The sequence below is a fragment of the Geotrypetes seraphini genome, chromosome 6 (assembly GCF_902459505.1).
Source record: "Geotrypetes seraphini chromosome 6, aGeoSer1.1, whole genome shotgun sequence".
In the NCBI taxonomy this organism is placed as follows: Eukaryota; Metazoa; Chordata; class Amphibia; order Gymnophiona; family Dermophiidae; genus Geotrypetes; species Geotrypetes seraphini.
Window position 1 is genome coordinate 184308951 of NC_047089.1, and position 288358 is coordinate 184597308.

The window sequence follows — 288358 nt, forward strand, 5'->3', positions numbered from 1 at the left end:
TCCTGGATTCTAGGAGATATACAATAATAAAAAATGGGGGAGTACAAAAATGAAAACCAAAGACATGTACAAACAAAATACGTAGACACGACATTCAATTGAATGAGAGGGGAAGGGGTTGAACTACAATAAATTCTATAGGACTGAAAGGTGTACACAGAGCTGTACGTGTGAATTTAATGTATAATAGACAGTCCCTGATCAGAAGAACTTACAATCTAATTTAGACAATCAAGATATAGAGGTGTTGGGGAGTTTTTCGCAGAGAGAATGATATATAGCCTGCAATGCTTAGTATTTTGCTGACCACCTGGAAAATCAATGTCGGGCCATGCTTGAGCTCTAGCATTGAATTTCTGGGTTTACGAATCCAGCTAAACCATAGCCGGTTAAGGGCGATATACAGAACTTAGCTGGCTATGGTGCACTGCATAAAGATGGAACTGACCTTTATGTGGTCTTATTTATGCAGTGTCTTTGGATGGTTAAGCAAAGACAATAAGCAGTCCACATGAAGAAAAAACTTGCATTCAATCAAATCTAAAGTACAAGGTTGCATCAGGGGCATACAACTAGTTGGTGCTGAACACAACTTCCACCTATGCTGAAGAAATAGTCCTGTAACAATTGCCAATTGTTGTCTTGTGTTCCATGTTGGATATAGTAGACTGATTGCTTTGCTGTTTCCTTGGCTGTTTAAGTGCTGAATATTGGCACTTATCTGCCCATGTGCTGACTCTGCACCCAGTTAGTTAGGTGTCATGGACTCATGTTTGAGTCCTAGCGACTTGATGAATTACAGATCTAAAAAGAAATAGGTTTTATGCTAGTCTGGTAAGGTCCTCCAGCATCATCCCCATGGCTGTTTTCAACATGTCCAGCCATCTGATTGCAGATCACCCTCTTCGCCTGGTTTCTTTGATCTTCCCAAACATTGATGTTCTTCTCCAATGATCTTTCTGTTCTGACGGTGTAACCAAAATAAGACAGTTGTAACTTCATCATTTGGGCTTCGAGTGACATAGCCGGTTTGATCTCTTCCAGAATCGATTTGTTAATTCTTCTGGCAATCCATGGCACGCATAAAATCCTTCTCTAGCACCAAAGCTAAAATGAGTCAATCTTCTTTCTATCTTGTTTCCAGTGTCCAGCTTTCGCATCTGTAATTGACCACTGAGAAAATGAGTGTGTGGACAAGTCTGATCTTCATTTGGAGTGGTATTTCCTTGCCTTTGAATACTTTTTTGAGATCCTTCATTGAAGAGCAACCAAGTGCAGTATTTCTTCCCTGCTAGTAGCTTTACGAAAGAGCCCAGAATGCCCCCAAAACAGCTGGTTTTGCATTGGGCACTAACAGGTTATGTGCATTTTAAAATGAGGGTTAGCCCTATATGGGTGATTTAACTGGCCAGGAGCCATTTAACCATCGACTCATGGGTATCCAGTTGTTTAGATACAGTTTAACTGGTAGAGGTGCTTTATTTCCTGTTGATTGGATATGAGTTTTTAGGAAACAAGAAAGATAAGTTTATTTCTAAAGTATCTTTTATTTTACCTGCTCTCTGTCTTTTGCACAGATCTCTCTCCATTGCTGTCCAGTATATCATTTGGATGTACTTGGAGGGGCAGGTCCATGTGTTGGATACAAATGACATATTTTCTGCTTTGCTTATCAAGGAAATAAATACAATTCACAGCCTTCGGTAAAGAAAGGGTGTCTGCAAAACCCAGAGGAGACACCAGAAAATACAGGACACGGGGCTGAACATACTGGAGAAGACATTAGGAAACTGCAGAATGCAAGGCCTAAAATTCCTGGATGCTTGGCGCTCGGCCGTTCTACCCTTTTGCTCATGTAATTGACAGTTGATGGCATTCAGTGTGTAAGCTTTTATTGTGTTCTCTTAGTTTTGTTTCTTAATACCACACTCTTAAATCCATTAGCGAAAGCTGTCTCTTGTTTTCTTTCCCCTAATCTGGCAAGTTAATGCTAAAGAGCACTGAGCCCTCCAGACGGGCAGTGAAAACAACAGGCCCTGATGCAGAAAGAAAGCATCCTCTCTTCAGCTCCCAGGTGCCTTTAAGCTGACCACTGAGTTCTAGAGAGCACCCCCTACCCCCTCCTGATGCCTCCTGCAGAGGCTCAGAGCCCCTAATGAGGGCTTAGCTCGCTGTTTTAACTGCTCAATGACCTTAGACAACAACTTGGATACTCTTTAGAGAATCTCCAACGAGGTCTCAGGGGATGGTTCAAAAGGTCCAACAGAAAGAGACCAAACAAACTCTGAAGAAGACAGGCCTCTGATGAGGATTAAACAACTGACCACCTGCCATGTTTATCCTATGGATTCTACTGGTACCACATGCAGCTCTCCACATGGCCAACAATCCTGCTGTCCCCACAACATTCCCATTCTGTACTGCAGAGCAGACAGAAGTTGCAGATATCTGTTGGCAGGCTGTGGGCATTATGTTGACACATTACACAAATGTGGTTTTGTTTTTTTTATTTGTAGGCAACCTATGAACACTCTATTACTTTAAGTGAGTTACAGAATGTTTATTAGCTTATTTACATTTTCTGATGACCTGTTTTACTAGTTGCATAGCCAGTGGGCCTAAGCCCAAAGTGGGTGGATGCCAAATTTTCTCCCTGCCTTCTGCCCTTCCCTGCACTGAATGCTAAGTGTAAATACCTGAGCTGGTGAGGATCCCCAAACCCTGCCAGCTCAAGACCTCCTCCTCCAGTCTGGCAGACAGAACTCTCCCTACAGCCAGTGGCAATGTTCCCAACCTGCTACTGCCACCCCCATGCACATGCATGTGTGGGGAGGGGGGTGACAGTGGTGGCACAGTGGCAGCAGCTTGGAGACACTGCTGCAGTCTACAGAACTTGGAATCTGGCCAGCAGAGCAGAGGAGGAGGTCTTCGGCTGGCAGGACTTGGGGATCCCACTAGCCATAAGAACATAAGCAATGCCTCCGCTGGGTCAGACCTGGGGGTCCATCGTGCCCAGCAGCCCGCTCACGCGGCTGCCCAACAGGTCCAGGACCTGTGTAGTAATCCTCTATCTATACCCTTCTATCCCCTTTTTCAGCAGGAAATTGTCCAATCCTTTCTTAAACCCCGGTACTGTACTCTGCCCTATTACATCCTCTGGAAGCGCATTCCAGGTGTCCACCACACGTTGGGTAAAGAACTTCCTAGCATTCGTTTTGAATCTGTCCCCTTTCAACTTTCCTGAATGCCTTCTTGTTCTTTTATTTTTTGAAAGTTTGAAGAATCTGTCCCTCTCTACTCTCTCTATGCGCTTCATGATCTTATAAGTCTCTATCATATCCCCTCTAAGTCTCCTCTTCTCCAGGGAAAAGAGACCCAGTTTCTCCAATCTCTCAGCGTATGAAAGGTTTTCCAGCTCTTTAATCAGACGTGTCGCAATGAGGAAGACAACTAATTTTGGGGGTGTCTACCTTAAAGGTGGTTGTTTCATTTTCACTTGTATGTTGCTCTGTGTGATATTATTTGTGAGAACTGTTGGGTTAACATAACATAAGAGCATAAGAAGTGCCATCTCCGGAACAGACCCTAGGTCCATCAAGTCCGGCGATCCGCACACGGGAGGCCCCGCCAGGTGTACCCTGGCATAGTTTTAGTCCCCATATCACTCTAAGCTTCTCATAAGGAGATGTGTATCTAGCTTGCCCTTACCCATGTCACTTTATGCCACTCATAAGGAGATGCACATCTAACTTACCCTTAAATCCTAGAACGGTGGATTCCGCAATTACCTCTTCTGGGAGAGCATTCCAGGTGTCCACCACTCATTGCGTGAAGCAAAACTTCCTGATATTTGTCCTGAACTTGTCCCCCCTTAGCTTCAGTCCATGTCCTCTTGTCCGTGTCACATTGGACATTGTAAATAATTTTTTTTCCTGCTCTATTTTGTCGATTCCTTTCAGTATTTTGAAAGTCTGGATCATATCCCCTCGCAGTCTCCTCTTCTCAAGGGAGAATAATCCCAGTTTCTTAAGTCGGAAGTTCTCCATGCCCTTTATCAGCTTCGTTGCTCGTCTTTGCACCCTCTCGAGCATTTTTATATCCTTCTTTAGATATGGAGACCAATGTTGGACGCAGTATTACAAGTGTGGTCTGACCATCGCTGTAAAAAGTGGCATTATTACTTTCTCCAATCTACTTGTGATTCCCTTCTTTATCATGCCTAGCATTCTGTTTGCGTTCTTCGCTGCCGCCGTGCATTACGCCATCGGCATCAGGGTCCTATCGATTAATACGCCCAGGTCCTTTTCCTGTTTGGTTCTTCCCAGAGTTGCACCTGACATACTATACTTGTGTTCCTTATTTTTTCTGCCTAAGTGCATCACTTTACATTTTTCCACATTAAACTTTATCTGCCATTTATCTGCCCATTTCTCCAATCAGCTCAAGTCGCTCTGGAGTTGATATGCAATGGCAGATATCAATGCAGGAGCTACTCCTACTTGAATCAGCACTGCTCTCCAAGACCATATATGGATTTTCCAGTAGCATTATCTGGATAATCTTTACTGAGGCTATCCAGGTACTCAAATAGCAATCTGGACAAATTAGAACAGCTATTGCTATCCTGGACCTCCAGTGCGTGCATGTATATCCTAACTTGTCCAGATGGTTATCTGAGTAAAAGCACTGAATACAGATGGTACCCAGATAATTCTGGTACCAACTTCCACCCACATATTTAGCAACAGTATCTGGGTCAGCCCAGCACCAAATATCTGAGTACAACTTTAAATGTTGCAGTCAGCATTTTTTAAAGCAATGCCAACTGTCCAGTTAAAATGTTAGGGGTGGGGTGTTTTGATGCTGAATTTTGTATCTATTTTAGGAAAATTTGGGAGATACATAAATGAAATCAAATAAATGAATTAATTAAGGGGTCGATATTCAAAGTGAATTAACTGGGTAAGAAAGGCTCCTGGTGGGGCTAGCCACTGATATTCAGTGGTCCTTAACCAGTTAGGCCAGGATTCTCTATAGGGCACCGATATCGGCAGCCACCAAGAAAGCAGCTATCGATTGGTCTCAATCATGTGACAGCGTCCTGTAGAAAATCAAGCCTCTGTGAAAGGCGTCGGAAATGTAGACCAGGGTTTCTGGACCTACATTTCTGGCACCTATGTCATGAACCTCACCGACGAAGGCACTTTTTGGCACCTAACGCCACTTCTGGCGTTAGCCACATTCATAGTGGGGTTAAGTGCCATAAAGTGCCTAAGTGTGATTCCAGTGCTGGTAGGCGCTTTATTTTTACTGTTTTTTTGCCATTTTAAATGGCGTTTCTCAATTAACTTAGGCGCCATTTATAGAATATCTCCCTTAGTGACGCTGCATATTAGCACTAACCGAAAACCACAAAGCCGGCTATTTTGTGAGCATTCCACTGGAGGAGTCGGCACTTATGTGGTTAAGTGCCGATATTCAGCACTTAACTGCCCAAGTTAACGGGACACATCAGACTGCATAAAACACGGGCCTAGCTTTATCCGATTTCACTTAGGTGGTTGTGCTGAATATTGCACTTAACAGGATAAAAGTCAGACATCCACACAAACTTACATAATCAGTGTGAGAGTCTGGACATTGCCCAGCCCTGTATACGAGTATAATGCTGGCAGCAGCCCCCAAAAGTTCAAAACCACTGGCTGTACACTTACCCTTCAATGCAGAGCTTCCCTTTTTGGAGTCATGACCTGGGTGGGCTTTCCACAGGTACATCATTATTCTGTACTTTCATGGGGATCATGGTCACAAAAAGACTGACTAGCATTACCTTGATGTATAGGTTCCTACTGGAGTCCACAAGAAACTCCGTAGCTTTTTCACAGGGTTGATGGTGAATGATTCCATGATTAGCCTTTTCCCTTTTGTAGGAATCAGTCTTGCCAGTGTCCAATCTTTTTCATAGCAATACCTTGCAGAGATCCAGTGACATAGTAAAGGGGGACGGTGGTCCGCTCCAGGCGCCACGTTGGTGGGGGCGCTGGCATCCTTCCTCCTTTCCGCCCTGCCTCTTCCCATTCCTCCCGTCGCTACGGACGTGACCCCTTTCTCTTCTCTCGTACCTCTAATTGTTCACCGTCACGAGCAACAAGACCTTCAACGTGCTCCTCGCGACAGCGTCATCTCTCCTATTGTCACTTCTGGGTGCTGCGCATAGACAGTGACGTCAGCGGGAGAGGCGATGGGAGTCGCTAGGAGCACGTTGAAGTTCTTGTTGCTCGCGGCGGTGAACAATTAGAGGTACAGGAGAAGGGAAGGAGGGACGCAATTGGCTCCCAATTAACCATCGTATTACTTTTAAAATTTTACTCTTAGTATTTAAAACCCTTTCCACTAATGAACCTCAATTCATTAATAAATGACATCCCTTATAGCACTTCGTGTTCTCTCCGGTCCACTAATCAAAAGCTTATAATGGTCCCATCTTTGAAAGTTATTGGAACTCGACGACATATGTTTACAGTGATGGCTCCACAACTTTGGAACACATTGCCTCAGCATTTAAGAGAGGAAAATGATTTGAGTCATTTTAAAAGTAACTTAAAATTTCATTTTTAAAGATGCTTTTTAAATTATGCTTAAATTTTATGTTAGTTTCTTGGTTTCCACTCTTCCCTCCCTAATGTTCTTTCCATTTATGGTTCTCCTCTGTACTTTAAAGCATTGAATTGTAGTTCTGTTCCTTTTTACCTTGTGTATTGGTTGGTCTGTAAGTCTATTTGTCTTAACCCACTATTTTAAATTTTAAATGGATGTCTAAATATATGCTTATATTTTTTTTATTAATGTTGTATCTCGCTTAGTAAAACTAAATAAGCGATTTAAATAAAACTTGAAACATGAGTGGGGGAGAGGGGAGCAGACGAGGGCAGGGGAGGGGCGCCATCGTCCAGGTTCCTCTCACCCTCGCTATGCCTCTCACCCTCGCTATGCAGAGATCAAATTTTTTTCTGTTTCTTTATTTCATAACCTGCCTGAGCTTTTATGCTTGTTTATACTTGTATCTGCTATTGAAGTGCCCATGGACCATTGCAATGCTGAATTGCACCCCAAAGATACTGTGTGGTCCGAAAACCTCATGTGAGGTGTCTCTGAACCATTCCTATGTTGATCCAATTAAAGTATCAAAGCCTGTAAAGCAGAAATTTGTAGTTCTACATTTTGCATTTAATTAGAAGGCGAACTACAACTTCCAGAAAGAGACAAAGTTCTGTTAAAATAAAAAAGGAAATGACTCATAAGATCTGAATGGATTCTGATCAACTGTTTGATCTCAGAATCAAACTCAGAATTCATGGCTGGGCTGCAGTTCAGAAGAGTCAGGTTCCAGGCTCCTGTCCTAGGAACAGTGGGGAAGGAGTACAGTGTACAGAGAGGTGACATAACAGAACTCTGAGTAAAGGGAAAGGTGGTTGCTGCTACTGGAGTGACATCTGCTGGCAGAAGGGTAGAACTGCGGGAATCAGTTTCAAGAGACTTTTTTTCTCCATCACTCTATTAGAGAGGCAAATAGAAGGGGAAATTTTAAAAAAAATAAAAAAATTTACACTTCTCAGATTGTCTCTAGGCGAAACTTAAAAAGCAAGCTCTAATATAAAGTCTAAAGTGTGGGCCATTCCCATAGCTTAGACTGTAACACTCTGAGCTGTAGCACAACAGACCAGGATCAATGTTCACTAAAGCAATCTCAAACCTAACCCCAATCCCAACCCTATGAACTCCAACTTTAAACCCAACCCCTAAACCTGAGGTTTGCAAACCTACTTGGGAGCGTTCCATATCCACAGTGAATATTCATGACAGAGATTTGCATGCATTGCCTCCACTGCATGTAAGTCTCTCTCATAAATATTCATTGTGGATATTCTGAAATCCTGACTGGATGGGGCGCCCCTGAGGATAGGTTTGGGAACCACTGCCCTAAACTACCAGTCCTTCCCTAACATCAGCCGCCAATTCTAATCCCAGTCTCAACTCCTGAACCCAAATCTATATCTTTTGGGAAGTACAAACTGTCCCCTAAAATCACAGATCAGGGATCTCAGGATACTACTAGACTCGTCACTCATTCTGATCCTGCAAATTCAAACAACCTTTAAAAACTGTCTCATCTTTTGCAGCTATAAAATCTATCTCCATATACTGAAAAGACGAGTCATGCCACGAGACTACTGTAATGCCTTGTACACTGCTCTACCCAAAAAGAGTTTGCATCAGCTGCAGCACAACAGATAGAAGGCTGCAAGAAGTGTGACCATATTGCATCCTTCCTGCAAAAACTACACTGGCTACCAGTACCTTACATGGTTAAATTTAAAACTCTTGGTTTGATTTTAAGGACCTCAGGCAAAATGGGCCAGAATACTTAAAGAATGAGCTAACCCTTTACACACTCTTGAGCCCTCTGAGGTCCTCTCAAGGAATATCACTATATGTGCCGTCATCAGAAGAAATTGTACAATATGATAGCAGCCAGCGAGCCTCCTCAGTAGCTCCCATGCTCTTGAATTTACTCCAAAAGGGCTATGCCTAACTCCAGACTACCTCTACTTCAGGAAGCCTTTCACACATAGGGTGATTTGACTATATACCTATTCTGTACTAGGAATAGCTTGCAACACATACTGTAACTAAATTAGTTCATTATATCTTGTCTAACTGTAAATCCAACTTGCCTTGAGTTTAGCCTCTCATCTGTTTATCCCAATGGACTCTTATCCCCTTCTAATATCTGCACCTGGCCCCCTCGGCTATAGGATAAGCTGTATTGTACAAATCTCACTGAAGGGGTAATAAACTCAACTAGTTCACTGTTGAGTGACTGAAGGTGCAACTACAAATCTTGAAGAAAGCCACTCCATTGAAGTCAAAAATTAAATACGATACAAATTTAATTTGCTTGCATATTTGGTAGAACTCTGCTCAGAGACATGAAGGCTGAAAACTCTGCCTCACCATCCAATCATCGCAGTGTTCAATGCAATTTCCAGCTAATACTCATAGTGATTCATGATACTATATCTAGCTACTCGAGCTATGAAGGAACATCTCTTTTTAAATCACTTAAAAGTGTATTGAAAATACTGAGCCTTAGCTTAGACTTTTATCTGGTTGTACAAATAGCGTCATATGTATGTTATTTGAATGTTCTGATGTGTACTTATTAGTTGTTTCATAAGTATTATGCTGACATTGTATTATACTCTCTTATCTGAACTTCAGTTATAAGTACAGTATATTTTTGAACACTGGCTTAGCCAGACAGCCAATTTGGATGGGCCACTCTCTTCCCTTCCTCCCAGTCTGTGCAACAGCCTCTCTCTTTCCCTCCCTTCCCACCCCCTTAGCCCATGCAGCATTTCTGTTTCTTTTCAGGTCGCCAGCAGCGATTCCTATATACTGTCGGTGGCTGACCTACAAGCCTTCCCTCTGAAGCGTTTGCGTCAGAGGGAAGGCTTCTGGGTCAGCTGCCGGCAGCATTAGGAACTGCTGCCGGCGACCTGTGGCTGTTGGGTGGACGGGCCTGAGCCCAAACTGGTCGGGCAGGCCTACTCCATGGCTATGCCCCTGTTTCAAGGTAGTCCTATTATTAAGTTTCAATTTGCTAATTTTGAGTTTACCTTATTCATTGTATTTGAACATATCTGGTCTTTTTACTGCTGTTGACAAAACTGTAAATTTTATGTGGAATTGTACTTGCTGTACACTGCCTTGGGTGAATCTTCTCATAAAAGCGATTAATAAATCCAAATAAATAAATATCCACTTCCCTCAACCACAGCAACTAACCCTCATCCCAACAGCAATCCATAACCTCAACCCCAGCCTCTGACATTATCTCAAACCCTATCCCTGATCCACACTTCTAACAGGAAATCGCTTTATTCCTGTTGGGTATATGACTATGGGCTCCTTTTACGAAGCCGCGTTAGCGGTTTAACATGCGCGCGATAATTCGTCGGCCGAGCTAGCCGCTACCGCCTCCTCTTGAGCAGGCGGTAGTTTTTCAGCTAGCGTGCGCTAAAAAGGTGCGTGCGATAAAGCCGCTAACGCGGCTTCGTAAAAGGAGCCCTATGTGTTCATAGAACTTTTACTATAAAAACAACTGAAGGAAGAATACACACTAAAGATTGCAGGCCCCATCCAAAAGTTTGCTTAAAATAGATATTTAATAAAAATAAACATTTCAGCATTTCTTAAAATGGAACAACATTCTTTCAAGCCAAAGGATAAGCTTCGAACCTTTCTTTCGGTACAAAAAAAATAATAAAAGAGAAGTTATCCAGGTGATAACTTGATTGCACAGTTGGATACCACTACACAGCAGTCTTTGCTTTCTTGGAAACATACAAAAGCCTAGACTTCCTTAAATAAATCTACAGAGTAACCATATGCGGATGCCAATCCCCAGTGTATCAACCAATTGGAAACTTAACAAGGGGTGAGCTGAGTTTTCAGAGGAGCACTGATGGACAAATTTACATGCCCCACTCTATCTGCTTTGTCCTACACTGCTCTGCTCAGCGTGACTGAAAAGTGACGGATGACATACTCATGCCAGTGTTCACAGGGCTGCCCAGAACACACAGCTGTAGCCTATGTAGGGAGGGAATTTTCAAGTGTGGGAAGCATAGGCGTAGTTTGGGGTGCACATGAGGGCGTAATGCCCCTCTCCAAACTTTGCAAGTACTAATGCTGAATTGGTCCTTTTCTCTTCCCCCCCCCCCCAAACCTGACCACTTTCCAAAGAAAGGAGGCAAACTACACTAAAGAGGGCTCCTTAAAAGACAGATATACATCTGGAACTGAACAGACCTTCCCACCACTGGAGCAGCTGTTTCATTTTGTGGCAATGGCCAGTGCCAGTAAAGCATCAGGAGTAGGACCTCCTTTTCTCACACAGGCAAGAACTTTCCAATGAAACAAAGTGAATATCCTTAGAAACCAGAGGGGCAGATTGTAGCGGGGATGGCCACTGCTGGAACAGTCCATTTCTAGATCTCTGGTAGTCATTTTGATTCAGGAGAAAACTTAGAAAGTTAGGATATTCCCATGTTAGCCCAATAATAGGTAATTCAAAGATCTTATTCTCTGAGGGGGTCAATATTTGAATTAAGTTAGACATGTAAGAGCACCTCCAATCTGCATAATTCCCACTCACTAGGCACAACTTGTATTTCCAATAACACTTATCTAGACAGTGCTGCTGAAAATCCTTGCAGACCATCGCAGCACTCTCCGATCAGTGCTGGGCAATCCAGGGGTGGAGTAAAAAGGAGGTTGTCCTAAATCAACTGGGTAGTTATCCTGGTTCTGCTTCTGAATACTGGCAATATTAGATAACTCTTGTTGGCTGTCCAAGAACCAGGTATTCAATGCCAGTACCAGCATATGGGCCAGCACAAAACATGTGGGTCTAGTTCAGCCAGTGTTTAAAAAAACTGCCGCTAGTCAAATAGAAACATAGAAATAGACGGCAGATAAGGGCCCACGGCCCATCTAGTCTGCCCACCTTAATGTCCCTCCCCTACCTTTGCCCTGTGAATAGATCCCATGTGCCGATCCCATTTGGCCTTAAAATCAGGCACGCTGCTGGCCTCAATCACCTGTAGTGGAAGACTATTCCAGCGATCAACCACTCTTTCAGTGAAAAAGAATTTCCTGGTGTCACCTCGTAGTTTCCCGCCCCTGATTTTCAACGGATGCCCTCTTGTTGTCGTGGGACCCTTGAAAAAGAAGATATCTTCCTCCCCCTCGATGCGGCCCGTAAGATACTTGAATGTCTCGATCATGTCCCCCCTCTCTCTGCGCTCCTCGAGCGAGTATAGCTGTAATTTGTCAAGCCGTTTTTCGTATGGTAGATCCTTGAGTCCCGAGACCATCCGGGTGGCCATTCTTTGCACCGACTCCAGTCTCAGCACATCCTTGCGATAATGCGGCCTCCAGAATTGCACACAGTATTCCAGGTGGGGCCTCACCATGGATCTATACAATGGCATAATGACTTCCGCCTTACGAAACCCCTTCGTATGCAGCCCATGATTTGTTTTGCCTTGGACGAAGCCTGCTCCACTTGATTGGCAGACTTCATGTCCTCACTGACGATTACCCCCAAGTCTTGTTCTGCTACCGTTTTTGCTAGGATCTCGCCATTAAGGGTATAAGACTTGCATGGATTCTGGCCAGTGAGTTTTGATTTGAACAAATAAGGTCTCTTGCTCTGGGGAAAGAATCTATACAGTCTCTAAAATCCATTTAAGACCATATCTTTTTATTCTTCTCAGGGGAAATATGATAGAGATCTATAAAATACTGAGTGGGGTGGAAAGGGTAGATGCGAAATCACTTGTTCACTCTTTCCATAATACTAGGACTAGGGGGCATGCGATGAAGCTACCAAGTAGTAGATTTAAAACAAACTGGAGAAAATATTTCTTCACACAATGTGTAATTAAACTCTGGAGTTCATTGCCGGAGATATGTGGTGAAATCAGTTAGCTTATCAGGGTTTAAAAAAGGGTAATTTCCTAAAAGAGAATTCCATAGACCATTATTGAGATGGCTTGGGGAAATCCACTTATTCCTAGGATAAACAGCATAAAATTTGTTTTACTACTTGGGATCTAGCTAGGTGCTTGGGACCTGAGATGGCCTTTGTTGGAAACAGAATACTGGGCAATTCTTATGTTCTTGTTTAATTAAAGGAACCACAACCTGTTAAGATTTCCAGTTTTAGACCCACTTAGGAGGGATGGGCAGCAGTAAATTCTCTCTGGCCAATATTCAGCGCTATTTGGCTGGCCAGAAATGGCTCCTGGCTGGCCAAATAGCATATAGCTGCCTATCCACTGATATTCAGCAGGAGATAAGCCAGCTATCTCCCACTGCATATCCTGTTCCCCAAATTGGCCAGTGATTGGCTGTCACATGACATAGTCGGTCACTGTCAATATTCCGTGGCTGGCTGGTTGGCTGGCTAAGGCTAGATAAACCTGCCTAAAATCAGCTTAGTCAGCTAAGTCCATGGCAGCAAATCTTGACCTGGATATTCAATGCTAGTGGCCGGATACAACCTCAGCATCGCCACAGACTACAGGAGGTAACTGGGCTGCCTCCCATGGTCTTAAGATTGGCCCTCTGTTCTTACCATACTAAACTTCATGATGTTAATTCCAGTACTGAGAACTCCATAAATATACCTTTCTTGTGCCCTTAAGTGCCCTACTACTGAGTAGCAGTCTGACCATTCCAGCTGTTACTTTGATTTTCATTAGGCACAACAGAACTTTTTATTTTTAACTTGTGCATGCATTGGTCAAAAGACCTCTTGACTGTCCAGGTGTGGCTAAGGAAGCTCAAGTATAAGCTGAAATCTGGTCCCACCTTGGGCATCTTAAAATAGTCTCCTGGCCACAAATTACAGGAGTACATTATTGGTAGGGAAAAAGGGGTAGGAATGTCCTGAAAACAAGGAATGCAGTTTATTTAAAGTTTCAATGTGCCATAATGCAGTCTCTCGTGAGTGCCCGCAAGTATGCTCCACGTGAAGTTTCCCCTGTGCTACTTTCCATGCAATGCAAAGTGCAGAAGGTCTTTTCAGAAGTCAGAGGTTCTGTTGTCTAGATTCACTGGATTCTGATCCACTAGACGTCCTTACAGTTCTGGAATGGGAACCTTTTCTGTCTGCAAAGTGATTCTTCATAGGAGAGGTATACTGAAACTAATCAGTACTTTACACAGACCCAGGGGCCTAAACACATCACATGTGTACCCTGAAATACTAAATTATTCAGTTGCTTGCTTCTTAGAAGATGGTGCAGTGCTTGAAGTGCTATAATGCTGCAGGATCCTCACATTGTCTCAAAAAGCAGCTTGCATCCCATAGGCTTCACAACAGTGCCACCTAGTGGCTTAATACTTGAACTACAGCTCTAGAGCATACTTCCTGATAGGCACATCCTGTATTCCTCCACCTTTACTCACAGGAAGGAAACATAGAGAACATGGACGAATGTCATTATTATGCTGCTGCATTCAAGTCTTGCAGGGAAGAAAAGTGCTCAGAAGCAGAACGCACTGCATTAATCAAGGTTCTTGTTCCTTTTTGGGATGATCTTGCGTACAGTCCTGCGTTCTGAGATGTTGCGCTTCACCTTAATCACCATAGTGGATTGTTCCTGGTTCAGGGAGGGGCTGGAGTGTGACTTCTTCAGACCCAAACTGTCCTCGAGGCCATTGCTGTTCTCCGTCAGGAGGGCCTCCCACTTGTCTAGATCCTCAGTGTCACTGCTGATTTTCACTTCCAGAAGTTTTACGTAAGTCTCATAACGGGTTTTCTGCAAGCAAGAAAAAGATCTTAAGAATACATTGTTCCAAGATGGCTGAGGATGGACATTGAATGCACCCAATGGGCTAAGAGGTCAAGCTGTATTAGGAAAATCAGAAGAGACTGAGGCAAGGCCTTCTGTAATTACAGCATGTTTACATTTTTTCCTAGTGAATGTCTGAGTGTCAAAGAAAGATGCCAGACTGCTATTCTAGTACTGAGATCTCCACATACATCTTTGCCAATATCTCCAGCTCTGCATTACCCTCTGCTCTTTCAGCACTGAGACCCACACATATACCTTTGTCAATTTACCTCACTTCTCATGACACCCTCTTATTTTCACGTACTGAAACCCACACACACAGCTCTGCTAATGCACCTTGCTGCTATCTGAAAGTACTCCCTTACCTGCACACACAGAGCACTGCCAATCCACAGGATCAGCTGACTAGGCAGACTAAGTGCCTGCATAGGGTGGCGCAAATTAGGGCATGGTACCTATGAGGCAGCTGTAGTGCTTACAAAAGACTCACTGTGACCAGTGTGGGGCCTTGAGCATCTGCACGTGAACAGGAAGTTTTGTACATATACTCAAGGCCTTGCACTGGTTGCAATTAATCTTCTATAGGCATGCTGACTGCCACGCCAACACCAACCTAGAGAGGATAGGTGGAGGGAGGGAAACTGCTGAACACCTAATAAAAGAGAGTTGGAGGCAGGAGGGAGATGCCGAACACTTCACATAGGGTAGGGAAGGGAACAGCAGCTAGTAAACACTTGGGGAGTGGGGGAGATATGCTGGACACCATGGGAGGGGAGGGGGAGTTGAGGGAAGGAGAGAGATGCTGGATTGTAGAAGGGAAGGAGAGATGCTGGACAGAAGGGGGCTTTGAGTCACCCTTTGAGGGGGGGGCGATCATATGGCTGAAGGTTCACCTAAGGCGGTGCTTTTCAATCCTGTCCCTAGGGCACACCCAGCCAGTTGAGATTCCAGGATAGCCACAATGAATATGCATGAGATAAATTTGCATACCAAGGAGGCAGTGTATGCAAATTTATCTTATGCAAATTCATTGTTGATATCTTGAAAACCTGACTGGCTGTCTGTGCTCCGAGGACTGGGTTGAGAAGCACTGGCCTACATACTTTTATCCAAAAGCACCTCCTTTTTATTTCAGTCTTCAAGCATGCTCTGGGAACTCCTTAGAACCCTCACCTCATACTGTAAGTATTCGTCCTTCATGCGGAACTCTTCCCAATCTCTCGCTTTGCTCTTCTTATCTGGCAGTTTCCGCTGGTGATCAGCCAGATCGTCTGTAAACGTGTCCATCCAGGACTCGTGGGACTGCCGCTGATCTTCCTGTGTAAGAAGAAAAAAACAGAGTTTTGAGATATTGCTATAAAAATGCAGGCTTTTCTTTCTGGATTTTAATCTTTAGTAGCACTCTGATCATACTGTACAAAAGCATTTTGCCACAATACCCGATCAGCAAGTATACAGCATTACAAACAAACTCGTTTCCTCTGTACTATACATTCCCCTCTCCATATTCACGGGTTTGGCACTTACGACTTTGATTATTCAGTTTTTATCCCCCTACCAGACCTCACTACAACTTACTTTTTAAAGCCTCCACAACTTACTTAAGGCTGACACTAACCACCCCGCCTCCCTCCCAGACCTCTCCACAACTTACTTAGGACAGATTCTGTCCCATCCCCGCCTCCTGGACCCCTCCACAACTTACATTTTAAAGCCTGGTGGTCTAGCAGTGAAGTGGTGCAGGAGCGATCTTCCCACGCTCCTGCCCCATGCAGAGCCGTGAACATAAATGGCTGCTGAGTTCCTGCCAGATCAGCCCCGCACTATTCATATAACTTAAGAGTGGGCCGATGAGCCTGGGTGGGACTAATCTCTGAAGCTGCAGCTGTGTCTCAGCGAATTTTGGTTACAAGGTTAGGACTAGATTATTATCAGGCTGCTTTCTATGACAGGGAATTTAGGCCACTGTTGCGTAGTGCTTGCTCTTACAAACACTTTAGAACTCAATTGAAAATTCATCTTTTTTTCAAAATATTCAGCAAACTAATTTAAATCATCCTTAGGTTATGTTATTTTTAATATTTTGTTCACCGCATTGAACTTACGGTTATGCAGTTTGTAAGTATGATGTTATGTTATAACATGGCATGCTGGAGATCCTCACTGGCTCAGATGGACAACAGAATGCCGAGCTGTCAGGTGACCCAGTAGCTGGAGGCGGCTCTGGGGCATGCACGTGTTCTGAACTTACAGTCCAATGCTTCCTAGCATTACACTTCTGGTTTTCCTGTCTGAAACCAGCATCAAACTACATCAAGAGGGCATTCTGATACAATTAGAACTGGCTTAAAAGTCTCCTGCAGGGAGTGGGTTCCCTCCATTACCACTGCTCAGGGACTCTTGCAGCACTGGGAAGGACTGCTGTCTTACCAGAGAGTTTCTGCAGGGTGTTGTGGGAAGGATGGGTCTCACAAATCTCTTCTGAGAGCCAATGGCAGCCGGAAAAGGAGGAGCAGAGAACATTGCAGCCACCAGGTTTATCCGAGCGATCCAAGAGTTCATTTCATCTCTGCTCCTGAGAAGAGAAAGGGAAAATATTATATCCTTCTGGAGAACATTTTTCTATGCCATTCTTGTGATAGGGTCCTGCATTCAGCTTCAGACTGAATGATAATAATGCTCCCATGACACTTTTTTGTCAGAAGTTATCCTGTGCTTTTATTCCTGGTATAGGCTTTCTGCTCCCCTGTGTCTTATGTGGGAGTGTTTTCTACTTTGAGGGTTTTATTAAAGTATGATTAAAATATTTTATATACTATAGTACATCACCTAGAACCTTATTTTGAGCGAGTAATAAGAATTATTAATTAATTAATTTTTATTTCATATCTGGCATAAGATTCTGTGGGGCCGATATTCAAAGCAATTTAGTTATCTGTTGAGTGGTTAAATTGCTTGGTTGGTTCTAACCACTAATTTTCATTGGTACTTAACTGGCTAAGTGCCGCTGAAATCTGCAGTTAGTGCCAAAGTCAAAACCAGCTATGTTGGGGAGCATTCCAGGGGCGGAGTCAGTACTTGGCCGCTTAAAGGCTGATATTCAGCTCTTAAGCATCCAGGTTTAGTGCATAAATGAGCCCACAAAAGAAGTCTGTCCAATTTTTATGTGCTACCCCATGGCCACTTAACAGCTGAATATCGACTTAAAGGCTATGTGTTAGCCAGCTCAAAAATAACCAAAAATTCAGAGCTGAATCCTGACAAGGACTGGCTTTGAATATCCCAGAATAACTCCATCGGTGATGAGCAAACTTTTACCACTGCCGGTTGACTATCCTATATAATAAAAGGTTAGCGGCGCATGCGCTTTTAAAAAAGCGTGATTACTGCCGCCGTGGTGTGTGATCCGTGGCTGTGTTCCATTTTAGAACCCGGCCAATGATCACTCTGGCCACTTCCCTCCTCTCGCCCTCACTCACCCTGGAAGCCAGGCAAGCTCTCTCCCTGCCCGCGTCCTCGGCAGGGAACACACCTCGGCCCTCACTCACCGCTGCTGCAGCCGCCGCTGCTACTGATCCTCCTGTAAAGAGCAGCGTGCGATGGTGGCCGGCTTTAGCGAACCTCGCAGGCCGCTCTCCAACTCGGTAGCACGTTCCCTCTGACGCGATCCCGTGCATCAGAGGGAACGTGCTACCGAGGCTGGAGAGCGGCCTGCGAGGTTCACTAAAGCCAGCAACCATCGCAGGCTGCTCTTTACAGGAGGATCAGCAGCGTGAGAGGAGCCGCCGCCGGCACTTTTAAAACTTGAAACAAAAACCTTCGGCCGCAGCAAGCCAGCCCGCGGGAAGGGAAGGGGGAGGGGCCGAACGGAGCAGGCCAGATCGCATTAAGAGAAGGGAGGGGCCGAACGGAGCAGGACAGCTCACGGTAAGAGAAGGGAATTGCTTCACAGGGAACGGAGGGGAACGGAAATATTGCTGCTGCTTCTGCAAAGGAAAGTGGGGGGGGGGGAGAAGGGAGTGGGGGAAAATGCTGCTACTACTTCACAGGGACCTGGAGAGGAAGGTAAATACTGCTGCTGCTTCTGCAAAGGAAAGTGGGGGGGGGGGAGAGGAGAGACAGAAAGAAATACAGACAGACAAAGGAGGCAAGGGAGAGAGACAGACAGAAATAAAGACAGACAGGGGACCAGAGAGACAGACAGACAGACAAAGGGTGCCAGGGAGAGAGAGAGAAAAATAGCAGAAGGGAGAGAGACAGAAAGAAAGGAAGAAAGAGACAGGAGCAGGGAGGGAGACATAAATAAAGAAAGACAGTCAGGCATATATTCTAGCACCCGTTAATGTAACGGGCTTAAACACTAGTCAGACCATATATTTCTATATTTTGTCCAACTTGATAGACCAGACTGATATTAGGACTTATTTTCAAAGTCCTTAAGACATGGTACTTTGTATGTCTAGGTGCTTTGAAAATGAGCCTCATTATCTGGTGAGACCACTGCAATCCATTCAGGGATGCCTGCTGGAATTTTTCAAAAAAGGGGGTTATGTGTAAAAATTTGTTTTGAAGATCTGGAGCTTTTTCTATCGCTGTAGCAGTTGTAAAACAAATGAGCTCCTTTCTTAACGATGGAGAAAGGCTTAGCACAAAACTTGTCTGGCTGTCAGCCTGTGCTAACGTGGGTTAGATATTTTTAAAGAACATTTTGGTAGCAAACTACAGGCAAAATCATCATTTTGATGGTTTGGACTCTCCCCCACTAAGAAAGATGTAATGGGTTCCAATGCTCACACATTATAACTTTTGGTGGGAAACACTGTGCCAGTTTTATAAGTTTGAGAGAATAAACTCGATACGCTATAATAAGTTCAATGAGATGTGGGGGTCCATTGGCGAAGTATTGCAAGAATTGACCATTAATATCACCCTTTGATTTCTGAATGAATGTCATACACATCCAGGATGGGTGGGAGGGAGGGGGTGAAATGTATTTTATCTTATTATTATTCGATTGCTATTAGTGCTGTCTATTGTATCACTTATGTATAGTTGGTTGCACTTTGTATTGGTTGTGTAAAAATGAATAAAGAATTGGAAGAAAAAAAAAGGAGAAATTAGGTTCTTACCTGCTAATTTACTTTCTTTTAGCTTCTCCAGACCAGTAGAGGTTAACTTTACGAATGGGTATATATCTAATCATGACCAGCAGGTGGAGACTGAAAACAAAACTTTGGGACAGTATATACTATCCTCCCTTCTCTATTTCCCTCAGTCTGCCGAATAGCCAAGCAGAACCAAGAACTGGAAAACAGGAAGAAAACAATACTCCGAACAGGAGTAACAAATAACATACCCAAATGCTGTTGGAAAATGCAGAGGAGAAATACCCGAAGGAAAAATGTCCCCACAGCTCGCCAGCTAAGCCAGCCGAGCCACAGCCGCTGTTCTTTAATTCTCCCCGGCCCTAGAAAAATACTAGAACCCGCAGCAAAAAACAAAAACTGCCCGCGAAAACAGCCCCAACAACAACAACAACAACAGACAGGGTGGGGACCTCTACTGGTCTGGAGAAGCTAAAAGAAAGTAAATTAGCAGGTAAGAACCTAATTTCTCCTTCTTTAGCACTCTCCAGACCAGTAGAGGTTAACTTTACGAATGGGACGTACCAAAGCAGTCCCTCTCACGGGCGGGACCCCCGAAGGGCCGATACCAGAACACGCTCACCGAACACCGCGTCCCGACGCGCCTGAACATCTACCCGATAATGTCTAACAAAAGAATACAAGGAGGACCAAACCGCAGCCTTACAAATATCCACCGGAGGCACGAGCGACGACTCAGCCCAAGAAGCCGCCTGACCCCGAGTGGAATGAGCCTTGAGAAACTCCGGAACAGGCTGCTGTTTCAGAAGATAAGCGGAAGCAATCGTCTCCTTGATCCAGCGCGCAATAGTAGCCTTAGAAGCGCCAGCTCCCCGACGAGGACCAGCCAGGAGGACAAAGAGATGATCGGACTTCCGGAATTCCTGGGTCCGCTGCACATCAGAGCGAAGGACCCGACCGACATCCAACTTGCGCAGCTGCCGTTGCTCAGAAGAGCCCTCCCGACCACCCAAGACCGGGAGAACCACCGATTGATTGACATGAAAAGGAGAAACAACCTTCGGCAGAAAGGAAGGAACAGGCCGCAAGACGACCCGCTCCCTAGACAACTCCAAGAAGGGAGCCCTACAAGAGAAAGCCTGCAGCTCAGAAATACTCCTAGCAGAAGTAATGGCCACCAAAAAGACCGCCTTCAAAGTAAGGTCCTTCAAAGAACAGTCGTCCAAGGGCTCGAAAGGCGGGCGCACCAAAACAGAGAGAACCAGATTAAGATCCCAAGAGGGAACCGAGGGCCGTAGGGGAGGCCTAAGCAACTTGGTCGCCCGCAGAAACCGAATCACATCAGGAAGAGCCGATAAACGCTGACCTGACACCAACCCTCGAAAGGTCGACAGGGCCGCAAGATGAACCCGGAGAGAAGACCAAGCCAGGCCTCTATCCAGGCCATCCTGCAAGAACTCTAGAATGTTAGGCAGAGAAGCGCGAAAAGAGGTCACTCCCCGCGCCCGACACCATTCCTCAAAGAGACGCCAAACCCGCACATAAGCCCGAGAGGTAGAAAGCCTCCGGGACCCCAACAGTGTAGCGATCACCTTGTCTGAATATCCCTTCTTGCTAAGGCGACCCCTTTCAAGAGCCACGCCGTAAGACAGAAGAGAGACGGGTCGAACAAGGGAATGGGACCCTGCATCAGAAGGTCGTCCGAGAGAGGCAGAGGAAGAGGAACCGCCACCAGGTGTCTCACCAGATCCGCATACCACGGACGTCGAGGCCAATCCGGAGCCACCAGCACCACCAAACCCGGATGGTGAACAATGCGAAGAAGCACTCTGCCCACCAGCGGCTAAGGAGGGAACACATACAACAGCCCCTCCGTTGGCCACGGCTGGACCAGAGCATCCAGACCCTCGGCCAGCCCTTCCCTGCGACGACTGAAGAAGCGGGGCACTTTGGCGTTGCCACTCGTGGCCATCAGGTCCATCAGGGGCTGCCCCCAATCTTGCACTATCAACCGAAACGCTCCGGCGCCGAGAAACCACTCTCCTGGATCCAGGAAGTGATGACTGAGGAAGTCTGCCTGAACATTTTCTACCCCGGCTATATGAGAAGCCGAGAGGTCCAGAAGATGGGACTCCGCCCAAACCATGAGCCGAGCCGCCTCCTGCGCCACAGGAGTGCTCTTGGTGCCCCCCTGACGATTGACATAAGCCACCGCCGTGGCATTGTCCGACAGGACTCTGACCGACTTGCCCAGCAAAAGGGAGTGGAAAGCTAACAGCGCCAGCCTGACCGCTCTGGTCTCCAACTCGTTGATCGACCAGGAGGCCTCCTCCGCGGACCAGGTGCCCCGAGCTGAGTGGCCCATAAACTGAGCCCCCCAACCGAGGAGACTCGCATCCGTAAGGAGCACCGTCCACTGCGGGAGATCCAGACCCACCCCCTGAACCAGGTGAGGGGTCCGGAGCCACCAGCGCAGACTGCAGCGCGCCAAGCCTCGCAGGGGAACCGGAACATCCAAATCTTGCCTCCGGGGAGACCACCTCCGGAGCAGAGCATACTGAAGAGGACGCATGTGGGCCCGCGCCCACCTCACCACGTCCAGGGACGCCGCCATTGACCCCAGGACTTGGAGGAAATCTCGCGCCCGAGGACCCCGGGACGCCAAAAGCAGGCGAATCTGAGATTGCAATTTGCTCACCCGGGCCTCTGGAAGGAAAACCTTCCCCAAGGAGATGTCGAACATAACCCCAAGGCACTCCAGACGCTGAGCCGGGACCAACCGACTCTTGGAAAGGTTGACCACCCAGCCCAGCGACCGGAGAAACTCCACCACCCGAGCCGTAACCCGGGAGCTCTCCTGCAACGACTTTGCCCGAATCAACCAGTCGTCCAGGTAGGGGAGAACCAGGATGCCCACCGACCGCAAGGCTGCCGCGACGACCACCATTACCGTGGTGAACGTCCGAGGAGCCGTGGCCAGACCAAAGGGAAGCGCACAGAACTGAAAGTGCCGCCCCAAGATCGCAAAGCGAAGGAAGTGCTGATGAGAGGCCCGAATTGGAACCTGCAAGTAGGCCTCCGTCAGATCGAGAGACATCCAGGATGGGCCGAAAGGTCCCCTCCTTTATGGCCACCACAAAGTAAATGGAGTACCTGCCGGTGCCCCACTCCGTAGGGGACACCGGCACCACTGCCTCGAGATCTAGCAAACGCTGAAGGGTCTGACGAAAAGCCTGCGTCTTCCATGGAGTCTGACATGGAGAAGCGAGGAAAAGGTCCGGCAGAGAGCGGGTAAACTCCAGAGCGTAACCGTCCCGCACCACCTCAAGGACCCACTGATCGGACGCGATCTCGGCCCATTTGGGGAAAAATTTGCGCAGCCGGGCCCCCACCGGAACCAAAGGGGGCGCCGGCAAGGAGTCATTGCGCAGGACGGGAAGCGGGGGAACAGGCGGAGGGATTCCCTGTCCCCCGACGGGCCCCCCGAAAGGGCTGCATGCGCTGGAAGAACCGACCCCGGGAAAAACCCTGAGCCGGGAGAGAAGCAGCCCCACGCCCCGGGCGATACTTGCGAAATTCCCGCAAACGCCCCCGGGCAGCCCCACACCTAGACGCAGGGCGGGCACGGTCCTCAGGCAGACGGGGCACCTTCGAGTCCGTCAGAGTCTGAATCAACTCATCTAATTCCTCTCCAAACAAAAAGACCCCCTAAAGGGAACTTTAGTAAACTTAGCTTTGGACGCAGAATCCGCCGCCCAAGCGCGCAGCCACAAAATACGCCGCGCGGCCATGCCATAGACTTAGCCGAAATCCGCACCAAGTCATAAAGAGCATCTGAGAGGAACGAGGCAGCCATCGCAATCTTCGCTACCTCCTGATCCACTAGAGACCAGTCATCAGACTCCCGATCCAGGACACGCTCAGCCCACCGAAACACGGCGCGAGCGACTAGCTCCCCACAAACAGCCGCCTGGACCCCAAAGGCAGAGACATCAAAATCATACTTAAGAAGAGTCTCTAACGCACGCGCCTCCGAGACCCTAAGAGCAGAACCGTCCATAACAGGCACGGTATGCCGCTTAGGAAGTGCCGAGACCACCGCGTTCCCCATTGGCGAAATTAAGGTAGCCCTACCTCCCTCCGGGACGGGATACCCAAGAGCCAAGGCGCACACCAAACGAAACTGCGCCCATAGGCCACTGCGCCAACACAAAATCCCGCAAATCCTGACGCACAGGAAAAGAGCGGGAACCAGGACAGACCCCCTGAAGCAGAGGGGCCCCCATACGCGGGGTCTCCGGCGGCGCCACTGCAAAAATGCAGCACCAAGGAGACCTGCTACACAGGTCTAAAAGCTCATCCCTCTGAATAAAAAAGCGCACCACGGACGCATCTGCTCTGGAAGACGGGAAACCCGCCGCCCCGCTGCCAACAGGCGTCCCCTCTAGAGGATCCTGGAAGCCCGCCAAAGCAGCCAGGTCCTCAACCAGGCCAACACGCTCCTCCGCCCACCAATTCGCAATCCAAGCCCCCCCGCGGGCGCTTGGATGAGGGAGGAGGAAGAGGGGACGCCAAACGAAAAGAGGGAGGCAAAGCCATAGGGGGCGCGGAGGGAAACCCCCCCCCGAAACCCCCCAGGCGCACGTGGGACCCCCAAAAGTCCGCACAAAGAAAGAAAATAAATCGGGGGCAAAAAAACCCCTGGGGGTCCCCAGGGACTCCCTGCCCCAGCAGGGGTCCATGCTGAAACCTGCCCCTGTGTTCGCCATACAGGGGGAAGGTCACCTGAGGTTGCAGACAAAATGGAGGGGCCAGACAAAGAAAATGGCGAAGTTCCCGCCAAAAATGCTCCCTCCATGGCCTGTAGCGGCTGAGAAGACTGAACAGTCCCAGCCGCTAAGACAGGCAAGTCGGCATCAGCTGTCAAAAAATCAGCTGAGAGGGAATCCTTCGGGGAATCCCTCCGTGGGCGGTTGTGGAAGACCGGGCTTCCCCACTGCTCCAAGCCGACTCGCGAGGCACCATCGGCGGGGAGCTCTGGGCGCCTGCAGCCGCTGCCGACGGAGCTCCACCACCTCACCGACCCAAACCGCCGAGTTCAGGCCGGCCGCGAGTGCCTCGCGGCTGGACTAAAATTGTGGCCTACTCCCCCGGAGAAGGGCACAATTGCTCCAGACGCGACCTAGCTATAAAAAAGTGCTGGTTACATGAAAAAATACAGTAAAATACAGTTTTCTTAAAGGGAAACAACCCTTCAGACCAGCACTACCTCAGGATTTTTTTTTTTTTTTTTTTACAGAACAGACTCCACAGGCTCTCGAAGCAATATGCCTTGCTTGACTTAGGGGGCAAGGCTTACTGCTGAGGCTCCTCTAAAAAAATGTGGGGAGGTGGAGGAAGTGGGGGGAGGGACCCCGCTCGTGACCCGCCGGGTTTGACACCCCCGAGGTCGGACGGACCCCCAAACAGGGCCCGACCAAGCTCCGTCCGGCCAAAAACAGGGACAATAAACCCCTAAACAAATTCCAACAGCCCTACCAAGAGAGATGGGTACAGATCACTCAACACCTGCTGGAGACTGAAAGAAGACTGAGGGAAATAGAGAAGGGAGGATAGTATATACTGTCCCAAAGTTTTGTTTTCAGTCTCCACCTGCTGGTCATGATTAGATATATACCCATTCGTAAAGTTAACCTCTACTGGTCTGGAGAGTGCTAAAGAAAAGAACATTTTGTGCAGAGCCGTGGCATGGGAGGAGAAAGGGTGTGGAAGCTTTAACCAGCTAGCGCAGTCAGTGGCATAGTGAGGGTGAGTGGCGCCCCTTCCCGACCCCCCCTTGCCATGCGCCCCCCTTCCTTCCCCCCGTACCTTTTTAATTTTCCTGCCATGAGAAGCATCACAAACTTACTGCCCGTGTCGTGTCTGCTCTCCCTCTGAGGTCACTTCCTAGGTACTGGAAGTGATGTCAGAGAGAGCCAACACCGATGCGGGCAGCAAGTTCATGATGTTGCTTGGGTTGGGAAAATTAAAGAGGTACAAGGGGAGGGAAGGGAAGGGGTGTGCAGCAAGGGGGGTCAAGAAGGAGCAGGCGGGCGAAGAGAAGGATGGTTGCCACCAAAATGGTACCGGGGGCAGACCACCCCCATCTTACTATGCCACTGAGCGCAGTGGTTCTTAAACCTGCCGTAGGGAACCCCCCAGTCAGTCAGTTTTTCAAGATATCCCTAATGAATATGCATGAGAAAAATTTGCATGTCTACTACCTACTTTATAAGCAAATCTCGCCCATACATATTCATTAGGGATATCTTGAAAACCCAAATGGCTGGGGCTCCCCCAGGACAGGTTTAAGAATCATAGAGCTAGAGCGTTTAGGGTTAATGTGCCTCCTAAATAGGAGGTGGCAAGTGCTCCTGTGTTAACCTTTTCAGGTAACATGTGCTAATGCAAATATTAGCACATAACCTGAAAACAAAATAATTAAAAAATACCTATAAGAGACTGCCAAGTTAGAAATGGGCCTAGCATGTGGAAGTGCCAAGTTAAAATGTGCTAAGTTCATTTTCTAATGCTGCTTAGTATAAGGGCCCAAAATGTCCTTATGAAATTTGCTCAGAATTATCTATTTTAATTCTTAGGAATGAGTTAAAAGCCTTTTTTTTTTCTTTCTAGCTCTACGGATGTAAAAAATACAGTGGTACCTCGGAATCTGAACACCCCAGAACTCGAACAACTTGGAATCTGAACTTTATTTTAAACTAAATTTTATCTCAGAATCCGAACGTACGGGAACTGCAAGCGTTGCTCAGCCCAAAGCTTCCCCTCTGACGCAGCTTCCTGTTTCCGCCTGGGAGGGAAGCTTTGGGCTGAGCTACACTTGCAGTTGCCATTGCCAATCTTGCTGTCTATGCCGGTGGGGGCCCAATCTTGCTGTTTCTGCCATGTGGGCCCGATCTTGCTGTCTCTGCCAGGGGGACCGGATCTTGCTGAGTTTGTGGGCCCAAGAAACGGATTAATCCAGTTTCTATTATTTCAATGGGAAAAACTGTCTTGGAACTTGGATGTTTTGGAATGGGTTCTGGAATGGATTAAGTTTGGATTCCAAGGTACTACTGTACAATGAAATGTTCTGCCTTTCTCCTAATGAAGTCAGTATTACATTCTTGTGTTTGTTCAATCTATTGCTGATTTTCCTTTACATTTTCCATTTCATGTTGTTTATGTCAGTGTATTTTACTACGATTTTATGTAATTTTTATTGTAAATCATGGGTTGTCCCAAACAGGCAGCATCTAATTTTTCATAAATAATGTGACCCTATGTCTCTTGAGCCTTCCAGTGCCCTTCCTTTCACCATCACTTCTTTCTAGACATTTCTCTAGTATAACCACAGAACATGGGAAGGAAAGACATGTCCTTACTGTGCTTGGAACAGGTAGACACGCCATTCAGCTGTCTGGAGGCGGAAGACATTGGCTCGCTTGGTGTATTTGCTGGCTTTCTCGGCGAAGGCGTGATGAATACTGATCACCTCTTCCGAGTATGGGTACTCTTCTCTGTATTCATCCTGTGTGGCAGATAAGATCAGCAAGTCTTTGGTCAATTGCAAAGCCCTCAAGCTCAAATTCTGTAACCGGCGCCCAATGTTAGGCACCTATTTCGGAGGCGCCAACCTAGAAAAGCGCCTATCTAAATTGAATAACAAGCTCAATTAAGCTTTTTAATCAGCAATAATTGAAACTTAGGTGCCTATCAAGAAAGAGCGATTCTGACACAAGTTGCCTCTAAAAATTTAGGCGGCCTTCAAAAAAATAGACGCTATGCATGTTAGGCGTGGACGCGTGTTAGGCGCCTTGTTACAGAATCACTGCTCTTAAGCGTGCTTAACCGCTCGCATGGGCACCTACCTTTTAGCTGTGCCTAGAGCTGGCCTATTTATTGGGTGTCTCCAAAATAGGTGCCGCTCAGCGTGATTCACTAAACAGCACCCAATTTTACTTGAATCGCGCTAAATAGTGCCTATTTCGGCGCCTAATTTTTGGGCATTTTTGCCCCTCTGTGCTCTACACAATGAAGAGAAAGTGCTAGAACTAAGAAGAGAGGTTCAGGCCTGATGTAATTTTTGAAACAGCCAATTTGATGTTTTTACCATGGGATTCTCAAATCTCTGTTATGAAATCCTGTATATTCAAATAGCTCCAAACCTGGATCTAGAGTCTTTGGGACACACCTAGACAGTCACGTTTACAGAATGCTCACAATGACTATGCATGAGATTGATTTGCATACAATGGAGGTATGCAAATTTACCTCGTACATATTTATTGTGGATACAAGAAAACAAACAATCCACAAAATCCAGAACAGCAGCAACAGAGCAGCACAAAATATCTGTATTCAAAATTTATTTACTGAAAGCACAAGCCATGACTGCACAGAAAGCAGCTTCCCACCAGACAGGCGTCATATTGGACTCACACCTGTTGGTTTTCCTTTTGCCCCTGACACAGCCCTTAGTTAAAAGGGCAAGTCTATAATTGGGTGTGTGTAATTAAATGAGCCTTGTACATGCAAGTGCATTACATGCTATTCTTTAAGGCAGCACGTAACATGTGAGTGGAGCATAGGAGGGCATCGCGGGTCTCCATTTTACATGTGTAACTTATAGATTATTATCATATGCTATTATATATCTGGTCCAAAAAACTGGATAAAATAACTCCATAAGAACATAAGCAGTGCCTCTGCTGGGTCAGACAAAGGTCCATCATGCCCAGCAGTCCACTCACGTGGCGGCCCATCAGGTCCAGGACCTGTATAGTATACCCTTCTATCCCCTTTTCCTTCAGGAAATTTGTCTAATCCCTTCTTGAACCCCAATACCGTACTCTGTCCTATCACACCCTCTGGAAGCTCATTCCAGGTGTCCACCACCCTCTGGGTGAAGAAGAACTTCCTAGCATTGGTTCTGAATCTATCCCCTCTTAATTTTTTTCGAATGCCCTCTTGTTCTTGTAGTTTTCGAAAGTTTGAAGAATCTGTCCCTCTCCACTTTCTCTATGCCCTTCATGATCTTGTAAGTCTCTATCATGTTCCCTCTAAGTCTGCGCTTTTCTAGAGAAAAGAGCCCCAGTTTCTCTAATTTTTCAGCATATGAAAGGTTTTCCATACACTTTACCAATCGTGTCGCTCTTTTCTGAACCCTCTCGAGTATCGCCATATCCTTCTTAAGGTATGGCTACCAATATTGGACGCAGTACTCCATATTTTGTATGTTTGAACTGGCTCCCATGAAAACCAGGGTGACATTTAAATTATGTTATGATGGCACTTAAAAATTGCTCCTCCTTATGTGATGAATTTTATACAGCTTTTGTCAGGGAAGAATAATTATCATCTTCAGAACAAGTTTAAATTTAATTTTCTAGCTGTCAGTAAGAAAAGATCCTTTCGCTATGGTTTGAAACTCCCTCTTTCTTTAAGCCCTATAAACCTAGCCTTTACCTATACTTTAAGGGCTCTTTTTACTAAGGTGCGCTAGTGTTTTTAGCGCACGCAGGATTTTAACCCCGCGCTAAACCTGCGCTACGCTTCTAGAACTAACGCCAGTTCCATGCTGGCGTTAAGGTCTAGCGCGCGTGGCAATTTAGCGCGTGCTATTCCGCGCGTTAAGGCCCTAACGCACCTTTGTAAAAGGAGTCCTAACTGTTCTGAATTTTTAGTCTATGGATGAATTTTTAGTCTGGATTCAGTCTAGCTCTCCTTTCTTCAGCAATCCTTCCTGCAATAGAAAACGTCCTCTCCAAAGATGTGCTGGTAGCAGGAATGCACAGGGTCCCCCGTAGCAACTTTTGCTAGCTTTGGCCAGCTTTGTTGCTTATTTTTCCAAAATGTCAAAAACTTTATCATCCGCTCATATCATGGAAAATCTTAGCCATATCAACTGTGAGGCCAGAGAAGGCATTAGTTAAGGTAAAACCACGAACAATAAGGGTTTCAGCAGAATTACAATACTAACTCTACTTTATTGCTAAAAAGGATTAAAACCAGAGAGAGAGAGCGAATAACAATCTATCTGCATTAGTTAAGGTAAACCATAGTTTAACTTCTAACAAAGAATTTATTCAAACATCTCTGTAGAACCACATATTAAATAAAAGACAAGAAAAATAAAGTTTGGTTTACTTCATGTTTTAAGCTGACAGAGCATTTCAAAAAGAGGGGTTGAATTAAAAACAGTGAGGCCATGCTGCTATTACAGGAACTTTAAGCATTCCGGCACAGAAGCACAAAATGAGAGAAACAAGCACAAGTTTAATTTTCTGGTACAGCTGTTTTGTAAGGTGTGCCCATTAAAAAAAGAAAAAAGGGTTCCTGCCCCAAACAGCTGAGTGGTAGGGCTTTCGGGGCTTCTCCTGCCGGCTCTGCACATGTGTGAGAGTCACTCTCACAGTGATGACTGGATGGAAGAGTGGGGGATTAGGATGATCAGCCGCGTGAATCATTTGCATGCAAACTTTTTAGTGCATCAATAGCTCTTTCTGAATCGGCCAAAAAATCAGATCGGTGCAGACCCACACGGTCTTACCAATCCTCTTAGTGCAGCTACACCTCTGTGTTTCTGTTCTATGTCTGCATTCCTAAAGTTACTGTAGTTGGGCATGATCTCACTATTTTAATGCGTCTTGTCTGGTCTCAGAGTGATAGTGGAGGACAGCAGGCCAGAAGGAGTGGGAGAGGTAGGAAGGCTACAACCTAGGGACTGGGAGCAAGGACAGGGAAGGAGGGCTTCCAGAGGAATAACTCAAGGCAGGTGGGAGAGCTGTAATCTCAGGCCGCCTGCTTGGCACTGGGCCCTCGGGGTGAAGAGCCATGCCATTTTGTACCGCTGTCCCCCATATTGCTGCTGGATGCCCTCCCCAGCAGCAGACAACTTGCTGGTTCACTGTGACATCCCCTCGCCCCAACCTTGCTAGTCTGCCAGCACTTGGAGGAGTGGTGGGGGCGGAGGAGGGCTGCAGGCCAACGGCAGCAGCAATGGCTTGTGCAAGCCATACCCTCTTTCTCGCCCACATCCTGTTCAGAGATTCTAAGTAATCCCTTAAGCAATTAAATATTTACCAGTATCATTTCTAAAGTACAGAGAACCAGAAATCAGTTCAGAAAGTTAGCCTTACTGTGTCAAGAGAAGTCTCTCCAGTCTCCACAAATGCGATCTCAAATTCTCAAACATTCTCTGCTCACCCGCCCGTCAGCTGCTGCCACCACCACCACACACCGAGAAAATGTGTGTGGCTGTGGCAGGAATTATATCCACTCGATACACCAATTAAGGCCCCTCTTCTTGTGATATTGGCATTGTGGAAGAGAGGAATCGGAGTAGGGCAAGGGTTAACGGTTCACTGCTGCTGCTGCTAAGGACTGGAACTGGACAAGATAAGCTGCCTGCAGCACATGGAGTCATGGTAAAAATGCAAGTGTTCTTTTTACTGTGGGAACAAAGCTTTTCACTGCTCCAGCAGAAGTAAAAGGTTTTGCTCACACATCCATAGTGAAATGTTGGTGAATTTTTATGTTACTGTGGTTTTACTGCACCTCGCCATCCCCATGTCATTCTCTATCCTGGACCATCAGAGACTAGCTTATTATTACCTTACTGCTTACAACTGTCTTCCCCCTTATGACTACCACTAGCATCCCGTATGATCTGAAACCTAGAGCTAGTCATTTAAAGGAACCTCTCTGAGCACTGACTCATATTCAGGAAACAGAATATATACTCAGCCACCAATGTCTAGGTATTATACCTTTGAATTCAGCTGGGTAAGACTAAGCTGAGGATATAAACTGGCTCATCCAAGATCTTGCAGCAGGGATTCCCAGATCTATCCTGGTGAACCCCACAGCCAGTCTAGGTTTCAAGATATCCATAATGAATATGCTCGGATATATCTGCATTCACCAGAGACCTTGTGCAAATTTATCTCATATATATTTATTGCGGCTTTCCTAAAATCCCAAGTGGCTGTGGGGTCTCCAGGATGGACAGGTTTAGTCAATGACCTAGTAGAGGAATGCCTTTCCATAGCAGGGTAATTAGCTTTAGCATTCAGACCTCCAGAAGACATTTAATCTTTACCTTTAAGAGATACAATAACATTCCCTTTAACACTGCATAGAAGGCTTTCCAACTTCTTTTCCCCCATGGTGCTGGAAAGAAAAAAAAGAGCCGAGATTAGTAAAAGTGATCATTCACATCTCTGGGTCTTCTGTGCATGTCCTCTTGCCACTTTTCACTAGTGTACTGAGTCCGACAGTCCTGGGTAAGGATGAGAGAAAAACTGTGAGTGGATCTCAGTGTACGGACACACTAGGGGGTTAACTCGGACTCTGTATGTGTGTGTCTGGGGAGGAAGAACATAGTAAGGATAGAGGTGCAGGCACCCAAGCACCTCCCCAGCTCATTTAATAAGCCTTGGAGAAGATTTTATCTCTCTGCTATCCTTTCATAGGCAAAATTGATTTTCAGGGCCAGAAAGAACATAAGCAATGCCTCTGCTGTGTCAGACCAGAGGTCCATCACGCCCAGCAGTCTGCTCACGCGGCGGCCCATCAGGTCCAGGACCTGTATAGTAATCCTCTATCTATACCCTTCTATTCCCTTTTCCTTCAGGAAATTATCTAATCCCTTCTTGAACCCCAAAACCGTACTCTGTCCTATCACACCTTCTGGAAGCGCATTCCAGGTGTCCACCACCCTTTGGGTGAAGAAAAACTTCCTAGCATTGGTTCTGAATCTGCAGGGCTGATAAGGAAGAAAAGTCCCTGAGGGTAAAGGAGAAATTAGGTTCTTACCTGCTAATTTACTTTCTTTTAGCTTCTCCAGACCAGTAGAGGTTAACTTTACGAATGGGTATATATCTAATCATGACCAGCAGGTGGAGACTGAAAACAAAACTTTGGGACAGTATATCCTAGCCCCTCCTCTCTATTTCCCTCAGTCTGCCGAATAGCCAAGCAGAACCAAGAACTGGAAAACAACAGAGAGAAAAAACAATACTCCAAAAGGAGTAACAAATAACATACCCAAAATGCTGTTGGAAAATGCAGAGGAGAAATTCCCGAAGGAAGAATGTCCCCACAGCTCGCCAGCTAAGCCAGCCGAGCCACAGCCGCTGTTCTTCAATTCTCCCCGGCCCTAGAAAAATACTAGAACCCGCAGCAAAAACCAAAAACTGCCCGCGCAACAGCCCCAACAACAACAACAACAGACAGGGTGGGGACCTCTACTGGTCTGGAGAAGCTAAAAGAAAGTAAATTAGCAGGTAAGAACCTAATTTCTCCTTCTTTAGCACTCTCCAGACCAGTAGAGGTTAACTTTACGAATGGGACGTACCAAAGCAGTCCCTCTCACGGGCGGGACCCCCGAAGGGCCGATACCAGTACACGCTCACCGAACACCGCGTCCCGACGCGCCTGCACATCAACCCGATAATGACGAACAAAGGAATGCAAGGAGGACCAAACCGCAGCCTTACAAATATCCACTGGAGGCACGAGCGACGACTCAGCCCAAGAAGCCGCCTGACCCCGAGTGGAATGAGCCTTGAGAAACTCCGGAACAGGCTGCTGTTTCAGAAGATAAGCGGAAGCAATCGTCTCCTTGATCCAGCGCGCAATAGTAGCCTTAGAAGCGCCCGCTCCCCGACGAGGACCCGCCAGGAGGACAAAGAGATGATCGGACTTCCGGAATTCCTGGGTCCGCTGCACATAAGAGCGAAGGACCCGACCGACATCCAACTTGCGCAGCTGCCGTTGCTCAGAAGAGCCCTCCCGACCACCCAAGACCGGGAGAACCACCGATTGATTGACATGAAAAGGAGAAACAACCTTCGGCAGAAAGGAAGGAACAGGCCGCAAGACGACCCGCTCCCTAGAAAACTCCAAGAAGGGAGCCCTACAAGAGAAAGCCTGCAGCTTAGAAACACGCCTAGCAGAAGTAATGGCCACCAAAAAGACCGCCTTCAAAGTAAGGTCCTTCAAAGAACAGTCGTCCAAGGGCTCGAAAGGCGGACGCACCAAAACAGAGAGAACCAGATTAAGATCCCAAGAGGGAACCGAGGGCCGTAGGGGAGGCCTAAGCAACTTGGCCGCCCGCAAAAACCGAATCACATCAGGAAGAGCCGATAAACGCTGACCTGACACCAACCCTCGAAAGGCCGACAGGGCCGCAATATGAACCCGGAGAGAAGACCAAGCCAGGCCTCTATCCAGGCCATCCTGCAAGAACTCCAGAATGTTAGGCAGATAAGCGCGAAAAGAGGTCACTCCCCGCGCCCGACACCATTCCTCAAAGAGACGCCAAACCCGCACATAAGCCCGAGAGGTAGAAAGCCTCCGGGACCCCAACAGTGTAGAGATCACCTTGTCTGAATATCCCTTCTTGCTAAGGCGACCCCTTTCAAGAGCCACGCCGTAAGACAGAAGGGAGACGGGTCGAACATGGGAATGGGACCCTGCATCAGAAGGTCGTCCGAGAGAGGCAGAGGAAGAGGATCCGCTACCAGGTGCCTCACCAGATCCGCATACCACGGACGGCGAGGCCAATCCGGCGCCACCAGCACCACCAAACCCGGATGGTGAACAATGCGAAGAAGCACTCTGCCCACCAGCGGCCAAGGAGGGAACACATACAACAGCCCCTCCGTTGGCCACTGCTGGACCAGAGCATCCAGACCCTCGGCCAGACCGTCCCTGCGACGACTGAAGAAGCGGGGCACTTTGGCGTTGCCACCCGTGGCCATCAGGTCCATCAGGGGCTGCCCCCAAGCCTGCACTATCAACTGAAACGCCTCGGTGCCGAGACACCACTCTCCTGGATCTAGGAAGTGACGACTGAGGAAGTCTGCCTGAACATTTTCTACTCCGGCTATATGAGAGGCCGAGAGGTCCAGCAGATGGGATTCCGCCCAAACCATGAGCAGAGCCGCCTCCTGCGCCACCTGAGTGCTCTTGGTGCCCCCCTGACGATTGACATAAGCCACCGCCGTGGCATTGTCCGACAGCACTCTGACCGACTTGCCCAGCAACAGGGAGTGGAAAGCCAACAGCGCCAGACGGACCGCTCTGGTCTCCAACACGTTGATCGACCAGGCGGCCTCCTCCGCGGACCAGGTGCCCTGAGCTGAGTGACCCAAACACTGAGCCCCCCAACCCAGGAGACTCGCATCCGTCAGGAGCACCGTCCACTGCGGGAGATCCAGACCCACCCCCTGAACTAGGTGAGGGGTCTGGAGCCACCAACGCAGACTGCAGCGCGCCAAGCCTCGCAGGGGAACCGGAACATCCATCCCGTGCCTCTGGGGAGACCACCTCCGGAGCAGAGCATACTGGAGAGGACGCATGTGGGCCCGCGCCCACCTCACCACGTCCAGGGACGCCGCCATCGACCCCAAGACCTGGAGGAAATCTCGCGCCCGAGGACACCGGGACGCCAAAAGCAGGCGAATCTGAGATTGCAATTTGCTCACCCGGCCCTCTGGGAGGAAGACCTTCCCCAAGGAGGTGTCGAACAGCACCCCTAGGTACTCCAGACGCTGAGCCGGGACCAACCGACTCTTGGAAAGGTTGACCACCCAGCCCAGCGACCGGAGAAACTCCACCACCCGAGCAGTAACCCGGGAGCTTTCCTGCAACGACTTTGCCCGAAGTAACCAGTCGTCCAGGTAGGGGTGTACCAGGATGCCCTCCGACCGCAAGGCTGCCGCGACGACCACCATCACCTTGGTGAACGTCCGAGGAGCCGTGGCCAGCCCAAAGGGAAGCGCACAGAACTGAAAGTGCCGACCCAAGATCGCAAAGCGCAGGAAACGCTGATGAGAGGCCCGAATGGGAACATGCAAGTAGGCCTCCGTCAGATCGAGAGAAGTGAGAAACTCCCCCGGCTGAACCGCCAGAATGACCGACCGCAGAGTTTCCATACGGAAAGAGGGAATCTTGAGAGCCCTGTTGACCCCTTTTAAATCGAGGATGGGCCGAAAGGTCCCCTCCTTTTTGGGCACCACAAAGTAAATGGAGTACCTGCCCGTGCCCCACTCCGGAGGGGGCACCGGAACAACTGCCCTGAGATCTAGCAAGCGCTGAAGGGTCTGGCGAAAAGCCTGCATCTTCCCCGGAGTCTGACACGGAGAAGCGAGGAAAAAATCCGGCAGAGAGCGGGCGAACTCCAGGGCATAACCGTCCCGCACCACCTCCAGGACCCACTGATCGGACGTGATCTCGGCCCATTTGGGGAAAAAGTCGCGCAGCCGAGCCCCCACCGGAACCAAAGGGGGCGCCGGCAAGGCGTCATTGTGCAGGACGGGAAGCGGGGGAACCGGCGGAGGGATTCCCTGCCCCCCGACGGGCCCCCCGAAAGGGCTGCATGCGCTGGAAGAACCGACCCCGGGAAAATCCCGGAGACTGGAAAGAAGCAGCCCCACGCCCAGGGCGATACTTGCGAAAATCCCGCAAACGCCCCCGGGCCGCACCCCCCCGAGACGCCGGGCGGGCACGGTCCTCCGGCAGACGGGGAACTTTCGAGTCCGACAGAGACTGAATCAACTTATCCAAGTCCTCTCCAAACAAAAACGACCCCCGAAAGGGAAATTTAGTAAGCTTAGCTTTGGACGCAGCATCCGCCGCCCAAGCGCGCAGCCACAACACACGCCTTGCGGCCACGCCAAAAGCCATAGACTTAGCCGATATCCGCACCAAGTCATATAGAGCATCTGAGAGGAATGAGGCCGCCATCTCAATCTTCGCAACCTCCTGATCCACCAGAGACCAGTCGTCAGACTCTCGATCCAAGACCCGCTCCGCCCACCGAAACACGGCGCGAGCGACCAGTCCCCCACAAATAGCCGCTTGGACCCCAAAGGCAGAGACCTGAAAATTTTGCTTAAGGATGCTCTCCAATTTGCGCTCCTCAGGGTCCCGCAAGGCAGAACCGCCCTCAACAGGCACGGTATGCCGCTTGGAAATTGCCGAGACCACCGCATCCACGACTGGCGAAGCTAACGTAGCCCGATCCCCTTCAGGAATGGGATACAGGCGAGCCATGCTGCGCGCCAGCCGAAACGGCGTCTCCGGCGTTTTCCACTGCTCCAGAATAATATCCCGAATATCCTGATGCATAGGAAAAGAGCGGGAAACGGAACGGATCCCCCGTAACAGGGGGTCCCCCACACGCGGAGTCTCCGGCGGCGCGTCCTCAAAACGCAAAACCGAAGAAACCTGTTGAATAAGGTCAGGCAGCTCATCTTTCTGAAAAAGGCGCACCACGGACGCCTCGTCACTGGAGAACGGGAAATCCGACAACCCGCCGCCAGCTTCCGTCCCCTCCAGAGAGTCCTGGAACTCCTCAGAAGGGTCCAGGTCCTCCTCCAGACCGACCCGTTCCTCCGACCACAAATTCTCGTCCCACGACACCCGCGGACGCTTGGACAAGGGAGGCGGAGGGGACGTCACGCCAGACGAAAGAGGCAAAGCCGCAGGGAGCGCGGAGGAAAACCCACCCCCCGAAACCCCCTGGGCGCAACCGGGACCCCCCAGCCGCCTGAAAATAGGCTCTGCATAAAGAAAAGAAAAAATTCAGGAGAAAAACCCCCCGAGGGTCCCAAGGGACTCCCTGCCACAGCAGGGGACCCAGCAGAACCTTGCCCCTGCATAGTCAAAACAGGGGGAAGGTCACCTGAGGTGGAAGACAAAATGGAGGGGCCAGACAGAGAAGATGGCGGTTTTCCCGCCAAAAAAGCTCCCTCCATAGCCTGAAGCGGCTGAGAGACCTGAATAGTCTCAGCCGCTAAAGCAGGCAAGCCGGCATCAGCTGTCAAAAAATCAGCTGAGAGGGAATCCTTCGGGGAATCCCTCCGTGGGCGGTTGTGGAAGACCGGGCTTCCCCACTGCTCCAAGCCGACTCGCGAGGCACCATCGGCGGGGAGCTCTGGGCGCCTGCAGCCGCTGCCGACGGAGCTCCACCACCTCACCGACCCAAACCGCCGAGTTCAGGCCGGCCGCGAGTGCCTCGCGGCTGGACTAAAATTGTGGCCTACTCCCCCGGAGAAGGGCACAATTGCTCCATACGCGACCTAGCTATAAAAAAGTGCTGGTTACATGAAAAAATACAGTAAAATACAGTTTTCTTAAAGGGATACAACCCTCCAGACCAGCACTACCTCAGGATTTTTTTTTTTTTTTTTTTTTTACAGAACAGACTCCACAGGCTCTCGAAGCAATATGCCTTGCTTGACTTAGGGGGCAAGGGATACTGCTGAGGCTCCTCTAAAAAAATGTGGGGAGGTGGAGGAAGTGGGGGGAGGGACCCCGCTCGTGACCCGCCGGGTTTAACACCCCCGAGGTCGGACGAACCCCCAAACAGAGTCCGCCCAAGCTCCGTCCGGCTAAAAACAGGGACAATAAACCCCCTAAACAAATTCCAACAGCCCTACCAAGGGAGATGGGTACAGATCACTCAACACCTGCTGGAGACTGAAAGAAGACTGAGGGAAATAGAGAGGAGGGGCTAGGATATACTGTCCCAAAGTTTTGTTTTCAGTCTCCACCTGCTGGTCATGATTAGATATATACCCATTCGTAAAGTTAACCTCTACTGGTCTGGAGAGTGCTAAAGAATACAGTTATAGCATTAGGTTGCAGAGACTTTTATTGGCAGTCTTTAAGACACGAGTGGTCTGATTCTTGTCATTGAGAAAAGGTCTCTCACACAGAGCCTCAACCTGCTCTCTGTGATGTCACAAAACACTGAGCTGCGATATCAGTGGGGGGGAACAGGCTGATAGAAGCTGGCATCTACAGAGAGGCGAGCAGAAGTAGAGAATGACACGTGACACAATTCATCACCGTTCCCGTCCCTGCAAATAACCATGGGAAACCATCTCCATATCATTCTTTAAGGAGAGAGTAAAGAATCAAGAGTATGAAAGGGCGCAGCCAATGACCCTCAAGCCTTGCATTGAAGAATACTGGTGTAAAAGAACTGAGGCTGAGATAGACACTAAAGAATGACACAGGATGGTTTCCCACTGCTATCCGCAGGAACAGTGATAAATTTTGTCACTGTGTCATTCTCTAATTTGGACAATACTAACTTTTCTTTCTGTCGATATCTGCGTGGATCTTGCGGGACAGAATGCCCTGGTAGTAGGTCGGTGCATGGTGGTCAAGAGGTGGCAGTTCCATGAAGGGGCTGCTCTTCTTCCGGTTGGAGGGAGAATATGCCAACTTAGGCACAAAAATATTTTGCAGCTCCTCTTCATCTCTAGTAAAACACAGAAACAGAACTAATTGGTGGATAAGGACTGTAAGGCTCATGTAGTCTGCCCTAATTGACTTTCACGGTGCAGTGCCACAATCCCCACTGATTTCTGGCTTCCTCTTCACTTTATACCATGCGTGTCTGGTTTAAAATGAACTCACAGCCAAAGTTTCATCTTCTCGCCAGTCACTCCCACTTTTCCCCTCTCCTTTAACTCTCGCAGTTTTCCCCTATGCTGATTACTGTACCTAATACAGACCCTCAGATTTAATTGGCCAGTGATCATGGGATTTAAGATCTTCCAGCTGAGACATGAAGTCAATGACACAGGTTCTCTTAACAGAATACTGGGATTACAACTCTCTGTGTACCCCGAGATCAGGATGACAGAAATAAAGGCTCAAACAGGCTTGCTGTTACTGCTTATGCCCTGGGAGAGGAAGGTATGTGTGGCTGGAAACAAGCCAACACAAGAAAAGGGACAAGTGAGACGTCAAACCAGTCCAAATGGGAGACCTTTATTATGTAAATCCAAACAAGGATCCATGTTTAGACAATATGAAATTGTTTTCTTCAGGGGACAAAATTACCAAGTATGATAATATAAAACCGATATCCTGGTTAAAGGCAATAAAAGGTAGATTGTTTCAGTCAGTCACTGGACAGCTAGGACGTCTGTTTTCCCTCAAAAGCATCTGTTCTGAAAAGCTGCTTTAATTCTTGTCTTTTTTGAAATGACCAGAAGTACTTATCCATTTGTGCTAAACAGAATTACTATAGGTAAAATATCTACCTAGAAATCTTTTCAGAACAGATGCTTTTGAGGGGAAAACAGACGTCCTAGCTGTCCAGTGACTGACTGAAATAATCTACTTTTTATTGCCTTTAACCAGGATACCGGTTTTATATAATCATACTTGGTAATTTTGTCCCCTGTAGAAGGCAATTTCATATTGTCAAAACTTGGATCCTTGTTGGGATTACACTGGAGAGAAAAGCCCGACTCTATGATGAGCAGAGAAATCCAAATGCAGAAGTCATGAGGGAAAGATGTCAATCAAGCAGCAAGAGACAGTCCAAAATGCATTTTATTGGTCAACAGCACAATATGAGCTTCCTTGTTGGGATTTACATAATAAAGGTTTCCCTTTTGGACTGATTTGACGTCTCGCTTGCTCCTTTTTTTTTATGTGTGCCTTTTTAGCGGGGCGGAACTTTCTCCTCTCTTTGGAGCCTGGGTTTTAGAAATAAGCCAAGTCATAATCAGGCATGAATCATGCATACATGATCCCCTACCACTCCCTGAATCAGCCCAGATCACCCACTTACACTGCCCAGTCTAGCTTCTCGTTCCGGATGGAATGGTACAGGACCTGTGATAAGGTAAAAAAAAAGAAATGTTTATGTGAAACATGCCTGCACATCTGAGCTCTTCTGAGAAAAGGTGTGAGCTAATTGTACTCGCCTCCCCTCCTGTATTTGTAAAATATCTCTGCTCAGGTTTGGGCTGGATGGAATTCTGTACTCACAGGTCCCAATGAGCAGGAAACATCTGTTTTCCCACTTATGGGTTTCCCTTGTTTTCTTTTAACGATCGGCAAATTTACACTCACAGTGGCACAACTGATAAATACTATTCAGAATATTTTGAAATGACTATAGGCATTTCCAACGGTGTTTGATTTCCTTTTTATCTTTTTCCCCACAATACTGCTGGTTATGAAGATCACCCAGCAGCAAGCACTTCCATGAAGATTAGAATGTGCCCCATGTCAGTGATACTCATTTCAGTCTTCAAGGATTATGCACAGCCTGGGTTTTCAGGACATCCCTAATAAATATGCATGAAACAGATTTGCATGCAACAGATCTATCTCATGCATGCAGATCTATCTCATATATCTATCTCATATATGTTGTTTAGGGGTTTCCTGAGAATTCAACCCATTTGCAGCCTTCAAGGCCAGGATGTGGGTATCATCGGCCTACACTAACCCCAGAGTTTGTTTGAAACGGCCATTCTGTTATCAACAGTTGCAATGCTGATTTACTTAGAGATATCAGATCTCTAAGTCTAGGGATGCAAAGGAGCAAGACAGAAAGACTGACTCAAGCTTGTTCCTAACAGCCTGAAGAATATGCATCAATTCTAATTTTATCAGAAGTTTCAAGGAAACTCTTTCATATAGGGAATAGGTGACAAGGCATTGGTCACATTATGAAAGAAAAAAAAAAAAATCTACAAAAAAGAACTTGCTGCCACAGCACTGGTTACAGGGGCCGAAGGGAGGCTTCTCTGCATACAGCTGAATGACTGAAGCTTAGAGGGGAATAATCTGAAGATACGTCTAAGTCCGTTTTGGGCCTAAATCACTAGTCGCCCAAAGTCAGCAGTGTCTAAAGTCCATTCCTGAAAAATATGTCCAAAATATTTTTTTTTCCCAAAAATCATCTAATTATACGTCCAGCCGTTTGATCGGCCAGACCGCTAAGTCATCTATCTTTATATCCCATTTTCGTCCAAGTCAAAAACGCCTAGAACAAGACCTTTTGGACGTAGGAGGGGCCAGCAAAGTGATGGACTAGATACAGAGACATGGCAACACAGTAGTGGGGCACCTTACAGGGCACTGCTGCGAACTTCACCAGGACTCCCTTATAGGTCATGGTGAGCCCCCCAAAACCTACTAGACCCACCTGTCTACAATCCCAATAGCCCCAGACTACTTAAGCCATCTCTGTGCTGCTCTACTAGGCTTTCCTATGCCAGGTGCTGATGTTCTGGAGGAAGGTATATATGTTTTTATTCTGATTTTTATGGTGTTGTGGGGGGGGGTCATCAGTGATCAGTGGGGGAGTGTGTGGGGGTCTGTACTTTGTGTCTGCAGTGGTTATTTGGTCACTTTGGATACCTTCTAGGCACTTAGACCTGCTTTACATCACCTGTCACAACGTACAAACTCGGCCAGGCAGCCTTGTTACACTTTTGGTTATACTTGCAGTACAACTAAGTCTAGGTCAGCAGATCCCGCCCTGACCACTCCTCCTGAAACGCCCCTTTCAGCTCTGGGCGAACAGCAGCACGGAAGAGGCCTAAACTGTTTTTAAATACGTCTAAATCCCATTTCGGTTATTGGCACTTGGATGACATGTCTTTTTAATCGTCCAAGTGCCAATTTAAATGGGATTTTAGACGTATTTCCGTTTTGATTATGAGCCCCTTAGGCTCTCTACAGATTTTGCAGTAAAGGAGGGTAAATACCCGTTGGTCAACTCAAGACTGATATTCCTGTTGCACTAGAACAAAGTTTGAACATGCTTTGGACTAGGTTTGCAAAATGACTCCTGGTTCACTCAACAAGGTTGATCCATTCCTGGGTTTACCCTGCCACATGCAGAAACTTGTACAGTAGTTCTGATTTCCTAACTTCATCCCCTTAACAATGTAAAACTTTACATCTACTCAGTGTGGATAAATCCTGACTGGGTGGACCAACTTGCTCTTTAACTACTGTCATTTACTAGCTTAATTTATTTCTGCAACTGACATTGAAAGCAAAAATATTAAATCAATTCCTTAGAATCTAGATTTGGCGCTCCTAATTTGGAAGATACACAGGATTCCTGTAAGGAATACACACATACCTTTAACTGGTCTTTTGGGAAGTTTTTTCCATCGTTCATGTTCTCCAAGTTGGTAACAAACTCCTGGGAGGACATACTTCTTCCAATGTTCTATATACAGAAAGAGAACAGAACAGGAGATGAGGAAAGGAAAGACATTCACGTGATCACCGCATGGTGTGGTGCAGTGGTTAGAGCTACAGCCTCGGCACCCTGAGGTTCTGGGTTCAAATCTTGCACTGCTCCTTCTGACCATGGGCAAGTCACTTAATCCCCATTACCCCAGGTATGTTAGATAAGAGTGGAAGTCCACCGGGACAGTTATGGAAAAATGCTTGAGTACCTGAATAATTTGTAATCCGCATAGAATTGTAGGATATGAAGAATATAAATTATTTTTAAAAAAGTACTTACATTTATGATGCTTAAGCACTTACGTGGCATAAATGCACATGAGGCAAGTCACTTTCATTTGAAAGGAAGCTCTAGAATGAGAGGGCATAGGACACGGGTAGGGAACTCCGATCCTTGAGAACCATAGTCCAGTCGGGTTTTCAGGATTTCCCCAATGAATATGCATTGAAAGCAGTGCATTCAAATACATCTCATGCATATTCATTGGGGAAATCCTGAAAACCCAACTGGAATACGGCTCTCGAGGACCGGAGTTCCCTACCCCTGGCAAAGGATGATGTTGAGATGATAGGCTGAGGAGTAATCTAAGGAAATATTTTTTTCAGAAAGGGTGGTAGATGTGTGGAATAATCTCCCGGTAGAGGTATGTCTGAATTCAAGAAAACATGGGATCTCTTAGGGAGAGTAGGAGATAGTGGATGCTGCAGATGGGCCATTTAGCCTTTATCCGCCATCATGTTTCTATGATTCTCCATCTTTCATCTGTCCATGTGTCTGGGTGGCTCAAAAAACAGGAAGCTTAGGAGGCAGTGATACTATTTACTGCCCAAGAAAAGAATGATCCAGATGCAGAATATCCACAATTCTGAGCACAAACATTCTAATTCTGAGCACAAACATTCTATCTTCAGATGGAAAGAAGGATTATGGATGGAACAAAAAAGGGGACCAACAAGCGAGGAAACCTGGAACAAAAAGGAGCTCCTCTAAAAAAAGGGGAGAGACTACCCCTAAAAATAAAAGTACAAAAGGTTACTTTGTACCTCATAGAATAAATAACATCAAAAACTCATATGGACAACAAAACGCTACTTTGCTGCATTCCCAGCAGATAAAAATAGGACTCAAAAAGCCTTTGCTGTGTTTCTAAATGGATAAAGGTAGAACTCAAAAATAGGACATGATATGGTGTCATGCTTCAGCAAACGCGCCAGTGTCAAGAGGTCACAAAATCTTATAGTTTTGGACAGAGACCACATGTAAATATTTTCAGAAGCATTTTTGTCAGTGCTAAAACATTGGATAATGCTGATAGAGAGCCTTATGATCCTGGAAGGTCCTGCATCATATCTTAATAAATTTTTATTTTGATTCACTACAGGGGATCACGGCCACAAATCTACAATGACTTTGTTCTTAAATCAAGCTGAAAGTATTGTTTAATGAATAAAGCCAAGGGTGAGGGGAAGAGACAAAAGATAACGCATGAGCACCATTGCTACTCCTGGGTTCTGTCTTGCAGTACAAAGGCACAGAGCATAACTCCTGGGGGCTGATGCTCAGAACCTAACACCAGCATTAGAGCCGATTAGTGCTGGACTAGCACTGGTGTTAATCTGTGCAGAATGCTCAAAAGGTTTCAGCGCAATGGCAGAGAAAACGGTGACAGGGTTCAAAAAAGCATGGGTTGAACACAGAGGATCTCTAATCAGAAAATAGGTGTATATTGAAGAAAATAAGGCCAGTACTGGGCAGACTTGCACAGTCTGTGTCCCATATAAGGACGGGCTGGGGAGGACTTCGATGGCTGGGATGGTTTAGAAGGGCTGGAGTGAGCTTTGACAGAGACTCCAGTAGATAGTACCTAAGCACACTACCGGGGCAGAGCTCTGGGTTTCTGGCCCAGAAATATCTAAGAAAAAGGACCATTTAAATTAAATGATTAATTTTAATTTATAAAGTATGTACGGTTGGGCAGACTGGATGGACCATTCGGGTCTTTATCTGCTATGTAAAACATCATAAGCATCAGAGATGGCCACAAATCGCATTTCAATACAATCAAACGGATGTTAATGAGCTCATCTGCTCTGCTTTCCCAATACTCAGAGAGCAGTGTACAAACAAACCCTACTCTTATTGCTAGAAACCTATTGTCAAGCTTGAAGCTGGTGATGGGAGGTTTGAAATCTGCCAGCTTAGATTTCTTTTGGAAGTGCAAGGAAGTCTGTGCAAGTCTGTAAGCGCTAATACTGAGAAAGAAATGTGTGCAAGTCAGAGCAAACCCAAAAGTGAATGCACACATTAGCGCCTGTTTTCTGTGCTTAAATATAAGCATTTCAAGTGAAAAAAAATTAAAAAGTTTCTATTTAAAGGCACAGAAGACTCATACCTCTGTATGCTTCACTTCAAGACTTGCCTGGTGCATGCACAGAAGAGCTGCGCTTACTGGAAAAGTCTTGTGTGCATGCACCAAGACACATTCCTTACAGTGCACATATAATCTGAATGCCATTAGCTTTGAGCTTTGCAAAGCTGTATTTCTGCACTGTTCCTGCAGAATGGGGTGGGCGCTGTCTGCTTTAGCGCTGAAACTTTGAGCATTGGGGTCTGGCCCGCATGACTAATAAATAAAAGCATGCAAATCCCGCTTTACAAAGAGAACAGCTTTCCCCCAGTTCCAGGCACCTCTCCCTTCATGGTAAAAAGCAAAGGATCCCAGGTCCAATTTACAAACCAGCAATATCCCTAATGCTATTCCCTGGGGCAAGAGCCTGCTAACCATCAACATAGAAACCTCTTCCTAAATGGGTTTATTTGGCTTAGCTCCAAGTGACAGAACACGACATCATAGCACGTGAAGACAAGGGGAGCAGTGTGTTGTGGGGGGTGCAATGCTGAGCCTCTATGCTGCAAGGCATGAGTCACTAAAAATACAGCTGTGTATGGAGACTGTGTCAAAATGGGCACCACCCAGGCAGGAAAGGGAAAGGATTAGTAGAAAGGATAACCTGAAAAGGTTTCCTTTCAGTCAGAATGGCTGTCAGCCAAGCTTTGCCCTGGCAAAGGCACAAACCGTTGACTGTCTGTCTTCCTGCACTGGCATACGGGCTAATTCAGTCTCTGCAAACACAAATGAGCAATTTTCAGTCTGAGTTAGTATATTGTAAACCTTTCCAGTCCTTGTCCGCCTATTTGAATCCAGTTTTGTTAATTCATCTACATCTTTTTACCTTGTCTGTCCTTATTGATTTTTAACCTTTGCCCATGGTTTTTATTTCTTGCAAACTGCTTTGACTTAACTTTTTCTGTTAAAAGTTGCGGTATATCAAATAAAATTAACTGCATTCACAGCTGCCAGGATTCCTTGCGCTCTTAGGCACTGTGCCACCACAGTCGGGCACATATGGAGCAATTTTTTCAAAGCCGAGTACAATGGCCAGTCTTAAATCTGATCCTATTCTACCCAAGGCCAATTTGAAAACTGCCCCCCATTGAAAGCACAATGCTGGTTTCCAAAGAGTGCACACCTTCGGCCGAGTTCAAAAGGAATGTTCCCGGGGTGTGTTTAGGTCAGGAGTGGAAAACAGCGCATATAGTGGGTTTTCAAAAACATGCATCCCGGAATACTACTACCACTATTTATTGTTTAAGAAACGGTCCCTTACAATCTAATTATGACGGACACACAAGACAAAGGGTGAATCAATATATGTACTGATAGAACAGAAAAATTAGCTTGCAGAGCTATTGTTAGTAATATGTATTTTATCTTTAAAACCAAGTGTGGTCCTGGAAGATTGGAGGTTTTTTTAATTTATTTATTTATATACCACTTATACCCCCTTTTACAAAACCGTGCTAGCGTTTTTAGAGCCGGTCGCGGCGGTAACAGCTCCGACGCTTATAGAATTCATATGAGCGTTGGAGCTGTTACTGGGACACACCCAGCCAGTTGCTTCCTCACTCTTATCATTCCCCAGATGGGCCAAGTCAGCCTTGTGGTGTGAATGGTTCACTATAGCAACTGATTTGTTAAGAGCCTTACAAAACCTGGTTACAGCTACAAGGAGAAACCTGTTCACCCCGTGCCTTGGGGTCTCTGCTGGATCTGCTCTAGTTAAAATATACAGTATACAGGTGGCTCAGAATAACATAACACATTTATATACCACAGAACCTTGCAGTTACCAAATAAAATAAAAACTAGAATATTGATTAGAAAAAAACCTGGAAAAAACTTTTCTACATATCTGCTTGTCCTTATGTTTACTGCTGCCTGCAGAACAAGCTCTAGAATGGCTGCAATTTCAGAGGCTCCAGACAGTCACGATCAGCATTAGCATTGAGTGTTAACAGTGCTGCAGTGTGAATAGGCAGGGCCGGATTTTCCTATAGGCTAACTAGGCTTCAGCCTAGGGCCTCAAGATCAAGAGGGGCCTACATTCAAATTGTTAGCAAAATTAAAATTACACTATTCTAAAAACAGTGAACACTAAAACACTGAATCGAAAATAAGGAGAAATTCTACGCTTCGGGATCGGAACCGGCTCTGGCCGCAACGGGGCGCCGACTCGGCTTCTCCCTTTCTTTTTATCACCCTGGGAAGAGGATCGGGGAGGGAAAGACATCAGTCCGGAAACAGATAGGCAAAGCCCAGCCCTGCGGGGAGAGAGGCAAAACTTGGATCCGTCAGGACAGGGCGGCCCAGACTGGCATCAGGGGTGGGTGGGGTGGGGGGTTTCAGTGGAAGGGGGATGGGAGGCAGGCAGGCTGGCATCGGAAGGGGGTTGGGGGGGGTTTAATGGAAGGCAGGCAGCGTTCAATGGAAGGGGGATGGGAGGCAGGCGGGCATCGGAGGGGGGGTGAGGTGAGGAAGGACGCACTGGGGGCACTGTTGTGTATTATGGACATAGGAAGGGGCAATGTTGTGTGTTATGTTTGATTAGTTATTGTTACAAGTACTATATATGGTGCTGAGAATAAATGTCCAAATAAGTGTTCTCGACTTTTTTAAATTTATTATCCGTGTCACATTTTTTATAAAAGTTTGTACCAATAACAACATGCTTCATTTAACATATTGATATATATCACAGTAATGATGTATTTTATTATCTCTCATGTAATTTACAAACTTAAAAATGGGAGGTGAAAGGGCCTCATAAGTAGAATAGCCTAGGGCCTCTCTTCATCTAAATCCGGCCCTGTGCATAGGACTCAGGAAAGCTGCTGAAAAGGAGAAGGGAGTACCAGCCTTACCAGCCTCATGATTTGTAAGATTTCTTTGGAAATAATGAAATGTGGATAGGTCAGACTGACAGAAAGCAAAACCCTGTAAGCGCAGAGATTGGAACTCAAATCCCATAGCTCTGCATCATACTCCCAGTCCTTCCAATGCCATTAGAACCCCTATATGACTATTTGATTTGCAGCCCAGATGCCATTTGTGGCCAGCTAGTATTCCTAAAGACTCCTCTGTGGTCCTCGGAACTGTTAGCAGAAAGTTAGAAGAGGGGGTTACCTGTCCATGCAAATCGGTGTTCAGAAGCAGGAGAGCACACGTTAACATATGTACAGCATCTACAGTAAGAAAAAAAAACACAACAAAGAAAACCTTTATTTTCCTTAGGTTGTCATAAGGAGACAATTCTGTCATCAACGGAAAATGTCAGTCTGTAGTGCACAGAACAGAGTCACGTTGAGGTGGTTTCAGCTGAAGGATGTGTGTGTACAAACAGGAAAATATGATTACTAGGACCATGGCTACTCATAAGACTGGAGCCAAACTCCTGGAACAAGGACTTGCTGGAAGTCATGCAGTAAGGGGTGGAGGTGGGATTAGAACCTAGAGAGTAGGTCTCAGGGTATCACAGAGGAATGGACAATCCTGTTCATTGCAGTATTTGCCCAATCACTGCTGGCCAATATTCAGGGCAGCAACCATATAGCTACAAGCAGGCAAAAACAGGACCTGCCTTTTGTGTGGTTTCCTGTCCACTTAAAGCCCGCTGAATACTAAGCCCTTAAATGGGTTCACCACTTTACTCTCACCTTCTGCTTCTTCCAGATTCCTTTCCATCTCCTCATCTCCCCCCCCCCCAAGTTCCTTTCCTTTTCTTTTTTTACCCTCCACTAGAGTACTCTACAATACAGGTACAGTTTAGACTGGGAGCCGAGAAATAACTCATGCACTATATGAAATTCCCTTTGACCACAGATCTGGAAAAGGCAAGTGACACATTTAAAATTCTAATCTAGATCCCAGGCTTCTCAACCCCTCTCCAATTCTTGCCTCCTTTCCCTCAGGTTCTTCTTCATTTCCATACCACCTCCCAATTTCCCCAAAATTACAAAGACTAGGGGACACTCAAAGTTACAGGGAAATAATTTTAAAACCAGTAAGAGGAAATTTTTTTCACTCCGAGAATAATTAAGCTCTGGAACGCATTGCCAGAGGTTGTGGTAAGAGCAGATAGCGTAGCTGGTTTTAAGAAGGGTTTGGACAATTTTCTGGAGGAAAAGTCCATAGTCTGCTATTGAGAAAGACGTGGGGGAAGCCATTGCTTGCCCTGGATTGGTAGCATGGAATATTGCTATTCCTTGGGATATGGCCAGGTACTAGTGACCTGGATTGGCCACCGTGAGAACGGGCTACTGGGCTTGATGGACCATTGGTCTGACCCAGTAAGGCAGCCCAACTAAGTCCAGCCATCAGCGGTGAACCTGGATATTCAATGCCGGGCCATTTCCAGTGACTGGTATTGAATATCTGGGGGTGGGGTTTGGCTATTATTAATTTAACTGGCTAAGTCATTATTCAATGCTGACTGGTTAAGTTAATAGTGGCCAAAGATGGTCCTGCTATTTATTCCAATTTGGCCACTAAACTTAGCCGGTCAACGTTTGAATATTTGCAGCTAGCCGCTAACCACGAATATTCAGCAGAGATAGCAAGCTATTTTCTGCTAAACATTAGCGGTTAGCTGGCCAAATACTATTTAGCCAGCCTGGAGCCACTCAAGGCTGGTTAAATAGTGCTGAATTATCGGGGTGGTATATGTTCCAGGCTCAAGCTGAAGAATCCTTTCCATCTAATCCTTCTTCTTCAGACTCCTATCATCACCTCCTCCTCCCTTTCATATTCCTCTCAGCTGTTTGGAGTATGGTGCCATGAGCAGAACAGTAGCTGATAAACAGGGTAGGGATATAGTTCTTTCCTTATGGTGCATGCTTCCTCTGTTCTAAATGAACCCTCAGCACTTCAAGCGTACAACCTTCTCTCAGCAGGCACAGTGAGAATAAAGCAGAAAGCTACACACATGACAAAAAGAAAGACATAATAATAATAACAGCTGTACTGTGAAGTTCTATGCGGTTTACAAAGATTAAGCAAAGGTACAAATTGATTGACTTTAAGAGGGGAGGAAGAAAGAAGGTTAATAGGACAGGAAATCCATTTTTGAGGAGAGAGTGATCAATAGAACAAGTTAATCGCTATAGAGGGGAGAGAGAAGAGAGGATCAGTTGTCTAGATACTTTAGGAACAGGTGTGTTTTCAGACGTCTCTTCTTTACTCTGAAAATAATCTTGTCTATTAGACAGAACCTGGCTAAGGACACATCCCCTCATTCAGCTTGGCCCATAAAACCCCAAGGCAGACCCTCTGAGCCGTCGCTGACCTGCAGAAGTGTACTGCTCAGGATTGCACAAGTAAAACCGGTCTGAGAAATGTTTCAGAACTCGCTCTCTTTCCTGGGTCTCCCCAGTCAGGGCAAACACCTTCAGGAAAGACCTGAAAGATGGAGACAAAAACAAGAATCAGATAAGACAAACCTTCGAGACGGAAGTCTAGATGAGAGTCTGTGATGTAAAGATCCAAAATACTAACGGGGGATTATTTTGCATGTATTTATTGCTAGTTTTCTATTATATCTTTCAGTTGTGAGACATGTAATATTTTAAAAGAAATTAAAAATAAATAAAACATTGTAACAAGTACCAGAGACAACTGTGCAATATATCAATGACAATGAAGTGCATTTTCGATATGACGTCTAAGGGCTACTTTTACTAAGGTGTGCTAGCGTTTTAAGCGCACGCAGGGAATTACTGCGCGCTACACCACCCGCTACGCTTCAAGAACTAACGCCAGCTCAATGCTGGCGCTAAGGTCTAGCGCACGGAGCAATGTAGCGCGCGCTATTCCGTGCATTAAAGCCCTAGCGCACCTTAGTAAAAGGAGCCCCAAGTCTGTGTTTGGACATTCTGGGAAAAATGGCCACAAATCCAGCACGGAATATGACCATATTCAAACCAGAAAAACGTCTAACCTTTTGTTTTAAAAATGACCATTTTCTAGATGTTTTTGAGCTTAGTGCGTCTATCTTTTATAGCCATTTTCCAAAAACAAAAGCCAAAAGAAAAATGGACACAAACAAGCCATTGGGACAGCAGAAGAAGCCAGCATTCTTAGCAAACTGGCCACAAAGACATCTGAGCAGAGCAGAGGGGCACCTTAGGGTTTTTTTTTAAAACTATCCAATCATTGTAGTTCTTCCCCATCTCCCCTCATTCCAGTGTCATGTATACCTGTTTGTCTTTGTTTTAATGCCCTTGTCCTGTTTTCTTTTATATAATTTTAATTGGTGCATACAATACAACAAGATATAATGATAAATTATTTATATTATGAGATGAATAAAATAAACCCACCCACATCCCCTCTTATCAAATATCTTATTATGGGAAAATTGTATCATTCATTGCAAAAGTCTGTTAATGGTCCCCAAATCTTCTTAAACTTATCAATATAACCTCTTTGTGTTGCAAATGTACACTCCATTTTATATATATGGCATACTGAATTCCACCAGAAGTTATAATTTAACCTGTCATAATTTTTCCAATTGTATGTTATTTGTTGAACTGCTACTCCAGTTAATATATTTGAAGAAATTTGACTCTGTGTTCTCATTGCTGTGCCAAATAAAATCGTATCATATGTCAAGGCTACCAGATTCTCCAACATCCTATTTATTTGAGGCCAAATTGATTTCCAAAATAATTTTCAAAGGAAAGGGAGGGGGTGGGTTTATAATTTGAGTAATAGTTGGTATACTTATTAAGTAATATTATAGTAAAGGATTATATAATGATACGTTGTATTTACAGTGATGCATGAAGGAATATCAAGTGTGTACTCAATGAAATTGTATAAATTTATGTGATACACTTGTTGTTATATGAAAAATGAATAAAAAACTTAAAACAAAAAAAAAATAATTTTAATTGTTGTAAAATCCGCTTTGAATTTTGATAAGGTGATATATCAAAATTTTAATAAACTTGGAAACTACTGCAATAAACATCACAGAAAAAGGTCCAAGGTACACATCTCACCATAACCTGCTTATACTGAATGGTGAGACCTCCAAAGACCATCCAAAACTTACTATACCCACCTGTACACCACAATAATGTGATGTTCACTGCAGTACTGTCTGAGTGGCCATCTCAAGCTGTCATAGAGGCTGGTGTGTACTATTTCTTTCACATCTTTGGGTGGTAGGAGGGGGTTGGCGACCACTGGGAGAGTAAGGGGGGAATCATGCCTTGATCCCTCCAGTGGTCATCTGGTCAGTTTGGGCAACTCTTTAAGCCTTATTTGTTTTTAAAACAGTTCTAGCCCCAAATGTCTAAATAGTGCCCTGGATGTTTTGTTAAATGTTCGATTATCACTTCAAAATGTCCAAGTCCTAAGCCCGCCCAAAACACGCCTTCAACACGCCCGCAAGGAATTTAGACGAGCAGCTTAGAAAAGCATCTAAACTATGGGTTTTGAAAATAGCGATTTGGACTTTTTAGCTAGAAAAATGTCCAAATGCCACTTTATTCCATTTTTGACGTTTTTCTCTTTTGAAAATGTGCCCCTATGTATACATGTGAAGGGTAATTCTAAACATTTGCACACCAACCTCCGGATTCTATAAAGGGCGCTCACAGATGGGTGCCTAAATTTGCTTGCAACTCAGTTAATAGGCCATTAAGGCTCAATAAATGTCTGCCAACAAATAAATATTGGCGTTTATTTCAAGTTGCGTATACAACTGCCTAGGCGCGATTCTTTATTTTAAATCTTTTTTATTAACATAGTATAAACAATTCCAACCAAACATAGAAAGAAAAAAAAGTATATATTGGATTCCAGTTAACAGTGACCCCTCAATAACTCCCCCCCCCAAACAGTATTACAGGACCATCATACAGAAAAATGAACTATAAAATAGCACTGAAAGAGCTTCGTCTTCACGCTTCCACATTGGTATTTATTTTTTTCACACATTTCATGCTTCATAGCATAATTAACTCTTGTGGCATTCGGCATTTGGAGCCCTGAAGAAGGGGTTCATAGCCGAAACACTGACTGTATTGGGTCTGCACCACACTTCATTAATGTGTGTTGTACGGATTGATATTACCTGCACCATTTGAAGTAATTGTGAAGAATTATTACAATAAACTTTGACATCAAGTTTATTGACATCAGTTTTGCTTTTGTCTTTTCAAAGTATAAAATAGAATGTATACAATTCAATGTACCTTATCAACCCCAAAGTAGTCCCCCCCCCTTTTATCAATTGCTTGGACTCAGCAAAATTTCCCCCCAAAAACCCCCCCCAAAAAAACCCTATGAGAGCTGGACTCTTCTACTCCCCCTAAAGGCTGTGTAGGCATGATTCTTTTAAAAAAACATGTGCCAAAATCTTCTCATGTGCAATCCAAAAGGGGGAATGGCCATGGGAAAAACATAGGCATTCCATAATGTTACAAGCAAAAAACAAAAGGAATTGACCCCAAAATATCCACAAAGAAGAAAATCCAGAGAAAACAAAAAAAAAAACTCTGTGGAGTGACGATGTTCCTAAATGGACTTTATTTGAAAGTGTCAAACTTACAAAGGTACAAAGTTACAAAGGCACTGAAATCATCCACATAAAAATAAATCATCCACATAAGAGCCTTAAAGGACCTAGTCTGCTAGGGATAGAGGACCCAACATGGTCCGCGTTTCGACAAAAAGTCTTCTTCAGGGGTTCCTGGGGGTCCTATAAAGGTGAGTACGTGGGAAACAATTGTGTAGTGACCCGGAAGTGAGATACTGCTTGCATTGTTTCCCACGTACTCACCTTTATAGGACCCCCAGGGACCCCTAAAGAAGACTTTTTGTTGAAACGCGGACCGTGTTGGGTCCTGTATCCCTAGCGGACTAGGTCCTTTAAGGCTCTTATGTGGATGATTTATTTTTATGTGGATGGAATTATTTTATGTGGATGTTTTCAGTGTACCGTTGGAACTCTGACACTTTCAAATAAAGTCCATTTAGGAACATCATCACTCCACAGAGGTTTTTTTGGTTCATTCCAAAATGTTATGCAGAGTGCTGCAGAATATGGAAGAAGCACACCCAAATTGCATGCTAGGATTTGCACCTGGTTTTAGTAGGTGTTAAGTTCTGACGTGCACATTTGGGCATGGGAATCAGCCCTATGTGCTATTCAATAAAGGGTGTTCAGCCCGAAGCTCCTTTTAACGAATAATGTGTAGCACTGATTTTTCTCAGTGATCAAAACAGGGGGCGCCATTTACTGAATCTGGTCCAGCTGTACACCTAAATATATAGAATGTTGCTATTTAGGCACATAAGTGTACACTTACCTGAGAAAATGTCATCTGGATGCCTAAGTGATGTTCTACAAATAAGCACTGAGATGGCAACGTGCGTGTTCGAAAGGGGAGTGTTCACATGGCAGAATATGGGTGGGCCAGACGTTTATGCAGGCAACGTAATGAATATGGTATATTGTCTGCATGTCTGCTATATTTAGGCACCCCTCATTTCTGCCACCTCTATGGCAGGACACCCAAATGTACACTAGTTATCAATAGGGACACTTGGGTTCCCTGTTTCCAAATAGAAAATTTCTCACCCCGCATTACTGGGGTGCCCAAATGGAGGCATCCTGTTGTAGAATATTAAAGTTTGGAATTGTTCAGGAGTGGATGTATGCCCCCCCCCCCCTCCGAGAGAGCGCAGGCTATCTCTCTTGAACATTTGAAATATCTCTTAAGCAAATGCCCCTCCCTCCAGAGAAAATATGGAATATATCAAGGGTGGATATACAGTAATTCAAAAAGTTTGTGGGATGTCTTGGGAGCATATACACACTCCTTAAAGAGTGTGGCATGTCTCAGCAATGACTGTACATACATACCCAGCAAGTTTGGCTGATGTTTTAGCAGTTGTACATGTCTAATGAATGTGTCAGATATCTCAGAAATGGTTGCGTGCCAGACTGTAATAAAGTATTCCACTTACCTGAGTGCTTGGTCCAGAGTGTGACCAGTGAAGTCAAAAAATGAGATGTACTCCTCTGCCACCATCCGACTAAAATCATTACTGGAATCAGCCAATAAAAATAGTTAAAGAACAGATAACAAACACCAGCCCATCAATGACTTCTGTTTCATTAAGACAGCTACTCTTAGTATTGCAAAACAAAGGCAAGAAGGATAACCGTCTTTCTTTAAGAAAGAAAAGAAATAAATTGTTTGTAGCTCTTCCCTGTGATATGTACTTTGACATTAGGCACAGTCTAAAGCAGTAGTCTCCAATGTGCGGCCCCAGGCAGTGGTATAGTAAGGGGGAGGGCGGTCCACCCCTTCCCCCCCCCGCTGCGTGCGCACCTTCACTCCTCCATCTCCACCATACCTCTAACTTCGCAGCGTGAACAGCAACTCCAACCTGCTGCCAGCGTTGGTTCTCCCTCTGACGTCACTTCCAGGTCCCACACCTGTCATTCTCTATGTGTTACTCAGGTGTTTCATTTATGGAATTTGCTATTGTTGACAAGCCAAAGTAAAGTGAATGTGAGGAAGTCTATAATACGCTACCACTCCCCCTGCTGGATACTCCCTCACAATATCAGAACCACCTTAGGGAGAAGTGACACGGCCAGGAGCCAGGGAAGCAGCTACCAGGAAGTATATGTCAGGGCCATACAAGATTGAGGAGGCCTAGGGGGAGAAGGAGGAAGTGGCCCCCAGCATACTCCTTGATTTCAACACCTAGACACTCTACTTAGCTGAGGTAAACTAATTCTGGGGTATAAAAATACATGTAAGCTTTGTTCTAAGGTCTGGCTAGGACCAGACCTAACTACCTGCTGTAAAGACAACTTTGTTAGTCTGTTTTTGTGGTGTGGCAGAACCAACTCCAGGTTCAGCTCAGGACTGTTATTTTCAAATCAAGAGACAAGTGTTTTTGTGTGCCCAATCCTATGCTGTCCAATCCAATCCTGTGAAGCAACAGGATTTGGGGAGTTTTATGTTTTGAGTCAATAATGTTTCTGCACTATTGCTGGTCGTGTCTGTGTATTTACAGGTTCAAAACCCCAAACCCCGCTTGCGCTGTTACAGTGAGTTGGCAATTTGGAGTTACGTCTTTTAGCTTCTGTTTGCTTTTGGGGATGGGGTGGGGGGTTTGTATGGGGGGAACGGGATGTTTTGGGGGGTGGGGGGAGTTCGGGCTGGGGGGTTGTTTCTTCTGTTTTACCTCTACAACACACTGACTTGTGTATTCCTGGAAGCTTATTCATTGCCATTGTTGTATTTGTTGTTTGATGTTTCCTATTCCTTCTAATAAAAAGATTTGAACGTAAAATATATTCTTGAAGTGTTGTAGAATCAATATTATCATTCATTTTTTTTAATGTTTAATACTCAGTCTGAATAAGCTGGTCAAGGCAGTTTACCAAATTATTAGTATGTGTAAGCTTGAAATTTTTGGGTGGCCCTCTGAGCTTTCTCGTATTCACACTCCAGCTTTTACATTAAAAAAAGGTTGGAGACCACTAGTCTAAAGTATTGTGTTAGTACAGTAAGGAGTGATGAAGGCACGCTGACTTGTGTTGGGGGGTGGGATGGCGGGGGGGGGGGGGGGCAGAGCTGACAGCTCCTGCACTTATCTCTCCCAGCAAGAGATGGCACAGGGATTGATGCAGGAGTGCTGGGGTGAGCTCACGTTTACTAAAGTCCCAGCTTCTCCCAGCAGATGGCACCCTAAATAAATGGTGAAGGAGCCCTGGCTATGGGGAGCTCAAAGTTGCTACACTCTCAGCTTCTCCCAACAGAAGAATTAAACCTGATCTACTACTACAACTACTATTAATCATTTTTATAGTGCTACTAGACATTCACAGCACTGTACATCAAAACACAGAAAAGAGAGGCCCTGCTCTAAAGAGCTTACAATCTAATCAAGACAGACAAACTGGACAAGAAGGTGCATCAATACACAGTGCTCAAAGAAATATGAGAGCCTTACTTTTTCCTCAAATACGAAGCCACGTCTGACCTCTTGAAACCATCCAGGTTATAAAGTCGTGCAGCCAATCGCTTTGCTGCTTCCCGATCCTGGATGGACCCGTTGGCAAATGCAGTTCGGCCTGGTTCTGTTGGTTCCTGCTCAGCAACATCCTCTATGTCTTCCACACACAATGTACCCGTGGGAGAACTGAGAAAAAGAGAGCAAGGCGGTCAGCTATTCACAAGAGGAAAGGGTGGAACCAGCTCAAGAAATCTCAGGGAAACTTTCCTAAGGGGCAACCGAGGATCTAGATTTGTCACTATTCTGAAAATTAGCCCCCCCCCCCCAACCCGGTGATTCAGGGAAAATAGGAGTCTGCAAAAAGGATCAATTAAAATCTCTCAGGTTACTCAGTTCAGAATAATAAGTAGGTAGTTAGAGAGGTGAGAAGCTACAGCAGTAATCCTCACCGAGGCAAGTGGTCAGTGGCATGAATTCCTCAGCTCATTAAGCTAATAGCCGATGGTGCAAGGATTCCTTACTCATGAGTTTTAATTTATTTTCCATGAACGCATGCACAGCAGCAAAGAATTCACTCCACCAGATTAAGCCACACCTGCCATGATCTTATCCCCAGCACTGGAAAAACAGATTAACTACATACGCCGTAGCTTTAAGGACACTGTAGCCTGCCTGCCTACCAGTTCCACCTTAAGAAAGATTACTAAAAGGAGGACACTCCTTACAGAGAGGGATAAATGCCAGATTTTCTTAATCTATTTAAGTACAGAAAAGGCAGGTGTGATTATGGGCCCTAAGAGCTTGTGATGGCACAAACAGATACAAACTTGCTACAGTCACCACAAACCACAGAGGGGCAAGTGTAGTCTCAGTGTGTGCAGCACAATCTGAACTGGCTTCTGTGAACCTGTGTAGGATGCCCTTCTCCTATCCCCTATGTAGTAATTTATTCTACGCACAAAACAGGGGAAAAACAAAACCACAAGTAAAATACCAGAAACAAAGAATGGAATTGTCCAAAACAGAATGATGTGCACTAAAAAAGTGTCCACAAACTCATCTGAAGGTGTAGAGATCTTTATTCTTCCAATATCATCATGGTACAATCAATGATTCAATACATACTCAACCCGACTGAGCTCGTGGTGTCGCACGTTAATCATTAATGATTAACGTGCGACACCACGAGCTCAGTCGGGTGGAGTTGCTCTACGTACCAATTTCATTTGAATATGGGCAGCGTCCACGTGTTTTGGTAATAAGTTCATTTTAGTTTATTTTTGTTCAGTGATTTCTAAGACTCCTGAGGCAGGCCTGTTGGCCGAAACATGTACGTGTCGAGTCATTGAATCATTGATTGTACCATGATGATATTGGAAGAATAAAGATCTCTACACCTTCAGATGAGTTTGTGGACACTTTTTTAGTGCACATCATTCTGTTTTGGACAATTCCATTCTTCGTTTCTGGTAATTTATTCTACCCCACTTGGATAATTTTAATTAGCTCTGGAGCATAATATAAATGATTTTATTAAAAACAAAACAAAACAAAATGCACATTGTGCAGCACTGGGCTCGATATTGCCAATCCTACATCCGCTATCAGGGGTGCTCTGAAAGGACCTCACCAGGCACTAAAGGGGAAACTTCTGAGAAAAGGAATCGTCAGCACATGTTGCTCTGCTTCATGGATTCTCTCTCACTTAAGGAAGAAACAGCCTCGTGTATGTACCTGTCAGGCCAGCCTCCAGTATGGCATCACATAGTTCAGTCATCTGATGCCAGAGATACCAACTGTATATGGACACAGGTACACACTGTCAAATGGAATTTATTTCAGTATTTATATACCACTTATAACCTAAGTGGTTTTACATTCAGGTACTCAAGAATTTTCCCTATCTGTCCCAGTGGACTCACAATCCATCTAATGTACCCCCACGCTGTCATACCCCATCCATCTGACCCAGCCTACCCTTCCTGGTCTCACCCAACCACACCCAGGTGTCCCAGATACCTTTAGTCAAAGTGAAAGGTAGAGAGATCAGCTGAGATATGTGGCTTTATAACAGAATACACAGGGCAGACAAGGTGGGCCTTGTGGTTCTGATCCACTGTCAAGAGTTTTGGCTTTTAAGTGTATGAGTTAGGTAAATAACTCTGTCGTCCCCTTCATGCTGGTTGAGCTGGCAGTACAATGCAGAAGAAAATTGCTTGCTTACCTTTCTGAGAGTCTAGAATGATCATCCGATGAACTGGTTCCTGTCTCAAGATGCAGGATCAGTGCATCTGTTGGGTCTTCTTCACTGTCTGCAGTCTCTGTTCCGCTCTTCTCCAGATTAACATCTTCTGTGGAGGTTAAGTTAGCTCTTCCTTGCATCTCCTCCTCCAACTCTTCTTCCTCTTCCTCCTCCAAACAAGAGGAGGCATCAGCTTCTCTCCCTCCTTCACAGTCAATGAAACATGTAGGGGATGCAGTTTCTAGACAGCAAGATCCTGTTTCACAGTTTGGTACTTCCCATGGGATATATTCAGTTTTAATGAGGGTCTGGATTTCTGGAATTAGTGAGGTAATGATGTTCATCTCTCCCAGAAGAGTTGGACTACTTTCTGAGGGAGAATTACTACTATAGTCTTCTTCTAACAACAAGGCTGTCACCAAGGACATGTTTGTCTCTGAGAAAAGGAGGCCATTATCTGCTGAGGATTCAGACTCTTTTTGAACTGGGAAGAGGAAAAAGACAGATTAAAATATTTATTTATTAGGATGTATTTACCATCTTTTTGAATAAATCCATCCAAGGCATAGACAATAGGTTACTATAGTAAACATAGTCAAATAACAATGGTATAGTGTGCTACTTTCAACGTCCACAAAATCCACATTAAAACATCTTATGTGTAAATCTTTTTATTATAAATTCCAAAAGTACAGAATATTAAAAAAGAATAATATTCTAAGTACAGTAGAATCTCAATTATCCGGCCCCCACATGGATTGGTGGATACCAGATAACTGTTTTTCTGGTTAATTGAGAGTGTGTTAAGAAACGTTGTCTAACACACACTTAATTTCCCCCTCCCCTCCCTCCCACCCCAAAGCACCAGCATGGTAGTGGTCCTGAGCCGCAAAGCCCTCCTTCCTCCCTTAAGCCCTGAAGTGGTAGAAGCAGGCGCTAGTCCTGAGCCGTGACCCCCTTCTCTTCCTCCCTCCTTCTTTCTCTTCCTTACCAAGAGCGCAGCAGTCAGCAGGAGGCAGCCTCAAAACAGGCTGCTCGCAGCCAGCCCTGGCAGGACCTTTCCTCTGATGCATCACTTCTGACATGTCAGAGGAAAGGCCTTGCAAGGGCTGGCCACGAGCAGCCTGTTTTGAGGCAGCCTTCTGCTGACCGTTGCGCTTCAGGTAAGGAAGAGAGAGAGTGCGATGGAGTTCACGGCTCAGGACTACCGCCTGATTCTGCCACTTCGGGGCTTGAGGGAGGGAGGAGGGCTTTGCAGCTCAAGATCACTGCTGCACTGGTGCTTCGAGGTGGGAGGGAGGGGGGTACATAGTTGCTTGGGGGCTTGAGGGAGAGAGGATTTGCGGCTCAGGATGCTGCCGCTCTGGTGCTTCAGGTCGGATGGGAGGGAGGTGGGGTTCACAGCTCAAGACTGCCACCACTTGTAGCTTTTCAGGGATTCAGGGAGGGAGGGAGGTTTGCAGCTCAGGACTGATGCCGCCGGTACTTTGGAGGACATTTTTTTCCACCAGCGATTTTTTTTTTTTGCTGGTTGTGTGAGAGTCCCAGTTAACTGAGACTCTATTGTTTTCTTCAATTTCCATCTCAAAACTATTGTACTCACAAACATAAGAATTGCCGCTGCTGGATCAGACCAGTGGTCCATCGTGTCCATGCGGCGGCCCTTATGTCAAAGACCAGTGCCCTATTTGAGTCTAGCCTTACCTGCATACGTTCTGGTTCAGCAGGAACTTGTCTAACCTTGTCTTGAATCCCTGGAGGGTGCTTTCCCCTATAACAGACTCTGGAAGAGCGTTCCAGATTTCTAACACTCTCTGGGTGAAGAAGAACTTCCTTAAGTTTGTATGGAATCTATCCCCTTTTAACTTTAGAGAGTGCCCTCTCGTTCTCTCCACCTTGGAGAGGGTGAACAATCTCTCTTTCTCTATTAACTCTATTACCTTCATTATCTGGGCCTCTTCTCCTCTTTTCAAGGGAGAAGAGGCCCAGTTTCTCTAGCCTCTCACTGTACAGCAACTCCTCCAGTCCCTTAACCATTTTTGTCGCTCTTCTCTGGACTCTTTCGAGTAGTACTATGTCCTTTTTCATGTATGGCGACCAGTGTTGCATGCAGTATTCCAGGTGGGGTCGCACTACTGTTATCATAACTTACTGAAGTACCCCAACCCTCTCCTCCCCACCCAAATCCCAAACAGTACAGGGTGCTTCCGTAAGGATTTTTATTTGTTATCTCTTATAAATCTCCATCTATTAAGCCCAATAAAAAGGCATGGAGCCGTGGTCTTATACTCCCATGGACCTTATAACAAATCCGTTACTCTAGCCAATACTAAAATATCAAACTAGATCCCCCTCCCCCAACTAACCCACCCTCCTGTTAAAGCCATGAGTACAGGCAATCCAGATTCTCTCTTCCATGATGTCAATGAAGCTGAATTGCATTCAAAACAAGGTTATGAGCTTTTGGAGACAAGGATTGAATATACACCTCCCATGTAGATACAAATTGTTTGGCATGACAATTGGCATGATTCAGTTCTAACAGCATTAGAGAATGGAATTGATTCCACCATGCCCAATAAGATGGTGAGGCTGACTATGTCCAAGTTCTAAAAATAATTTTCTTCCCCAGTATTCCCGCTTTTTGTAGCAAAAGGAGGTGTCCTTGATGAGACAAATGAAAGGACTCATATCTGAATAAAAGCAAGCCTGCTGGCAAGAATATTATTGACTGGGCAAACAAGGACTCAAAATACAGAACAATCGATCTCCAAAAATATTTTATTTTGATACAAGACCATACTACATGATACCATGAATTAATCCCCCTAGATTACACTTAATACATGTTAGCAAAATTATTCTCCCTGATTTACTCAGCTGATCTTGTATAAAGTACGCCCTGTGCACAGTTTTACATTGACATTTTTTCAATTCAGCACATAGATATCTCAGGAATCCTTTTGAGTAAACCTGTCAAATCTAATTCAGGTATCCCTAATTCTATACCCCAATTCTGCTGCTACTGGGCATAATCCTTTGGATCCAGTGTTCTCCATCAAAAAATTGATGTAATTTCTCCCCCCAATAACCCTCAGTCCCTGTACCGGTAAGGAAGCTACATAGTGCTGAATTTGTCAATTTGCAAAGTGATTCCCTCACCCCTCCAATTGTGGTGATTGAAAATATTCCCATGCTCAGACTTTGAAACATTAGGTCACTGGCATATCCTGTGCATTGGTGCTGGTGCCGGTGCCCAATCGGGTATGAGTTGTCTTTGAGGTGCTGGGGGGGATGTAGGATCGCGGGGGAGGGGCGGGTGACGCGAACGGGGGGGGAGGATGCCGGTTCGCAGGGGGAATGCCGGATTCGAATGAAAAAAAAACATGTGTACAACGCGCTCACACGTATAACGCGCATGGTTATGCACGGTTTGTAAAAATCGTGTATAACGCGCGCGTTATATGCGTGAAAATATGGTACCTAAGTACTTCAGGAACAGATATGTTTTTAGGTGTTTCCTAAATTCCCCATAAGTAGTAAGTGGGATAAGTCTTGGTGACAACAGTACACTGCATATTCTGTGTGGGTATATGGGTAAGGTTCAGCCCTTAAAAGCTGGGTATAAAAAGCATGCGGTGGCTAGCATTTTTAAAAATGATGACCGCTATGCACTGAATATTGCTCTGATCCTTAATAGATGCCTAGGCTATTCTGTGCAGTGCAACATCTAACAAGAGACTACAACTTACAGCACTTGAACCCCACGATCCCAGGAAATTTCTGATTCAGGACTGATATGTCTCGGCAGAGCTATGTGTACAGGCGCTGTTACATAATGGCTACAGCAGAATGGAGAAGTGGCCTGGTGGTTAGAACTGCTGCCTCAGCACCCTGAGGTTGGGGGTTAAATCCCAATGCTGCCCCCTGTAACCCTGGCAAGTCACTTAACTCTCCTTTGCCCCATGTACCATAGATAGATTGTGAGCCCACTGAGACAGATAGGGAAACACCAGAGTACCTGATCAGCATTCACTGTTAACCACTTCGATATATAAGCAGTATACAAATCACATTCACATGCTGATCTGATTTGTTCCCTTTTTATACTGCTTTATGGAACATGGTATTAGAGCAGTTTATGAGAATCATATAATCATAAAAACACAATAAAAACTGCAAAAAAAGCAATTTCCGACATAAGACTGAAAACCCAAACCACGTCCTGCCCGCTCAACCTTAACATATTTATGTATTTATTGGGATTTATTAACCAATCTCAAGGCTGTGCACAGCATATCATAAACCCCCATCTCTTCAGTTACACCCAGTTCTAAAGAGGCAGAGGGTAAATATGTTTTGAAAATGTAGGGGGGGTAATGCAATCAATGTGTAATTAAGCTCTGGAATTCATTGCCAGAGAATATAATAATAATAATAATAATAATAACTTTATTTTTGTATACTGCCATACCCCGAAGAGTTCTAGGCGGTTCACATTAGTTAGACAGAGATTACAAGTGGTTACATATCAAATTGATCATAGAGTTGCAAACAGCAAGGCGAGAGTAGTTATGGTAAAAGCAGTTAGCAGTGGCACTTTATTTAAAATATTAAAATTACAAACTGTAGGGTTATGAATTAAGGAGGAAGCGTTCTGGGCTAATCTGAAAAGAAATGGAAAGTGCTATTAATAATGGTGTGAAATACACACCACCTTTACAAACATTAGAAATAACTAGAGTTTTAAGAGAGGACATCACAGAATTGCTGTGAAAGGAAAACAGCTTATTGCTAGGTGACTTCAGTCTGCTAACTATTGAATGGGACATCCAGGCTGTGATGTCATCTAGGAGCAGTCACTTGTTGCTGAAAGTGGGTGGGTCTCAGCCTGGGGAAACTGAACTGCAGTCCACAAAGCTCTATTAGCTGGAATTGTTAACAGTTTAATTCACAAAGAGAAAAGGCCCTGAGCAGCTGAGAGTACACTTCTCCTTCGTCATTCGCGGGAGATAAGGGCAGAGCTGGATCGCGAATGTCGAAAAACCGCGATTATCCGGCTCTGACCCACCCCCACCTCCATGCCGCCTTCCCGGCCTTACCTGGTGGTCTAGAGGGCTTTCGGGGCAGGAGCGATCTTCCTATGCTCCTGCCCCGTGCAGATCGCCATCAGAAAATGGCTGTAGGGAGTTCCCGACGTAGTCTCGAGAGACTATGGGAACTCCCAGAAGCCATTTCCTCATAGCGATCTGCACGGGGCAGGAGCGTAGGAAGATCGCTCCTGCCCCGAAAGCCTTCTAGACCACCAGGTAAGACCAGGAAGGCGGCAGGGAGGAAATAAAGATGGATTTTTTTTTTTACATTAAGACTGTTTTTTTTATTTTCCCCCTCCCCAGAAAAAATCGCGATTATATGAAACCGCGAGTGCAGGAACCGCGAATGGGGAGGGGGAAGTGTACAGCAATGACTCCTCCAGGCAGGAGGTCCAGCAGTGGAGAGGTGGCAGGGTAGTGACTTCTTCAGTTGAGAGGAAGGTCCAACAGTGGAGGGGTAGTGAGGCTACAGCTCGAGGATTGATGGAGTTAGCCATGGACGTTGAGTTCTGGGAACAGACAAATCAGTGAAGACAGAACTAGCCGGGTGCCACAGGTTCTCCCGGAACTTCCAGCAGCAACCAGTTTGGCTGATTACCTGCCTATAGGTGAGAGATAGAGTACTGCAGGAAAAATAGTATCAAGCCATGAAAGAGACATGAGTTCCTTAGCTAACTGGCAATAATACTGTGTAGGGAGTGACACCTCAAAATATCCAAATGGTTATCTTATAGCATGTGCTAACATTCCTATAAGAGGGAAATTCTATAAAAGGCATTGAAATAGGTGCCTAAGTTAGGCTTCAATTATGAGCTTTTATATGCTCATAATTGAAAAAAAAATAATAAAATGAATTGGGTGATAGGCACCTATCTTCTTAGGCACAATTCTACATAAGATAGGCACCTTTCTTATGGCGCCTTACTCCAAAGTAGGTGTGTCTAGGGGTAGAGAAGGACTTAAGCACGATTCTCTAATGTAGGCTTTTAAAACCCTGGCCTACATTTTAGGCAACTAAGTTTCAGTTAAGCACGATAGACATGAAATAGGTACCTAATTTTAGGCGTCTATCTTTTTAGGAACCCAATTACAGAATCTGTCCCTAAATGTATAGTTGAATAAAGTTAACAAAATTTGGACATACCTCCTATTAGCCATGTCCATACTCATTCTAGGGTTGTTTTTTTTTTGCTTTTTCCTTGAAGAAAGGGAAATTCCATCCACCAATACCCTTCTTCCACAAGGGGGTGCTGCAGATACGTAATTACACACTTTTCCCCCTAAATTCAGTTGTAAGAAGAGAACCGTAAAATGTCACTTACCTAACTCACTGCTGTCCATGAGCTGTGATTCACCAAAGGGTACTTCATTCCATGTCTGAGGATCTTCAGAAATGTGGCATGCCTGAAAAACAGAACATGATGTACTAAGGACCAGATGTAGGTTTCTCAGAAGTGGCTTCATTCAGCATCCATCCTCCAAGCAACTCACAACCACCTCCCTTCTAATGAGAATGCACAGACCAAGACATAATTTCATATATCTTTAAGGGGAGAGTGTGGTACAATGGTTAAAGCTATAGCCTCAGCACCCTGCGGTTGTAGGTTTTAACCCACGCTGCTCCTTGTGACATTACTTAATTCTCCCCCCTCCCCCCCCCACCGTTGCCCCAGGTACATTAGAAAGATTGTGAGCCTACCAGGAGAGACAGGGATAAATGCTTGACTATCTGAATAAATTCATGTAAACCATTCTGAGCTTCCCTGGGAAAATGGTATAGAAAAGTGAATTAAAAAAATAAAAAATATTGGACTACCTAATTTAGGCACCTTTTTACAAAGGTGAGCAGCTCATGTTAAATGCTGAGCCACCCATAGAAATAGATGGGCAGCTCTGCATGCGCTACTTGGCACACACCTTTGTAAAAGGACCTGTTAATATAGCAGGGTGCCAAAACGTGCCTTCTCTTGGCACAAAATGAGTGGCATTCTGACTCCCTTTTCAGATGAGTGTTCCCTGGAAGATGATGTAATATAGGATTATCTTACATGTGTATACCCCCCCCCCTCCAGTGAGTATTTCCTATTGTTTGGAAGGAAATTTAAAGAATCCTGGAAGAAGGGCCAATAGGGGGATACAGACTCTCCTCCTTCCCCTCCCCCAAAGAAGAAAAGGTGTAATCCCAGGCCTTCCTTCACAGGAGACCATAGCAGAAAGGAAAGAGAAGGGGAAGGGATTCTAACAAGGTAGGATTGCCAACTTTTTGACAGAGATAAACTCGATGCCAACCCCTCTGTACACCCCTCCATTGTCCACTCCATGCCCTCTCCCCCTCCAAGTCATTTGCCATTTCCATACTTAGATAGATAGATAACATAACTTAAATGTTTCATGGAACTTTGGGCTGGCACAGTACAGTACTTCTTATGAATTAAATATTCATGGCAGTGCCCTCTAAGGTGCCCCACTGCTCTGTTGGGATGTCTATGTGGCAAGTCCATTATAATGCTGAACCCTCCCATGTCCAAATGGTCTGGATTTAGACGTTTTGAACTTGGAGGTATCGTGGTCAAAAATGGCGACCAAAGTTGGCCGTCCTAAGGTTGGACATCCTGGCGGCCAAGACATTCAAGTAGGCGATTTTCAAAAAACAAAAACATCACAAACTGTTTTGCCACTTTTGAAAATGGCCGTTTCTCAGTCTATGACTTTGGACATCTTGCAGGAAATAGCCAAAGTCAGACTTAGACATCCAATCGAAAATGCCTACTTTGTTTACTTAAAGGAATTTTCTTACACTATGTTACAATCAGAATATTAAAGAAGAACTTCAAAATGTTAAAAATTCATAATTACCATGCTCAGACTTTGAAACATTAGGTCACTCTTATGCTGGAAGTTGCATTTTTTTTTTTTAATTTGCTTACTTTTCACACAGTAACACATAGTATATGACTGCAAAAAAGACCTTGCCGGGGGAACCTCGATTAATTCAGCTTCCGGAGCTTTCTTTAATTGACTTGAGACACATTAGTAGCTGCCTTTGTTTGAGACCCGCACCTAGCCACCGTGACTATCCAGATATGTCTTTCTTTCGATAAATTGTAAAGTATGATAATATACACAGGTTGTTAGACTAACAGGTGGGCATCCACTTTTGTTCACTTTTAGTTGGACACATTAGTTGGTTGCGGGTCTGAGCACTGTTATAATTTATATAAAATATTTTTAAGGTGTTAAACCATGATTTATATACTGTGTATAGCAGAAAAAGACCCACACAATCCATCCAGTCTGCTCAACAAAGTAGCCAGAGCTGTGTTCACCACTGTTCAGGCCCAATCATTCATGGTAAAATGCTAGTCTCCAAGATGTCAACCATATAGGCAGCCAAACATGAGGGGATGATACATGATTATAACCAAGACTTCAAGTATTGCTGACAGTATTCAGGCAGCTTAACAGTCAAGATGTCTTCCCCTCCCCTCTGAGCTGCACAGTGCCCCCACTGGTAGTATGATTTAAGACACTTGAGTTGCCAAAGCTTATTTGTCTTTTGCCATTTGCGGAACACAGACAGTACAAGTCTTTCTGGCATCTGCCTCAGTTCCCCCATACTGTATTAGGCTAATCTTCTTTCAGTCATTTGCCATTTGTGAGACACAGACCATACCAACCTCAGTTCCTACTACTCTTGTCCAAGATAATACCTCGAAAGAAAACTCCAAAAAGCAACCTTAGTCAAATAGATTCCCAAAGGGGGACTGGGCCTGCTATATAATACAAAGTTATTGAGATTTCCTGGTCACTGTATTTTCTCAAGTCCGTTGTTGAGTAGTTGTAAGCTTCATGAGCACATTACCCCCTTCTTCAATATTCTGAACTGGATGCTCGTGAATCAAATAGTTCAATTTAAGGTATGCCTGCTGGTATTTAAAGTTTTGAGAGAGGGTATCTAACCACCTTGGTCTCTTTATATGACCCTTTTTGCAGCTTTTATTCTAGTTCATAATGGAATGCACTGTCTGAGAATGTTAGGGGCTGAATCTGAAGCAAAATGTTTTCGGAAACTATTTATACTGAACCTTATCCAGACTCCTAATCCTTGTATTATTTAAGGATAGAGTCTTTTATTGAATGTAGAAAGAAATTAAAAAGATTTATTGTCCCACTTTGTGTTTATAAATTATGTCTGTTATTTGCACATTGCACAGAATGGTCGTGTGCTAGCTGGGTGGTTAATAAATGTGTTAATAAAACGACTTAAAGACATGGGTTTTCTCATCCATTACCAGACAGTCCTCCTGAGGTCAGTTTTCTTTCTTCTTGCCCCTCTTCACGGCTTTGAAAAAAAGACATCGGTTTTGTTTGCCCAGGCTCTTTCATCCTGTTTTGCTAAATTAGAACCAGGAGAATTATTTTTCATTTTATATCCCTTCCCAACTTACCTAGCTTAGTCACTTAGACCATTTTCTAGAACCATGCAGTTCTTGGCCCCAAACCTGGCCACCAGGTGTCACTGTTGTAGAATGATTATATGACCCCCAAGCCTCTGCAGCACCACCAGTTCTACCTAACTAAAGGAATGGAAGCCTCAAGCCAGAAACTGATTGCAAGCCCCTCTGCATAACTTTGCCCAGCAATGCCACCAAACCACCAAGTTAGACAAGGCATTACAATAGCAATTCAACTTGTGATTTACTTATAGTACTTTTACAAATCTTCCCATCTATCTAATTTTTGCAATTAACTCTCATAAACTTGTCAGAAATAGATGGTTAGGCCAAAAATCAAAACTACACCAACAGGCAGATTTACTGATCTTTATTTCTTCAGCTACAGGAAATTAAAAAACCAATCCCACAGAAAATCTCATGTAAGCAGAAATCCCATGCACGCCTCATGTCCAAATCCTAAAATTAGCCCATCAGAGCAAACGCCCCACAGCTGTGCGGTCATGTTTATGGGGTTTCTGCTTGTACATGTTCTTTTGGGGAATTTTTTTTCCTTTCCTGCAGCTGCTGTTTCAAATCTATGCCTGCAGATGAACTTGAAACCTTTTGCTACCATCTTTCCTTCACTCCAATAAAATCCACAAACTATCATAAGTATAAAGTGACAAATAACTTGTTAAAGACCGAGGATTTTTCACACTAACAGCACTAGCCTACTCCAATCCTTCCTGTCAATGCCAGTCTTTTAGCAGTTAGCAGCAGGCAGAGTGAGGGAGAACTTTACTGACAAGACAATTTTACACACATTATAGTGACTAGAAAAACATAATTTACAAAATACAGGAAGACCCCAGGTTAAGAACGAGTTACGTTTTTAAAGCTGTTCTTAAGTCGGATTTGTATGTGATTCGGAACTTGTAGATTTTAAGATTCTTGCTGCTTACCTCTGCTCCCAGCTGACAAAAGGGCCAACTGTTCCTACCATGCATCATTCCTGAATCTGCTGTAGGACTCTATGCTACTGAAAATACTGCTCAGTGAAATCAAATGAAGCCGTAACCACGTTCTTAAGTACTTACCTGTCCGCCGGGGACGTACTGGACCTCAGAGCATGGAAGGGAGGGTTTAGCTGCATGTGGCCTGTATCACTTGGCAGCTCTGGGCATTTTGACAGGTTTGCGCAATGATAGCTATTCCCCTGCATCTCCTGTATGTTAGGCAGACATACTGAAATCCTAATAAAACAAACTGAAACATGGACTGCTTCCTGATTAGCTGTTTAGGACTAATAACAAAGGAGGCATGGAGATTAGAATTCACAGCCATGTGACATTTTTTTCAACATAAGAACATAAGCAATGCCTCCGCTGGGTCAGACCTGAGGTCCATCGTGCCCAGCAGTCCGCTCACGCGGCGGCCCAACAGGTCCAGGACCTGTGCAGTAATCCTCTATCTATACCCCTCTATCCCCTTTTCCAACAGGAAATTGTCCAATCCTTTCTTGAACACCAGTACTGTACTCTGCTCTATTACGTCCTCTGAAAGCGCATTCCAGGTGTCCACCACACGTTGAGTGAAGAAAAACTTCCTAGCATTCGTTTTGAATCTGTCCCCTTTCAACTTTTCCGAATGCCCTCGTTCTTTTATTTTTCAAAAGTTTGAAGAATCTGTCCCTCTCCACTCTCTCTATGCCCTTCATGATCTTGTAAGTCTCTCTCATATCCCCTCTAAGTCTCCTCTTCTCCAGGGAAGAGAGTCCCATTTTCTCCAATCTCTCAGCGTATGAAAGGTTTTCCATACCTTTTATCAGGCGTGTCGCTCTCCTCTGAACCCTCTCGAGTATCGCCATATCCTTCTTACGGTACGGCGACCAATATTGGACGCAGTACTCCAGATGCGGACGCACCATTGCCCGATACAACGGCAGGATAACTTCTTTCGTTCTGGTAGTAATACCCTTCTTGATTATACCTAGCATTCTATTCGCTCTCTTGGTGGCCTCTGCGCACTGTGCTGTCAGCTTCATTGTCATGTCCACCATTACCCCCAAGTCCCTTTCTTGAGTACTCTCCTTCAATAACATCCCTCCCATCGTATAGCTGTGCCTCGGATTTCTGCTTCCCACATGTAGTACTTTACATTTCTCAATGTTGAACTTCATCTGCCATCTCGTCGCCCATTCTCCTAGTTTGTTCAAGTCCCTTTGCAATTCTTCGCAGTCCTCTTTAGTCCAAGCTCCACTAAATAGTTTGGTGTCATTCGTGAATTTTATTATCTCACACTTCGTCCCTGTTTCTAGATCATTTATAAATATATTAAATAGCAGCGGTCCAAGCACCGAGTCCTGCAGAATACCATTCGTGACCCTCCTCTAGTCCGAGTAGTGGCCCTTCACTCCTATCCTCTGTTTCCTATCCGCCAACCAGTTTCTGATCCATCTATGTACGTCTACTTCCACCCCATGGTTCTTCAGTTTCCGAAGTAGGCATTCATGGGATACCTTGTCAAAGGCTTTTTGGAAATCTAGATATATGATGTCTATGGGGTCTCCTCTGTCCATCCGTTTGTTATTTCCCTTGAAGAAGTGCAATAAGTTCGTTAGGCACGATCTCCCCTTGCAGAAACCATGTTGACTGGTTATCAGAAGTTTGTTTCTTTCAAAATGCTCATCAATGTTGTCTTTTATCAGTGCTTCCACCATTTTCCCCTAGAGCATGTACTGTATACTGTATATTTGAATATAAGCCCATCTGAATAAAAGATGAGGCATCATCAATTATCAATTATCAACTTATAAGGGGTGCTGTGGAGCTACAATTAATGTAGAAAAAAAATATCTAAAGCATCTCTCAATAAATCGCTCCCAAACAGACAAGGTCTAGAGCCATGATGCCCAGCACTAAAGCCCATAAGTCAGAGAGATAATTTAAGGTGATGTTGGGCTTAAAATAGTGTAAAGCTGATCCTCCAGCCTAGAAAAAATGGTGGCACAAAAAAAGATCAGAACACGCCTAATGTGCTGGTGTTGGGGAAGCTCTTGAATTGAAGAGAAATGATGAAGATGCAGTTGGAGACTACTAATGGGATCAAACAAATTTTGAGAATTTGTCTGTTATCTTCTCAGCACTGCATTCAGTAGCTTGAGGAATAGATTGTGAGAACAGGTTGAAACACACAGTAAAATGATTTCCAAATTGCTAACAGATTTAGAAGATCTGGCAAACATCTAATTTACTAAGCCCCTGAAGGAGGAGAGTAGCTCAGGTTCTCTTCCAGATTCCAAATACCAGAATCTGATTGTTACACAGTTACTTCATTATCCACAAGTACTCAAGATCTTGGAATCAACTAAGCTCAATTCCTCTAAATAATATGACGGTCACAAGGTCTTGACAGTGCCTGACGTACTGGGTAAGAGTGTCAACAAGGTCGCTATAAAAAATTTGGTGCCAAATATGGCCTCATGCAGTCTGCTAGAATGAGAGTCACGTTGAATAACATGACCCACCATATGTTTGGAACCGAAGGAGCTACAGAAGTCCATTGATAAAGAGAAAGGCCAGCAAGGATATGTCATAGAGAAAGATGTACTGTCATTGCATATGTAAATACCTGTACTTGACTGTGTTGTTTTTCAACTAGATATGAAGGCCAGTGGTGTAGAGCAAAGTACATTGACAAAATCCTCAAAAACCACTGCTGATTCCGGTGGAATTATTATCAGCTTGTATGGGTGGGTTTGTTTGATCTATAATTACTCTGAAGTTTCCAAACTTTAAAGCAAGTTTTAAGTATCGTTAATTTACGGCACTTTAATAAGGTTGGTGAGTAATAACTTCAGGTTCAAGAAGAGAGAGTGAAGAATTAAAGGGGATTTTAATTAAAATTTTGAGCATTTGTCTTCTCAGCATTGCATCTAGTGGAAATATGTTTTTCTGTATGTCATTTCAGAGTGTTATGTTGTCTTTCAAATCAAATAAAACAACCAGTAAGAGCAAACCTTCCATTTCTTCCAAGGTCAAACCCACACAGTTTGTCTTTGCAGCCCTCGCCCCATCCAGCTTATGAGACAGCCTTCCTTTTATTTAGATAAACAATTTATAAATTACATTCCAAGGATGTTTTGAACACAACACAATTGAAGTGTGCAGGGAAACAGAAAGCTTTATACCAAATCATAGAAAAATATTTTTTTTCTTTCACGTTTCCTAGGGGTAGCAGGGGCCAGGGGGGATCCAATCCAGAAAAGGAAATAAGCCAAAACAAAGACTAATGAAACAAAAAGAAAACTTTGCAATATTACATTGCTACATTCAGAAACAGTATGTTGTCAAAATTAAGGCAGTTATCTACTGTTATCTTCTGAAACCCAAAAATGAAACGAAACAAAGGAGATGGAAATGTGCCCTACCTCAACTCTGGTGGAAACCTGCTATTTAGGGGGGGGAAAAAATCACACTAGTTTAGGGTTGTAGCCAATTAACCTCTGATACTCATAGAATTCCTGAATGTTGGAGCGTTATCCCCCCAGAGAAACCTCTACCGCAGCTTAGTAAAAGGGGGCCTAATCAATTACCAGAAAATAAAATCCACATCTAGACAAAACCACATCTTCAAAAATTTCATTCCTACATACTCCTTAAACTCGCTCCATTGCTTTTTGATAAATGTTAAGGCAAGACTATGTGTGTGAGTTATTTAAACCTCATTCCAATACCAAAGGCCATCACAGAAAGTCACCTACCAGTCACCAGAAAGGAGGGTATTAATGACGGCATACTCAACCCTTAATGTACCTTGCAATTGTATTATTGGGCAGACAACAATAGCTTGCCACTGATAGCTGATCCAGGCCTGCCCTTTCCCCACTGTATGCTCAAACTTGTGGCTTCCCAAACCTCTCTTGGGTACCCCATAGATCAAAGGCGTTTTCAGAATCTACAATGGATTTGCATAAGATAAATCTGTAAACTCTATTTGCACAAAGTATAAATATATTTCAAGGGGTGTGCAAGCAATAAGAACGTCCACCAAAGTAGCTAAAGAATTTTTTCAGCTATTGTAACAGCCCTTGTGCAATCGCACAATAGCTGAAAAAATTCTTTAGCTATTTTGGTGGAAGTAAGATAAATCTGTATGCACTGGAGACTCAAAATTTGCACATTTATTTCTTGCACATTCATTGTACAGATCCTGAAACATGACTAGCTGTGGTGGCTTTAGGTCAGTGTTCTTCAATGCAAGGCCCAAGGGCCAATGGTAGTCCCTAGAAGCACCTGGGATGGCCCTTACCATCATTTTGACTTTTTTCTGCTACGCTCTGTCTCTCTACCCAAGTTCACGGAAGAAAGAGGAAAGTTCAAAGGACAAGGCATTTGTCAATAAATGAAGAGAATATATTTGGAAATGCCCACCTCCTTGAGAATACGAGCAATACAAGTTCACAGGTTCGGCACGCGCGACTTCGATTATTTGCGGTTTTCATCTCACTGACTCCGCCCCTGAGTGACATCATCCTGGGGAGCCAAGAGAACAATTCAGCGCTTTTTTCAGCGTGATCAGGCAAATGGCAGCTTCGGAGAAGTATGTGTTTTGCTGGGGTGCCAAGAGAAAAGTTCAGAGCTTTGCTTCAGCGTGGTTGGGCAAACGCCAGCAACAGAGAAGTGTGCGACTTTGAGCTTTGCTGCAGCTACACCAGAGATACTGTATGAAGTGTGTGACATCATCCAGCAAGAATTTATTTAAAAATGTATTAACGGCTTTAAACCAAAGTAGTACAAACAACATACAAAATAAGCAAATTCATCTACACATCAAACATGAATTTCAAACAAAATTCAAGGCATAACAACCTCTCTGGGTTTATTATTTGTGACATTCGCAAGAGCTATACCTCCAAACCCTACGAATATGAAAGCAAAAAGTTACAGTATTTGTGATTTTTTTTGTATTCACGGGCTGGCTTTGCCTCTAACCTCCGCGAATATGAAGGAAGAATGTTCTCTTAGGCTTCCACGGCTGGCGTCATGATTGTAGCAGTTTTCTGGACAGCCTGGGTCTTGCCGCATAGGAGTAGAAAGAACCAACCTTTCTATTCAGACACGACAACCCCCGGAAAGCTGCTACAATCATGAAGGAAGAAATATACAAATTTTGAAGGCAGGCTGGTGGGATGATGTCATTGACATACACTGGTCAGCAGTGTTGCGGCCTTGCATAGGAAGATATTTGCTGGCTCTCGTTCAGCTCATTTGTATACAACATGGTCCCAACTTAAAAATTAAAGAAGACCGCTGCTATAGGTCCTGGGTGGCTCTAGGGTTTGGGAGTCTTAGGAAAATCCACGAATGAAGGAAGACAAACAAACAAAGGACTGGGTCAGGCTGTCCAAAAATATATAGTAGAGTCAGTTGGCATACGTGCAAGCAATTAATGAAGCCGTGGCAGGGGGATGAGAAGAGGTAGAGAGGTAAGAGGTAGCAGTGTGGACTCTGCATTAACATCCAAGGCTTTGGCAGTGTAATGGGTACTAATGCGACCCCACTATCAGTCAATCAGAACAGCCCTAAAATCCACACCAAATGCTATTATATTATGGGGGGAAACATATTAGCTAACCAGCTTTTTCCATTTCTAGAACATCATCTCTGTAGGTCATGCAGCAGGTTTGGCTCTATATTGTCATATAATGTTGCTACAACTAAGGCAGTCTCTTTCTCTTCTGTTTAAATATTCTTATTTGCAACTTTCTGTTGTTTAATAATAGGGTGCCTTGTAAATGTCTTCACACCCTTAACATTCTGCTGCCTAAATAATATAATTCAGAATGCACTGTTGCAGACGTTTCTTTCACCGATCTAGACAACATACTCTACACTTTGAAAGTGAAAGAACAACTATGAATTATTTAAAAACTTAAATAAGAATAAGCAACCAAAAGCCTGGATTGCATAAGTTTTCACAATCCTTCACTCAGTATTTACTGGATATCCTTTATCAGCAATAACAGTCATGAGTCATTTAGGAATTCTGCCCAGCAGGATGGTGCACTGTTTTGTCTGTTCTTCTTGACAGAATGCCTCAAGCTCTTTCAGGTTAGCTGGGAATCTGTAGTCTTTTGAGCTTTGCCACAGATTTTCCACTGGGTTCAGGTCTAGGCTTTCACTGAGGCCATCTGACGTTCACTTTCTTGCTGAGTCACTCCGTTGTTGCATTTGCTCTGTGCTTAGCAGGGCTGTGGAGTCGGTAGATAAATGTTCCGACTCCGACTTCGACTCCTCAGTTTTTTGTACTTCTGACTCCGACTCCAGGTATCCAAAATTTCCTCCGACTCCGACTCCTCGACTCCAACTCCACAGCACTGGTTAATTTTCAGATCGTTAAAATGGAATGTCAAGTTGAGAGAAATGAGCATTTTCGACACCACCTTCTTTTTGCTTTTAATCAAGATTCTAAGGCCGCAGAAGCTGCTCGCAACATTTGTGCTGTGTATATAGTGGGTGCTATAGCTGAAAGAATCGCTCGTAATTGGTATGCCAAGTTCAAAAATTGTTCTTCTGACTCCGACTCCAGGTACCCGAAATTTCCTCCGATTCCGACTCCTCGACTCCGACTCCACAGCCCTGGTGCTTAGGTTCCTTGTCCTGCTCAAAGGTGAATCTTCTCCTCAGGACCAGGTCCTATCCCTAGGGTTGCCAGAGGTCCAGAAAAACCCGGACATGTCCTCTTTTTAGAGGACTGTCCAGGTGTCAGGACAGGTTTCCAAAACCTGACAGTTTGTCCAGGTTTTGGAAGGCCCTAAGTTTAGATGCATATGACCTCATCGTGTCATATCTGTGCATGCTTGGAGGCCCTTCAGACGCAGCCCAGATTTGGGAAAGAAGACACGAGGTTTGTGTGGGGTTGGGCCTGGGTGCAGAAAGGGGTGGGGCCACATTACCTTTTTTTTTTTCAATAAGAAATCTGGTAACCCCATATATGGCAGACCAGAACAGGGTTTTCCTCTAGGATCTGCCTATACTTTTTCACCATACATTTTTCCATCAGTCCTTACAAGCCTCCTTTTCCCTGCCTCTCCACAATATAATCCTGCTACTAGCATGCCTTACTGTGCAGATGGTTTGAACAGGATTATGTGCTGTGTTTTATACCACACATCACTCATCAGATCTTCTCATATGCATACAGTATCCTCTTAATGATGATTTGCAAATGCTATATAGCAGTGACCATCCTCAGCAGTTTTCTTAACACATGGTCAGTAACATAACGAGGTGAGATGGGGCCTAGAACGAAGCGCCTCACATTTTTGCACCGTGAGCTCCCCCCGATGTGCCTTTTCCTGCTTTCCCAGCATCGCCGTACCTCTCTGCTGCCCTGGCATTGCCGTGTCCCCTGAACCTCTTTGGATCTTCACTGGCACGAAGCAGGCTTTCCTACCCCTCTTGTTGTTCCAGCGAACAGGAAGTGACATCAGAGGGAGGGATGAGGCCAGCCTACACACTGCTGGCAAGATTTGAAGAGGTAATGCTTCTCAGAGATTCCTCCCATCACCTAAAGAGTGGGGAAAAGGTGAGGTACCAGCGCCCCTACCAAGTCAGCACCTCCCTCTTTACTACGCCACTGCAGATGGTATGACTTTGGAGGGATGGCCTGATCAAGGCAGTTTCTTGGTGGCACCAGGCTGTTTTCTCTTTATAAATCGAGCTCCGAGTTGGGCACCGTTTAGAGAGCACATAAAGCCAAGTTTCCATGTTTAAAAAAAAAATTTGATACAACACGTATTAAAATTTCTAAGAGATTACATAATAAATATTGGGGGACAGCAACATATAAAGATAGACATCGACTATAACTTACTTGAGTCTCAGGGAAAGTAGGGACAGAACTACAAATGTATACAAAAAAGAACACAGAGGGCTAATAACAATAGTGTAAGGGTTTAAAAAGCTGCCAAATTGAGGCTTAAGTTGTAAATTGCAGTATTGTAATATTTTGACTAGTGCGACTTGAGAAATTGGAAGGGTGTGTTTAAGTATGTCCAATCTCAAATGCATCTCTGAAAAGAAAACTCTTCAGGGAGCTTTTAAATCTTTCGAGCGCTGTTTCTTTCCTAATTTGGGCTGATAAGTTATTCCATATCTGAGGGGCAGTGACAGAAAGGATGTCTGTGTGCCTTGTATTAATAGTTTTTAAAGAGGGTATTGACAGAAGATGTTGATCTGTCGATCTCAATATTCCACGCAAACTTATGGGCACGATGATTTACCCACAACTGTAGCCTGGTGTAAATCCTGGCACATAAGTTAGGTGTGGATCCCAGAATTCTATAATATTGCACACACGTTGATAGAATTGCACTTAGCAAGATGTTAACGCTAATTGTAACTGGAGCCAATTAACTGCAATAACTGGTTCTTATCAGCTCGTTGCGCAATTTAAAACTGTCTAATGCAACTCCTGGGACATAACGATGAGCCAACGATGACCTACTTGAACTATTTATTTGTACCTATATTAGCAACTCTATTGAATGCCCATGTCAAAACTGTAACTTCCTGGGTAAGTGACCCAACCTCTTGTAATGCAATCCGACCTTGAACTAAATAGGTAAAGATGGAATTGAAAACCTGATTGATAGAACATAACACGCCCACATTTGAGTGCACAATTTTGGATGCCATATATAGGATCTGGGGGAAAGTATTTATTATGGTTTTTGGTTTATTGTATTTTTTAAGATTGCCCTTTTTACAATATAAATCAAGCACTATACAACCAAAAAAATTATAAAAATCAGAAAAGAACGCCAAGACAAATAGACAAGCAAGCAAACTTTCCCAAGATTATGGCAAATAATCACTACTATACACTTTCACAAAATTACTGTAGCAATCATGATTGTACACACTAGACACAATCTCAAATTTCAACAATGACTGCAGGCTCACCATCTGTAGGGTCCGGTAAAACCTGGATATGTCCTCATTTTAGAGGACTGTCCGGGTGCCCGGGCAGACTTTCTAAAATCCAGAAGTTGTCTGGATTTTGGAAAGCTCTGGCCATGTGTGGAAGGTCTCTGACCATGCGCGGATGATGCCACATGCATCTGCGCATGCTTGGAGATCCCCGGACACAGCCCAGAGGTCAGGAATAATGAGCCAAGGCTTTTAAGGGCGGAGAAGAACAGGGCAGGGCTTGATGCAGAACAGGGCATGGCCAGGGGCGGAATGGGGTGGGACCAGGCGTCTGAGATTTCATCTAGAAAAATTCAGTAACCCTAACCATCTGCCTCCAGCTGCATATCTGGTGCAGCAAATCAGTTAAAAGCCTGGGACAAAAAAAAATTGATTTTTAAACCAATTTTAAAATTCCTATATGAAACCCCTGCATGTAAATCTAATGGTGAGTTGTTCCATAAAAATGGAGCCAAAAAACAAAAAAGGCTCTTTTGCTATTCCCAGTAGGCCTTAGACGGATTAGAAAGAATAAGTCTAATGGTCATTGATAGAACGGAGCAAATGTGTAGGGTCTGAGTCTCATTTGTGGTATAATAGATTAGAAGAGTGTGTTACAAACTTTTTAAGCTGCGGCACACTAACATAGGGGCTTCTGCTGGAGGGCACCCGGAAATGCACGAATGTCGTACCGCTAAAGATTAGAAAAACTGGGCCTCTTCTCCCTCGAACAGAGGAGATTGAGAGGGGACATGATCGAAACATTCAAGGCACTGAAGGGAATAGACTTAGTAGAAAAGGGCAGGTTGTTCACCTTCTCCAAAACAGAGAGAACGAGAGGGCACTCTCTAAAGTTGAAAGGGGACAGATTCCGTACAAACGTAAGGAAGTTCTTCTTCACCCAGAGAGTGGTGGAAAACTGGAACGCTCTTCCAGAAGCTGTTATGGGGGAAAACACCCTCCAGGGATTCAAGACAAAGTTAGACAAGTTCCTGCTGAACCACAAAGTACGCAGGTAAGGCTAGTCTCAGTTAGGGCAATGGTCTTTGACCTAAGGGCTGCAGCGGGAGCGGACTGCTGGGTATGATGGACCCCGGGTCTGACCCAGCAGCGGCAATTCTTATGTTCGATGTGATGATGTCATGAACATGCATGACATCATCATGTCAACATCCGCGCATGTGTGGGTGTCCTCCAGCCCAACTCTGAGCCTCCGATTACTGCCGGGGGGGGGGGGGGGACAGGAAGTGTGCTGCAGAAAGAGAGGTGAGGAGAAGGAGCAGAGATGCCAGTGAGAAGAGGCGCAGCTAACAGCAGACTGACTGCAGGATGTGCCTCTCGCTGCGCCAGCACCTCTCCTCCTCGCTTGCATCTTGCGGCACACCTGGAATCTGCCAGGACACACTAGCATGATGTGGCACACAGTTTGCGATACACTGGATTAGAAGGATATCATCAGCATAAAACTATATACTTAGACCAGAATATTGAATAAGAAAATCATGGGGACTCAAAAAGAGATTGAAGAAAACTGGAGAAAGTAAAGATCCCTGAAAGACTCCAGAAAAGAAGGAATAGGAGTCAGACTGTGAATCCGCCAATGATACTCAAAATACGTGGCCTTAAATAAAGGAGATAAACCATCTGAGAATTTTAGCCTGATAGAGGCAAGGTGATATAGAAGTTGGTGGTCAACTACATCAAAGGCAGCAGAGAAGTCTAAAGATACAGGAAGTGCAACGAAAACCTCATCTAATTATTTAGAGATTTTGTTCAAATGAGGGGCTAGTACAGCCTCGGTATTAAAATCCCAGTCTAAAATCAGACTGACACAGAACAGATTCCAAATGAGACTGATGTTAGAAGAATATAATATTCTCAACCACCTTTGCCAAAAAGGAAGGTTATGAGGGGGTGCTGAAAAGTTCTCAGCCCACCAAAAAGAGAATGACATGGATATGGTTCAATCAATGTTTTGAAACAATGCCAAAACATAGAATTTCGTTTCTGCAAATTGGCACTTAGGGCTCCTTTTACAAAGCCGCGCTAGCGGTTTTAGCGCACGCACCGGATTGCGCTAGCCGAAAATCTACTGCCTGCTCAAAAGGAGGCGGTAGCGGCTAACGCGCGTGGCAATTTAGCGCACGCTATTCCGTGCGTTAAGGCCCTAGCGCAGCTTTGTAAAAGGAGCCCTTAGCTACGGTGGAAAATAACACTCAGAATTTAGGAAGTTGGTTGGTTGGGCTGAGAACTTTTCAGCACCCCCTCGTAGAAATGGGATGGTAGTTTGAAGGAATTGAAAGATCAGAAGGAAGTATTTTAAGAGTCAGACGAATAATGGCCACTTTAAAGTAATCAGGAATAATATTCTCAGTCAAGCTATGAGCAACAAACTGATGAAAAAAAGGTAACATAGTAAAGGAAGAAATTTTAAGCCAAGAAGATAGTATGGCATCCTTTTACTATGGTGCGCTAGTGTTTTTAGCGCACGCACGAAATTACCGCACGCTATGCTTCTAGAATATAGTTTTGAGGTAAGCTATTGGCATTTGTCAATATATTTTGATGCCATGCGATTTCATCAAATATTAAAGCTAGTTTCTTGTTGTAGGGATTGTGTCCTGAGGAAACCCGAACAGGGTGAAACATGTTGGCGACTCTGTCCCTCTTGGCTAACCACCCAAGTTAAGTTAATCACATTGTATAATCTATAATTATTTATTGAAAATATAGAAAATATACCAAGACAAGCATAGCACATCTTATATTAATATACCAGTGACCCGATGACGATAGGGGGCATAAAGCCAGAAGTCATGAAAGTTTATTGAGCTTCTGGTGGCACCTCTGAGGGCCTGGAGAATCCATTGTATAAACAATTTTGGTATAGAAGATATTCAGGGGAGGTTTACACTACACCATCCCCCTAACTGTGTTCTAGAATAACGCCAGCTCAATGCTGGCATTAAGGTCTAGTGTGCGCTATTCCGTGCGTTAAGGCCCTAACGCACCTTAGTAAAAGGAGACCTATATGTGGTAATTTTCTTATTAATAAGAAGTTTAACTTCAGGCAGTACAAAATTGCAATGTGGTTTCTAAAGAAGATACTACAGAAGAATAAGATGAATACAAAATAGAGACTTTAGTAAAAAACTATTGGGCCAATATATATGTAGAAGGCACTGCAAAGATCTACTACTACTATTTATTATGATGGGCAAGTCGGTCAGAGTCATAAGAACATAAGAACATAAGAAGCGCCATCTCCGGATCAGACCTTCGGTCCATCAAGTCCGGCGATCCGCACACGCGGAGGCCCTGCTAGGTATACACCTGGCTTATTTTATAGCCAACCATATCTTTATATGCCTCTCTCAAGGAGATATGCATCTAGTTTGCTTTTGAAGCCTAGGACTGTCGATTCCGCAATAATCTCCCCTGGGAGAGTATTCCAGATGTCAACCACTCTCTGTGTGAAGCAGAACTTCCTGATATTAGTCCTGAACTTGCCCCCCCTTAGCTTCATTTCATGTCCTCTTGTCCGTGTCAAATTGGACAATGTAAATAGTTTTTTCTGCTCTAATTTGTCGATTCCTTTCAGTATTTTGAAGGTTTCGATCATATCCCCACGCAGTCTCCTTTTCTCAAGGGAGAACAATCCCAGTGTTTTAAGTCGATCCTCATATTCCAGTTTCTCCATACCCTTCACTAGTTTAGTTGCTCGTCTCTGCACCCTCTCCAGCAGTTTTATATCCTTCTTTAAGTAGGGAGACCAATGTTGGACGCAGTATTCCAAGTGGGGTCTGACCATTGCCCTATAAAGCGGCATTATAACTTTCTCCGATCTACTCGAGATTCCTTTCTTTATCATGCCCAACATTCTATTTGCCTTATTTGCCGCTGCCGCGCATTGTGCCGACGGCTTCAGGGTCCTATCTATCAGTACACCCAGATCCCTTTCTTGTTCACTTTTTCCCAGAGTTGCACCTGACATTCTGTACTCGTATTCCTTATTTTTACTGCCTAAATGCATTACCTTGCATTTCTCCACGTTGAACTTCATCTGCCATTTCTCCGCCCATTTTTCTAACCGACACAAGTCGCTCTGGAGTTCCTCACTGTCCTCCTGCGATCTGATTGCCCGGCAGAGTTTTGTGTCGTCTGCAAACTTGATGATCTCACTGGATGTTCCGTTTTCCAGGTCATTGATATAAATATTAAAAAGGATCGGCCCAAGTACCGAGCCTTGGGGTACACCACTAGTCACTTTCTCCCAGTCGGAGAACTTCCCATTTATGCCCACTCTCTGCTTCCTGTTTTCCAGCCATTTGCCTATCCATCTTTGTATATCTCCCTCTATGCCATGGCTTTGTAGTTTCCTAAGAAGTCTTTTGTGTGGAACTTTGTCAAATGCTTTCTGGAAGTCCAAGTATATTATGTCCACCGGCTTTCCACTATCAATTTGCTCGTTCACGGTCTCAAAGAATTGGAGTAAATTCGTCAAACACGATTTCCCTTTCCTGAATCCATGTTGACTGGGTTTCATCAAGTCATGTGTGTCCAAGTGCTGAACTATGCTATCCTTGATCAGTGATTCAATCATCTTGCCGGGGACAGATGTAAGACTCACAGGTCTATAGTTGCCCGGTTCTCCTCTCGATCCTTTTTTGAAAATTGGCGTGACGTTCGCTTTCCTCCAGTCGTCTGGTATCTGACCAGTTCTGATTGACAGGTTTGCAAGTTTTTGCAGTAACTCTCCGATTTCGACCTTCAATTCCTTCAAGACTCTCGGGTGAATTTCATCCGGTCCAGGGGATTTGTCACTTTTAAGTTTGTCGATCTGGTAGTATATCTGATCTAAGTTCACTTCAATTGTGGTGAGGCTGTCCTCTATTTCTCCTGTAAACAGTTTCTCCACTTCAGGTATTGTTGAGGTGTCCTCCTTCGTAAAGACAGACGCAAAGAAGGAATTTAGTTTGTCTGCGATTTGTTTATCTTCCGGTCTGACAATGCCACAGCGGTGGCTTATGTCAATCGTTGAGGCACCAAGAGCGCTCAGGTGGCGGAGGAGGCGGCTCGGCTCATGCTTTGGGGCGGAGTCACACCTTCTGGACCTCTCGGCCTCTCACATGGCCGGGGAGGAGAATGTTCAGGCGAACTTCCTCAGTCACATCTTAGATCACAGAGAGTGGTGTCTCAGCCCTGTGGCTTTTCAGTTGATAATGCAGGCTTGGGGTCAGTCCCTGATGGACCTGACGGCCACGAGTGGCAATGCCGAGGTGTTCCGCTTCTTCAGTCGTCGCAGGGATGGACTGGCTGAGGGTCTGGATGCTCTGGTTCAACCATGGCCAACAGAGGGGCTGTTGTGCATGTTCCCTCCGTGGCCATTAGTGGGCAGAGTTCTTCTCCGCATTGTTCGCCATCCGGGTCTGGTGGTTCTGGTGGCTCCAGATTGGCCTCGACATCTGTGATACGCAGATCTGGTGACACTCTGGTGGCGGATCCTCTTCCTCTGCCTCCCTTGGACGACCTTCTGACGCAGGGTCCCATTCCCATGTTCGACCCGTCTCCCTTCTGTCTTACGGCTTGGCTTTTGAAAGGGGTCGCCTTGGTAAGAAGGGGTATTCAGATAGGGTGATTTCTACACTCATGGGGGTCCTGGAGGCTTTCCACCTCTCAGGCTTCTGTATGGATTTGGCACTTCTTTGAGGGGTGGTGCCAGGTGCAGGGAGTGGTCTCTCTTCGCGTTTCTGTGCCTAACATCCTAGAGTTCTTGCAAGATGGCCTGGATAGAGGCCTGGCTTCGGCTTCTCTACGGGTTCAGCTTGTGGCCTTGTCAGCCTTTCGGGGGTTTGTGACGGGTCAGCGTTTGACAGCCATTCCTGATGTGATTCGCTTTTTGCGGGCAGCCTAGGTGCTCAGGCCTCCCGTGCGGTCCTCTGTTCCCTCTTGGAATCTCAGTCTGGTTCTCTCTATTCTGATGCACCCGCCCTTCGAACCGTTGGGCGGCTGCTCTTTGAAGGACCTTACACTTATATATCCAATCATGACCAGCAGGTGGAAACTGAAAACAAAACTGTGGGACAGTATATACTATACTCCCTTCTCTATTTACATCAGTCTGCCGAATAGCCAAGCAGAACTAAGAACTGGAAAACAGAAAGAAGACTGGTGTAAATAGAGAAGGGAGTATATTATATACTGTTCCACAGTTTTGTTTTCAGTCTCCACCTGCTGGTCATGATTGGATGCAGACCCAATATCGCAAAGCAAAGAAAGCTGAGGAGAGGCCCGAAAGGAAACAGGCAAGTAGGCCTCTGCCAGAGCGAGAGAAGTCAGGAACTCCCCCGGCTGAACCGCCAGAAGGACAGACTGCAGTGTGTCCATGCGAATAAAAGGGAATTCTGAGAGTCCTGTTGACCTCAGTTTAAACCAAGGATGGGCCGAAAGGTCCCCTCCCTTTAGGGCCCCATAAAGGAAATGGCATACCAGCCGATACCGCACTCCTGAGGGGACACTGGACAACTGCTTTGAGATCTAGCAAGCGCTGAAGGGTCTGGCGAAAGGCTAGCGTCTCCCATGCCACCTGACATGGAGAGGCTAGATATGATCCGGCAGAGAGCAGGCAAAATTCAAATACATAACCGTCCCGCACCACCACCAGGACCCGCTGATCGGACGTGATCTTGGCCCACTTGGGAAACAAGTTGCGAAGCCGGGCCCCCACGGGAACCAAAGGGGGCACCGGCAAAGAGATATCGCGCAGGACGGGCAGCAGGGGAACCGGGGGGGAACTCCCAGCCCCCCGACGGGCCCCCTGAAAAGACTGCATGCGCTAAGCCAACCGACCCCGGGGAAAAACCGGAAGCCTGGAAAGAAGCAGTCCCATGCCCCAGGCGAAACTTGCAAAATTCCCGCAGACGCCCCCAGGCAATGCCAACCCGAGATGCCGGGCGGGCACGGTCCTCAGGCAGACGGGGCACCTCCGGGTCCGTCAGAGTCTGAACCACCAGATCTAAGTCCTCTCTAAACAAAAAACAACCCCCGAAAGGGAAATTTTGGGAAGTTCAGTTTTGGACGAGGCAACCGCCGACCAAGCGCGAAGCCACAAGGTACAGCGTGCGGCCACCAAAAGTCCCAGACTTAGCAGCACCAAGTCACAAAGAACAACCGAGAGGAACGAGGCAGTCATCTCAAACTTCACCACTTCCTGATCCACTAAGGACCAGTCATCAGACTCACGATCCAGGACATGCTCAGACCACCGAAACACGGTGCGACCCACCAGCCCCACACAAATAGCCGCCTGAACCCCCAAGGCAGAGACATCAAAATTATACTTAAGAAGTGTCTCTAACGTACGCTCCTCAGAGACCCTAAGAGCAGAACCATCCATAACAGGCACGGTATGCCGCTTAGGAAGTGCCGAGACCACCGCATCCCCCATTGGCGAAATTAAGGTAGCCCTATCCCCCTCCGGGATGGGATACCCATGAGCCAAGGCGCACACCAAACGAAACGGTGCCCGTAGGCCACTGCGCCAACACAAAATCCCGAAAATCCTGACGCACAGGAAAAGAGCGGGAAACAGGACAGACCCCCTGAAGCAGAGGGGCCCCCATACGCGGGGTCTCCGGTGGCGCAACTTCAAAAATGCAGCACCAAGGAGACCTGCTACATCAGGTCTAAAAGCTCATCTCTCTGAATAAAAAGCGCACCACGGACGCATCTGCTCTGGAAGAAGGGAAACCCGCCGCCCCGCTGACAGCGGGCATCCCCTCTAGAGGATCCTGGAAGCCCGCCAAAGCAGCCAGGTCCTCAACCATGCCAACACGCTCCTCCGACCACCAATTCGCAATCCAAGCCCCCCCGCAGGCGCTTGGATGAGGGAGGAGGAAGAGGGGACGCCAAACGAAAAGAAGGAGGCAAAGCCATAGGGGGCGTGGAGGGAAACCACCCCCGAAACCCCCCAAGTGCACGTGGGACCCCCAATTGTCTGCACAAAGAAAAAAATTAAATTGGGGACAAAAAACCCCTGGGGGTCCCCAGGGACTCCCTGCCCCAGCAGGGGTCCCTGCTGAAACCTGCCCCTGTGTTTGCAATACAGGGGGAAGGTCACCTGAGGTTGCAGACAAAATGGAGGGGCCAGACAGAGAAAATGGCGAAGTTCCCACCAAAAATGCTCCCTCCATGGCCTGTAGCGGCTGAGAAGGCTGAACAGTCCCAGCCGCTAATACAGGCAAGTCGGCATCAGCTGTCAAAAAAAATCAGCTGAGAGGGAATCCTTCGGGGAATCTCTCCGTGGGCGGTTGGGGAAGACCAGGCTTCCCCACTGCTCCCAGCCGACTCGCGAGGCACCATCGGCGGGGAGCTCTGGGCGCCTGCAACCGCTGCCGACGGAGCTCCACCACCTCACCGGGCCAAACTACCGATTTCAGTCCGGCTGCGAGTGCCTCGCGGCTGGACCTAATTGTGTCCCACTCCCCCGGAGAAGGGCACAATTGCTCCATACGCGACCTAGCTAGAAACAAAGTGCTGGTTAGAAGAAAAAATACAGTAAAAAACATTAAACTGACAGGGAAGCAACCCTGCAGACCGGCACTACCTCAGGATTTTTTTTTTTTTTTACAGAACAGACTCCACAGGCTCTCGAAGCAATATGCCTTGCTTGATTTAGGGGGCAAGGCTTACTGCTGAGGCTCCTCTAAAAAAATGTGGGGAGGTGGAGGAAGTGGGGGGAGGGACCCCGCTCGAGACCCGCCGGGTTTGACACTCCCGAGGTCGGACGGACCCCCAAACAGGGCCCGCCCAAGCTCTATCCGGCCAAAAACAGGGACTAGAAACCCCCTAAACAAATTCCAACAGCCCTACCAAGGGAGATGGGTACAGATCACTCAACACCTGCTGGAGACTGAAAGAAGACTGATGTAAATAGAGAAGGGAGTATATTATATACTGTCCCACAGTTTTGTTTTCAGTCTCCACCTGCTGGTCATGATTGGATATATACCCATTCGTAAAGATTAACCTCTACTGGTCTGGAGAGTGCTAAAGAAAACCAAGAATAACTCTTTAATGCATTCTGAATTCTATTTTTTAGACATCAGAATATGAAAAAAAAATACAGTGGTACCTCGGTTTACGAGTGCACCGGTTTGCGAGTGTTTTGCAAGATGAGCAAAACATTTGCAAAATCAGCACCTCGGAAACCGAGCATGCCTCGATTTGCGAGCGGCGCACCCTGCGATCCGGCACGCTCCCCTGCTATCCAGCACCCTCCCCCCACGAACAGGCACCCTCCCCCCGCGATCCAGTACCCCCCTACCGCTGCTTACTGTCATCTGGGCACCAGCACCGGCATGTCCTGGTCGTTGATGCCGGTGCCCAAAGATCGGCCTCCTCTTCTTGCTGGGCCGTGAACTCGCAGATGCTCAAGGCCCAGCAAGAAGAGGAGGCCAATCTTTGGGCACCAGCACCAACACACAGGACATGCCGGTGCCCAGATGACAGTAAGCAGCGGTGGGGGGGGTGCTGGATCGCGGGGGGGGGGGGAGGGTGCCGGATCACAGGGGGGGCCTTCGAGGGGAGCAATGCCGGTTCTCGTGGGGGAAACTCACTTTGATAAACGAGCATTTTGGATTACAAGCATGCTCCTGGAACGGATTATGCTCGTAATCCAAGGTACCACTGTATAAGGGTGTGAAGACAAGGCATTTTATACCAGTGTGTCTCTTGGTCAAGTGGCCAGTGCTAAGAATCTCAGACAAATAGAATGACTCAAGCTTGCTTTCCCACCTTAAGTGTTCCACAAGATTCCACTAAAAGAACAAGAGAGAGATTTTCTACTGATAATATACACCTGTCAATGACATTCAGTGGTCTGGACTGTAGGAAAATCCCTTAGATTGCCGTAAATTGCAGTTGAACAGTTTTATTACATGACTGACAGATATATTCTTTAATTTTGTTGCATAAACCTACAATGAGAACACTGATTTCAGCTCACACTTTAAGAAAACATTTTTTAAATCTGGGGTTAACTAGGAGCTCATCAAATCTGTGACTTGCACATCTGAACTTACAGATTTTCTTACCTTTGTATCTTCTGACCAACTATGGGCATAGTTGGCCAGACAGCCATCTTCTACTGGACTTAGATGATCCAAGAGGTCAGAAACTGTTGGATGATTTACTTCATCTGGTTGGAAGTGGTTTTCTGTTGGTTCATCAGTTCTTTGCTCAAGACTTGTCCTTGAATCGGCAGGCCTAATCTGAGACCTGTTATCCAGGTTTAACAGTACACTTTTTTCTTTTGAGTCATTCTCATTTGTCTCACTTTTCTCATATTTCTCACTGAAAGAGGTGCTGCTTATCAGTTCCTCCTGTAAAGTCTGTTCTACATCGGTCCTTTTTACTGTTGTTCTGGCACATTCCTGGAATAGAGGATTGTTAAAAAATAAACATTCTTCCACAATGTCACTTTCAGAAGGTATGTCCTCATCATCTCTCTGTCTCTCCTCATCACTTTCTTCATCATCATTATTTTCATCTGCAATTTCATCATCTTCTTCAATCAGCAAAGTGTTTTTGTCAATCCAAAAATCGGTTTCAGCTAAAACTGATTTTGGTGGGTTTTGAAGGTTATGGAACAAATTCCTTGATGGTTCTTTCACATCTTCTTGCTTGTCTATTTCATCCTGGAGGTCCAACATACACAACTGTGCCTGATGGATACTAGCTAAAAACATTTCTTGGGCTGTTTTATGTTTATCCACGTTTGAGTTATCTGAATTATCTGTTCTAGTTGGTTCTCTATGTGCTGCTTGAGGTTGATCATGTGAGGTTCCTACTAGTTCCTCTTCCTTAGGAGGCTGAAAAACTCCACAGACCATCTCGGTGTCAGTTCTTTCTATATCAAGAGGGCAAAGTAACTCCGCTGTTGATTTCTTGAGATCATATGCCAGTTCTTCCATGTTAGCCAACCCTGGCTTGCCAGACTGTTGATTGTGCAAGTTCAGCAAACTAGGTTTCACATGTGTTATACATTGGGAAGGTCTGTGCAAAAGGACAGTCTCAGACTGTAAACATTATCTAATCCAAACCAAGTGCTATAAATTCCAAATAAGGGCCACTGCTTGATAATCTATATTATTTATCGCATTGTGCACTATGGACATAAAACTCTGCATTTGTTCTGTGCTACAGCAATTTTGTTGGTGCCATGATAATGAGTCTGAAAAACACTACTTCTTCATGTGTTAAGCAATGTAAGTACTTTTGAGAATACATCCATCCTTTCAAAGGTTAGCCTAAACAGCAAAAAACACAGAAAAGAAAGTTAATGATTACTCAGATGAAGGTTACACATTATTCACCAAGTATAACATTGGTATTTTTCTGTTATCAGCTTCAAAAATATAAGCATGGAATACAGTAGAATAGGTAAACGTGAATCCTTTTTTTTTTTCTCTTCTCTCTTTCAAAAATGGGAAAGACTAGAGGACACTCAATGAAATTACATGGTAGTACTTTTTTATTATTCATATAGCAAGTAAGACAAAAAGATCAGACAGACGTTACTGTAGTACAAAATCATATCTCTTACTAAAAATGTTCCTAATACATAAAGCAAATTCTTCTTCCTGCTATATAGTAACCCAAGACAAGAGACTCTTTTATTTATAACCTCCCATCTTCTCTGTTAATACATGGCAATACTAAAATAAATAGAAGGAAATATTCTTTTTTCATCAATGAATAGTTAAGCTCTAGAATTCATTGCTGGAGGATATGGTAACAGCAGTTAGCATATCTCAGTTTGGACAGACACAGGAAGAGTCACTACTTATTCCTTGGGTCGGTAGCATAGAATTCTGTCAGCTACTTGTGGCCTGGATTGGCCTCTGTTGAAAGCACAGAACTTACTAGATGGATCTTTGGTCTGACCCAGTATTTTGAACACAAAGTCCATGAGTTTTGAATAATGTTTTATATATATTATGACAACAGAAGTATATGTAATACTTTTTTTTTTTCTGAGAACCGTACTTCATTTACAGGAATGCGCATGTCCCTTACTGTACAGCAGTGGTCTCAAACTCGCAGCCTGCTAGGTACTATTTTGAGGCCCTCAGTATGTTTATCATAATCACAAAAGTAAAATAAAACAGTTTCTTGATCATTTGTCTCTTTAGCTATAAATTACAATATTATTATTAAGTCTTAGCCAAAAGGAAAGATTTATAAACTATAAAGAGTTTTACCTCATGCAAAATTGTCATTTCTTTAATAAGACATTACCGTATTTTCACGTAGATAACGCGCACCCGTGTAAAACGCGCACACGGGTATAGCGCGCGAAAAACACAAATCTATGTACAGAAATTTTTATATACCGCGCATGCTGCCAGACTCTCCCGTCACCGCCCGACTCTCCTTTCGCCCGACCCAACTCTCCTCTGGCCATCCCGACTCTCCTTTCGCCCGCCCCGACTCTCCTCTCCCCCTTGAAGTCCTGTCCCCACCCTGAAAGCCTGATGCCCCCCCCGACGTCCGATTCACCCCCCCCCCCGCAGGACCGCTCGCACCCCCACCGCGAAGGACCGCTCGCACGCACCCACACCCCAAAGGACCGCTCGCACGCACTCCCACCCGCACCCAAACCCCCACCCTGAAGGACCGCTCGCACCCCCACAGGCTCCCGACCCCCCCCCCCCCATCATGTAGAAGCTCCTACCGGTGTCCTGCTGCTTCCTCTTGGCGGTCCCGACTCCCCGACACGATCGGAGCAAGAGGGAGCTCAAGCCCTCTTGCCCCAGCCAACCGCGGCACCCCCGACACGATCGGGGCAAGAGGGAGCTCAAGCCCTCTTGCCCCCCCGACTCCCCGACACGATCGGGGCAAAAGGGAGCCCAAGCCCTCTTGCCCCGCCAACTCCCCAACTCCCCGACAATATCGGGCCAGGAGGGAGCCCAAGTCCTCCTGGCCCTGGCGACCCCCCCCCCCCCGCTAGTTGATCGGGCCAGGAGGGAGCCCAAACCCTCCTGGCCACGCGACCCCCTACCCCCCCCCCGCACTACATTACGGGCAGGAGGGATCCCAGGCCCTCCTGCCCTCGACGCAAACCCCCCTCCCAACGACCGCCCCCCCAGCCGACCCGCGACCCCCCTGGCCGACCCCCATGACACCCCCACCTCCCTTCCCCGTACCTTTGTGTAGTTGGCCGGACAGACGGGAGCCAAACCCGCCTGTCCGGCAGGCAGCCAACGACGGAATGAGGCCGGATTGGCCCATCCGTCCCAAAACTCCGCCTACTGGTGGGGCCTAAGGCGCCTGGGCTAATCAGAATAGGCCCGGGAGACTTAGGTCCCTCCTGGGGGCGGGGCCTTGGGCACATGGTTGGGTTGGGCCCATGTGCCTCAGGCCCCGCCCCCAGGTGGGACCTAAGGCTCCCGGGCCTATTCTGATTGGCCCAGGCGCCTTAGGCCCCACCAGTAGGCGGAGCTTTGGGACGGATGGGCCAATCCGGCCTCATTCCGTCGTTGGCTGCCTGCCGGACAGGCGAGTTTGACTCCCGTCTGTCCGGCCAACTACACAAAGGTACGGGGAAGGGGGTGGGGGTGTCGTGGGGGTCGGCCAGGGGGGTCGCGGGTTGGCTGGGGGGGGCGGTCGGAGGTTCTTGGGGGGGCGGTCGTTGGGGGGAGGGGGGTTTGCGTCGAGGGCAGGAGGGCCTGGGATCCCTCCTGCCCGTAATGTAGTGCGGGGTGGGGGTAGGGGGTCGCCGTGGCCAGGAGGGTTTGGGCTCCCTCCTGGCCCGAACAACTAACGAGGGGGGGGGTCGCCAGGGCCAGGAGGACTTGGGCTCCCTCCTGGCCTGATATTGTCGGTGAGTTGGGGAGTCGGCGGGGCAAGAGGGCTTGGCCTCCCTTTTGCCCCGATCGTGTCGGGGAGTCGGGGGGGCAAGAGGGCTTGAGCTCCCTCTTGCCCCGATCGTGTCGGGGGTACCGCGGTTGGCTGGGGCAAGAGGGCTTGAGCTCCCTCTTGCCCCGATCGTGTCGGATGTGCCGCGGTTGGCTGGGGCAAGAGGGCTTGAGCTCCCTCTTACCCCGATCGTGTCGGGTGTCGGGACCGCCAAGAGGAAGCAGCAGGACACCGGTAGGAGCTTCTACATGATGGGGGGGGTCGGGAGGCTGTGGGGGTGCGGGTGGGAGTGCGTGCGAGCGGTCCTTCGGGGTGGGGGTGCGTGCGAGCGGTCCTTCGGGGTGGGGGTGTGTGCGAGCGGTCCTTCGGGGTGGGGGTGTGTGCGAGCGGTCCTTCGGGGTGGGGGTGCAAGCGGTCCTGCGGGGGGTGAATCGGACGTCGGGGGGGGAACTATGTAAAAAAAATTTTGTACAACGCGCTCACGCGTATAACGTGCGACGGTATGCGCGGTACGAAAAAACCACGTATAACGCGCACGTTATATGCGAGAAAATACGGTAACTATTTTTTCTGAGGCCCTCCAAGTACCTACAAATTCAAAATGTGGCCCTGCAAAGGGTTTGAGTTTGAGACCACTGCTGTACAGGGAAGATTTCAGAGGGTTCTCTCCAGGAACTGGATGCCGGGGGCTGAATATTTGGTTTGGAAGATATCTTTTTCTCTGAGGTACAGGGAAAGCTAATAAATAAAGAGTTAAGTACAGTAAAACCTTGGATTGCAAGTAACTTGGTATGCAAGTATTTTGCAAGACAAGCAAAACATTTTATTAAATTTTAATTTGATTAACAAGAAAGGTCTTGCAATACAAGTACATACAGTATTTTATATTAAAGTTTTGGGGTTGTGGAACGAATTGTCTGAGTTTCCATTATTTTCTTATGGGGAAATCCGCTTTGATATACGAGTGTTTTGGATTACAAGCAAGTTTTCAGAATGAATTATGCTCACAAACTAAGGTTTTACTATATAGTAGAAAAACAATGAAAGCTCACATTTGTTGGCTCAGCCTCATAGGATTACAGATACACAATTATTATGTTGTCATCCTCTTGATTACAATATATTGATGACCATCAGAAAAACAGATAATGGTTGGATTCCACAGCATTCTAGCCTTTCAACTTTAACCAACCCTGGGCCTGATTAAGGAAGGACCCACAATTCAAAGTGATTTAACAAGGCAGGAAATCTCATTCCCTGACTCTGGTGCTGTTTCCCTATGCTCGAATAGGGCCTCCTCTCTATTCACTACGGTATTTCTATTTTTCTCCAGCAGCTCTCAGGAAAATGGGGGCTGGGGGTAGCAGCACCAGCAGCTCTGACCCCTCTCTCTTCCCAATCCTTCCATCTAGTACCTGATCCTCTCTCTCTCTCTCCACCCCTTCCATCCAGCATCTGATCCCTTTTCTCTCTCTCTCTCCTTCTATTCAAATCTCCCTTTTCTCTCTCTCTCTTTCTCCTTTCATTCAGCAGCTGCGCTTTCTCTCTCTCCTCCTTTCCATCTAGTGTCTGCTCTTCTCTCTCTCCTCCCTTCCACCCGTCTGCCCTTCCCTTTCGCTCTATCTCCTCTTCCATACAGTGTCTGCCCTTCCCTTTCTCTCTCCTCTTCCATCCAGTGTCTGCCCCCTTATCTCTCTCTCCTTCCATCCAGGATCTGCTACATTTTTATTCTCTCTCTCTCTCTCTCTTCTATCCTGCATCTGCCCCCTTTTCTTTCTCTCTCCTTCCATCCAGCATCTGCCCTTTTCTTTTCTCTCTCCTTCCATCTAGCATCTGCCCCTTCTCTCTCCCCTCCCTTCCATCCAGCATCTGTCCCCTTTTCTCTCTCTCTCATTCCATCCAGCATCTGCCCCCTTTTCTCTTTCTCCTTCCATCCAGCATCTGCCCCCTTTTCTCTATCCCCTCTTCCATCATCTCCTCCCTTCTCTCTCTCTCCCCTTCCATCCAGTGTATGCCCTTCTCTCCCCTTCCATACAGCATCTGTTTCTTTCTCTCTCTCCCATCCTTCTACCCCTTCTCTCTCTCTGTCCCCATCCAGTGTCTGCGAACTACTCTCTCCCCTTCCATCCAGCGTCTGCTCCTTTTCCCTCTCCCTTTCCATCCAGCATCTGACCCTTCTCTCTCTTCCCTTCCATCATCTCCTCCCTTCTCTTTCTCTCCCATTCCATCCAGCGTCTGCCTTCTCTCCCCTTCCAACCTGCATTTATCCCTTCTATCTCTCCCTTTACATCCAGTGTCTATTCCTTCCATCTCTCTCCTTCCATCCAGCATCTGCCCTCTCTTGCCCCTTCAATTCAGCATCAGCCCCTTCTCTCCCCTTTCGTCTGCTCTCTTCTTTCATCGTCTGCTCTTCTCTCTCTCCTTCTATCCAGCATCTGCCCCTTCTCTCCCCTTTCATCTGCTCACTTCTCTCTCTCCTTCCATCCAGCATCTGCCCCTCTCTCTCCACCCCACTTCAATCCAATGTCTCCTCCTTCTCTCTCCCCCTTCCATCTAGCATCTGTCTCCTTCTTGCTCGCTCTCCCCTTCAATCCTACATTTGCCCTTTTCTCTCCCCTTCCATCCAGCATCTGCCCCTTCTCTTTCTCTCCCTCTTCCATCCAGTGTTTGCCCCCTTCTCTCTCCCTTTCCATCACCTGTACCCTTTTCTCTGTACCTCACTTCAACCCCGTGTCTATTTCCCTCTAGCGCCTGACTCCTTCTCCTCTCTACCTCCATGCCATCCAGCATGTCTCTCTTCCTTCTATCCTGAAACTGCCTCTTCTCCCCTCCTACATCCGTGTCTGCTGCTGCTGCTGTAAGTCTGGTAAAAACAGCAGCAGCGATGGCAAGGCTGCTCCATTCATCCATGACATTGCAAGGCTGCTCCATTCATCCTTGGCTGAGCCCCCCCTCCCCCCCACACACCTTTCTGACATCACTTCTAGTTCCGGAGCAGAGCCAGCAGCCTTGAATGAATGGAGTGGCCTCGTAATTGTTTTATCTTTGTTTTGCCTTTGTTGTAGTAAGAGTGGGGAGATTGGGGGGGATGCTATGGCACCTGTGGCTCCCCCCCATTCTGATGCGTATGCTTGCATGTAATTTATGTATATGTGAACTATGGATGCACCACAAAAATGTGGTATGAGTATATCAAATCCTTAACCTTTTATCCTTTACTATTTTATTCAGGATGAAAGAGGCTAATGGCAAAACCCCTGAAGCAACAAGAAAATTGACCCTGATCTTTCCACAAAAAGAGACAAAAACAAAAAACTTGTGAAGAGTTGATGTCCAAGATGAAGACTTTATTAGAACAAATAAATAATCCACATAAAAATGTCTAAGGCCTGAACCACTGGAAATAATTGGATCCAATATGTTCTGTGTTTCAACACTATTATATTCTTCAGTCTTGTGGATTAAATAATAACTATAACTTCTGAGCTGGTGAGCTGCATATAGGACCTATAGGGACCCTTGAAGAAGACAATAGTGTTGAAACATGGGCCATGTTGGGTCCAGTTGTTTCCAGTGGTTCAGGCCCAAAACCCTTGAAGCAACATCAGGAATTATTTTTACCTTACTTTTCATAGGGAGGCCGTTACTGTTATGTTTTTAGTTATTTATTATATTTTAGCCCTTTCCATTTATTTAAACCCTCCCCTCCCTTTTATGAAACCGCGTTAGGCTGTTTTATCGCCAACCGCAGCGGTATTAGCTCTGACACTCATAGAATTCCTATGAGCATCGGAGCTAATTCCGCTAATTTGCAAGAGACAAAATTTTGGTGTAGTTCTCTAGGCTTTTTTGTAGAAGGGAGAATCAATATCCGACTTGTGCCTGGAAAACTTGTGCTTTAAGTGTCCGGGGGTCGCATCCGCAACCGCCAGCACTGGACACAACCGCCATCTTACATCAAGCAGTCACCGCCAGGAGAGGTGCCGAATTTCACGAGATTATGTACACACACATGCACAAGCTGCACTGCTTCCAATGGTTACTTTACATTCTGGAACATTGCCCTCCTCACTGCTGTAACCTCATGCAAACGCTTTCCTGTGTCTGTACGCGATTGTCCTCTCCACTCCACCTCACAATCACTTACAGACACAGGAAAGTGCTTGCATGAGGTTACAGCAGTGAGGCAGGTAACATTCCAGAACAATGGTAACATATCAAGGGCCTCAAAATAGTACCTAGCGGGCCACATGTGGTCCCCGGGCAGCAAGCTTGAGACCACTGTCCTAAGGGTAACCACTTCCAGAGAGGATTTTAAAAAGGCAGTAAGTCCCAGGGGTTCTTCCTTCTCAGCTGTTGCCTCCGGGTTAGTCCTTACCTGATAATTTTCTTTCCTTTAGTCACAGCAGATGAATCCAGAGACTAGTGGGATTACATCCATCAACCAGCAGGTGGAGATAGAGAGCACTGAGTTGTCCTCAGGTATATCTTGGATGCACAGCCTCCAGCCTCACAGGTTGTGTGAGCAAGTTAGTCTGTTTGACACTCAAAAACAAACTCAGGATTCTATAAGCTTCTTTTTGGATATCTGTATGCTTTAAATACCTTTTTTAATTCTGTATTTTATTAGAATGTCTTTTTAGAGTGTTTTTAACTACTTTTACCTAATAGTATGCATAATATCAGACTCCTGGTACATTGGTTTGCCTGTATAAGCAAGTTAGTCTAGTTCAGTGTTTTTCAACCGCTGTTCCGCGGCACACTAGTGTGCCGCGAGATGCTGCCTGGTGTGCCGCAGGGCCGCCGGGCCCGGAGCTGACAGGGGGCCCGAGGCAGGGGCGCCAGTAGCTCGCCAAGGCAAAGTGAGTCGATCACCCAGGACTCACTTTGTCTTGGCGATCTAATCTATCGAGCCGAACAGTCTTCCTCTCCCCGACGTCAATTCTGCAGTTGGAGAGGAAGTTCGGGCCAGCCAATCGCTGCCTGGCTGGGCGGAACTTCCTCTCCGATTGCAGAATTGACGTCAGGGAGAGCATGCGTCGGCGTCGGCTTTGGGGCCTGTTATCCATTTGTGGGTCCTGTTCCCCGATGGCAGCGGCTTGGGGAACGGCAGGGAGAAAGAAAGAAAGGGGGCAGGCAGGGAAACGGAAGGAAAGAAGAGAAACAGAAAGAAAGGTCAGGGAGAGAGGAAGAAAAAGTTGGGGGAGGGAATGAGGTGTGGAGGAGAGAAAGCATACAGGCTGATAGAAGGGAAGAAAGATTGGATGCACAGTCAGAAGAAGAAAGTGCAACCAGAAATCACCAGACAAGGTAGGAAAAATGATTTTATTTTAAATTTAGCAAAGTGGAGGCAGTATTACCACAGTTTTCAAAGGAATTTGCCCAAATAACTTAATAGTTAACTGGGTAAATTCCCAGAGATGAAAACTTCCCTTCACTTACTATGCACAGTTCTGAATTTATATCTGCTGTCTATATTTTACAATATGGTCACCTTTTACTAAACCGCAATAGTGGTTTTTAGCGCAGGGAGCCTATGAGCGTCAAGAGCAGCGCTGGGCATTCAGCGCAGCTCCCTGCGCTAAAAACTGCTATTGTGGTTTAATAAAAAGGATGGAGGGTATATTTGTCTATTTTTGTATGCTATAAAAACCAAATACAGAGAGAGACTGAGAGCTGTTGACGAAGAGCTACGTGTGTGTCTTTCTTCGATTCCAGCCAGAATATCAGCTTTGTGTTCAGCCAAACAGGCCCAGGTTTCGCACTGAATAAAGTATTTTATAATTTTTATTTCGTAATAAAGTAATTATAAAATACTTTCTTTGTGTTTATTTGATTCCTATTCAAGAGAATTACTTTATATATAGTCAATATAGGCAGAGAGTTAAATTTTTTAACATTTTCTAATGGTGGTGTGCCTCGTGATTTTTTTCATGAAACAAGTGTGCCTTTGCCCAAAAAAGGTTGAAAAACACTGGTCTAGTTGATACTCACAAACTAAGGAGTTCTGTAAGCTTTCTGCTGCGCTCTTTTTAAAGACTTATTTTATCAGAATTAGTTCTTAAAGTAGTTTTTTTGAATTCTTTTTATAATAAATGAGTTTGTGTTTATGGTACTCTCCCTGACCTTGGTATACGTGGAGGGGCATTTTCAAAACATACATCTAAGTCCGATTTGGACATATGGCACTAGACATAGTTGGCAGTAAGAAAATGCCTATTTTTGAAAGGCAAATCACCATATGTCTAGAAAATTTTATTTTTATTTTTTTTACATCCTCTATCTGGAGTCCAGGCCCAGACCACCAGGACATCTATCTTTATGCCACATTTTTGACCAAGTCCCAAAAACCAGAACAAAACTATTTGGACATGGGAGGGGCCAGTCCTATAATGGACTGGCCACCCAGACATGGCAGCAGAGCAGTGGGGCACCTTATAGGGCACTGCTGTGGACTTTACATAAAGGGTGCCACATAAGCATTTCACTAGAACTCTGGTATAGGTTATGGGGAGCCCCCCCAAAACCCACTATACCCACCTGTCTACAACCCCAATAGCCCTTATGGCTGCAGGTGACACCCATATGGCAGTAAAGTAGGGTTTGGGGGGGGGGGCTCATTTTCCACCATAAGTGTAGTGGTTAGAGTGGCTTATGGGATTTGCTAATCCTCTCTATGGTTCTCTAGCCCAGTGATTCCCAACCCTGTCCTGGAGGAACACCGGGCCAATCGGGTTTTCAGGCTAGCCCTAATGAATATGCATGAGAGAGATTTGCATATGATGGAAGTGATAGGCATGCAAATTTGCTTCATGCATATTCATTAGGGCTAGCCTGAAAACCCAATTGGCCTGGTGTTCCTCCAGGACAGGGTTGGGAACCACTGCTCTAGCCCACCCACCAAGCTACTTAAGACACATGTGTGGAGCTCTACTAGGCTTTCCTATACCAGATGCGGATGTTCTGGAGATAGGTATGTACATTTGTATTCTGATCTTTATACACAGCTGAAAGCAGTGCAACATGCAGAAAGTGAAAAACTACAAAGTACCAACTGCATGAGACAAGATTTTGGACCAACTATTTTGAGGCCCTTGGTATTATAAAGAATGATTCTTTATGGAAAACTTGTGTCCGGTGGTTGTGTCAGCAAACCGCCTTCAGCTCTCACCTCCCCCAGCACCGGACACACGCACAAGCTGTACTGCCTCCAATGGTTACCTTATGTTCTGGAACATTGCCCGCCTCACTGGTGTAACCTCACACATGCACCTTCCTGCGTCTGTACGCGATTGTCCTCTCCAGTCCACCTCACAATCGCGTACAAACGCAGGAAAGTACTTGCATGATGTTACAGCAGAGAGACAGGCAATGTTCCAGAACGCGACTGCTGGACACGATCGCCGGACCCTTAAGGCACACGTTTTCCATAAAGAATCATTCTTAATCATACAGAGGGCCTCAAAATAGTACCTGGCAAACCGCATGTGTTTGAGACCACCGCTCTACATCCTATCCATTCTAATTTGGGGGGACATCAGAATGTCCAGAAGGACAGAAAAAGAGCATGCTGACAGGATAGGTTTTTCTTTTGGATCAACAGATATAAGCATGGGGAAGATGGCGGAAAGAGCCACAGGACCACCTCTGCTGGATAATTGAAAAGCCAAGAGACCAGGCACCAGACATTTTTCACATAGTTCCAAGCTTGCCATAACTGAAAACATGATTTGGTGTATGTGTGTGTAATTTCCATAATGACAAAGATGGAAAATCCCCTTAGCACAGAAATGCCAGGGCCTCAATAGCTTGTGTATATTCTGTTAAAGCTCTCCGTGATAGGTAGGCAACAGAAGGGATTCCTGGGGGTTCCACTAAAAGCATTGAAATAGAGGGGGTGGGAGGGGCTGAGGAAAGGCATCCATCTTAGATTTTAGCAACTTTAATCATACCAAAAATAAAAAAGTTTTTAAACAGCTGTAGTGCAAGAACCACCTCTCACTGACCCTACATCCAGCCAATCAAGTGGTGGTCATGATCATAGCAGGTAATTTACATCCACTGAACTGATGGCTTCTTAAGATCATTTTTCCTCTAATTTAGCTGCCTAGATTAAAATCTTCCAATAGAACCTTGAGTCTCCCTACCACATCTCTGCCCCCAGGATATTAATACTTAGGGCCAGGTTTAATAGTTTTCCATGCTAGTGAAGCGTTAGGTCCCTTGTAGTGTGAGGCATTAGGCTGTAGTTCAGTGGTCTCAAACTCAAACCCTTTGCAGGGCCACATTTTGGATTTGTAGGTACTTGGAGGGCCTCAGAAAAAAATAGTTAATGTCTTATTAAAGAAATGACAATTTTGCATGAGGTAAAACTTTTTACAGTTTATAAATCTTTCCTTTTGGCTAAGTCTTTAATAATATGATCCAGAAACTGTTTTATTTTACTTTTGTGATTATGATAAACATACTGAGGGCCTCAAAATAGTACCTGGCGCACCGCATGTGGCCCCCTAGGCCACGAGTTTGAGACCACTGCTGTAGCTTGTCTAACTTATACATAAATTGCCCTATTCAGTCCTCCCATCTAATGGGAAACATTGCTCACTCCAATTTTTGTCTTCATTCTATCAAATTCTTGCCTTCTTTGTCTTTCTCTCTCTGTTTCATACTCTGTTACCATCAACAAAGGAAATGCCCTATGCCACCCTGTACTCCCCTTCGTCCCATGGTTCGAAGACCAATGACAGAGGAAAGCAAGTTCTGAGCTGGCTCCACTTAGTCTTTTCCTCCTCTCTTTTCCCATTAGTACTGGCTATCACACAACAGCAGCTCTCGGTAGCACACTCACACACGCTGAAAGATGTTTACGGAACCACTTACCCGGCAAAAGCACTGCTCAGAAATCTTACAGAGTTCAGAAAGAGAAATGAAGAAACTTGCATTCTGTTTAGCTCCAAGATACCGACTGTTCAGAAGCATCATTTGCACACTTCCTGCCCACAACATTTAGACACAGTGTGTGGGAAGGTCAACACCCAGCATGCATCTGAAAAGCATCTCTCCTTATGTTTTCAATCTAACCCTTTTTTGCATAAAGAATTGTACAAAAAACCCAGTGTGGATAACAAACGCAGTAAAAAAGGCAATAAGTGACAAGAAAGCATCGTTTAGAAAATGGAAAAAGGACCAATCAAAGGACAACCAGAAGGAACACAAAAGACACCAAAGAGAATGTCACCGGGTGGTTAGGAAAGCAAAAAGAGAATATGAGGAGAGACTGGCGGGAGAAGCAATAAACTTCAAATCATTCTTCAGGTACGTAAAGGGGAAGCAACCGGCCAGGGAAGAAGTGGGACCATTGGATGATGGAGACAAGAAGGGAGTGGTAAAGGAGGAAAAAGAGATAGCTGACAGGTTAAATAAGTTCTTCTCGTCAGTCTTCACGAGAGAGGACACATCCAATATTCCAGAACCCGAGGAGATCATAAATGGGGATCAGGATGAAAAGCTGGTCCAACTAGAGGTAAGATGAGAGGATGTCCTCCGACAGATAGACAGACTAAAGAGCGACAAATCACCGGGTCTGGACAGCATCCACCCAAGGGTACTCAAAGAGCTAAGGAACAAAATAGCGGAACCACTTCGCCAATATGTAATATATCCTTAAAAACTAGGGAGATACCGGAGGACTGTAAAATAGCAAATGTCACGCCCATCTTTAAAAAGGGTTCAAGGGATGACCCAGGAAACTACAGGCCGGTGAGCTTGACCTCGGTTCCGGGAAAGATGATGGAAGCACTGGTTAAGGACAGCATCTGTGAACACATAGAAAACAGTGGACAGCTGAAGGCGAGCCAGCACAGCTTCTGCAAGGGAAGGTCATGCCTTACAAACTTACTGTACTTCTTTGAGGGAATAAACAGCCAGATGGATAAAGGGGAATCCATGGACATCATTTACGTTGACTTCCAAAAAGCCTTTGACAAGGTACCCCACGAACGGCTGCTTGGGAAGCTATGGAACCACGGGGTGCAAGGGGATGTCCACCGATGGATCAAAAACTGGCTGGCAGGCAGGAAACAGAGGGTTGGAGTAAAGGGCCACTACTCAGACTGGCTATGGGTCACGAGCGGAGTTCCGCAGGGGTTGGTGTTGGGACCGCTCCTGTTCAATATATTTATTAACGACCTGGAGGCGTGAACAAAATATGAGGTTATAAAATTTGCGGATGACACCAAACTCTGCAACAAGGTTAGAACCGCGGAAGACTGCGATGACCTGCAAAGGGACCTAACGATACAGGAAGGTTGGGCAAAAAAGTGGCAAATGAGCTTTAACAGAGAAATGCAAGGTCATGCATGTAGGGAAAAAGAACCCAATGTTCAGCTACAAAATGGGGGGGATCACTGCTAGGGGTAAGTAACCTTAAAAGAGACCTGGGGGTGATGGTAGACACAACATTGAAGGCGTCGGCCCTATGCGCGACTGCCTCAAGGAAAGCAAACCAAATGTTGGGTATCATTAAGAAGGGTATCACGGCCAGGACGAAGGAAGTCATCATGCCACTGTATCGTGCAATGGTGCGCCCGCATCTGGAGTACTGTGTCCAGTGCTGATCGTCATACCTCAAGAAGGACATGCAGTACTTGAGGGAGTCCAGAGAAGAGCGAAAACTTCTCATATGCTGATAGATTGAAAAAGCTGGGGCTATTCTCCCTGAAAAAGCAGAGACTTAGAGGAGACATGATAGAAACCTTCAAAATCCTGAAGGGCATAGAAAAGGTAGACAGGGACAGATTCTTCACAATGTGGGGAACCACAAGTACAAGGGGGCACTTGGAGAAATTAAAAGGGGCCAGGTTTAGAACAAACGCTAGGAAGTTCTTTTTTACCCAGAGGGTGGTGGACACATGGAACGCGCTTCTGGAGGCCGTGATAGGCCAGAGCACGTTACAGAGCTTCAAAGAAGATTTGGACAGGTTCCTAGAGGATAAGGAGATTGAGGAGTACAGATAGGAGTTGAGGTAGGTTATAGGAATAGTCAGGGACCACTGCCCAGGTGATAGGCCTGAGGGGCCACCGCGGGAGCGGACCGCTGGGCAGGATGGACCTCTGGTCTGACCCAGCGGAGGCAAATTCTTATGTTCTTATGTTCTTTCTTTTATCATTTTCAATGTGTCCAGGGGTTGTCTTGTTGATGAAAAACTTTTAGAGTAGAGAAACACACTGCATGTGTTTCTAGCCTGGGAACTCGGCATTTTCAGGCTTCAGTCTGTTTCAGAGTTGAGGCGTCTTTACTTCACCTTTCTTTCTCTCCAGTTGGAGTGGGCTTTGATCTTATCAGTGCAGATGCCACAGGACTGTTGTCCCTCTTGTCACAAATTAGTGATGAGGTACACTGAAGCAGAGTCCACAGATTCACAAGAGTCTGATAGGGGTCACAATGTGAATGCTTCAGATTTGGACAGGCTCACTGTCTCATTTTACATAGCCATTTGAGCAGATCTCAACCAGAGAGATAAGAGTGCTGTGACCATTTGTGACAAACCACTGCCACTTACACTTGTAAAGATACAGAGAAGGAAGGTAAAGAGAAGAAAACAAATGAGAGAAAGTCCACAAAAACCTTGATTCAATAATATTCACAAAAACTTCACAGAGCCTCTAAAATTCTTTACAAGTTCCTAACCAAGTGGGAAAAAACCCAAACCTGATGCTCTAAAGGTGCACAATCTACGGGAGACCGAAGGAACATGCAGCAGTTATTTCCTTTAGCGGGTCTGCACAAGCAGGAGCATAAAAGGATCGCTCCTGCCCTGGTTCCCCATTGAACCACCAGGGCATGCAAGATAGGCCTTTCAGGTGCGGGAAGTGGGTGGGAAGGAGGTGGGGTGGTACAGAGTTGGCCAGGATAGGATACGAGAGGGATTGTTCCTCTCTCGGCTCACCGCTGCACCATTAGGGCTCAATGCAGACCCAGGGGTGGCCTGCAATGGGTCGAGGGGGGGTGGGGGTGGAACAGAGCCATCCGAGATAGGACAAGGAGGGGTTGCTCCTGTCCCAGCTCACCAATGGATCACCAATACCTGTACTTTGAATATAAACCCTCAGTTTATACTCAACCTTTTTTCCCCCTTTATTGGGTGGAAAAAGGTTACCTCGTCTTATATTTGGATCAGTTTATATTCAAGAATATACAGTAAGAGACCATCTCACTATGCATTCAGGGGCAGCAAACACACCAGAAAAAGAAATATCACATTGTGGGTTCAATGTGCATAAAAGGATCATACCAATCAAAGCTGCCAACATTTCTAAATGATAGAAGTGCCAATCACAATACAAATTGGGAGGAGGGGGTCACAGTGATTCTACAGCTGGCTGACAGCCAGGACAGGACCCGATACCTCATTTCAGGGGAGAAATTGCTCCTGTCCAATCACTGGACCTTCAGGATTTAAGATGGACCCACAGAGAGGCCAGCACTGGGTTTGGGAGGAGGGTGGGTGTATAGCTGGGTGGCACTTGAATATAAACCCTCTGTTTATATGCATGTTAACATTTTTCTCCTAAAAAAAGGGGTGGGGAAAATGTTCTCTCGTTTATATTCAGATCAGTTTATATTTTGAGTATATATGGTAATTACAAAATTTCATGGGCTAGAAGAAAAAAATCAGGCAACTGAAAAAACAGACACACTCTTAAGATGCACAAATCTACTGGAAGTAAAATCATAACCCAGTAATCAATCTGCAAGAAACAGAAGAAAAAGAGGAAGTGTTAGCAAAAAAAATGAACATTTAAAAAAATACCTTAGCTCAATAGGGATTCTGTCCACAAAAAAATGCATTTATACACAAGCTGCTTGGCTCATTATATTGGTTGTAGATGCCAATTTTTCAGGAAAGGCTGATTCAGTCCTGAATTTACTTTCACAGCATGCATGAATTACGGTAATAATCCTGTTATCTTAAGGAAATCAGAACAAGTCTATGTAATACAATGAACTATCTTGAAAAAAATGGAGCCACTTGGTGTCCCTAATACTCTTCAATGAGCCTCGGTCTGGCAATGAAAAATATATTCCTGACATACTAGCTCAGGAGGATATCTCTATGTTTATTTCTGTCAGAGTGGCTACTAAAAAAAGGCCAGCAAGATGTGTTAGCAGGTAGAAGGAAGATGCTGGATGAGGGAGGGTGAGGAGGAGGGATAAAAAAGGAAAGATGCTAGACCACAGGGGAAGGAAAGAAAAAGTAGAGAGAGACACTAAACATGGGATAGAGAAGAAAGAAGATGCTGGACATGGGAGAGGGGAAGAGAGCAAGGAGATATGCCGGACATAGAGGGTTAGACAGTGAGAGGAGGTATTAGCAGAAGGGAAGATGTTAGACATGGGTAGAAACAGAGAGGGGAGATGCTAGACATGGGGGAAACATACAGAAAGCAGATACTAGTAGAAAAAGGAGAGTTAGTAAAAGATTGGGGAATAGGAGGATGGAATTGAGAAAGAATGGATAGCTACTGGTAGATGAAGTATGAAGAATGATATTGAGGAGTGGATGATAAGGGGTGAAATCTGAGTGACTAGTGATCAGAAAAAATGCATGAAAGAAACAGATGTAAGTAAAGAAATGAAGAATATCAGAGGCAAGAAATGGCAAATGTGCAGAAGATCCTGAAACAGTATTAAGACAGACAGAAGAAAGCAGAAGTCACAGACTGGACCAACGTGATTTAAAAAAAAAAAAATTATCAGGTAATAAAAAGCAGGAAAAAAAATTTTATTTTCAATTTAGTGATGGGAATATACAGTATCTGCATCTGGAATTTCCATCTGTTGTTTTATATTTTGCACAGTACAGGAGAAAACGCATCTCTGTGGTGTTGCATCTAATGGCCACAGTCAAAACAGTCTGAGCAGAGAGCAGTCAAGATTATTACATATATTTTTTGGTGCTTCATTTGCTCTTGTCCATTTTAAATTTTATCTGCTACTTAGCTGACCAGTTCTCCAAACTCACAAAATCATCCTGCAATTTAAGAATTAAAGCACAGTACTGTACTCATGGGAAATCTTGCATTACAGAACTGAAGAAAAAGGATCTGCCTTTGAAAACTTGCCATAAAATATATGTAATCCAATAAGAACAGTTATCTTATTTTTCTTTCTTTTGTATTTATTATATTTAAAGTGGATAGTCACAGTAACCACAATACTTTATCCAGGACAATTAAGGAAGGAAATTAAAACTAGATCAACTGTCCCTGAATAAGGGCTCAGAGCATCTGAGCAGGAAAGTTTGAAAGTGGCTGCTTGCCTTGTGGTACAGACAGGAAATGAAAGGCTTTAGCAAGACAGTGGCTCTGACTGTCTACTTGTTTCAAACATTTCCTGTCTCTTGTACAAGTAGGCATTCTGATTGCTTTTATTTCATTATTTTAATGTTGAATTTATTTCACACAGGCTAGATCAAACAAGGCTGGGACCCATAATTAAATGAATTAGTTGCCTTTAGCTCAGATCTATCTCTCTCAAATCCCTCAATATCTCTCTTTTTTCTCTCAGTACTGTCTCTCCCTCCTCCATTTTTCTCCCTTATTTCACCTACCTTCTATCTTCTCCAATCTACTCCTGTCAATATCGGCTTTTCTTCTTTTTAACTATCAACGTGACAAGATTTTAGAGAGTTATCTTCTTGCTCTGAACTTACTACAGCAATTACACATATGTATGACTGTGTGTGTTACATAAAATATACATTCAAGACTGCCTGGCAATCTTCATTTCCAGCACAAGTCCATGTAACTAAGCTGACATTTCCAGAATGTTCTATGTCTTGACTCTGCATTGAAATTCAAGCTGTAACATGGAGGCAAGACATGACGCATAGGGACTTCTGCATCCCATGTTTTCATGGATGGGGGGGCTGTTGCTACCATCTGACATGTTGAGGCCCATATTCAGTGGATGGTCAGCAGATAAGTTACAGGATAACTAAATGTTCTGCCTGCAATTCTTATCAGATTGCAAAATCAGGGGACATACTATTATATACTAGTTCTTATAAAGCCCAGCATACACCTGGTAGCACAATAAAAATAATAACAATAATAATGTTCAATCTAAAATTAAACAAAGTAATTTGGTTAACTTTCATCCTGCTCTCTGGCTGAAATGGATAATCTTTTTCATCAGACATATTTTGTGCAAAATTTAGGAGCTGAGGAGCAATGGGACATTTGAACTTACTTAACCTTTACAGAACTTTATAGCACACTTCACCAAAAAGCCAGAAGCGTGTTACAAAAAAAATAATAAAAATCGAACAACATATCAAAAATTCCTACCCTCCCACTCCACCCCCTAACCATACAATCTCCTAAAGCTAAATATACACATCTTAGACCAATTACTAAATGCCTCATTAAAAAGAAGCAAAATATACCATGTTTCCCCAAAAATAAGTGTCATATTAATTTTGGGCACAAAAAAACACACTAGGTCTTATTTTCAGGGTATGCACATGATCATCTCTCCCTTCCTCTCCTTCACCCCAATTCTTCCTCTTTCCTTTCTCTCCCCCACATGTGCAGCATCTTCCCTCTCCTTCCATCTCCTTGTGAAGCAGAAGTTTATCCAAGCTTCTATCCTTCCCTCCCTCCCATCCCTTGTGCAGCTTAACCCTTGCCCAGCTTCTATCCTTCCCACCCTTCCATCCCTCATGCAGCAGAACCCTTGCCCATCTTCTATCCATCTATCCTTCCCTCCCTCTCTCCCATCCCTTGTGCAAAACCCTTGAGCACCCCCCGCGCAGCCGAACCCCTGCTGATCCTCCATCCTCCCCTTCCCGTTGACCGCGAGCGAGCCCTACCTTGATACAAAGTAGTGTCGGACTGGCAGAACTCTACACAGGCTGCTTGGCCTTGTCCGTCAGGGAATTCACTCTGCCGCGTTACTGATGTGAAGAGCTCAGATATGGCCAAAAATGCAAAATGTGGTATGTAGATGCTTTGATCTCAGGACGAATCACTGGTTATCTTGGTATATCATTATATGCAATTCTATAAATGGTGCCTAAAACTTAGGTGCCAAGTAGTGTGTCGCTTAAGAGTGTTTCTATAAAAGTTAGTGGCGTCTAAAGTGGCATCAATAAGCATCCTAACCTTAGGGTCTTCTTGGCCTAATTACGGGGGCAAAAAAGTTTGATCATGTCACCCCGTTACTTCTAAAAGCACATTGGCTCCCTGTGGCACACCGCATTCTTTATAAATTATCTTTACTCACCTTTAAATCATTGCTATATAAAACCCCTTCATTTATTTACAAAGTTTTAATTCCATACTCCTCTCAAAAAACTTTGAGATCAAACGAACAACTTTTATTGGTTATTCCTACCCTTAAAATGATCAATACACAAAGGCAATTCATTTTTACAGTTACAGCACCACAAACTTGGAACTCCCTCCCACTATACTTACGACAGGAGAAAAACTTTGATAAATTTAAAAGCCAACTCAAGAGCTTTCTTTTTAAAGATGCTTTCGATGTTTAATTGAAAAGCCAATTGCTCTTTATAGCAGTAATCCATTCTGCTTGATTATGTATTTTTCTCCCAATAAACTAACTTGTTTTCCCTTACCTTTTGTATATTACCCTTAATTGTTCTTCCTTTTCTATCAGAAAATGTAGTTCTTTTCCTTCCATCCTAATGTTCCCCGTTGTATTTTGTCTATGTTTAAAGTTTTTATCTTTTTATTCAATTTTGTTCTTGTTTACCCAATATTAATATTTTATGTACATCGCTTAGTAATTATTGATAGGCGATTGATCAAATAATGAATAAACTTGAAACTTGAAACTTGCCTAACCTCCTCTTTTACGAAACTGCGCTAGCAGTTTCTAGCACGGGGAGCTGCACTGAATGGCCTGCACTGCTCCCGACACTAATAGAGTTCCTATGAGTGTCGGGAGCAGTGCGGGTCATTCAGTGCAGCTCTCTGCTAGCGCAGTTTTGTAGAAGGGGGGGTAAGTCTAGAAGAGCCACTTACATGAAAAATATACCCACAATCTGCCCCCTAACCATTCCAAATTTTTGGTAGGCACCTTGGACTAGGTACCTACATCAAAGCAGTAGGTGACTACCATCCAATTAAGTGCAATTTATGTCAATTACAAGGTGCTGTTAATTATCAGCACTGATTAAGCTTATTAATTAAATTAAGCACCTAGAATAGCTAGGTGTACTGATCCAGCTGCCTAGCTGCCTAAGCATCAGTTGGGGGAGAGTGTGGCACAGTGGTTAAAGCTATAGCCTCAGTATCCTCAGGTTGTGAGTTCAAACCCATGCTGCTCCTTGTGACCCTGGGTAAATCACTTAAACCCCCCCCCCCCAATTGCCCCAGGTACATTAGATAGATTGTGAGCCCATTAGGAAGACAGAGAAAAATGCTTTAGTACCTGAATAAATTCATGTAAACCATTCTGAGCTCTCCTGGGAGAATGGTATAGAAAACTGAATGAATAAATACATTTATAGAATCTGGGCCTAAGTGGGTCCATCTCATCTGTAGTTTGTCTAAAGTGGATTGTGGGATGTAAATGAAAAAGGAACTTAACAACTGCATACACTTACAGAGGCAGTCAGACATTTGGAGGGTTATTTTATAAAGGGGAGCCTTTATTTATTTATTAATTTGGATTTTGCTTACACCTCTCTCAGTAGTAGCTCAAGGTATGTTACATTCGGTACTGGAGGTATTTATACAGAGTATAAGCATAGCAGGGCAAATGTGTGCATATTTCCACCAGCCATAGAAAAAATAAACACGTGGAGGGCCATTCTGATCTGGATGTCTTGATACATGCATCCAAAAATCATATATAAGTGCAACTATGCATCCCACCCATACTCCTCTTAGACTCAACATGTGTATGTCCACCTACAACTATGCTCCATTGTATTTAGGCACAGCATAGGGCAGGAATACTGGCATTTACCTACATATGTGCACACATACAAACATATATGTCGGTATTCTGGTCACTTATGTGCACTCTTGGCACCTAAATGTTGATGCTTTCCTTGTAGAATTATGAATAGGCCAAAGAATTACATGTTAAAATGAATGCCTAGAACAACTCAGTGATACAATTCATAGAGGCAGCATTATCATTGAGTGACCTGAGCTTATTACTCTATCTTTCTGTGCGACTTGAACTTATTACTTAGGCAATACCATGAAATAAACATTTTCCTCTCCCCTGTGGAATCTTAAATTCAGTGATGGTAGAGGAATTCAGGGCTGATATGACCCACTGTGCATGTGACAAAGATGAGCTACATTGGATCCAGCTTTTCTCTTCAACCTTGCCCTAGGTCTACAGAATTGAGAGTTAGGTGCCTATATGCCCAGCTCACTTTTTCTGCCTTGCCTTTCCCTGGGCTCCACCACCCCCTCCCCCTCCATGCAACATGAAACCTAGCCTATCTACTCTGCCTCCTCCCAACCCTGGCTGCCTGGCTTGCAGCAAGAGTGATACTTTATACAGCATCAACTTCCCATGCAAGCTGTAAAATCTGTGATGCTTATATTGAGAGGCTCTGATTACCACAAGGAACTCATGTTATGTTAAGCATGGCTTATGCTGTCAGCAGAGGATCAAAGGAGAAATGGGTCCAAGAGGATGGGTGGATGGAATGTTTGTTTTCTTAGAGGTGGAGATGTGTGAAAGTAGGATACTGGAGATGAGTAGAGGAATAAAATATGGAGAGAACTTTCTAGACACCAGGAAGAAAAAGGGATGATGTACAGTAGTAAGCTTTATGAACATCACTGGGGAAATAGAGTGAAAGTGAAGTTAGGGTAAAGATCTGAGGAGAACTTTCTGAGGATAGACGATGTAGTATAAACATTCTGGAATTGTATAAAGGTCAGATCATATCTAGGATGGGAAATAAAGAAAGAGAGTTGATGGAATGAAGGGAAGAGAGAAAGAACCCAGGGGGAGAGAAAGAATACAAACAGAAGGAGAGGAAGAAAGAGAGCTGGGAGGTTAGGGGTGGTATACAAGGAAAGAGGAGAGATAAGATTAAGGGAGAGAGTACCCTGGTTACAGTTAAGGAGATGGATGGACAGAGCAGCAGGAAACCATGACGAGGGGGAAAGAGAAGCACCAGGGATGGCAGGAGAGGGAGAGAAAAAGGATCCTGGATTTGGTGCAGTGAGGGTGAACAACCCAAAATGATAATGCAAAATATAAAGGATGAAGAAATAGAAGAAAGAGGAGAGTGAAGCAGAGTGAACAGGAAAAGAAGCTCCCAGGATGAAATACGCCTCCTGGTCGTTCCCTTCAACTGCAAATCGCCAAATGATGTTCCTACTCCCATTTCATACCAAGTCACCTGAATCAACTGCCCCCAAAGCTTTGGATTCTTGCCCAGAAATAGCTAAGAAGAAAAAATTAAAAAAATTTAAATTGAATCAGGTTGGGCAGACTGGCTGGACCATTCAGGTCTTTATCTGCCGTCATCTACTATGTTACTATGTTATGTTACTAGGTTAATTTAAAAAAAAAAAAAAAAGGGGGGGAAGAGAAAGCAAGAAAATATCCAGTTAGAGAGGGGAGCGAAAGAACTGAAAGAATGAAAAGGACACAAGGTAGAAAACAAAAAAGGAACAGAGACAAGACTAGAGATTTGTTGCAGGTTTCTGGGTCTCATTGCATCTTGTCAGGTAGAAACCAATGTTTCAATCACCATGCTGTGGCTTTCTTCAGGGTATGCTTTGAAGTTTGCAGTTTGACTTTGTAAATAGTGGGTTCACTGACCTGATTGGGAACAGGGCAGTCCACAATTTGAATTTTGGCGGGAAAGTCAGTTGGTCAGAAATTAGAGTTTTGCTCCCTTCCCACCTCCTTTTTGGTCTTGGTCAATCTCACGTCTTCTCTCTACCATCCCCCTACTCTTTACTTGTGGGTCCAGCATCCATGCCCCCAACCTCATTCACCAATTCTTTCACTTGCACCCTGAATCCCTTCCCACTCCCATGGTCTGGCTTCTTTCTCCTCCTCTTTCCATGGCCAAGAGTCTCTTTCCTTTCACCCCGTCCTCCCTACTTATGGGTTCAGCATTCATGTCCCCTTCCCCTCCCTGGTCTAGCCTCTCTCTGACCAACACCCCTCCCCCCGAGATCCAACATACTTTTGGATCTCCCAAAGCAGCAACAGGCAACACTGTGAACAGGCTGCTTGCTACCAGCCCTGCCAGGGCCTTCCCCGTGCTGCGTCGTCCATTTACATGATGTGATGAGGCAGAGGGAAGGCCCTAATAGGGCCGGCCGCAAAAAGCCTGTCCATAGTGCTGCCTCTGCTGACCAGCCATCACCACTGCTGCTGCTTTGGAAGGTTTCTCAGTTTACAACCAATGATTATTTTTTAGACAGCAACGGTTTATTGTCTTCGATAAAGTTCCTGTATCTTGTACATCATCTCTGCAGTCCTTTTTTTTGTTTGTTTTGTAACTTATGACTTTGTCCATACTCTGCCTCTGGATAGCGCCGGACTAGATCTTCAGCACTATCCCACTGAGCAGGTCTTATCCAGATAAGATCTACCCCATTTCAGATAATTCCCGCTGAATATCAACACCATAGTTAATACTTCACACTATCATTTTTAATTCAATTAAAATAAAACTGGCCTTTTAGAGTTTCATGCTTATCAGTACAGAATCCTCCTGCCTAGCAATTTAAACTGATTTAACTCAAATTTACTCTGATTCCTGACTAGAGGTCACTAAGGTTCTCCCAAGGAGTATCCCTAACTACACCCTTTCCAAAGGACATTATAGACATGATATTTACCAGCAAGCCTTCTTTGAAGTAGCCCCCATACTCTGGAATGCATTCCCTGAAAGGCTTCACTCGACACAAGACTATCTCTACTTCAGGAACTTGGCTCTTCTCCTAAGGGCTCCTTTTACCAAGCTGCGCTACCGTTTTTAGCGCATGCAGGATATTACCGCGCGCTACATTGCGTGCTACGCGGCTAGAAGTAACACCAGCTCAATGCTAGCATAAAGGTCTAGTGCGCACAGCAATGTAGCACGCCCTATTCCACGCGTTAAAGCCCTAGCGCACCTTAGTAAAAGGAGCCCTAAATCTTTAATGCAGTGTCTCTCAAACTCTCTCGAGGTAGTGGCCACAACTTGAGGCACCCAGAAGTATGCGGATGTCGCCGTGATGACATCACGCATATGCGTGACATCATCACGTCGACATCCGCACATGTGCCGAGGCCCTCCAGATGGACCCCGAGATGCCATTAGGGGGTGCCAGCAGGAAAGAGGGCCGGAGAGAAGGAGAGGTGCTGGCGCCAGCTGATTGCCTCCAGCTGATTGCCTCCAGCAGTGTTTCTCAACTACTTCAAGCTAAGTCTCGAGAGACTACGGGAACTCCCCACAGCCATTTCCTATTGGCGATCTACACAGGGCAGGAGCGTAGGAAGATCGCTCCTGCCCTGAAAGCCCGCTAGACCACCAGGTAAGGCCAGGATGCCGGGGGGGAAGGCAGGAGTGAGGTAGGGGTGGGTCAGAGCCGGACCAGAAGATATTTGCGGTATTTCACCATTCGCGGTCCGGCTCTGCCTTTATCCCCTGCGAATCCGGAGGGAGAAGTGTATCTATAAGAGATTCCTTGATAGAACATTATCATTCCAAGCAGGCAAATGGAATAAATGTTTAACCAACTTTATATCGAACGCACTTTCTTACCAAACTTTTAGGAAGTCAATCAAAATTTATCTCTTTGATAAATTCCTATGACTCCATTTCTGCCTTGATGTACTTCTAAAATACTTCCAGGAAAAATTTGATTAATCTTACCATGCTAATGTAATTTTGAAAGTTTTTTGTAATATCGCTGTCTGTATACAGTCTCTTCCTCTGTAAACCACTCTGAACTGTTTGTGATATTGCGGTATATAAAAATAAAGTTATTATTATTATTATTAGAGATGCATGGGGAAGAGAAGGATGAGAGGGAGAAATGTTGGATATGGTTGTGGAGAGGGAACAGTGGGACAGATTGAAAGGGATGCAAGGGGAGGAATGTTAGACATAGTGGTGGAGGGAATGGAGATAGAGATGTGGCATGTGCTGGATAAGGGCAATAGGAGAAATATTGGGCATGGAGCTGGTAGGCAGTGGTGAAAGATGCAGCACACGATCCGGGGGATGAGAGAAGGAGAAATCTTATGGCAGTAGAGGAGGTGAGAGAGATGCACCCTGGATCTCTCTCTCTCTTTCCCCACTCCCTTGGCAGCAAGGGAGGGAATCAGAGAAAGACATATGGACAGTGAGAAATACAGGGAGACATGTTGCCAATGGGGTTGGAGGAGAGAGAAAGAAAATTTGGATTCATGGAGGGACAGAGAGAGATGTTGGTTGGGGAAAGGAATGAGATCTGGAGGGGAAGAAGTGTGAAGGAGGCAGAAAGAAAGAAATGTTGGATGCACAGTCAGAAGGAAGTGCAACCAGAGACTTATGAAATCACCAGACAACAAAGGTAGGGAAATTAATTTATTTTCAATTTAGTGATTGAAATGTGTCAGTTTTGATAATTTGTATCTGCTTGCACTATATTTGTCTATTTTTTTTGTAGCTGTTCCTGAGGAGACATTGCATTTTTTTTTAATTATTTGTTTATTAAATTTCAAAATAACTTCCAAGCATATAAATCTTGTATAGATAGCATGATTAAAACATAGTAATAAAGAGGATTGCATTTTAAGCATAGAAGAAAATAAAGACAAAAGAATAATCTTTTAACTTAATTACATATTCACAATGGTTTTTAATAGAAAACAGCAAATAACATATGAAAAAGTTATTTGCGGATCTGCTAATCCCCTATCACCGCGAATACGGAGGAAAAAGTGTAGGCGTTGAAAAGAGGGGCCATGTCCTGAAAACACAGCACCCATTAGTAGGCCAGCCCTGGTGACTGCACCTGCGTTTCCAAATTGCTAACAGTTGTAGCATGCCCTATGATCAATGTGAATGATGCATCAGTGCTACTTAAGTCCTTGATATTGATAGCAAAGACTTAAAACATTAAAACATTAAAAAATGTTTAAGATAAGCCGGCACAGTTTGTACCACAGAATTAAAAACTTTCAAAGTGCATTTCACAAAACCGGCTTTTTACTCAAGCTGCCTTTCAGCCACTTCCTGTGAGATACAGGAAGCTCATTTCCTTTTCTCTTGCAAGCTAGATTTTACATATATACAAAGACAGGTGCAGCCAGATGCTACTACATGTATGTAAAAGGCCTATTTAGGTCTTAAATGTTGTAAGCCAGAGTGACCTTGAAAATTTTCAAATCTCTGAACCCCTATTTGCTGATGCTGTACCTGTGGTTCTCTTCAATGAAACTGATGCTGATTAAAGAGACAGCACATGCAGCAGAGCAAAGCAGCAGGCGTAAGACTTACAGCACTGCTTTCAGGCCTGATGGTGCATAGTGCAAGTTTAATTTTAAAGGGAAATACTCTACAAAATTTTCCTTCAAAAATGCTGGTAGCATATACAGCTCAGATACTTTGGTGCCTGTGTATTTTGAAAATGCTACACACTATATCCTTGTATTGTACTTTCCCATTGTGGCCTAGCTCTGCCCATTTTTGCATTCATACTCATATATGGGGAGGGGCTAATTTTGAAATTGCATTTTTACCTATGTAAAACTGTTCTGACTGTTGCTATCCCCACCCTCCAAAGATTCTAACAGACATAACTGAAGGGCAGCAAGATAAAAAGAATGAGGAACAAAAGCCTAGTATAAGAAAAAAACTGATACCTCAGTAAATGAAGTATTTGATAGTATCCTCACTTTTGGATAATTAATTGCTCGATATGTACCAACCAAATAAACCCAAACAGTACTAAGACTAGGAGAGACTCTTTGAAACTAAAGGCACATATTTTTTTTAAAACCCAACAACAACAAAAATCTGAGACAGTATTAGTTCACTCATCACACAACTAGGCTGTGGATTTTTATTTTTTTTTTAACTAGGAAGATGGGGTCATGGCATTTAGCTTAGTTGGATTTGCAAGGTGTTTAGATAAGTTCTTAGAGAAAATATTCATAAAGCAGAGGTCCCCAAACTTTTCAAGGTAAAGAGCCACAGAATATTAAAAAAAAAAAAAACCCTCAAGATCTCCCAGATCCTCTAAATTTGATAAAACCGTATGGGGGAGGAAAGACCCTCTGGCTATTTTGATGGTTTGAATTGATGGGGAAGGAGAAGATTGGAAAAGACAGGATTCCCATTGTTGTAGCAGAGTAAGAATGCTGATAATATTTTGAGAATGTAAGAGAGTACATGTCTGAGTATATGTGTATGTCACACTCTCTTCTTACCCTTTTAATACCCTCGCCTCTTTTTATTGTCGGCCCCCTTTCACTTCTAATCACTTTCACTCTCTCATACCTCTTACCTCATCCTTCCCTCCCTTCTCCTTTTTCTCTCACCCATATCCGATCACTCTTTAAAATCCCTTCCTCTTTTGTTCTCACTTCTCCTCGCCACACCCTCTCACATACTATTTATTAATTTCTTTTTCTATTAGGTTTAGTAGCTGCTTTTATAAAAAGATTTACTCAAGGCACTGTACAACTCGACATAGTGTGGCATTTTAGAAAGGATGTTCAGATCAGAACTGAGACCTTCAGGTCAGGACTTCTCAAATTCAACTAGAATTTTAGAAGATGATCGATCTGCTGACAGCAGTGGCATAGTAAAGGGGGGCAGACTGCCCCATGCGCAATCTTCACAGGGGGCACTAGCGCCTCTCCTCCTCTCTACCCCCCCCTCCTGGATGCCTTTTTAAATGTTTGCCAGCATTGGCTCCTTTATGACGCCACTTCCTGATCAAGGGACCAGGATGTGATGTCAGAAGGGAGCTGGCGCCAGCACAAACAGCTAGTGGAAGATGCTGCTCACATTGGCACACATTTCATGAGGTGGGCAGGGGGGCACTCCAGAAGTAAGGAAGAATTGGGGGGGAGTGCCCATGCAGCGAGGAAAAGTGGGGGGAAGCACAAAGTGTAGCGATGACAGCCGCCGCCACCTCAGCCGCAAACCTCCCTTGCTACGCCATTGGCTGGCAGAGCCTGTTCTAAAATACTGGGAGAAATGACCATTTATATGCTAATTGTGTGTAACATAATAATAATAACTTTATTTTTCTATACCGCCATAGTCAAGCGACTTCTAGGCGGTTCACATTGAAAGAAGGCTGGACAGTCAGCGAAATAACAAGAAGCCTAGAAAAGAAAAGATACATATTAATTGGGGTTCCATGGGTAAAGAATACATGAAAATTGGAGCTTCCTGAGAGATTGAAATAGCATTTACAGAGGGGAGTATGATAGTGAGAGAGGGTGGTCTGTTTTAGTCAATGAATTTGTCGAATAGGGCGGTTTTAATAGATTTTCGTAATGCATTGTAAGTCAGTTTGGGTTCATTTATGCAGTTTCTCAGCCAGACTTGCTGTCTATTTGCTTGGAACATGAATGTTCTATCCAGGAAGGATTTGTATCTGCAGCCTGTGATCTTTGGGTATGCAAAGATATTTTTGTTTCTGGTCGTTCGTGTGGGGTTGTGTAGAATGAAGTGAGTTTGCAGGTGGGAAGGTGCTAGTCCCCAGACTTGTTTGAAACAGATACATGCAAATTTGAATAGTATTCGCGCTTCTATTGGTAGCCAGTGCAATTTTTTGTACTAGGGGCTAATGTGGTCTTTTTTTCTCAGTCTGAAGGATGTTGGGTCGAAGTATTTTTTAATGGTCCAACTTCCATAGCGTGTATAAAACATTTTTTCACCAGTAAGTTTGTGTGGTCAGCCATGGTTAGGTGTGTATCTAGAGTGATACCCAGTATTTTTAATAAACACAGCATTGAGATCCAAAATGGCACTGTAGTGGAAGGATGCGCTGAATGATCGCACAGTAGAGGCGCGCTGGAAGGCCGCCTTGAAGAGCTGCACAAGCAAGGCTCGGTGTTTTGAAAAGTTTTGTCTGCCATACCTTATTTCCCTGTCGTTTTTTGATGAGGAGAAAAAGAGGAAAAGTACAGCAGCCTCCCCCGGTGGCACCATCCACTCCGGGAATGAGGCAGCCGACTTTTGATTTCTTCCAAGCACCAGCAGGACTGATGACCTCTTCTCCTTCAGTCGTGCCCAGAGTATTTGCATCAGGCAGCAGTTTGGGGGGTGTCTTTAAGCCCTGTAGAATAAACAGCACCCCACGCCTGGGTGAAAACGCATCAAAAGTTCAGCATTCAGTAGGGGAAACAGAGCAGGATGATATCCCCTGTAAGCAAGGGGGGCTGCCATCTGAGGATTTGGAGTCTGCTGCAAGCTGCTTCCAAAACCTTGGGCCAGGAAACAGAGTAATCTAATGAAAGTTAAAACCCGGGTAACTCTTGTTTCAGAGGAGCAGGAAAAATCAAGACCAGCTGTTTGATTCACTGTAGGATGCCATTAATGGCATACAGTCTTCTCTGAAGTTAGACAAAATACTGTGGACTTGAAGACTATTTCTGTTGCAGTCTTGGTTCAAGCGCAGAGTGCTAATCAACAGAGATAAGAAATTGATTCTTTAAGGGTTAGGCTCCAGGTTGTGGAAACATGTGAATCCTCGATGGTAAAAGACAGAAATTATATTGCAAAATGCTTAGAGTACCTTGAAAATCAATCGAGACAATTTCACTTACGATTTCTGAATTTTCCTAAGTCTCCATTGGTGCCAGCTGTGGATGTGTTTAAGAAATTTCTAATGGAAGTTTTGAAGATGCCATCAGAAGTACATCCTTCTATTACACGTGCTCAATACCTCCAGGGTTGGAGGAGTCCTGCTAACCTGGAGGCAACAGCTGAGAAGAAAGAACCCCTGGGACTTATTACCTTTTCAGAATCCTCTCTGGAAGTGGTTACCCTTCGGACTACATTGCTGATTGCCTTTGCTTTTAAACTTGACCTTAACAATGTTTTGAAGTTTTCCTTTAGACATTTGGATTCTCAGCTTCTAGGGTCTAAAATAAGAGTATTTCCTGACTTGGTCAGAGATACACAGATAAGGTGAAAAGCCTTCATGGTCCTTTGGGCTAGGGTTCAGGCTTTATCTGCTAACTTTGTGTTAAGATTTCCTTGTAATTGTTATATTGTTCATGAAGGCAAACAATTTCAATTCTTTGACCCTAAGCAGCTTGAGGAATTTTTAAGTGCTAGAGAAGAAATTAATGTCATAGTGTAAATTCCATATGTTCACTGTAGACTGGTTATGGGCAGGGTCTTGGAGCGGCCTTTCAATGCATTTGTGTTCCTTCATTATTTATATATATTTACTTTTTCCTAATTTTGGATTACAATTACCTAAACGTGGGCAAAAGGCATTAATTATTTCCTATTGTATTTTCAGTTTTATTTTACTTTATTTCAAGAATTTCTGATGGTCTCCAAAGTATTGATGATGTAAAAGTGAAAATTAATAGATAATAAATTTCAATAATATATATATCAATGGGCCAAAACACACACAGGATTAGCAATGTAAATATTTATCTTAGTCATTTCAGAAATATATACGTTTATTTTTCTGAAGCTGTCACAGAGCCCCCCAGAGCTCTTGCAACACTCCCTTTCTGAGGGGGGGGGGCAGGAATTGCCAACTGGATGTCTCACTGCCATCTAAAACTGAATATGGCTAAAACAAAGTTGCTCATCTTCCCACCTAAACCCACCTCTCTGCTTCCCTCATTCTCCATCTCTGTGGACAACACTCTCATTCTTCCTGTTTTGTCTGCTCGTAATCTCAGGGTCATCTTTGACTCCCCTCTCTCCTTCACTGCCCAGATACAACATATCACTAAAATCTGTCACTTCTTCCTCTACAACAGGGGTGCCCAAATGGTCGATCGCAATTGACCAGTAGATCGCAAAGGCAATGCGAGTCAATCGTGTTGCCTTTGCAATCTTGTTCTTCCTGCCTCCCCGAGCCAGGCCAGGTGCATACAAGCACCGGACTCATAAGCTTTCACCTGCGACGTCAATTCTGACGTCAGAGAGGAAGTTCTAGGCCAGCCAATCGCTGCCTGGCTGACCTGGAACTTCCTCTCCGACGTCAGAATCGACGTCGGGTGGGGAGGGGGGGGAAGGCCTGTGGGCCCGGCGCTTGTACACACCAGGCCTGGCTCGGGAAAGCAGGGAGACATCGGCATGGTGGCTTGGGGGGGGCATGGAGAAAGAATCGGGGAAGTTGAGAAATCAGTGCGATGGCTGGGGGGGGCAGGGAGAGAGATAAAGAAATACAGGCAGGCAGGGGGGAGAGAGAAAGACAGAAATAAAGAGGGGGGCGGGGGAAAGAGAAAGAAAGACAAGCAGGCAGGGGGAGAAAGAAAGGCAGAAATAAAGAGGGGGGCATGGGGAGAGAGAAAGAGAGACAGAAAGAAAAAGGGAGGGGGCAGAAAGAAAGAAATATTGAATTTACAGAAGAAGGAAGAAATCAACAGACAAAAAGGTAGGAAGAATGATTTTATTTTCAATTTAGTGATCAAAATGTGTCCGTTTTGAGAATTTATATCTGCTGTCTATATTTTGCACTATGGCCCCCTTTTACTAAACCGCGATAGTGATTTTTAGCGGAGGGAGCCTATAAGCGTCAGGAGCTGTGAGGGGCATTCAGCGCAGCTCCCTGCGCTAAAAATTGCTATCACGGTTTAGTTAAAGAGGAGGGGAGTATATTTGTCTATTTTTGTATAGTTGTTACTGAGGTGATATTGCATATTCTAAAGTCATCTGCCTTGATCTCTGAAAAAAACCCCAAATACAAATGATAATTAAAATTTTCGCTACGTACAGTGTGCTTTGTGTTTTTAAAAATTTTATTGTTGGTAGATCATTTTGATTTGGTCATTTTAAAAGTTGCTCGCAAGCCAAAAAAGTGTGGGCACCCCTGCTTTACAATATTACCAAAATCCGACCATTCCTCTCCGAACACATTACCAAAACACTGATCAAGTGCCCTCATCACCTCGTGCTTAGATTACTGCAACTCACTACTCTCAGGCCTTCCGCTTAGCCATCTCACTCCCCTCCACTCTGTTCAGAATTTAGCTGAGAGCTGTTATACTCACATTACCCCTCTCTTAAAGTCGCTTCATTGGCTTCCTCTTACTGACCTACAAATGTACTCACTCAGTGGACCCTCACTATCTCTTTTCACTTATCTCCCCCTATGTTCCCCCTAAGAGCTCCGCTCAGCTGGTAAGTCCCTCCTTCCTATCTGTGCCATTCTCTTCAACTGCCAACTCCAGACTCCGTCCCTTCTGCTTTGCTGCGCCGTATGTTTGGAACAAGCTGCCCAAATCCCTATGACAGGCTTTGTCTCTGGCAGTGTTCAAGGCCCAGGTAAAAGCCCACCTCTTTGAGAGTGCTTTCGACTCCTAACTCCTCTCACCTTGGGTTCTGCATCTCCAACCCTATATGTCATATCTTTCTGTTCAAGTTTGATTGTAAGCTCTTCCAAGCAAATGTACAGCACTGCATATGCCTTTCAGCGCTATATAAGTGATCAGCAGTAGTAGTAATCAATTCCTGGGGGTCCAATGCAAAAAGCCTTGTAGTAGAACTGGCACACTCTGTGTCTCTGCTGCAAAACTACCACTTCAGAAACATCACAGCATGCTCAGGTAATAAGCAAGCAGATTACTGCTGCATTAAAAATGTGGCAGTAATTCACAACTCATGGTGAAATATCTCCTTTCCCGTCTGTGCCTGAGCCCATATTTGTGCCAGCACATGCACATTTATTTTGTAAGCTTAGAAATATAAAAGCATGCATTTTCCCAGTGCACTCACAGAGATCAGTATAAAGCAATGTTACTTACCGTAACAGTTGTTATCCAGGGACAGCAGGCAGCTATTCTCACTAGTGGGTGATGAAATCCGACAGAGCCCCGATACGGACGTCTCACAAGCATGTCTTGCTTGAAGAAACTCAGAAGTTTTGAGATGCCCGCACCGCGCATGCGCCAGTGCCTTCCCGCCCGATAGTCTGGGCATGTCTCCTCAGTTCAGGTAGCTAGCAGAGAAGCCAACCCAGGGGAGGTGGGTGGGACGTGAGAATAGCTGCCTGCTGTCCCTGGATAACAACTGTTACGGTAAGTAACATTGCTTTATCCCAGGACAAGCAGGCAGGTATTCTCACTAGTGGGTGACCTCCAAGCTAACCTCAATGTGATGGTGGGAGAGTTGGCAACTAGGAGAATAAATTTTGTAACACGGTTTGGCCAAACTGTCCATCCCTTCTGGAGAAAGTATCCAGACAATAATGAGAGGTGAATGTATGAACCGAGGACCAAGTGGCAGCCTTACAAATCTCCTCAATCGGTGTCGATCTGAGGAAGGCTACAGAGGCTGCCATTGCTCTGACCCTATGGGCTGTGACCTTACAGGGAAGGGGTAATCCAGCCTGGGCATAGCAGAAAGAGATACAAGCTGCCATCCAGTTGGAGATGGTGCGCTTTGATACAGGTCGTCCCAACTTGTTCGGATCAAAGGAGACGAATAGTTGAGGAGCAGTTCTGTGTGGTTTGATACAATCCAAGTAGAAAGCCAAAGCACATTTACAGTCCAGCGTGTGAAGAGCTGATTCTCCAGGATGAGAATGAGGCTTTGGAAAAAACACTGGAAGTACAATGGATTGGTTGAGATTAAATTCAGAGACCACTTTAGGTAGGAATTTTGGATGAGTGCGGAGGACCACCTTGTCATGATGGAATACTGTGAAAGGTGGGTCCGCCACCAAGGCCTGAAGCTCACTGACCCTGCGAGCAGAAGTGAGGGCCACCAGAAAAACCACTTTCCAAGTGAGAAACTTTAGTGGAGCCTTTCTCAGAGGTTCAAAAGGAGGTTTCATAAGCTGAGAAAGAACAACATTGAGATCCCAAACCACCGGAGGCGGTTTGAGAGGAGGATTGACATGAAAAAGTCCCTTCATAAATCTGGAAACCACAGGATGAGCAGAGAGAGGTTTTCCTTGGAGAGGCTGATGGAAAGCCGCAATAGCACTCAGGTGGACTCGTATAGATGTCGACTTGAGACCAGACTGAGACAGGTGTAGAAGATAGTCCAACACAGACGATAGGGAGGCTCGCTGAGGCTCCTTAGAATTGGAAATACACCATGAAGAAAATCTAGTCCATTTTTGGGAGTAGCATTGATGAGTAGCAGGCTTCTTGGAAGCCTCCAAGACATCCCTCACCGCCTTGGAAAACTGGTGAGGCGCTACGTTGAGAGGAACCAAGCTGTCAGGTGGAGAGACTGCAGGTTGGGATGAAGTAGAGACTCCTGATGCTGAGTAAGCAGTGAAGGAAATACTGGAAGAAGGAACAGCTCCCTGCTGCTGAGTTGAAGTAGAAGGGAGAACCAAGGCTGTCGAGGCCACCGAGGAGCTATCAGAATCATGGTGGCACGGTCGGACCTCAGCTTGACCAGAGTCTTTTGAATGAGAGGAAATGGAGGAAACGCATACAGAAAGCGATTCCCCCAATCCAGCAGAAAAGCATCTGCCTCGAGGCGATGAGGAGAGTAGATCCTGGAGCAAAATTGAGGCAGCTTGAAGTTGTGGGGAGCCGCAAAGAGGTCTATCTGAGGCGTTCCCCACTGAGCAAAGACCTGATGAAGGGGTGTGGAATGGAGTGTCCATTCGTGAGGCTGGAGTAGACGACTCAAGTTGTCCGCCAGGACATTGTCCTTCCCCTGAATGTAGACAGCTTTGAGGAAGGCGTTGTGGCGAACCGTTCAATCCCAGACTCTGAGAGCTTCCTGGCAGAGGGAGGCCGAGCCCATGCCCCCCTGCTTGTTGACATAATACATGGCGACCTGATTGTCTGTGCGAATGAGGACCACCATGTCGCGAAGCAGATGCTGAAAAGCTTGAAGAGCATTGAAGATGGCTCTGAGCTCCAGAAGATTGATTTGATGGAGTCGGTCCACACTGGTCCAGAATCCCTGAGTACGAAGACCATCCAGATGCGCTCCCCAGGCATAGGTCGAGGAATCGGTCGTGAGAACCTTCTGGTGGGGAGGAGTGTGAAACAGCAAACCTCTGGATAGATTCGAAGAGGTCATCCACCAAAGTAGAGACTGCCGAAGAGCAGAAGTGACGATGATGTGTCGAGTCAACGGATCCGACACCTGAGTCCATTGAGACGCCAGGGTCCACTGAGGAATTCTGAGATGGAGTCTGGCAAACGGCGTCACATGAACTGTAGAGGCCATGTGGCCCAGGAGGACCATCATGTGTCTCGCTGAGATGGACTGGCGAGAAGACACAGATTAGCAGAGATGAAGAAGAGCATCCATGCGCTGAGGAGTAAGGAATGCTCTGAGACGAATGGTATCCAGGACCGCCCCGATGAAGGGGAGCAACTGGGTAGGCTGTAGATGAGATTTGGGAAAGTTGATCTCGAAGCCCAAACTTTGCAGGAACAGAATCGTGGACAGGATCGCTGAGATGACCCCCGAGGCCGAGGGGGCCTTGATGAGCCAGTCGTCGAGGTATGGAAAAACCTGAAGACTCTGGTTCCGGAGTGCAGCGGCCACCACTACCAGACACTTTGTGAAGACTCTGGGAGACGAGGACAGGCCGAATGGAAGCACTCGATACTGCAGATGCAGATGTCCCACCCGAAATCTGAGGAATTTGCGAGAGGCCGGATGAACGGGAATGTGAGTGTAGGCCTCCTTGAGATCCAGAGAGCATAACCAGTCGTTCTGCTCGATAAGGGGGTAGAGAGAAGCAAGGGTCAGCATGCGAAATCTCTCTTTGACAAGGAAATTGTTGAGGATCCTGAGATCCACAATGGGTCGCAGGTCGCCCGTCTTCTTCGGAACAAGGAAGTACCGGGAGTAAAACTCTCGGTTTAGTTGGTCCCCCGGGACCGGCTCGACAGCCCGAAGCTGGAGCAACGCGTGAGCTTCCCGAAGAAGAAGGGCGGTCTGAGTCAAGTTGGAAGGATACTCTCTTGGAGGGTGGTCCGGAGGAACCCGATGGAATTGAAGAGAGTACCCCTCCTTGATGATAGTAAGGACCCAGAGGTCGGTGGTTATCGCCTCCCAGCGATGATAAAAAAGATGGAGGCGCCCCCCGATGGGAAAAACAGGGGGAGGCAGAACGAGGCTGGTTATGCCCTCGAAGAGACAGTCAAAAAGGCTGAGGAGCCTTGGGGACAGTAGACGGCTGAGGCTTTTGCTGAGCTTTCTGAGGAGGCTGCCGCTTCGCAGGTTGCCTCGCAGGCGGAGCTTGCCTCGGCTGATAACGCCGCTGATAGATCAATGGCGGTCGAGAGGGTCGAGACTGCTGAGGCTTAGGCTTCGGCCGAAGAATGGACTGAAAGGATTTTTCATGATCAGACAATTTCTTTGTGACCGTCTCGATGGATTTGTCAAAAAGATCTGCCCCAGCACACGGGACGTTCGCCAGGCGGTCCTGAAGATTCGGGTCCATGTCAATGGTCCGCAACCAGGCCAAACGGCGCATTGCCACAGAGCAGGCTGCCGCCCGGGCCGAGAGCTCGAAGGCATCATAGGAAGATTGCATCAACTGAAGACGAAGCTGGGACAGCGAAGCAACCACCTCCTCAAACTCAAAACGAGCCTGGGACTCGAAGTAGGGCGTGAACTTCCGAAGCACAGGAAGAAAAAATTCCAAATAGGTGGCAAAGTGGAAATTATAATTTAGAATTCGGGACGCCATCATAGAGTTCTGATAGATGCGTCATCCAAACTTATCCATGGTTCTGCCCTCGCAGCCCGGAGGCACCGAAGCATACACCTGGGCCGGATGAGACCGCTTGAGCGAGGATTCGACCAGGAGGGACTAATGTGAAAGCTGAGGTCCCTCGAAGCCCTTATGATGCACCGTGCGGTACCGAGCATCCAATTTTCCAGGGACCGCAGGAATAGAGTAAGGAGACTCAAAACACCTCATGAAGGTCTGGTCGAGGAGCTTGTGCAGCGGCAGGCGTAAGGACTCAGCTGGGGGATGAGGCAAGTGCATGGTATCGAGGTACTCCTTGGAGTATCGAGAACCAGAATCGAGAGTAATGTCCAGGTCATCCGCCATCTGTCTTAGAAACAAGGAAAAAGACAGTTGGTCCGCCAGCACCGGTCTTCGAGAAGGACTAGAAGAAGTCGAGGCCTCGGGCTCTACCGAGGCCTGTGAACAACAGGGCGAGTAAAAGACTTTGGGGTCCTCGAACTCCGGTCCCGGAGGAGGAGACCCAGCCGAAGCAGAGTACCCCATACGAGGCAATTTCTTCTGAGGAGAGACGGTCGAGTGCCGAGAGGAATGCCTCGAAGAGTGCCTGGATCGATGCCCCTCTCGATGTCTGGATGGGGATCGAGCCCGCCTGTGAGAATACTGATCCCCAGAAGCCTCCAAAGAGCAGATAGGACTCGAGGACGTAGAACGTAGAGGCGGAAGATTCGGCGCCTCCCCAGACACTGCCCAGGCTTGATAGGGGGTTCGGAAGAACTCGTCCTGTTTCCTGCTATGCCCAGGACTGGGAGGCCTCGAAGGTGGACGCCACACTGTGTCATGGGGAGGGGTAATAGGCTCCAAGGGAGGCAAGTCACTAAGGGAAGCCTTCCTCGAGGGAATAGGCTCCAAGGGAGGCATGTCACTAAGGGAGGGCTTCCTCGAGGAAATAGGTTCCAAGGGGGGCATGGCACTACCAGAGGCCTTCCTCGAGGAACCGGACGCCAACCGCCGCTCCTCCTCGCCGAGCAACGAGGTCGTGCGGCGCGGCGGAGGAGGAGGAGGGGGCGGCCCGCCCCTCGGAATCGGAACTGGGAGGTCACCCTGGATCGAGGCAATCAGCCGGGACCCCATGGTGTTCATGAGTTCCACAAACTGAGCCTCCAGGATGACCGCAACGAAGCCGATATGGAGGGATCCGCACCAAAAGGGGGCCTTTCCGCACAGTCTCCGCGCTCCTTCGGTGCCGAGTGCTTTTGCTTGCCAGCCTTCGGCACTTTGAGCACCACCGGAGGAACTATAGGGGTCGGTACCTGTTCCAAGGACACTGAGGAAGGCACCGGCGCCGAGGTCGAGGCCGAAACCGGCGTGAACGATGCCGGTTTCAGAAGGCCCGAAGCAGCTGGGGAGGCAGAGGGCTTCGCAGACGGAGTCGAAGCACCAGTCGACGCGAAGCTGAAGGATCCAACGCAGCTTCCATCTTGAACATGGACTCCCAGAGTGGAGCAAGGCCGGCACGATTTCGGAAAGTGATCCGGACCCAGACACTGAAGGCAGCGTCGATGCGGGTCCGTGAGCGAAATCGCGCGCTGGCACTTGCTACACTTTTTAAAACCGGTGATCGGCCGGGACATAGGCCGGAAAAGCTCCGCCGCAAGGTCGAAGGCGCAGGGCCCAAGCCACGCGGCCGACCCGGTGTCGGAAGAAAAAAAATTTTTTTTTTTTTTTTTAAAGAAATCAAAGAAAAAAAGAATAAACGCATGGAAAGAGTAAAAAGAACTCAACCCGCGGCGATGCAGAAGGCAAAAAAACAGATTCAATGGGCGCAGAATTGAAGTAAACTTCTCAGCTCCGCGGAAGAAAAAGAACTGAGGAGACACGCCCGGACCATCGGGCGGGAAGGCACTGGCGCATGCGCGGTGCGGGCATCTCGAAACTTCTGAGTTTCTTCAAGCAAGACATGCTTGTGAGACGTCCGTATCGGGGCTCTGTCGGATGACATCACCCACTAGTGAGAATACCTGCCTGCTTGTCCTGGGATAACATGCCAGTTTGACTTTTGGGGGATGGGGGTGAACAAAAGTGACTGGGGGAGGGGATTAAGGGGGCAACCTTCCTTATTCCAGTGGAATGTTGCTGGTGACCTGAATAAGGAGTTCATTGCAAACAACAGTACATATTGACACTGACATTTATATCCTGATATCTAGTGGGAGGGAAGGGTGCCACTAGATACCAGGGAGTTTGGTTGTTTGTTTTGGGGGGGGGATTCAAGTTAGGGAGGAGAGAGGAGTAATTGGTGGATGATGCCCTAGACATCAGGGATTAAAAAAAATAAATAAATGGGAGTTGGGTTGGATGGGTGACTTAGATGTTGGTTAAGCACCCTGCTGAAAATTACCCTGATATACAGTATACGAGTATAAATATAGAGAGAGAATATAGAGGATTCAAGGATTCTGTTCTCTCCTGGTTTTCATCCTCTCTCTCCCATCAAACTTTCAGTGTATGCAATGGGGGATCCCCTCCTCCACTGCTATCCCACTAGCAACTGGGGTACCTGAGGGCTCTGTCTTGATACCTCCTCTTTTTCTCCCTATATACCCGCTCCCTCGGTGCACTGATCTCATCCCAAGGTTTTCAGCATCACCTCTATGCTGATTACCAGATATCTCTACAGGATTCCAGGCCTAAATCTAAGCCTGCCTATCCGACATTGCCGCCTGGATATTTCACCACCATCTAGAACTGAATATATGGCTAATACTGAGCTCCTTATCGTCCCACCTAAACCTACTTCTCCCTTCCCTCCATTCTCTATCTCTGTGGACAACACTCTCCTCTTCCCTGTCTCATCAGCTCACACACTCAGGGTCATGTTTGACTCCTCTCTCTCCTTCTCCGCTCAGATCCAACAAACTGCTAAAGCCTGTTGCTTCTTCCTCTATAATATTACCAAAATCTGACATCTCCTTTCCGGGCACTCTACCAAAACCCTTATCCAAACTCTCATCACCTCTCACTTAGACCAGTGTTTCTCAACTCAGACCTGGAGTACCCCCTTGCCAGTCAGGTTTTCAAGATATCCACAATAAATATGCATGAAAGATATTTGCATATAATGGAGGCAGTGTATGCAAATCAAGTTTATGCAAATTCAATGTGGATATCCTGAAAACCTGACTGGCAAGGACCGACTTGAGAAACACTGGCTTAGACTACTGCAGCTTGCTTCTCTCAGGTCTTCCACTCAACTCTCTCTCTCCCCTTCAATCCATGTAAAATTCTGCTGCAAGACTTATATTCCGTGAGAGCTGCCATGCTCACATTATCCCTCTCCTCAAGTCATTTCACTGGCTCCCCATCCATTTTAATGTGGTTCCTAATCCCAGTGAAGCAAAATGAATTTTGAAAAATAAAATGCCCGGTCATTCAGAACGAGCTACAGCTGCTATTCTTCACAGCACAAATTCCACCTTTATGAAGCCAGTTGTTGCAGAGAGAGAATGTTAGCAGCCTCACTGCATTCCAGCCAGATGATCCATCCTATGAAGAGATGCAAGGTGGCACACACAGGATCATGACATAACAAATGGTATGCCACTCCTAACCCTCCCTGGTCTTGTAGCAGTTCTAGTGTTAGAGCTCAAATAGTAGAAGCTCAGCCTGGTTTGCTGCACTTTCTTCTGAATTACTCTTTATAGAATCACCTACTCTGCAATGAAGCGCAGGAAAAAAGTTTTACCATAAACACACAGGTAAAATTAAGAATTTTTTCAGTGGCACCAGAAATACCAGGAAAAAAAAAACGCAAACAAACAAGAGACCTTTTTTTTTTTGCAAATTTGCACTGGTTTCCATTCCCCAACTTTTCCCTATTAATTTTCACTCTTCAGAACTGCAAATGCCTCTTACTTTCCGTGTTTTTATATGAAAAGTCTTCTAGCAAAGTGGCTGGCACAGTTTTTCATATGCGTGCATAACTTTTACCAAAGTATCTGCAAATATGGCATCGACAAGGCATTTGGAAACGTGCTCAAGAATCAAAAGTGCTATTCTGCACAGAATCCTTTTTTATGTATAAGCTTCACATTTTTGCAGCTGTGTAACAATGCCAGCTGGAAGTAAAGCAGTTCAACCCAGAAAAAGGAAGCAGCATGCCTTCAGAACAGCATATAAATTGTGCATGAATATGTGAATAACACACTTGACAGGAGTGTTACCAGAGTGATCCAGCAGCGGGTATATGAGTCACTGAACTCTTTTTCTGTGACCTGTTTTTTCATGATAACATCCACATACTAGCAGACGCTAGATATCCACATTAACCAAACTGCATCACTAAACCACTGTATTATCTAGCAAAAACAGTATTAATCTCGAAAAACAGCCAGCAATTAGAAGTGTATAGCACCTTCACATTTCTCCTTGCCCCATCCCTTTCTCAGGTAACAAACCCTACTGGTTCTAAGAATGGGAATATGTGTGGGCTGCACTAAGTAAACCTTGCTGGTCCTAAAGATGGAAGAGCACCTCCTCTGAAAAGCATCTCAGTGGTGCTCATTAACTGGCAAGAGCCACCATCTTAACAGTACACTAACTCCACACTTTCCAGGCCTGAGCAGCCCTTTGTGACCTGGTCCCAAGTTCAGATCCTTAACCTAGCCTTCCTTGCTCTCTACCTATGTTTGATGGACCTTCAAAGTAACTAACTTCTGTCTCAAGCACCGGACTACCAATCATATGCCATATAAATAATAAAATTGAAAAAAGGAGGGAGTCTCAGTGTGAAGGACCAGCGAAAGGAGAAAAACATCTCCAGCACTCACATGCTAAGGTGAAGGTCTACCTGCACACCATCATCAAATTCCTCCTGTGTGCACCCACCAACCAAATAAAAAAATAGGGTGAAATTTAGCTGTTGCTAAGGAAAAAAGGGTTTTGGGGGTGTATAGGGGAGTGCACATGTTTAAGTATCAATGCAGATTACATGGGCTTATGGGCATGGGTCCTCCTCTCCATGAGTCCCTAACCCACCCCCAAGACGACTTAAGCCGCCTCTGTGCTGGACGACTAAGCTTTCCTTGATGATAGTCTGGAGGCTGAATTTTAAAGGTGTGATTAATATTTTTATGGGGGTGGGGGGGCGGTGGTCACTGGGGTGGTGTGTGGGGGTCTGTTTTATGTGTTTGCAGTGCTTATCTGGTGACTTTAGGTGGGTTTTTGGGACTTAGACCATGGTCTAAGTCACAACGTCCAAGTTCCATCGATTGTGGGCTGTATAACTTTCGGTTATACATGCTGTATTGACTAAGTCTAAGCTGGCCCAGGTCCCACTCCCGCCCTCGACACTCCTCCAGAAACGTCCCGTTTAGCTTTGGTCATTCAGTGGCACTATGAAGGCCTAGGTCGTTTAGAAATAAGTCCAAAACCCATTTTTAGTATCAGCACTTGGACGTATTTGAGAAATGTTTGTCCAAGTGCCGAATTAGGCCGGTTTTTGGACATATTTCTCTTTCGATTATGAGCCCCTTATTGTTTGCTTGATATATTGCCCAATGGACGGACTTTCTGGACAGTTTACAATTCTTCTACAATCAATAAAAGAAAGAAAATGACATTAAACTAATACAATAGTCTATAATTAATTCCATGAAATACTGAGTGGCATCTTCCATATGCCATCTAAATCAGAGTTTAGACATGCAAAAAAATCTAATATCAAACATGTCATCTCAAAACTGGAAAATGTCTATCATGTTTTTTCAAAAACAGATGTGTTTATACTCTGTGAAATCTATCTTTTAGAACCATCTTTAAAAAAACACATTCAAAAGAAAAATACACAAAACATAACACTGGGATTTAGGAGGGGGCCAGCATTTGTACTAGACTGGCCACACGGACATTTATTTATTCATTCAGTTTTCTATACCATTCTCCTAGAGGAAATCAAAACGGTTTACCGTATATAGTTGAATATAAACCAAGAGTTTGGGGCCAAAAAAATGACCCAAAAATGTGGGTCTCGATATATATTTGGATCCATGCTGACCCGCCCCCTCCTGAACCTGTTGCAGGCTCCTGCCAGGACTGCCGTGAGACCTGGTGGGCCAGGACAGGAGGGATCCCTTCAGTCTCCTGTCCCAGCTGACTCTACTAACTTTTACCTCCCCCTCCCCAATGTACCTTTTAAATCCCTGGTGGTCCAGCAGTGGGCCGGGACAGCAGGGATCTCTCCCGCGCCTGTCCTAGCCAATTCTAATAATTTTTACCTCCCTCCCGCCTCCCCTGTGTACTTTTAGAATCCATGGTGGTCCAGCGGTGACTTTCCTTCGCTCCTGTCTGTGCAGAGCTGCTAACTGATTGACTGCTTTGAATTCACAGCAACCAATCAGCTAGTGAATCTGCATGAGCAACCTTCCTTAGCGCCTGCCTGTGCAGAAACGCTAGCTGACAGGCTGCCGAGAGTCCTCTCGGTACAACAGTGGGCCGAACAGCAGGGATCCCTCTTGCCTCCTGTCCCAGTCGATTCTAAGAATTTTTACCTCCCTCCCGCCTCTCCCATGTACCTCTAGAATCCCTAGTGATCTGCTAGGAGCGCTAGAATCCGGTGAACTGCTAGGAGCGGTGAACCGCTAGAATACGCTAGGAGCAGTGAACCGCTAGAATCCAGTGAACTGCTAGGAGCGACTTTCCTGTGCACCTGCCCGTGAAGAGCTGCTGATTGGCTGCTGAAACTTCTCACTGTCCTGGACCACCAGGACTTACGTCAGACCCAGTGGAGGCCTGCAAGGCATCAGGAGGGAGGGGGAACCTAGCAGGGTATGAAGGGGTTGGATGCAGAGCCTGGCAGAGCAGGAAGGGAGGGTGGGGGAACAGGGTACAAAGCTTGGCAGGACAAGGCATGGCAAGACACTGAACTTGAATATTACCCCCCCCCCCACCCCATTTATATTCAAGTCGAGGTTTATTTTCGAGTATACTGTATACGGTACATGAATTTGTTCAGGCACTCAAGTATTTTTCCCTGTCTGTCCCAGTGGCTAATATTCTTGGTGTAATAGGGGACCAAGGGCTAGATTCACTAACCTGTCTGATCGTGACCGCTCTGTGTCCGATCCGGGCAGGTCCAATGGATTCTTCAATCAACAATATTCTAATGGGGCGATTGGAGGAACGCCACCATGCGCCGACACGGATCCCGATCCAGACGCATGCGCAGACCATCTGCTTTCCCTGTAGATGGTCTGCGCATGCGTTCGGGTTCATTTGCTGCGTTTTTTGCTTTTGTTTGGGGGGCCCCAACTCGATCCCCAGCAGCAGCAGCCTCTTTTTTTAAAACCTTTTTTTAAACCTCTCAAATTCTTTGCGAGCCCGTGGTTTTAACCCGCTTAAACTCGCGGGTTAAAACCACGTGCTTGCTGTGTGGAGAAGGGCAGGAGAGATTTGGGGGAGAGCAAGACGGCGATTCGGGAGAGAGCAGGGCAGCAATTCAGGGCGGCAGGCAGGAGAGATTTGGGGCAGAGCATCGGGGCGGCAGGCAGGAGAGATTCTGGGCAGAGCAGGCAGGACAGATTCAGGGCAGAGCATGGGGTTGGCAGGCAGGAGAGATTGGGGCACAGCAGGGAGGCGATTTGGGGCGGCAGGCAGGAGAGATTCGGAGCAGCAGAGCAGGGCGTGCAGAGAGCAGGGCCGCAATGGAGCTGGAGAGTCAGAAAGGACGTTTGCGACTGGTCCCCAGAAGTCGCTTCTTGGGTTGATCGGCCAGCCCAGTCGGTTCGCAAAATTTGTTTTGCGAATCGCGCCCCTGCCTACTTTGCATACCATTCCCCTCACTACCATGCGAGGATCGGAATCGGATCGGCAGAGAGGTAAGTCAATTGGGCCGGAGTAAAATCGGGTCGCAAACCAATTGGTACACGATCGGTTTGCTTAGTGAATCTAGCCCCAAGTGACCTGTAAACAAGGTAAGAGATATCATAGTATAGCAAACATAGTATGGTGCATATGGTGTATAGCAGGGGTGCCCAACACGTCGATCGCGATCGACCAGTAGCTCAGGAAGGCAACGCGAGTCGATCGCGTGATAGACTCGTGTTGCCGTCCTGATCTACCGGGCCGATCAGCCTTCCTCTCCTCTCTAGGGCCTTTCAGCTGTCATCTGCTGCTTCCGCCGCTGCTGAACATTAAAAAAAAACAAAAAAAACCGGCTTGGAGATTTCAGCCCGTAGCGAACGCTTGCTTCAGGGCTCTCAACATGTGCGTGCCGGTTTCCCTTCTCTTCCCTCCGAAACCGGAAGTTATGTCGGGGGGGGGGGGGGAGAGAGAAGGGAAGCTGGCACGCACATGTTGAGAGACCTGAAGCAAGCGTTCGCTACGGGCTAAGGTGGGAGACAGGTTAGTGAAGCATTTGTCCTTTTGCTGCCGGGTCCTGCCTACTTTCTGTTTCCGCGAAGGCAGGACCCGGCAGCATTTCCCCCAATAGGTGGATCGCGATCTTGGGCCGATCAGCCTTCCTCTCCCCGACGGCAGAATTGACGTCGGGGAGAGGAATGCTGGTCGGCCGAAGCAGGGAGAGCTTGGGGCGTCCTCGGCTTTCGGGCCTGTTATTGGTGGCGGTTTGGGTCCTGGTCCCTGATGGCAGTGGCAGTGGCTTGAGGAAGGGCAGGAAGAAAGAAAGAAAAAGGCCAGGCAGGGAGACAGAAGGAAAGAAGAGAAACAGAAAAAAAAGAAAGGGAGGCAGAGAGAAAGAAAGGGCAGAGAGAGAGGAAGGAAAAGTTGGGGGAGAGAACGAGGTCTGGAGGAGAGGAAGCATACAGGCTAAAAGAAGGGAAGAAAGATTGGATGCACAGTCAGAAGAAGAAAGTGCAACCAGAGACTCATGAAATCACCAGACAAGGTAGGAAAAATGATTTTATTTTAAATTTAGTGATCAAAATGTGTCTGAATTTATATCTGCTGTCTATATTTTACACTAAAGTCCCCTTTTACTAAACCACAATAGAGTTTTTTAGCGCAGGGAGCCTATGAGCGTCGAGAGCAGCGCTGGGCATTCAGCACAGCTCCCTGCGCTCTAAAAACTGCTATCGTGGTTTAGTAAAAAGGGAGGGAGGTATATTTGTCTATTTTTGTATGGTTGTTACTGAGGTAACAGTGCATAGAGTCATCTGCTTTGACCTCTTTGAAAAACTCTGGAATAGGAATGATAATTAACATTTTCTATGCGTACAGTGTGCGTTGTGGTTTTTTTTTTATTTTATTGTTGGTAGATCATTTTGACTTGGTCATTTTAAAAGTAGCTCGCAAGCCCAAAAAGTGTGGGCACCCCTGGTGTATAGTATAGTATAATATAGTGTAAGACAAAGATGGAAATCGGTATGACAGAGTGTGGAAGAAAATATCCTGGCAGAGGAGTGGGCACCCTAGGGGGCACTACAGTGAATGTAACATAAAAAGCCCCAGGTACACATCGCACCATAACCCCCCTTATGGTGCATTTTGAACCCTCCAAAACACAACAGTATACCACATCAATAGCCTTTAAGCTTATAGGTGTGGGTGGATTTTGGAAGGCTCACAGATTCTACCATAAGTGTGGTGGTTAGAATGGGGAATGGGCTTGAATCCCCATCTCTATGGTTCACTACACTGGCCAACAGGCTACTTCAGGAGCCCGCTTGCTGGTCTACTAGAACTAGTCATAACATCTGAACCTGTCAAAGAGGCAGGTATGTACCGGGTGGCAAGGGGGTCATGCCTTCATGCCTACAGTGGTCATCTGGTTTGTCAGGACACCTTTTTGGCACTTGTTCATTATTAAAACAGGTCTAGCCCCAGATGTCTAATTTGTGCTCTGGACGTATTCTTAAATGTTCGAGCAGGGCACAAAAACGACAAAAATATAAGCCCACCCTAGCCCTGCCCTCACCATGCCTCTAACACGCCCCCTTGAGATTCAGACAAACTACAGATGAACAGCATAGAATACAGGTTTTAAAAAATAGTGAATTGGACGGGTTTGGCAGAATAAATGTCCATGTATCCCTTTATGCCACTTTTTGGATGTTTATCTTTTTTGAAAATAAGCCCCATCCTCTTGAGGGAGTTGTGTATATGGTTGGTGTGGGTAATAACCAAAATAATTGAATTTACAATATGTAAAGTGTTATTCATGATACAGAAGTCCATTTTTAGGTACATGTGAAGCCACTGCTTGTCAATAAAATTAGACAGCAACCCTTCAGGCCCTCTAAATCCAGAATGTACTGCAAGAAAAATGTCACTCATTGGTCAAAAACAACATTTAACCTATGAGTGAAAAGGCTGTGGGACCAAGCAGGAAGTATCTTACAATTAGTTATAGGTTATCGGTATAATAAAAACTGAATGTAAATATGCACACGGCTGTGGGGCAGAACATTGACCATGATTCCACACAGCTTATCTTTTGCAAACTTAAGAGCACAATTTTATGCCTTAAGACAGTCTTTGATCAGACATTTACTGTGCTTTCACATAATACGTTAATGTGTTTGAACTGCCACTGGACAAACCTAGTTTGCGTAATATATATTCACAGAGTGATTTTCTAAGTCATGTCAAGGCCAGTTGTAGCTTTCACCTGCTAAGGGGAAAGAGTAGCAATCTGAAACCATTTTAAAAAGTTCCAGGTCAGTGACCTAGTATGACACAGCAGAAAATCAGCACTATATATTCAAGGATATGGGTGTGTGGTGAAACGATCACTGTTCTGTTGTAGCTGTGACATCCTATCCTGCCAGCTTCAGGACAGCAGATTCCTGCTTGGCATGACCCATGTCAAGAATTCCATCCTCTGGCTAAACTCAACTCGCTGCTAAGATGGAAATAACAGAGCATTAGCAAGTGGCCAAATATCTGAGATATCAGACTGCCAGTGAGTGATCTTTTTTGTATGATTTGCAGCCTGCAACTCCATTCTTCTGGAAGGACAAAAAAGCTATTAGAGACCACCATAAATACAGAGACTCACTAGGATCCCCTGAACTTACAACGCCCTTCATACAAGGACTGTGAAATTTTCTGCCAATTCTAAAGCCCCCTTTGTTTGAATCTTGATTGAAATTGAGGAAGATATTGAAACACCTAGAGATTTCTAGAGTTCCAGAGAAGGGAGACAGTAGGGTGCAGATGAGGGCAGGGGCTCATTTCTCTAAAAGGAAATTCTCAGGTCCAAAAGGAAGAACATAAGAACAGCCTTCCTAGGTCAGACCAATGGTCCATCTAGCCCAGTATCCCGTCTTCATGAAGGCCAATCATGTCAAAAACCCAAGCAGTAGCAGCATTCAATGCCACTGATCCAGGGCAAGCAATAGCTTCCCTCATGTCTGTCTCAACAGCAGATTAATTTAATTGGATTTGTCTCTGTCCATCGCTAAACTTCTTTGCAGATTACAATTCCTTGGAGAGGACAGACAGGATATTCTCTTAGGTGTCCACAGCTGGTGTCATGATCACGGCTGCTGTACAAGTCATGCCACATCCAGTTAAGTGCAACCAACATTTCAGCATCATGCTGTGGCTTTCTTGAGGGCAGAACCCGGACAAGCACAGGAGTTTATGTTTCTGATGTTCAGTGGCACTTGATGACTCCTGCCGATTCATCTCTCACATGATGTACGAATTATAAGACCATTACCAAGGAAAACTTGTATCTGTGTCTAGTTTCTGGTCAGATACCAGAAGTTTATAGTTTATAAATCTTTCCTTTTGGCTAAGTCTTAATAATAATATTGTCATTGATAGCTAAAGAGACATATGATCAAGAAACTGTTTCATTTTACTTTTGTGATTATGATAAACATACCCAGGGCCTCATAATAGTACCTGGCAGGCCGCATGTGGCCCCCGGGCCGCGAGTTTGAGACCACTGCTTTAGAGAGTGCAGAAGGTCACATACGAGGGGGTGCTGAAACATTCTCAGTCCAACCAAGAAGGGAATGATGTAGAACCATGAAACTTACAATTTATTCCACATAGTCACCCTAAGTTCAACACACTTGGCATATCATATCTGAAGTTTCTGTTACCCTTTCAAAAATACTCTGATGCCTGGTCACTGAAATACTATTCCGCTGCTCCAATCACCTACAAATTATTTCAAAATTGTCGACCTTTCAAACTCTTTTTTAGTTTTGGAAACAGAAAAAAAGTCAGTAGGATGTAGGATGGATGATCTACGCACTGAAACCCCAACTGCATCAAAACATGCGTTTGGCCAACCTTGCAAGCAGGTGCATTGTCTTGCAAAAAGGAAACTCCTTTCTGCTGCTTCCCTCTCCTTTTTTTCTTTCAATGCCTATTTTAATTGGCACAGCATAAGAACATAAGAATTGCCGCTGCAAGGTCAGACCAGTGGACCATCGTGCCCAGCAGCCCGCTCACGCAGCGGCCCCTAGGTCAAAGACCAGTGCTCTAAAAGAGTTCAGCCTCACCTGCGTATGTTCTGGTTCAGCAGGAACTTGTCTAACTTTGTCTTGAATCCCTGGAGGGTTTTTTCCCCTACAACAGACTCCGGAAGAGCATTCCAGCTTTCCACCACTCTCTGGGAGAAGAAGAACTTCCTTACGTTTGTACGGAATCTATCCCCTTTTAATTTTAGAGAGTGCCCTCTCGTTCCTTGGAGAGGGTGAACAATCTGCCTTTGTCTACTAAGTCTATTCCCTTCAGTATCTGAATGTTTCGATCATGTCCCCTCTCAGTCTCCTCTTTCAAGGGAGAAGAGGCCCAGTTTCTCTAATCTCTTGCTGTACGGCAACTTCTCCACCTCCTTAACCATTTTAGTCGCTCTTCTCTGGACCCTTTCGAGTAATACCATGTCCTTCTTCATGTATGATGACCAGTGCTGGACGCACTACTCCAGGTGAGGGCGCACCTTGGCCCGGTACGGCGGCATGATAACCTTCTCTGATCTGTTCGTGATCCCTTTCTTAATCATTCCTAGCATTCTGTTTGCCCTTTTCACCGCCGACACTGCACATTGTACGGACAGCTTCATTGACTTGTCAACCAGTACTCCCAAGTCTCTTTCCTGGGGGGTCTCTCCAAGTATCCGGACATCCTGTATTCGTGTATGGGATTTTTGTTACCAACATGCATCACCTTACACTTATCCACGTTGAACCTCATTTGCCATGTCGCTGCCCATTTCTCGAGCGTGGTTATGTCACGTTACAGATCTTCACAATCCCCCTGTGTCTTCACTACTCTGAATAACTTTGTATCGTCTGCTAATTTAATCACCTCACTCATTGTACCAATTTCCATTTCATTTATAAATATGTTGAAGAGCACGGGTCCAAGCACCGAGCTCTACGGTACCCCACTGGTGATGCTCTTCCAGTACGAGTATTGTCCATTTACCCCACTCTCTGTTTCCTATCCGCCAGCCAGTTTTTATTCCACATGAGTATTTCACCCTTGATTCCATGGCTCGCAATTTTCCGAAGTAGTCATTCATTTGGAACCTTGTCGAACGCCTTCTGAAAATCCAGATATACAAAGTCAACTGGGTCACCCTTGTCTATCCGCCTGTTTACTTCCTCGTAGAAGTGCAGCAAGTTCGTCAAGCTAGATCTTCCTTTGCTGAAGCCGTGATCAATGATGCAGTCCTTTATCGACGCCTCTACCATCTTTCCCAGTACTGAGATCAGACTCACCGGTCTGTAGTTTCCCGGATCTCCCCTCGAACATTTTTTGAAGATCGGCGTAACATTCGCCACCTTCCAATCTTCCAGAATCTTTCCTGATTTGATCGACAGATTGGCTATTAGTTGAAGCAGTTCAGCTATAGTCCCTTTCATTTCCTTGATGACCCTCGATTGGATGCCATCCGGTCCCGGGAATTTATCACTCTTAAGCCTATCAATCTGCCTGCATACCTCTTCTTGACTGACCGTCAACCCTGTCAGTTTCCCGTCTTTGTTTTCAGCGTATAGCCTGTTGGGTCCGGTATGCTGTATATATCCTCTTCAGTAAATACAGACACAAAAAATGTGTTCAGTTTGTCGGCGATGGCACTCCCTTTATTATGAATTAACTGTTTGGCCCCTTGGAAGATAGTCAGTCATTATACCTTGGAAGATAGTCAGTCATTATACCATGACCTTTTCTATTGACTTTTGGGTCTTGAATTTCCTTGGCCTTGGGGAAATTTGAGTGATGCCATTGCATGGACTGTTTTGTCTCAGGATCATAGTGGATCATGTTTCATCAACAGTAATCTGTCGTTCCAAAAGGTTGGCACTAGCTTACTAAAAATGCTGCAAAATCAGATTGAAAGATCCACTCGACATCTTTCCATGTCAGCATTCAAACATTAGGGCACCCACTTGGCTAACAGCTTCTGCATACCTAACTGCTCATGGATTACACAACCAACATTCTCTGGATATATGTAGTGTCTCAGAAATCAGGTCATGGACACGGTCAACAATTTCAAGAATTGACACCGTTTGAGGCCTCCCAAACCTTGCTGCTTCTTCGGTCTCAAAATCTCCACGCTGAAAGTTTGCAAACCACTTCTTCACTGTGGAGTATGATGGGCATTTGTCACTCAATGTTTGCATCATGCATTCATAGATTTCATTTGGAGTTTTCTTCAGCAGGAATAGGAACTTCATGACGGCTCATAGTTCCACACTTTTCACTGACTGCTTCAGATCATTGATTGAAACATATGTCAAAACACAGCATTACGATTCTGTAAATTGGCACTTTGCAAAATAAAATAACACTCTTTTCAGCTACAGTAACAAAATAACATTCAGAATTTAGGAAATTGGTTAGGCTAAGAACTTTTCAGCACCCCCTCATATCAACCTTCAAAGACTCCAGTTGTCTCCTGGAACAGTATGACTATAGTGCTACTAGACGTATGCAGCGCTGTACACATTATTTGCAGGTACTATCTCTGTCCCTAGCAGGCTCAAAATCTAAGTTTTGTACCTGGGGCAATGGAGTAATGGCCAGACTAGGTACGTTGGTGGCAGGTATGAAAAAAGGAGGAGATTCTTACGTAGTTCTAAATAAAGGTTCACACCACCATATCCCAACCTTTTTTCTAACTGATCTAAAAACCAAAGCATCTGCAGTTTACTGCAGGGTCAAACAGAGAAATCTGCAGGAGATAAGGTGCTGAATTTTGATTTTCTAGTCTTGGGGAGATTTAGAAAAAGTTTGTTAATGAGTAGAAACTTGGCAATATTCATAATTTAGGATTAAGGTAGAACTTTGTTGGTACATCAAGCAATGATTAATGAATGAACAAAGGGAGAAAAATACAATTGAACAGTTATTGTAAAAATGTACTGTAAACCGCTTACTGACCCCAGGCTCGGCTCTTGCTTGGACATGCAGGTTTGGGAAAGGACTGTTTACCCAAAGCATACTTGTGCATTTCATCTTATTGCCAAAATACAGAAGACTTGCACACACACTGTATACACTCTGGTGTGAAGACCAACCAGTACACACAGGTGAGAGAGCTGCATGCATGGGCCAAGGACCAGGTATGAACAAACTGATAAAAAGACCTGCCAGCATCAGTGACATAGCAGGGACCTCACATTTTGGCATAAAGATTGACCACCTAGAACCACAGTAGGGGCATGCACAGTCTTATACAAAGACCTATTGAAAAAGTATGGAATCCAATTAAAACAAAATTTAAATGGCCTCATAACTGGAGTGAACTTTGTCAGCAGCTTCAGAGGTTAGAAAGTTAGACCAATGCCAGGCAAGCCTCTACAGTCTGGGCAGAATTGGAATAAAGACTCAACTCTGGCCACCCAGTTGGGCGGACTGAATGGACCGTGCAGGTTTTATCTGCCGACATTTACTATGTTACAAATATGAAGGAGGGGGGCAAATTAATAAGTCATGCTGTTATTTCTCTGTATATGAAATGTCACCAGGCTGGGCAATTACTCTAGAGCCTTATCTGGACAATAAAATGTTTCTATTTGCTTTGAAATGAATGTAGCCTGTATTAGAACTGAGAAAAACAAAGACAGAGAATAAACTATCTAGAAGACTTTTGAAGTAGGTTATGTACACACTAGCGTAGCAAGGGTGGGAGGCACTCAGTGCGGTGGCACCCCACCCCTTCATGCCCTCTTCTCTGCTCCCCCCCCCACCCCCCCGCTATGTGTGCGCCCTTTCCCTTCCCCCATACCTGTTTAGCTTCCCTGGTGCAAGCAGCATCTCCAACTTGCTGCCCGCGCCGGCTCTCCCTCTGACATCACTTCCTAATTGCAGGACCTGGAAGTAACATCAGAGGGGAGCACCGAGGATGGTGTGAGCAGCGGGAGGACGATTGGGGAGGGTGAAGGCATGCATGCAGCGAGGAAGAAGTGGGAAGGAGGAGGGGGCAGAGAGGAGGAGCAATGAGATACCGGCGCTCACACCAAGGTAGTGCCCTGGGCAGTCCCCCCCACTATGCCACTGTATGTACAGTCTTGTATAATTATTTATAACTCCTTCCCCACATGGGCATTTGACTGATTAAAGCTTCTCTTGAGTACAGACTGGCGCCCTCTCTTGTGGTGGTCAAATCCAGGCTAAACCCCCACTAATTTGAAACTGCATTTATGTCCTACCCTGATAACGTGTAAAGCACCCATATCTGTTGTCATTCCCTCTTTATTGCCCTACCTCTAATCCCTTAGATCAGTGGTTCCCAACCCTGTCCTGGGGGACCACCAGGCCAGTCGGGTTTTCAGGATAGCCCTAATGAATATGCATGGAGCAAATTTGCATGCCTGGCACCTCCATTATATACAGATCGCTCTCATGCACATTCATTAGGGCTATCCTGAAAACCCGACTGGCCTGGTGGTCCTCCAGGACAGGGTTGGGAACCACTGCCTTAGATTTCCCCCACCTAAGTAGCATGACCTATGTCTGTCTTAATTAGGCTTTAAGCTCTTTGAGCAGGGACCATCTCTTGCATGTTTGTTGTACAGCGCCGCGTGCGTCTGGCAGCGCTTTATAAATAATAAACAGGAGTAGTTATAGAATACTGGCATAAGTCAGCATTTAAGTGTGACCACTTATGCCACATCTATGGTTAGTGCAATGGGCGTGCTTAAATGCCACAGCTGAGCATGCAAACGGGAGCATTCTAAAATGTGCACGCTAAAATAGTAGGGCTACCCATGCCCCTCCCATGGAAACGCCCCCTACACATGAAAACCCTTAAGCAGAATAGCCCAGTTACAGAATAGCACCGTGCAGTTATGTACATACCTGCCATCTTACTCCCGTTTTGGGGTGTGATTACCATTATCTCCCAAATACAGTGGATGATTTATTTTTATGTGGATGATTTCAGTGTACCTTTGAAACTTTGACACTATCAAATAAAGTCCATTTAGGAACATCGTCACTCCACAGAGTTTTTTTGGTACACTCAGGGGTGGGGCACACTCTGGTGCAAAGACCATTACAAAATAAGTGTGCACACTGGCGAGACAGCGCCCAGCCACAGAAAGGGCACATGCACTAATGAGAGCAGTGGCAGGGATGTATGCACTGATATGACAACCTGCCAGGCTAGTACAATCCACAGAAACAAGGTAAAGCAACCCCATGTCAGGTAAACCACAACAAAGAAACCTATCTGTGCTTAAAAGTTGCTTGCCTATATATTTTTTTGATATTTTCGATATTTATGTCTACGTTGTCTGTTCACAACATTATTGATTATCAGGGTTTTTTACTAAGGCGTGCTAGCCGATTTAGCGTGCGCTAAATGCTAATGCGCCCATTATATTCTATGGATGCGTTAGCATTTAGTGTGTGCTAAATCGGCTAGCACGCCTTAGTAAAAGACCCATTATGTTTGCTGTTATTTGTCTCAGACCGTTTGATATTTTAATTGATTTTTAACATTAATTTTATTCATATTTTTCTTTATTGTATTTATGATTATGTTCACTCTAATTGTATCTTGAATATATTTGCATGCATTCTTTAGATCGACAACTCGAGAGGGTTCAGAGGAGAGCGACACGTTTGATAAAGGGTATGGAGAACCTTTCATACACTGAGAGACTGGAGAAACTGGGGCTCTTTTCCCTGGAGAAGAGCAGAATTAGAGGGGATATGATAGAGACTTACAAAATCATGAAGGGCATAGAGAAAGCGGAAAAGGGACAGATTCTTCAAACTTTCGAAAACTACAAGAACGAGAGGGTATTCGGAAAAGTTAAGAGGGGAACAGATTCAGAACCAATGCTAGGAAGTTTTTCTTCACCCAACAGGTGGTGGACACCTGGAATGCACTTCTAGAAAGCGTGATAGGACAGAGCATGGTATTAGGGTTTAAGAAGGGATTGGACAATTTTCTGAAGGAAAAGGGGATAGAGGGGTATAGATAGAGGATATAGAGGGGTATAGATAGAGGTCCTGGACCTGTTGGGCCGCCGCGCGAGCGGACTGCTGGGCACGATGGACCTCTGGTCTGACCCAGAAAAGCACTTCTTATTTTCTTAACTAAACCCCTGTGGCAGGCTTTTTTGGAAGCCGAAACACGGACCGTGTCGGGTCCAAAAATAAAGGAGATGGACTCTGTACTGATATGTGTTATTAGGTTTTAATTCTTGATTATCCTATATAATAAAACCCTAGCCACGCATGCGCACTCTGAACTGCGTGCTTCCATGATCTATAGGTCTGTGGCCGCAGGAGTGCGCATGCGCGCTACTGGCAGCTAGCACGGACCTCCCTGCTCTCCAGCTCCTCCAGGCATCGAGCGACAGTCCTCCATCCAGTCCACCAAAGTGCTCTTCTGTCTGCAAATGCCTACTGAGGATCGCGGCCGGCTGTAGCGAACCTCGCTGGCTACTCTGCACCTCAGTAGCATGTTCCCTCTGACGCACCGGATCGTGTCAGAGGGAAAGTGCTACCAAGGTGCATAGCGCCTGTGAGGTTCGCTACAGCCGGCCGCGATCCTCAGTAGGCTTTTTTGATTGCAGAGTCTTGCTGCTGGTGAAGATCGGCCCTTTAAAGGTAGGCGTTAGGAAAGGTTTCCGTGTTTAGCTGGCGGTTGTTGGGTATCCCCACCAGCTAAATCGTAGATATGCTGCTACTGTGTAGAGCCACTTTAAATACCCAGGAACCCCTTTGGCCTCCCTTTAGGCTTCAGGTACTAGGTAGGACTGATATCTATCTGCTCTAAACCTCAACTGGAGTGACACAGGCACATAGGCCATGGAGGGGGCTGAGAGTATTAGGCAAATTATTTACTTGAACTTTCTATACGGGATTTAATTGCGGTACATATGCAGAGCAAAGCAGTTTTATAATCTACCCAGTAGGTATTAGAAAAGAACTACAATTTCAGCAAGGACAGAATCAATCATACTCCCTTTGCTCTCTCTCTCTCTTTATTCGGGGCACACCAGGAAGAGCAGGTCAAGGGTCGGGTACTCGGCTACCGGGCTGTAACCCAGGGTGGGCCCGGGGAACGGGTTGAGAGTGGCCGCTCCAGCGCTATAGTTCGTGTGACCCCCACTCCTCCCGGGAAGCGCTATAGGGGGAGAGCCAGGCCGGGGACACTGAGGTGGGGTCCAAGTCCAGGCTGTGGTAGCCTCCGTAGTCGGGATACTAGGCGGCACCGGGGTAGCTCTGCAGGGAGGGGTGGGGGCGCACGGAGCCCGGGTACATGCCGACGTCCGTATGCTGAAAGGGTGCGTGCATTGGGGAGAGCTGGACAGAAGGGGGTGCTGCAGGCAACCTGGAAACGGGAGGGGGAGGAGAGGGCCCAGGGATCTGGGTGATAGGGGGAGAGAAAGTGGAGGGTGGTGTGGGCACCCGGGTGCAGGCGCTGCAGAAACCCGGGCAGAAGGTGCAGTTATTGCTGCACCGGGATAGTGAACTCGAGTGAAGCGGCAAAGATGATCGCTGGGAGCAGTACTGCTGAAGGAACTGAGAAGGGGGAAAGGGGCACTTCCAGTTGCAGCAAGTGGACTTTCTTTTTACAGCTGAAACTACTGCTGCTCTGTCACTGAACTTGAAATGTTGTAAAAGGATGACACTGGATGTTGAAAAGGGGAAACAGAGACAAAGGGAGCCATGTTGGATGAGGGGGAAGGGATACAAGGAATTGACAAATAAGTTGGTGATGGATGAGGGAAGAAATATATAGAGAAAAATGGGGTGATTCTTGATGGAGGGGAAGACAGAGACAACAGCATGCTGGATGGGATAGCATGCTGGATGGGGAGAAAAAGGTGGAAATAGGGAAGGTAAAAGGGGAAATGGGAGCCTGAATATGGGTAGGTAAAAGGAAGGGAGAGGGGTTACTGCTGGACAGGGGGAGCAGGGAAAGCACAGTTACTTACCGTAACAGGTGTTATCCAGGGACAGCAGGCAGATATTCTCACATGTGGGTGACGTCATCTACGGAGCCCCAGCGCGGACAGCTTTTCAAGCAAACTTGATTGAAGTTTCAAGCTTGCTATGCTGCACCACGCATGTACCTGCCTTCTCCCTCCACTAGAGGGCGCATCCCCACCTCGTGGTCCTCAGTTCCATAGCCAGCAAAGAAGCCATCCCCGGGGAGGAGGGCGGGTTGTGAGAATATCTGCCTGCTGTCCCTGGATAACACCTGTTACGGTAAGTAACTGTGCTTTATCCCAGGACAAGCAGGCAGCATATTCTCACATGTGGGTGACCTCCAAGCCAACCAAAAAAGGGCAGGTGGGAGGATGGCAATTTAGGAAAACAGATTACGTAAAACCGACTGGCCAAACCGGCCGTTGCTTCTGGACAACGTATCCAGACAATAATGGGAGGTGAAAGTATGAACCGAAGACCAAGTGGCAGCCTTGCAGATGTCCTCCACTGGAGTAGACCGGAGGAAAGCAACAGAAGCTGCCATAGCTCGGACCCTATGCCCCGTGACTCGACCATGGAGCGTGAGACCAGCCTGAGCGTAGCAAAAAGAAATACAAGCAGCTAACCAGTTGGACAAAGTGCGCTTGGAAACAGGATTTCCCAACCGATTAGGATCGAAGGACAAAAACAATTGAGGAACCTTCCGATGAGACTTAGTGCGCTGGAGATAAAAGGCCAACGCCCTCTTACAGTCAAGCGTGTGAAGCGCCACCTCGCCAGGATGAGAGTGGGGCTTCGGAAAAAACACCGGAAGAACAATGGACTGATTGAGGTGGAAATCCGAAACAACCTTAGGTAAAAATTTAGGATGAGTGCGAAGAACCACCTTGTCATGATGGAACACCGTAAAAGGCGGGTCTGCAACCAAAGCTTGCAACTCACTAATCCGACGAGCGGACGTGAGCGCAAGTAAAAAGATCACCTTCCAAGTGAGAAACTTAAGATGAGATTTGTCAATAGGCTCAAAAGGAGGCTTCATCAGCTGAGCCAAAACCACATTAAGATCCCAAACTACCGGAAGAGGTTTCAGAGGAGGATGAACATTCAAAAGACCCTTCATGAAACGAGTAACCAGAGGATGAAGAGAGAGAGACCGACCCTCGAGATGCCGATGGAAAGCAGCAATCGCACTGAGATGCGCCCGAATGGAAGTCGTCTTCAGCCCAGACTGAGACAAATGCAACAAATAATCCAGAACCGAAGACACCGGAACCGAACTCGGATCCAGACGGTGCGAGGAACACCAGGAGGAAAATCTGGTCCACTTCTGGGAATAACAAAGCCGAGTCGAGACCTTGCGCGAGGCTTCCAAAACCTCCCTCACAGACTGAGAAACAGGAACCGAAGTCAAGGGGAAAGGAACTAAGCCGTCAGATGTAAAGACTGAAGATTGGGATGCAACAGCGAACCCCGACTCTGAGACAGCAGAGAGGGAAAAACAGGCGGAAATAGAGGCTCCCTGACACTGAGTTGAAGAAGCAGGGAGAACCAGTGCTGACGAGGCCAACGAGGCGCAATGAGAATCATAGTGGCTCTGGTCGATTTGAGATGTACCAACGTTCTCAAGATCAGAGGGAAAGGAGGAAACGCATACAGGAGCCTCCCTCCCCAGTAGAGAAGAAAGGCATCGGCCTCGAGACGGTCCGGGGAGTACATTCGAGAACAATAGAGGGGCAGTTTGTGAGTCTCCAGGGAGGCGAACAGATCCACCTGAGGAGTCCCCCAGCGGTTGAAGACCTCGTGCAGAACTCGGGAGTTTAGCGACCACTCGTGCGGCTGAAGAAGACGACTGAGTTTGTCTGCCAGACAGTTTCTTTCTCCCTGAATGTAAACCGCCCGAAGGAAGATGTTCTGGGAGACCGCCCATTCCCACAGGCGCAGGGCTTCCCGGCACAGGGACCAAGAGCCCGTCCCCCCTTGCTTGTTCACATAGTACATTGCCTCTTGGTTGTCCGTCCGCACGAGGACTACCTGATCGTGCAGCAGGTGGCAAAACGCTCGAGCAGCCAGAAAAATGGCACGAAGCTCCAACACATTGATGTGACAAAGACGGTCCTCCGCCGACCATAGACCCTGAGTCCGCAGACCGTCGAGATGAGTCCCCCACGCGTACTCCGAAGAGTCCGTGGTCAGGACCTTGCGATGCGGCGGAACGAGAAAGAGCAAACCCCCGGAAAGATTGGAAGAGTCGGTCCACCAACGGAGCGAGCGTCTCAAAGAAGGAGTCACCGTCACCGGAAAGGAGACCGGATCCCATCCTGACGCCACTGGGAGGCCAAGGTCCACTGAGGAAGCCTCAGGTGCAAGCGGGCGAACGGCGTGACATGAACCGTCGACGCCATGTGGCCGAGCAGAATCATCAGACTCTGCGCCGATACGGATGACTGCAGCGAAATCCGGCTGCTCAGTCGAAGCAGGGCCTCCAACCGAGGAGGGGGGAGGAACGAACGGAGGCGAACCGTGTCCAGCACGGCCCCGATAAACTGAAGGGATTGAGCCGGGCACAACTGAGACTTGGGGAAGTTCACTTCGAACCCCAGACGTTGAAGGAAGATGATAGTCTGTCGGGTCGCTGAGATAACCCCCTCCCTGGAAGGGGCCTTGATCAGCCAATCGTCCAGGTAGGGAAAGACCTGCAGACCTTGAGAGCGCAGGGCCGCCGCGACAACCACCATGCACTTCGTGAAGACTCGAGGGGACGAAGCCAAGCCAAAGGGAAGGACCCGGTATTGAAGGTGCAACTCCCCCACCTGGAACCGTAGAAACTTGCAGAAGGCGGGATGCACCGGAACATGAGTATAAGCTTCCTTCAGGTCCAGGGAGCACATCCAGTCCCCTTCGTCCAACAGAGGATACAGGACCGGAAGCGATAACATACGGAACTTCTCCCGGACAAAGGAACTTGTTGAGCTTCCGGAGGTCCAAAATGGGGCGCAAGTCCCCGGTCTTTTTCGGGACCAAAAAATAACGGGAGTAAAACCCTTGTCCCCGGTGTTCGAGGGGAACCGGCTCCACCGCCCAAAGGCTCAACAGGGCCTTGGCTTCCGAGAGAAGAAGAGGAAGCTGAGCTCGGTTGGACAGAGATGCGTCCGGTGGATTGTCCGGCGGCGGAGTCATGAAATTTAGTGAGTAACCCTCCGAGATGACACGGAGTACCCAAGCGTCCAAAGTGATTAGAGTCCAGGCCGAATGAAAATTTCTTAACCGACCCCCGATGGGGAGCGGGGTCGGCGAGAGCGCGGAGGGGGCCTGCCCCCATCCGCTCAGCATGTCAAAAAGACGGCGCCGGCTTAGCGCTTGAGGCTTCTGGTGTTGTGCCCTGGCCTGCTGAGGCGGATGCCGGGAAGGAGGCTTGGAGAACGCCGGCGTAGACTTCTGCGGATAACGCCGCGGCGGAGGTCTATATGGTTTCGGAGTCGCCAACTTGGCTTTAGGACGGACCAAGGAGGCGAGAGAGCGCTCATGCTCGGACAGGCGTTTCGTCGCCGCCTCCAGAGACTCATCAAAGAGTTCCGATCCAACACATGGTAAATTGGCCAGGCGCTCCTGCAAATTCAGGTCAATATCCACAGTGCACAGCCACGCAAAACGGCGCATCGCCACTGCAAAGGCGGAGACCCGTGACGACAATTCAAAAGCGTCGTAGAGGGCATGAAAGAGGAACAAGCGCAGCTGAGACAAGGTTTCCATAAACTCGCCAAAGTCTCTCTTATGTGAATCCGGCATAACCCCGTGATAACAGGGCATCGCCTTCACCATCTTGCGCAGGTAGGAAGAGAAGGTGAAAGCGTAGTTAAGCACACGGTTAGCCATCATCGAATTGTGATAGAGGCGGCGCCCAAACTTATCTAGGGTCCGCCCCTCCCGCCCGGGCGAGACCGCAGCCGAAACCCGAGAAGGCTGGGACTTTTTCAGAGCCGACTCCACCAGTAAAGACTGGTGGGACAACTGCGCCTTCTCGAACCCCTTACAGGGGACCGTGCGGTACTTTGACTCCATTTTCGAGGGAACCGCCGTGACAGCATACGGGGAGTCCATGTTCCGCAAAAATGCCTGATGTAGAATCTTGTTCAAAGGCATGCGCGGAGACTCACGGGGGGGATATGGCAAATCTTGATCCTCCAGAAACTCCTTTGAATATTGGGACCCAGACAAAAGGTCGAGGTCCAAAGCCTTCCCCATGTCAACGACAAATCTCGAGAAAGAGGAGGGCCTCAAGGTAGGGGAAGGAGATCGAGAGGCCCGGCCCGTCAAGAAGGATGGGGAAGCCTCCCGGGAATATCTGGGTTCCCGACCGGTACCAGACTCCGAGCCCCACGAAGCCACACCAAAGGATTTTGTCGGGGTCGGCGACCTCCGATGCCCCGAGGAACCCCTCGGGGAAGTCCCCGGGGTACGAGGCACCGAAGCAAGCTCCATCCTCCTCGGGGAGGAGTCCCTCGATCCCCTTCTCTCCGAGGAACGCACTAGCCTCGGGTTATCCAGGCGGAGCTCCGAGACCTTCAGAGCCTTCGTCTTCCTCGCCGGCGAAGAGCGACCCCACCGCCGAGGCGACCCCCGAGGGCGCTTAGGTTTGCGGGACCGATGCTTCGCCCGAGGCCGACCCGAGGGTGAGGATCCCCGGGAGGACCTCGACGAGGAAGACGAAGAGGAAATCCGGCGAACCCTGCGCACTTTGTCCCGAGGCCGCACACTCCGCTCAGTCTGGTCGACTACCGAGGTCGAGGGCAAGGTCGGGGTCGAGGTCGGGACCACCGGTGCCGAGGCCGAGGCTGCCGAGGCCGAAGCCGGCTGCATGTGGGCCAGGGCGTAGGACAGCTCCGAGGCGATCATCGCCCGGAGCATGTCCTGGAAAACGGGGACAGCCATCATAGATGGCATGTCCGAAGTCGGCGGGTGCTCCCTCGAGGGCGACCTCGGTAACGAGTATTCCCTCGGGGCACCCGACTTCGACGCCCGGGGCGGGGCCGAGGACAACCCACCCGCCCCCATCGAGGATCCCGAGGATGGCTTCTTCAAAGACACTAGAGCAGAGGAAGGAAGCGAGGACTTACCCAAAGTCTGCTTTGGGGTCGAGGACGGTTTCGAAGAGGAAGGCAGCCGCGGCGAGGTCGAGGGAGTCGAGGCCAAGGTCGAGGCCGGGGCTGAAGCCGAGGCCGAGGCCTTTCCCGCCGCGGGATCCACAGCAAAGAGCTCCGCCATACGGGCACGCCGGCGGCGGAGAGCGCGAGGTTGAAATGTGGAGCACCGAGTGCAGGAATCAGTGGGGTGATCCGCACCTAGGCAAATCAGGCACCACCGGTGGGGATTGGTGATAGAGAGTAACCGATCGCACCGGGTGCACTTTTTAAAGCCCGTCAAGGGACGGGACATGAACTCAAAAAACGGCCGGGAACGAACGAGGTCCCGCGGCCGCGGCTTCCGGGAGCCCCCGGAGCCGAACAAAAACTTTTTTTTTTTTTTTTTTTTCCGACGAATACAGTACACGCGAACTAAGAAAATAACAAACAAAGCACAGCGAACGAGAAAAATCAATCAGCCACGGTGGCAGAAGGCAAAAAGGCACGGAGCACAAAATGAACAGGGCTTCTGGCTCCGCGGAAGAAACAGAACTGAGGACCACGAGGTGGGGATGCGCCCTCTAGTGGAGGGAGAAGGCAGGCATATGCGTGGTGCAGCATAGCAAGCTTGAAACTTCAATCAAGTTTGCTTGAAAAGCTGTCCGCGCTGGGGCTCCGTAGATGACGTCACCCACATGTGAGAATATGCTGCCTGCTTGTCCTGGGATAAGGGGTACTACTGGAGAGGGGGGAGATAAAAGGAAGGGAGAAGGGCTACTGCTGGACAGGGGGAGCAGGGAAAGGGTACTACTAGACAGGGGGGAGGTAAAAGGAAGGGAGAAGAAACAGAAAGAAAGAAAGAAAGACAGACAGACAGGGGGCCAGGGAGAGAGACAGACAGAAAGAAAGAAAGGGGGCAGGGAGAAAGAAAGAAAGAAACGCCTCAGCGCCCCATTGTGCTAAAAGTCTACACATCTATTCTAGCACCCGTTAATGTAACAGGCTTAAACACTAGCATTTCATAAACTGTTTCTAAGGCCGATGTGTACAGTTCCTTCCCCAACCTGCCAGGATAGAGTAGGAGCAGGTGTGTGCACACAGGGTTTCAAAGTGAAAGAAAGAAGCACAGGACAGCTCTCTAGTCTGTGACAAATAATGTTATACAGTAATGCACACTGAATGCTGCACAACGCATTCCTTGCATAGCAATTAACCTACTTCTGATCACATATTACTCATCTCTACAGAATATCTGGTAATTAAACCATAAAATTGGATGCTTGTTACCTACTGCCCTACACAAATATATGAAACATCTTCCTAGAAGCCATTTTTCAATGGCTATTCAATTTTGGATTAAAATTGTACATAGCCCAAAGTAGATTTCCATATTTAAAGTATCTGACACGTCTTAGCAAACACCCATATAAACCATCAAACGGAAGAGCTGGGTGTGATTCTAAATGCCCCAGACCACCATCAAACCTGGTTAGAGGAAAGGTACTGAAGTGTGGAGAGATGCAACAACCATCCCAACCATCCTCTTCAGGTCCCAGGACCAGCCTGGAAGTGATTTATTTTAAGCAAACCCAAGGGCATCCCAAAAGGACAAAACTTAGCTGTTTTACTGTGGGGTCTCCAAGAGGGAAGGCATTTGTGACTACTACACAGATGATCTCACTCCACACACAAGGACATTTGGGGGAAAAAAATGCCCGATTGGGTGGGGAAAGCAAATCAAATTGAATCAAATTAAAAAAAAAAAAATTTTCCCTGAATCGGGCAGTGCTACTGAGCAGGAGGGGAAATCAAGGCTTCAGAATGGAATAGGAGTATGAGCAAACACTTGAGATAGCAGACTCAGGAAATAAGGAAAAAGAGCAGAAATTCAGCGGTTGGGTTGAAATAGGAGAAGGGACAGAGGGCTGAGCTGGGATTTGGGAATACAGTGAATGGGAATAAAAGCAAAAGGGACAGGTGGGACTCAAGAGACTTAGTGGAGACTAAAAATGGGAGGGAAACAGTGAGAACTCAGTGACTGGAAGTCATGTGAGTGAGGAAGGAAAGACAGGGCTAGGGATGTGAGTTGGAGGAAAAGGGCTGAAGAGAAGGAATAAATGAGAGACAGGAGGACTGGAAAGATGAGAAGATCTAGAAACCTGGTCTAAGTAGCCAAATGATGAAAAAGGGGAAATGGGACTGGGGAAGAAAACTGGAGTAAGTGACAGGTGGAATGAGAGAAATAAAGATGGAAAAAGTGTGCACAGCAATAAGAAAGGCAAAAGAAGGAAGAGATATAGGGACACTGATTGGAAAAACCATGAGAGGGTGTGACTGGAGATGAGAGAGCTTGAAATGGGCGTGAAGAAGCAATGAGGTAAGAAATGGAGAGTCAGAAGTGGATGGTTGAGAGACCCACAAAGAAGTCAGTTCTAAAGTGGTGGAAAGATAAGGAAGCCAGATAGCTGGAGTCTGGTAAAGGTAGCAAGTAGCAACCCTGTGAGAGGGAGACGGGGAGGGGATGAAATCTAGTTATGAATGAATGGAAAGACAGAGAAGAGAAAAATGAGATGAAAGGAAAAGATCTATAATATCAGACAAAGATATAAAGGAGAAAGTAAAGAAGACTAGAGAGAGAAGAAACAGCAGATAGAAAGCAAACCCTATAAAAGACCAATAAGATGAACATGGAATAAAACTGACCAGAAAAATGATCTGGGGGCAATGTTGAAAAATTGTCCACAGAACTTGCAATACCTGTGAGCCAGCAAGCTGATTTTCAAAGGGATATTCACTGCAGTCTCCTTTTGAAAATTCAGGCCAATGTAAGAATATATTGTAACTGCTTTGAATCAGATGCAAACCACATACAATATATGAAAATATGCAAGGGTGCTATTTTTATTTCACTGAAGGGTGGGAGGATTTTCAAATACATTCTAAAAGCATGTAAATGCACATTTATCCAAGTGAAGAGGGTTGTTGGGTTGTTGTTTTTTTTAATTTCCAGTCACCATTTCAGTTTTGTGATGGAAATGTGACAGCTTTGAGGATGTACACCTTTCCATTTTTGAAAGGGCAGGAGGAAATATATTCTGTTCCCATTTCTCAGTTATGTACTGTATGCAGCATTCAGCTTCTCAAAGTTTTAGTTCAGGTTTGTCTGCACATTTCTATTTCCATCGTGTAGCTCTTTTTTCTGCATTTGGCGAGGGACTGTCTGTGTTAAACACAACATGGGCTCTGTGCTTTGATAAACAGGAAGAAGGGCTGCTTTATTAAAATTTTAGCAAAGGTCAATAAACATTACTGAAAAGACATTATAGAGATCTCTCCTCTGCCATGCAATCCCAAAGAGCTGGTTCAGGTTTCTCTTATCAGGAATCACTAAATTGACCTCACCAGCTCTTCAGTTTGCCAGGCTCTATGGTTACCTCTCACACTTCAGACTGCTGTGCACCCTATAAGTGTCCAATTTTGAGGTTCTCATGTGAGAAAATAAAAATGGTTCCAATTCACTTGAGTCACTGGCTTCAGGCTTTCTCCTGTTTTCCCAATGACACTCTTACTTTTAAAGAACAGGATCTAGTTGATTTTAGCAGGCAGGAAATGGGCCATAACCGTAAATTGTGATTGGTATGGTGGGTTCTTCTTTGATTTCCCTGAGGCCTTTTTTTCCCATTAAGATTATAAAATAGCACTGCTGTGATGTCTTTTGCCATAAAGATTTTGCTTTCTGTTTGAGGTTGAAAAAGGGCCCTGTAATATGAGCCAGACCCACACACCGTCATAAATCAGACTAGATTAACCTTGTTTGTCCCTTTCATTTGTTCTCTAAACTACAGTAAGTTATTAGATAGATGACCCTAACACCTTAAAATGCTCTGATAACAGTAAATAACTCTTAACATAGCAACACTCACTTTTTGGATGTTGAGGGAAGGGGACTGCTGGTAATAGATTTAAACTGCAGTGGTGAGTCTATAAGCCACTAAAAATCAGAACAAGGAAAATATTCTTGTATTTTTCTGTTAAAATTAACAAATCAAGTGTCCCTATATAACTCAAATATACTGTATACATATGTCCATTAAAACATGACTGTCCATTGCCCTTTAGGAAAATTCATGAAACCCCCCCCCAAAAAAAAAAAACTCTGGGTTCGTTTAGTTTGTTTTTTTACCCTGCAGTGTCTTCTGGCTCTTTTTTACTTTCAGACTTGGGATCCTATATCACAAGCCTTTGTTCCCAACTATCAAGGGGTTTTTTGCCTTACTTTTCTCCCCTCCGATTTTCCTTCAGTCTGGCCTGGTGGTCTTTCTGGAACCCTGGAACCATGGGCCAGAATCTGACCATCAGGCATCATTTTGAAGCAATGACCATGATTCCCTCTTTCCAGAGGCTGTATCTGCAGCATGCTCAGACTCATGTCTGACCTATTGAGAAGACCCAATGCAAGAAATATTTCAGAGGCATTTCACGTCACTGAACATCGCTGGCCACCTTAGCCACCCAGCTATGCCACAAACTACTACTGCTTCTACTAAGTATTAATCTCCTTGCTCCCTACTGATGTGGATCTCTGCCGGGCGAAATTCGAAATAATGCAAACATCATCCACAGAATAACATCAGTAACAGGGAGACAACCACCTGACTTTAAAACAGTTTTTGTGCAGCCTGGGAAAAAAACACACACTAGAAAGAATCTGCACTTCAGGACTTGGAAAGCTTGTCCAGTCTATTCCAAATGAGGGAAAATTCCTGTTCAAACGAGTCCCATCTAGTGCACTGCTCTCCCCAGCATAACTATTCTTTGTTCAATTACTAATAATCAGGTTTAATATTTGAATCTTGAACAATAAGCAAATGATAGCATCATGGGACTGTAAGAGACAAAATCTTAGAAACACGAAAACATAAGCACATTACTAGCTAAATCAAACATTTTTAATTTTATTTTTGTGGTAATCTAGAAGCATTCATCGTGCTGGTGAACGGAATCGGAGACAAACCAAACAGTTCCTCAAACCTCTATGGTTTACTTTGTGTGTGTGTGTGTGTGTTGGGGGGGTTCATATGTTTTTAATTCTTAAGGGCGTAACCATTTTCTCTTTGCTGAAGAGAGCAAAAATATTTTTTTAAATTAAAAAAAGGCCGGAAAGATCTCCAAAATGTCATCCCTCAGAGCGAGGAATCTTACTTACTGTTGTGCAGAATGAGCGAGTTGCCTTGTGGAAGCTGCTCTGTAACAGATCATATCTGACTGCATTCTCGAGTTTTGTGTCAAGAATGTTCTTTTTCCGAGGCTGACAATCATGAGATGAGCTCTGCTCTTTGGATTACTTTCTCGAATTATAAATGTGCTTTTTACTGATCAGCAAACGCATGCAAAAGAAACTTTTTTAACTTACCCGTTCCATGCAGGGACTTGGCTGGAGAGCGCAGGCCTGGAGCTCGTCGCTTCCTCACAATGTGGCAGGCACATTTCTCAGCTCAGCCACCGCCTGCTTTCACTCTCTTCCCCCCCCCCCCCCCCCCCCCCCCCAGCCTCCTCGCTGCAAGCCTGCGTCTCGGGGGCGATTTCCTGCTTTGCCAGTGTCTCCGCTGGCCCCACGCAAGGTTAATGGCAGAACGTGCAGGAGAGAGTGCTTGCGGAGGGACGACCTCTGGCGATGCACTGTACCGGAAATAATTTAAAAAAAATAAATAATAAAGAGTAGGTCTCGGATTTCAACCTGGATTCCAGAGCAGTTGGTCAGGTTTGACTGCAGTCACTTAGCAGCAGGAGGTGAGAGCCATGCATTCTCCAGAGCTGCCAACTAAGTTACTGTACCTAGTGCCAGGAAGGAAAACGTTTAGCCAGGCCGGGTTTTGAATGTACATTCCAGAGCAATTTGTAGTCCCTGATTCTACTGAAGTCAGTGCTGCTGGTTCCATAATGGGTCAGGAGAGGGTTGTCAGAAATTGTGGCTTCAAACTACCTGGGCTGTTTAAAACTTGAGACTATATCATTATCCCAGGACAAGCAGGCAGATGTTCTCACATGTGGGTGATGGCATCCACGGAGCCCGATAGGGACAGTGCAACAAGTGTACTGTCACTTAGAGAACGACACGGGGACAAATTTGTCCCCGTCCCCACAGGAACTCAATTTCCCCTCCCCGACGAGTATTGGCACTGTCCCTGTCCCTACCCCATTCCTGTAAACACTGCCTTAACCACACAAGCCTCAAACACTTATGATTTTAAAGCGTTTGAGGCTTGTGCAGATGAGGACAGAGCTTGCATGAATGGGACAGGGTCAGAAAACGAACTCTCCGGGATGGAAAAATGAGACCCCTCAGGGACGAGGAAAAATTTGTCCCCGTGTAATTCTCTACTGTCATTGTAAATCTTTTGAAGGTTTTGAAACTGCCCTTAACCGCGCATGCGCCAGTGCTTTCCTACCTGAAGGCTCATGGAGTCATCAGTTCTCAGTTTTCTGCGGAGCTGAGAAGCTGTATTCTTTTGGAGTCAGTCCAAAAGCGCATCAAACTCAGTTTTTGTGCCTTCCCTATAATTGTTTTCGTCATTATTTTACTTTATTTTTTTTCTACTTCCCTTTTGTAAAGATCTATTTTCCAGTTTTCCTTTTTGGGCCTTCTGACTCTACCAAGCCTGATTTTAGGCCGGGAGCATTAAGCCTTTTTCAGTTACAAATTTACTCAACCTCCCCAAACCACTGAGTCCAATCTTGCATCTGTGGTCTTCCCTCCATGTCAAAGCCTTCCAGTGACTTTAAACGGTGCACTCAGTGCAATGGGACCATTTCAGTCACTGATTCATATAATTAGTGTCTTCAGTGTCTTGGTCCTGCTCACTGTCCAGGCTATAGTCAGCGCTGCTCTACACTGAAGGCTAGATAGCTCTGGGAGAACGGTATAGAAAATTGAATAAATAAATAAATAAAAATACCCGGTAAAAAGGCTAAGAAGTATAAGCATGCTTCTCCTTCCAGGCATGCATTGGTGGTGTCTCAAGCATCCTCACCATCGATGCATTCTAAGTGTCAGCACTTAGATAAGTAGTATCTCCTCGAAGGCGTGCATCATCATCAAGGTCATCAGTGCTTAGAAAACCTAAGGCACCTTCTGTACTAATGCCATCCACAGCACAGGATCAGATAAGAGAGCTTGTACAAAGGGAGTTGGCCAGCATACTGCAAATCCAGGCAGCTCAAGACCCTGCTATGACACAACCAGTACCAGCTCAGGTCAAGCAGTGCTCTAAGTGGTCCTCAAGAACCAGATCTCGCACTCCCTTCCAGCATTGCTTGAGGTCGAGGAGAGGAACATCATCTACGTGTCGAAGTACTTCTCATTCTACATCAGTTCGACATCACATCTGGAAGTACCTCTCGACATTTTCCTCAATGTCATAGTTGATACTCATCCCCGCCTCAACGTCCCATCTCGACATCACCTGTCTCGACGTTCCCAATCTCCAAGACAGGGCATCAAATATGACTGACTTGTTTAATCATTCTTCCTCTGATTGTCTGGAGCTTTCAGCTCTTCAGACTCATCACCTCCACCACCTAGCAGATCACCACCAGAAAGTCTTTCAGTTACAAAATTTATCCGGCGGTTGAGTCAAGCCCTGCCAATCAAGATGGAGTCAGAGTCTGAACCCAGGGCAGAACTCTTTGATGCACTGGACTATGAAAAATATTTTTAAAATTGTCTAAAGCTCCCTTTTCACAACCTGATGAAGGATACCATGTTCAAGATATGGGAAGCACCACTGTTGGTTCCTCTCACCCCAAGGAAGTTGGATTCTTTATACAGGGTTAAATCATATCCAGAATTTGACAACTACAGCTCCAGCATCAATCAATCACTCATGGTAGCTAGCAGCTCCAGAACCTATGCTAGCACCCTTCCAGGCAAACAGAGAAAGGCATTGGACAAATTTGGTCGTAGACTGTTTCAAAACTCAATGCTGACTATCAAGACTTTGAGTTACAATTTTTATAAGACTTTTTACAAGAAGTCATTAGTTCAAAAACTAACCCAATATGAACAGTACATTCCAGGTGACCAACTAAATCAGTGGTCTCAAACTCCCTCCAGGTGCTATTTTGTGGCCCGTGGTCTGGACGCGATGATCGAGTGCTCCCTTGCTACAGTCGGTTGTTCCGTTCAAAGCTGCTGCTGGAAGCCGCTCCTCACGCCTGTGTCGGAAGCCTCTCTGATGTCACAATGTCAGAGAGAAGGCTTCTGACACAGGTGCGGCTTTGAACGGAACAACCAACTGCAGCAAGGGAGCTGGCCAGATATGCTGCTGCTGCACAGGGAAGGGAAGAGGGAAGTGAAAGAGAAATGCTGCTGCACAGGGAAGGGGAGGGAAAAGGGGAGAGAGAAGAGAAATGCTGCTGGAAGGGGAGGGGGAGGGAAGAGAAATGCTGCTGCTGCACAGGGAAGGGGGAAGAGAAATGTTGTTGATGCACAGGAAAAGGGAGGGGGAGGGAAGGGGAAAGAGGAATGCTGCCGCTGCACCCAACTGGAGAGAGAGAGAGAAGGAGGAAGAAGGAAGACAAGGGAGAGGAATGAGAGATGCCAAGTCCATGGGAGGGAGGGAAAGGAAAGAAAGAATGAATGAAAGGAGATACCAGACCATGGAGGGGGAGGGAGAGATGCCAGGACATGGGGGGGACGGAAGGAGACAGATGCCAGACCAGCGGAAAGGAAGGAAGGAGGGAGGGAGAGAAAGTAAAGAGAGAGATGTCAGACCATGGAAATAGGGAGGGAAGGAGAGAGAGATAGGAAGGGAAGACATGGAAAAGTAGACATTGTAAAGAAAGCAGAAAAATTGAATGTTAAGTTAATGCCAAAGATGGATGCAAGGCAGAAAGTGAAGACAGAGAGAAAAACAGTCAAATGACAAGAAGGCCCTGGAAACATAGTTAAAAGCACAGAAAAATAAAGTCACTAGACAACAAAGGTAGGAAAAATGATTTTATTTTCAATATAGTGATTGAAATGTGTCAGTTTTGAGAAAGAAAAGATGTTAACTGTGAGGGCCACAGAAAAAAATAGGGTACTTGGAGGGCTGCAGAAAAAATAGTTAATGTCTATAAATCTTTCCTAAAATTGTCATTTCTTTTATAAGACATTAACTATTTTTTCTGCGGCCCTCCAAGTACCTACCAATCCAAAATGTGGCCCTGCAAAAGGTTTGAGTTTCAGACCACTGAATTAAATAATTTCCAACATATTACCAATGATCTTCTGGAAACAAGAAAGTATCTGACTAGATCAGCATTTAATGCTTTTGATGTCACCTCCAGAGTGTCAACATTATTGCCATGAGAAGGCAAATGTGGCTAAGAGTGCCAATGTACAAGAATGCTTGGCCAACATTCCCTGCTTGGGTGATGAACTCTTTGGTGGAAAGATAGAAGTGGCCACCCAAAAGATTAGTAGACATGAACAATACGTGACTATGCTATCTGCATCAAAAGCTTCCAAACCGCAGACTGGCAAGCGCTTCTATAATCTCAAGCGCTCTTCTTATTATTTTAGATGAAAGTATGTCCCATCATCTACCTCATCCAGAGCTCCAATGCAAAGATGCCCTAGGCAACAGAGGCCTAATAAGACCCAACACCAAACTCAACAAAAAAACCAACAGTCTTTTTGACTTTGTACTAGAGAGTCTAGCCAGCATCCTACAGCCTCTTCCCATCAGGGGTTGTCTCATTTCCATAAACTTGGACCCTCATTACATCAGACAATGGGATCTTACAAATTGTACGAGGTTATGCTCTTCACCTCTGAAAAACACCTCGGAACCATCCTCCAAGAGAGGATATCCCCTTTATGAGTTGCTATTTAATATTTTTTAAAAAAAATTATTATGATTTGTATTTTTACAATTTTTGTTCTATTTGAATATTTTTTGTTTATTCATTTGATTTTTTTTTTTTTAGCTCATCCTCCCAAAAGAGCTCAGAACGTCTTACAAATCAGTTGCTCAAGTATTTCCTTATCTGTCCCGGAGGGCTCACAATATGTCTAATGTACCTGAGGCAGTGGCGGATTTAGTGAGTTGCCCAGGGTCCTAAGGATCAGCACGGGGTTTGAATCCACAACCTCAGGATGCTGAGGCTGTAATCACTACGCCACACTAGAGGTTTTTAGCGCGGGCCGGCTAGGTAAGTGCTGTGATGCTCATATGAATTCTATGTGCGTCGGAACATTTTCTGTGCTGACCCGTGCTATAAACCTTTAGCGCAGCTTGATAAAAAGAGCCATAAGTTATTTATTTTTTTGTGATTTTAAAGTACTGACAGATACCAAATGTCATTGCTGCTGCATAGTCATAAAGCTCAGTCTGTCTGTGGTTATCCGTTCACTTGATTGCATCTGTATTTATTCCATGCTTTCTTAAACTTAGCTACTGTTTCTGTTTCCATCACCTCTGCTGGAAACCTCTCATGCATCCACCACCCTTTCCGTGAAGTCATAGTTACTGATGTTGCTCCTGAATCTAGTTCCTTGAAACCTCACACCATCAGTTCCTGAAGAAGGCTTGCTTCTTATGTTTGTGTGGCATTTGAATGCTTCTGTCACATTCTGCTTCCCCCACATATCACTCTCCTTTAGGAGATATATATAGAGAAGGGCATTTTCAATAGGACATCAAAGTCCTAGTTTGGACGTTTCCGCAAGAACATCCAAAGGTCAGGTTCGGAAAATGACCATTTTCAAAACCACAAGACGTCTATCTTTTTTAAAAAAATTTCAAACATGGCCTATCTAGATATTCTGGCCCTTAGGACATCTATCTCTTTTGGTCATTTTCATAAAATCAAAACATCGATCTAAATAAAAAATGTCCAAGTTTATTTGGACATGGGAGGGACCAGCATTTTAATGGACTGGCCACACAGACATAGCACCTTAGGGGGCACTGCTGTGAACTTCACAGAAAGGGTACCAGGTATACATTTTGCCATAACCCCTTTATAGTGTATGATGAGCCCTCCAATACTTTCCCAAAACCTACTATACCTATCTATCACCTCAATAGCTCTTATGGCTGCAGGTGTCACCTATATGGCAGTACAGTAGATTTGGGGTGAGTTTTGTTGGGCTCACACTTTCCATCATAAATGTAATGGATAGGGTGGGAAATGGGCCTGGCTCCCCCCTCTCTATGGTTCACTACATTGCCTACCAGGCTACTCCAGTCACCTGCTTGCTGCTGTACTAGGATTTCCCATCAAATCTACTATTGCCATAGAGGCTAGTATGTATTGTTTCTTTCACATCTTTGGGGGGTGGGAAGGGGGCCAATGACCACTGGGGGGATTATGTGGGAGTCATGTCTTCATGCATCCTGTGGTCATCTGATCAGTTTAGGTACCTTTTTGGCACGTATGCGCTTGTGAAAGAGTAAAGGGTTATCTTCCTCTAATGCTACCATTCCACCTCCATGCAGCAGATCAGCCTCTAATGCTCAAATGGGTTCTTGGAGACTTCTGCCAAACCCAGTAAAAGCCACAGAGAACACCATGCAGATGCTTTACAAGGAGCTCATTAGTATTAAAATGAGCACTCTTTGAAATGCACAGAAGGGAATGCCCACCTCTTACAGGGCAAAATTTTCCAGCAGGTCTGGAGCTGCCAACAGCTGTTTGTGCATCTGTATGTCCTGCTACCTATGGTCAGAATGCAGAAATTAGGTGCGGGACATACATAACACATGCATAACAGCTGCATCCATATTGCAGTTGAAACAACAGCAACAAAAACCCCACACAAAAATAAATGCTCTGGAGCTCACACAATAAGAAACTGTACTGGACCTGCGTAGTAGAGAATGACACGGGGACAAATTTTTCCCCTTCCCCGCAGGAACTCGATTTACCCGTCCTGTCCCCACAAGGTTTTTCACTGTCCCTGCCCCATTTCTGTAAGCTCAGCCTTAACCTCAAATAGTTATGATTTTAAAATGTTTGAGGCTTGTGCAGATGAGAACAGAGCTTGAAGGAATGGGGCAGGGACAGGAAAAGAACTCAATGGGACAGGAAAATGAGTTCCCACAGGGACGGGGAAAAATTTGTCCCCGTGTCTTTCTCTACTGAGTAGAAGAGTTGTGTCTATCACTTGTGAATAGGCACAGTTCCTCCCTCTTTTACTGGACTACTCAGCACAAATAGGGTGCATATGATTTGCACGCTATATGTGCTAAGCATGCCCCAGACAAAATCGGTCCCAACCCAGTAATTTTTAACCAGGTTGCCAGAACTCTGTGTCCTGCCCTCACACCACAGCCTACTAACAATTGCGAACTCTTATAGTGACACCTAATGGCCAGTTAGAGAAAAGCAGCAGATAAAACATTACATTACATTAGGTTTTTCTATTCCGCCATTACCTTGCAGTTCAAGACGGATTACAAATGAGTTAAAGAGGGTGTTTTACAAAAAGATTTCTAGTCCTTTTTGGGGGGAAAAAAAGGATAGAAGGTTGATTTGGGGGTTCGTGGGGTTAGAGGGATGAAAGAAAGAAGCTTGAGAGGTTAGGACTTTTTAGGGATTTTTTGAAAAGTATAGTCTTTAATTCTTTTCTGAAAGTTTTGTAATCTGGGGTCATTATCAGAAGGTTGGCAACTTGGTTATCTATTTTAGCTGCTTGAGTGGCTAGGAGGCCATCATATAGTTTTTTCCGTTTAACTTCTTTGATTGGCAGGTGTGTGAATGGGGTGTGAGTTTTCCTATGTCTGGTTGAGGTGGTTTGGATGAGGCGGTTGTTCAAGTAGGTTGGGCTATCTCCATTTAAAGTTTTAAATAGTAGACAGTAGAATTTGAATAGTATTCTTGCTGGAATTGGAAGCCAGTGAGAGTTGAGGTATGCCTCTGTGATGTGGTTGTGTTTCCTCAATGAGTAGATGAGGATTAGAGCTGTGTTTTGAATTGTTTGTAGTTGTTTTGTTATTGTAGCAGGGCACGGAAGATAGAGGATGTTGCAATAGTCTAGTAGTCCTAGTATTAGTGATTGTACTATGAGCTGAAATTGAGTTTTCTCTAAGAATTTTCTGAATTGTCTTAAGTTTCTCCTAACTGTGAATGATTTCTGTAGAAACATAGAAACATAGAACATGACGGCAGAAAAGGGCCACGGCCCATCTAGTTTGCCCACACTAATGGCCCACCCCCTAACTACCTCCATGAAGAGATCCCACATGCCAATCCCATCTTTTCTTAAAATCTGGCACGCTGCTGGCCTCATTTACCTGTTGTGGAAGATTATTCCAGCGATCAACCCTTTCGGTGAAGAAATATTTTCTGGTGTCGCCATGAAATTTCCCACCCCTGATTTTCAACGGATGCCCTCTTGTTGCCATGGGTCCTATAAGGAAAACGAGATCCTCTTCCACCTCGATACGGCCTGTGACATATTTGAACGTCTCGATCATGTCTCCCCTCTCTCTGCGTTCCTCGAGTGAGTACAGCTGCAACTTACTCAGTCGTTCCTCATACGGGAGATCCTTGAGACCTGAGACCATCCTGGTGGCCATTCGCTGAACCGACTCAACTCTCTGCACATCTTTTTGATAATGCGGCCTCCAGAATTGTACACAGTATTCCAGATGGGGTCTCACCATGGATCTGTGCAACGGCATTATGACCTCGGGCATACGGCTGACGAAACTTCTATGGATACAGCCCATGATTTGTCTAGCCCTGGATGAAGCTTTCTCCACTTGATTGGCAGTCTTCATGTCTTCGCTAATGATCACCCCCAAGTCACGTTCTGCTACAGTCCTTGCTAGGATCTCACCATTTAGGGTGTAAGTCCTGCATGGATTTTTGCCGCCAATGCATTTTGCCGCCATGCATTTTGCCGCCAATGCATTTTGCCGCCATGCATTTTGCCGCCAATGCATTTTTTGGCATTGAAACTTAGTTACCAAGTCTTTGACCAATGCTCCAGCAGGAGTAGGTCCTGGTCATACTGTCGGGCATTGAGCTTTTGTCGGGCACTGTGCTTTCATCTGTTATGCGGTTGCCTACTATGTTGCATAGTTTGGCGTCATCGGCGAATAATGTAATTTTACCTCGAAGCCCCTCAGCCAAGTCTCTTACAAAGATGTTAAATAGGATCGGGCCCAAAACCGAGCCCTGCGGCACTCCGCTGATCACCTCCGTCGTATCGGAGAGGGTACCGTTTACCACTACCCTCTGAAGTCTACCTCTAAGCCAGTCCCTAACCCATGCGGTTAATGTTTCACCCTGTATTGTTTTATTGATTTACGGTTGCATGGTGCAGCATCTGTCTATTGTTATTCCTAGTAGTTTTAGGGTAGGTTGTATGGGGTAGTTAATTGCGTTGATTTCTATGTTGGTTATGGTTGGAGTTTTGTTATTTTCGAGGAGGATGAATTTTGTTTTGTCTGGGTTCAATTTCAGTTTGTAATCTTTCATCCAAGTTGCTACTGTTTCAAGTGTTTGGTGTAGTGCGTCTGTCATGGAGGGCTTTGGTTGATCAAAAGGTATGAGAATGGTGATGTCATCTGCATAACTGTAGGAAGATAGGCCTAGTTTGTCCAGGTGGGCACCGAGGGAGGCAGTGTAGAGGTTGAAAAGAGTAGGGGATAGTGGTGATCCTTGGGGTACGCCGCAGGGGTTTGACCAAGTTTCTGATTTTTCATTATCTGATTTTACTCTGTAGGTTCTGGATTTTAGGAATCCTTTGAACCATGAGTATACTTTATCTGTGATACCTATTGTGTCCAAAATTTGTAGTAGGGTGTTATGGTCCATCAGGTCAAATGCAGCGGTCAGGTCCAGTTGTATGAGCATCATTTTTTCCCTGTACTGAGGTGTTATCTAGCAGTGTCCATGAGGGATCCTAGTAGCATCTCTGTGCTGAAGTTGGTTCTGAAACCAGATTGCGTGGGGTGGAGTATGTTGTGGTCTTCTAGATCAGTGGTTCCCAACCCTGTCCTGGAGGAACACCAGGCCAATTGGGTTTTCAGGCTAGCCCTAATGAATATGCATGAAGCAAATTTGCATGCCTATCACTTCCATCATATGCAAATCTCTCTCATGCATATTCATTAGGGCTAGCCTGAAAACCCGATTGGCCTGGTGTTCCTCCAGGCAGGGTTGGGAATCACTATTCTAGATAATTGGAGAGGAGTTTGGCTACTAGCCCTTCTATTATTTTGATATATAGTGGTATGGAAGCAATGGGTCTGTAGTTGGATGGTTGGTCCGTTGGTCCTTTAGGGTCTTTTAGGATCGGGGTGATGATGATTTCGCTGAGTTCAGTTGGGAAGATGCCATTTGTAAGCGTGGTTTGTATCCAATGTAGGAGAAGAGCTCGGTATTTAGTGCTGGAGGATTTTAAGAGATATGGAGGACAGTGATTGAGATCACATGAAGCATGGCTATACTTTTTGTAGAGTTTGTTGAATTCGGGCCATTGTATGTTGGGGAATTGGGACCATGTTCTGTCTGCTACAGTTGAGTCTTTATCTGTGGGATGTACTGTGAATTCCATAATTTGGGTTGGGACATTATTGAGGGTAGCTCTAGCATTTTTAATTTTGTTCTGGAAGTGTTCTGCTAATAGGGTGGCTGAGGGTGGGGGTGGGGGGTATTGATTGTGGTTAGGTAGGGTTTGGTGTCTGTTAGGTCTTTTAGTATTTGAAATAGTTTTTTGGTGTCCTGGGTTTCTGTGCCTATCAGGCTGATGTAGTGTGCTTTTCTCTTGTCCTTTAGTTGAAGTTTGTATTGTTTGTTAACTTTTTTTCCAGGCTGTTTTTGTATGATCTAGGTTAGTTTATCTCCATTTTCTTTCTAGTTGTCTACATTGTCTTTTGAGTAGTAGTAGATCGTTGTCAAACCATTTGTCTGATCGTCTGCTGATTCTGGTTTTGGTTTGTACTAGTGCTAATTCATCAAGGGTGTTGGTGCTCAATTTATCCCATTGTGAAATGAAGTCTAGGGGATTGCTTTCTTGGATTTTTCATCTATTTTAGACCAGAATTTGGAGGGTTCAATATGTTTGCGTGAGGTGTAAGTTATTTTTTTTGGATTTTAGTAAGGTTTTGTTTTTGGTCCAGTTGATGTTGAAGGTGTATGTGTAGTGGTCTGACCAGAGGGATCGTGTCCATGTTCCATTAGATGTATGAATTTCTGTTAGAGAAGGTTGATGGGTCATGAAGGCTGCAATATCAAGTTGGTGACCTTTCTCATGAGTGGTTTGTGGATTTGACATTTGGAAGGATAAGGCGTTGAGAAATGAGAGAAAGTTATCTACTTATTTAGATGAATGGTCTTCAAGGTGTAGGTTTAGATCTCCTAGGATAAGGTTGTAGGTTGCTGTTAGTGAGTTTTGGTAAATGAAGTCTTCAAATTCATGTTTTGCTGTAGTCCAGTTTCCCGGTGTTATGTAACATAGCAGGCAGTTTAGTGTGTCTTTTAGTGTGGTGCCTGAGAGTTGACATGCTAGAAGGTCCATGTATGGGGTGGATGTTTTTTCAATTACATTTAGGGTTAGGGTGTCTTTGATTAGGACTGCTAGTCCTCCTCCTTTTTTTCTCTCTCTGCAGACCACTGTTATTTTGTATCCCTGTGGGCAGGCTTCCGTTATTCTGGGATCTGTGTCCGAAGTTAGCCAGGTTTCTGTGAGGAAAAGGCAGTCCAGGTTTTTGTTTATTATCCAGTTTTTAATAAGTTCTGTTTTTGGGCTTAGTGCTCTGATGTTTAGGTAGGCGCATATAAGTGTAGTGGTTTCTGAATGATAATTGTGAGCTGTTTTAGGGTAGATGAGTGATTTAGGGTGAGGGTGAGGTTTGGTCTTAGGGTGTGTTGGTCTTCTTCCCCATACTTGAGTGATGGGATGTTGAATGCTGTGTTGTTGGTTCGAGTTTGTGTCTATTGAGATTCTTCTGTTAGGGTGATGGATTTTTTTTGTCGTAGTGGGGGGTGTTGGGAGGATGTTGTTTGCTACTGCTTCCCAGCTGGTTATAAGAAGGAGTATCAGTATGGTGTTCTGGGCTTGTGATAGTATCTTCATTTTGGTGGTTGGGGGAAGGTACTTGAGGAGGTGACGCTTTCGGTGATAAGGTTGTTATCCTTATGTTGTATCAGGGTAGTTAGAGGTAGGAGTTTTTATGGTAGTGTTGTGGGAATATTAGTTTGGGAGAGGGGGTTGCAAATTTGAATGGGTTTTGAAGAAATTGAGTGGGTTTGAATGCGTTTTGAAGAGATTGTGGTCTTATTTAGTTGGGATTTGGGTCGCTTCTTGGTCACTTCGTGCCTTAGATGGTGCGCCGAACGGCTGCGCACCATTAGGTGCTGGGCCTATTAGTCTGGTCGGGGGAGAGGCGGAGTGTGCTCCCATGCCGGAGAGTTGCTTGTACTCAGCTCCCGGACCAGAGAAGATGGCAGGGTAAAAGAAAAAGGTAGAACTAACTGAAAGTAAATTAAATTAAAAAAAGGTTTCTGTTGAGCCTTTCGGCAGGCTCGGTGCAGTTTGGTCAGGGGGAGGGGTGGAGTGCGCTCCCACGCCGGAGAGTTGATTGTAGTCAGCTCCCGGACTGGAGAAGATGGCAGGGCCAAGAAAAAGGTAGAACTAACTGAAAGTAGAAATACTTGACGTTAGTGCATGTTTACAGTGCTGTGACATATAACAGTGAAAAATCCTTTTTTTTTTTTTCTTTGAAACTGGAATTAAGAAATAAGCTGAAAACATTTTATCTTTGTACTGGTGTCATGCATTTATTAAATTCCTATGTAAGGCTTGGAAAGTTGGAATATATAATCTCTATAGAAGGATAGATTCTATATCGTAGTTGGAGGGATGGTATAGTTTCAACCTCCCCTAAATGCCTTCTATGCAAATATAGATTTTTCAGGCCCTCAGAGGTGCCACCAAAAGTTCAATAAACTTTCATAACTTTTGGCTTTATGCACCCTATCGTCATCGGGTCACTGATTTATTACTTGAAGGTGTGCAACGATTATCTTTATAAATATTCAATAAGTTAAATAAGTTATAAAGTGCATGTTACTTAGCTTGGGTGGTTAGTCAGGAGGGATAAAGTCGCCAACATGTTTCACATATCGGATGGCCATGTCGTGAATAACGTATAGTACTGAGGGATTGTGCCCTGAGGAAACCCCAGTAGGGTGAAACATGTTGGCGACTTTATCCCTCCTGGCTAACCACCCAAGCTAAGTAACATGCACTTTATACCTTATTTAATGACCTGATGACGATAGGGTGCATAAAGCCAAAAGTTATGAAAGTCTATTGAACATTTGGTCTGAAAAATCTATATTTGCATAGAAGTCATTTAGGGGAGGTTGAAACTATACCATCCCTCCAACTACGATATGCATTTAGTAAAGACACTTTTCAAAGGGATTTAGCCAGCTTTATCACCTGCAGTCCACAGTGTAAGAACAATTCTATGTACCTTAATATCCAAGTAAGAGCTGTGATAGATTTATATCAGCATGCAATGACAGAGCTAGAGTTTTGCCTACCACTAAGCACCATTAGTGCTCCTGTCCCCTTTTCTATCCTTCTCCCATCCTTTGCCCCAGCCCCTCCAAGGTATAGTCTAGTGCTTAGAGCACCAGGGAAAGCCGGTTCAATTCCTGCTGCTGCTTTTTGTGATCTTCAACAAGTTATTTAACCCTCCCTTAATTCAGTTGCAAACTTGGGGGTCCTTTACTAAGATACATTAGGCACTAATGTGTGCCTAATGCAGCAAAAAAAAAAGGATTACCATAGGACACGCTACAGGGCCATGCAGTAGGTTTTGAATATGGGCGCTCTAACCATGTGGACACCCAGGGCAGGATTAATTCTTCAAGGGCCCCTAGGCACCCAAGTATGCTGGGGCCCCCCTGGCCCTGCCCCGCCCCTACACCACCCATGCTGCATCTCTACCCCGCCCATGCCCCGTCCCTGTCCCACCCCACCTCGTCCATGCCCCGCCCTGTCCCGCCCCCATTTATCTGTTTTCTTATTTACTTCTTTATTTCCCCTTGTATTTCTTTCTTTTTTTTTTTTAATTCAAAACAAAGATTAGCATGTCAGCGCACAGTTTTTCTTCTATGCAACCCCCAAACATCTCTGAACAAATCCCCCTTTCTTCCCGCCTACTTACCCAGGACTAACTCTGAACCCTTTCCATGCATATATAAAAGTGTTCAAATATTTGTAAAGCAGTAATACTATCCGAAATATGTCTATATTAATAACCAAGTTTACAATGCCTCTCAACTGCCTCACTCTACATCAACCAACTGTAACCCATATGTTCAAAGAAGCGTGGGATGAACACAGAGGATCAAGAATCAGAAAATAATATTAAATATTGAACTAAGGCCAGTACTGGGCAGACTTGCACGGTCTGTATATGGCAGTTTGGGAGAGGATGGGCTGGATAAGGCTTCAATGGCTGGGAGGGTGTAGATGGACTGCAGTAGGTTTTGACGGAGATTTCGACAGTTGGAATCCAAGCACAGTACCGGGTAGAGCTTTGGATTCTTGCCCAGAAATAGCTATAAAGAAAAAATTTAAAAAAGATTTAAATTGAATCAGGTTGGGCAGACTGGATGGACCATTCAGGTCTTCATCTGCCATCATCTACTATGTTACTATGTATAAACATAACCAAATCTGTAACTCCTCTAGCACGTTCCACTCCATGTATGTTAACTTGCAACGAACCAACAAGGCAAGTAGTCCACCAAAGAATCCAACATGAAACAAAAGAAGATTGGCAGAAAAATAAGGAGGTTCAAATCAGGTTAATTTAAAGTGCTCCCAAGAACCATGCCTGATGCATTTCACCAAACAAGGCTAGTCAACGCTAACAAAAAAAACATTTCTTTCATAAAAACAGAACACAGAAAACACCTTTGCCTAGTATGGAATATGTAATCACAAACTAACCTCGCCCCCTTTTACAAAACTGTAGTATTGTTTTTAGCCACAGCCAGCACTAAAAAATGCTCTACAGTTTTGTAAAAGGGGGGATAAAATATAAATATGTAGACAAAGGTTAAATAAAACCACCAAGAAGCTGGACTCTGCATACAATGCAACACCACAGAAACAGCAATGTCCCCTAAAGCAAAAAAATAAATAAATAGAAATTATTTTTCTACCTTTGTCTTCTTTGGTTTCTGCTCTCCTTGTCACTCTCTTCTTTTCATCTTTTGTCCTTCTGTGCCTCTTCCAGAAATTGTCTGCCTCTCCCTTCCATCTCGTCTTCCCTCCCCCCCCATTGGTGTGGCATCCATCATCTTCTCTTCCCTTCTCCAATGGTCTGGCATCTCTCTCCTCTCCTTCCCTCTCCCACATCCCCATGGTCGGGCATTTTACTCTCTTCTCTCCCTTCCTCCCACTTTCATCAGCATCTGCCCCCTTTCTCTCCCTTCAACCCAATTCCATCCAGTATCCTTCCCCTTATATCTCTCCCCTTTCCCAGCACACCAATTCCATCAGCCCCTTTCTCTCTTTCCACCACCCTTCCCCCTTTCTCTTCCTCCACCACCCTTCCATACCATCCTTCTCACAACCCTTCCATACCACCCTGCTCCCTTTCTCTCCCTCCACCACCCTTCCATCTTTCTTTCTCTCCCCCGCATCAACAGCATCGCCCCCAGCAACGGCAACGGCCCCCCCTCCCGCAGCAACGCCCTCCACAGCAAAGGCAATGGGCCCCCCTGCAGTAATGGTAACAGCCCCCCCCCCTGTGGCAACAGCCCCCCCCCCCCGCAGTAACGGCAACGGGCCCGCCCGCCCGCAGCAACAGCAGCAACACCAACACGGCTGAATGTATTACAGGAAAGTCCTGCGATGGCTGCTTCTGCCGGTCCAGCCGACGTCGGAGGGGGCTGGATCGGCAGAAGCAGTCATCGCGGGACCTTCCAGTAATTCATCTGGCCACGTTGCCGTTGCTGCGAGCGGGTGGTCAGTTGCCATTACTGCATCGGGGTGGCCCATTGTCGTTACTGCATAGGGGGGGGCCCGTTGCCGTTACTGCGGGGGGGCCCATTGACGTTACTGGGGGGGGGGGGGTCCGTTGCCATTGAAAACTAGCAAGGTGAGTCGCCTTCCTTCACCGGGCCCCCCTCACAGTTTCAGGTCCTGGGCACGTGCCTAGTTGGCCTAGTGATTAATCCGGCCCTGTGCACACCACTTCTTCCCTGTGGAGTATGATGGGCAATCAATGTTTGCATCATACACTTCATGAATTTCCTTTGACTAGAGAGATTGAGAGATAAAATTTTTGAATGGATAAGAAAGTAATGGAAAAGAATAAAATGAAGCATCTATGCCAGACAAATATATAGGAGGAATAGAGAAAGGAGGAGGGAGAAGAAATGGAAAGGAGATGTGGAAGAGAACAATGGGCAGATCAACATAAGGAAATTAGAAGAAAAAAAAGACTGGAACCAATCTAATTAGAAAAATAAAATTCCCACACATCAAAGGTAAAAAACTAAAAGTGGGACTGGAATTCATTAGGTTTGAGATGTGCATCCTTTCTATTTTATTTTCCACAGTACAGGAGGAAACTGTTTCTCTAGCTTTGCACTTCTTACAGGGTCTGGCTTTCTTAATTACATTTTAATTTTTGTCTATATTTCTCCATGTCTAATTTGTCGTTCCTTTAGGTGAGGTCTGTGACAAGTTATGGTAATAATATATTTTTTTTGTAAAATAAACTTATTTTCCTTTGCTAGGGTCTTCATAGTTGGGGCTGCATGAGGAGAGGATAATAACTAATGGAGATGTAGAGATTTTGAAAAGGACAGCAGGAAAAGCAAATAAAAGCTGTAAGAGTGTGCAGTTATGGGAATGAATCGTTTGCATATGTGTAGAGGGGCATAATCAAAAGAAACGTCTAAGTCCATGTTGGGCCCAAGTTGCTAGTTGCCCAAAGTCGGCAGTGTCTAAAGTCCATTCTTGAAAAATATGTCCAAAATATATATATATTTTTTTTCGAGAATCGTCTAACTGTACGTCCAGCCATTTGATCGTCCAGACCGCTAAGTCGTCTATCTTTATACCCCATTCTCATCCAAAAATTTGTCCAAGTCAAAAGTGCCTAGAACAAGACCTTATGGACATGGGAGGGGCCAGCAAAGTAATGGACTGGCCACCCACACATGGCAACAGAGTAGTGGGCTACCTTACAGGGCACTGCTGCAAACCACAAAAAATGTGCCACATAAACATCTCACCATAACTCCCTTATAGGTCACGGTGAGCCCCCCAAAACCTACTATACCCACCTGTCTACAACCCCAGTAGCCCTTATTGGTGCAGGTGGCACCTATATGGCAGTACAATAGTGTTTTGGGAGGTTTGGAGGGGAGGGCGTGTACATGTTTCACCATGAATGCAGTGGTTAGAGTGGCTTATGGGCTAGGGTCCTTCTCTCTATGGTTCACTAGCCCACCCCCAAGACTACTTAAGCCACCTCTGTATAGCTCTACTAGGCTTTCCTATGCCAGGTGTTGATGTTCTGGAGGCAGGTATGTATGTTTTTCTTCTGATTTTTATGGCGGTGGGGGGAGGTCAGTGATCACTGGGGGAGTGTATGGGGGGTCTGTACTTTGTGTCTGCAGTGCTTATCTGGTCACTTTGGATACCTTTTTGCCATTTAGACCTGTTTTTAGATGACCTAAGTCACAACGTATAAGTTCCATCTAGGCCAGTGGTGTCCAACCTGTAGCCCGAGGGCTGCACGCGACCCCGTGAAGTATTTTGTGCGGCCCTGGTCGAGGGCAATGCAGTGTTTTCCTCTGCTGCCCCCAGGTGTTTACCGTCTTGCCGGCTCCCTCCCCTGTCTTGCTGCAGCGTTTGCGCGGCCCAAGAAACATTTTTTTCAGCCAATGCGGCCCAGGGAAGCCAAAAGGTTGTACACCCCTGATCTAGGCAGTCTCGTTAAACTTTTGACTATACTTGCAGTACGACTAAGTCTAGGACGGCCCACTTCCTGCCCAAATCCTGCCCTTAACTATCCTCCTAAAACGTCCCTTTTAGCTCTGGGCGTACAGCAGCACTGAAAAGGCCTAAGCTGTTTTTGGGTATGTCTAAAACCCATTTTGATTATCGGCTCTTGGACGACTTGTTTTTTTTAGATCGTCTAAGTGCCAATTTAGGCGGGATTTTAGATTTATTTTTTTATTATGAGCCCCATTGTTTTTATCTAGAGATCAATAGCAAACCAGATTGTTCTAGTTTCTCAATTGCAGGTGAAGTGTTAATCAAGGACCCAGTATAATAGTTACAGTGCATTCTTTTGATAGGTAGTATTGTTGCAGTTTAATTTCTGGGATTTAGGATTATTATGGTTTGATAAATTTGCTTTTGCCTGAGTTCAGTCCAGGTTTTCCAGGACCCTGTACACACTCACATACACAGCATAAACACAAACCACTTTAAAAGGTGCAACAAACCTTTTATTCTTTACCCCGACCTAAGCCTGTTTCCTCTCAAGCTCAGGGGATTGTAGCATAAACTCTCTATACTCAAGGATATCTGTTTATTTCAACAGACTCGGTCTCTATTCTCATATATTACTACTACTAATTATTTCTATAGCACTACCAGATTATCAAGTCCAACTATTGCTGTGGTCAGTCCTTCAAACAGTATTCAGCAATGAAGTTTTGGCTTATCTTAGCCGGTGAACCTGGAAGTTCCATCAGAAGGAAGGACTTGGCAGGAAGAATTTTCCAGTGCAGCCCTGCGTGCGATGTTTCCTCTTTGTCCTACGAAGCGTCTAAGAGGCTGGTAGGCCCGCCCCAGGAGGCGCAAAGGGGCCGCCCCAGGGGAGTCGCAGGTTTGGGTTTTTTTTTTTGCTGGTTTTGACCCGTGATTGGGAGAGAAAGGGGGGCTGTTGGACCTGCAATAGGGAGGGGGCTGCTGGACTCATGAGGGGGGGCTGCTGCTGGACCCACAAAGGGGGAAGGGGGGTTGCATGGTTAGGTTGCTAGACTGAAGAAGGACACGGTACTACTCAAAATAGTCCAGAGAAGAGTGACTAAAATGGTTAAGGGGCTGGAGGAGTTGCCGTACAGCGAGAGATTAGAGAAACTGGGCCTCTTCTCCCTTGAAAAGAGGAGACTGAGAGGGGACATGATCGAAACATTCAAGATACTGAAGGGAATAGACTTAGTAGATAAAGACAGGTTGTTCACTCTCTCCAAGGTAATGTAATTTATTTTTATTTCTTATATACCGCTACATCCGTTAGGTTCTAAGCGGTTTACAGAAAATATACATTAAGATTAGAAATAAGAAAGGTACTTGGAAAATTCCCTTACTGTCCCGAAGGCTCACAATCTAACTAAAGTACCTGGAGGGTAATAGTGAAGTGAAAAGTAGAGTTAGAGGAAAAATAAAAATAAAATAAACATTTTAAAAAGACAGCATTGATCTAAATACTTTGGAAGGTAGGGAGAGAGCACTCTCTAAAGTTAAAAGGGGATAGATTCCGTACAAACGTAAGGAAGTTCTTCTTTACCCAGAGATGGTGGAAAACTGGAACGCTCTTCCAGAGGCTGTTATAGGGGAAAACACCCTCCAGGGATTCAAGACAAAGTTAGATAAGTTCCTGCTGAACTGGAACATACGCAGGTAGGGCTGGTCTCAGTTAGGGCACTGGTCCTTGACCTAGGGGCCACCGTGGAAGTGGATTGCTGGGCATGATGGACCACTGGTCTGACCCAGCAGTTGCAATTCTTATGTTCTTATGAGACAGTTACTGAATATGGTCTGGGGATTGGGAGGAAGGAAAAGAAGTGCTGTGCCCATGTGGTGGGTGGAGTAGAGCAGGTGGGAAGGGAGAGGTGCCAGACTCACAGCTGGGCGCAGAAAGGACGAGATAGAGGTGTTAGACCCCTTTTCAACACTGCTTAATATCTAATAACCTTTGTTCTTTTTAGCAGATAAAATGTCCATTCGAAAAGCAAGCAGTTTTTACTTTTCTTATCAGGCACGGAAGAATGAAACTGAAAACATGACATTTCATTCTCAAGGGTAGTAAAGGCTACAAGTATTTCATTGCCAAGGATATGATTCTATAACAAAGTTCTGTTCTCAGCATATGCAAAACTCTGCTGTTACAAATTTTCACAGTGTATGCAAAAATTTCATATATATATATACTGTATACAGTATATATATATATTTTCTGAGGAGGGGGGCTTTCTTCACTTTGTCTCTATTGGACTCATCAGTAGCTCCTCCTTAAGGGGAAGTGACATGGAAAGGAGGAGTCAGGAAGGCAGGAACCAGGAAGTATATGAGTCTTGCGGACGACACCAAACTATTTAGTGGAGCTCGGACTAAAGATGACTGCGAAGAATTGCAAAGGGACCTGAACAAACTAGGGGAATGGGCGACGAGATGGCAGATGAAGTTCAACGTTGAGAAATGTAAAGTATTGCATGTGGGAAGCAGAAACCCAAGGTACAACTATACGATGGGAGGGATGTTTTTGACTGAGAGTACCCAAGAAAGGGACTTGGGGGTAATGGTGGACATGACAATGAAGCCGACGGCACAGTGCGCAGCGGCCGCTAAGAAAGCGAATAGAATGCTAGGTATAATCAAGAAGGGTATTACAACCAGGATGAAAGAAGTTATCCTGCCGTTGTATCGGGCGATGGTGCGCCCGCATCTGGAATACTGCATCCAATATTGGTCGCCGTACCTTAAGGATATGGTGTTACTCGAGAGAGTTCAGAGAAGAGCGACACGTCTGATAAAAGGGATGGAAAACCTTTCATACGCTGAGAGATTGGAGAAACTGGGTCTCTTTTCCCTGGAGAAGAGGAGATATGATAGAGACTTATAAGATCATGAAGGGCATAGAGCAGTGGTCTCAAACTCAAACCCTTTGCAGGGTCACATTTTGGATTTGTAGGTACTTGGAGGGCCGCAGAAAGAATAGTTAATTTCTTCTTATTAAAGAAATGACAATTTTGCATGAGGTAAAACTCTTTATAGTTTATAAATCTTTCCTCTTAGCTAAGTCTTAATAATAATATTGTAATTTATAGGTAAAGAGACATATGATCAAAACAGTTTTATTTTACTTTTGTGATTATGATAAATATACCGAGGGCCTCAAAATAGGACCTGGCGGGCCACATGTGGCCCCCGGGACGCGAGTTTGAGACCACTGGCATAGAGAGAGTAGAGAAGGAAAGATTCTTCAAACTTTCAAATAATAAAAGAACAAGAGGGCATTCGGAAAAGTTGAAAGGGGACAGATTCAAAACAAATGCTAGGAAGTTCTTCTTTACCCAACATGTGGTGGACACCTGGAATGCGCTTCCAGAGGACGTAATAGGGCAGAGTACGGTACTGGGGTTTAAGAAAGGATTGGACAGTTTCCTCCTGGAAAAGGGAATAGAAGGGTATAAATAGAGGATTACTGCACAAGTCCTGGACCTGTTGGGCTGCCGCGTGAGTGGACTGCAGGGCATGATGGACCTCAGGTCTGACCCAGCAGAGGCATTGCTTATGTTCTTATGTTCTTGGCCAGAACTAGCTAGAGGCCCAGGGAAGAAAAAGGAAGAGGTGATTCCTGTATGTGCTTTAACTGTAAACCCAAGGGACTCTGCTTGGCTGAGGTAAGCCAGCCTTTTCTTTGCTGAATTACCTATGAATCTCATTCTGAGGTCTGGCTGGGACCAGAACTTCTTACCTGTCTCAAGAAGGATGGTTACAGACTGTGTTTGGAGTGTGGCAGTCAGAACTTTAAGAAATACCATGACTTTTGCTTCTTGTACAAAGAGATTGTTATTTATATACCTGACTCTGTGAAGTAACAGGATACAGGATTTTTCTTTCTTTTGAGCAATAAAAGTATTTTCTTTACCACTTGTGTCTGGGTCTGGCTGTGTGGGCACAGGCCTGAACCTAAACCCTGCTCGTGCTGTTACACTACCTAAGGGTTAGCCCTCTAGTCCTTTAATCAAACATTGTGTAAAAATGCTCAACAGTCCACTTCTTCACCCTGCTTTGGGCCTCCCTGGCTTGTTTCTGCTTTGGGGTTTTATGAGCTCTGCTTGAACCACACCCTCCCTGCTGTGCTTCTAGAACTTGGCCTTTTAATGTGGTGTGGTGAGGGTGCTTTAAGTAATAATTCCATAGCACAGAGTGATATATAATTTCAACTCCAACTTTACTAATTATCCTCGGGTCAAATTAACCTGGAACATTATCTTTATGGAAAATATTCCAGATGATATTTACAGTTTGGTTGTTTAAATATATATATGGCTCCACTTCACATTCATTCTGATCACTTCCCAGTCTATATTTGCCTTAGTTAAACCACATGGGTTAAGTTCCCCAGCTTGACTCCAGCCCTGTAACACCTGGCTGCTGACTAGAAACTGAGCAGCATGATTTCTCCAGACTAGCACCACCTTGGATTTCTTGTGCTCTGGCAAGCACTCAGGGTGGACTCCATGTACGTTGCTTTATCTCTGTGGACAGTGGACGCCACATCCCTTCCTCTTTTGTGAGGAAAGATTCAAGCACTACATCCCTTCCTAAGTTTCCAAGTTTATTTAAGATATGATTAATCGCTTAATCGTAATTCAAAGCGATGTACAAAGCTAAAATCCATACAACTTTCAGGGGAACAAAGCATGCAACATATACTTGACAGACCAGACTTGTGCATCAAAAGGATGGAGGGTAGGAAATGCAATAGTTTAAAGAAAATAAGACAAATAGGGAAAGGACAAAAGGGAGGGTAATACTGGAGAGTAAAAGGAAATTGCAGGGCAGTCGTTGATGGGCCGTTCTAAGTCTTCTCTTTTGGGAGGAAAGATTCAGGGAATCAATCAATATCTTCTCCTGGAGTGACTTCCTTTTACTTTGCCTTGAGTCTGGGTGATTTTTCAAGCCTAACCCCAACAAGGCCTTGGACCACAGGATGTTAATCAGATGGCAGGTAAGGGGGCAAAAGACACTTCCCCTCCAAAACTGCAGCCGTAAGGCAGTGCTTCTCAATCCAGTCCTCAGGATATCCAGAATGAATATGCATGAGAGTTTTGTGTGTACTGCCTCCTTTGAATGCAAATTTATCTTACACACATTCATTGTGGATGTCCTGAAAACTCAACTGCCTTGATGTGCCCCCAAGGATAGGGTTGCCAAATTTTACCTTTAAAAAAAAGAGGACACCTGGCCCTGCCCCGCCCCCAGCTGAACTTCCTGTCTCCTTTCCTGAGGTCTGGAGGGCCTCTGCACATGTGTAGATGTTGACATGTGTACATATGTGTATATGGCATCATATTATATCAATGTCTGCGCATGCGCAGAGGGCCTCTAGATGCAGCCCTGAGCTCAGGGAATTCCAAACCCCGGACAAACTGTCGGCTTTTGGAAATCCCTCTAGGCACCCAGACAGTCCTCTAAGGGACCTCATAACTCCTGTCCTGGGCATATACCATTTGGGCAGCCAGGTTGAAAAATCATACGTGTTTATCTCTCTGTGTCATTTCCAGGGCAGTTCTATCTCTGTGAAAATATAAAGACAGAAATTTCATATTAAGGATAATGTGGAAAAGGATTAGAGGTGCCCGAGTCACACCAATAACTCAACACAGAGGCACAGTGATTAGCAAAGAGTGTTTGAAATTTTCTCCAGCAAAATCTTTTTGTGGAATTATTTCTGGTGAAGTTTGCAGTAAAGATTTTTATTTGGCTCAATGCTGCATGACATGTGCTATTGTACAGTGAACTCTATAACTCCTGACAACATCACCATGAAGTTTAGCTTCTCTCTAACCCCATGGGGAAATCCCCTTATACTCCCCCCCCCCCCTTTCTAATGTATACTGAGGAAATGGGACACAGGTTAAAATACATTCTGCATCACCAAAATATGTGAGTTGTGATGAATTTCTACTTCTCCTCACTAACACTAGAGGTCTCTCTTTCTCCATTCATGATCATGGGCTCCTTTTACTAAGCTGCGATAGCGTTTTTAGCGTGTACTGAATTGCCGCACACGCTAGACCTTAACACCAGCATTGAGCTGGCGTTAATTCTAGCCACGTAGCGTGGGTTTAGCGTGCACTAAAATCCTGCGTGTGCTAAAAACGCTATCGCAGCTTAGTAAAAGGAGCCCCATGTTTATTATAGCATGGAAATAGATTACACATGGAACTTATAGAAATGTTAATGTTACAATGAAGTTCATAAAAGAAAAGTTCCCTCTTCCTTCAAATATGATATGATCACACCACTCCAGAAAGAAATTTATCCTTTCTCCCTTTCATATCCAAATTACTTGAATGTGCCATTCAAATAAGCCACTTTGACCTATATATCTACTACTTTCATTGCACGCACATTCATTAGGCCCTCAAGGATTGTTAGGGAAGACCAAGGTAGAAAGGGCTGTGATTGCTGATTCAAATCCAGGGGCAACAGAAAACCTGTTTGGGTAGAGGTGGGGCAAACAAACTAATTTCTGCTCACATCTCCTAAGTTGCCTAGTAGAGAATGACACGGTGGTTGTTACCCACGGCTATCCGCGGGTAACCCGCCAAAACGGTGACCAAAAAAAAAAGGTCACCGCGAGATCGGGGACAAGGCCATTCACCGCCCCGTGGAGCGGTGAATGGTTAGCACACACGGTGTATGAGCATGAACACGTGGTGAAGAGAGTTTGATCCGGCAGCCCCCTCTCTCCCATCGACCGGCCGGCCATGCATCTCCCTCCCTCCCTCCATCCTTTTCCCTTACCTTCTCTTGTTGAAACTGGCGATTTCTATAAGGCTATGTGCTGTATTACAGCCGGAGCCTTGAAGTTGTGTCACGTTGCCTGCTGGAACAGTCTCCTCCAACGCAACTTCCTGTTTCCGGTTGCATTGGAGGAGACTTTTCTAGCAGGCAACCTGACGCGACTTCAAGGCTCCGGCTGTAATACAGTGCCTTATAGAAATTGCCAGTTTCAACAAGAGAAGGTAAGGGAAAGGGAGGGAGGGAGGGAAATCCACGGCTGGCCAGCAGGAGGGAGCTGCTGGACTGCATGAAGGGAGCTGGGGGTGGAGGGATAGAGAGGAGAAGACGCTGAAGACGGGGACGGGGAGATGAAAGGGACAGCGGGGATGGTGACAGGGCGGTGAAAGGGTCGGCAGAGGCGGGGACGGGGCGGTGAAGAGGACGGCGGGGACGGGGCGGTGAAGAGGATGGTGGTCCAGGGATGGGGCAGTGACGGGGACAGAATTTTTCCCCGTGTCATTCTCTATTGCCTAGTTGGGCAAAACAGTGGTGAAGCCATGGGCCCTGTGGTCCACCCTGTCCTGCTGCATATGGTCAGGATTCCACTTAGTGGAGCACTTTCTTGTCCTTTGTCCCTGGACGTTCCCCTGTTCTAAATTAATACTTCTGTAGGATACAATTAAAAAATAACCATTTTTGTTCTGCCAAAAAAAGGAAATTGTTTTCAAAATGCAGAACAGTTGGACATCATGATAATCTCATTCATATCTGTAGTCTTTCCCCTCCCCCATTCATGAGATGTACTTGAATAATGTGACCACGGACAGTTTGGTAGGGCACCCCAGTTACCTGCTACTTGCACACAAATATACAGAATACTACCAGTATCAACCTTAGATATATATAAAGTGAGTAATCTCTAATCTGTAAGGGCCATGTAAGTGATATAGAGAGGCATTTCCTAAAGGATGTCTAAGTTTGACTTTGGATGTTCACGTAAGGACGTCCAAAATTCGGGTTGGGTAAACAATTATTTTCAAAACTACAAGACGTGCAACAAGAAGAGAATGACATGGATATGGTTCAATCAATGATTGTATGTTAAGGGTGAATTGAAGGCGTGCGCACGGTGGGGAAGGCGTGAGGGGGAGGAGAGGTGCCAGTGCCTCCACCAAGGCGGCACCACCCCCCTGTCCTCCTTACTATGCCACTGCACCCCATGGTCTGGTATCTGTCTCCTTCCCTTCCTTTCCCCCATGCCCTGGCATCTGTCTCCTTTCCTTTCTTTCCATCTCTCCTTCTCCCTCCCCCTCCATGCTTTGACATCGGGGGTGGGGGTGGACCACCCCAGGTGCCAACACTGTCACCTCTTCTCCTCTCTGCCTCCCCTGCATACCTCTTTAAATGTTTGCTGGTGCAAGCAGCATCTGCTACTTGCTGTATGCATTGGCCTCATCTCCCTTCTGACATCACTTTCAGGTTGTGGGACCATGACGTGATGTCAGAAAGGAGTCATGGTCAGCACAAGCAGCAGGTGGAAGATGCTGCTTGCGTAAGTGAACATGTCAAGAGATACATGGAGGGTGGAGAGCATTGAAGTGGCAGAAGAGAGTAGAGGGGCGCTGAAGTGGCAGGGAAGAGTTGAGGACACAGGGCAGATACCTCGCTTTTCAGCAGCAGACTTCTCAACTCACTGCTCTGCTGGCGTTGGGTCTTCCTCTCTGCTGGTCCTGCCTGGGGGGGTGGGGAAAGGTCCTGATTGGCTCAGGTCTTAGCCAATCATTGTCTTAGGCCCCCTCCCAGTGCCTGCCAGTGATGCACTAGGTGGAGCCTAAAGCCCCGATTGGCTCAGGCACCTAAGGCCTTTCTTCTAGGGGAGGGGCCTTAGGTGCCTGAGCCAATCAGGACCTTAGGCCCCTTCCAGTGAATCCAGGATGCACCAGGAGGGGGAAGGGCTGATATTATGAAGAGGCGGCCCTTCAAGGAAGGAGAAGTGGGCATCCCTCCTGCTTGATTTTTGACAAAAGGTGTGCGATGTTGGGGGTGGAAGGTTCTCGAGTTGGGGAGGGCCTGATCTGAACCCCCGCCAGCCTACTAGACCACCAGGATTTTGATGGAGAGGTTGGGAAGATCGGAAGGCCATGGGGGGGGCACTTGGTGTCTGGGGTATTGGAGAGAAGGGAAGGTGGGCACAAGGCAAGGGGTCAGAGAGGAGGAGAGGTGCTGTGCCCTCACCAAGACGGCGCCCAGAGTGGACCACCCCCCTTTACTTTGCCACTGGGCTGACATGCTGGAGGATAACATAACATAACAGCAGATTTTTAGACTGCTTAACTATGAGTTCCATGTGGTTAACAAAAAATTATATATATATATAAAAAAGTACATGTTATAATGTGAAGAACGCATAGGATCTAATTAGTCAGAAATTTTGAAAACAGAAAGGATGTTGAAAAATGTCTCTCTTGGCCCCAGAAGCTGTAGTTTAGAGGTGTCACACTGCAGAACTGGAGGGCTGCAAACCACTCTAGTTTTCAGAATCTTCCTAAAAAATGTGTATGAAGCATATTTACATTTAGTACAACAGGAGCCGTGAATGGAAATATCTCATGAAAATCAGACCTGTTGCAGTCTCCAGGATTGCCGTTTGACAGCAATGCTGTAGTTCATCCTCACGGCACTAGGGGGGCTCTTTTACCATTCTTAAGTAGTATTGCATGGTTAATGATTAGAAAGCAGCAGGGCGAATACATATTCTCAGTGACACTCCTTCCATCCCAGTACTGTTATTTTTCACTTGATCCACACATGAGTCATTGACTATGAGCGTGAGAAGAAAACTCATGTGTTCGCCTTCCTTGCATGACTTCCTTAGCAGAGGTTCTTGTGTAACTTCCAGATGGATCTGTCACGAAAACCACAGACAGAGTCAAAGAGCATTTAGATGTACTTCCTTCTCATATCCTCTCCAGGAACAGCCTAATGGTTAGGTTAGTAGGCTGAGAATTAGAGAAGCCAGGGTTAAAATCCCTTAGCTGCGCCTTCTGGTTTTGGGCAATTCACCTAACTCTCACGTACAAGCTTAGAGTATAAACCAGGGGTACCCATACTTTTTGGGCTTGCGAGCTACTTTTAAAACGACCAAGTCAAAATGATCTACCAACAATAAAATTTTAAAAAACACAAAGCATACTGTACGCAGAGAAAATGTTAATTATCATTTATATTCCGCGGGTTTTCAAAGAGGTCAAGGCAGATGACTTTATGCAATGTCACTTAAGTAACAACTATACAAAAATAGACAAATATACCCCCTCCCTTTTTATTAAACCGTGATAGCGTTTTTTAGTGCAGGGAGCTGCGCTGAATGCCCTGCGCTGCTCTCGATGCTCATAGGTTCCCTGCGCTAAAAACTGCAATTGCGGATTAGTAAAAGGGGCCATAGTGCAAAATATAGACAGCAGATATAAATTCTCAAAATGGCCACATTTTGATCACTAAATTGAAAATAAAATCATTTTTCCTACCTTTGTTGTCTGGTCATTATTCAAATCTTGTTGGTCCCAGGCTCTGGTTGTCTTCTGATAACTTGCTTGCCAGAGTCTCCCCTTCATTCTCCGTGCTAACCATCCATCTTTTATCTCTGTCCTCCCCTTCCGTTTTTTCTTCCCTTCCCTCCCCTAGAAGTCTGGCATCTTTCCTTTTTTTCGTCTCCATCCACAGATTCACCTTTTCTAAACTACCCTCCTATCCAGTATCTCTATCCCCCCTCCACACCATCCCTTGTGTCCAACTTCTCTCCCTTTCTGTTCCTTCCCTCCCTAAATCCCATTGTCCACCATCTCTCTCCAACACCTTTGTTTTTAGACCCATTATTGCTTCCCCCCAAAGTCCAGCATATGCACATCTCTTTGAACCCCCCTTCCCTCCCTCCCTTCTACACCAGGGCTCTCTCCCCTGAAGGCCTGTCCCCCCTGAAGGCCTGCACTGTCCCCCCTGGAGGCCTACACCCCACCCCTAAAGGCCTGCCTGTCCCCCCTGAAGGTCTGCACCCCCCCCCCGAAGGCCTGCTCCCCCCCCCAAGGCCTGCACCACCACCCCTGAAGGCCTATCACCCCCAAAGGACTACCCCCCTCCCCCCCCGGAAGGCCTGCATGTTCCTCCCTGACCTTCCGCACATCCCTTTACCTAATTTTAGCAGGGAGCAGCCTACAGAGAGGATCGCCAGTACTTGCCATAGGCCTCAGGAGCTGTCATCCCTCTGCCACAGTCCCGCCCCTCCTCTGACATCAGAGGCAGGATCGTGGCAGAGGGAAGACAGTTCCTGAGGCCTATGGCATCCTGCAAGGATCGCTAAAGTACTGGTAATCCTCTCTGCAGGCTGCTCCCTGCTAAAATTAGGTAAAGGGATGTGCGGGAGGCCAGAGAGAAAGCCGGACAGCACAGAAGAGAAACCGCATGGCTCCGCAATCGACTGGGGTTGCCTGAGCGATCGACTGGTCGATTGCAATCAACTGGGGTTGCCTGAGCGATCGACTGGTCGATCGCGATCAACATATTGGCACCCTGGTATAAACCCTGCAGAGAGAGGAAAATACCAAATGCATTTATCTTGAACTTCTTAGAAAAGCGTGTGCTAAACCCCAGGCCCCTTCAGTTACCAATGACAAGATGAGAGGCAGAATTCACATATTTATGAGAATTTGAGGTAGATTTCCATAGGGCAGAGTGTGGTGCAGTGGTTAAAGCTACAGTCTCAGCACCCTGAATTTGTGGGTAGAAGATGACATGGCAACAGAATGCATCACTGTTCCTGTCCCTGCAGAAAACTGTAAGAAACCATTCCCATGCCATTCTTTAAGGAGAGAGGGAAGAATCAGAGTATGAATGGGCACAACCACTGACCCTCAAGCCTTGCATTGAAGAAAGCTGGTGTAAAAAGATTGAGATTGAGATAGACATTAAAGATTGCCACAGGATGGTTTCCTGTGGTTATCTCCGGGGATGGTAATGGTAATGAATTCTGTCACTATGTAATTCTGGGTTCAAACCCACGCTGCACCTTGTGACCCTGGGCAAGTCACTTAATTCCCCTATTGCCCCAAGTACATTAGATAGATTGTGAGCCTGCTGGGACAGGGAAAAGTGCTTGAGTATCTCAATAAATTAATGTAAAGCGTTCTGCATTCCCCTGGGACAACAGTATAGAAAATTAAACCAATAAATGTGAATGCTGCTGCTCTGGTGCTGGGCTGAGATCCCTCCAACTCATTTTGTGTTGCTCCTATCAATCTGAGCTGGAGTCTAACCCGTGACTCTGGGGTGAAAGGCTCTATGATATTTTCCAGCTCTTTTGAATCATCCGGTGTTCACCCTTTAGGGAAGTCAGCATCAAAGTGGCTGAATGTGGCAACTCTCCAGCTGTCTTCCATGAGTTTAGCCACTAACTGTCATGCTTATGTGATGATAATGGACTTCAGGTTTTCCCCTTTGCTCAGTGACTTCATCTGCAGCAGCCCCAGGGCTGCACTAACCCTTTGATGGGACCTGGACAAACAATCAATTTGGGTGCCTCTATTTATAAACACATCTTAAAACTTCCACAAAGATGTCAAAACTAGGGGAAGAGAGATGTGAGGGGGGGGGGGGGGGGTTGTACAGTGGTGAATATGGAGGGTGTGTCTGTTTGAGTGTGCATATGCGGATGTAGGGGTGTGTTGGGGGAGGAATTATAGGATATCCCACACTCTCTTGCACCGCATTCACTCTACTTCACCTGATCCCATAATCTCTCCCCTTGCATGGTCTATTACTTCTGTCAGAGAAATGAGTGGTGCAGCTCCATATACCTCAGTGTGTAAAATCGCGATTAGTTTGACCTCTTCCTCTTTTCCTGGCGCTATCTGGTAACCTCACTGGGTGTTCTTTAAATCTGAATTAAGATCAGATACAGACACATCAGAAGCCACATCATGTCATGCTAGGAAGCAGAACGCTGCTTTGGGGGGGCCGAGGAGCTCCGCCCTAGCACACGACCTCTCGTCAGCTCCCGAGTCCCCCACCCACCTCCTCCCGGTGCTAGAGTTTTAAATCTTTGGGCAGTCGCTGTGCAGCATCCACGAGCAGGCCTGCCCCCGGAAGTAGAATAAAGGGTTCCGGGGCAGGCCTGCTGTTTGATGCTGCACGGTGGCTGCCTGAAGAGGGAGGGAGGAAGGGTGGGCAACAACCAACGACCCAAAATTTTGGGGGAGGCCATGGCCCTTGTGGTCTCCCCCCTTCCGATGCATATGATGTCATGGGCAAATCGTATGGGCTCTCCTCGGGACATGGGCTTCCCTATCTTAAGCACATGCTGAGAGGACCCATCTGCAGTGTGACCATGGAACTGACACAGGAACTGTATGAGCCTCAGGGGTCAAAACATGCACGCTGATAACTGTGTGAAGACTGCAGAACAAGAAGAAATGGAAGTGACAGCAGAGCAGGGCACAAACCACTGAACACAAGTTGAAGGCTAAAGTCATTTGAAGAAAATTGAGGAAACGGAACCAGAGAAATTTTACAAAAGTTGGCAGAATAGATTGCATATTTGCAATTTAAAGGACTCAACGAATTGGATTTCCTATATTTTATATAATCTAAGAAATGATTATGCTTTGGTATCCTTATACAAGGATGTGAAGTGAATGCAGGTTTGATGAGCAAAGTCCTACTCCCATCAAGGGCTGTCAAATCTAGACATCCTGAATTGCACATCTCTAACCTCAAACCACTTGTACAATCACTGCAGAATAGCTCAAGTGCATGATTACATACAGCCCTCATACTGCAGTGCAGGATAAAGCTCCAGCAGTTTACTGCATCCAGTAACGCGAAAGGCAATTTATTCACTTGAGCAAATTTCATCAGTCACAGTCACACACATACCGTATTTTCGCGGATATAACGCGCGCGTTATACGTGATTTTACGTACCGCGCATACCCCTCGCGCGTTATATGCCTGAGCGCGGTATACAAAAGTTTTTAAACATAGTTCCCACCCCGCCCGACGCCCGATTCACCCCCCCAGCAGGACCGCTCGCACCCCCACCCCGAACGACCGCTCGCACGCGCTCCCACCCGCACCCGCATCCACGATCGGAGCAAGAGGGAGCCCAAGCCCTCTTGCTCGGCCGACTCCCCGACGTCCGATACATCCCCCCCCGGCAGGACCACTCGCACCCTCACCCCGAAGGACCGCCGACTCCCCAACAATATCGGGCCAGGAGGGAGCCCAAACCCTCCTGGCCACGGCGACCCCCTAACCCCACCCCGCACTACATTACGGGCAGGAGGGATCCCAGGCCCTCCTGCCCTCGACGCAAACCCCCCCCCCCCCACCGCCCGCCCCCCCCAAGAACCTCCGCCCGTCCCCCAGCCGACCCGCGACCCCCCTGGCCGACCCCCACGACACCCCCACCCGCCTTCCCCGTACTTTGTGTAGTTGGGCCAGAAGGGAGCCCAAACCCTCCTGGCCACGGCGACCCCCTAACCCCACCCCGCACTACATTACGGGCAGGAGGGATCCCAGGCCCTCCTGCCCTCGACGCAAACCCCCCTCCCTCCAACGACCGCCCCCCCCCCCAAGAACCTCCGACCGACCCGCGACCCCCCTGGCCGACCCCCCCACCCCCCTTCCCCGTACCTTTGGAAGTTGGCCGGACAGACGGGAGCCAAACCCGCCTGTCCGGCAGGCAGCCAACGAAGGAATGAGGCCGGATTGGCCCATCCGTCCTAAAGCTCCGCCTACTGGTGGGGCCTAAGGCGCGTGGGCCAATCAGAATAGGCCCTGGAGCCTTAGGTCCCACCTGGGGGCGCGGCCTGAGGCACATGGGCCAAACCCGACCATGTGTCTCAGGCCGCGCCCCCAGGTGGGACCTAAGGCTCCAGGGCCTATTCTGATTGGCCCACGCGCCTTAGGCCCCACCAGTAGGCGGAGCTTTAGGACGGATGGGCCAATCCGGCCTCATTCCTTCGTTGGCTGCCTGCCGGACAGGCGGGTTTGGCTCCCGTCTGTCCGGCCAACTTCCAAAGGTACGGGGAAGGGGGGTGGGGGGGTCGGCCAGGGGGGTCGCGGGTCGGTCGGAGGTTCTTGGGGGGGCGGTCGTTGGAGGGAGGGGGGTTTGCGTCGAGGGCAGGAGGGCCTGGGATCCCTCCTGCCCGTAATGTAGTGCGGGGTGGGGTTAGGGGGTCGCCGTGGCCAGGAGGGTTTGGGCTCCCTCCTGGCCCGATATTGTTGGGGAGTCGGCGGTCCTTCGGGGTGGGGGTGCGAGTGGTCCTGCCGAGGGGGGAGAAGAATCGGACGTCGAGGGGGGGCATCAGGCTTTCAGGATGGGGACAGGACTTCAAGGGGGGACAGGCAGACCTTCAAGGGGGGACAGGCAGACCTTCAAGGGGGGACAGGACTTCAAGGGGGACAGGCACGGAGAGGCGGGGCAGTGCACCGAAAGTCAGGGCGGGTGAACGGTGAGTCGGGGCAACCAGAGGAGAGTCGGGGCAGTGCACCGAAAGTCAGGGTGAGTCGGGGCAACCAGATGAGAGTCGGGGAGAGCGAAAGGAGAGTCGGGGTGGCCAGAGGAGAGTCGGGCAGCATGCGCGTTATATGCCTGAGCGCGGTATAGAAAAGTTTTTGTACATATCATCGTGATTTCTGCGCGCTATACCCCTGTGCGCGTTTTACAATGGTGCGCGTTATATCCGCGAAAATACGGTACATGTATCTGCAGAGAACAGACCCACTATATACATGGGCTAACATGCTCTTTTGCTTTGTAATTTACCATTACTTCCTTCTCCTATCAATGGGTTGAAATTTTAGATATATATTTATTTTATTTTTTTTACATTCTTTATTCATTTTTAAAACTACAATTGTGCACAATAAATGATACATTTACATAGAATATTAACAGTAAAGTACAATCAACTTATTAGAAATAATGACAATAATTATTTTCCCCCACCCATTCCACCAGCTAATCAATAAATAAATAACAATTTTATACCACCTTCTTGTGGATCAGTGGTCTCAAACTTGCGGGCCGGGGGATAACCAAAGGTTTTACTAGACATCCTGGACAAAATTTAAACATTGTGAGTTAGACTCTATAAAGGGTCATCAATTACAACTTACTTGGGAGCCTTTTTGGGCCTCTCTGTCCGGGTATGCTCGTAGCCATGTATTGAATATTTGACTGTGTAGTTCTTTTCTTGAATTGTCTGTGACATTTGCTCTTCTGCTGCTCCATGCCTTTTCTTTTATTGTATAATTTTTATTTATTTATTTTTTTGGGTGGGGGGAGGGAGTGGTTTTTCTAGTTTGGAAAATTTGGTCTATGCTGTACTATTATTCTGTTGGTTTTTGATTGTGCTTTTGACCAATAAACAGTTTTGCTATAAACATTGTGAGTTAGATGATGTAAAAACAGGTATAAGTGCCAAAAAGGTATCCAAAGTGACCAGATAACCACTGCAGAGACAAAGTAAAGACCCACACACACTCCCCCCCGTGTTCATTGACCCCCCTCACACCCCCATAAAGATCAGAATAAAAATTTGCATACCCGTCTCCAGAACATCAGCCTAGTAGAGCTGCACAGAGATGTCTTAAATAGCCTGGGGGCTGGGCCAATGAACCATAGAGAGGAGTTCTCAGGCCCATAAACCACTCTAACCACTACATTTTTAGTGGAACATATGCACTCACCAAAACCCCCACACACCCTACCCTACTGCCTTATAGGTGTCACCTACAGCCATACTGGCTATTGGGGATGTAGACAGATGGGTATAGTGGGTTTGGGGGGCTTACCATAACCTATAAGGGAGTTCTGGTGAGATGTTTATCTGCTCCCTTTTTGTGAAGTTCACTGCAGTGCCCTATAAGGTGCTCCACTGCTCTATTGCCATGTCTGGATGGCCTGTCCATTACAAGATTGGCCCCTCCCACGCCTAAATGGTCTTTTTCTGGACGTTTGGGACTTGGATGAAATTTTGGTCGAAAATGTGGTATAAAGATAGTTTGGATGTCCAGATAGACGATTTTCGAAGAAAAAAATATTCTAGATGTATTTTTTGAGAATGGATATTTTCCCGCTACTGACTTTGGGCGTCTAGCACCATACGAAGAAATCGGACTTAGACATATGTTTTGATTATGCTCCTCCACATGACTGTGAGATCATTAACAGTAAGCTGGCACTAGATGCTGGATATAATAAATTGACTTTTGGTTCTATGAGGGGGTGCTGAAAAGTTTTCAGCCCAAACAAGAAGAGAATGAGTTGGCTATGGTTAAACTTTTCAGCACCCCCTTGTATGACCATTGCATCCATTGTCTTGATTTGCTTGTTCTTTCTTCTTTAGTTTTACAGAGTAAACATTTTTGCCTGCATGAAAATCGCTGGCTGGTAAAACAAAAAATCTGTAACTTTGCCATGTTTAAAGAATATCTCATTCCACTCAGCCCATAAATGTAGATAGTGACAAAAATAAAATTTCACTTTGAAACTCCAAGCAGTTGCTGAAAAAACTGCAAAAAACTCTAGGGGGTTACTTTCAAAAAGATAAACAGGTTGAAGTTGGTCCAGAGAAAGGCTACTAAAATGGTCAGTGGTCTTTGTCATAAGGCGTTTGGGGACAGACTTAAAGATCTTTGGAGGAAAGGTGAGAGGGGGAGATATGATAGAGATGTTTAAATCTCAAAAATATACTCAGTGTTATTAGCCTAGTGGTGAAGCTATCCACTGAAGCACATTTACTAGTATTTTTCTTGTGTGACAGAGATGTTTAAATGCTCACATGGCATAAATGCGCATGAGGTGAGTCTCTTTCGTTTGAAAGAGGTGCTGGGGTGTTGCATAAGTATAGACAGCTCCCCAGGTCGTGCAGGTGCAAGACCGGAGGGTTAGGACATTGATGGGAAGATAGGACTTCGATGAGAAACCTAGGGGGCAAGGGGGCCCCTTCTGGTGATTAAGGCAGGTCATGACCTGTTGGGCCGCCGCGGGGGCGGACTGCTGGGCGGGATGGACCTCTGGTCTGACCTGGCAGAGGCACTGCTTATGTTCTTATGAAAGGAAGCTCCGGAATGAGAGGGAATAGGATGAAGTTACTGTTGTTTTTCACTTAAACCTTAATAAAAATATTTGAACTAAAAAAAAAAAAAAAAAAAGGTGATAGGCTTTGGAGTAATCTAAAAAACTACTTTTTTTACAGAAAGGGTGGTAGATGCGTGGAATAGGCTCCCGGTAGAGGTAATAGAGACAAAGACTGTGTCTGAATTTAAGAAAGTGTGGGGCACATGGGATCTCGGGAGAAGAGGAGATAGTGGATGGGTAGACTAGATGGGTCATTTGGCCTTTATATTATGTTTCTATTTTTCTAATTTCTAATTTCTTTTTCTTTTTTTTAATTTATCAAATTTTTCAATATATAGTCAAGTATCCACTTGTAATGTTTCTAATTTCTATGTCTCTATACTTCAAATTAAAGCCAGCATTGCAGAACACAATCAGACAGACCAGAATTGCTCAACAAGCTTTCTATTACATCTCCTTGAGAAAAATTGCTTTTAATGCACGAAACAGCCCCTACCAAACTATTTCAACACCTTCCTCTTTTGGTGACTTTACTGAATAATATCCTTTATAAACAGGAACTGCGTTCTTGCATCATAGAACTAGTTTGTCTATGTCAAGAAACTTTCTCCCTTCCCCAGGCCACACCAACAGCTTCATGTTCATCATTATGCAGAAGCTGCTCATTGTGGAGTGGTAGCCAAGAATGCAAATAGGAATTAAAGGAACAGAAGACAAAAATGAGAATATTATAATGCCTTTGGTGCAATTGCACTACAAATATTTTGTGCAATTCTGGTCACCACATCTCAAAAAAGAGAGAATTAGAAAAGGTACAGCGAAGGTTGGTGAAAATGATAGAAGAGATGGGACAACTTCCTTATGAGAAAAGGTTAAAGCACCTTGGGCTCTTCAGCTTGAAGAAGAGAGCGGAAGGGAGATATAATAGAGGTCTATAAAATACTGGGTGGAGCATCACTTCTGTACTCTTTCCAAAAATACCAGGACTAGGGGGTATGCGATGAAGCTACTAAGTAGTAAAATTAAAACATACTGGGTAAAATATTTCTTCACGTAATGTGTAATTAAACTCTGGAATTTGTTGCCAGAGAAAGCAGTAAAAGCAGTTAGCTTAGGTGGGTTTAAAAAAAGGTTTGGATAATTTCCTAAAAAGAAAAGGTCATAAGCTTTATTAAGATGGACGTAGGAAAATTCACTGCTTATTTCTCAATGAAATTACAGGGAAATACTTTTAAAACCAGTAATAGGACATTTTTTTTCACTCAGAGAATGGTTAAGCTCTGGAATGCATTGCCAAAGGTTGTGGTAAGAGTGGATAGTGTAGCTGGTTTTAAGAAACGTTTAGACAAGTTCCTGGAGGAAAAGTTCATAATCTGTTAATGAGAAAGACATGGGGGAAGCCACTGCTTTCTCTGGATCGGTAGCATGGAATATTGCTACTCCTTCGGTTTGGGCCAGGTACTAGTGACCTGGATTGGCCATCATGAGAACGGGCTACTGGGTTTGATGGACCACTGGTCTGACCCAATAAGGCTATTCTTATGTTCTTATAAGATACTGGACTTGATGCGGCAGTTTCCTTTTGTGTTTACCTCTAGCACTCGGAGCCATCAGTTGCAACTATGTATTGCTCCCCCCTTACCTTCTCACCATCCAATTTTCATGTTATCCTCCCAACTCACTTCAGCTACCAGAGCAGGTCCCCTGGGGTTGTAAAAAAATAGTTTCTTTTCTAAGGGGCAGATTCTCAAAGCTAAAATCTATCTTTAACGTGCTCGCAAAACTGGTTCCATTTCTCCCACTGCTTGGGGGGGGGGTGTCGGGGGAGGCATTGCTTGACAGCAGGAAGGAGTGGGCATCTCTCCCGCTGCTGAGGGGGGAGGGGTTGCTTGATTTCGGGATGGGAGGAAGTGGGCATCCCTCCTGCCGATCTTTGATTTATTTATTTTTTGTGCATTTAATCTGCGCATGTTCTGATCGCTATCACCCACGATGGGCACATGCAAATTTAATAATAATAATAATAATTTTATTCTTATATACCGCCATACCCGGAGAGTTCTAGGCGGTTTACATCAATTACAGTAGTATCTGCGTTGACACGCGGATTTACAACAATTTATCAGATATAAACAATTTATCAGATATACACAATTTATCAGATAGAAACAGATGTTGAAGCAGATTTACAGCAGTTTATCAGATATAGACAATTTATCAGATATAAGTAGGGAACGTTTGCTACTTTCTACCTAATACAAACATAACATAACATTTTATTTGTAGACTGCACAATGCCTTTTGGTTCTAGGCGGTTAGAGAAGGAATACAGTAAAGACAGAAATTAACAATGACAGGATACAGAGTAGAAAGAATTGTTAGCATTAAAATAGATTTTTCATAGATATTCCTAACTTTACAGATAGGAGCACAATCTACACATAAATGACATCTAAATGAATTATAAGTAATATGTAAAATGGAATGAAAGAGAGGAACCGTTAAACAATAGAATTCTGAGAAATTCAAATAATAAAATTAAAAGAATAGGGGTAAAAATAAAGGAGTAAATTTAAAATAATTCATAAATTGGAATCATTGAAAACCAAATAACAAATAACTCTGACAGAAGTCCGGCTTCAATTGTTATTATTGCTTGGCCGCCATTTTCCTGAAACAGCTCTAACGGTGAAAGGAAAGCTGATAGGGACCGACAGTTGTGATCATAGCATCGCCCACCCCAGTTAGCCCCTAGGGAACAGAAACCTGACCTGGGAATTACCGTAGAGCTGGGTCCTCTGCACTGAGCACCAGGCCAGCTCTCATACATACAGTACATTTTGAATACTTTTGTGATTTACCATATTAAGAAAGTTGCAAAGAATTGTGTCTGAAGTTAAAACTTCTTAAAATCAGTAGAAAGGAACTGAGAGCCTGAACTGCAGCACAAGTCATGAGGAATTACTGAAAAAGCCCCAACATGTCAAAATGCAAGCTTGGAAAACCTTTGACTTGCACAGATGAAATTAAAAAACAAAACAAAACTATAAATAGAGCAAAGTATTGCCATTCAACATATTATTTCCAGTGAGGGTTGCCAGCTGCCTCTATTTCTGTTCATCAAGCAGATGCAGTGCAGGTTTTGGAATGCGTTCTAGAAGAAAGCAATAACCAGACCTGAGGCAGGGCTGTGACATGGCTCAGGCTGTGAGTGGTACTTTGTAATGGAATCTTAATAAAAGTATTTCACTTCTAATTGGGAGCAACAAAGAAGATGTGAACCTCATGTGTGTGCATAAGAAACAAAAAGCAAGAAATGAGAACAGAATACGGAAAATCCAATAAAGAAACAACTTTATTCCGATAATGGCAAAGCGGTCCAAATACACTATATGAAATGGACTCAGTCTCAGTCAAGCAAGTAATGCTCTTGGACCTGACACAGCCATGTTTCAGCAAATAAGCCCAAGTCAGAAGTCGTTTGGAGACCTTAATGTGAAAATTGCAAACTCCAAGCCAAAATCAGGGATCTCAAAGTCCCTCCTTGAGGGCCGCAATCCAGTCGGGTTTTCAGGATTTCCCCAATGAATATGCATTGGAAGCAGTGCATGCACATAGATCTCATGCATATTCATTGGGGAAATCCTGAAAACCCGACTGGATTGCGGCCTTCAAGGAGGGACTTTGAGATAATGAGAGAAGAATCGGAAGAGATGCGATTGTCTCACTATTGTAACACTAGATTTCAGCTTGAAAAAAAGTGAACATTGCCAGGGAAGCGGTATGGGTTTATCTTAGGTGTTCGTAAAAGTTATGCACATTGTTATAGAATACACCTGATCTGTGCACAACTTAAGCGCAAGCATTTAGGCCTGGTTTTAGCTAGCCTAAATGAGTACACCTAAAGGTATATGACACACTGACAGCGCAATTCTATAAAAGGTACATGCACCTTATAGAATCGCACTAAGCTCTGTTCTAGTCGTCACCTTTTTTGGGGCGCTAAATACTCATAGAATCAGGCCCTAGTTAAATAATGCAGGAACATCCACTTTCCTTCCATAACATGCTCACTCCCCAAAAATATTTTTAATTAATGGGTAACCATTTGAAAATAGTCAAAATACCACAGAACACTTTAATGCATTTCTGAATTAACCTGTCGCACATTAACCACACATTAAGGGCCTGGTTCTCAAAATGGTATCTAATGGACCAATCAGGATGAACATTAAAAAAAAAAAAAAAATCAATGTGGCATCTGACTAGCACCTATGCCTATGGATACCTAAGGCTGACATAGGCACGGCTTACGCTGGAAGTGGCCTTAGGGGCTCCTTTTACTAAGGTGCATTAGCGTTTTTAGTGCACGCAGGAAATTACCGCGCACTACGCTTCTAGAACTAATGCCAGCTCAATGCTGGCATTAAGGTCTAGCGTGTGTGGCAATATAGTGCGCGCTATTCCGCGTGTTAAAGCCCTAACGCAGCTTAATAAAAGGAGCCCTAGGTGTCTGTAGTCATGCCTAGGCACTTTCATAGGTGTGATTCAGACATCTTATAGGTAGGTCTATAAAATGCTGGCCTACATTTAAGGAGAGGAGCGGGGGCGGGGCGGAGAGGAGGAGGGGGTGCTGCACTCTTAGCAAAATAGCGCCCAGGGCAGACCACCCCCCCTGCCCTCCCCCCTTACTATGCCACTGTTCAGGCCCTAAGGGCTTAACACTCTTTAGTAAAAGGACCCCCACATACATGCAGTAGAGTAAAAGCTAGAACTGGATCAGCTTGTCCTGCAGCTATCTGCTTAGGTTGTTTGGTACACCCTCATAGTTGAACAACTTTGCCAAAAAGAGTGTGCAGTTAAGCAAGGTCTATCCTGCCCTGGAATTTTTTTACTGGTTTTTCACAGTATATGGGAGCAAGTTTTTAGTGCACAAAGGTTCAGTTATCTCATTAAAAGTAAGGAGAGAAAGTTTTAGAGAAATTGGGCCTGCAAATTCATAAACGGGACAAAAATGGAACAGGACCCCCCCACCCCCTGACCCCCTCTCCCCCCCCCCCGGTACCTCTTTCTAATCCTAGTGGCTGCCTCCTGTCCTGATATCTTCCGGCAGTGGCAGAGCGGTGCACAAGGCAGGCGCAAGCTTTCCGTGTGCCTGCCTGGTCTCACGCCACTCACTGAATGGCTGCCTTCAGTTCTTGCAGGACTCATGAGAACTGACAGCAGCCATTCAGTGATCAGCGCAGGACCAGGCAGGCACACTGCTTTGCCGCTGCTAGATGACATCAGGACAGGAGGCAGCTGCCAGGATTTTAAAAAAGGTACCGGGTGGGGGGGCTGTATTCACTATGGTATTGTTTCTTCAGCAGGCCCCTGAAAATGGGACATTTTGGCATCCCGAAGCTCTGCTTGGGGACAACGGGACAGGCTACCTAAAAACGAGATGGTCCCATTACCCATACATAAATTAAAGATGAGCTTCCTACATGTGCCAATGGTGGATGAAGGAAAGAAGGCAGTCAGAGTGCACTCTAATAAATATTCGGTTTAGTTTTGATCATTTTGAACTTTTCCCACCAATTTTTGGATGTTTTTTTTTTTCCTTACATCACATTCATTTCAATAAAAATGTTTAATGTGCTAAAAAGTTTTAGCATGTATTAACCCATTTAATATATGTTAATTAACAGTTTGGCATGCATCAAATTGATTTAGCAACAGCCCTGAGCTTCATAAAGTCTTCTGCAGGCTGGCTAACAAGTACCACAAAGGATTGGTATTTCAGCTGCTGACCTCAATCTGCTTTTCTTCCACACCAGCAGAGCTGGACCCTCAACTAGGGGAGGAGCAGCATCAAAAAAAGAACATAAGAATAGCCTTACTGGATCAGACCAATGATTCATCAAGCCCAGTAGCCCGTTCTCATGGTGGCCAATCCAGGTCATTAGTAGCTGGCCAAAATCCAAGAAGTTTCAACATTCCATGCTACGATACTGGTCAAGCTATGCTATCCGTTCCAGAGCTTAAATATTCTCTGAGTGAAAAAAAATTCCTCCTATTAGTTTTAAATGTATTTCCATGTAACTTCATCAAGTGTCCCCTACTTTGTAATTTTTGACAGAGTGAAAAATCAATCAACTTGAACCCATTCAACTCCACTCAGAGCAGATCAGATACACTTCTTCAGGCTTGTGTGCAGAAGGAAAAAACTAGGAGGCAGTAGAGCCCTCTGTGAAGTAGGAGGGATTCAGAAAAATCTGGATTGGATTCTTTCTGCAAGGCTAACAAGCTGTGGGATATAATCTGCTCATCTAGAATGACACATTGCACTAGAAATTTTTTTAAGACACATTAACAAGGTGAACGAGTGTTAATACTTGCAAGACTAAGGTGACTCCTGCAGGACCCCCAATGGCAGATGGAGTCACAATCTTTCCCTCTCTCCCCATAGAGCAGCTGCCACTCTGGTGTATTCTGGACCACAGAGGCACTGGAAATTGGAAGGAAGCACTTTTGAATTTGCTCTGCTTCATCACCTCCACAGCTGACTAACATAAATATTTATTTATATACTGCAAAAGCCTTTTGGTTTGAAGTGGTTTACAAAAGAGGCAGGCTGAGTAACGTCGGTGATTTACATGAATATGTAGACTAATAAAAAGAGGTTCACAAAGAGGTAAGAAAAACAAATCTTTTCAAGAGGGAGGTAGACAAAGAGGTAGGGCGGTCCTTGTTCGAGAGCTTACAACATGGAAATGAAGGAACGGAGATGGCGGAAGACTTATCCTGGGAGTTTTAGGGTGGATTTCCGAATTTGGAGAAAAGGTGCCTTTTAATGAACTTTCTGAAGTTCATGTAGGACAGTGGTTCTTTGCAGTGGCCACATTTTGGATTTGTAGGTACTTGAAGGGCCTCAGATAAAATAGTTAATATCTTATTTAAAAAATGACAATTTTGCATGAGGTAAAACTCTTTATAGTTTATAAATCTTTCCTTTTGGCTAAGTCTTAATAATAATATTGTAATTTATAGCTACAGAGACATATGATCAAGAAACTTTTATTTTACTTTTGTGATTATGATAAACATACCGAGGGCCTCAAAATAGTACCTGGCAGGCCACATGGGGCCCCCGGGCCACAAGTTTGAGACCACTGATGTAGGAAGTAGATGCTTAATCAACTAAGGGAAGTAAAGCAGCATATGCTCATATCTGTGCTCCTACTACAGCTTTGCTGCTGAGAAAGAGGTGAATGCGTGCAGTTTGGGAGGAGACGAGGGAGGGACATGAGACAGAAAAGTGTGAACAAAGTAGAGACAGATACATAAGAACATAAGGTTTGCCGCTGCTGGGTCAGACCAGTGGTCCATCATGCCCAGCAGTTCGCTCACACGGCGGCCCCTAGGTCAAAGGCCAGTGCTCTACTAGAGTCTAGCCTTACCTGCGCATGTTCTGATCCAGCAGGAACTTATCTAACCTTTTCTTGAATCCCCGTAGGGTGTTTTCCCCTATAACAGCCTCTGGAAGAGCGTTCCAGATTTCTACCACTTTCTGGGTGAAGAAGAATTTCCTTACATTTGTACGGAGTCTATCCCCTTTTAACTTTAGAGAGTGCCCTCTCGTTCTCTCCACCTTGGAGAGGGTGAACAATCTCTCTTTCTCTACTAAGTCACTTCCCTTCAATATCTTGAATGTTTCGATCATGTCCCCTCTCAGTCTCCTCTTCCCAAGGGAAAAGAGGCCCAGTTTCTCTAGCCTCTCATTGTATGGCAACTCCTCCAGTCCCTTAACCATTTTTATCGCTCTTCTCTGGACCCTTTCAAGTAGTACTATGTCCTTTTTCATGTACGGCGACCAGTGTTGGATGCAGTACTCCAGGTGGGAGTGCACCATGGCCCAGTACAGCGGCATGATAACCTTCTCCGATCTGTGTGTGATCCCTTTCTTAATCATTCCTAGCATTCTGTTCGCCCTTTTCGCTGTGCAAGATGGAAAAAGACTGAGGGAATGAAGAGGGAATGAGAGATGAGCAAGGTAGAAGAGACATGAGTGGGATAGGGAGAGATAAATAGCCATGTATGGCACATTAATGAAATAGGAGACCCCCCCCATCTTTCTTTACTACACTAGGCCCTGGTGACAGATCTGGGGACAAAAGCCAGGACTGGCTGCCTAGGTTGACCTAGATTGAGGCTTGGGCTGCACTACCTGAACCTTTTGGGGTTAATTATAGAAATATTAGGTACTATTTACATGTATAAAAAGTAGAATGCAATGTTGAATTTTTATGGATAGAAAATTCCATGTGTGATGGGGAGGAGTATACCAGTTGGGGTAGAGTATATTACCATTTATTTGGACAGGTTGAGGAGACCATAAGAGCCACTTCCAACCTTGTTTTTCAGGTTTTATCCTTCCTACCAAAAGCTCATAGTCAAATACCATTGGATCAGAGTCTCTGACAAAACCTTCTACCACTACACATTTCTGGCACCCTCATTTCTGGATCAGGGCCCAGAATATTCTTTCTGCAACTGCAATTACTAAAGCGTTTTGGCTCCTGCTACAGTTTTCAGAGGGTTTTTTTTTTTGGGGGGGGGAAGGGGTTGCTAATTTGATTATGTATGTTTGTTGTAAGCCACTTTGAATCTCAGAAATAGAAAGTTATAACTTTTTAAAGTACATAAACATTCCACATAGGCATCCTATCGTAAAATCAAGCCCATTGTGTTTGTCAGGCAGTGAGTGACTCAGGGTAATGATTTGTTTCGTTCTATTTTTATTTATGAGAGGTCAATGCATTGTCGGCCCATCTGGTGTTTCCTTAAAATAATATATTTGGTAGAGGCAAGATTTCTGTTTGGCATACTTTCTTTTCTTGAGCAATGCAAAATCACAGTCATAATCCAATGTCTAATAGTGACGGTGTACAATACTATATCTGCTATGTTAAGCAAGACTCCGGATGTTCAAGAATGAACATGATAAATCAGTATTCACAGAAAGGGGTAGTGACTAGACAAGGGAGATCACAGAATCTGTGAAACTTGTGTCTATGCATGAACACATCTGGGAATCAACTGCATAAGATAGGTATAAGAATGCCTTTTTCAATGAAATAATTTTCTAAAGTTTGTTCTAAGAACTGAGCGGAGATGGAAGAAAAAAGAATTGTGTTCATTGAATTTCTTGGTAATTAAAGTATGCGTAATTCATTACTCGTTTAGTTAATTTAATTTCACAACACGTACAGCAGTTGAATTTTGTGATTTATTGCTGTTAGGCTTCAGTGTGGCATCTCATATAAGAGCGGAAGAAATGCTCACGAGGCGAGTGAGTGGGGAGCCTCCATGCTGTAGGATAAGAATTGATATACAGTGGTGCCTTGGTTTGCGAGCATAATTCATTCCGGAAACATGCTTGTAATCCAAAGCACTCATATATCAAAGTGAATTTCCCCATAAGAAATAATGGAAATTCAAACGATTCATTCCACAACCCAAAAACATATATAGAAAAATGTTTAATACAAAATACTGTGCTGTATAAAGTAAAAATATATACAGTAAAACAAATTAACCTGCATTTTACTTTTGAAAAGAATCGTGGCTTGTGTGAGGGAGACGAGAGAGAGGAGAGGATGAGGGTTCTTCTTCATAGGGGCCATTGTTGCAGTATAGAACAGTCACTACACTCGGATTAAGTATGATCCTGCAGCATCAGAGAGAGAAGAACCATCGGCTCAGTTGTGATGGTGTGACGCGCGTATACGTACTGTGCTCATATTGCAAGACCTTGCTCGTTTATCAGGTTACAATTTAATAAAAATTTTTCCTCATCTTGCAAAACACTCGCACACCAAGTTACTCGTAATCCAAGGTTTTACTGTACCAGCTGCTGGTCTAAATCTTCTCCCAGCCTGGAAGTCGGCACAGCAGCTATTATTCACTGCTTAAGATCTGTGACCTAATGTTGTTAATTCTGCCAGTGCAACTACCAACAGAACCGTGAGCCCTCTGTTCTCAAATGACTCTTGTGTTCACATGAAGTCTTAATTTTATCCATAATTTCATTTTCCCCACAAACACTAAATTGCACAGGCCAAGTATAACATACACAATACTGTATACTCGTATGATGACTCACAGATAGTATCAACCATGGCTGTAATTTCATAATTATTAGAGAGGTCCATACTAAACTTTCAATGGTGCAGGAACACCATGAACATTTTCCACAAGCAGTATGTCTATTTGTCATTTGTTGTGTCTTACTTGGACACTTGATAGAAACAAATTTGCCAATATTTTTGCCATGTTGAAACTTGAATGACCTGCTAAACTTGGCCAGAACTTATTAAGAATCTTCACCACCTGAGATGCACCAGTCAAATATGGTAAGACACAAGTCAACTTCTCTCCCATAGATCCCTTTTTCAGAATACTGTAACAGCCAATCACTTGTAACCCATTCTGAGCTCTTCTGAGAGGACAGGATATAAATCCAAATAAATAAAATAAATATGAGGGTCCTTCAAATAGTTTCCACACATTCATATTTTCACAGGAAATGGTTGGGGCAGAAGTAACAGGAGGGCGTGTCATAGAATGTCATTTGACTTCTCAGGCAAGTCTGTGACTATGTGTAAATTAGTGTAATTTGCTTTTGGGATATTTAATAAATAGTGTTTTAAAAAATAAAAATGCGGAAACTTTTTGAAGATCCCTCCTATTTAGCTATTTTGCATACTTCAGTTCATAAAGAATAAATTCTCTTAAGTCACAAATACTAACTTATGATCAAATATATTTTATTGAGCTCAGCAAAAACACCAAACAGAGAAACAAAACTAATTACAGACAAGCTCAACTTATTATATTACAGAACCCAGTCCCCACACATCTCCTCCCCCTTGAGCAACCCCACCCCACCCCCAAACAAACCCCCCCCCAAAGCACCCCCCCAGGTCCTCCTTCCAAGTGCAAGATTAGCAAAGAGAAAACACAAAAGGAAACAGACATACCAATTGCAACATAATGGGACAGAAAACAGAGAATCAACTGTTAAGCAAACGGAGTCATGGTAGTCCAAAATGGTTTCCAAGTGCGTTGAAAGATGCGGCCTGGGAGAGAGGAAAAGTCCGTCACATCTCTCCTTTCCCACATCAAGAGAGTAATCATTCGACAGCGCCAAAAGGAGTAATCTGGAGCGTCATCCTCAGGCCATTTCAACAAGATACATTTCAGCGCAACGAGGACAGTCCACTTAAGGAAAGCAGCAGCCCCCTTGTACGAGGGTAATAATGGGGAACAACTCCAAATAAGAACAAAGGTGAGCGTTGAATTGTAATGTTCCAAATGCGCTCCACAAAAACAAAAATGGCATTCCAAAAATCTTGAACATTAGGGCAAGTCCAGAACATATGTCCCAAGCCCGCTTCTGGAGCCTGGCATAAAAGACAGGCAGCGGTCTCATAAAGTCCAGAGAGATAAGCCCTCTTAAGAGAAATGTACAAACGGAAGACAAACTTATAGTTGCTCCCAAAAGGTGGTATATTTTCGAAAGGCTGGCAACCTACAGACAGCCTGAAAAAGCACATCATCAGGCAATTTTACTGCAAGGTCACAAGCCCAAGCATCTCGCAAGTTAGAATGATCAAACAAGGGGCACTCATCCCTCAAATGGCGATGATGGAATTTAAGGGGAATAGAAGTTGGGAACCAATGGTAAAAGTCGTAGACAGCATCTCTTGGCAAGAAGCCTGCAAAGAACTAGAGGGTAAAGAAGAACAAATACTAACTTATAAGAAGATTGCTCTTCAACTGGTAAGGATGGTAGCAAGAAAGCTGAAGTAAAGAGTGGCAAGAGTGGCAAGCATGCTATGGTTATTTTATTATTGCAGCTGGAAAATGGCCAGGTTTCTATTTTTTGTGTCAATGGCCACACGCCAATGTTTACATCAGTGCACAACTACTTAAACAATGGCCGTTCTAAAACTGGAAATGGCAATATTCTTATAAGTGGAGGAAAAAGACCTCAGTCGTAAGGCACCCTCCTCTTGCTCAAGACGTTCAAAGGCATTAAAAGACAGGGGCACAAAACCACCATCCTAAGTCATAAAAAAACTCCACTTATCTTGTACTGCAGCTTCCAGGTTCAGAAATCAACCAGCCTCCAATCAGCAGGAATGTTTAATCCAATTGCAAAGTCACTTCTCTCCATGAATAGTTGCCATTCTTGAAGTTGCAGAGCATACACAAAAATCCAGTAGCAAACATGACAATTTTCGAAGCAGAAAAACATATTTTTTGTTTTGAAAATTGACATTTCTCAGACGTGCTTGTCCTCAGTGCATCTATCTTTTTGAACCATTTAAAAACAAAAACATGTCCAAAAGAAGAATACAGAAAACCAGTCATTGGGATCTGGGAGGGACCAGCATTTTAGTAGGCTGGCCATACAGACATACCAGAAGAGCAGTGGGGCACCTTAAGGGGGAACTTCAGTGAACATCACATAAAAAGTCCCAGGTACACATCTCACCATAACCCTTTATATTGCATGGCGAGTCCTCCAAAACCACCCAAAACCTATTGGACCCAATTGTTCCTCACACAAATAGCCCTTATGACTGAAAGTGCCACCTATATGTAGGTACAGTGGGATTGGGTAGATTTTGGGAGGCTCACATATTCCACCATGTATAGAAGTTAGAGTGGAGTGTGGACCTCAGTCCTCATCTCTATGGTTGACTATACCTCCCACTAGACTACTCTAGGAACCTGCTTGCTGCTCTATTATAACTGGCCGTAACATCTGATGCTATCATACAGGCAAGTATGTACTGTTTCATTCACATCTTTGGAAGGTGAGAGGGAGTCAGTGACCACTGAAAGAGCTGGGAGGGGGTTTCATGCCTTCATCCTTTCAGTGGTCATTTGATCAATTTGAGCACCTTTTTGGCACTTTTCATTGTTAAAACAGATGTAGCCCCAACATCCAAATTATGCCCTGGATGCTTTCTAAAATGTTTGATTATTGCAGAAAAACATCCAAATTATAAGCCCACCCTAGCACCGACCAAACCATTCCTCTAACACGCCCTCTTGAGATTTAGACACACTGCTGATTCCAGGGCAAGCAGTGGCTTCCCTCATGTCTGTCTCAATATTAGACTATGGATTTTTCTTCCAGGAATTTGTCCAAACCTTTGTTAAACCCATGCACATTAACCGCTGTTACTACATCCTATGGCAATGAGTTCTGGAGCTTAACTACTCTGAATGAAAAAATATTTCCTCTTGTTGGTTTTAAAAGTATTTCCCTGTAACTTCATTGAGTGCTCCCTAGTCTTTGTAATTTATGTTGGAGTAGACTTCAATCATATCTCTTCTTAACTGTCTCTTCTCCAAGCTAAAGAGCCCTAAACTCTTTAGGCTTTCCTCATATGAGATGAGGTCCATCTCCTTTTATCATTTTGGTTGCTCTTCTTTGAACCTTTTCTAATTCTGCTATATCTCTTTTCAAGATATGATGACCAGAATTGAGGTGAGGTTGTACCATGGAGCAATACAGAGACATGAGAATAGTCTTACCCCTTCTTTGACGAAACTGCGATAGCAGTTTCTAGTGTGGGGAGCCGTACTGAATGGCCCGCACTGCTCCCGACGCTCATAGGAACTCAATGAGCATTGGGAGCAGTGCGGGCCATTCAGCGCAGCTCCCCGTGCTAGAAACTGCTATCGTGGTTTCATAAAAGGAGGTCTTAGTCTCATCATGTTGCTCTTTTGGTTGCTGCCGCACATTATTATTACACACAAACAGAAACAAAATGAAAGAATGAAAACTCAGTAAACCAACAAAAATTATTTCTTAAATACACCACTTGGGAAAGTGTTCTTAATTTTGCATAATTTTTTATATATGTTTCATAGTAGTTGCTTGTTTCAAGGGTGTGTCTATAAAAGTATGGTAATAAATATGATATGAAGTGTAAAATGGTCCTCAGTTATCACAACTCCCAGAATTGTAAAGGAGTGGGAGCCTTAGTAACCCAAAGGGGTTTAATAAGTGTAATACATCCTAGGACCTGTTTTATAATGTGCAAAATCACCACAAAAATTATTTATAGAACACACCCAACAAACACTCAGCCCTGTGGGTGAAATGCAAAAATAATGTTTTTTTTTTTGTTTTTTTTTTCAAAAATGAGTCAGAAGGGAGAAAAACAACTCCTAATCTAACTTTAACATATGGAGAAACAATGTCAATGCTGGGAGTACAAAAATGTACTTATCTCTGTTGGCGATGTTGATAGTCAAAATATACCTTTCGAAGTCCGTGCTGGAAATCAGCTCTAAAGAGCTCCGTTACGGAGGCAGCAGCCCCCTTCCTCAGGAGCAATGCACTGGGAGACGGCAAAATACGCCTGAAGAGTGATCATAAAACTCCAAGTAGTTGAATCAACATGGACAGAAGGCTTCAGAGTATTGTCTACGATGACACCTAGACCTTTTTCTTGGGTACTGACTCCTAGAGAGGACCCTAGCATCTGGCAACTATGATTTGCATGTTGATAGTGCAAGTCAATCATGAGTTAGGTGCTGTTTATAGAATTGTTCCAAGTGGCACCTAAATTGGACTTAGGTGCTGCTAGGCATCGAAACCCCTATTTATGGCCTAAATACTGGCGCCTAAGTCCAGTTTAGGTGCCTACATGGAAAATATGCTCAAGATCTGCCCACGAACCACCAATAAGCACACCTATGTTTTGGTAAGTGCCTAATACTAGGCACCTACCTGAAAGTGGTAGGCATCTATCAACCAATTAATTTTAATTTAAGCCAATTACTGAGCCAATTAAGCTTATTATCAGCACTGATTAAGCTTTTTAAATAATTAACACCCCCCCCTTTTACAAAACCATAGTGAAGTTTTTAGTACCCGCCATGGCGGTAATAGCTCCAATGCTCATAGAATTTTGAGTGTCAGAGTTGTTACTGTCATGGCCGGCACTAAATTCCGTGCTACAGTTTTGTAAAAGAAGTGGGGGGGGGGGGGGGGGGGGGGGGAGGGGGAGGAGTGAATTAGGTACCTAGATCAGCTTAGTGCACCAATCTAGGCACCTAGCTTTAGGCATTATTTATAGAATCTGGGCCTTAGTGCAGAACTAAGGGTTTATACACATGGGCAGAGCACAGGTATGTCATATTAATAATAACAGTTTATATACCGCAAGGCCGTAAAGTTCTATGCGGTTTACAATAGTTAAAAATACAACAAATTGAATAAAACTAAAAAGAAATGCATACAACATATGCATTGCATGGTGCACTTATGTATACCCTATTGTAAGTAGGCATACCTAGGCTTTGCACTAGCATTCTCTAACAACTCAGGTGCCCTTAAGCCATTATAGAATTTACTGAATTGCTGCCTAAGCCTTTGAGGGAGAATTTTAGAAATGGCACCTGTATTTACGCACCGATAGGCACCCTATATTTTTTCACCTTATGGTGAAAAATGTTTTTTCACCTTATAGAAACTTCGTACCATTAAACATTACTTTGATTTCCTCTCTTTTCGACTGCTGGTTCAATCTTTGATCGTAAGTACTCTAGACTATTGCAATATTGTATACTTGGGATCTTTTAAGAAAACCATCAAATGACTGAGAATCGTCCAGAATGCTGCAGTCCGTCTCATCTTTTTGGCCTCAATAAATTGGATCACGTAAGCTAATATTACAAAAAAATTACACTGGCTGCCTGTGGAAGCCAAGGTCATCTTTAAGTTTGCTTGCCTTTGCTTCAAAACCATAACAGGTTCATCTCCAATCTACCTGTCTCACTATTTCGAATTTCCAGGCACAACCTGTACACGTAGTGCTTACCTGTACACCTTTCCATCCTTGAAGGGCTGCATCTACAAGAGATTCCTTGATCGAACACTATCATTCCAAGCAGGCAAATGGAACAAACGTTTAACCAACTTTATTTCAAACATACTTTCTTATCAAACTTTCAGGAAGTCAATCAAAACTTATCTCTTTGACAAATTTCTCTGACTCTGCTTCTGCCTTGATCCATTCCTAAAACACTCCCAGATAAACTCGATTAATCTTAACATGCTAATGTAATTTTCAAAGTTTTTTGTATTATCACTGCCTGTATACAGTCTCTTCTTCTGTAAACCGCTCTGAACTATTTGTGGTATTGCTGTATATAAAAATAAAGTTATTATTATTATTATTATTTTCACTTCAAGCGTGTGTCTTGATTGTGAAATTACAGAGCTATTTTATTATTCTCAATTTGCATAAGATTGCAAAGTCCCTCAGATTTAAAATAAAAGGGTAGAGCAGAAATCAAAAATTGTGCAATGCATTAAAAAAAGCAAATTCTTCTATGTCAAAAGTATAGAATGTATAATGTATATGTATATGTATAGTGCTTTTATAGAATTATATAATTGTATTTTATTTTGCACTTACTTATGGCTTTAAAATGAATAAATTAAAAAAAAGTATAGAATGTAAACAAAACTATTTCTGTTTGTGAGAGTGATGAGCAAGGAAGAAAATGCCAAAGTGAAGCCGTCACAGACAGATGAGGCAAGAGAGGAATTGCAGGAACCAAATTCAAAGAAAATTGCATCTGTAGATTCAGAGAAACCCAGGCTTTTGATAATTTGAGAAGATTTCCAGCTCAATCTAGTATTTGCAATTGGCCAATGAGCAGGTGCAGTCTTAAGTCATAGCAAAGGGGGAAAAAAGCTAGAAAGTGGAAGATCCATGCCAGTAGAGAGCTATTTTCAGCTGCTCAGTGAGGATCATAAACAGGTCTGGTTTGCAGGAGCACCATTATGAATAGCCATTGGATGCATTTGTATTCATTTACTGTAGTTGAAGAATAAGGCTAATTTGTATACTACTACTTATCATTTCTATAGCAGTGAAGTTACCCCAAAAACCAAACTTGTTTGTAGCCCTTGTGGGCCAGACTGGAGTATCTCTGTTCTACATTTATTTACTTTACATTTTTATGCTATGTCCTGTCGATCTATGTTAATTGAAATGTTATTTGTTGCTATGATGTTATGTACTCTTAAACTGATGCTCATAAAGTGGAGTACCAGGGGATGCACTCAGGTGTCCTGCAGTAACTTTGAAACCTGTGTGCTAACTACAAGCTAAAAATGTTCCTAATTCTTTGGTGAGTGTGTACCAGGGGTGGAGAGTGGGAGTTCAGTGCTAATCAGTTAGGGACTGTTCACTAATTACTGTATTTTTTGCTCTATAAGACGCACCTGACCATAAGATGCACCCTCATGTAGAGAAGGAAAACCCAAGAAAAAAAATTTTGAACCAAATGGTGTACCCTGTCCCACCATCCTGCCTTGTACACTTTCTAACTTGGATAGCCATCATCCCTGCCATGAGCAACTATATAAAAGTGTATATGTATATACTTGTATGTATATCAGAGCATTACAGATGCAGCGTTAAAATGTCACCTCCATAGCGGTTTATAGTGGATTGCATTGTATCAAAGGTCATCGCTCCAGTCAATATACAGCACTATATCTTATCATATACAAACAAACCTCAAATGAGAAAACAACGGTACTGATAGAGGCGATGGATATACCATAGTAACAATGCCGGCACTGGGGGGGTGGGGGGGACGGTTTACAATTGTGTAACCAGCAGCAGCACAGTGATAAGCCCTACAGCCCTCCTGCCTGGAGCTCGGGACTTGTGGCACAGGATGAGGTCTGGGGGGGAAGGGATGCAAGGCGAGGCTAGTCCTGTTATCCGATACGGTTTATTCGCAGCCCTACGCTAAAACACTCACCCAGGTCAGAAGAGACTCGCATAGCTCCACCCGATCCAAGAACTCAGCAGTGAGCATCTCCTGACCCTCTCTGCCTTTTGTTCTGCAAGTCACCTCCCCGCTGTCAGGATCAGAGCCCCAAATCAGCAGAGCGCACAGCTTGGAAGGGCAATTGCACAGCAAGACATCAAGAGGCAGCAGTCCAGCGAGGGAAAGGCAGGAGCATGGAAAGCTCCTGCTGATACTGCACTGGACTGCTAGAATAAAAAAAAGGTACGGGACCGGGAGGGAAGGGGTATTTGCTCCATAAGACGCACCCTTATTTCCACCCACTTTTTTTTTTTTTTTGGGGGGGGGGAAGTGCATCTTATGAAGTGAAAAATACAGGGGGAAGGGTTGAATGATGCATTATGTAATGCATAATAACATTATTATTTTAGACTTATTAACCACCTTTTTATGAAGAGATTCACCCAAAGTGGTTTACAATATATTGAATAGTAATTAAGTACTCTTAAGTACAAGGAATTCTTACCAGTTTGTAAATTCACATGATATATGACAGTACATTTAATACTTTGCAAACATAGCCCCCCCCCCCCCCCTTTTATCAAGCCTTGTTAGGGTGTTTTTATCACCATTCGCTGTGGTAAGAGCTCCGACACTAATAGAAATTCTATGAGCATCACAGCTTTTAACACAGCAGCTGGTGATTTAAAAAAAAAAAAAACACCCAACATGGCTTGACATTCACTAGGGATGTGAATTACTAAATAATCACCAATGAAAAGTTGATACTAGATAGCAAAATAAACAGTCCCTGATTGTCAAAGAGTTATATACATTGTATCATCTTCATAAGTGATCAGAAAAAAAAGTGTTTTAAAAAGACCAGACTTTAGAAACCAGCCCAAGCTATCTATTTATCTTCTTTTTTCAATCACAGCACTTTTTGTAACTTCATATTATGGTTTTTGACGCGTCTCATGACAAGGCTGCTTCAGAAAACCCGACGTAGATTTTACATGCGCTGGTCTGTGAAAACAAACATTCATATTAGTGTATTTGCTATAAATCACGTTAAAACTCACATCTTCACAAAAGCATTTGAAAAACATAAGGTACCTTGTTGTAAACTTGTGCTCTTCGGTGCCCTTTCATCAAACACTGTCCACTGAAAAGAGTGTTTTTATGCTGAACCGGAAGTGACATCATTCACCTGGGACAGGAAGCTGGTTGAACATAGCAATAATTTAAAGTGCCAACACTGATTTAAAGGGGTACCAGGATGGGTTCAACCCCCTATCTATGAAAAAACCCTTATGCAAACCATGAGGCTGCACAGTTTGACCCTTAAAGATTCACTCCTGTTTCTTCTTCCATAACACGGCTTGGATGTTGCCACCCGGGGGAGAGCTCAGGTGCTTCTAAAACCAAAAACTTTCAAATCAAGAACATCATGGGACCACTCACTCCAGTGCTGTGTAAGGGGGGCTGTCAACTCCCCCCATCCCCCCGGTGAATCTTACTGTGGTTCTCTGTGATTCTTGTGTGCACTGCTCTTATCATATGACCAATGTACAAAAGCTGACGGGGAATATACGATCACATATACAACCCCAACAGTGGCACAGGAGGTATATGATCTCAAACGGTATTCTTTCCCCGTTTGAAGGATGGACGAAGGATTTAGTGACAATAACATGCTCACACATCGAGCAAAGGCACTCTCTTAAATCTCACTCCTAAAATAAGGTCTCAAATTTGTTCTTAGAAGTTATGTGTCTGAACCCTGTTAGTTCAGTGAAACATTGAATCCTGTCACGCCAGGGAAAAACGATTCAAGAACCACTCCAGTTAAGTGTCCCTCTATTCTCATACATATTTGTAGTAAATTTTTCAACTGCCTTTGATATGCAAACTCACACCAACTACAGTGCTATGATTGAGAAAGGAGCCTCCCTAAGATGGATATAATTCACCGGCGGTCTCACTTGTTTGAAATTTATGAGCACTATTCAACCTCTAGTATAACTTTCAACATTGGCCTGGAAAGAGGCGATTGATGTCCATTATTATTAGTAGTAATGGTAACATTAATGGCCATTAATGGAAAAAAAAGCCATTTTTACAGCTGTGGTAAAAATGGCCTTAGCATGTGGGAAAGACCTGTATATGAGTATGCTATGACCTATTATTCCATAGATTAGTAAAAGGGCCCTCTGGTGAGAGAAATAATGAATAAATAAATAATACAAGTTCATTTTTTTCTTAAAGTTCATATTATACTTGTGTTCTGTAGTTCCTGACCTTATTCTTGGAAGTATACCTACATGATCCAATTTTTTTTTTTTTTTTTAGAACATCCATAATGAATATGCACAAGGTATATTTGCATGCACTGGAAACATTATGCATGCATCAGTAGATCTATTACTGTGGCTTTCCTGAAAAAACATTTGCTTCACTGTGTGCCTGGAGCTGATTTGGGAAACAATGGATATGTTTTATGCCAGCAAGTTAAGCTAACAGAACTTCCTTCTCTGTAAGCCATATTAATTTGGGAGTCAAACTGGGCTATGGCTATGGTCAGCCAGGTTTCATAGATTTATCGATTTATTTATTCAATTTTCTATACGGTCCTCCCTGGGGAGCTCAGAACGGTTTACATGAATTTATTCAGGTTCTCATGCCCCTGGATTGGAGACAACTGTCACATCATGCTTGCAACAATTATAATGAGGCAACCCATCAAAACCACAATCATAACACAGGAAACAGCCTCAGTTCTATGATTCAGAAATCTTATGCTCTATGAAAAATTAGAGTGTTTAGCTCACCCATGTCTATTGAGTCAGCCCCTCTGTAATTCCCTACCCCAATTGTCTTTGTCAGTCTGATTAGATTGCAAGTTCTGTCCAGTACAGATTGTCTCGTACTTAGTTAATGTAATGTACAGTGCTGTGTACGTCTGGCAGCACTATAGAAATGAAAAGTAGAGACACCAATATGCTTTTGACAAGGCTGCTTGTTCATCACACATTGTTTATTTTGTTGTTCCCGCCAGTTGCCAAAACTTGGATCCTTGTCAGGACTTTTCTAGGATTCCATAATTTGGGACCTCAAATGATCTTTTTTTTTTGAGATCAAGGACTTTTGTTGGACTATTATAATGTTCTAACATATGGAACTGGTGGTTGGTTTAGACATCTCTCTTGCCTCTTTTTTAATGCAGTATCTCATTGTCAGTCAGAGGGCAACTGTTTACTGCTCTGTTTCTCCCCAGCCTGCTGCCTTCGGCCGTCGGGCCCCTTCTGCCTCTGTGAACCTCTTCTTTTCTCTTGCCTTCGGCTGCTTTGAGTCTCGTCACTGGTGATGTAGCTGACATTTGCTCCGGTTATCCGCTGCCATCTGGACCTGGGCATTGGTGCCTTCTATTGCCTCCTGATTGTACAAGCTGCCCTGCTGTGGAGATCAAGTTGCTCTAATGATGGATTTCAAATTAATCCCAGTTATTTTTCTTTTTTTCTTCTTTCATTTGTTTTTTTAAATTATTTGTTAATTATTTTATCTCATATTGTAGTTATGTTTATGAGAAGATTTTATTAATATTTTATTTATTTTTCCCTATGCTCTGATTCTCTTCCTACTTGTATTCTTTTCTCTTTCTTTTACTTTGAACTCAATATTTATTTTCTTTTTCTCTTGTACAAAGTTCCCATTACTTTCCAGGCACCTAAGCACAGATTGTAATCCCTATATGGGCTCCTTTTACGAAGGCACACTAGGGCCTTAACCCATGCGCTAGTTGCTACTGCCTCCTTTTGAGCAGGCGGTAGTTTTATGGCTAGCGCGCTAATTTTGTGCGCACACTACAAACACTAGCGCGCCCTCATAAAAGGACCCCTTTGTGTGCTGTTATTTCCTCATGGCTTAACCAATTTTAATGTTATTAATTTCTCCTTGTTGTATTCTTTTGTACACCACCATGAACCGAAAGGCGTATGTGCCGTATATAAATAAAGAATTATGTGATGTTATTAGCAACTCTTTGGCAGACAACAGGCCCTTTATTTGATGTTCCTTAACACCTCAATGGCAACTTGCTATAAACTAAATATTAATCATTAGTAAAGCTATACGGCTAAATAAGAACCTGTTATAATTCAATAGCAACTAATTAACAACCACGCTTAATAGCAACTCATTAACCACTGAATTATAGCCAAAGGTTTGAACTTTAACATCCCAGTAGCAACTCATTGGTAGTAAAATAGCAACTTGATATCAGAAAATTGCAATTGAAGGAGAGTGTGGCGCAGTGGGTTAGAGCTACGGCCTCAGCACCTTGAGGTTGTGGGTTCAAACCCCGCACTGCTCCCTGTGACCCTGGGCAAAGTCACCTAATCCTCCACTGGCCCAGATACATTAGAGAGATTGTGAGCCCACCGGGACAAACAGGGAAAATGCTTGAAGTACCTGTGTGTAAACCACTTTGAGTGTGGTTGTTAAACTAAAACAAGGCAGTATACAAGTCCCAATCCTGTCCCCTCAATTAAAAGATCCTTAGAAATTGCATTAGCATTCAAATAGCAACTCCATAGCAGCCAGGTAGCAACTCATTGAGAGCAAAATTGCAATTCAATAGCTAAAAATTAAGATCCAAAGGAAAACATGTCAGAAACCCTAAATCAACTCATTACCTACTACTGTGGTTTAGTTTAAAAAAGGGGGAGGGGTTGATTAATAAATTAAGATTGGGCCTCTACAGGTATCTAGAAGGAAATATCTAAGCATCAATCTGCAGAAAGCTAAATATAAAGATTAAGTTCCTGCACTGAACCAACCTACTGTATGTCCTTTTTTCTTTTAGAAATGTAGTGAGCTTTGTGGAACTCGCACCCACGTTGGTGGATCAACCCATATACAGCGTATTCAGCACTACTGGGGAGAAGTCTCAGCTGAAATATCTAAATCATGGGCTTCACTTCTACACACCGGAGCAGTGGCACAGATTCTACTTAAACACCTTCTGCAGTTGGACCCTTTTGCACCTGTTTTTGGCTCTTTGTAAGGACCGGTAGAAATCTCAGCTCTGGGGGCACTTTCTGAAAATGACACTAGGATAGGGGGGGGTGCCTTAATTTGAACTTATGTCACTGTGCGGAGTTATTGTGCTGGGTTGATGACACATTGTGGTCTATGAAACCGATTACACTACAGTATGCAAATATTGCTCACATCTAGTTTCACTATTGCTAAGTCCTGGAAAAGGTCACTGAATATTGTTTCTTGGTATGGTCAACTTTTTGATATTGCATACATTGAAAAATGAACATATTCACTTAAAGGGGAATTAACTAGGTTTCATGCTGGTTGGGGGAGGGTTTGGAGTTTTTAGGTGGATTTTTGTCAATTACAGGTCCTGACAGTATTAGGTTAAGGGAATTTTTTACTCCTTTGGTTTTGACTAAATATTAGGATTCTATTGTAATTAATAGTTAAGTGACTGGTATACATTTACTGTTGTGTTTTGCAATGTAATCTGACATGGGCAGGCAGCTGCACTGCTTTATTTCATTTCTTATATTTTTAATTTATTCTGATTTTATTGCTTGTATTTTCTGATGTTTTGAGACATAAACAATTTCCTTTTTTAATAAGAATTTTATTTTTGTTTGGTGGCTTCTTGGGCTGGAGCATATACGTTTCAAAATGAAACAGGGGAAACAAAACCACAAACTCAAAAGCACAGAACCAGAGTGGAATTGTCCCAATCAGAAAGGTGAGCACCAAAAAAGTGTCCTTCAACTCATCTGATAAACACAAATGCCTTTATTCATCCAAAGTCTCATATATGCATCCAATGACTCAACGACCTGACATGCACATGTTTTGGCCTAACCGGCCTGCCTCAGGAGTCTTATGAGTCTTCAACGGGTGTGTTAGAAACCCGTATGGTGTACAAAGATGCAAACACCCTCTAAAGATGGCTACTAAAATTCAAACACTACTATAGGACTTGTATATATCACAAGTTTCTCTTAACTATAAAGGACGCCTCAGCCCCACCACTCCACCGCTGCATTATTTCTTGTTTGCGGGAAGAATTATGTGGCACTTCATCATTGGCTGTACCTTTATATTTTTATCATTTTTCATGCTATGTATTTGTTCATTATTATTATTTTTTCTTAATAAATAAGTGCTCTACAAAATTTTCCTTTGTCAGACTCCCAGGTGTTGGCTGAAGGAAGAGCTAAGTACACAAAGGAAAATTTTGTAGAGCACTTATTTATTAAGAAAAAATAATAATAATGAACAAATACATAGCATGAAAAATGATAAAAATATAAAGGTACAGCCAATGATGAAGTGCCACATAATTCTTCCCGCAAACAAGAAATAATACAGCGGTGGAGTGGTGGGGCTGAGGCGTCCTTTATAGTTAAGAGAAACTTGTGATATATACAAGTCCTATAGTAGTGATTGTGATATATATCTGAAGGGACTTGAGAGAGTTATTGCTGATAGTGCCATAAGATGAAAGGGTACTAAAATTCAAAGACATGAACCAGTGCTGCAGCATGTCCATTGTGGCTTTGAGGCTTGTGCAGATGAGGACGGATCTTGCAGGAATGGGGCAGGGGCAGGGACAGGAAAAGAACTCACGGGGATGGCAAAATGAGTTCCCGTGGGATAAGGAAAAATTTGTCCCCTTGTCATTCTCTGCTCTGTAGCTCACCAGTACCTCTTCTCTCTTATTTCTCCCTATACTCTTCCTTAGGCACTCCATTCATCTGTACTGCCAATTAGTGACCATGCATGAGATGTTTATGCATATATTATATGGTTCCTCCAACCCTATAAAAATGTGATGAATATATGCAGTCAACAGCCCAGACCTGCCAGTATAAGCTTCTAATGAACGTGCATGAGATGTGCCTTTGATACAAACGCATAAGACACACTTTTAACACATTCGTATCAACGCTACTGGCACTTCCAGACCTGTCGGTAATTTTGGAGCATTAAAGGTCGGTGCTTCATTTTGTGCATCACCCAGCAATGGCTGGACATTGACCGGAGTACTCATATTAATATTAACAAACTCATTGTTCTACATTTACATAGTATTCTCGGAGGCTGCTCGGAAGCACAGAAAAGACCATCCAGAGCCATTTTGTGCATCAGAAGCTAAAATGCTTCAACACTAAACCAGTTAGAACTGGTTTAATGTCAAACGTTAAAGCCACAGTAAGTTTTGAGTATCAGACCCTCTGTCCCTTCTACTGTGCTGTGCCGTATGCCTGGAACAAACTGCCTGACTAGGTATGTCAGGCTCCGTCTCTGACAGAATTCAAATCCATGCTGAAAACCCACTTTTTTGAAGCTGCGTGTAAGTCCTAACCCCAGCCCACTTGTAAAGCATCTATTTTGTTTGTCATTCCCTCCATATTCCCCTACCCTTTTTTCCTTATCACTCCCGTTGTAATTTCCTACCTCAGTAGCATGTTTAGATTTAAAGATGCATTTGACAGCTAATAAAACTAGAATGTAGGATTAGATTAGGGTTCTCTATTGAGCCCTGGGCTTTAAATTCTCTGTCTCTTATTATTCTCCCCCTCCCTATTGTTGTCTTTTCCCTTATATGTTTCCTTTACTATCTTTTAAACTTGTATTTCTTTTCCTATTCCCTTCCTCTTGTGTCATTTGTTTGTCTTGTGAATCATAATTTGTCTGTTTCCCTTTAATTATTGTAATTTAATATTTTAATATTTTGTACATTGCTTAGAATGTGGAATAAGCGATTAATCAAATACTTAATAAACTTGGAAACTTGGATTTACCCTTGTCCTGTTTGTCTGTCATAACTAGATTTTAAGCTTTTTCGAGCAGGGACTATCTTTTCCATGCATCTGGTAGTGCTACAGAAATAATAAATAGTAGGAAGAGTCAAAGTGTTGTCACTATCCCCAAGAGTGGAAAGAGATGTTAGCATGGAAACTCCTCAAGGCTGTACGCCCCATGTGTTCTGTATGATTAGACTGTCTTGTACTGTCACAGCAGGTGCACTCAGGGCCTGGTTCCTCCACTGGCCCTGAGTGGGGAACACTTTGTGCTGCTGCTCCACCGTGAATCGGGCCAGGAGAAGTGTCAAAATTGGGCTTTCTAGAACTTGATGCAATTTTGCGATTGCCTGCATACATGATGTAAGTGTGCTATTTCTACACATTTTTTCCCAGTATGTTCCTTACAGAAAGTCCTACATTATAGACTAGATTGCTGCCACCACCCAACTTTAAAAAACATGGGCGGTACCATTTCCTGGCACATATCTCCTATTGCACAACTTACATACAATTAATTCCCACAGGTATTTCTTGATTTTATTTTAGAGCGACTCCATGAAATCACAAACGACAGATTAATCACTGTGACATAATTTCTGAAACACTACCCCCCCCCCCCCCTTTTTACAAAGCCATGGTAGCGGCTGCCGCACAGCAAATCCTTTGACACCCATTAAATCCTTATGGGTGTTAGAGCGATTACCGCAGCAGCATCTGCTGCTACTGCGGCTTTGTAAAAGGAGCCCTACACATATCTTAAATATAGTCAGATTTCTTTGATTATTCTAACTGCCTCCCTTTCCCATTGTGGTCTTCATTTTTTGTATTCTTTTCTTTAAATTTGTAGTCCTCCCACCTTTCCTACCTGTTTCTGTTAGTCAAATGTTTGTTCAGTGAAAATCTGTTAAATTATGTCTCCCTCCTTTTAATATAACTTGTAAAATGCTTAGAAATCTTGATTTGCCTTTTTTTTTTTTTTTAAATCTTTATTGATTTTCAAACTTTGATAGTGCAATACAATTGGTAAATCAGAAATACTGCATAAAACACACTATTAACTATACAATTATTAGATTAAACAGACATTTTCTCCCATCCTCATCTTAATTATTAATACAATAATACATATGATGTGATTACAATATTATAAATAAATAATTTAACTCCTTACACCCAGAGTGGACCACCCTGCCCTTGGTATGCTAGAGGTCCTTCTTCTTGTGTTGCTTCCTTAAGACAGAACTCAGTGGCATGCCTTAAGCCCCTGGCACTGGGGACTTCTCACACTGTGGCAGGAGCAGCTGATGCCATGTGTCGACTTCTGCCTTATGGAGGCAGCACAAGGAGGAGGGGAGTGGAGGCACTGCATTTATTTTGATGGCTGGGCCTCAGTTTCTCCCCCAGCAAAGGCATGCTTAGCACGTGATTGGGGGGAAGGGGAGAGAGGAGGAGGAGGGAGTATTGAGTTGCTCCTTCAATCCATCCCTCGGGAGCCCTCAAAATTGGAGAACTGGCTACACTCCTGGTTCCTACTCACCTTGTGTCTCCTGCAGTTCACATAGAACTCTGGTTACAGGTATATAACCACACATTTTCCATGGAGAAGCAGAATAGAATTAGCACACCTGGTTCACCTAGCTCTAGAGCTGACTGTCCTTTACATCTTGTGATCTCTTTTAATTTCCTAAGGTTTTGGTAACTTTTTCCAGCCTTCTTATTTCCCTTTTCTCAAGAGGTGGAAGATATGTTTGCACACCTTTCCCCTAATTCTACATATGGCACTCAAAATTCTGTGCACTCAATATGTGCACTTAATTTAACTGAGCAATAAACCAATTAGTGCTGATAATTGGGTGCTAATAATTATTGCTGTTAACTGGTAATAATTTGAATTTATGCATGCATCTTTGTAGTTGGTAGTCTATAAAGATGCACACATAAATGCTTACATGCTGATCCAAAAAGGGGTGTGGCCATGGGAGAGGCATGGGAGAGGCAGAGGTGTTCCTAGAATATCCATGCAGTGTTACAGAATGCCCCAGGAAAACAGGAGATGCCAACTTCCCAAAAACTCGGAAAGTAGGACACAAACAGCGAAGAAGACTCTGGTGCCCATTCACTTTAATTGTGTATCAAGACTCGACACGATCGTGTTTCGGCCCTTAAGGAGAAAGTTGTGTGCAAGGATTGCGGCTAAGCTTTTGTTAGGACCGCCATGTCAGCTTTAGGAGCCACTTTTAATATATTGGTTTTTGACTCCGTTAGAAGTATAGTGCACATACTATCGTTCAGGTTTCAGACTCCTGAGTAGAGAGTTACGCGGGGACAGAAATCCCACCCATCCACGCCCGTCCCCACCAGGATACTCTCCATCCCCACCCATCCCCGCCAGGATCCTCTCCGTCCCCACCCGTCCCCATCAGGATCCTCTCCGTTCCCACCTGTCCCCACAAGGAATTACCTCCATCCCCGCCCGTCCCCATAAAAAGCAGCAATTACTTCTGACAGGATCATCAATTCCACAGTTTCTTTTGTGTTTGCGCTGCTGTTTTCCTTGTGGAATCTCTTTGGTGGAACCCTTTTTTTGTTTTCTGTTCAGGTAATTAACTTATAAACCCCATCTTTTACTAAGGGTGACATGTCCATTATATCCGTGGGAGTACCGTTGGCCAGAGTGGGTCCCCGTGGGAGTCCCATTGTGTTACGGGGGATTCCCACGGGACCCCCGCGGAACCTGCGGGATTCCCGTGATCCCCGCGGGATTCCCGTGATCCCCGTTCCCGTGCAGACCTCTACTCCTGAGGCAGGCCCATTGGGGCCGAAGCACGATCGTGTCGAGTCTAGACACAACAATAAAAGTGATTGGGCACCAGAGTCTCCTTCGTTGTTTGTTTCCTACTTTCCGTGTTACAGAATGCAGCAGATCTACACCTAATTTTGCAGTGAGAATTTAAACCAGGTTTCAGTTGGTATAAATCTTTGCATTCAAAACTGGGCGTGGATCCCACCACTAAGCACTATTCTATAAACAATGTCCAACTTTGAGCACTGTTTATAGAATAGTGCTTAGTGCTCATTTTTTGGGGGAAGGGGGGTATAGAAATTAGGTGCCATTTATAGAATTTAGACCCTTGTCAAAACCTTTGATTCCCATAGCATTTCTTTAGACAACTCTGATAGCCTTAGGTACCTATGACCAGGCACATGCTTTATTCAAACAAAAAATTTGAGATGAATATTTTATATATAAAAAAAATCATTTCCAGTATGCCCCCTTACTGACTGGAAATAAATACCGGTAAGCTAAGTTTTTGCACTTTATGCATTTATACACTATGGGGCTCATAATCAAAAGAGAAAATCGTCCAAAAAACTGCCTAAGTCGGCACTTGGACGAACATTTCCCAAATACGTTCAAGTGTCGATAATAAAAACGGGTTTTGGACGTATTTCTAAACGACCTAGGCCTTCATAGTGCCGCTGAACGACCAAAGCTAAACGGGGCATTTCGGGAGAAGTGTTGAGGGCGGGAGTTGGGCGGGACATGGGCCGGCTTAGACTTAGTCTTACTGCATGTATAACCGAAAGTTATACAGCCCAGGATTGACGGAACTTTGATATTGTGACTTAGACCATGTAAAACATGTAAAACTTGGTCTAAGTCACAAAAACCCACCTAAAGTCACCAGATAAGCACTGCAAACACATAAAACAGATCCCCACACACTACCCCAGTGATCACTGACCCCCCCCCCCCCTAAAAAAATTAATCACACCTTTAAAATTCAGCTTCCAGACCATCATCACCTGGCCACCTGGCATAGGAAAGCCTAGTCGTCCAGCACAGAGGCAGCTTAAGCCGTCTTGGAGATGGGTTAGGGACTCATAGAGATGAGGACCCATGCCCATAAGCCCCTGTAATCACTGCATTGATACTGAAACATGTGCACTCCCCTATACACCCCCAAAACCCTTTTGCACTGGCATATAAGTGGCTCCTGCAGCCATAAGGGCTTTTAGGGTGGTAGATAAGTGGGTTTAGGGGGGGCTCACCATGACCTATAATGGAGCTGTATTGAGAAGACATGACACCCTTTTTGTGAAGTTCACAGCAGTGCCCTGTAAGGTACCCCACTATTTAGGTGGCATGTCTGGGTGTTCAGTTCATCACTTTGAAGACCCCTCCCATATCCAACAGGGCTTGTTCTAGGCGTTTTTGACTTGGATGAAAAGTTGGACCATAATGTGGTATAAAGATGGATGATTTAGTGGTTTGGAGGATCAGATCGGCAGGACGTATAATTAGATGATTTTCAAAACAAAAAAATTTTGGACGTATTTTTTGAAAATATGTTTTTTTTTTACTTTGGACGACTTGCGACTTAGATGCAAATGGACTTAGACGTCCCTTTCGATTATGCCCCTCCATGTATTTGAGATTATACAAATGAATGAAATACTATACAGTATTTATAAAAAAGAAAATTTTTTAAAGGATCAGTGACGATATGATTTAAGACCTCTCTAGCGGCAATGAAATTAGGATCGATAGAGCTACATCTCTGAGATCCAAGAATTACATAAAGCAAATATTGAGTATAGTATATGGTTGAGTGTATTAATTGGACTGTACTCCACACTGAATAGTGTAAAGATACTGCTGTTTGAAACTTGATGTCCAGTTAAAGAAAAAACATTCTGTCTGCTGATATGCTAATAACCAAGAGGTCAATTACAACCACAAGGCGCAGGTAGCACACAGTAAACAGCTGAACCCTATGGCTTCAGCGCCTGCTCTCTCTATATTCACTGGCTAGTTCCTGTAAACTAGCTCTCTGAGCTGGAACTCAGAAATAACTTCCTTCTGCATTTCAGGGCTGTTCCTCCTTGACTTCGGTTTTTCATTCACTACAAGGATACTAACTCACTTCAAGCACCTTTGCCTGTGTCCTGAATCCTTGCTGCTTCTCACCACTTCTCCAAAAGTGCCAACCTTTTATCACTTGCAGGATGGGTTCCCTAGCTTCCCATCAGAGCTTGATCCTGCTGATGACGCGTTGACAAAATTCATCACTGTTCCCTTTCCCGCGGTTAACCAATGGGAAACCATCCCATGTCATTCTTTAGTGTCTATCTCAACCTCACTCCTACACCAGCATTCTTCAATGCAAGGCTTGAGAGTCAGTGGTTGTGTCCATTCATACTCTGATTCTTCCCTCTCTTCTTAAAGATGGTTTCCTGCGGTTATCAATAATGAATAGGTTCCAAAAAGATGCCCAACTGACTGGATGACCACTGGAAGGATTAAGGCATAACCCTACTTTACTTACTTAGTAGTCAGCGACCCCCTCCAACTCTCCAAAGATATGAAAGAAACAGTCCATATCAGCCTGTATGATAGCTTCAGATGTGATGGCCACTAACCCCCCCCCCCCCCCTTTTACAAAGCCAGACTAGTACAGATCAATCCTGAAGTCAATCCTAACAAAAAACCATGCCTTTCGAACACACAGAACACAGAAAACATCTTCGCCTAGTATGGAATATGTCATTACAAACTAACCCCTCCCCCTTTTACAAAACTGTAGTGTGGATTTTAGCCATGGTGGTAACAGTTCTGATGCTCATAGAATTCTGAGCATCAGAGCTGCTACCACCACGGCTGACGCTAAAAAATGCTCCACAGTTTTGTAAAAGGGGGAATAAAATAGAAATACATAGGCAAAGGTTAAATTGAACCAGTAAGAAGCTGGACTCTGCATACAGTGCACCACAGAAACAGTGACACATGTCTCCTAAAGCAATAAATAAATAGGAAATTTTTTTCTACCTTTGTCTTCTGTGGTTTCTGCTTTCCTCATCTTCTTGTAACTCTATTCCTTCCATCCACTGCCATCTCTCTTCCCCTATATGGCATCTTCTCTCCTTCTATGCCCCTTACAGAAACTTATGCCTCCCCCTTCCATCTCTCCTTTCACCCCCATTGGTCTGGCATCTCTCTCCTCTCCTTCCCTCTCCCACACCTCTCCTCTGCAATCCCTTTCCTTTTTTTCCCCCATTTTCATTTCCAATTTATTTTCTGCATCTGTCTAGATTACGTTCTTACTACCCTCTCATCAATGTCCTTTTTTATTGTCTACCTAAAGCTTGCCACCTCTTTCCCTCACCCCTCCAGTGTTTCTCTAACTAAATCCTTTTCTCCCCATCATGTTCCCTCCTTTTATTTATCCCCTCCTTCCATCATGTACCCTCTTTCTCCAACCCTTCCATCTTCTTGTCGGCAGGGGGAGGTAGGATTGTAGCGACGCGGCCGAAGGAAAGGAAGGGCAGGAGGACCCGGACCTGGCCGGCTGTGCACCTCCCCAAGCCGTGCACCCAGGGCGGACTGCCCCCCCCCCCCCGTTCCCCCCATGGTACGCCACTGCCTTTTACAAAGCCACTGAAAGGTTTCTAATATGGGCTGGTGAGGTAAATGCTCTAATGCTCATAGGAATTCTATGAGCGTTGGAACATTTACGTCGCCGACCCGCGATAGAAACCTCTACCACAGTTTTGTAAAAGACAGTGTTAATTTTTTAATTGGTTCAATTGGTGCTTTTAATTGAAAAGCGCCATGAAAAACCAATTAAAAATTATTTTAAAAGAGGTTGTTTTTATGAGCTACAATAATCAACGGGGTTTAATTGGGGATTATGGAAGGCTTGTCTGGAGCTATACTTGGAGAGAGCCCCCAGGAAAGAGACTTGGAGATAAGTCAATGAAACTGTCTGCGCAATGTGCGTCGTTGTCGAAAAGGCAAACAGAATGCTAGAAATGATTAAAAAGGGGATCACAAACAGATCTGAAAAGGTTATCATGCTGTTATACCCCCACCTGGAATACTGCATCTAACACTGGTCGTCGTACATGAAAATGACATAGTACTACTCGAAAGGGTCCAGAGACGATCGACATGGTTAAGGGACTGGGGGAGTTGCCATATAACTAGGCCTCTTCTCCCTTGAGAAGAGAAGACTGAGAGGGGACATGATCGAAACATTCAAGATATTGAAGGGAAAGAGAGACTGTTCACCCTCTCTAAGGTGAAGAGAACGAGAGGGTACTCGCTAAAGTTGGAAGGGAAAAGATTCCGTACAAATGTAAGGAAGTTCTTCTTCACCCAGAGAATGGTAGAAATTTGGAATGCTCTTCCGGAGGCTGTTATAGGGGAAAGCACCCTTCAGGGATTCAAGACAAGGTTGGATAAGTTCCTACTAGAACAGAACATATGTAAGTAATGCTAGACTCAAATAGGGCACTGGTCTTTGACCTAGGGGCCGGCGCGTGAGCGGACTGCTGGTCTGACCCAGCAGCGGCAAATCTTATGTTCTTATGTTCTTATGCTTAGGTCAGGGGTGTCCAATGTCAGTCCTCGAGGGCCGCAATCCAGTCGGGTTTTCAGGATTTCCCCAATGAATATGCTTGAGATCTATTAGCATACAATGAAAGCAGTGCATGCAAATAGACCTCATGTATATTCATTGGGGAAATCCTGAAAATCCAACTGGATTGCGGCCCTCGAGGACCGACATTGGACACCCCTGGCTTAGGTGATCTTTCCTATACAGTACTGTATATTTTATGACATTCTTTTCCTATTTGAATTTTTTTTAATTGTCATAAACCGCCTTTGATTGACATGCGGTAGACACTGCTTTCCTAGGTGCAAGTACCGAGTTAGTTGCAGTTTATAGAATCTGGCCCTGTGTTTCTTTCCCTCTTCGTCTGCCCCTCCCCACTCAACTTAAAAAAAATACCTGAGCTGGCGTCAATCTAAGAACTGCCAACCGAAGACCTACCCCAATTGCACCAGAAATGCTGCTTTCCACTTCAGGAGCACTCTTAAAATAGCCAGCAAGTGTTACTGTTGAGCAATGGCTTTTACTTCCCTCTGTAGGGCTGGAGTTATAGCAGGTCAAGAAATTTTGGAAATAAATAAATATGTACTGCATACTACTTTCACTGTATGGGCAATTTTTGTACCAAACCTACTGGATGCACTATGTTATTGTCTTGTTCTCCTGTGACTGGTTAATAAAAAATAATATAAAATAAAAAATTGGAAAATTGGAAAATGTACTTGCAGAGCTATTGTTATTGATTTTTAATTTATTTTTAAAATCCAGCATGGTTGAGGAAGACTGGAGGGTAGCCAACATGATGCCAATTTTTTAAAAAGGGTTCCAGAGGTAATCTGGGACCTTATAGACTGGTGAGTCTGATGTCGGTACTGGGCAAAAAGGTAGAGACTGTTATAAAGAATAAAATGACAGACTTCCCTATGAGGAAAGGCTAAAGTGGCTAGGACTCTTAAGCTTGGAGAACATAAGAATAGCTTTACTAGGTCAGACCAATGGTCCATCAAGCCCAGTAGCCCGTTCTCAGAGTGGTCAATCCAGGTCACTAGTACCTGGCCAAAATCCAAGGAGTAGCAGGGGAGATAAGATAGAGGTCTATAAAATACTGAGTAGAGTGGATCGGATAGATGTGAATTGCTTGTTTCCTTTTTCCAAAAATACTAAAGGCTCCTTTAAGAAAGGGTGCTAGCGGTTTAACGCATATAATAGTACACGCTAAACCGCCGGACGTGCTAGCCACTACCGCCTCCTCTTGAGTGGGTGGCAGTTTTTGGCCAGCGTGGGGGTTAGCGCGTGATGAAAAGTCGTGCACATTAACCCCGCTAGCGCGACTTTGTAAAAGGAGCCCTAAGACTAGGGGGCATGCGATGAAGCTACTAAGAGGTAGATTTAAAACAAACAGGAGAAAATATTTCTTCATTCAATATGTAATTAAACTCTGGAATTCATTTGAGAATGTAGTGAAAGCAATTAGTTTAGTGTGAAAGAACAATCATAGAAAACCCAAAAATCTTGATTCCATAAATTTTCATACCACTGGATTTAAGATTTTGTGGAAATCCTTTTTTCGTCAATAACAGCCATGAGTCATTTAGGATAAGTATTAGAGAATGACACGGTGACGGTTTACCCGCGGCCACCGCATTTAAGCCGCGGGTCACCGCCGAAAACGGGGAAGAAAACTAGCAGTTGCTGCGGTGACGGGGACAAGGCCATTCACCGACCGCGGAAACGGTGAACAGGTTTGTCCCCGCGGGCCAATGTACCCCCTTCTAGGAACCGCTATTTACCTGTGTTTCACCGCTCCTCGCTCGTCTGGCCAGCAGGCCTGCCTCCGTCCAAATGAGGCGGGCCCGCCCCTCCCCTCCCCTGCCTAACCCACAGGATCCTAGGGCCTGATTGGCCCAAGCACCTAAGGCCCCTCCTATAGCGGGAGTGGCTTTAGGTGCCTAGACCAATCAGGCCCTAGGATCCTGTGTGTTGGGCAGGGTAGGGGCGGGCCCGCCTCATTTGGACGGAGGCAAGCCTGCTGGCCATACGTGTGAGGAGCCGTCCGGTCCAACTTGGAAAGTAAGACTAAGGGGGTTCCGGGGTGGGAGGGTTCGTTGGGGGGGGGGTCCAGCAGGAGGGGTTGGGTACCCTCCTGCCGGCGATCTTAGGGGAGGCCATTGGGAGGACCGGCAGGAGGGGTTGGGTACCCTTCTGCTGCGATTGTCGGGAGGGCCGTTGGGGGGGTCTACAGGAGGGGTTGGGTGCCCTCCTGCCGTGATCGCTGGGGGGAGGGGAGACTTGCAGCCGTAGCCGCGGTCACTATGCTAATCACGGCAGCATTTAAAGTACATGTCGTGTTTGTTTTTGCATTGCTAGCCCCAGGGGTGGTGGAAGATTAGTGATTGAAAAACTGTATGAAAAATAACTATTTTAAATTTAGTGATCAAAATGTGTCAGTTTTGAGAATTTATATTAATTAATTTTTTCTCTGCGTGTTTTGTTTTTGTATAGTTATTAACTAATATTTAACTAAGTTTTAAAGTTTTAAAGAATGTTTCCTTTATACGTAAATAAAGAAAAGTGAATGGGATTGCAGTGGCGGTGACGGGGCGGTGAATGGGGTGGCAGTGGCGGTGACGGGGCGGTGAAGAGGATGGTGAGACGGGGACGGGGCGGTGACGGGGATGGTGAGACGGGGACGGGGCGGTGACGGGGATGGTGAGACGGGGACGGGGCGGTGACGGGGACCAATTTTTTCACCGTGTCATTCTCTAATAAGTATCTCCTAATTTTGTACTGTGGAATTGTGCAGTGTTTCCATTTTTCTTGGCAGAATAACTCAAGGTCTTTCAAGCTGGCTTGAGATATTTATGGACTGCAGCCTTATGGTGATGATTTCTGTGTAATAGAGGGCCTATATTTTCTGGTACTGTAATTTGGTTTGTGATTAATTTCTTCCTGGTCTTTCCTTCCTGTTACTGATGTAACTAGTTGTTGGTTTTTTCATCTGTAACAAAGGCGTGTCTCTGACTTTCATTATAAATGTGTCATTTTCTTTTTGAGTTATTCATATGGAGAGTAATATTATAACCGATTGCCTATGTGTGAAGGCCATATAGGTGCCTATAATGCTTATTTTTAATGTATACGGATATCCCAAAATTCCAAAATGGAAGTCCATGTGGTTGAAACGTACAAATCCCACTGCTGTACATCCAAATAGTAAAGGGGAGGGGGGCTTGTGGGCATGTTTTGAGTGGGACCTGTACAAGTGCATTAGCACTTCTTTCTTCTGCTGGTTATGCTTCTCTCTATGCAGCCTAGTGTCCTTCTGGATGACAACTGAGCACACATGTTCATAAAATAAATGAAGTGATATAAAATACCCCATCACAGTTCTCATTCCCTCCAATATGCCATGAAAATCTGATCCAGATAGGACAGTAAAGACCAATTAAGAAAGTTGGGAGACAGGATCACAGACAATGTGACTACATATGTCCTCCTTTCTTCAGAAAGTAGGATATTATGAGAGGCAGGCCTCGTCAGATGAATCAGCTTGATTTCTTTGACTGGGGTGACCACACAGTTGAACATGAGAGGGGCGCTAGATGTAGTGTACTTGGACTTTAGCAAAGCTTTTGATATGGTGCTGCATAGGCGATTGATAAATAAACTGAATGCATGCGGTATGGGCACTAAAGTGACTAACAGTATTAAAAGTTGGTTAAGTGGAAGGAGACAAAAAGTAGCAGAAAATGGAGTTTGCTTGGAGGATAAGGATGCTGTTAGTGGAGTGCCGCAGGGATCTGTCCTTGGGCTGGCTCTATTTATCATCTTTGTGAGTGATATTGTGAAAGGACTGTCTGGCATAGTTTGTCTTTTTGTGGATGATACCAAGCTCTGCAATAGGGTAGACATAAGGCGGGATATGGCGAAGCTTGAAGAATGGTCTGGTAATTAGCAACTAAGATTTAATGCTAAAATATGTAAGGCTATGCACTTGGGCTCCAAAAATCCAGAACAGGATAGTATAGGAGAAGAAGTCCTTCTGTGTACTGAAGAAGAGCGGGACTTGGAGGTGATTGTGTCTGATGATCTCACGGTAATAATAAAGGTAGAAAAGGTGACATTCAAAGCCAGGAAAATGCTTGGGTGCATCTTGAGAGGAATGGCCAGTAGGAAACGGGGATGATAATGCCATTGTATAAGTGTCTAGTGAGGCCCCATTTGGAATATTGTGTGCAATTTTTTAGATCGCATCTTCAAAAAGATATAAATAGAATGGAGTTGGTCCAGAGGGCTGCTACAAAACTGGTTAGTGGTCTTTGTCATAAAACATATGGGGACAGACTTAGAAACCTTAATATGTATACTCTGGAGAAAGGGAATATGTTAGAGATGTTTAAATATCTTTGTGGCATTAATGTACAGGAGATGAGCCTTTTTCAAAACAAGGAAAATTCCAGAAGGAGAGGACATATGATGAAGTTAAGAGGTGATAGGCTCAGGAGTAAATGTAAGAAAATGCTTCTTTACAGAAAGGGTGGTAGATGTGTGGAATAGTCTCCCGATGGAGGTGGTGGAGATGAAGACTGTATCTGAATTCCCCCAAAGTATGGAACAGGCATGTTGAATCTCTCAGGGAGAGGAGGAAATTACAGATGTTGTGGATGGGCAGACAGGATATGCCATTCGGCCTTTATCTGCCATTAGGGTTCTATGTTTCTATATAAAATGGTATGGTGGCCATGTTAGTCAACTTTCCAAGGTAATATAAAGAAATAAAACAAAAAAAAACAAAGGAAATAAGGTAATACCTTTTTCATTGAACTAACGGTGCATTTTATGATGAGCTTTCAAAGAACATAAGAATAGCCTTACTGGGTCAGACTAATGGTCCATCAAGCCCAGTAGCCCGTTCTCACGGTGGCCAATCCAGGTCACTAGTACCTGGTCAAAATCCAAAGTGTAGCAATATTCCATGATATCAATACAGGGCAAGCAGTGGCTTCCCCGATGTCTTTCTCAATAACAGACTATGGACTTTTCCTCCAGGAACTTGTCTAAACCTTTCTTAAAACCAGCTACGCTATCTGCTCTTACCACATCCTCTGGCAACGTGTTCCAAAGCTTAACTATTCTCTGAGTGAAAAAAATTTCCTCCTATTGGTTTTAAAAGTATTTCTTTGTAACTTCATCAAGTGTCCCCTAGTCTTTGTAATTTTTGATGGAGCGAAAAATCGATCCATTTGTACCCGTTCTACTCCACTCAGGATTTTGTAGACTTCAATCATATCTCCCCTCAGCTATCTCTTTTCCAAGATGAAGAGCCCTAAAAGTTTTAGTCTTTCCTCATATGAGAGGAGTTCCATCCCCTTTACCATCTTTGTTGCTCTTCTTTGAACCTTTTCTAGCACCACTATATCTTTCATGAGATAAGGACACCAGAATTGAACCCAATACTCCAAATGAGGTTGCACCATGTAGCGATATAGGGACATTATGACATTCTTAGTCTTATTAACCATCCCTTTTTTAATAATTCCCAGCATCCTGTTTGCTTTTTTGGCTGCCACCATACATTGGGCAGAAGGTTTCATCGTATTGTCTACAATGATACCCAGATCCTTTTCTTAGGCTCTAACCTCCAAGGTGGACCCTAGCATCTGGTAACTGTGATTCAGGTTATTCTTCCCAATGTGCATCACTTTGCATTTGTCCACATTAAATTTCACCTGCCACTTGGACGTCACAGTCTACCAATTTCCTAAAGTCCACCTGCAATTTTTCACAATCCTCATGCGTTTTAACAACTTTGAACAGTTTAGTCATCTGCATATTTAATCACCTCACTCATCATTCCAATTTCCAGATCATTTATAAATAAGTTAAATAGCTCCGGTCCCAGTACAGACCCCTGCGGCACTCCACTGTTTACTCTCCTCCACTGAGAAAATGACCATTTGACCCTACCTCTGTTTTCTATCTAATAACCAATTCCCTATCCACAACTTTGACACCTATCCCATGACTCTTTAATTTTCTCAGGAGCCTCTCATGAGGAACTTTATCAAAAGCTTTCTGAAAATCTAGATACACTATATCAACTGGCTCACCTTTATCCACATGTTTATTCACACCTTCAGAGAAGTCAAGCAAATTTGTGAAGCAAGATCTCCCTCAGCTGAACGAATGATAACTCTGTCTCATTAAATCATGTTTGTCTGTGTTCCACAATTTTATTTTTTATAATAGTTTCTAACATTTTGTCCGGCACTGAAGTGAGGCTTACCAGTCTGTAATTTCCCGGATCTCCCCTAGAGCCTTTTTAAAAATTGGCGTAATATTGGCCACCCTCCAATCTTCAGGCACTACAGATGATTTTAACGACAGGTTACAGATCACTAACAGCAGGTCAGAAATTTCATGTGTTAAATCCTACCGAAATAAACACTTGATCTCTGATTGCATGTTGCTTCTTTTATTATTTGTTATGTTAAAGCTGAATGCCCATTATTCTAATTTGGTATTAGTATTCAGTCAAATAATTTTTTCTTTATTCATATTTGGCTGAATAGTAAAATATGGTATTAGGTACAGTTCTAGTCAAAACATCAGTGGTTCCAATATGGTGTCAAGCATTAGCTTTGTAGAGCCTCTGTCAACATTATCGCTAGCATCGGTTCATTGGTTACCCATCAAGAAGTGCTGCATCTTTAAAGCCCTAGTCCTGGCATTCAAAACCTTCAAGAAATTGGTACCAGGCTACATGATTCCCAAGCTACCAATCTACAACCCAAGCCGACTGTTAAGTTCACAAAAAGAAAGACGGTTATCTCTACTCCCTGGACGCGTCCTCAAAACAGAATCAGCCTACAGATACGCCTACTCACACTTCATACCCAAACTATGGAACCTCATCCCCTCCCCATCTATCAGAGAGCTGGACGACCTATGGAACTTTAGGAAAGCCATGAAAACCTTCCTCTTCACAAATCCAGCACCATGAAAAGACCAAGCCTAAATGATCTCAGATAAACTCATCAGCTAGACCATAGCAATAAGTTCTTCACCAAAGCATGTATAGTTAATTAGAATATCTCGGATGTTTATATCTCTATAGTTGATTAGTGTATCTCGGATGTTTATATCTACTATATCATGTATAGTTACCTAGTGCATCTCTGAGGTTCTCTGTCTACCATTTCTCGGTCATCCTTCTTTAAGTATATTAGTGACAGAAAAAAGAACACAGACGGGATTGTACGCCTTAGAACACCGGACGGGAATTATCTGGAAGCAGATTCTGATAAAGCCAAACTACTGAATGAATACTTCTGCTCAGTCTTCACCTGCGAGAAACCAGGGCATGGGCCACAGCTGGAGGCAACGCCAAGTGCGGAAGACCCGTTTCAGAAATTTGAGTTCACACCGGTTGATGTTTACAGCGAACTGTCAAGACTCAAGGTGAACAAAGCCATGGGACCAGACAATTTGCACCCAAGAGTGCTCAGAGAGCTGGCTGATGTCCTGGCGGAACCGTTAGCCATACTCTTCAATCTCTCCCTAAGTACGGGGAAAGTCCCCCTGGACTGGAAAACAGCTAATGTCGTCCCTCTGCACAAAAAGGGTTGCAGGGCAGAGGCTGCGAATTACAGACCAGTGAGTCTCACATCAATAGTGTGTAAACTCATGGAAACACTACTTAAACGTGAATTAGACACGATCTTGGATGAGGGGAATCTAAGGGATCCCAGTCAACATGGTTTTACCAAGGGTAGGTCCTGCCAATCCAATCTCATAAGCTTCTTTGACTGGGTAACAGGAAAGCTAGACTCGGGAGAGTCTCTGGACATCGTGTACTTAGACTTCAGTAAGGCTTTTGATAGCGTCCCTCATCGCAGGCTGTTAAGCAAGATGAAATCAATGGGGTTAGGCGAGACACTGACTACATGGGTCAACGATTGGCTGAGTGGCAGATGTCAGAGGGTGGTGGTAAACGGCACCCTCTCTGAGACTTCGGAGGTGACCAGCAGAGTGCCGCAGGGCTCGGTCCTGGGTCCACTCCTTTTTAACATATTCATAGGTGACTTGACTCGAGGGCTTCAAGGTAAAGTAACATTATTCGCCAACGCCGCCAAACTATGCAATATAGTAAGTGAAAGCAACTTGCAGGACAGTAGGGCGCAGGACCTGCTTACATTGGAATGCTGGTCCTCGACCTGGAAGCTGGGCTTCAACGCTAAGAAATGTAAGGTCATGCACCTCGGTAGCGGTAATCCATGCAGAACTTACACCTTGAATGGAGAAACATTAGCTAGGACTTCAATAGAACAAGATTTGGGAGTAATCATCAGTGCAGATATGAAGGCTGCCAAACAAGTGGAGAAGGCCTCATCCAAGGCAAGGCAGATGATGGGTTGTATCAATAGAAGTTTCGTCAGCCGGAAACATGAAATCATAATGCCACTGTACAGAGCCATGGTGAGACCTCATCTGGAATACTGTGTGCAATTCTGGAGGCCACATTACCATAAAGACGTGCTCAGAGTCGAGTTGGTTCAGCGGATGGCCACTAGGACGATCTCGGGGCTCAAGGGTCTCTCATACGAAGAGAGATTGCACAAACTGCAGCTCTACACTCTTGAGGAACGTAGGGAGAGGGGGGACATGATTGAGATATTTAAGTACATCACAGGACGTGTCGAGGTGGAAGATGACATTTTCTTTCCCAAAGGACCCTCGGCCACAAGAGGACATCCGCTCAAACTCAGAGGAGGGAAATTTAATGGCGACACTAGGAAGTACTTCTTCACGGAAAGAGTGATAGATCGCTGGAACAAGCTTCCAGTGCAGGTGGTCAAAGCCACCAGCATGCCTGACTTTAAGAATAAATGGGTCACCTACGTAGAATCACTAAGAAAGTCGAGTTAAAGAGTTGGGTCATTAGCACACAGACTAAATTGGGTGGGTCAGTAGAGTGGGCAGACTTGATGGGCTATAGCCCTTTTCTGCCGTCATCTTTCTATGTTCTATGTTTCTATTGTACCATTAGCTTCCCAAATACGTCTTGTCTATATATGTCTTGACTATACTGTGTATGTACGCCTATAACCCATTCTGGGTTCTTTTGGTAGGATGGGCTAAATAATTGAATATATAAATTTACAGTTATGGTGAGAATATGCTTTTGAGATAAGCTGTCATTTATGGCACTATTAACACAAAATTGCTTTGGATAAAGAATTTTAGTTGCAAATGATGAATTTCAAAAGATTCCAAAACATTGGTTACATGATTGTAAGGAGTGGTCTGTAAAATGCAATTTGCTGACTGTAATGTCAATCTACCATCTTTGTCTGATACTTTAAATTCTTTAACTTATGTGGGTTTTGTGTTGTTTTTTGAGGCTCTGTGTCAATTTTTAAAAAATTCAGAACTGTGGTTTCTGCTCACACTGTATAAAATAAAGTAATTACTTCAGCTTCAAGAAACTACCAATTCAGTTTATAAAAAGCGTCATGCTAAAATATGTTTAGTCACTGGTCCATTGCAAATCAGCATTGCCCATGTCTTTTTATAAACCATTCTTACTAAATTGCATAAAATAATGTTCTCCTGCTATGTGTGTTGAATAATTTTATGCGTTAGTAATTTGAGAACGGTATAATTACCCCACCCACAGCTTCACACTAGCTATAAAACTCCAGACAGAAACCAGTGCAATGATAAGGAAGCGGCAAAGCGACAACCTCAGAGTCAGCAGGAGCTTGTCTGTACAGGTAGGATTATCAGCAGTTCACTAATAGCTAAATTGTTCCTGTTTTGCATAAAGAAGTTATACAGCATCAGAAAACAGGTTGCATAGAATAAGGCAAACAACATGAACAGCCTACACCAAAGGTGCTATATGTTTCACTTTGAGACTACCTAGAAAATGACTAAAATAATATTACCCATGTATGGATAGTAGTAAGACCTCCAGTCCAGGATGCAGATCTGTTTGAGATTTCTCTCAGTGAGTAGTAGAGATCCAGTGGAAGAATCAGCCAAAATACAAACTCATTCCTCATTCAATCACAAGGCCCTCATTCCAATATTAAAGTCATGTAGAAGCAGCAAATGTAGTAGAGAGTCTAGATTCAGTAAATAAATAAATAAATGTTGGCCCAGATGGTTACATGCAGGTGCATATCATAAAATATTTGAATTATAGGCAAAATAGCTTTTTCTGCCTGAACTTTGATTCATGGAGGCATATTAGGTATTGATTGATTGATTTTATTGTGCATCTTGAGAACTTGGTATAATTTTCTGTTTCTTCTTAAACTAAAGGTTTTTTTGCCCTCTAGGTGAAAGATTTTGCATTAAACCCTATAGCAAATATATCTCTGAAAAGGAAATCAACTTCAAATTGTCAAAAAATGATTCCTAAAACAAGCAATTTATTTTTCAAACATTCTCCCAGACTGCATTTGGCTTACGTTTAACCTGCCTTGGCTGCCTTTCTGCATTTTCCAAGTTCTATGAAAGACAGAGTTCTAAGAAAGCAGACAACACCCAAATATTTTTTGTAGAAATCTTTCATCTTCCAATCAACGATTTAATCACTGCACATATCTTGTAAATGGTGATGGGTTTTATTGAAATATTTATTAGAGCTTTTCAACATGTCTGATCAGCACTTGTGTGGTCATTCAATCCATGTCTGGCCTGTCATCTCTCTAGAAGCACAATAACCTTTGTTAAAGTGAATTGAACAGGTCAAACTCTATTAGCTCCTTTTACAAAGGCGCGCTATTGGGGTTAACGCGTGTGACTTTTCATCACGTGCTAACCCCTGCGCTGGCCAAAAACTACCACCTGCTTAAAAGGAGGTGGTAGCGGTTGGCACATCCAGTAGTTTAGCGCACGGTATAAGGAGCCCTATGGGTAGGGCAAATATGATTCTGAAGTTTATCCTGTTGAAATTCACCAGAATCTGACTAGCAGCTGTCACTTCATATGCAAAGGTTTACTAGATGAATGTTCTTGATTCTTTATCTGGTCATGATTTTGACTATCTAAAACCTTCTAACTGTGCATTATTATGATCTGTCTTCAGCTTGAATGAGCGTCATTCCCATGGAGATATCTTGGTAAGCTATGCTTGTCTCTTTCTTACCATTCTTTACTCCTGTAACTTCTCCATTCCTAATCTCCCCTCTGTTCAAATGTAATGAGTCCAACAAAAATATTGAGGAACATATACTGAAATCAACACTCTTTAATATCTTCAAGCAACTTTAGTGCCTCAAAAAGAACAAAAAAATATTAAATAAAAAGGAAAACCCCCAAATAATATAATAATAACCTACTAATGAAAATAATAATAATATATGATGATGAATATGCTCAGTGCCACCTTTATACACCGGTCAAAGAAGATACACACCAAGAAGGCAGAGAACTATCATTGCACATTCTGTTCTCTATCACACCAACCAAGGATACGCTTTGACAAATGATGTATATCAAATGTATCTCAATGAAAACAGCTCAGGAGTAACTAATGCAAATCTCAAAAGAATGGATTATTAGTAGTAATAATAAGAAAAGTTACTTATCTGAACATTGATGTAATGAGTACCATAGGATGTGACCAAGATACAACAGTGGGGAATCTTGATATCTAATGCCTAAACAGTACTATTTTTAACTTACTCTCTTTTATGGACAACCCTCATCCTATTGTAATCCCTGGCCTCCTATCATACCCTATAGCTGGCTATGTGCACAGGAGGCAGGCCGGAAGGACACTATCAGGTAAAAAGAGGGTAAATATGACAAATAGAAATTCCTCCTCTACCAGTATATTCAGGGTTCTGGGACACTGATCCCCAGAGCTGTATGTATAGAGGTAGCCAGCTGCTTAGAGAAATTTTCTGCCATCTCCCACAAAACTATTAACCAGAGAGAGATAGGCTGTTTCTCCCTACTTCAAACTTCTCCCTTCCCTCTCACTCCAGCTGCTTTCTCTCTCTCTACTCCAGGAGTGTCCAACCTGTGGCTCAAGGGCCGCATGCGGCCCCGTGAAGTATTTTGTGTGGCCCCGGTTGAGGGCGATGCAGTGTTTTCTTCTATTGCCCCCGGGTGTTTACCGTCTTGCCAGCTCCCTCCTATGTCTTGCTGCAGCGTTTGCACGTTTGTGTGGCCCCAGAAACATTTTTTTTCGGCCAATGCGGCCCAGGGAAGCCAAAAGGTTGGACACCCCTGCTCTACACTGTTCTCAGGTTGAAAAAACTCTGAATCTTTCAAAAGAGCCAATAGTAGCTCTCTGCTATTAGCAGTGGGAGGAGTCCACACAATGTGCATTATAGCCTCCCCGTTGACAGCAAAGGCAAAGCAGCTCCCTGCACCTTGATACCTCTGAAAGATTCAGTGAACAGAGGAATCCCCCTCCTCTCCTATTTAACCCTAATATGTACCAAATTATTCCCAAGAATCCTTTCAGAATTTCCTTCTCCAGGAGTGGAATAGAATGGGTACAAGTGGATCGATTTTTCACTCCGTCAAAAAATTACAAAGACTAGGGGACACTCGATGAAGTTATGGGGAAATACTTTTAAAACCAATAGGAGGAAATATTTTTTTCACTTAGAGAATAGTTAAGTTCTAGAACACATTGCCAGAGGTTGTGGTAAGAGCAGATGGCGAGGCTGGTTTTAAGAAAGGTTTGGACAATTTCCTGGAAGAAAAGTCCATAGTCTGTTATTGAGAAAGACATGGGGGAAGCCACTGCTTGCCCTGGATCGGTAGCATGGAATGTTGCTACTTTTTGGGTTTGGCTAGGTACTAGGGACCTGGATTGGCCACCAGGAGAACGGGCTACTGGGCTTGATGGATCATTGGTCTGATCCAATAAGGCTATTCTCATGTTTTTAAGATATCTTTAGGCTACAATTCATGTCCTATTATTTAGGAGTTTATATGTTGGTAGACTTGCTTATTTGCAATATCCAAAAGATGCTTCACAGGAGTGCATAAAGAGCCATTTAAAAAAAAAAAAAAAAAAAGTGTCTTTGGGTCTAGTAAGAAAACTGCAATGCAGCTGCAGCAGGGAACAAATGCCAAACTGCTAACTTGGACACTAAGGGATAAATATTCAGCCAGTGGAGGTCAAGCGGGGAGGGGGGGGGGGGTTGGCTACTGCCAGTGTTATGCCCAGATATTCAATGCCAGGCCATGTCTAAGGGCCAGCATTTAATGTTTTGGGTGTGTGAGTCTGGCTGTTCCTTATCTGATTGCCTGCAATATTCAACTGTGTAAGTGAAACAAACAAAGGTAGGACTGTAAGAGCATAAGAATAGCCATACTGGTTCAGACCAATGGTCTATCTAGCCCAGCATCCTGTTTCTACAGTGGCCAAGCCAAGTCACATATACCTGTGTTTTATGTGATCTGATTTCTCCAGTTAACTTAGGTGATTAAGTGCTGACTCTACCTCTAGATTGCCCACAAAATCGCCAGCTACGGCTTTATGTAACAGTTAGTGGCACTAACTGGTTAGGAGTCACTGCCCAGGAATAGGATCCAGGTGTCATTGTTGAGGATACGTGGAAACCCTCAGTTCAATGTGTGGCAGCAAATAGAATGTTAGGAATTATCAAGGAAGGAATGGAAAATGTTGTAATGCCCTTCCATTGCTCTATGGCAGGGGTGCCCAATACATCGATCGTGATCGACCGGTAGATCTCGAAAGGCAATGCAAGTCGATCACAGAGCCCAACCCGGGCTCTGTGATCAACTCACGTTGCCTACGAGATCTACCGGGCCGATCAGCCTTCCTCTCCCCAACATCCCCCACCGCCGCCCCAAGCTCTCCCTGCAGAAGCGTTCTCCCCAACATCAATTCTGACGTCGGAGAGGAAGTTCCAGGCCAGCCAATCGCTACCTTGCTGGCCCGGAACTTCCTCTCCAACGTCAAAATTGACGTTAGGGAGGAGGCTGCTGGCCTGTTGCAGTGTCGGAAAACAAAGAACTCGGCAATGGCGGCGTTTGCGGTGGCTTGGGGGCCCATAAGTCAGTGGTGTTCCCAGAAGTCAGCGGTGGCTTGGGGGCCTGTTCCCAGACGACAGCTCCGGCAGTAGCTTGGGGAGAAAGAAAGGGGAGACATAAAGACAGGGAGGCAGAACAGGGAGACAGAAAAGACAGGGAGGCAGAAAGACAGGGAGACAGAAAGAAAGGCAGGAAGGCAGAAAGAAAGAAAGGGGGCAGGGAGACAGAAAGAAAGAAAGGGGAGGAGCAGGGAGAGAGGAAGAAAAAGTTGGACTCATGGAAGGATAGAGATGTTGGTTGGGGAATGGAATGAGGTCTGGAGGAGATGAAGCATGCAGGAGGCAGAAAGAAGGGAAGAAATATTGGATACACAGACAGAAGAAGAAAGTGCAACCAGAGACTCATGAAATCACCAGACAACAAAGGTAGGAAAAATGATTTTATTTTCAATTTAGTGATCAAAATGTGTCCGTTTTGAGAATTTATATCTGCTGTCTATATTTTGCACTATGGCCCCCTTTTACTAAACCGCAGTAGTGGATTTTAGCGCAAGGAGCCTATGAGTGTCGAGAGCAGTGCGGGGTATTCAGCACAGCTCCCTGCACTAAAAAACGCTATTGCGGTTTAGTAAAAAGGGAGGGGGTATATTTGTCTATTTTTGTATAGTTGTTACTGAGGTGACATTGCATATTTTAAAGTCATCTGCCTTGACCTCTTTGAAACCCCCCCCCTCCCGAATATAAATTATAATTAGCATTTTCTCTGCATACAGTGTGTTTTGTGTTGTTTTTTTTTTTAATTTTATTGTTGGTAGATCATTTTGACTTGGTCATTTTAAAAGTAGCTTGCAAGCCAAAAAAGTGTGGGTACCCCTGCTCTATGGTATGGCTGTACCTCGAATACTGTGTGCAATTCTGGTCACCATATCTCAAAAAAGATACAGCGGAATTAGAAAAGGTATAGAGCAGGGCGACGAAATTGATAAAAGGTTTGGGATGACTTCCCTATGAGGAAAGGCTAAAGCGGCTAGGGCTCTTCATCTTGGAGAAGAGATGGCATAGGGGTGATATGATAGAGGTCTATAAAATACTGAGTGGAGTGGAAAGGGTAGATGTGAATCACTTGTTCACTCTTTCCAAAAGTTGCTGGGTTGTTTAGCTAGAAATTGTTTAGTGATGAAATAAGAGCATTTGATTTTCATTCCATGATTCTATATTGCTATACTTTTACATATACTGTATTAAAATATTAGAATACCAGGGCTGACTATCAGCCACAGATTCTTTAGGTGTTTATTATTACTTTACCTGGTGGATGGTTGTAGTAGGATAAGCAGTCAAAAAAGGGAGCCCTGGCAGTTCAATACCCTTTCTATTTTCTAAATATTAACACCATCCTCCCCTCCCCTGGGAGGACAATACCAGATAAACTGTAAACAGTATACAGAATTATTTTTCAGACTGATTTTTTTCCGATTGTTGTAAAGGTGAAGACAGATAGTTAAGTGATTGAGAAATCAGCTCAAAGTTCAAAGGAAGGCTGGTCCAGTGGCAGTGCTGTACATGTTTATGTTATTTTATGTTATGTTAATCAGGCTTTCTATTCTGCCTTTACCTATTCAGTTCAAAGTCAGATTACATTACAAGAGGTTGGGCCAGTTACCCACAAAGTTTGACACAGATATTCAATAGAGTTGCTAGTACAGGTAGATCAGTCCAGTTGCTAATACAATTAGGTCATAGTTACAAATACATAGATCAAGTAGGTCATCATTGGCTCATCTTTATGTCCCAGGAGTTGCATTAGACCAGTGGTCTTCATTGCAAGGCCCGTGAGCCAATGGCAACCCATCGGAGACCTTCTGGGTGGCTCACACTGCAGTCTGGGGTTCCATTCTAACCCCCTCCACTCCCAAAGGAGCCAATCCTGGCAGCCACTTTTTCACTCTTTGGGCTACTGACAGCATGAATGAACTAAACATACTGCCTTCGGCAACCTGTAAGCTTTCCCTCTGCTACTGCTTCCTGCCTATGCAGGAACAGAAAGCAGTAGCAGAGGGAAATCTTTCCGGACCGTCGAAGGCAATGTGTTTGCTTCATTCATGCTGAAGATTGAAAGAAGTTTCAAGTTTTATTAATGCTTGATAAATCGCTTATTTAATTTCCTAAGTGATGTAAAATACAAATTAAAATATAATAACTAATAAAATAACAAATAAAGGACAAACTAAATAAGACTATACATGAGTCGGGAAGAGAAGAAGGAAAAAGTTACAATTTCTTTTAAGGAGTTGAAAAACAAAAGGGAAAATAACATAAGGGGGAATAGGACTTTAAAATAGTAAGTTAAACAGTTAAGAAAAAAAGAAAAAAAATTTGGCTGAGGAAATCATAGATTAAAAGCGTCTTTGAAGAGATAAGTTTTTAGGGATTTTTTAAAGGAGACAAGGTCTTTTTCATTTCTAATAAATTGAGGAATGGAGTTCCAGAGAAAAGGTGCTATAACCGAAAACATATCCTGTCTTCTGGTTCCGATTATTTTCAAGGATGGAACTGTTAAATTATTGGAGGATGACCGAAGAGTTTGAGCTGCGTTATATGGAGTAAGCATCCTGGTAATGAACTGTGGTTCCTTGTAGGTTAGGGCTTTGAAAACTAGAAGTAATATTTTAAATGTGATTCGATGGCTTATTGGGAGCCAATGTGAATCTATCATTAGAGGTGTAACATGATCAAATTTTTTTGCCTTATGTATCAGTTTAATTGCTGTATTCTGAATAATTTGTAATCTTTTTTTTTTCTTTTTATGGGATATTAAAGAAGAGAGAATTGCAGTAGTCAATTTTGGAAATGATCAGAGAGTGAATCAGTATATTAATGGACTTAGATTCAAGAAATTTGGCTATAGAGCGTATCATGCGTAATTTAAAAAAACACGATTTGATTGTGTGCCCTATATTTTCATGAAATGAGAGCTTATCATCGACAATGATGCCCAAAATTTTTAACGAAGGGACGATATCAAGTGGGGTATTGTCTAAGATAAAAGTGGAGCTTAATGAGATATCCTTTTTCCAAGTGAATAGCATTGTTTTGGTTTTTTTATGTTTAATGCTAATCAGTTATTATCAAGCCATTTTTTTATTTGGTCGAGTTTGTTGTTTATTGCCTGAATTTCGTTAATATTGCTCGGATCTAAAGGATGAAGTAATTGAATGTCGTCGGCATATGCAAAAACTGTAAGACCGATGGATTGACATAAGCTTAAAAGTGGTGCTAGAAAGATATTGAATAAAAGAGGTGATAAAATGGAACCTTGAGGAATACCGTAAGTTGATGTGAATGGTTTAGATTGCTCATTATTAAAATGAATAATCGAGGAGCGATTAGAAAGATAAGATGCAAACCATTTTAGAACTTGATCGGTAACACCGAAAGATTCAAGTCGCTCTAACAGTAGAACATGATCGATAGTATCAAAGGCCGCAGACAAATCTAATGAAAAAAGAACAACTGATTTATGGTGATCTAAGAAGTAATGGATATTGTTTGTCAGACCAATTAATGAAAGTTTGGTATTGTAAAATTTCCGGAAACCTGTTTGGTTGGGGTGAAGTGCATTTGAAGCTTCAATAAAGTCTGAAAGTTGGTTGAAGACTAATCTTTCGGTTATTTTTGCAAGGAATGGAATATTGGCTATAGGGCGGTAGTTAGAAACTTCTTCTGAGCTAGCTTTATAATCTTTTGGTATAGCTGCTGGGAAGGGTGAGCAAGCACCAGATCATGGGGAGTAGGAATCATGGAGGAGGGTTACTGAAGAGATGCTGGTCTGTGGGGATGGGGAAGAATGAAAGAGGTACCGGGCCTCCGAGGGAGGGAAGGACAGAGATACCAGACCATGCTAGGGAAGAGGGAACAGAAGGAGAGGAGTGAGATACTAGACCACAATAAGGGGGAAAGGTAAGGATGTCAGATTACCAGAGATGTGAGAGAAGGAGAGAAAGATGCCAGACCATGGAAGGGAAGGAGGAGAGAGATTCCAGGGAAGGGAAGGAGAAAGATGTCGAACTACCTGAGGTAGAGGGAAGGGGAGAGAGAGAGAGATGCCAGACCATGGAATGGAGGAGGAGGGAAGAAAAGTAGAAGCCCTCGCTTAAAAATTAGCGAAGACCACTGCATTAGACAGTTTAGAAAAGGGCTTTTACAATTACCGTTTCAGTTACTTCAGGGTTGGCTTCCTGTTTTGGCATAGAAATACTTTTAAACATTTTTTGAATCTGAGATAGTGGTCACAAGATCATAGTGTAAGTGGTAGTGGGTTCAAGCATTTTGCTAATTGATATTGGATGGATAAGGTAATCCATTTGGTGTACTTTATATTGTTGCATGCTGGGAATTTTAAGTGGAAAAGATTTCTGGTGGAATATTTGTTGGAGGCACCCTGGAGTAGGATGGCCAACTCTGTCAGGTAGTTGGGGGCGTTGCCTGTCAGGATCTTAAAGGCAATTATGCCTAATTTAAACTTGATCCTTATGGTTATAGGCAGTAAATGTAGTTTCATATAGTAGGGTTGTAGGTGTTTCGATTTCCATAGTCCATATATGAGTCTTACTGCTGCATTTTGGACTAGTTGTAGACACAATAGCAATGTTTTAGAGCAAAGAACTAGTGTTACCTTACAGTAGTCTAGTTGGGATAGGATTGGGGATTGCACTGATTTGGAAAGCCTCTGTTTCAAAGTATTTTCTGATGGATATTAGCTTCCTTATCACAAGGAAAGATTGTTGTATTATTGATTGTACGTAGCTCTTCCCTGTGTTCATTCAAAACAATGTGGTCACCGAACCAGTACTTCCTGATGCTGATCTTGTAGTGCGGGAGATCAGTATCAGGAAGTGCTGACCCTAAAACACACATTTTTCAACGTTTGCATTGCTGACAGTAAGGGTAAGCACAGTGGGGTAAGCACAAGGTTCATTTGCCTTGTGTGTCCCAGTACCTTTTGCCTTGGCCTTGATCCTAGCTAAACTATGTACAGTTGAAGTAGTTTCTTAAGGAATAACATTTGTATTTGTTTTCCAGTGCAAATTCTGAGTTCTTCTGTGGTTCATGTCCTCCCTCTTGCTTACAGGTAAGGAATACAACATTAGATTGTTAGATTGTGAACCCGCCAGGACAGATAGGGAAAATACTTAGAATACCTGCTTACTAGTCAATGTAGTATAAACTGCTTTGATACCTGCAGAGGAAAGGTGGGACATATACCATCAGGGCATTTCCTCCAGACAGCCTGGAAATGATCCTAGTTCCATTTCTTACCAAACCTCTGGAACAGCCTACCTCCTCATATCAGAGCCCTTAAAGGACTTCTTAACTTTAAAAAAGCTGTAATACCCTACCTTTTTGCCTAGTCTCTCCCTCAACCCTTCACCAGCATCAGTAAGTATTCCTATATGAAGATATATTGCAATACACTTTATGTAAACCCTAAACTGTAACACTGTGAATGTAAACTGTAACCCATTCTGAGCTCTTTAGGGAGGATGAGCTATAAATTTAAGTAAATAAATATCAAATAAAGATAACCATATAACACAGGAGACACAGAGAATAAGAGTTTCCTTTTTGAAAATAGGTGCCCTGAATGTGTTGTGCATGATAAAAGATTTTAATAACTGAACCGGATATATTTTAGTTTCATCCCTTTCAAACATTAACACATTTTAATACATATTCTGAGTATCTATTATACAAGGGTCATTTCATAAATAATGCACACTATTTTTTTCAATTTACATGCTTTATTTTTTTTCAAGTATTTCTTTACAATCCTTCAATATAGTCTCCCTGCTTTGCAATGACCAAGTCCCAACGTCCGGAAAGCTTCATTATTCCACACAAGACACCATTGTAGATCAGTTGCCGAATGGCTCTGGTACCGGCAGAAGAAAGCTCTTCCAGAGAGGCGAAACGATGTCCATGCATAGGTTATTTCAACTTTGTTAAAAGGTCGAAGTCTGATGGACTCATGTCTGGACTGTAGGGAACATGAGGTAACACTAGTGTGACCATATGGTTCCAGAAAAAAGGGGACGGATTGAGACATCCGGGTTTTACTTCCATTGAAAGCAACCAAGATGTCTCAATCTGTTCTCCTTACTTCCATTGCTTTCAATGGAAGTAAAACCCGGATGTCTCAATCCGTCCCCTTTTTTCTGGAGCCATATGGTCACAACACCTCCCAGCCATATTCGCGTCATTTTTCAATGACAACATTCCCTATGTGCGGGCGAGCGTTGTTGTGAAGAATGAGTGGCCCAGCCAAGAGCAACTGGGGTCGGGTTTTGTGTATTTTTCTGCACATTTTTTGCAAAAAATCAAGATAATATACTGCTGTGACACTTCCACATGGAACTTTGTCTGTGATGATGATGGCTTCATGATCAATAAGCAAAAATCATCATTTGTTTGTTTTTTGAGCTCATCAAAATTTTTTTGGTTGTGGGGAAGATGGAGCTTTCCACTCGTCATTGAAAAACTATGCGAATACGGCTGGGAGGTGTTACTTCATGCTCCCTACAGTCCAGACTTCAACCTTTTAACAAAGTTGAAACAACCTATGCGTGGTCATTGTTTTGCATCTCTGGAAGAGCTTTCTTCCGCCAGTACCAGAGCCATTCGGCAACTGAACAAAAATGGTGTCTTGGCTAGAATAATGAAGCTTCCCAGATGTTAGGACTTGGTCATTGCAAAGCAGGGAGACTATATTGAAGGATTGTAAAGAAATACTTGAAAAAAATAAATAAACGTAAAAAAAAAAAAAAATAGTGTGCATTATTTCTGAAATGACCCTCATATTTAATAAAATGCTCTGGGGTAAAAAATATTCCAAGTACAATTACTTTTAAATTCTTTGGTTGAATCACTTCCATACTCATGGTCTCTGTAGCTTTGTTGTGTGACAAGGAGGGAGGGAGGCAACCTTCAAGGTCTTATCTCTATGGTGAGACTCTTTTCTATACTTTTTCCATCTATCAGGCCAAGCTGTTCATCTGGAAAGACAGCTCCCCTTTTCTGTTTCTCTTGGGCCCTCCTGGACTTTCTCTAGCACACTCCCAGTGCTGGAATTCCCCCCCCCCTAAAAAAAATTCTGTTTTCTCTCCACATTACTCCTACTTATTCACCATGCAGCATATTAAATAATTCTAAAATTTAGGCAGGAACTTTTACCAAATTTTAATACACTCCAGGCCATATACTCTGTCCTATTTCTACATTAGCACAAATTATAAGCAGGAGTTCAGAAACCTCCTTATGATAGGAGAAGCTCTTTGGAGACCCTGCTATAAATGCATTGGGGAGAAAAACAAGTAACCAGTGGAAAAAAGCTATAGCGCAGTTATATGATCTGTCAGGATGTCTTTCTTCTCTGATCAAATCTTTCCTCTTCCTTCAGGACTGGGAGAAGACTTTGCTCTCCTTTTCAATTGGTTTTTTGAACCTCCGTCTGGAAATCTGTTAAGAGAACAGACTCTAGAGCAGTGGTGCACCTTTTCCAAACATCTGTAACCCTTAGACTGCACTGAAGCTCTGCAGCTGCTCCCGAACCCCACCCTCTGACAGAGATCAGGAAAAAGAGACAAAGACCCTTCCCTTATAAGGCATTTCCCTTAAAAGGCACCTTACATTATCATATTAGTCTACCTCCTCCCAATATATTCCTAATACAGACTCACATCTTCTCTCTTGCTAACAGTACTAGTGATAATCTAGAAAGCAATTGCCAGAAGAGGCTGATTAAACTTTGAGGCCACAGATACTGGCATTTTGCACTCCATTTACATGCATGTTTAGGAACACATGTGCTGTGAAGTGTGAATATCAGACAGTGGCAATTTTTTCTGTGCCACACCTGATCAGGCCTAAAGGCACGCTGGCGGGGAACTCTGCAATAGCAAGCATATGTACAGTACCAGGAAACTGGTGTGTGTGACAATATCTCCTCATACTCTGTCTCTTTCTCTTGTATAGTCACAGGGCTCATTTCAAACCTCAGCATGGAGGCCCTACTCCAAGATGGCGACTGGCATGGAAGCTTATATCCAGCTATGGGGCAGGTATCCAACACCTCCATACCTGACCGTTCGGGAAAACTTTACAAAGACGATAGTATTAACAGTGAACAGAAGGCAACTCTTGGACATAAAGCGGAAAATAACTCCTATGATAGGTAAGAATCTTTGAGGATTTATGTATAGCATTATATTTAACGAACACCTAAGAACAAAGAGTGCTATTAAGGTTAATACACTACACTCTGATCCAATAAAAAGTCCTGGGAAGCAGTGGCGTAGTAAGGAGGGGATGGGGAAAGTCTGCTTTGGGAACCATCTTGGTGAGGGCACCAACAGCACTCCTCCCCCGCCTTGCGCACGCCTTCACTACCCCGCCCTTCCCCCACCATATCTCTATCTTTTCTCTGGTGTGAGCAGCAACTCCAACCTGCTGCTTGCACCAGCGTTGCCTCTCCCTCTGACATCAGTGTCTAGGAAGTGATGTCAGAAGAAGAGCCGACGCAGATGCGGGCAGCGGGCAGCGGGTGCCGGGGAAGTTAAAAGAGGTACAGGATAGAGAAGGGTGTGTGCATACAGCAAGGGGAGGTGGGGAAGAAGCAGGAGGGTGGAGAGGAGGGCGAGGAGGGGTGCCTCTCACCCTCGCTACACCACTGCCGAGAAGTGAGCTTAAAACTCTCCCATGCTTCCAGCAAATAACTATAGCCCAGGTACTGATTCTGTAAACGGTGCCTAGTGATACCTGTCTCCTAGACACCATTCGGCATGGTTGTCAATCAACTGCTAGGCATCTTTTATAGACTTGTGCCTAGATACACTTAACTCATCTTAGGCACTGTTAGACATCCTAATTAGAGAATGACACAGGGAAAAATATGTCCCCGTCCTTATGGGATCTCAATATCCCTGTCCCGTCCCTCTGTCCCTGTCCCTGTCCCATTCTTGAAGTCTCTGATTTAACTGCACAAGCTTTTTTATACCGTTTACAAAATAACTAAATGGTTTACATCAATTAAAACATACATATGATAAAAACAAACCATATCATAAAATCTATATAATTAAATAATTTCTTCGCTTCAAATGAATACAATAGCAAGAATACAATAGAAAACATGGTTAAGAAGATTCTTTTTTTCAAATCCCAACTAATAAATTACAAAAATGCAGTAACAAACAGCTGAGTTTTTAACTGTTTCTTAAATTGAAACTGGTTTACACACAGCCACAATTGGCCCACCAGAGCATTCCACATTTTCACACCAGCAATACAGAAAGTCATCTGCATAATTTCCCTGCATTATTGGATTTAATAGCTTTTGATTTTCAGATCGTAAAGATCTTTAGGCTTATAGAGTGCCACAATTTGTCGAAAATATCATGGTGTTTGATGGTAAATAGCCTGATGGACCACAGAAACAACTATATGTTGTACCCAAAATACAACTGGTAACCAATATAATTGCTTCAGAATTGGCGTAATATGTGCCATCCTGTCAACTTCTATTACTAACCTAGCTACAGCATTTTGTACCAATTGTAACACTGTCCCTCTTATTTTTGAAATTCCAAATAGAGAGCGTTACAATAGTCTAACCTAGACAGAACCCTGCACAACAGTCTGAAAATCAGAAGGCAAAATCAATGATTTCAAGTAATAGGGCATATGAAGTTGGTTAAAACATGCCTTAACAGTCTTAACTGTTTGCAGTTTCACGGTCAGGCCTGAATCCAAAACAACCCCAAGAACAGTCAATTCTTTCCTCAAAGATAGCATCACCCCCAAAACACTTAAGGAATCAAGCCACAGCTCTTCCCCACTCCTTCCAACAAACATTACCTCTGTTTTTCCCACATTTAAGCATGAACCATGCTTTCTCATGCAATCTTCTATCTTCAAAATGTAATGATTTATGGACTGTTGCAAATCCTTCTCCACTTATGTAATAGGAAGAAGAATGTAATATTATTAGGAGCCAAATTATGCAATACTTGTACTTCTGTATTCCTATAATAAATTTACCAGTTTTTGTATTTCTGTTAATTCTACAAACCAATTTTTATCTTTATTTTGTCCAGACGTATTACTAAAAAAATCCTGTTAATTATTGATAACTCATAATAAGTGCTCAGTCTTGTATCTCTTGCATGGGAGCCATAGGAGAGTTATTCCAGGACTATCATCGCACTTATAGGTCCTATATGCAATTGATACTTAATCTTATAATGATTCAGTCATCCAGCCTCTCTCTTTGTATACATATGTTATTCCATAAAAGCAATAAATAAATGCGATAAAAGATGGTACTTATCTTTATTGGCATGGATGCTGATAACTATGGTTCCACAGTCTTTTTGTTTTTTTCTTCTTAGCTACTGTGATATAAATTAATAATATGTGCAATCCATGCAATGGTGCAAATATGCTACTGTGTAATTTTCAAATACTCCTCAATTGCACACAGGACCTATAAGTGCGATGATGGTCCTGGAATAACTTTGCTATGGCTCCCATGCAAGAGATACAAGACTGAGCACTTATTATGAGTTATCAATAATTAACAGGATTTTTTAGTAATACGTCTGGACAAAATAAAGATAAAAATTGGTTTGTAGAATAAACAGAAATACAAAAACCGGTAAATTTATTGTAGGAAGAAAAATAACATGTCATCGGCACATTGTCGGTATGAAATCTGCGATTGTTCAAATACTTTCCCCAATGATGCTACATAAATATTAAACAGAAGCACTGATAAAGCAGATCCATGAGCTATAACCCTCCCCACCAAAGCCTCCTTTGATGCCTTACTACCATCCTACACTCTAAATGCACGGTTAAACAAATATGATCTAAACCAGGGGTGTCCAACCTGCGGCCCAAGGGCCGCATGCGGCCCCGTGAAGTATTTTGTGTGGCCCCGGTTGAAGGTGATGCAGTGTTTTCCTCTGCTGCCCCCGGGTGTTTACCGTCTTGCCGGCTCTCTCCTCTGTCTTGCTGCAGCGTTTGCGCATTTGTGCGGCCCCAGAAACATTTTTTTTTTGGCCAGTGCGGCCCAGGGAAGCCAAAAGGTTGGACACCCCTGATCTAAACCATTGCAATATAATACCTCCTATACCTAAATTTTCTAATTTTCTCAAAAACAGGTTTAAGTCAACAGAATCAAAATGCACCAGCCTCTTCAATCGAAACCATACAGTATGTTACATGTTTATCCATGCCCTGTTGCAAAGCATCTATCACAGACATCAACAAAAGCTCTACACCTAGAGCCTGTGCAGATGAGGACAGAGTTTGCAGGAATGAGGCAGGAACAGGGACAGAGCTCATAGGGATGGGACAGGGAAAGAAAGAATCCACATAGATGGGGAAAATTTGTCCCGTGTCATTCTCTAGGCACAGATATATTAGCCAGGATCTTCCTGACCTAAATTTACAGGTGCCTAAACAGACGCCTTAGTCATACGCCTAACTTTGCGGATAGGCACTTCTAGGTACCTCGACTTAGGCATTGGTAGGCACCACTCTGAGTTCTACACAGAACTCTTAATTAATTGTTTTAAATTTTTTAAATGAGCTCTTAATGGTGTGGTTAGGGTTGCCAGATTTTTATTTCGGAAAATCTGGCCCCCTTAGCTCCGCTCCCGGCCCGTCTAGGTCTGCCCATCTCCGCCCTAATCCCGCCCCCTAATCCCGCCTTAGCCCTGCCCTAGCCCCACCCATACTGTCTGCTCTCGTCAGGCAGGGAGGACGTCCGGGCATGCGCAGATTCTATGGGATGACATCACGTGATGGCCACGCTTGCGCGGATGTCCTCCCCGCCCGACACAGCTTTTTTAAAACCTGGACAAAGTGCCGGATTTTGAAAAGCCGTCCGGACCCCCCCCCCCCGACATGTCCTCAAAAGGAGGACATGTCCGAGGAAATCAGGACGTCTGGTAACCCTAGGCGTGGTCAATTACCACGCCACATAAGCTTATTAACCAATTTTGAGTTCCATTCGAAACTCAGGTAGACATAGAGAATGACACGGTGACAAAATTCATCACTGTTCCCGTCCCCGCAGATAACTGCGGGAAACCATCTTCATGTCATTCTTTAAGGAGAGAGGGAAGAATCAGAGTATGAATGGCCACAACCACTGACCCTCAAGCTTTGCTTTGAAGAATGCTGATGTAGAAGGACTGAGATTGAGATAGACACTAAAGAATGACAGTCTCTGGTATCCAGAGCAGATATTGTGATGTCATAATGCCTCATTCCACCAGTGCCTAAGAACCAATCACATCAGTGATGTCACAATGGCTTCATTATCCTTGGCTCACATAAGAATCAAAGTATGAATGGCCACAACCACTGACCCGCAAGCTTTGCTTTGAAGAATGCTGGTGTAGAAGGACCGAGGTTGAAATAGACACTACAAAATGACATGGGATTATTTCCCGCGGTTATCCACAGGGACGGGAACGGTGATGAATTTTGTCACCGTGTCATTCTCTAGGTAGACATTCTCAATCTAGGCACCACTTACAGAATCAGGCCATTAGTGCCCAGCATTTCTCATACATTTTGGCACCACTATATTGAATTGCCTTTATATTTTTTTAACTACAAATAAACCCTCCTATGGCAAGTAAGAATCTCACAATCCAAAAATCCAAAGGAAATAAGCTAGTTTCAATAGGAGTACATGTGCACAAAATATGTAAAGCAATCACATTATGTTCGTTTTCCCCTCACTGAAAGCATGCCATCTTAAAAGATTCCTTGAACGAACCTTCTCTTTTCAAGCGGCCAAACTAAACTCATGGCTCGCCTAAATTATACTTGACGCCTCTTCAAACCTCCACTTTAGAAAAAAGCTCAAAACTCAACTTTTCAATGGACCAAATCCTTAATGCTCCTCTCTTCCGCCTAACGCTCCCCCTCTCCACATTAGAAAACAGATCGAACACTCTTCTTTGCATCAGACCAAATCCTTAACTCTCCCCTCCCCCCTTCAACAGGGCCCACCTTTCTTTACTGTTCCCCCTCCTCCCCCCCTCCCAAGATCCCTGCCCCCTCCCTCTCATACAATATGCTTTGTTCCCCCCTCTCATAAATTCAATTGTACTCTCTTACAGTACATACCGTATGTGCTTTGTATTAGCCCTTCCTTCACTTAAATTGTCAATGTAAACTAGTTTGACCCTTCGATTGACTTGTTCTGTTCTTCTTTTTTCAACTGCACTGTATGTAACTCATCTATTTGTTGTGAACCGCTTAGAACTCCCTGGGTATGGCGGTTTACAAAATAAAATTATTATTAAGTTTTATATATTGTGAATGCATATCCTCAGTGTGTAGTCATAAGCACTGAGAGCGCCCACCCTGTAAAGGTAACACTCTATTGCTTTCGTTGCTTAGACTTCCCAAGAGCTTAATAAACCACTTGGCGCACACCATCATGAGAAATACATATTGTGAGTGATATTGTGAAAATGCAATCAAAATAACTGTGAAATTTTAAATGTGCATTAATATGCTTGAACTTCCAGAGAATAACATGACACCTCAGCAAACACAATATTAGATAACACTTATCTTAGGTGATTAATCTATGGCGGCTGCTGTGTTTTTCAAAGGCAATGGCGTCTCGATAGCTGAACTATATTTCATGTCGCAAAACCAGCACTACAGTAAAGAGTTCTACGAAGCTCTGTTATGAGGCTGACTCATCCCCTTCGTCAGGAACTCAAATTTTCTTCTTTTAAAGTGCGCGTGTGGTGCATGCCGCTATTACACGTGTGTAAACCGAGTGCTGCCTGAGAGGAAAGAAAGCTGTGTCTCCACAAGATAAACATACTCCATGATTTCATGTTCACTCAACTTTATTAACGCATTTAATGCAATGGGGAAACTTTACTTAATACGAAAAAAAAAGCCCATTTTGAAATCTTAATAGTCACTGTTTATCTCCATAGTTAATCTGAGACACAGCCCTTTTCACCCAAAATCCAACTCAAATTCCTATTTTTTATACTGTTCCCAAGATACATTAATCGATATCAAAATCTCCGGGACATCCAATTGTATCCCTTAGAGGCACTGTGTTGGAACCTTTGTTGAAATTTACTGACCATTTTTTTTTTTTAACTCATGGTTTGTAAGGCCAATTCTGTGAGAGATACAAAGATACATTTTTTGAGACTCATTTGGGAGCTACAAGTTGAACATAACCATATATTAGTGACAATGGATTTAGAAGCCTTATACAATAACTTCCCAAAACGGGAAGCTTTAAAAATTACCCAGGAAACTTTGGAATTTGAATATACAGGTATATCTAATCGGGTCTCCGTAACATTACTTATGTCTTTGGCTACCCTTATTTTCAAGTGTGAAGACAAATTTTACTTACAGACACATGGGGTAGCAATGGGGACCGCTATGGCACCTAGGGGACGATTCTCAAATCTTCACGGTAAAACGATTTCAAAAGGCAAGTCACTTTCAAAAGACCCCGCATACAAATGAGGTTCGCAGATGTTCCCATAGGCTCGCTATATTTATTTGAGATGAGTCACTGGTGGTAGTGATCAGCATATGCGCAGAATACACACGCATATTTAAAAAAAAAAAAAAATTCAAGATTGCGGCAGGAGAGATGCCCACTCTCTCCTGCTGTGCTCACACAACCTCCAGACACCCACTCCTGGCAGCAGGAGAGATGCCCACTTCCTCCCGCCGTCACCCAACCTCCCTGACAATTCCCCCATGCCCCGATGACCTCCCCGCCTCTCCCTACCTTATCCAGGAAGTTCAGCCAGAGGGACATCTACCCAGCTCCGTCTGGCAGGCTTGTCTCTTACAAAATGGCAGGATTTCCCCTTCTCGGTGCATCCTGGGATGCACTGGGGAGAAGCTGCAAGGCTGTGATTGGCCAAGATTGCTCTTATGAGCAGGGCCTTAGGTGTCTGGGCAAATCAAAACCTTAGACCCCTCTTTGATGCATGCAATTAAATGTTGTTTAATAGTAATACATAAGTATGATGACAAAATAAGTGCTACAAATTTCTCATTGAAATTCAAAGCAGTCACTGAGAAAATGGCAAAAAATCTCTAGGGTGTTACATTTTTGGGGGCTCACCCCGTTTATTTATTTATTAACATAATTATATTCTGCACTAAACACTAAGTAGACCACATAAGTGCAAACATAAGTCTAAGCAAAACAAAATCAAATGACAATACAACAGAGCTTCCCACACTATGGGTAGGAATCCCAAAGGGTTTTACAGGCCCAAGTATGAAGTCACAACCTAGCTGGGCTCTCCAGAGGTGCATCATTATTCTATACCTTTGGGAAGCACTGCAATACAATATAAAGAAATTACATTTCTATTTTCAAATGGACTCATGTTCAGGTCCTTGCAACTTGATGAATTACAGATCTAAAAAGAAATTGGGTTTGTGCTAGTCCAGTAAAGTCCTCCAGCATCATCCGCATGGTTGTTTTCAACATGATCAGCCATCTGATTGCAGTTCGTCCTCTTTGCCTGGCTCCTTTGATCTTTCCAAACATGATGTCCTTCTCTAATGATCTTTCTCTTTTAACGGTGTCAACTTCAAAAAATGTAAGCACCACCATTTTCACCTGCTTCCCAGCACACATAAAATGTCAGCTAGCCTCATGTTTGGACCAGGGCTTTGGAGGAGTAATAGAAGGGCAACTGCATGTCCTTCTCTGGTGTTTCAAACAAACCACCTAAAAAAGCACTAAGGGGCCGATATTCAGTCCATGGGAGGTAGCCCGGCTACCTTTCCCTGTCGGCGGTGAACCTGGAAATTCAATGCTGTGGTTGATATTGAATATCCTGGTTAAACATAGTCATATTTGATATAGCCAGCCAAGCTGATATTTGTATTGGTTGGCTGGCTAAGTCACAGCGGCCAAAGATAGACCTGCTTTTAAGGTGAGTCTGTCTGGCTACTAGATTTAGCCAATCAGCCAATGAATATTGAAACTAACTGACGATGTTGCATGGCCTAGCTAGTGATCAGGATATTCAGCAGGAAATAGCTGGTTATTTCCCACTGAATATCAGCAGATAGCTGGCTTAGCCCTGTATTTAGCTGACCAAGAGCTATTCCCAACCAGCTAAATAACCCTGAATATTGGCCCCTAAGAATTTTGGAGTCTGGTTCTTTAATTGACTCTATTTGTATGAACAATTTTATTTAATTGGCATGTAGACAAGTAAATGCTGCTACTTAAATATGTAACTTTACATTTATAAGCACCAGCATCTACATGTGCAGAGTTGAGTGATGCCACTCTTGGTAAAATAGTTGGTCTCACCCAAAATACACCTATGTTTCCTTCAGCCTTACAGGTATTTTATAAAATACCTATCTATGAATATCTACATGACCTAAGAAAAATCATGGAAGAAATAATCCCTATCAAATATGAAGTCTTTATAAAAAAAAAATATTATTAATATATCAAAAAAATCCATACCATATAAAGTTCAAGATAGTGCCTGCCAATAGATAATTATTGTTTCTTCTAAAAACCTCTGGGTCTTCAGTATGTCAGCAGAGTCATGAGACCCATAGGTTAATCTAACTTTTTTTTCTTAATTCTTAATAAATTTATCTTCTACATCATTCTTCAATTTCATTTTTTTCAATTCTCATCAGCAATTCATAATGTGATAGAAAATCAATACTTAGCTTGCTTAGCAGCAACACCCCTCCGACAGAGTACCTGTTTCAACCCTTTCTTCAGGGAGCAGGTGAGCTTTTAAAGCAAGAAGCTGCAAAGCCAAAAAATCAGAAAATCACATTAATGACATAGAGAGAATATTTAAAGGAGTTTAATTATCCTGCCCGTATGTTATTAATGTGAAGACCCAGAGGTTTTTGAAGAAACAATAATTATCTATTGGCAGGCACTATCTTGCACTTTTATGGTATGAATTTTTTGATATACTAAGAACAATCAGGCATAAAATTATTCAGCAGCATTTACAATAAATAGGATCACACAGTGGCGTAGCAAGGGTAGGAGACGCTCCCCACGCCCTCCTTTCCGCCACCTCGCTCCTTCCCCTTCCCCACCCCCATACCACACTTGCACCCTCCCTTTATCTCCGTACCTCTCTGTGACCCAGAAGTGATTTCAGAGGGCAGCCAGGTCTGTGTGAGCAGCGGGCTGGAGAAATTGCTCACGATGGTGAAGATTTAAACAGATACCAGGGGAAAGCATGAGCATGGGGTGGGGGGAGAGAGAGGTGCCAGTGCCCCCACTAAGACGGCACCTGGGATGGTCCGCTCCCCCTTACTATGCCACTGGGATGCCCTTTGGTTGTTATTGTTAAAATTCATAAATGGCTGAAGCATTGTACAGATTCAAGTGAAAATGACATGGTGTTTGCATATTGTTAGGTGCCCTTCGATATGACCGTGAAAAACAAGAGATCACATCTGTAGCCTCATTCAGACCGGATAGGTCTCCGGAACCCTGCACTTTGTACAGCAACAATAGGTCTCTTACTGAGGAGTGTGGCACCTTGAAGGTTGTATCCCATAAATCTGGAATTGGAGGTAAGGCCATATACCTGGGTTTTTTTTTTTTTTGGGGGGGGGTGGGGGGGTTCATTTATCATGGTTAGAGTTATGCAAGTTGCCTGAGCTCAGACTTAAACCAGGTGAATTTCATTGAAAATTTCCCAAGTGAATCTGGGGAGCATCCAAAGGGTGTCTGCTCAGATTCCATTTAGATATATCAGACCCCATTTTTATGCCCATTGGGCCTGGCCACAATGGGATTTCCAGATCAGCAAATTCACTTACAATTCATTGTGGATTTGTAGAAATCTGTATCCAGTTTGAATATAAGAAACATTTTGGGGGATTTGGAAAATCCACTAAAATTCCTGCAGGTTTGTTGTGTCAGTTTGCAACTTTCCATTGGCATGATTATAATTGTGCCCCTCTCTCCACTCCATGTAATACAGGATAGAACCAAATGGAAAGAACTAGATGAACTGTAATATTAAGTTGTTTTTATTTCTGGTTTGTTGATGATATATTTGACCATTTTTTAGCAGATATATATTTTTTGTATATATTTTCCAATTACATTTGTAAATTACATTACATTAGAGATTTCTATTCCGCCATTACCTTGCGGTTCAAGGCGGATTACAAAAGAGATAAAAAACTGAGGGTTACAATGGAAGAACATTTGTCTTTTCTAGAGAGGTAACGAGTAGGTTATGTCATTTCTGTGTGGCGGGAAGAGGGACGGTAAGTTTGAAGTTAGGGCTGTTTCAGGAATTTCTTGAAGAATGTAGTTTTTATTTTTTTTCTGAAGTATATTCTTAGAAGGAATATTCATAGAGGCCCCAAATAGATGCATGAATAAAATTACTCACAACATGCAGTCTTTTTCCATGCATCTTATTAATTGAGGTGCAATTTCATACTGCTCACATTGTTGCAAAACTCCACGAGCCGATGGGGTTGCAAGAAGAACGTTGAAATTGTTGCTTGTGGCGGTGAACAACTAGAGGGAAGGAGAAGGGGGACACGCACACGACAGGAGGGAGCGGGAAGGAGCGGAGAGGACGGAGATGAGGGAGAGAGAGGGACAGCACCACCCTGGGTGCCTCTCACCCTCACTATGCCACTGGGCATGCACATGATTTCCCTTTGAAAATTGCCCCAGGGAGAAAGCATCCACAAATATTTGCACCTATTCTTTCTGCACCTATTCTAACATGAAGTGATTGGAAAATGCAGTCTACATGCATTATTCTCCTCCCATAACCTAAAAGTTCCCCGTTAACACCTTATTCTTACTGCAACTCGGGTCCTGTTTTACAAAGCCGCGCTAGCGGCTGCTGAGCGGTAATGGCCCCGAAGCCCATAGAGATTTAAAGGGCTTCGGGGCTGTTGCCACGCAGCTTTGCAAAACAGACCCTAAATGTCTTGCATCGTTGGTTCACACGTTACTTTTTAGCATGGATAAAAGTGATCAATTTTCAAATAGTTAATGTACACTCCCCACTCCGGCTCACGAATAAGGAAAATTCATGAATAACACTTGGGCCGACTTTGACCCACCCCTGGACCTTACCTAAACTAAACTAAACCTTAGGTTTGTATACCGCATCCTCTCCACAATCGTAGAGCTCGGTACGGTTTACAAGAGCTGGGAGAGAAAGGAACTCCAATGAAGGTTAAAGGATATAGTGAGAAGAATATTTGGAGGGCTTAGGATGCCAGAGATGGAGTAAGTATTACATTTTTGAAAACAGCCAGGTTTTCAGATGTTTGCGAAAGAGTTGAAGAGAGCTCAGGATCCGAAGGGGGGAGGTAAGGTTGTTCCAGAGCTCAGTGAATCTGAAGGGGAGGGAGGTCCCTAGTTTTCCTGCATGGGAAATGCCTTTTAATGAAGGAAAGGATAGTTTTAGCTTGTGAGTGGGTCTGGTGGTATTAAGATTTGAGGAGTTCCAGGAAAGTGGGATAAAGGGAGGGATGATGCCGTGAAGGATTTTGAAAGTTAGACAGGCGCATTTAAAGTGGACCCTGGCGTTAATCAGAAGCCAGTGAAGCTTGGACAAGAGCGGTGAGACATGGTTGAATTTACTTTTTGCGAAGATAAGCTTAGCCGCAGCATTCTGGTGGTCTAGCGGCGATGCGGGGCAGGAGCGATCTTCCTACACTCCTGCCCGTGCAGAGCCGTGCCGTGAGTTCATGTGCTGACAGGACTGATGAGGAAGCTAGTGGTGCAAATTGCCATAGATGAAATTATATCCTATGTGTGGAACCGCTTCTAATAGTCCTGTTATTATTAACTATTGTTGATGCATTATCTTGGCATTTCTATGATGCAGACTATCCCTTCCTGTCCTTTTTATCAAGCCGCGCTGCTGGGTAGCACAAGTTAAATGCTGAGCAACCCATAGGAACAGAATAGATGGCTCGGCATTTAGCTCAAACTGTTCAGCATTGTGTTTTGATAAAAGGTGGAAGGGAGTATATTAATTTAGTTTTTGTTTTTAGTGATGTGATACAGTAAGCCAACTGGAAGATTTTGTGGCCAAGTTTAATTGATTTAACAGTTTTCTGTTAGGCAGCTGGGTGAAGAACCTGAAAGGTGACAATCGTGCAGTGGTTACCTGGTCATTTTGGATACCTTCTTGTGACTTAGACCTGGTTTTAGATGGCCTAAGTCACAACGTCCAAGTTCCGTCTAGGCAGTGTTTTTAAACTTTTGGTTATACATGCAGTATGACTAAGTCTAGGACGGCCAATTTCCCGCCCAAATCCCACCCTCGCCACTCCTCCTGAAATGCCCCTTTTAGCTCTGGGCGTACAGCAGCGCTGTGAAGGCCTAAGTCATTTTTAGGTACGTCTAAAACTCGGTTTGATTATCGGCGCTTGGACGACTTGTCTCACTGATTGTCCAAGTGCAAGTGCCGATTTAGGCCGGTTTTTAGACATATTTCCGTTTCGATTATGAGCCCCATATAGTTTTCTTAAACAAATGCTATACATACTCAGACAAAGACGATAACAGACGTACTGAAAACATAGTGGGAGAGGGGTGAACTACAATAATTAAAGAAAAGTAAATGTAAAAGGTCAAAACAAAAGGAGGGGGAAGATTTTTAAGATTCTTTAAGAGCAAAGCTAGAAGCATAAGCGAACTAAAGCCAGGAGGCAAGAAAGGCCAGCTATGATTTACAGCTCAAAAGCATCTTTGAATAGAAAACTTTTTAGGAGTCTTTTGAACTTGTCTAGATTTTTTTCCTCCCTCAAGTGAGCCGGTAAAGAATTCCATATTAGAGGTGCTGTTACAGAAAATATAGTCCCGCGTCGTGTATTAATAACCTTTAATGATGGAATGGACAATAAACTTTGAGGAGTAGAATAGTTCATTGACTCCTCACTATTCTTCAACGACCACCTCAATTCCTTGATTAAAAAAATGCTTTTGTAGCCTTCACATGCTGAGGAAAGTGAGGTCCTGCTTCCATCAAAAACACTTTGCCGTCCTCGTACAATCCATCATCCTCTCCAGATTGGATTATTGCAATTCTATCTACTTAAGCTTAACAAAGAAAAGCCTCCATAGACTCCAACTAGTCCAGAACACCGCGGCTAAGCTTATCTTAGTAAATTTGACTATGTCTCACCACTCCTGTCCAAGCTCCACTGGCTTCCTGTTATCTCCAGGGTCCACTTTAAATGTGCCTGCCTAACCTTCAAGATCCTTCACGGCATCCTTCCTCCTCTTATTCCTCTATCCTGGAATTCCTCAAATCCAATTTCCACCAGATCCATGCAAAAACTAAAATTATCCTTCCCCCTCCTTAAAAGGCATCTCCCATGTTGGTAAACTAAGGTCCTCCCTCCCCTTCAGAATCACTCAGCTCTGGAATAATCTTACTTCCCCTCTTCGTAACTTGAGCTCCCTTCAACTATTCCGTAAGCATCTGAAAACTTGGCTCTTCTCCATAATGTAACCTCTCCCCCTCTCTGGTACTCTAAGCCCTAACCTCTCTTTATACTTATTTCTATAATTCCATTGGAGTTCCGTTCTATCCCAACCCCTGTAAACCGTGCCGAACTCCACATTGTGGAGATGATGCGGTATATAAACCCAAGATTTAGTTTAGTTTAGTTAGTTTCATAATAACAGGACTATCAGAAACGGTTCCCTTTTCAGAAGTATCTGGACAAGGTTACTGTTTTTTTTTGGCCCTGATTTGTACAGGAAATATCACCACCTGAGGTTAAAGGCTGATTTCGCACTATATGGTAAACAGTAAGGTGGAAAGTTAGTATCAGTGAAGCCAGAGGAGACTGTGTTACTGAAATTTTCATATAAAGGAACATATCAATAAACAATGATGATTTATAAGGGTATGTGACTGTGTTAATCATCTGTGCATTGTTTCCCCTTTTTAGGCCAATGTGAATTTGAAATTATTCCATATAAAACAACAACGTCTACAAAGCAGGGGGTTCCTGTTGTTATAAAAACCAAGAATTTGTGTCTATCATGTCCAAAATCATCATCACCTAAACTGCAGCTGGAAGTAAGTAAAAATTAAAAGGCTCAAGGAGTTAACCTGGGGGGGTAGGAGGGGGTGGGGTCTGATCTTTCATTAGGCTCCTGAATAGGGCTACCAGATGTCTAGATATCCCCGGACATGTCCTCCTTATGAGGACATGTCCAGGAATCTGGACAGCTTTTCAAAACCTGGCATTTTGTTTGGGTTTTGAAAAGCCTCCTCAAATCGCGTCGGGCATGGAGGAAGTCCACGCATCCGACAAGAGCAGGCAGCGGGGGACGGGTCTAGGGTGAGACTGGGAGTGGTATTAGGGCATTACAGGGCAGTGCTGGGCGGAATAGGGGTCTGGATTTTCTGATTGGAAAATCTGGCAACCCTACTCCTGAATCCTACAATAAGAAACTCTCTTTGTCACAATGCAAATACCAAGACCAGTAGCGATTAATCTCATACACCCAGTTTAGAAATAGGCTTTATTTTAGTCATGGTCAATGTAAAACAAACCTGTTTGGAAATACAATCTGTGACAGGAGGCTGGGCTCAGAAATAATGACCTTTTTCATTCTTTTGGCCAGTTGTAGTATGGCCTTTCAAAAAGATTGCAACATAGAAACATGATGGCAAATAAAGGCTAAATGGCCCATCCAGTCTGCCCATCCGCAGTAACCATTATTTCTTCCTCCCTCTAAGAGATCCCACGTGTCTATCCCACGCTTTCTTGAATTCAGACATAGTCTCTATCTCCACCACTTCTTCCAGGAGACTGTTCCGTGTACCTACCATCCTGTCTGCAAAAAAGTATTTCCTTAGATTACTCCTGAGCCTATCACCTCTTAACTTCATCCTATTTCCACTCATCCCAGAGCTTCCTTTCAAATGAAAGAGACTTGACTGATGTGCATTTATGCCACATAGGTATTTAAACGTCTCTATCATATCTCCCCTCTCCCACCTTACCTCCAAAGTATACATATTGAGAACTTTAAGTCTGTCCCCATATGCCTTATAATGAAGACCATGCACCATTTTAGTAGCCTTCCTCTGGACCAACGCCATCCTTTTTATATCTCTTTGAAGTTTCAGTCTGCAGAATTGTACACAATATTCTAAATGAGGTCTTATACAGGGGTATAAATAGCTCCTTTTTCCTACTAGCCATACCTCTTCCTATGCACCCTAGCATCCTTCTAGCTTTTGCCATCACCTTTTCAACCTGTTTGGCCACCTTAAGATCAACACATACAATCACACCCAAGTCCCGCTCTTCTGTCGTGCACATATGTTCTTCACCCCCTAAACTGTACTGTTCCTTTGGGGTTTTGTAGCCCAAATGCAAGACCTTGTATTTCTTAGCATTAAATTTTAGCTGCCAAATTATGGACCATTCTTCAAGCTTCGCTAAGTCTATCTTCATGTTATTCACACCATACGGGGTGTCTACTCTAATGCAGATTTTGGTATCATCCACAAAGAGGCAAATCTTACCTGACAGCGCTTCAGCAATATCGCTTATAAAAAGAACAGTCCCAACTTGAGGCACACTATTGGTAACATCCCTTTCCTCAAAGCGATCTCCATTGACCACTACCCTCTGTCATCTTCCACTCAACCAGTTCCTGACCCAGCCCTTCACTTTGGGGTCCAGTTTATTTATTAGATGTCTGTGTGGAACACTGTCAAAGGCTTTGCTAAAATCTAAATACAACACATCTATCCAATTCTCTTGTCACCCAGTCAAAGAAATTGATCAGATTTGTTTGACAAGAGAATCCATGTTGCCTCTGATCCTGTAATCAACTAAATTCCAGAAACTCTCTGTTTTAAAAGCGTTTCCATTAATTTGCCTACCACAGAAGTCAGACTTACTGGCCTGTAATTCCCTACTTCTTCCTTACTTCCACTTTTGTGTAGAGGGATCATATCTGCCCTTCTCCAGTCCTCTGGTACCACACCCAACTGTAGAGAAGCATTGAAAAGGTCAATCAGTGGAGCCACCAGAACTTCCTTAATTTCCTTCAGCATTCTCAGATGCATACCATCCATCTCCATCACTTTGACTACCTTTAATTTAGCTAGCTTCTCACGAACACAACCCTCTGGAAATCGATCAGGGTCTGCTATTCCTCCATCCCTATTCTCATTTGTCTTCTGTGGTCCCATTCCCGGCACTTTAGCCGTGAACACAGAACAGAAATATTTGTTAAGCAATTCAGTCTTTTCTTTATCAGCGTCTACATATTTTGTGCATTCGTGCCACAGAGGTATTTAAACGTTTCTATCATATCTGTCCTCTCCTGCCTTTCTTCCAAAATATACAGTACATACTGAGATCTTTAAGTCAATCCCCCATATGCTTTATGATGAAGACCACTGACCATTTCATTAGCCACCCTCTATTTATATCTTTTTGAACGTGCAATCTCCAGAATTATACACAGAATTATAAATGAGCTCTCTTTGGAAACATATAGAGTTACTATCATCTCTTTTTTCCTACTGGCTATTCCTCTCCCTATGGTTTATGCTATGGACTATTTACCTGTTTAGCCATCTTATGATAATTTGATATGATCACCCTCAAGCCCCGCTCTTCTTTTATGCAGAGAAATACTTTTTCCCTTATACACCACAGTTCTTATAGGTTTATGTAGCCCAAATATATGACTCTGCATTATATCTTAGCTACCTAATTCTATACCATTCTTCAAGCTTTGCTAGGTGCTCCTTAGGTTATCCACACCATCAGGGGAGACTATCCTATTGCAGATTTTGGGATTATCAGCAAAGAGGCAAACCTTATCAGATAACCCTTCCATGTTATCACTTACAAAAATGTTTAAAATAATCAGACCATGAACTGATCCTTGATGCACACTACTGGTAACCTCCCTTTCCTCAGAGTGATCTCCATTTACCACTACCCTTTTTAGTCTTTCACTTAACCAGGGCACTCAGTTTATTTATAAGCCATCAATGGGAAACTGTCTAAGACTTTGCTAAAATTTTAGTACACCACATCTAGCACTCTCCTTCAATCCACTCTCTGGTCACCCATCAAAGCAATTATTCAGATTTCTCTGACAAGACCTGCCTCTAGTAAATTTATGCTGTCTCAGGTCCTGAAATCAACTGGATTTCAGAAAATTCACTATTCTCTGTTTTAGAAGGTTTTCTATTAATTTACTTGTCACATAGGTCTGTAGTTTACAACCTTCTCCTTACTTCTGCTTCTGTGGAAAGGAACCATATCTGCCTTCTAAATTCCTCTAGGATCACTTCTGACTCTAGAGAAGCATTGGAGAGGTCAAACTGTGGAGCCACCAGAATTTCCCTTTCAATTTTCTCAGATGTATGCTATCTGGCCCCATTACTTTGACCAATTAGTTTATCCAGCTCCTCATGAACAAGGTCCTCTGAAAATCATTCAGGATCTATCACTGTTTCATTCCCATTTGTGTTTGTCTTCTGCAGTCCTACTTCTCCTGGTCCTTCAAGTGAAAATAAAGAGCAGAACTAGTTTCAAGTTACAAGTTTATTTAAGGCTTGATATACCAACCATCAATGTATCTGGACGGTTTACAATGTTAAGAATTAAAAAAAAAAAAAAAAACCTGTTAAATTTTAAAAATCTAATTAATATGATATAAAACTAAAACAAATTTGGACTTTTTAGAGACGAAAGGTACTAGGGGGTAGGGATGTTTTAATTACAATATATAAAAAAAAAATAAGAGGAAGGATAGAGGGGTAGGGAATAATGAGAGAAAGATAGGGATGGCATTTCTTAAAAAAGAAAAGAAAGATAAAAAGTTTTTTTTTTTCTCCACTTGTTGATAGGCATCTTTAAAAAGAAATGTTTTAAGATTTGTTTTAAATTTATTTAGGGAGTTTTCGTTACGGAGATAAAGAGGCATTGAGTTCCAGAGCGAGGGTGCGACTACAGAAAAGATGGAATTTCTAGTGTAGAATAGGTCCTTGATTGAGGGTACTGTCAATAAGTTTTGATTCGTAGATCTAAGGACCCTAGAAGGGGTGTGAGGAATGAGATATTTGGCTAGGAATACTGGAAGGTGAGAGGTCTTTATTTAAAAAGTTAATAGAAGAATTTTATATGTAGTTCGGTGGGAAACCATGTAATTTTCGAAAGAGCGGGGTAACGTGATCATATTTTTTGGCTTTATAGATAAGTTTGATTACGGTGTTTTGGATTAATTGTAATCTGTGGGTTTCTTTCTGAGTTATGCCATGAGAAAGAGAGTTACAATAGTCTATGTGTGAAATGATTAAAGAATGAATTAGGATTTGGATCGAAGATCGTTCTAGAATAGAAGTTATAGAATGAATTAAATGGAGTTTGTAGAAACTTTTTGGTCAGGGAACTAATTTGATCATGATAAGTAAGGTCTCTGCGGCCTTTGACACGATTGACCATCAACTTCTTATAGCCAGACTTCAATCCATCGGTGTCACTGATCAAGTTCTTTCATGGTTTAAATCCTACTTAACAGATCGCTCTTCTGCCGTCTTCTTTAAAGATTCAACATCTAAATCATCAACAACTACTTATGGGGTTCCTCAAGGGTCTATTCTCTCTCCGTTATTATTTAATATTTTTCTTGCTCCTTTAATTACTCTATGTCAATCCGTGGGTTTTCAAGTTTTTGCATATGCAGATGATATTCAGCTCCTGCACCCAATAGATACCAATAAAATATCTGATATCCGAGAGATCAGTGAGAAACTCGACCAGGTTCATCAATGGCTAAATACAAATAAACTCGCTCTTAACATCAAAAAAACAAACGTAATGCTCTTCCCATGGAAAGACAATTCTACTCTCATGGCACCTCTCACCATAAAAAATGTTGCCCTACAAATAGTCAATAAAATAAAAATCTTAGGGGTGATTTTTGACACCAAACTGAACTTCCATGAACATATTAGTAATACTGTTAAAACTACCTTTTACAGATTACGCAGGATTCGATCCATTTCAAAATTTTTATGTCCAAAATCATTAAACATTCTCATTCACTCTTTAGTGATTTCTAAATTAGATTACTGCAATGCTCTCTTTAAAGGTATATCACTAACCGAACTCAAACGCCTACAAATTATTCAAAATGTTTCCATAAAACTCATTACTGTCAGCCTAGCTGTCGCTACCAGCATTTTAGTTGGCATTACTTATGTCAGCAAAGGCTTATGGGAGATTATATCAATCTGACCCTGGCATGGGAAGGCAGATAGACCCTTAAGGCAGGGAGACTGTGTTACGTTTCCCTGATTGAATCATGACTAGCTAAAAGGTGTTAATGTCTGATTAAGAGGGTGCTTAGGACAATGGCCTGCTTGAATGGGACAAAGAAGCCAGAGACTTAATCCCATCACCATGCTTACAGGTTTCTCACCCTCCTTTGTTAATTAAATTAACCATTGTCTCAAACAGTTTGCAAGTTCTAAACAGAAAGATACTGGGAGATACAATATTTTCTCTATTCAGAATAAGATTCCAAGGTATAAAAGCCTGCTCTCTGCTCTATGAAGAAAGCTCTCTCTTTTCCTATCAAGCTATCATGGGAGGGGTCTTGGCTCTCCCTCTCTCTGTCTATACTTCCCTTTATCTACGGAACACGAAGCTTCCTAGAACTGCAAGCTTCTATGTCCCTCTCTGCCTCTGACCTCTGTAAGGCAGTGAGGCTGCTTGCTCTCTGCTTAATTGTAATGCTTATAAATATTACTTTTCTGTAAGACTATTTCTATAATATATTCTTTATATAATCACCCCTGGCTGTGCTTCTTATTTGATTCTATCCCTAATGAAACTTCTGTGAAGGAACTGAACCTGGGACCTGGCGTTTGTCAGTACGCCTTTCACTTAACCCCTACCACCTAATATTGTGGGGGCCACTTTCAAACTGACAATTACTAAATCCAGAAAATTTGATCACGTTACACCCCTTTTAAAAAACGCACATTGGCTTCCAGTTATCCATCGGATAACATACAAACTTTGTTTACTTGTCTTTAAGTCTCTATTTTACAAGACTCCAGCATTCATATACAAGCTATTAATACCATATCATCCAAGCAGGACCTTAAGATCTATTGAGCAAAATTTATTGACCATTCCTTCCTTGAAGATCATTAATACTAGACAACAGTTTATCTTTTCAGTAACCGCTCCACAGACTTGGAACGCTCTTCCAATTTATTTAAGAATGGAGCAGGATTTAGGGAAATTTAAAAGCAATTTAAAAACATTTCTTTGTAACGATGCTTTTAATATTTAATTCAATAATTTTAAGGCCAGTGATTTTATTACCCTATGATTTAATGTAATATGTTTCCCTATTGTGTTTTTCCTTTGTTTTGCTTTTCTTTAATTAATTGTATTTCAAAACCCTATCTTACCTTATGTAATGAGAACATGTACCAAGTAATTACCCAATGTTATTATTTAAGTTTGTATTGTTTGTCTCTCATTGAATGTATTTTAAAATGTTCATCGCTTAGAATATTGATTAAGCGATTAATCAAGAGAAATAATAAACTTGAAACTTGAAGATGACTCCTAGAAGTTTGAGTTTAGGTACTATTTGGAGGGGAACTGAATCGATAGATATTTGTCCAATTAGAGAGTCCTTATTTTTGTAAGGGAATAGAATCCCTCGAGATTTAGCTATGTTAAGTGATAGTCTATTAGTTCAGAGCCAAACACTGATTTTGTCCAGTTTAAGATTGATTTCTTGGATGTCACTAATATTGGCCGGGTTGAGTGGGTAGAGGAGTTGAATGTCGTCGGCGTAGGCAAAAGGGGTGAATCCAATAGATTGAGCTCATGTTAAAGTGGGACTAAGAAGATATTAAATAGTAGAGGCGAAAGAATAGAGTCCTGTGGCACACTGTAAGTTTGAGAGATTGGGGCAGAAGAGATTCCTTTGGAGTGAACTTGAAAGTTCCTATCAGCAAAGTAAGAAGAAAACCAAAGAAGAGCTGAATCAGTTATTCTGCTGTCTTTGAGACGGTTGAGGAGTAAGTCATGGTCGATTGTATCAAAGGCAGCCGATAGATCAAGAGATATCAGAAGAACTGATTTCCCATGGTCCTGATAATATAAGATAGTCGTAGTGAGACCTAGTAGAGATAGTTCAGTTGAATGGTTAGAACGAAATCCAGTTTGATTTGGGTGTAGTGCGTTTGTTTGTTCAAAGAATTCAGAAATCTGAAAGAAGATAATTTTTTCCATAAGTTTGGAAATGAATGGTAGGTTAGTGATGGGTCTATAATTGGAACTGAGAATTTCATCAAGATTTGGGGTTTTTTAGTTTGGGAAATACTAGAGCTGATTTCCAATATTTTGGCACAGTATTACTTGAGAGGCTTTTGATAACCATTTCTAAAAGAAGTGGACCAAATATTGGAAAAAAATTTATAGCACGGTGGGACGGATGTTCTCGAGAGGATTATTAGAAGTGTTCATGGTTTGGATAGTTTCCTGTAGCTCTGCTAATGAGGGGGACTTGAACTTAGAAAGTGAACTAAAAGGAAGATGGTGGACCTGATTCTGCAATTCCACCTTATTTTTACCAGCTTCTACATATTCCTCCCGTTCAATTTTGAGTCTCACAATGCTAGTTTTGAACTTCCTTTCATCACTAAGCTATCTAAAAAAATGTCTTGTCCCCCCTATTTTACCTTATTGGCTATTTTTTCTTCCATTTGCATCTTTGCTTTCTCAACTACTTTACCGGCTTGTCTTAGGGCACCTTAGTAAAAGGAGCCCTTAGCTTTTCCACATATTGTTGACTGTCTTCTTTATAAAATCTCTTTTAGTTTATGAAGGCTAACATCCTTTTCAGTTACAAATTTTTAGGATCAAAGTGGACTTCTATTCTTCTTACTTTTATTTACTTTCTTTTCAAAAATATGCAATGCCCTTAAAATAGCTCTTTTAGGTTTTGCCCTCTGCTTTTTTTTTTTACTTCCTCCAGTTGTTCCCATGTAGACAGCAATTACTTGAAGTAATCCCCCATATGAACAACTTTCACTTTTGAATAAACCCTCTCTACACCTATCTTAATATCAAACCATACCATCTACTGATCACTGGATGCCAGATGATCATCCACTATAACCTCTGAAACACTCTCTCCATTTATGAGCACTGTCCAGTATAGCCCTATCCCACATAGATTCCATTAACAACTGCTGAAATCTAGGATCTGTCTTACATCATAACAACATAAGAGTTGCCATACTGGGACAGACCAAAGATCTATCAGGCCCAGCATCCTGTTTCCAACTATAGCCAATCCAGGTAACAAGTGCCTGGCAAATCCCAAACAGTAAAACAGATTTTAAGCTTCTTTTCCTAGAAATAAGCAGTGGATATCTGCAAGTCCATCTTAATAATGGTCTATGGATTTTACTTTTAGGAAATTATATAACCCTTTTTTAAACCCTGCTAAGCTAACTACTTTTACCACATTCTCTGGTAATGAATTCCAGAGTTTAATTACACATTGAGTAAAGAAACAGTTTCTCCAGTTTGTTTTAAATCTACTTCTTAGTAGCCTCATTGCATGCCCCCTAGTCCTAATATTTTTTGGAAAGAGTAAACAAGTGATTCACATCTACCCATTCCACTCCACTCAGTATTTTATAGACCTCTATCATATCTCTCCTGAGCCATTTCTTCTCCAGGCCCTAGGCGCTTTAGTCTTTCCTCATAAAGAAGTTGTCCTATTCTTTTACCATTTTGTCGCCCTTTTCTGTACCTTTCCTAATTCTTCTATATCTTCTTTGTGATGCGGCAACCAGAATTGCACACAGTATTCAAAGTGCAGCTGCACCATGGAGTGATACAAGGACATTATTACATTCTCATCTTTTTTTTCATTCCTATTTGCTTTCTTAGCTGCTTCCATACACTAAGCTAAAGGTTTCATTGTATCCTCAATGATGAGCACCTGGATCCTTTTTCTGGGCAGTGACTGCTAAGGTGGAACGCTGAATCATGTAGCTATAGTTCAGGTTACTCTTCCCCCCCTGTATCACTTTGCACTTGCTCACATTAAATATCATCTGCCATTTTGATGCCGTCTCCCAGTCTCACAAAATCTTCTTGCAATTGAACAATTTTGTGTCATCAACAAATGTTATTATCTCAATAGTTATTCCCATCTCTAGATCATTGATAACTATGTTAAAAAGTAGCAGTCCCACCCAAGCACAGACCTCTGGGGAATCCCAATATTTACACTTCTCCATTGAGAAAACTGACCATTTAGCCTTACTTTCTGTTTTCTATTTTTCAACCAGTTCTTAATCCATAATAGGACATTACCTCCTATCCCATGACTTTCTAAATTCCTCAGAAGTCTTTCATGAGGTACTTTGTCAAATGCCTTTTGAAAATCCAGATACACAGCATTGACTGACTCACCTTTATCCACATGTTTATTCATCTCTTCGAAGAAATGTAGTAGATTGCTGAGACAGGCTTTCCCTTGACTATATCTATGTTGGCTTTGTCTCATTAATTTATGCTAATGTATATACCCTATAATTTTGTTCTTTATAATTGTCTCTACCATTTTGCCCAGCACTGATGTCAGATTCACCTCTGGAATCCTTTTAAAAAAGTGGTGTTATGTTAACCACTCTCCAATCTTCTGGTACCATGCTAGATTTTAAAGATAAATTACTAACAATAGCTCTGCAAGTTCATTTCTATCAGCACTCTTTGATGTATACCATCTAGTCCAGGCAATTTGCTATGCTTGAATTTGTCAAATTGCCTCACTACATCATCCAGATTTATTTCAGTTTCTCTGACTCATCAGCATTGAATATCATTTCTGGAATTGATCATCCTTAGTGAAGACCAAAGCAAAGAATTCAGAAGCCTCTCCTTCTAGGGATGCTCCAATCAACCTTGTAGTCCCCTTGTAAAATAGGGAATACATATTGGCATTCCTCCTCCATGCCCATATATAAATGACAGCTTTCTAAAACTGCTATTGGCAAATATAGGTGATCTACATGTTTAAAAGCTGCTATTCAAGTTTCAAGTTTATTTAAATCTTGATATACCACTTATGAAAAGTCTAAGCGGTTTACAAATTAAGTAAAAATGGCTACAAAGACAAATACAGGGAACAAAACAACCAGATTAGTAGATACATTAGGGAAGGATGGGATAAATACAATATATTTAAAGAGAAAGAAGTCAGAGGTAAGGCACATTAGGGAAAGGGCAAAAATGGTAAAATTATCCTATTCTGATCTAATTTTATTAAATAAGAAGAAATAAAAGAAGAAAATGTATTTGTCCTATATGTTATATGCGACCTTAAATAGGAAACTTTTAAGATTAGCTTTAAATTTAGTTAAGGAAGTTTCTTGGCGGAGATAAGAGTCATGGCATTCCATAGAGTAGGGGCCATAACAGAGAAGCTAGATTTGCACATTATGTCATAAAAGATATGTTGTAATGAGGGATAGAGAGGAGATTTTGATGGTTTGAACGTAGTGTTCTTGTGATATTATATGGAAGCAGTAGTGGGCTTGCTTCTAAAATGAGGGCAATATGTAGAAATAAAATAAAACCATAAAGGAAAAATGTAACCTGTTCTTCCTCACATCTGATCTGAGGAAGAAGGGGTTACTTTTGAAAGTTAATCATAAACTACATTAAGGGCTCCTTTCACAAAGCCGCATTAGCGGCTTTATCGCACGCACCTTTTTAGCGTGCGCTAACCCCTGCGCTAGCTGAAAAACTACCGCCTGCTCAAGAGGAGGCGGTAGCGGCTAGCACGGCTGGCAAATTAGCGTGCACTATTACGCGCGTTAATCGTTAACACGGTTTCGTAAAAGGAGCCCTAAGTTAGTCCAATAAAAAAGGTATTACACTTCTCCCTCTGTATTTGCGGTTTCAGCAATTGCGGTTTCAATTATTTGCGGGTTTTAGCTTGCTGGCACCTCCCCTCAAATTACATCAGTTTGCATAGGGAAATCGCTGATTCCAAGCGTTTATAAAGAAAATCGTTGATTCCCAGCACTTTCTTCACCGTGTTTTGCCTCTCCTTCAGGAACAGGCCAGGTCTCCCGCCAAGTTATTCACGGTTTCACCATACTCACGATGGTTTTTAATAGAAAACAGCGAATAATGTATGAGAAAGTTATTTGCGGTTTTCTTAATCCCCTATCACAGCAAATATGGAGGGAGAAGTGTATATTTTTCCTTTTTGCTTTTATTTCTACATACTGTATTACCTTGAAGAGTGGACTAACACAGCCACCATAGCTTTTCACTTAAAATGAGGGCCTACATCTGCCTTATGGAACATCTTGCCCTACCTATGTCCCAGGTTAATCTTCACTGAGGCAGAGATAGAGAGCAACTGACTAACCCACTACACACTGATGTATAATAACTGAATTTTCTTTTATACATAAAAGGAGTTTTCCAAGGAGCTGGAGAATATCAGCGGTGAGTCGGAGCGCTTTATCTTTTGGCAGAATAAAAGTGGTTCCAATGTGACATTTCAGTCACAAACCAATGACAACTTTTTCATTGCCACATCAAAGGATAAGCAAGATGTTGGCATGGTGAATGACAAGAATTCAAAAGGCATTATAGAGTTTGAGGTTTATGGTTGTAATAGTAAAATTCAAGCTAAGATATTAAAGATTATCGAGATATATTTATAGCACAATACTCTCTAACATTACAAATTTTAAGATGCAGTAGTCCATTGGGATTCTCTATTTGCTTTGCTAAAAAAATACAAAAGGAATTGACCCCAAAATATCCACAGAGAAGAAAATCCAGAGAAAAACAAAAAAACTCTGTAGAGTGACGATGTTCCTAAATGGACTTTATTTGAAAGTGTCAAAATCCCAAAGGTACACTGAAATCATCTACATAAAATAAATTCATCCACATAAAAATAATTCATCCACATAAAAATGCAAGCAGTGTCTTACTTCCGGCTCACCACACAGTTGTTTCCCGCGTATTCACCTTTATAGGACCCCCAGGGACCCCTGAAGAAGACTTTTTGTCAAAATGCGGACCATGTTGGGTCCTGTATCCCTAGCGGACTAGGTCCTTTAAGGCTCTTATGTGGATGATTTCAGTGTACCTTTGGAACTTTGACACTTTCAAATAAAGTCCATTTAGGAACATCGTCACTTCACTTTGTTTTGCTAAAAAAAAATACTACATGCTGAACTTCTGTAGCAACCAACAACAAACAGTCATCATTTGTTAAAGATGTATAAATTAAACTACAAGAAAGTAAGCAAACAAGCACATTCCAGAAAAAAAGAGAAGAAGATGCAGAAAATTCAGAATATTGCTACAATGCCTGATTATTGTGGATTTGTAATTCTTTGTATCTTTCCTTGTGGTCCAAGTAGGGTTACCAGATTTTGCATCTGGAAAAAGAGGATGTGTGGCGCAATGCACAGATGCACTCCAGGCTCAGCCCCAATCCCGACAGCTTTTCAAAACCCGGCCAAAGTGCTGGGTTTTGAAAAGCTGTCCAGATGCACGGACAGTCCTCTATAAAGAGGACATGTCCAGGTAAATCCAGATGTCTGGTAACCCTAGGTCCAAGCCTACAATATGGACAAGCAAAATGTCTAATAGATTTAAGTTAGACTTTGGGCTCCGTTTACTAAGGTGCACTAGTGTTTTTAGCACATGCAGCAGATTAGCGCACGCTAACGCCACACTCAATGCTGGCATTAGCGTCAAGCGCCCGCGACATTGTAGCACACGCTATTCCACACTTTAAAGCCCTAACGCAGCTTAGTAAAAGGAGCTCTTTGTTTTGTGATGTTATTTTTCCAGCCTATCCTATTACATATATGGTTTTTAAATCTGGCCACTTGCCTCCCTGAAGCAGCCCTCAGCAAAATATGGACCATGTCAGAATCTCTTGAACGAATTGATGTTTAGTTATTTACTGTTTGCTATTAAGTATAAAACATTTTTTTTTGATTAGATCATTTTTGATTTATGTTTTGAGGGACTTGCTATATTTGAATAAGTTGTTTATTGAGTGTGTATTGATTAGAATTTAGAGACCTCATGGTCCAATATCAACAAATTTTAAACATTTGGACTGAAGCAGAAGAGACTCTGATGCAATTTCATGACTCTTCTAATGCATCCATCCTTTAATGCAGTTCAGGAAGGGATTAAAAACTGCTTTATTTGAACGTTATTTTGTCAAGCAAGGTAAGTTGTTAGCTGCTTGAGTTTAGGGGCTCCTTTTACAAAGGCGCGCTAGCGGTTTAATGCGTGTAATACCGCGCGCTATACCGCCGGCCGCGCTAGCCGCTACCGCCTCCTCTTGAGCAGGCGTTAGTTTTTAGGCCAGCGCGGGGTTAGCGTGTGATGAAAAGTCACGCGCGTTAACCCCACTAGCGCGGCTTAATAAAAGGAGCCCTAGGTATTTTGTTGAGTTGTTAACATTAAGGCAATTTGTTTGTCTTGTTAATGATTGTCTGTGTCTTATGTGATGGAGACAGGGTTTGTTTCTGAGACTGTGTGTATTTTTGTGTTTTTAATGTTTTATTAAGTATGTAATGATTTTGTTACCCACTTAGAATTGTGGATTATACATATTTAAATAAATAAATAAATAAGTTTAAATCACCTCAACACGTTTCTCAACACCTTAGTTTTTTTTAACAATGGACATCTACAAACATCTACTGTCACAGTTCCAGCTTCCATCCTTCACATACAAATGAAGTATTTTGAGGAGTCTGTTCTATAGAGGAATGTAGGGGCCTACCTTCCTTATAGAAAATTAGCCTAACCAAGTATATGTCTGCCCAGGAGGCTTCAGTACTTATGCCAGCCATAAAACTGGTATAAGTGTTAGTGCAAAAGTTTATAAACACATGTAACTTACAATATTCTCTAAGTTATGCATATAAGTTTGAGCTCTGATGCAATATAGAATATGTGCATATTTGCAGAATAGCACTTAAGTAAAATTATGGCATTTATGCGCATATATGTGCCACATTCCGGACCATTCTTCAGGCTTCACTAGGGGGGTGGCCTAGGGGATGCACTGGGAGATGGGCCTAAGATTCAGGTTGGCTCAGGTGCCTAAGGCCCCTCCTACAGTAGGTGCTTTAAGTGCCTGGACCAATGAGTTCCTTAAGCACCTCCCCAGTGCATCCCAAGATGCACTGGGAAGGAGCAGGCCCACCATTGCAGCAAATGCAGGCCTGCTGGCCAGACACAGGCATGAGCCATCCGGCTGGCCACCTAAATCAGGTTAAGGGGGCTCCTGGTAGGGGTGAAGAGGTCCAGGAGGGTGTGAACATTTGGGGGGTGTACTTTTGATGGTCGGGGGGGTGTTGTCAGGAGGGGCTGGGCATCCATCCTGCCAGCGAACTTTCGGGGTGAGTTTTGCGGGTGTTGGCAAGAGGAACTGGGCATCCCTCCTGTTGTGAACATTTGGAGGGGTTTGCGGGTGTCAGCAGGAGGGACTGGGCATCCCTTCTGCCGTGATCATTGGGGGTGTTTGTGGGTGTCAGCAGGAGAGATTGGGCATCTCTCCTGCAGCAAATGGGGGTGGGGGGGTGGACGGTTCCATGATTCTATAACCAGTGCTTATGACAGATGCCAGTTAGAGAATCATACTTTTAAGTGAAGGACTGGTCCCTCCCATGCCTAAAAGGTCTTGTTTTGGGGCATTTGGGACTTAGACGATTTTCTTTTTTTTTAGAATAGGGCTTAAACATACATGTAGTGGCAGTCTGGGCGATTAAACTCCTAAACGTAGGCCATTCTTGAAAAACCCCCAAAACACATTTTGGATATTTTTTTTCAAGAATGGACATTTCCCTGTTGCCTACTTTGGGCGCCTAAGGCCTTAGGTCAAAACAGGACTTAGACGTTTGTTTTGATTATGCCCCTCTACTGTATGCATCTTTCTCTACTGAAGAAACATATAAAAGTAGAACTCCAAGTGTTAGCAAGGTGGAGTCTTGTCATCTCAGACAGAATGTGTACAGATGGCAATGCCTCTCCTCTCCAGGGAGAGCTCTGCTCTCGTGCCTCAGACAATGTTTCTAGCATGAGAGTACAGCTCCCAAATCTGCCTCTGCCTGAGACTGTTGTTCTTTGCCTGAAACGTTAGTGTGTTTGTTTATTATATATAAGATTTGTCCTGAGTTCTGGGTGCTAAAGGATTAGTGTTAATTTCTATTTTGTATGTGTGAGTACAAGCCAACCAGAATAATAAGGAATAAACGGGAATTGTAACTGTGCACTGAGCGAGTCTGAGATACGTGTTCAGGCCAAAGGACAGCTCTAAGATACGTTACATCTTCTGGAGCATAGCTGAGGCCTAATAGGACATTCATTGGGGACTAGCTACACAGAAGAGAGCACAGGTTTGGGTCATTGCCAGCCCTGACTTAGAGACTGAACTTTATACTGCTTCCTTGTTTGAGAAATAGGGCCTTAGTAAGAACATCAGGTTACACCAGGCATTTCAAACTCAAACCCTTTGCAGGGCCACATTTTGGATTTGTAGGTACTTGGAGGGCCCGCAGAAAGAATAGTTAATTTCTTCTTATTAAAGAAATGACAATTTTGCATGAGGTAAAACTCTTTATAGTTTATAAATCTTTCCTTTTGGCTAAGTCTTAATAATAATATTATAATTTATAGCTAAAGAGACATATGAACAAGAAACTGTTTTATTTTACTTTTGTGATTATGATAAACATACTGAAGGCCTCAAACTAGTACCTGGCGGGCCGCGAGTTTGAGACCACTGGGCTACACAGTTGTGATGCTGTACTCTGCACAGAGAGGGCTACTGCCCACTGCCTTCATCAGTATGTGTCAAGATACAAGAACAAAAGTACACAAGCATCGCCATAATGGGACAGATCAAAGGTCCATCAAGCCCAGTATCTTGTTTCCAACAGTTGCCAATCCTGGCCACGGCACAGTAATTTTCTTTCAGGAGCTTGTCCAAACCTTTTATAAACCTTACTGCGCAAACTGCTTGTACCACATTCTCTGGCAACAAATTCCAGAGCTTAATTGCACATTGAGTGAAGGCACATCGAGGGCACAGCTATCTCCAAGTATGCATGTTACAATCCAATCAGAACACCTCATCTTAGCCAAATTCCGAGTACTGCATCACCCTGCACCGTCGCTTTTCCTCATGGAAATTCCTTTCCAATGTTAAATGAAATTCTATCTGACAAATGTCTCTATAATGTAATTCTGTAGCTTTAACTCTGTGTCTGTGTGTGCACTGAAGCAGATCCTGCTTGGTAGCCTATCACATGATTAATTTTAGTGAAGGATCTGAAAGGTTCAGGCAGTTGCCTCATACCCTATAGACCAGTGAATCACAATTGAGAAATGTGCCACCAAAAAATTGACATAGAAACCTGTTCTTTCCTTAACAATTAGTGTATCTGTGAGTCTTACGTCGGTTCCTGGTAAGATGGTTGAAACACTAATTAAAGATATCATTGTGCAACACCTGGAAAATCACGGCCTAATGAGAGCTAGTCAACAAGGCTTCAGGAAGGGAAAGTCATGTTTGACGAATTTACTTCAATTTTTTGAGCAGGTGAACAAACAAATTGATAGCGGAGACCCGGTGGATATAATATACTTGGACTTCCAGAAAGCGTTCGACAAGGTCCCGCACGCAAGGCTTATGAGGAAACTACTAAGTCATGGAATAGAAGGAGACGTACTCAGATGGATCGACAAATGGCTAGAGAACAGAATGCAGAGGGTAAGCATAAATGGGAAATTCTCGGACTGGGAGAAGGTGACTAGCGGCGTGCCCCAGGGCTCGGTTCTTGGGCCCATCTTGTTCAATATTTTTATAAATGACCTGGAAGACGAAACAACAAGCAATATAATCAAGTTTGCAGATGACACAAAACTATGTCGGGACTGCGAGAAACTTCAGAAGGATCTGAACCAGCTGGAGAAGTAGGCGGAAAAGTGGCAGATGAAATTTAACATAGACAAATGCAAGGTGATGCATCTGGGTAGGAAAAACAAGGAACACGAATATAGAATATTGGGTGTTACATTGGGCAAATGTGAACAAGAAAGGGACTTGGGGGTACTGATAGACAGGGCCCTGAAGCCTTTGGCTCAATGTGCGGCGGCGGCAAAGAAAGCAAACAGGATGTTGGGCATGATAAAGAAGGGGTCACGAGTAGATCGGAGGACGTCATAATGCCGCTTTACAGAGCAATGGTCAGACCACACTTGGAATACTGTGTCCAACACTGGTCTCCATACCTTAAGAAAGATATAGCTCTGCTGGAGAAGGTGCAGAGGCGAGCCACGAAACTAGTCAAAGGTATGGAGAATTTGAGCTACAAAGAATGCCTCGGAAAACTAGGACTGTTCACCCTTGAAAAGAGAAGACTGCGAGGGGATATGATAGAGACTTTTTAAATATTAAAAGGGTTTGACAAAATAGACCAGGAGACAGCATTACTCACTTTTTCAGACGTGACACGGACAAGGGGTCATAGACTGAAACTGAGGGGCAGCAGCTCCAGGAAAAATGTCAGGAAGTTCTGTTTCACACAGAGAGTGGTGGATGCTTGGAATGCGCTCCCGGAGAAGGTTGTGACGGAGACTACCGTTCTGGGTTTCAAGCGCAAGTTGGATGCACACCTTCTTGCAAATCACATTGAGGGATACGGGAAATCAGGGTCTCCAACAAGGAGCACCTAGCTTGGCCTCCACGTGTGCGGGTCGCCGGACTAGATGGACCTGACCTAGGGTCTGATCCAGTGAAGGCGCTTCTTATGTTCTTATGTTCTTTTGTTCTAACTGATACTAGCCTTACCTGCATATGTTCTGGTTCAGTAGGAACTTGTCTAACTTTGTCTTGAATCTCTGGAGGATGTTTCCTCTATAACAGCCTCCGGAAGAGAATTCCAGTTTTCTACCACTCTCTGGGTGAACAAGAACTTTTTTATGCTTGTATGGAATCTATCCCCTTTTAACTTTAGAGAGTGCCCTCTCATTCTCTCTACCTTGGAGAGGATGAACAACCTGTCATTATCTACTAAGCCTATTCCCTTCATTATCTTGAATTTTTCGATTATGTCCCCTCTCAGTCTCCTCTTTTCAAGGGATAAGAGGCCCAGTTTGTCTAATCTCTCACTGTATGGCAATTCCTCCAGCCCCTTAACAATTTTAGTCACTCTTCTCTGGACTCTTTTGAGTAGTACCGTGTCCTTCTTCATGTACGGTGACTAGTGCTGGGCGCAGTATTCCAGGTGAGGGCGTACCATGGCCCGGTACAGTGGCATGATAACCTTCTCCAATCTGTTTGTGATCCCCTTCTTAATCATTCCTAGCATTCTGTTTGCCCTTTTCACCGCCACCGCGCATTGCACGGACGGCTTCATTGACTTGTCAACCAGTACTCCCAAGTCTCTTTCCTGGGGGGTCTCTCCAAGTACTGCACCGGACATCCTATATTCGTGTTTAAGATTTTTGTTACCGACATGCATCACCTTACACTTATTCACGTTAAACCTCATTTGCCATGTCGCGGCTCATTTCTCGAGCATGTTTATGTCACATTGCAGGTCTTCGCAATCCTCCTGCATCTTCACTATTCTGAATAGCTTCATATCGTCTTCAAATTTTATCATCTCATCGTTGTACCAATTTCCAGGTCATTTATATGTTTAATTGTTTTTATTCATTTTCAACGTGCATAAACAACAACAATCGGAGTAAACAATACAGAATACAGATATGTTTGCACAAAATCCAAAATTCCCCTCCCAACCCCCCACCCTCCAACAAAAACCCCCAACTGAAAATCCCTGGTGAGAAGAAAATGTAAAATAGAAATAAAATTGCTATTATGAGTTCAAAAGTCTATTCCGAGCCATTGAGGTAAGGGTCATCCAAAAACGCTCCCAAATCACTGTGAATCTGCGCCCCGATCTCGAGTCAATATCAAAGAAGTGTCTACATTCTAAAGCGGCCTGGGTGATCATCAATGATTTCCATTGACTGTAAGTCGGGGCCTCACAAGCCAGCTACTGCAATAGGATAGTCTTTTTGCCAAGTAATATAGCTCTAGCCAAAAAGGCGGAAAGACCTTTAGGCTTTGGAGAAGTAACATCATAAAAACCAAAGAGCGCTCTTGGGGTCGGGGACCACCTTCGACCCCAAAGAGCCGAAATATAAGAGCCCATTTGATGCCAGAACTGGAGAACAGCAGGACAATACCAAAACATATGGCCCAAGGAGGCATTCACTTGAGCACATTTAGGGCAGTGATGACTTGGAGAAATGCCCATCCTGTAAGCTCGTATAGGAGAAATGTAGAGACGAAGAATAAACTTCAATTGTAGTTCCCAGTGCTGAATATTAGTTGACAATTTTTTCAAAGTTTTGACAACCTGCTGTATCTGATCAGAAGTTAAAGTACATTGTAAATCCTCAGCCCAGGTTTCTGCTAAAATTGCAAAGTTGTGTCCAGGTTGACTGTCACGGATGCCCACATGGTGGAAACGTAGTGGAATGAGTTGCTGTGCAGATAAGCTGAACATTTCAGATAGAGTCTCGTAACAGATGTTCGTCATATGAGCACCAGGCAATGAACGTACATAATGTCGTACCTGAAAGTATGCAAAAAAGTCAGTGGCGGGTAGTCCAAATGTATGTTGTAAGGAAGCAAAAGATGCTATCTGCCCCTCATCTGTGTACAACTGAAAAATGTAACATAACCCTATAGAAGTCCATCGCTGAAAGGACACAGACTGAATACTCGGTGAAAAATCTCCATTCCCCCGAATAGGGAGGAAGGGAGAAATCTTCGGGGACATTTGAAGGCATTTGCATAACCAACGCCAGGTCCGCCTCGCAGGAGCAAAAATTGGATATCGTGCTACCACTAGACGGAGGGCCGGGGCTGCCACATGTAACACATAACTGATATGATAAGGAGCCACTAAGGATAGTTCCAAAGGAGTGGCAGAAAAATAAGATGTACCCCTAAACCAATCATTAATATGCCTCATTTGACAGGCCATTGCATACCATTGAATATTCAAAAGACCATAACCCCCCCCCGTTTTCTAGGTAGGCACATCTTAGAGAAAGTCAGACGTGGCCGTTTGCCACCCCAAACAAACCTCTGTATCCCTCTTATAAGTTGAATCTTAGTAGCATGGGACAATAAAAAGGGGAGAACTTGAAATCTATAGAGCCATTTTGGAAATACTACCATATTGTACAGAGCCACTCTACCTGCCACTGATAAAGGAAAAGCCCGCCAAGTGTGAAACATATTCAAAGTGTCCCCCAAAAGTGATGCCACATTACAATCATATAAAGTGGAAAGATCACGGGGTAACCACACTCCAAGATATTTAATGGAGGTCTGGGCCCAAGCAAAGGGGAAATCACCCACCCAAGTATCCTGTATAGTGGAGGGAAACGCCAAAACTGTAGATTTTTGATAGTTAAGAGCGAAGCCTGAGTAAAAATGAAACTCCTCCAAAGAATGGTGTAGATGAGTAATAGAACGCCGTGGCTGAGTCAATGTAAATAATAAGTCATCCGCGAAAGCCAGAACTTTGACCGTCTGAGACGGAAACGGGACTCCCACTACGTCCGGATCGTTAGAGACCGTTCGTAAAAACGGCTCCAAATAGAGCAGAAAAAGGAGTGGGGATAAGGGACAACCCTGCCGGGTGCCCCTACCAATAGAAAAGGCTTCCGTTATGATATCATTAACTAACAATCGGGCCATCGGTCCGTTATATAAGGTGTGAATCGCTCGAGTATACCAGCCCTCAATACCTATATAATCCAGTACCCCAAACAAATAACCCCAGTCCACCTGATCAAAAGCTCGGGCGGCATCCAGGCTGGCCAACAACATAGGTGTCTTCTGTGATTGAGTATGAGCCATAGCTAGAAGCACCCGACGGACATTATGTACTGCCTGCCTACCTTTCACAAAACCCACCTGTGCTGGACGAGCCAGTCTATCCGCCAAAATTTTTGCCAGAATTTTAATATCAACATTAAGAAGGGAGATGGGGCGATAAGCCTCAGGGGAAGTAGCATCCTTACCCGGCTTTAAAATAAGTGTGATGAGGGCCTCATTGGCACCCGCCGGAAAACTGCCCTCCGTGATAACCTGCGTATAATAATCCCGTAATGGATGACCAATCTGTGAGGATAACAATTTGTAAAATTCGGCTGTAAAGCCGTCGGGTCCAGGGGCAGAATAGTTCCTCTGAAGCTGTATCGCCCTCTGCAATTCTCTAACGGTCAGGGGGGCATTAAGAAGTTCCACATCTGACCCATTCAATTTAGGAAGTCCGGAATCCTCCAAATAATCTCTCAAAAGTCCCCCCCTTCTCGATCCAGGTCATTTATAAATATGTGGTAGAAAACCGGAATGCTCTTCTGGAGTCTGTCATAGGGGAAAACACCCTCCAGGGATTCAAGACAAAGTTAGACAAGTTCCTGCTGAACAAGGATGTATGCAGGTAGGGCTAATCTCAGTTAGAGCACTGGTCTTTGACCAGAGGGCTGCCCCATGAGTGGACTGCTGGGCATGATGGACCACTGGTCTGACCCAGCAGCGGCAATTCTTATGTTCTTATGTTGAAGAGCAGGGTCCAAGCACCAAACCCTGCGGCACTCCACTCGTGACTCTTTTCCAGTCTGAGTATTTTCCATTTACCCCCACTCTCTGTTTCCTATCCACAATCCAGTTTTTAATCCATGTGAGTATTTCACCCGCGATTCCATGGCTCGCAATTTTTCAAAATAGTTGTTCATGCGGAACCTTGTCGAACGCCTTCTGAAAATCCAGATATACAATGTCAACTGAGTCTACCTTGTCTATCTGCCTGTTTACTCCCTCGAAGAAGTGCAGCAAGTTTGTCAAGCAAGATCTTCCTTTGCTGAAGCCATGCTGACTGGTCCTCATCAGATTGTGTCCGTCAAGGTGCTCAATGATGCGGTCCTTTATCAATGCCTCTATCATTATGAACAAGAACTAATGAGTGTTGGAACACTAGGGTGTTAAGGCATCAGTGACAGAATACATAAAGGTTGTGGAAATCCTCATTGCTTGAGATTTGGTCCTTATGCATTTCATGAGGCTCTCACACATACTCTGAATATTACCTGTGGGTGCTTTTCTTGTCAGTAACAATGGAAGATCTTGTAGAATGGGTGAAGGGATTCTTTTTTTTTTGGGGGGGGGGAGCAAACCATGAGGCTTAGGACCCAAGCTCATACCTGGAAGTCTGTCCAAAGTTCCCAAGTAACAATTTGGGCAGTTATGCAGGAGTATAGGTCATGATATAACATATGAGGGATGTGAGACCTATACTTTCATAACCTGTCTGAGCTGGCATGCATATTTCAAGCACTGCATTGATCTATGTATTTTGGAGTAGGATACACTTGTGAATATCGACTTCAGAAGCAATTGAAAGCAGAAGGGTTAATCTGAGAAATAATATAGTGAAACAAGTAAAAGAATGGATGTTCTCCATTTGCAAGAAATGTAAGACTTTATAAAGCAATAGCATTTAAATCACAAGTCAGAAAGATTTGATTTAAATCATGGTTTTCTACAGAAAGACTCATTCTTGCTGGTATAATCTTAATATTTACAATCAAATGAAGGTTTTACTCTTTGGAAAATAACTTTTCAGATTAGTTATACAGTTATATCAACAAATTACTTATTTGGTTATACTATTAGAAATATTGTACATAGATAATTATTGTGAGGTGAACTCTCGCCTGTTTAATAGATTAAGCATTCATATTTGGACAACTTTTCTGCTGTACTTTATTGAAAGGAGAAAAATAACCATTATCTTAATAACAATTTAATAGTTTTGTTTAGCCAAAACAATAACATAATAGCACATGTATTCTTTTATTTGCTTAAACATCCATGTTAAATGATGTGGTTAAACAAAATATATATTTTTTTAAACCCAGACTATCAGCCAATTCCACAAAAGAAAAACTTAAAATACTGTCTTCTGTAGCTCATTCTTCTTCATCTTCTTGTTTGTTCATAATCTGGAAAATAAAATAAGCTTTTTTGCTTTATCGGGTACCAAACGATTTCTCATTTTGTAATGAATGACTCCAAAGGAAGAGAATATTCTTTATAAGCCAGCAGAAGTTTCTGCTTTCTATCAATTTATCAGCCATCAATGCTAAATTCACTTATCTTTAATCCTTGAGACATTAATGTTAAATCCTCTTGTTGTGAGCCACATTGATTCCATGTAAAAAACTGAGGGATACAAGTTGTATTGTATTGTCTGTTAAACATGAAATCATTGCTTCAACAGTCTCTAAATCCAAGTACTTAATAAATGACCTCCACCAGTTCACTGGTATGACTTTCTTTATGACATCTTCGGCAAACATATATTTCTTGAATGGTTCCCCCTTAGCTCTGAAGTTTATTATAGTTGGCATTAGAAATGGATGATTCCTGGATGCCTTTGTCATAGTTAACTCCTCTTATTCAGCACTTAAGTTTTGACTCTGGTACCAGATATTAACAATATTTGCAAAAAAATGAGCTGGAGACAGTGCTTATCCCATTTTTTGCTTGTAATTTAATTCCGTTATCGTGCAGTTTTGTTTTTAAGTGCTCACTCAGTTCCTTCCAAATTTCAACAGCATCAGCAATAAAACAGCTATTTTTCTGTATTTTGTTTAAAGCTTCAGAAATGGGTTTCAGGATTCTCAACATATCTTCAACATTTCTCTTAAGCCCACTGTTGATGATTTTGGTTGTAACAATGCCATCTATTTTCTCTTGATTTTGTGCACAAACTGTTATCAGAATAGGACAGTTCTTGATATACTGCTGAAAACAGTCCATTATAGAGTGGGAAGGAAAGAGAAGTGCTGTTCCTGTGTGATTTCAATCTGCTTGTGGATTGGAAAATTCCGTCTGCAGAATCAGAAAAAAGTAGAGAGATAGTGGATGCCCTTCAAGGTAACAGAATCAACAAGGGAAAAATTATACTGGATCTGGTGCTCACAAATGGGGAAGGTGTCTCTAATGTCCAAGTGGGTGTCCACCTGTGTGGTAGTGGTCATCAAATGATTTGGTTTGCTATAACAACTAAAGTGGAGGGTGGCCACACAAAACTCGAAATCCTGGATTTCAAATGTGTAAACTTTAGCAAAATGGAGGAGCATCTGAAGAAATAGCTAATAGGATGGGAGGATGTAAGAGAAGTGAAAAAACAGTGGTCTAAGATGAAAGGAGCAATAAAAATAGATACAGGAAAATAAATAAAATTAAGAGAAAAAGAAAACCAATTTAGTTGCAGAGAAAATAAAGGTAAAAGTGTTGGCGTTCATGAAATATGATAATACTCAAGAAGAGGAGTACAGAAATGAATACTAGATAAAAATGAAAAAAGTTAAGAGGGAGATATGTCTGGCAAAAGTGCAAGCGGAAGAGCATATGGCTAGGAATATAAAAAAGGGATACAAAAATGTTTTCAGGTATATTATTGAAAGACGAAAGATGAGAAATGGAATTGCAAGACTTAAAGAAGTTATGAACTACTTTATGGAGAGTGATGAGGAAAAAGCAAACACGCTAAACAAATACTTCTGTGTTCATGTAAGAAAATCCTAGACAAGGACCGCGATTGGCTGGCAAAGTTACATGTGAAAATGGAATGGATACCACGCCATTCACAGAAGAAAATGTTTATGAACAACTTGAAAATTTGAATGTGGACAAAGCTGTGGGATCGGACAGGATCCATCCCAGGATACTGAGGGAGCTCAAAAAGGTTCTAGCGAGTCCACTTAAAGATTTGTTCAATAAATCCCTGGAGACGGGAGAGGTTCCATGGGACTGGAGAAGAGCAGAGGTGGTTCCTCTTCACAAAAGGGTTACAGAGATGAAGCAGGAAACTGCAGTCTGGTAAGCCTCATGTTGATTATTGGAAAAATAATGGAAGCATTGCTGAAGGAAAGGATAGTGATGAATAAGATTTATTAATTATTTATTTATTTTAACATTTTCTATACCGTTTATAACTAAACGGTTCATAAAGTTACATAAAGTTACATACATAGTTTAAAAACAAAATCATCAAGACACAAATAATCCTAAAAAATCATGATAAAACATTATTATTAAAAACTAAAACCATAATAAGATTGATCGTGAGCAGTTCATCAGCTTTACCAAAAAAGGCAATTATTAACTAGAAGAAAGCATCTACAAATAGCTGTGTCTTGAGTAATTTCCTGAACATGCCTTTTACACAGCAGTTTCGTATTTGGCCCACAAGAGAGTTCCATTTTTTAACTCCTACACCGTAAAAAAGTCATTTTTGCCAGTCTCAACAAGCCTTGGGTTTACATTCGTCTTCAGTAAAGCTATATTTTGAGAACGTAATGATCTGTTTTGTGTGTAGCTGGACATATTAGTTTTAAACAATTCTGAGATGATCCATGACAATATAACATAAGTGTCTGAGGCTTGTGCAGATGAGGACAGAACTTGAAATGATGGGACAGGGAGAGGGAAAGAACTCACAGGTACAAGATGGAGATAGATCCCATGCCAATGGGAACAAATTTGTCCCTGTGTTATTTTCTAGTTAGAAGGTAAGGTTTGCCTTTTTGAGGATAATATCAAGATTTGTAACATCCTGGAGGGAGTGGAAAACATGAAAAAGGATCTGCAAAAGTTGGAAGAATGGTCAAATGTCTGGCAACTAAAATTCAATGCAAAGAAGTGTAGAGTGATGAATTTGGGGAGTAGAAATCCGAGGGAGATGTATGTGCTGGGAGGTGAGAGGCTGATATACACAGATAGGGAGCGGGACCTTGGGATGATCATGTCTGAGGATATGAAGGTGACAAAACAATGTGACAGGGCAGTGGCTGTAACCAGAAGAATGCTAGGCTGTATAAAGAGAGGTACAACAAGCAGAAGAATGGAAGTATTGATGCCCCATACAGGTTGTTGGTGAGGCCTCACTTGTAGTATTGTGTTCAGTTTTGGAGGGCGTATCTGGACAAGGATATAAGAAGACTTGAAGTGGTCCAGAGGAAAGCGAT

General features: G+C 44.1%; 2 protein-coding genes across 2 annotated transcripts; one reads left to right on the forward strand and one right to left on the reverse strand.

Annotated features, from left to right (window-relative positions):
- Nucleotides 1–12631: 12631 nt before the first annotated feature.
- Nucleotides 12632–157523, reverse strand: PSD4 (pleckstrin and Sec7 domain containing 4). Its single transcript, XM_033949514.1, has 16 exons — nt 157409–157523; nt 88840–90054; nt 65658–65739; nt 59225–59726; nt 56998–57186; nt 54991–55071; nt 50294–50406; nt 48136–48194; nt 42498–42587; nt 40182–40225; nt 38686–38855; nt 31677–31747; nt 26959–27104; nt 16863–17007; nt 15606–15749; nt 12632–14396 (listed from the first exon to the last, which is right to left on the reverse strand). Exons 2-16 carry the CDS (start codon nt 89716–89718, stop codon nt 14142–14144), a joined length of 2970 nt encoding a protein of 989 aa, XP_033805405.1. The 5' UTR covers nt 89719–90054; nt 157409–157523; the 3' UTR covers nt 12632–14141.
- Nucleotides 157524–235745: 78222 nt separating this feature from the next.
- On the forward strand, nt 235746–274089 carry LOC117362012. The gene is made up of 7 exons (XM_033947726.1): nt 235746–235789; nt 237112–237145; nt 245126–245174; nt 248075–248273; nt 257549–257707; nt 262085–262215; nt 273658–274089. The coding sequence occupies exons 2-7, from the start codon at nt 237117–237119 to the stop codon at nt 273907–273909; spliced, it is 819 nt and encodes a 272-aa protein (XP_033803617.1). The 5' UTR covers nt 235746–235789; nt 237112–237116; the 3' UTR covers nt 273910–274089.
- Nucleotides 274090–288358: the final 14269 nt, after the last annotated feature.

Bases quoted from the DNA above. Each gene is read 5' to 3' on its own strand.
- PSD4 (XM_033949514.1), bottom strand. From the start codon at position 89,718: ATGGAAGAACTGGCATATGATCTCAAGAAATCAACAGCGGAGTTACTT. The intron at 31,748-38,685 runs GTTAGTATTGTC...TTTTCTTTCCAG, and splicing joins AGATATCGACAGAAAGAAAA to CACCATGGGGGAAAAGAAGT. The intron at 27,105-31,676 runs GTAAAGATTAAA...TCTGCCACACAG, and splicing joins TGTTATTGTATCTCTTAAAG to GATGAATACAGAGAAGAGTA.
- LOC117362012 (XM_033947726.1), top strand. From the start codon at position 237,117: ATGAGCGTCATTCCCATGGAGATATCTTG. The intron at 248,274-257,548 runs GTAAGAATCTTT...GCATATTGTTAG, and splicing joins GAAAATAACTCCTATGATAG to GTGCCCTTCGATATGACCGT. The intron at 262,216-273,657 runs GTAAGTAAAAAT...TATACATAAAAG, and splicing joins CACCTAAACTGCAGCTGGAA to GAGTTTTCCAAGGAGCTGGA.